This window comes from Polyodon spathula, chromosome 5 (assembly GCF_017654505.1).
Source record: "Polyodon spathula isolate WHYD16114869_AA chromosome 5, ASM1765450v1, whole genome shotgun sequence".
Classification (NCBI taxonomy): domain Eukaryota; kingdom Metazoa; phylum Chordata; class Actinopteri; order Acipenseriformes; family Polyodontidae; genus Polyodon; species Polyodon spathula.
In genome coordinates, this window is record NC_054538.1 from 37,161,454 (window position 1) to 37,439,091 (window position 277,638).

At 37.6% G+C, this 277,638-nt stretch overlaps 1 protein-coding gene across 1 annotated transcript; it reads left to right on the forward strand.

Moving 5' to 3' along the window:
• The first annotated feature begins 93,292 nt into the window (after window positions 1-93,292).
• LOC121316409 (gamma-2-syntrophin-like) lies at window positions 93,293-243,414 on the forward strand. The gene is made up of 18 exons (XM_041251481.1): window positions 93,293-93,610; window positions 93,809-93,967; window positions 141,760-141,897; window positions 159,761-159,817; window positions 159,925-159,982; window positions 165,632-165,675; window positions 170,819-170,860; window positions 190,515-190,602; window positions 197,890-197,981; window positions 200,787-200,914; window positions 211,207-211,336; window positions 217,237-217,275; window positions 221,840-221,956; window positions 228,551-228,622; window positions 232,530-232,736; window positions 239,285-239,377; window positions 240,700-240,810; window positions 242,620-243,414. The coding sequence occupies exons 1-18, from the start codon at window positions 93,293-93,295 to the stop codon at window positions 242,749-242,751; spliced, it is 2,025 nt and encodes a 674-aa protein (XP_041107415.1). The 3' UTR covers window positions 242,752-243,414.
• The last annotated feature ends 34,224 nt before the right edge of the window (window positions 243,415-277,638 follow it).

The window sequence follows — 277,638 nt, forward strand, 5'->3', positions numbered from 1 at the left end:
ATCAATGTGGGAAACTTCCCAGAAGGGAGGTACAACGTATTATGTTTAAGGTGGAATACCTGCTTAACAAATGTTAGACAATAATATTAAAATAGTAACATGGAATGCTAACAGTCTTAAAACATATGTTAAAAGGCATAAAGTACTAAGAGTAACCAATAATTATTTTTATTTATTTTCCCCCAATTTGGAATGTCCAATTATATTTTTTCTCCTCACCTTAATGATTCCCTACAAAGAATGATAAATACTATAAGTGATTAGGCCTTCTTTGTTGTTCTCCAACTTGCTGCAGTTACATTGTAGATGCTATAATGAGTTACTGTAAATGAGATACTGTTTTAGCAGACTTAATTTACTTTAATTAAGTAAACATTTATTTGGATGTTTTTGGAATTAAAAGTATAAATGCAAAACTGTGACTTTTTTTGTGAACCTGCTGTGATAAAATCCCCCAAAGTAGCAAACCTGCCGAATTTAATACCAGGCAAAATTTCATGTTATATGGAATATATTAGCTTAAAACAAATCTTTATACTGACACCTCCAGGCATGTCAAAGTTTGTAGATGGCACTGTGCATCTGACTGATACCTTTTAATCTGCATATTTTTGGATGAAATCCACTGCTATCTGGTAATGTATGCTGTTTATCAGCTTACTATGTAGTAAGCATTTATCACAATCGGTAAACTGTAATTTGCAGTGTTAAATTTGCACTTATTACGATGGATCAGTGGATGGTTCATGAAAAAAAAAAAAAAAAAAAAACAGCAGTGACATACTGAGAAAACACAGGCATGTTGGATTTTTTTATCAGTACTGTATATGTACATATGTATGTGTGTGTTGGGGGTGGGGGGAGGCATTAAGTACCACAGACAAGAGGAAAGGGAGGAGGAGGAGGGGGGGGCAAAAAGTTTGCGAACCACTGGGATAGAGAGATATAACCCACTAGCATGAATAATCTAAATAATAACACTTACACTAAAACCCAGAAGAGACATTATGGAATGCAAAAACTACAGGCCGATTTCTCTACTGAATGTAGATTATACAGTTTTAACCAAGGTTATTGCTAATTATACATATGTTGGTTAAACCAGACCAAGTACGGTTTGTCATAAAAAAAACATACCCTCACACAATCTGCAAAGGTTAGCACATATGAGAGGTCAGGGACCTAGATGACCCAGTAGCAGCGATGTCCTTAGATAAAATTACAACCAATTTGGAAAATTGGAGTAGGTTATATCTTTCAATTTGGGAGAAAATCAATGTAATAAAAATGGTATGTGCACCACGAGTTAACAACTTGATGTCTATGATCCATTTAGCAATTTTTTTCCTCTTTTTTCCATAAACTGAACAAATGCTTTTCAATATAATATATGTATTTTTTTTTTATTTTTTTTTTTTTTTTTTTTTTTTTTTTTTTTTGGGGGGGGGGGGTATTTCATGGGTAGCCTTCACTAAATTTCAAGGCCCAGTTAATAACGAGGGTCTTAAATTTATCATTTTCCCTTATCTGGGAGCCGGACCTCTGTATTACACTGAATCAGGAGGACTGGAAAAACCTCCTTGCTAGTATGAATTGACCCATAAATGAAGCACCTCTCAAATGAATGCAGTTTAAACTACTACCAAGGTTGTACTGGACTCCATCAAACATGTATAGTGGGACTGAGGGACTTGCCACCATGCTGGACATGTACACAGAATGTTGGATGTATGGTAAATGTGCTGTGGGATTGCCCACTTATAACAGTCTTTTGGAGGAAGGTTCTCAAGACTATCCGCTCTGTGATTGGGATAAAAAACACTGACCCGGCACTGTATCTTATACACAAAGACCATTTGAAGGAAGGGTGGAGGGAAAAATATTTAATTGGATTGTGCTGGCAGTTGCAACAGCTCAAAGAGTTCTCTTTCAATTAAAAAAATAGCCATCAACTAATAGGTATCGCCATCAGGTAATAGGATTATGCTGACCTTAATATAAAAGCTGCCTTTAGGCCTCCGTAGCTCTGACATCAGCACCCTGCCCCTCGGGTGCTGAATGACTATGCAGAGCATAGGAAGCTCGTTCTCTTTTGCTTTCAGACTTGATCAGGATTGGGCGTAACTATACGGTTGTTCTTACAACTCTCTTTTACTATTTAATTCAGTGTCTGTACCTTCCGTTGCCTTAATTGTGCAAGGGAATCCGGTGGCTGCCCCTTCCCCGAGTTTATTTCACTGAATCTGTAGTTTTACGTTCGCTGAGCACGGGCCGCAAAATCACCAGACTTGGTTGGCTTTTGGTGCCCGTTTTTAGCTCTCATATTCGACATGCCGGCTGGCACTGCCCCTTAAGCACTCGGCTGAGTTGCTTATTCGAGCAATCGGGTTTTCTGAGGGATTAATCCCCAAGTGTGTCTCACCACACACTCGCAGAGACACGCGCATGTGCGCGCATGTGCACACCCGTGCACACCAGTGTCCCGTGCACATCCATGCACCCTTGTCCGTGCACCCTGTGCATACCGTGCCCTGTGCACATCAGTGTCTGTGCACACCCATGCCCCCGTACACCCGTGCCCGTGCATCTTTGTGCCCGTGCACTTAACTGCGCATCCTGTGCTTGTACACCTTCCCCCCCTGTGGGGGTGACAGCTTCCGCCCAGGCCCACTCGTGCTCCTATGGCACGCCTGCCCTGCAGCAAGGTCGGCCTGCAAAGAGGGGCAACTGGTGCCCTAGGGGGGACGGCAATCGCCAGCAACCCAAGGGTCCCGTGACTGCAGCGCCACAGCAGCCTTCAACCCCTGTCTCCCAGTTACTATACTGGCAAACCAGCACCAACAACAGGGGTGCTCAAGACTATGCAGGCTGGTTACAGCCTTCAGTTCCAGTTAAAACCATCCCCCTTTTGGGGGGTGATAGTAACTGCAGTGAAGGACCCGCTCCAACATGTGGCTCTCAACACAGAAATCCTGGTGTCTTCTCTTGAAGCGTGCCATTCACGAAGTAGAATCCTCGTCTTGCAGAGAGGGGTTCTATTCAAAGTACTTCCTAGTGCCCAAGAAGGACAGCGGGTTCCACTCTATCTTGGATCTGAGACTTCAGACACTTTCGGGTGTTATGTTTCAAGATGATCACACACCGCCATGTCATCCAGGCCATTCGGCCGGGCAATTGGTTTACCACCGTGGACCTGAAGGATGCGTACTTTCACATAGCCATCAGGCCCGGGCACTGGAAATGCCTTTGCTTCGCGTTATAGGGCAGATTCTATGAGTACTGTGTACTCCACTTCGGCCTGTCCTTTGCTGCTCGCATCTTTTCCAAGTGCATGGATGCCATTCTGGACCCCTGCAGGTTCATGGCGTTCAACTAATGAATTATCTAGACGACTGGCTCGTCTGCGCTCAGTCACAGGAGCAAGCCCTGGCACATACACGACGTTGGTCACAGACTACCTCCAACGACTCAGGATGAACCTGCAGAAGTGCCGCCTCACGCCAAGCCAGCAATCGGATTTTCTGGGCCTCCACCTAGACTCAGTGTCTATGAAGGCCACATTAACAACTCAGAGAGTTACCGCAATAGAGTCTTGGATCTCCCAATTAAAGTTGAGAGAGACAGTAAGCATGGTGCTGTATCAGTGCATGCTGGGGTTGATGGCTGCTGCCTCACAGGCCCTTCTCTACCAAAGGCCTTTCCAGGCCTGGTTCAACTCATTTGCACTTCACCCACAACGAGACAGACATTGCAGGCTGGAGATATTTCAGTCCTGCTGGAGAACCCTGCGCTGGTGGAGGATCCCCTCTAACCTTTGTCAGAGGACAACCATGGGTCCCATCTTCTGGAGGGAAGTAACCACAAACGCCTCCAACCACAGCTGGGGCGCAGTCTGGAATGGTGTGGGGACTCGGGGAGTGTGGACCTGGCCTTGGGCCTCAGTCCACATCAATGCCCTGGAACTCAGGGCAGTAGATCTCGCCCAACAGCACCTGAACGGGAATGCCTGTCAGCTCTAGGGCTGTCATCGGCAGTTATTGCCACTATACAGAGCGCGAGAGCTCCCTCTACCAGGCCACAATGCACGTATAAGTGGCAGTTATTTCAGGACTGTTGTCTGCCCCATGGCAGTTATCTTACAGTTTCTCCAGAAACTATTAGATGACTGTAGGTCCCCTTCCACATTGAAGGTGTACCTGGCAGCCATATCTGCTTGTCACACACGCATAGATGGGTTATTGCCTGGAAACCATTTCCTGGCATCCCAATTTCTTAAGGGTGCGAGGAGGTTGAGTCCTCCCAGGACATCTAGCCTCTCCTCATGGTGCCATGATGTGGTCCTGGAAGCCCTTACAAAAGCCCCATTTGAGCCACTCCACACTGTGGATCTGAAGCTCATGTCCTTAAAGACTACGTTTTTGCTGGCTATTGCTTCAGCAAAACATGTGAGGGAGCTGCATGCACTTTCAGTGCACCTTTCTTGCACTCGCTTCGCTGGAGACGGGTCTAGAGTCTCCATGTGGCCAAACTCGGCATTTTTGCTGAAAGTAATATCCCAGTTCCACGTGAACCTGTGGAGTTGATGGCATTCCAGCCTCCTTCCTTCTCTTCTCTGTAGAAGCAATGGTTGTGCATGCTCTCCCCAGTGCTGGCATTGAGGTGCTATATTGACTGTACAGGGTGTCAGACACATTGTTGTTTGTGCGCTATGACTCTGGACGCTGGGTCAGGCATTGTCTATACAGCGCCTGTCCCATTGGATAATGGACGCCATTGCTCTGGATTATGAATCTGCTGGCCTTTCCCCTACAGGGCAATTGAAGGCGCATTCTACCAGGGGTATGGCAAAGTCCTGGGCCGTCTTTCGAGGAGGCCCCTGTCTGAAATATGTGCTGTGGCTAGCTGGGCTACGCCACACACTTTCATAAGGTTCTATAGACTGAATATGCTAGATTCCTCTGCTCCACTTTTTGGAGCTTCGGTCTTGGGTTCTATTACACCAGTGGAAGAGACCACTTAGTGTTAGTCTGGATTAGACTGCTGTATTCTTTGAGTACGCTCTCCAGTGTTACCCATGTGGTAAGAGTAGCCCGGTAAGATATCGTACTGTTAAAGACCCATTAGCTGATGGCTGTTTTCGAATTGAAAGAGAACGTAAGGTTGCGGCCTAAAGCAAAAGAGGCTGAGATTTCTACGCTCTGCATAGTCATTCAGCACCCAAGGGGCAGGGTGCTGACATCAGAGCTACAGAGGCCTAAAGACAGCTTTTATATTAAGCTCAGCATAATCCTATCACCTGATGGCGATACCCATTAGTTGATGGTTATTTTCTCTTTCAGAGAACAAGGGTTGCATCAGTAACCTTATGTTATTCTGCACCACTGAGAAGATCAAACCCCAATCACATATGAGGAATGGTACAATACCTTAGCTGAGACAGCATCCTATGAAATGATATACAAAACCGAATGCAGGTGTTTGAAGAGTTGTGGAATCCTGCTGTAGTCAGAGTGCATAGGGTACAGAAACCACAAACAGAACCAAGAAGCACTATAGGTTAGATTATTAGGGGCTTATTTTGTTGTACCACTCCAATCACTTCAAGTTCAAGATAGGACTTACTACTGGTAAACTTAAGATAGATATAATAATACCATTGCTCTGGGGGATTGGAAGGGGAAGGCTTTTTTTTTTTTTTTTTTTTTTTTTTACTGCTATGGGGTTGATGGAAAGGGGACCATAAATGTGAAAATGTACTGGGCTGTATGTTTGCAATGACAAAAACTGCCCTTTTATTGTTAGTAGTTACAAAACCACTGTTAAATATGAGTGGCATTTCCCCTATTTCCGTTAATGTATTTGGGGACGAAAATCCACATAACTGGTACAACACCAACTTTCTGAGGGAAGAGAGCAGTCCATCTGAAAAAAATAAATAAAATAAGTGCACCCGCAGTAGAAGAGGAACAGCTAAATGAAACAGAAGAAAACAAAGATTGAAAAAAACACAAATAAATAAAAAATATAAAAAAGACTACAGCATGGGCTGGTTAATGTACTTAAAGAAAAAAATATGGACATTCATTTTATGGAAACAAGTCCAAAAAATCTCAACAACATTAAGGGAATTTTATACCAGTGCAAGAAGTTCAACTGAGGACCAGTATTCAATCTCTAGTTTTATACACATATTTTATGCTGAGCTGGACTAAATACATACAGTATTTTAACAGCAGAAGTTTTAACATCTCTGCTGACAGCGCGTTTAAAACCAGCAACAACATATTCCTGTCAGTCAGGAAATCCCTTAAAAAAGCAGGTAAGGACAAGGCCAGGCAACCCCCTGAATTACCGGCCTGGATTTTAAGCGTCTGCAGAAAACTGAGGTACTATCCCCTGACACCGTGGTCAGATTGGTGCATAAAATCTGGTTCGATCGTCCACTTAATCTGGCACAACTTGGAAGTGAGGGTGTCCGACAACTAACAAAAACATATTTTGAGCTCCAAAAGTATGGAAACGTACTAGAATATGTGTGACCCGCATATAACGAGTTTACAAACTCACTTCAAGATCCGGCTTCAGTCTCCATCGCAGCTGCTCTCCTTACTTCCTTAGTGTCATTTGAAACTCTGCCCATCATCACAGCTTGTGCTCAGTCCTCCAGTTTCTAGTGAGATGGCACTTTCGATGAAGAAATTCACAATAAACTAACGTGTGCAATTTATTTTTAATAAGCAAACAATGAATTTAATAAAATAAAATTTGGGACTATATTGCAACGTGGATGTATGCACAATGCAAGTTTCTGGTTTTGTTTTAATTAAATGTGCTTCAATTATTTTAATTAGTTTTCTTCCCACAAATGACAGGTAGCCGTGATATAAGTGGTATAAACCGGGCCGTGAGGTTCCGATGATATATACCACTTCGGGCCTTGGGCCTTATCACCACACCAAGCGTGGTATATATCATAGGAATCGCATGGCCCGTTGTGGTTTATACCTTACATATACTATGAACCGAAAAAGGATATATATATATATATATAAATTTCATTTATTGAATTTTAATTGAATTTATTTACATTGACTGATGCAAGTTCAATAATACTCTCTTTTGAGATTCTGTAATTAATTTATACACTAACCTATGTAACAAATATTCAAATTAATTTTTGGAATTAGTTCCGGAACAACAGTGCTTTTTGGCAGACAAAAGTAAATAGATATGTGTGTTTTAAACTTGTCAATCTAATACACTGTGCAGTTTAAATTAATCACTTTTGGGCTTTTCAAATTTACAAAATGTTAGGAATTGTGTATTTTTTCTTAGAACAATAATCATGATATCATCTAACAACTGCATTGGTATAAGTTAGTTGAGTTTATGACAAATATATTAACTACTTAAGTAACTATTTGAGGAATGTAAGTATTTGCCTATTTTGAAATATACTCTTTTTGATTATCAATTAGTTACAATAGCAACTGAGAATGTAATTGATAATGTGGTATAAATTAATATGTATCGTCAACTATTTAAAGAAAATATTGATTTGGAATTGGAGTATGATGGACTTGTGGTTAGAAAAACTAAGTTTGAAAAGGAACTCCAAAGTGAATAAGCTTTGAGACAGTGGTACTAGGATAAACTACTTTCTTGGTAGGACAAACTAGGATTGTGACAAGGGAAAGAAAAGCTGAATGGGAAAGTGTAATTGCTGATTTTAAGGGGAAAATTAGCTGAGAAAGTAGTGATTGGCTGCCCGAAGTGCTAAAATAGAGCAGGACAAAATAGAACTGCAGAATAGTATAAGAATATCAAATCTGAAGCATTCTACATTTCCTGTACTGTGTCGAGGACCATTTGTTTACAGATTGCCATCTGGCAGAGTTGGTGGTGATTGTATGTCTTTAGAGTTACAGAAACCTTGTGTTACTGCTGATGTGAGTGTACTTGCAGTTAAGAAAGAGAGTTGTGATTCTGTTCCTCTTATTTTGATCAGACTTGTGACTGCAGAACAAGATTATGTGGATACTGATGTAGTTGACAATTCTAATCAATTACTTTTGCCAGGTTGTCTGATCAGTTAATTAGTTTCATGTCCTGATCCAAAGAAGGAGCAAACTCTGCAGCATGCTGACAAATGTAATTCACCCATCCTCTCACCCATAAGAAAGACAAATGTCAGTGGTAGGATTAGTCGCCTTAATGATTTGTTGAGTAGCAATGGCAAGTTTGAGTTCAGTAAGACGTCTTGTAATACTGAGACGCATATGGATTGTGTTGGTGAGTACCTGATATTGAATCCGACCACTAGCGTGCAACCAAGTGTTAAACTTATGCACATGACTTGAGACAGAAGCTTTTAATTTTAATGCAAACTTACCTACACAAACTCTGGGTTATTCTGGTTTTGTATGGGCTTAAAAATAAAGGATAAGCCAGGTCTTTTCAACTAATTGACTTCCTAGCTTGTTTGATAACCAAGGTTTAAAAGGTAATGGCAATCTTGCTTCTGAACATGACAATGGGAGTAGGACTATAATGTTTAGTCTGATGCTAGCATTGATTCAGATGAGGAAAGGGAAAAACAAACTCCAGATCATGAAGTAGTGAGTGGAAGTCCAGGTCAGCTACCAGATATTAGACTTGAGATAGATTTGTGTGATGTGATACTGAGGATGCTGACTATGTACCTGCGGTCACGTGCAGTGAAGGAAGGAATCGTTCTCCCAAAACAGTCTGTCTTTTAATAATAACGAAAATAATAACAAAACAAATAAGTAATACCAACACAAAATAATCCACCCCTTTGCCAGCAATGGTATTGGGGGGTCCACGGCAGCTCTTCTTAATAAAAATAAAAAGTAAACAAAAACGGGACTTTGTCTGTCCCCACGTTCTCTGTGCACGCAGTGCTCTTGGTGCTGAGAAGCGTAGTGCTGTGAGTCACAGAGCCCAGTGAATGATGTGAGACTCGATAGGATTGCTGATTGGTCCCAACATGTAGAGGAAAAGCTGAGGTGCAAGCTCTATATAAAAGCCTATTCCTGCATCCAATGCGAAAAATGTGGATTGGCTTTGTGACTCACAAAAGAGAGGAATTGCTTCAAAAACTTCGAGACACAAAAAAAAAAAAATCACAATATGACTTTACTGATGAATTCTCAGCTACAATAAAAATATAAGAAAGTTCATAGTTGGTGTATGACATGTCAGAGATGTATAAAATGAATTATAGATTAAAAAATGTTCCAGATTTTGTAGCAAATGTATAGTAGCTAAAGTATTACTTTTTTCATGAGGAAAAGGTTTTAATTGTTGTACTTCATAAATTCCACAATGAAAATATATATATATATATATATATATATATATATATATATATATATATATATATATATATATAGGATTTACAGTTCGCTTAATATCCCTTATATATCCCTTAAGGAGAAGGAATTAAATACAATTTAAAGTAATGGAAAATTCAACCTAGAAATAATTCTGAATTAAAAAAAAGAAAATATTAAACAGAAAAATATACATTATAAAATGAATGGAAAAGAGTTTTTCCTTTCAAGATATGTTGCTAAGATCCTTATCTACAGACTTATTAAGTGGATAAAGATAACAGCATAAATTGCACTATTGAAACAGTTTTGAAAAATCCCTTTAAATATTGTGCTGCACAGTTTTAGTCCGATTACTATCCCTGTCCTAACAAACCTGAAATGTGTCTCCAGATCAGGCTTATCCTGAATGCATGCCAGGAATTTATTTAGCATGCCATCTCGCTTTGGTCTTATTCTCATTTTTTCCATTGATGATACTCTCCTCTTCAGGTCAGAGATGGCTTGGAGAAGGATAAGGTCATTTTTCTGAAGTGTGCAGCTAAGGGTTCCTTGTTCATGAAACATGTCAGTCAAAAAGTGTCTGAATGCAGTAAACTGTGCACTCTGCATTTCACCCTTTATCTAAGGGGCAAGAGTTACAAACACTTAAAAACAACATTTCCTCAGTAAGGAACCTTTAAAATCATCTTTAAAAATTACACTAATCATTGCTGTGTGCTGTTTTTCGCTATGTTAAAAAATGCATAAAACTTTTGAAGTAGATTTTACATTTGCCCAAGGCCTTTTGAAGAAAACGGCAACATTAGCAAATTATGTCAATACGTAATTATTATGAAAAATGCTATTTTCTGACTACTGTCCTTTTCCGCGGCACATTGGCTAGAAAGGTTGCAGTGTTTTCGGCACTGTGAGAGATTAACAGTTGGACAGTTGTTTGTTTGCAGGGAAGTTCATCATGTCAAGCGCCGAGCAAATGCTTCAAACTAAAGTCCGTACAGCCTTTTGTATTAATGAATTGACAAATTAATTAATTAATTACTAGACGAATTAACAAATGAGTTTATGAATTGCTGTATGAACTGATGGATTTCTGAATGAATTGTTGGACAAATGGACCAATTCATGACTTGATAAACAAATTGACAAATTAATGGCTGGATAGTTTTGGCACAAATGGCGCTCCATAGAAATGTGTATCTCTGTGATTTCGTAAGTGCTATCAAACTTGGACTGAAATATTCACCCTCAAAACTTTATAAAAATAACTATCAAAATAACAAAACCTCAAGAAAGATTTAAAAATGTTCTTTATTTACATTTTTACTACTCTGAAACTATCAAAACACAAAATGCTGTGTAGTATCCAATAAAAATGAATGAAAACCTCAAAACCCTTTTGCACAAACATACAGTAATGGGGAGTGTCAGATTTTGCTTATGGTGTTTCTTCATACCTATGTGAGTGATACAGTCCTGACGCAAACCATGTTTCACAGAGAAGTCTGTCAGGCAGTATTCACAGTAGACATGAGATTGAGACACTCGACTTCTTTTAATGAATAACCATTTTGTGGCAAATTCCATTCGATATTTCTGACAAGCCAACATCTTTTAGATGAGCAGAGTGACATTTTTTGTTTGATTAGTGATTCTTGTTTTAATAACTGATAAGCAAGGCTGGGATTTTGTCAAGGAAATGTTTTCAAAATCACAGCGGAAGGGGAAAATAGTATGTGCAGTCACAGGGATGAAAGTTTATTTATTTTTTTTTTTTACATTTTTTTAATACAATATGCAGTAGCTACATAAAAATAAAATTATTATGTCTATAGAAATAGGAAAAAGAGAAAATGATCTATGATCTAAATATTTATTTATTATGGTTTTCACAACATCAGGTTCAAGTTTTAATCTTGTAAATCGGTAATCTTCACAGCATATGCATCTACAGTATAAACAAAAGTTTCGTTTTACTTAACATTTGTTGGGGTTTCTACAGGACAGCAAACACAAACTGTAGGTTTTACATACCTTTAAAAAATAACGTTTGAAGTCGAGAGACTCTCTGTGTACATCTGTTGCTTCTGGTGTGGTACAGTTTGCAGATATTTTACATTTTGGTTTGTTTGTTTACATGCTATTCTGATACAACATGTTGTACATTTGATGCCTTTCTAGAGCGCCGGTCATCCCGAAGTACATGTTTGTATGCAGAAAATGATTACAGCAAGCAGTGGGAATCTCGTTTCTCTATTTTTCCAGAACTGGTAACTGTTGCATTTCATTTCCCTGGCAATTTCGTAGTAAACACAATATTCACGCTGTGCTACACAGTTGTCTTTAAACAGTAGAATGGCCTCAGACACTTCTTTCTCAGCTATGCTGTGATACTTCACTTGATTTCGATCAAAGACCCGACAGGCATTGAAAAATGATAGCAAGGCAACATTTGCGCAGCTGTTTCTGAAGGACCCCTAAACTGGTTACTAAGCAGCCTTGTTCTGAGCTTTTAGTATGTCAGTTAATATGCCACAATAAAGACTATCAGTGAAATACAATATTATTTAAGAACAATTAATTCATTAAAAAAATAAACAGGAAAACACACATGGTATTGAAATAATATTTCATAAATGTTCAGGAAGTATCCATTATTTATTTATTTCACATAGCACCATAGCAGAACCTACAAAATAGTAGCTGCTACAGACAAATCGTAGCAGTTGGCATCTCTGCCGATTTTCTACAAAAAATCAGTTTTTAGGAATTAAATATTCTCTATGTCTGTGTGCCTCAAAGTAACTGTGTTTTCGAAGCAGTGTTAGTCCATTCAGTCCATAATTTTTGACCACTGTTTAAACTTACATGCAACACATTTCGTGTTGACATCATAGCAGGATTTCTGAGAACATGCCTGCTGTGGATGGGGTGTTTTTTTCCAATGTGTCTTTTTTTGCATATACGATATGTGGCCGCTCGTTGTGATCACTTCAACTTCTTTCAATTCCTTTCACCCTGGGCTCTGACATCTTCACGCGTGCTGTCATGGGTGCCTTAAATTATACAAATTAGCAAAAGGGTAATGATTCGTCACGCGCATGTGACCTTTCCTTAGCCCTACCTTAAGAGCTGAAAATAATTAAAAAGGTCTAAAGTTAAGTAATTGAGAGTTCGGTTGGAAAGAAATCCAGACAAGACTGAGGTTAGGAACCACTGTTCTAACACAGTGGTTTTCAATTCTGGTCCTTGGGCCTTTATGTTCTCAGCTCATAAAAAGCTGCAGATTTCAAGTTACATTTTATAAGCTGTAATTTCCAACTTTTTAAGAGCGGGATAACAATTAGAAATGCAGAATTAAGGTAATTATTAGATCAATTTTTTCTTGAAAAATAAAACACAATTACAGATAAATTAAGCAATGTAAAAAAGAGGCTATTTCAGTTATAGTAATGCTGCTATTGCATTTTGTTTGTTGATCCCATTAATATAATTTTGAGGAGCATGTAGTTGGTGGTCATCTTCAGGTACATCATTATCTTCAGCCTCACTGTTTAACTCCAAGCCCTCTGGTGATTACAGGCATATGTTGTGCAGGATGCAACATGTTGTGACAGCTTTACTTAGGTTGCGCACTTCATGCATGTGTAACCCATCCAGCTTCCTGAATCTGTTCTTATACAGCAAAGGCTTTTTCCAAAGACAATTTCTGATGGTACCTTTTTTGCTGCTGACTTAAATGGCCATTGTTGCGAAATGGGGTCATCGGGTAATGTGACATTGGGTTGACAGCATCACCAATAATGTGCAGGTTATGTGGTAAAACAAACTGTGGATCTTCCAGGAGTGCTCTTGCCACCTCTGTCATGCGAAACAATCTTGCATCGTGCCACTTTCCAGGATGGCCAACATTCACGTGGATGAACCGTGACAAAATGCAGTGAGGTTTATGGACGTACATCATCATCACGGATCCAATAAAAAAAAATCTCAAATTATGTTGGTACATCACATGATCCATCCGATCATTCGAGTCATCTCAGGTTGGATGATATCCAGTGTATTCACGGATCATCCTAGGATCCTATCAATCATCGCGTGGGTTCAATTGTACGGATCAACTCCTTCAATCATTTGATCTACTTCATCATCTCAGCTGATCCTCAATCAATGATCAAATCATTATACATTGGGATCAGCATACTCATCGTAGCTCATTCTAACCAATCATTCTCTCTCACGTTGGTTGATCCATCCAGATCTTGTCAGGTCAGATTCATATGGGATGGAGATTGGAATCTCAATCGCATTTCTCAATACCGAAATAAAATCAGATCTCTTCTCATTTTATCGGTATCAAGATCTCATAACGACAACACACAAATCAGTCGGTGGTATCTCTATCAATCTCATCGGGACATAAAAGAAAGTGAATCTGCTTATCACTCATGGATCATCTGAGATGCGGGGTATCAATCAAGGATCTCTATCAACGGACATTCTGTCGATCATGGGCCGATCTCGCTTGGTATGGATCATTTTCATTCTCAACGGAGATGGGGGGGAATCACTGAGGGGGATCGTGATCATCTCAGAGGGACATTGAGATCATAACAAAAAAAAAAAGAAAACAGTAAAATCATCATCTATATCTCGTGTGGGGTATCCTCAATGATCTACAAATCATCATCATCAGTGAGGGAGGGGGGGATCTTCAAATGTGTGAGATCTTCAAGGGTATGGTATGGATGTGATTGTTCAATCTCTCGAGTTCTTCACAGATTCTCATCATCGGGGATCAGTCTTTCGGGGATCTCATCATCTCATCGATCAGAGATAAGATCAGGTATATTCCTCTCAGGGGAGTTGGTGTATCGTGGATCTCAGGGTCTTATCAGATAACAAATATTCAGAGTATTCATCATATCGGATCTCAAGGACCGAGGAGGCAGGGTATGGAGGATTCTCTAGTCATCGGGGTTGAGTGGTTTCATCTTCTCATCCGGGGGATCTCATCATCATGATTTCTTATGATCTATCGAGGATTCATCGATCATGATCATCGGATTCTCTCAGTTATCTCATGTCAGGAGTGCACATTCATATATCCTCATCTGATCTCAGTAGATTCGATAACTCGATCTCAATGTTTTTTTTTTTGTTTTTAGTATTGTTTTCGGTTGTAATATTGTCTACATATTGTGGTTTCTCAATCTGTATGTGACATCCATCTACAGCACACAGGGTATGGGGGAAGCCAGTTCTGAGAAATCCTTATTCAATTTTATGTAAGGCATGACCTGTAGGCCATGAAATCGTATGGGAGAGGTGATCACATATGAATGAGCATACTTCATGCAGGTGTGTGCATATGAGGGATTTACTAGTATTGAATCTGTCTGCCACCCCTCAGTACAACTCCTGGTTTGTTAGTGTCCACAGGTAGGCTAGCACAGTGTTTTGGAAAAGCCATTTCCTGGATTGGGGATTTTTGTAGTAGGGCTGTAGGTCTCTGTGAACAGGATGGCTTTGCAGGGGTGACGTCAGACCAGAAATGCAGACTCCAAACAATGATGAATGGCGGTGAATCTGTGATGCTACGGCATCCAGAGTTTTATTAAATAATAATAACAAACAAAAAGTTTAAATAAAACACACAACTGAAAATAAAGGGCGCGTTGGCCAAACAAACAAAACAGACAACACTAAACAAGTCAGTGGACGAACCCAACGAACAAGTACCGTGCTTTCACGTCCAGTACACTGTAGCAATTGTTATACTTTTAATCTACTCCTTCTCTCTCCCGTTCTCCACTCACAAACACACAACACCGAATGAGTGAAAACATGCAGCTTTTGAATAATCAATCATTCAATTGGAGTCTCAGTACAACTGCATGTGAATTAATAAAAGTGCAATTCCCCGTGCTCACATATTATTTTACCTGCACGTGAAGTGCTGTGCAATCCTCATGCCTAAATACAAATATACATTTTAAACACTTATGCTCGTAACCCATCTTTATATCCTGTGTATTTTATACATAAACACCATTAACACACTGCATACAACATAAAACACTAATTAACATAAAAGGGTGGGACACACCGCCACAGTCTCTCATCAGCTCCTGTTGCAAACAAAATATTTTCCTTTAGATACTGCATGTTGAAGTGTTATTCCATTTCCATATTGTTATTCATTACCAACACATGTACTGTAATTGGATTATATGCCTATGTACCTCAACTTGTCTTGGAGTGAGTCGGAAGTGCCTCTGGAACACATTGTGTCATGTATAAATACGTTCTAGAGGGTTATACACAGCCCAGTATCCACATAAGTTATTATTTAAGCATGCATCAATATTAATGAACCACTGTAAACATCCTATACCAATAATAACTTTCAGTTCTGGCTAAATTTTTAATGATTAAAGCTTTGAATTTTATGCTTACAAAAGTGTCCACTTTCAAACAAAACAAACCACAGACAATGTGAATTTTATTATTTTATTACACAAAACAGATACCTAGATAATATCAAACAGAAACAGACATTTAACTAACATAGGCAACTTTTTCCAGAATGAAAAGTATATTTACCATTGATGAAATACAGGAGGTTGAAGAGGTCTGGTTGTAACAACTCAAACTCAGTCAATGAATTCCACTTGCGTAGCAAAAATCCCAATGGTTAGCTAAAAGTTTCAAATCAGTTCCAGGTTTTGTCAGTGTCTTTGAAGAAGGAAGTGGTGTTCTCTTTGAATCAAAGTTACTGAATATCCCACATTGATCTTCACTTGAAGTTTTTAATAACAGTGCTCCTTATTGTAAGGTATAGTGAATAAATATAATAATTGTCCAACTTACGCAACCCAACAAAGTTACCTCGGCTGACAATATTAAATTAAACACAATTTGTTTTACCTTTTCAGTTTTCAGAGCTTTCAAAGTTTCCATTAATAGTTCAAGTTTTCTTCCAATAATTTTCAAAAATTTGATAATATTCACAGGAAATGGTAGTATGGTCCTCAAAACAAATGGTCATAGGTAGATGGAATTTTTTTAGACATCCTTCTGGTGCACAAAACCTTTTCTTAAACTTTCACCAAAGGGGTGTGTTTGCACTCTCAGCCAATCACTGTCTTTCTCAAAAGAAGTTATTTGATCGGTGGCTGATATCAGAAAGAGGTGTCTTTTAACTTCGAAGGTTTTTGAAGTTAATTACCTAAGTTTTAAATGAATGATGTAAAACTTGTTTTTCTCATAACTTCCTTAATCTGACTTGGATTTTCATTAGACCTGTAAATCTGTGTTGCCCAGTCCAATACGAATATTCTGATACCAGATTGATTATACAAAACCAAATCTGTCACCTCAATACACTGTTTTACCCTTTTAACTTAACTATAACATTTTAGGAAAACATTTTACTAACTATATTACAATACATGTATCTATTTAGTTTCATGTAAAAAGTTGTTTTACAATATTTCAATTCACTGTTTGCAGTAGTTTCCTCATATAAACAGTTAAATCATTATAGTTTTCCCTCAAAATGCCAAGTCACAGGTTTGTTTGTAATAGATTCATCAAACTTTATTAATTAATAAGATCTTGCATCAATATCATGTGTTCTCATATAATTCTTAATTTTTCTTAAGAGAAACACTTTAATCACAGAGCATGCTTGCCTGCAATTCCATTGTTCCCCCTGCTCAGAACAGAACCATAACTTACTCAGATCTCTCCAGACCATTGTCACCTTTTTGGAGACGCTTAACTTCAAATAACTTGTATCTTCCAGGACCAGATGCATATCTGTTCCTGTGTCTGTTTCTTAATCTAATCAAGAATCACGTTTGCCATTCATTGTTTTAAGTTCTTAAACCTTAAACCTAGTCTGCAGCCGAGTCTGTAAAGGAGAGGAATTGGGGGGGGGGGGGGGGGGGGGGGGGGGAATCAAAGCACAGATACATTCCAACCATCTGTATTAGTAAAATGATAAATTATATTGAGGTGTACTTGCTGCTCACGGTGTTATTGTTTTCTGTAAAACATTGATATCCTGTCAGCTAAGAAAAGGCTTAATGCAAAAGCTTGTTGTAACGTTGTCTTTATTACGCTGGCAGAGACCCGTGTTACAACTGTATTGTCACATTTTCTACATTTTCTATACATATATACAGAAATGTAGGTTTTGTTATTTTGTGTGTTGTGTGGAAAAGTGTAGTATTTGTTTTAATGGGGAAGCGGTTTAGCCGTCTGATTTGCTAGACAGGGATTGTGAAAAGTTCAGTAAGTGCTCCAGACGGAGTCAGGCTTTTGTTTTGTTTATTTTTGGTTAGTATTAAAAATAAAGTGCATAGACACACTGTGAAAACTCAAGTTCCTGTGTGTGCATCAATAAATCGTGCTGGAAAAGAACCTGAAAGAACGAGAATCTTTCACATATGGTAGCAGCAGACAATGACTGGAGAATGGATGGAGGAGGGGTTTTCAAGGGGGGGGGGGGGGGGGGGGGGGGGGGGGGGGGGGGGGGGACTGCCCGTTCCCCCTCCTTTACTCTGTCCATACCAAGCGTGGAAAAGTGCACTGGTGTTCCACAAGCGGGAGGAAATGAAAAGGACAGGTATAGGGTTGCCACCTTTTCCACAGACCAAACCCGGACATATTTCTCAGTCAGCCTTGGTCTATCGAAACTGCATTATACTATAATACAGTTTAAAACAATACCACCAGATCTTGGTATAAGTCAATAATAATACAATATATACAGTATTGTGGTCTTGATAGTTCTAGCAATCAAACTTGCAGTCAGACTTGATAAGGATTACTGTTCAGTTTTTGTAGTAATGGCTTTATGCATGAGCTATTAATTATGTTATTATGTTATTAATTAAGTTTTACATTATGTGTATGTATGTGTCTTTTATAGTTGAGAATCATTATGTTTAAACTGTGAGTGATTGTCATTTTATGGTCATGTTAATGCAGTATTGTCCAAGTTTAGAATTCTCTGATTACATATGGCTGACAATGAGACGGGGGGAATTATTTTAAAATGCAAGATGGATGCACCCTGCTGAATGTAGCACGTGGCGGACATAAGGTCAGAGAGCATTGCCCCCTTTCTCACTGAGTAAGTATGTGGTAGGCTTGCCATGTGTAATAAGAGAACTACCTTGATTATTGGACAGAAACCAGTGAGTTAAGGGGAGTTAATGATTGCATACAAAGGTATAAACATCAAACATTATCTTTTCATCTCTTTCAAATTTACTCCATGGATACCTATGCTTTCTGATGCAAACATATGCAATGAGCTGTACTGAGGCGTTGTCCAAAGTCAGTTTGTAACTCATGCTTATATGACTGTATTAGAGGTATACCTTTCTTGTATATAAAGTGTTTTTGAATAATAAACCATTTGTCAGCTTAATTTTTTTCACTATAGATTGGTGCTTTTTCAAAAAGATACTCAGTACTGTGACTACAGCCAAGCCCCACCCCTTGTTCACTGTATATTTCACATACCTCTTTATAGACATGCATACTGATAAATTCTCATGATCACTTGTTTTGTCACCAAACCACTCAATAATGCAATCCAAGTCATTACTCTATTACTATAACATCTCAAAAAGCTCTGCAAATATCCGTGATATTCTTTGAGCGCTGGATGCAGAAGCAGCTACCTCCTTTGTTACATGTCTGTGTTATCTCTGTAGTGGATGGGGATATGAGATACACCCTTTTATCGGTTTCATTCGGCTCCTATCAGTCTCACTCAGCCATTGAAAGGTTTTCTCAGCTTTTTCTGGAGAAAAAACATCGGACTGGAAAGGGAAAATTGTAATGTATGACCTGGTCCAACATAGTACCACAAAGGGTTAACATTGTTTCACGGTGTGTGGTTTCAGATTTGTCAACATCATTATCTAATCTGGTGAGTCAGTTTTTGAATAATCATACATAATAGTGAAGGGAAAAAGGCAGGCAAAGAATTAGTCGAGATGCTAGGGGTAGAATCTCTCAGCGGAGAGATCCCATGGTAGGTAGAGGGACTTATAGGAATCCATGGACAAAATAAAAGAATAAGAAAAAACAATAGCTGTAAATTGTAAATCCTGGTGTGGAGCAAGGTGACGTCAAAATCTCGACCGTAAGAACCGCTGAGGCGAAGAGAGTCACGTGAATCAAAATTTTGTTGTGTGAGGTCTTGTATCCATTCAAGTGTAAAACCGAACAGGAATTTAACACATTGTGGCTGGAAGCTGGCAGTAAAATCAAAGATGAAAAAAGTAGAATAAAACTGACATTGTGTTAACCATTGTTTCTGCCGAGCTCAGAAAAAAAGAAAATCAGGAAAAAGAACAAATTAAAAAAACAGAAACATGCCTGCAAAATATGTTCTCAGAGAAAGGAAAACACCTATCACTATTAACTAGTGTTGAAAATGAAAGAGATATAAGAAACATTGTCAGGACTTAATAGAAGAGAGTGGTAAAATAAAATGTAAAACTTCAAAAATTCGAGTAGGCCATGACTCTTTGTGTAATAAATTAAAAACAACACTAGGTGCAGCCGCTGCCTTGGCGTATCCGCCCAGTGACAGTGACCAGGACGATGATGGCAGTGAATACAGAGGGGTAGATTGGGACAAACTAGTGGAAGAAGAAAGGCAATACCAATATGATAAATATGGAAACGGGGTGCACAAGGCAGTGTTATAAGATAAACAAGTCTTAACTAAGTGTGACAACCACCCATAATTTTAAACAGTAACTGAAAGAAGACCAATTACATTAGGCAAAGTACAACCATGTTAAAGCATTAGGCAGATCCCCAAAAGAGGGGACTCTAGACCCCTGGTGGCAAAATTCAGATCAACCGTGGTATTGCCCCTATATGATTGAGGTGGTATAAAATGATTCTGCAATGCCCAAGAATACAACAATTCAATTTGACAATAAAAGAATGTAATTTAACTTCATTCAAATTAGCACAACCAGACAAATGTCCTCAACTGTACCAGAGAGGGTATAATTTTTGGACTAGAACATAAAATTGTTTTAAATTATGTTAATTTGGTACTAACACATAATTTTACCATTATTATTATGTTTGATCAGCACTGCCAAAAGTATAGACAGATAAAGATATGGTTAAAACGACAGGTGTGTCATATCATTCAAGATTATAGAGAGAGGATAGCTGAGCAAATGAAAGAGGGAATTTAACAAAAAAGGTTAATAGATGATCTTGCAGGATGGATTGGGGCAGATAACTCAATTCTAAACAGCTAGGATGTGTATCAAATATCAAAAGCGCAGGTGAACATGGCATATGGAGCAGGGGAAGAGATTGACAGGATAGGAAATGAACAATACAGTATAGGCCAGTGTGATGAGTCAAAGGGGTTTCGGTCTGTGATTCAGCCTCCCGACAGTAGGTGGCATCAAACCAACTCGGGACTTCCCTTACCAAGATCTCGTGACCATGGCAAAAGTCATCTTTTGAGGGGCGGCACCTTGGTGAGGGGCGGAAGTACGAGTATGTAACTTCCAGCCACTGGAGTCAAGTGAAGGATAAGGACACGTGTCGGTTGGGGATTGGTGTTCCACTGACTACAGAGGCGGGACATTACATACTAAAGGGAACGTACTACTGTGTTCGGGGTTGGTCCGAAAGTAAAAGTAGGAGGAGTAACGGGTGAAGGGAGATACTGGTTTTGTGCAGCGGGTTTTTTTTGAAATACTAACATTTCTTTTGTCTTTTTTTTGTTTATGTATCACCACGAAGACAAATTAAAGACGAGTCATCAGTTTGTTTTGGATTTCACCCCTGCACTCCTTCCCTCACACCATTTTGTTTTTCGTTTGTTATTTAATCCTTTTGTTGTGTATAGAAAATAAAAATAAATTATTTTATTTCTGTACACATAAATTACTGTCTGGACATTCCATTTAATACACTCTCGCCTCACACGTGGTGTCAGAAGTGAAAATGGATCCAGCTACAGTTTTGACAATGTTTAGGGAGCAGGAGGAGAAGCGAGAGGAGAGAGAGACACGGCACCTGGAACAGCTCGCCCAGTTCTTGGGACAGCTGGTAGAAAAACTATCAATATCAACATCAGAGAGAGCGGTTGCCCGGATGTTTGCAGCTCAGCCTAATCTTCAGAAGATGACCTCGGAAGATGATCCCGAGGCTTTCTTGATTACTTTTGAGAGAGTGGCAGAGGCTGCAGAGTGGCCTAGGGAACACTGGGCCATGAAATTGGCACCCTGCCTGACAGGGGAAGCTCAGGCAGCGTATCGAGCCCTGACGGCCACGAATGCAGGGGACTATGTTAAAGTTAAAGAAGCCATTCTCTCACGCCTCGGGATCACGGAGGAAACATACCGGCGCCGTTTTCGGGAATACCAGCTGTCCAAGGGGATGCGGCCCCGGGTTGCGGGACAATATCTTTTAGATCAGTGCACCCGGTGGCTGCGGCCAGAAGAACATACACCCCAAGAACTGGTGCAGAAAATAGTTATAGAACAGTTTGCGTCTATACTACCGCCAGGGAATCGAGAGTGGATTAAGAGGAATAGACCTACCACTCTCGAGGATGCCCTCCTCCTGGCGGAGGCCTACGAAGACGCAAACGAAGGTGCCGGGTCAGACCCCACTCCTGCCCCTAAACTAACTCGGACCAACCAACCAATGAAGCCCAGAGGGGGTAACCGGACCTTCAGACCATGGAGGTCAAGGTTAGCCCCATCCTGGGCGAGAGAGAATCCCCCTAACCTGCCGGTCGCGGACTCGCAGGACAGATTAACTCCGTTGATGCCTCCTAACCAAGTGTGCTACCAATGTAATGAGCCTGGACACATTGCCAGGAATTGTCCAGTAATAAAGGTGGACCTGGCGACAAGATCCTGGTCAGCAGTAACAGGTAGGAACACTGGGGAATGTCGGGAGGGCCCTTATCAGTTAAGAGTACAGGTCGGGGGAAAGAGTACTTACGCATTTGCGGACTCTGGGTGTGCACAAACATTGATTCGGCAAGCTCTCTTGGATGGGGTAGCCTGGGAGCCACAGGGTAAAGTGGCTATCTCCTGTATTCATGGAGAAACTCGGGTTTATCCCACCACTAAAGTTAGACTTATTGTAGGTGATTATTCAGCTTGCGTTAAAGTGGCTGTAGCGCAATGTTTACCATACCCTGTTCTCCTGGGAAGAGACTGGCCGTTTTTTGATCGTATTTTAGGTCGGGAAATGGTCTTAGTTTCTACCAGGGGACAATTAAAGCAACAGGAGAAAACAATTGGCGAGATTTTTCCGTTGCAATCCGACCTGTTTAACCCTAAAATCCGCCCAAGAAAAACAAAAAGAGAGCGTCGGGTGGAAAAATATGAGGGAACTCTGAGACGACAAGGGGAGGGGTCTGACACAAAAGTAAACCAATCGTTGAAACGGCAAGGAAAGGGAGTAGGTATTCAGTGTAACCGGGGCTGCGAGGTTACTGAGGTGGAAGGTCATGTAATAAAAGACACTCCTCTCTGTGTACCTAACCATTGGGACCGAGATATTGACTTGGGATATGAACAACAAAATGATCCCACGTTACAGTATGCTTGGAAACGGGTTAGATATATCGAGGGGAAGGATATGCAGGAAGGACAACCGGTGGTATTTCCGCATTTTTCTGTATCTGGGCACTTATTATATAGAATAACCCGGGCTCCCGGGACGGGACAGCTCGTAAAACAGTTATTGGTTCCTAGGCCTTTTCAGTCAGAAATCATGAGATTGGCGCATGACATTCCATTTTCAGGTCATTTGGGAACTGAAAAGACTCAGGAACGAATTCTGGCCCGGTTTTTTTGGCCTGGGGTTTATGGTCTTGTGCGGAAGTATGTATCGGAGTGTCCTGAATGTCAATTAGCTGCCCCTAAGTCAGTTCGCCCCGCACCTCTGGTTCCACTTCCAATTATTGGGGTTCCGTTTGAAAGGATTGGTGTAGATTTAGTAGGCCCTCTGGAGGGAACAGAGTCAGGATATCGGTATATTTTAGTAGTAGTGGACTACGCAACGAGATATCCAGAAGCTGTTCCCTTACGCTCTATGAATGCAATAGCTGTAGCGAATGAATTGGTAAAAATATTCTCTAGGGTGGGAATCCCGAAAGAAATTCTCACTGATCAGGGCACTAATTTTATGTCAGACTGTATTCAGCAACTATATAAATTATTGAAAATTCGTTCAATTAGAACCTCAGTTTTTCATCCACAAACGGATGGGCTTGTTGAACGATTTAATCAGACTTTGAAAAATATGTTGCGCCGCTTTGTAGATCAAGAAAAACGCAATTGGGCTAAACTGCTTCCCTACTTGCTCTTTGCAGTTCGCGAGGTACCACAATCCTCAACGGGGTTTTCCCCGTTTGAGCTCTTGTACGGTCGGCAGCCGCGGGGTATCTTGGATCTCATAAGAGAAGGCTGGGAAGAACAGTCAAAGGAGTCTAAAAATGTAGTAAAATACGTGTTGCAGTTACGCGATCGCTTAGAATTAGTCGGTCGATTGGCACATGACAATCTCAAAGCGGCACAGCAGAAGCAGCAACAAAGCTACAATAAAAATGCAAGAATTCGGAACTTTCGACCTGGAGATAAAGTGTTGTTATTGTTGCCCTCATCGGAATCTAAGTTGTTTGCTAAATGGCAGGGTCCCTTTCAGGTTATTCGAGCAATTGGTAAAGTCAATTATGAGATCCGACAGCCTGGGCGTCGGAAAGAAAGTCAAATTTATCATGTTAATCTCCTGAAACCGTGGAAAGAACGGGAAGTCCATTTTATATCTCCTGTACAGGAGGGAGAGGATTTTGGACCCTCAATTGAGTCAGAGTCAGCAATTGAGGTCCCGATGGGGGAACAATTAACTCCTGATCAGCGTGAAGAGGTAAGCAATCTAATTAAAATGTTCAGTGATGTGTTTTCTAACGTGCCTGGAAGAACGCATTTGATCGAACATGCTATTATCACTCCGCCAGGTCTAAGAGTTAGACAGAGACCGTATCGCATTCCAGAGAGTCGGAGAGATTCTGTTCGAAGGGAGGTGGAGTGTATGTTGAAACTTGGGGTAATTGAACCTTCCCGAAGTGAGTGGTGTAGCCCAATAGTACCAATAGACAAGCCAGATGGGTCACTACGATTATGTATCGATTTTAGGAGGGTGAATGCTATCTCCAAGTTTGATGCATATCCCATGCCTCGAGTAGATGAACTCTTAGACAAACTGGGGCAAGCTCGGTTTATTTCAACTCTGGATCTGACGAAAGGATATTGGCAAATTCCATTAACGAAAGCCTCTCGTGAGAAAACGGCATTTTCAACCCCAGAGGGTCTTTTTCAATTTTGTACTATGCCGTTCGGACTTCATGGAGCGCCTGCTACTTTTCAGAGACTAATGGACAGGGTTTTACAACCTCATCGAGAGTATGCAGCTGCGTATATCGATGATGTAGTCATTTATAGTTCTTCCTGGAGAGAACATTTGACTAGATTAGAAGCCGTCTTACAGTCTCTGAGGAGGGCGGGGCTCACAGCGAACATGGCAAAGTGCGCTATTGGAAAAGAAGAAACTAAATATTTAGGTTTCATAATGGGTAAGGGTAGAGTGAAACCGTTGGTTTCAAAAGTCCAGGCTTTGTTGGATTCACCGGTACCTACCACGAAAACCCAGGTGAGATCACTGTTAGGGTTGGCTGGTTATTACCGCCGCTTTATTCCACACTTTTCCACTATAGCCGCCCCTCTCACTGATCTCACTAAAAAGAACGCTCCAAATAAAATTAAGTGGAGTGCAGAGTGTCAGACAGCCTTTGAATCTATTAAAACTAATTTGAGTCAGGCCCCAGCATTAATAAGCCCGGATTTCAGCCGAGAGTTCGTCCTGCAGACAGATGCATCGCAGACTGGTCTGGGGGCGGTTCTGTCCCAGGAGAGAGATGGTATAGAACACCCGATACTATACATCAGTCGGAAGTTACTGCCCAGAGAACAGAGGTATTCGGTAGTGGAGAAAGAATGCCTGGCAGTGAAATGGGCAGTGGAATCTTTAAAATACTATCTTCTGGGACGACCCTTTGTACTCATCACAGATCACGCTTCTTTAAAGTGGTTAGACACGATGAAGGATTCAAACGCTAGGATTACGCGGTGGTACCTGGCGCTCCAACCCTTCGCCTTTCAAATAAGGTATCGTGCGGGTAAGTTACATCAAAATGCTGATTTTTTTTCCCGGGAGGGAGGTAAAAGGGAAGGGTTAGAGGTTTCCGAGTGTTCCTTCGGCTCCACTCTGAGGGGTGGGATATGTGATGAGTCAAAGGGGTTTCGGTCTGTGATTCAGCCTCCCGACAGTAGGTGGCATCAAACCAACTCGGGACTTCCCTTACCAAGATCTCGTGACCATGGCAAAAGTCATCTTTTGAGGGGCGGCACCTTGGTGAGGGGCGGAAGTACGAGTATGTAACTTCCAGCCACTGGAGTCAAGTGAAGGATAAGGACACGTGTCGGTTGGGGATTGGTGTTCCACTGACTACAGAGGCGGGACATTACATACTAAAGGGAACGTACTACTGTGTTCGGGGTTGGTCCGAAAGTAAAAGTAGGAGGAGTCACGGGTGAAGGGAGATACTGGTTTTGTGCAGCGGGTTTTTTTGAAATACTAACATTTCTTTTGTCTTTTTTTTGTTTATGGTCACCACGAAGACAAATTAAAGACGAGTCATCAGTTTGTTTTGGATTTCACCCCTGCACTCCTTCCCTCACACCATTTTGTTTTTTCGTTTGTTATTTAATCCTTTTGTTGTGTATAGAAAATAAAAATAAATTATTTTATTTCTGTACACATAAATTACTGTCTGGACATTCCATTTAATACACTCTCGCCTCACATCAGAGTTTCGTACCATTTCACAGCCAGCCAAAGCGTAAAATTGCAAGGAGTGGCAATAGTAGAACTAATTGATGGGGTTGAGCAATCACTACATAATCAAAGTAAAGAACAAAGTTGCAGATATTATGCTAATGGCCTTCTGGGAATAATGAAAGAGGAAATCATGGACTTACGATTAGTTACTTTCCCCTGCAAAGGCACTGTGGCAGGCTGGCGAGTGGAAAGAGGCCCAGAGACAGACTGCAGTTCAAAAAAATAACTATTTTATTATAAATAAACACAAAAATGAAAGGGCACAAGGGCCAAAACAAAACAATTTAAACACAAAGAAAGACAAAAAAGCAAAACTTACAAAAATAACAATTTCCAGGCTGGGCAATGCCTTCACTGGATTCAAACTTTCCAAGCAACCAAAAAAAAAAAACAAAACCTGCTTCCTCAGCTCCCTCTCTCCCAAATGAGAAGCAGAGGCCTCCTTTTATATCAGGTGGCTGGGCGCTGATTGATCGTTAATCAACCTAATCAACTAATCAACCCCAGCCACCTGAACATAATAAACCCAGGCAGGTAGGGGAAGTTAACCCCATCCCTGCCAATTTAAAGGGCAGAGCTTTGCTCTGCCACACACCTCCCCCCATGTACAACGTACACCGGCCGCAATCGGCCAACTCCCCCCTTCCCCCCCCCCCCCCCCAAGAGTCCAATTATGTCCCTTGGGTGGGCTGTTATGGTGGGTGGTGGTGGGCGGGGTTGATGTCGGAGCCCCCAAGCCTTCTTTGGTTGAGGGGGCCCCGAATCTCCAAGGTAGTACGGCGACGGCGGCCCGGCTCCCTCTGGTGGCGGAGGCGGCGACGGCGGCCCGGCTCCCTCTGGTGGCGGAGGCGGCGACGGCGGCCCGGCTCCCTCTGGTGGCGGAGGCGGCGACGGCGGCCCGGCTCCCTCTGGTGGCGGAGGCGGCGGCTCCGGCCCGGCTCCCTCTGGTGGCGGAGGCGGCCCCTCCCTCTCGGGCTCTCTGCGAGCGACGGCGGCTCCTCCCTCTCGGGCTCTGAGAGCGGCGACGGCTCCTCACCCCTCTCTGGCTCTGAGAGCGGCGGCGGTGGCTCCTCCCTCTCTGGCTCTGAGAGCGGCGGCGGCGGCTCCTCCCTCTCTGGCTCTGATCCTCACCCCTCTCTGGCTCTGGGAGCGGCGGCGGCTCCTCACCCCTCTCTGGCTCTGGGAGCGACGGCGGATCCTCCTCCCTCTCTGGCTCTGGGAGCGACGGAGGCTCCTCACCCCTCTCTGGCTCTGGGAGCGACGGCGGCTCCTCACCCCTCTCTGGCTCTGGGAGCGACGGCGGCTCCTCACCCCTCTCTGGCTCTGGGAGCGACGGCAGCTCCTCCCCCCTCTCTGGCTCTGGGAGCGACGGCGGCTCCTCCTCCCTCTCTGGCTCTGGGAGCGACGGCGGCTCCTCACCCCTCTCTGGCTCTGGGAGCGACGGCAGCTCCTCCCCCTCTCTGGCTCTGGGAGCGACGGCAGCTCCTCCTCCCTCTCTGGCTCTGGGAGCGACGGCAGCTCCTCACCCCTCTCTGGCTCTGGGGACGACGGCAGCTCCTCACCCCTCTCTGGCTCTGGGAGCGACGGCAGCTCCTCACCCCTCTCTGGCTCTGGGAGCGACGGCAGCTCCTCACCCCTCTCTGGCTCTGGGGACGACGGCAGCTCCTCACCCCTCTCTGGCTCTGGGGACGACGGCAGCTCCTCACCCCTCTCTGGCTCTCGGGAAGGCGGCTCACCCCTCTCTGGCTCTCGGGAAGGCGGCTCACCCCTCTTTATTGGAGTGACCGGGGCATCTCCCATGTCTACCGCCAGGTAATTAACCACCATGAGGGCAACCTCTGGGAAGGAGGCCGGGTGGTGTTGTTCCTCCCACTGTTCCCACCTCTCCCCATCTCGACGCCACAGCGTGTTGATAACTATGAGGAGATCGTGGACAAGGTCTGCCTCAGGGTGCATCAACCAGTCCCAGATCTCCTGGGATGGTGGTGAAGGTGGTGGTGCTGGAGGTAGTGGGGTGGCCCCTGATGCCCGGGGTGAACACGGCACCTCTTCCTGGGCCTGGTTGTAGGGGCATCCTGCCCAGTTGTGGCCGTCCTCCTCACACCGGCCACACCAGTTTGCCGGTGGCACGTCTGGGCAGGACCGCCAACGATGGTCCTCCTTCCCACACCAGGAACACCAGGGGAAGAGGCTGGCCGGGTCCTCCAGCGGTGGCTGCAGCAGCTTACATTTCTTCAGCTGCTGCTGCTTTTCCTGCTTTTGTCGCTGTCTGCTCTTTCCCATTTTTTTTTTATTTTTTTTTTAAAAAAAATTATCCCAAAAATTCCACAAAACAAAACAAAAATACTGCTCTGAGCCTCTAGGTGGCGCTATCCCACTTCTGACACCAAATGTGGCAGGCTGGCGAGTGGATAGAGGCCCAGAGACAGACTGCAGTTCAAAAAAATAACTATTTTATTATAAATAAACACAAAAATGAAAGGGCACAAGGGCCAAAACAAAACAATTTAAACACAAAGAAAGACAAAAAGCAAAACTTACAAAAATAACAATTTCCAGGCTGGGCAATGCCTTCACTGGATTCAGACTTTCCAAACAACCCAAAAAAAAAACAACCTGCTTCCTCAGCTCCCTCTCTCCCAAATGAGAAGCAGAGGCCTCCTTTTATATCAGGTGACTGGGCGCTGATTGATCATTAATCAACCTAATCAACTAATCAACCCCAGCCACCTGAACATAATAAACCCAGGCAGGTAGGGGAAATTAACCCCATCCCTGCCAATTTAAAAGGGCAGAGCTTTGCTCTGCCACAGGCACAAAGTGAGTTGAAATGGAGATTACAGCTCCACAATTCAGAGGAGATATATTAGGAGCAGTAATGGTATGGCCCAGGGAAAATGGTTAAGAGCCATCAGGTCATATGGGTTTTTATATGACAGTCCAGTATGCTACACCAGATAATCAATATAGATTAGAAGTTAAGGTGGGGCCTATTGGAGTAGTGGATAATAATAATATTGTGATTGTATGGGGAAAAAGCAACTTGGAAGGTTCAGAAAGGGGATTGGAGTGGTATGATACACAAGAGCTGTTACTAGGAGACAAACACCCACATGGTATGCAGATGTAATGCAGTGATTTCTATTGATAGTACCTTAATCACTGAAATGGAGGCATACCCGTTACAACAGGTAGAGAGAGTAGTGCAGATAGATCAATATCAATGGTGTATTTTGAGCAATCATACAGACTTTTTATATGTTAATATTAAGTCACACCCTGGTTTTAGTTTTGCACCAGTTCACGCTGTTCAAATGGGAAACATTTACTTACCTGTCTTGGAAGCCAGTGAATTTGAAATTTCAGTCTGGTGGCATGATAACTATCTGGCACCCAAATCAAAGGTGAAGAAAACCCTGGCAGAGAGTGAATCAAAGCTCTACAAAGCCAACATTTAGGTAAACTTGGCTCAAGCAGTGTGTAGGCACAATTTCCTGGAATTAATAACTATTATTGATATAAGTACATATCTGAACTAATCTTTTTGATTAATTCTCGGACACATAGTATGCAGTGTAGCATGTGAACTATTGACCGGAGCAACTTCCGAACATCCAACACAAAGGAGGGGGTAGTGAGCCTTGGATCAGTGGACTTTAACTGAACCTGACACAAAGGGTCTCTACAGGATCATAAATAGATCGGAGCAACCGATCAGAATTTATGGAACAAATGAACACTGGAGACAGCCAAAGGAAGTCATAAATAGATAATGTACTCATCTCATGGAGGGTGAGGCAGCCCATTGTCCAAAACAATGGAAAACAGTTGCAGAGGTAATGCATAGGTCTTTATGTGAATGTCCTATAAGAACTGGCAGCTTGCAGCCAGAACTTTGAATTGGTTTCTGATTTGGACCTGAATTGGTTTCTGAGTCTAACGTGGCTCTATAAGAGAAGATAGCATTAAGTCATATACCTCTTGACTGCAAGAAGATTTTGTACCCTGCAATAAATGAATATCAAAGAAAGCTCTGTGTTCAGGACTCCTGCTGATAGGAAAAAGAGACGTCTGCGAGGGTGCTGTGTAAAGGGAACAGAGTACCCTGGACTAAATGGCATGACAGTTTATTCCTAGGGTTAGGTGGAAATCTGCCATCTAGAACAGGGACGGAGCTATGGTACATGAAGTCAATGACCTGGACGGTAAACGGAGTGCCATCCGCGGATTGGAAACGCGGTTGCGCTTGTTAACCAAGGGGTCATGGGCGACATTATAAAAAAGGAATGTTGTGACGTGATCTATTCCTTTGTAAATGGTTAGAACATGATTAACCAAAAGGAAACTGTGCTGTAAAATAATGAGTGTTTTGTCTGTTTATTGTCATGTCTAAAATAATACTGTTTGTTATTATTTAGACGGCTGAAACAATCCAGGAGCTGTTGCTTAAGGCCAGCACTAGCCTGGAAAACATCATACCTTATTTACACCCAAGAACTGTATTTTCATCACCAGCAGTATAGCATGCACTTTGGACTGGTGTTTGTGTATGTGTTACGTGTGGGTGAACTGAAACGGGACTGTTATTATTTTGGGGCCAACCCGCGGATCATTGTTATTATTTACTGTTGTTTTGCCATCAGGTCATTGGATTTAAAAAAAAAAAAAAAAAACATTAAACAACATTGCACCTGGATTATAATTGTCTATCTGTTTACTAATCACAGCATTACTTTCACCTGCACACAATTAACCACTTTGCACAACCCTATACTTGGGTTTTGACGATAAAGGAACACATGATTTGAAACCCCAAATTGGGTTTTGAAGATAAAGGAGCTCCAACTTGGTTTGTAGATTTTTGACAACGATGCTAAAATTTAACTGCAATAGAAGGTTTATTCTGCAGACTTTTGGGTCTTCTTCAAGGACCATTGAGTATAATTTAATTACCTTTCCTTTGTGGAACTAGAGTAATTAATTGTAATTACAACACATGGACGTTGATAACATAGTTACCTTAAATTGCGCTTGTTACCGCCATTTGAAAAACATTAGAGTTTGAACCTTGTTAAAAAGTAACTAAGCTGCTTAACTCATATTGTCATATGAAGTGCTTGTTTGAAAGTATATTTGTTTAATTGTTAGTAAACAATTGCAGTCCAGCCTTAGCTGTGATATGTTATTAGTAATTGAGAAAGTTTTGTTTTGCATTTAAATAATAAATGCTCATAGAGTTATATTTCCTGTGAGCGGTAGACACAGGGCCATTGTCTGTGTAGTTGAGTTGAGGGAACTGTCAGCAGGAGTGATGTCATCACCTACTGGCAGAGCCACGCAGCCTATACTGAGATTGAGACAGAGGAGTTAATGTTCTGTGTTAGAATGAAATGCTGAACCTATACTGGATGTTAGGAAACCAATAGGATTCCACTTGTACTGTAGTTTAAATATACCATTGAGAAACGATATATATATATATATATATATATATATATATATATATATATATATATATATATATATATATATATATAGAAGCATATACATTCAAGGAATAAGTGTTAACAAGTGCTGCATTGGCGTGTATGTGAATTGTTACCTCATGATGATTTTCTAAGTTTCTCCTTTCTGTACCATTAGTATTATTATCTAATAAACTGCTATGATATTTTAACCTACCTTGTGGTTGAGAGTGTTTTGTGTGTTGATTGTAATTCCTTGATCTTATGCACATCATTAAATACAATGATTTTAATGAGGTTTTAATTAACGTGAATGAATATTCAAATTATTTAACAGATAACTCACAGATTGTCTTTACGTAGTCGGAGATATGGTAATAGTCATATAGTATACATTCAAGTTGATTAACACACATTAATTTGAACTATTGTAATTATTCAAATTAATTAATTGTTTAAAATAATTATTAAACAAACTAACATAATTAGCTTCAAAAGTCCTGAAGCATTTGGGTTGTCTGGTGAAGCTACCAATGACACATGGTTGGATTAGATATTCTGGCGATTGTGGCAATCATGGTAACGATTGGTTTTGGGAACCTAGTGCTGTGTTTTTGGTTGCGCAGACAAAAAATACTGTTGAAGATCATTGATAGCTTTGAATCTGTGCGACTGCTATGTAATAATAATAATAATAATAATAATAATAATAATAATAATAATAATAATAACAACTGATTTTTCAGAAATATTTATACACTTAAGCGGTTGGTGATACCCAGTCCTTAAAATATTATTTTGCCATTAACAGAATGCATTATGCTACATTCATTATTTTTACTGAACTTCAATATGAAATAATGGTACCATCTTCATTTACAGTTGCTCTCAAAAGTATTCACCCCCCCTTGGAGTTTTCCACATTTTATTGTGTTACAACATGGAACCAAAATTGATTTAATTAGGAGTTTTTGCTACTGAACAACACAAGTGAACTGAACAACAAGTGAAAAATAAAATCTACAAATTGTTCTAAATTAACTACAAATATAAAACAGAAAATAATTGATTGCATAAGTATTCACCCCCTTTGCTATGACACACCTAAATAAACTCGGTGCAACCAATTGTCTTTAAAAGTCACATAATTAATTGAATGGAGTCCACCTGTGTGCAATTAAGGTGTTTTTCAGGTCAAATAAACCTGTCTCTGGGAGGTCCCACAGTTGGTTAGTACATTTCCTAACAAAAACTACATCATCCAGCAGATGAAGGAGCATTCAAAGCAAATCCAGAATAAGGTTCTTCTAAAGCACCAATCAGAGGTAGGATATAAGAACATTTCCAAGGCATTGAATTTCCCCCGGAGCACTGTAAAGTCCATTATTAAGAAATGGATAGAATATGGCACAACTGTGAATCTGTCAGGAAAAGGCCATCCTCAAAAACTGAGTATCCGGGCGAGAAAGGCACTAGTCAGGGAGGCCTTACAGTCTTCCACGCCTACCGTGAAGCATGGTGGTGGAAGCATCATGCTATGGGGATGCTTTTCCGAGTCAGGGCCTGGAAAGCTCGTGAAGATAGAATGATAGCAAAATGGATGCAGCAAAATACAAAGAAATCCTGGAGGAAAACCTGCTGAAGTCTGCAAGAGACCTGGGACTTGGGAGAAGATTCATCTTCCAGCAGTACATATATATATATATATATATATATATATATATATATATATATATATATATATATATATATACACACACACTACCAGTCAAAAGTTTTAGAACACCTCCATTTTTCCAGTTTTTATTGAAATGTACACAGTTTCACGTCTCAATGAAAAAATGTAATCAAAATTTTTGACTCATCAAAGTAGCCACCTTTTGCAGATATAACAGCCAAACACACTCGTGGCATTCTTTCTACAATGAAAATCAAATGTTGTTCGGAAAGTTCTTCCCAACACTGTTGCAGAAGTTCCCACAAATGTGTTGAACTTATAGGTTGTTTTGCTTTCACCCTTCTGTCCAGTTCATCCCAAACCAGCTCGATGGGGTTTAAGTCTGTAGACTGTGCTGGCCATTCCATGATTTGAAGCCTACCATCTTGTTCTTTTCATCTAAAGTAGTTCTGACGTAGCCTGGAGGTATGATTTGAGTCATTATCTTGCTGTAGGATGAACCCCTGAACAAATTGGCGTATAATACGAGGGTATTGCATGGTGCTGCAAAATGCTGTGGTAGCCGTTTTGGTTCAGGGTGCCACTCACTCTGTGCAAGTCACCGACTCTGGATCCAACAAAAGAGCCCCAGACCATCACGCTTCCTCCTCCATGTTTGAGATGTGTGTGACATGTTTCCATGTCACACATCGAAGAACCATCCTTTCGCCTACTCAACAGTGTACAAAAACCCTGCGTGATGAACTGAAGATTTCAAATTTTGATTTTTCGGTCCATAAGACCTTCTTCCAGTATTCAGTAGTCCACTGGCAGTGCTTCATGGCCCAGGCAAGCCTCTTTTTCTTATTTTTCCATCTTAGCAATGGCTTTCTTACTGCCACTCGACCTGTCAAACCTGCAGCTCAAAGTCTTCTCTTCACAGTTGAAACTGAGACTTGCTTACTTCGACCAGTGTTAAGCTGTGCTTGAAGCTGTTGTCCTGTGAGCCGCCTATCACGCAAGCTGTTGACTCTCAGAAACTTGTCTTCTGATTCTGTTCTGGCTTTGGGTCTGCCAGACGTTTTCCTGTCAGAGTTTCCTCCAGTTTCCAAGTGCCTTTTGATGGTGTAGGAAACTGTACTCACAGACACCTTGGCTTTCATTGCAATTTCTCTAAAGGAAAGACCTACTCTTTTAAGGGTTATAATGGTCTGGCTGACTTCCTTTGTTAATTGCCTTTTTCTCGCCATTATGATAGCAATATACTACTACCTGCAGTACAATACTGTCCGAATAATGCTTAAGAGGGTGTAGTAACACAGTCTGTTCCAACACTGCTTTTATACAGACAGAGGGTTTGTAAGTAATCAACAAAAGTTGGGACACCTGTAGGAATTGTTAGCATCAACTTTCAAGGTTTAATTTACTTCCATTGCTGCAGAACAGCTGTAAGTTGTTAACCCATTACTTGTTCCCTGAAAAAAGTGTTTTTGTATATCTCTGAAATGTACATTATTTTTCAGTTTTTGGTAACCTAAACTTTTTTTTTTAACCTCTGGCAGTTTACCGCTTACCATTCAACCATTTCAGCTTATTCACACTGCTTAAATTTCAATAAAAACTGGAAAAATGGGGGGTGTTCTAAAACTTTTGACCTGTGTGTGTGTGTGTGTGTGTGTGTGTGTGTATATATATATATATATATATATATAGGCCAGGATTAAGCCCAAATACCTACTTTTTGAGCAGGGTTCGGATTCGGCCGAATACATAGGATTCAGTGAACCGAATCCTATAGGCCCAGATGCACATCCACTTTAATACATCCCTCCAATGTGTGCAGTTCTTTAAATAAAATACACAGATCTGGTATTAAACGTAACTGTTGTATTTAATAACAAGAACACGTTTGATGAACTCTGTCGCAGCTCTCAACTCTCAAAATTACTGGTGTTGCACGCATTAAACAGTCATGCAGCTGCTGGGTGCAAACATTCCCCCATATGCAACAGCACATTGTGTTGCAGCACAACAGCACTCAATTTTCATGGATTAAAGTTATGCAGTAAACCTGTAATATACAGTAATGGCAAACTGTTGTAAGCTTTTGTGCTTTGTTAATTTGTCTGTCAAACGTGTTCCAGAGATCATATTGCGATAAAAAAAATAATAATAATAATAATAACTGGTGTACAGAAATATATATTTTTTGTAACTTTACAACTGTGAGATGTGCAAGACATTGTTGAACAATATGCTTTAGTAAATTAAATTACATTTTTGTAATGTGCCGATACAAGTTGATTTATTTGGGAACTGCTGTGTTTTATTAAAATATATACATTACAGCTTAGAGAGGTGAGTTACAAAACCTGACGGCAACCCTACTCTCAGATCAGGTGACACAGTTTAAAACATCATTAAGAAAATAGTGGGTTATGGCAAAGATGCAGCTCTCTTTCTTGTAAACGAAAAGTAAACGGTTTTGTATTTTGAAGTTTCTGTTGTGAGGGGAGGGGGCTAGTGGTAAATTGTGTACGTTTTAAACTGAAATCTTATTCAGGGATATATTTCCATTTGGTAATAAAAATACTATTAACTAAAAGGCTCAAAACAATAGATTGTGAGCGTCCCTTGTTAGTAGCTGCCAGTCTGTTTTTCATTCAACAGTTTCCTTCAGTTTTCTTGATAGATTTTGTAGATTTGGTATTCGGCCGAATCTTTTGAGATGGATTCGTTATTTGGCTGAATCCCAAAAACAGTGGATTATATATATAATATATATTAAACAAGGTTGTAGTTATGTTGTCATATATTTGCTGTGTTTGATTTGTTATACAATAATATGTCATAAATAAAATAATGTGTATATATATATATATGTGTGTGTGTGTGTGTGTGCGTTTGTGTCTATTAACAATTACGGTTTTGAAGGCAGATTGCGGTGTCAGTATCTACATTTAATTCCCATTCATAATTTTTATATAGCAGCTTGATCGCTGTTGTGGGTGTCGCCATCTTTCTGTTGAGCAACTCACCAGGGGTGCGTCCAACTAGGTGAACATTGGCGAGCGTTTGCAAACTTGTTTGTGTTTGTGTTCTGTTCCTCGCAGATGTTTGCTAACGGTGGCGAACACTCTAAAGAGGCAGTTTAATGCAAACAAAAATGGCTACTGGATGGGAGAACATTTCTTTGACTCGGCAATGTATGACAAAGCAAGAAGCAGAAAGAGTTACATCAGATATGTTTATATTATTATATGTTATGTTTATAATATAATGTGAATTAAAAACATGTTTTTTAATATAAAATTGGTAAAATATGTTTTAAAATGGTAAAATATACAGTCCTATGTATATTGCTGATGATAATATTAACTAATTAGCCTAAAGTGCTCTAATATCTCATTTGTATAAGGGTCCGTTTACATAATTTAAAAAGAAAGAAAAAAAAATGGTTAGTTGATATTCTTGAGTTTATAAATGGTTACACACATAGTTACTCATTAAACCAATGGATTTACACCGCAGCACATACAAAGTTGCAAGATAGTATACTGCAGTAAACACAACACAGCTAGTTAAACTGCAACCTAGGCTGATACCAGCAAAACAAACAAAATAAATAAACAACAAAGTTGGTGAATTTAAGAACGTTTATGAATTTAAAATAAGCAAAGCACTAATTTTAGTGGTGCTTCGCTTGTTTTTAAACTCATAAACGTTCTTAAGGTCACCGACCTTATCCGTTGCTGCAGTTCAGTTTTCTTCTTTTTTTTTTTTTTTTTTTTTTTTGTTACTGTTAACCGCTATAAAAATCCAAGAAGAAAAAGAGAAAGTCAAATTTCTCAGAAACCAGTCAAATAAAGAATAACAATACAATACAAAAAAAAAAAAACTGACATACTTTGCCCAAAACTTTTAAATCAAGTGACTAAGGATGATTTAAATAGGCTACTCAAAACACAGCCTTGCACAGAACTGGCATTAAATGGCAGAATATGTGTAGCACCTCTACAGCTGAGCCGTCATGTATTGTGTTGTTTAACTATGCGATTACACTATGTAACACAATTTCTGTTCCTGGGTGGTAAGTGTTATTTCCTAATTGCTTATGCCTCAAAAGTATAGAAAATGGCTATTATTCCCCACAGACTTTGCTTTTGTGACCAGGACAGTGATATTTTGAAATTTACCTATTTCCAATTAGAAAACGGGCGAATTTGTGTCTTTTCGTTCACATAAAGTCAGAAAAAAACAACATATGAATCCAAATTAACATGTTTTTATACTAAAGTAATACAAAAATGACTACAAAAGATTTAGAAGTGAGTAGTTTTTCGAGATTTACGATTATACTGTAAATCACTTTCACGAATCAGCCCCCAAATGTAGTCTCCCATCATGTTCTCGTTAAACTGTCCTTGGTAGCAGCATTCAAAGTCCAGTATATCCTGGTGGAAGCACTCACCTTGCTCCTCCGAGTACGCTCCCATGTTCTCCTTGAATTTATCAAGATGAGCATTAAGGATATGGACTTTGAGGGACATCCTACAGCCCATTGTGCCGTAGTTCTTCACCAGAGTCTCAACCACATAGTTTTCGGCCTTGTGATTCCCCAGAAAGCCCCGAATCACTGCGACAAAGCTGTTCCAAGCCGCTTTCTCCTTACTAGTGAGCTTCTTGGGGAATTCCTTGCACTCCAGGATCTTCTTTATCTGTGGTCCGACGAAGACACCGGCTTTGACCTTTGCCTCAGACAGCTTAGGGAAGAAGTCTTGAAGGTACTTGAAGGACTGCCGACTCCTTATCTAGAGCTCTGACAAATTATTTCATAAGGCCCAATTTGTTGTGCAGTGGTGGCATCAGCACCTTCTGGGGGTCCACCAGTGGCTCCCACATGACGTTGTTCCTCCCCACAGAGAACTTGGTCCGCTGTGGCCAGTCCCGCCTGTGGTAGTGTGCCTTGGTGTCCCTGCTGTCCCAAAGGCAAAGATAGCAGGGAAACTTGGTAAAACTGCCTTGGCGACCCATCAGGAATGCCACCATTTTGAAGTCTCTTATGACCTCCCAGCAGTACTCATCATACTTCAAGGTGTCCAGCAAGGTCTTGATGCTGTTGTAATCCTCTTTGAGGTGCAACGAGTGAGCCAGGGGAAGAGACGGGTACTTGTTACCATTATGGAGCAGCACGGCTTTGAGGCTCCTGGATGAGCTGTCAATGAAGAGGCACCACTCACTCCGATTGCCTCGAACAGACTGGTCACATTGTGGCAGAAGCAGAGCCCATCTTGATGGGTGAAGAAGCTGGAAAAAGGTTGGTGACGCTTCCTCTGATCTGCGACTTGCACACTTTCATCCAACAAGTTCCATTGCTTGAGCCTAGACGTCAAAAGCTCGGCATTGGACTTGGTGAGACCAAGATCTCTAATCAAGTCGTTGAGGTCTTTTTGGTTGGGGTAGTATGGGTTTCTCTCCTCAGCTCCACCTCTGAAATTGTCATCTGGATCTACAACGTCTTCCTCGCTCTCTGACTTGCTGCTCTCTTCTAAAGACGGCTGCTCTCTCTCCGGAGGAGTGGGTACGGGGAGCTCATGGCAGTGTGGCACCGGGGCGATGGATGAAGGAAGGGCCGGATACGTGATAGCAGGTGCATTCTTGCCAGTCCGATGTTTGGAAGGGTCCACCATGCAGAAGTAGCAGTTGCTTGAGTGGTCAGTGGGTTCCCGCCAAATTCTTGGGATAGCGAACTTCATGGCTCTCTTTTCCCCTCTGTACCGTCCTACAAAAATACATTTATTTCACCCATGACTAATGTGTAAGAGATTCTCGCAACATTTTTCATATATGATATATTTTTTCAATAACATTGAAAATTGTAAAACATTTTAAAATTAAAAACTTTTACAATTTAAAAAATTTTAACAAATTTTATAACATAAAATTCCAAGCAATAATTGTCCATCTTACCTTCCAGAGTTTTTTTGCAGTACTTCCAGATGAAATGAGGTGCCCAGGGTTTGTCTTGATCCCTGACACGCATGCCGAAATATGCCTTGTAGGCCTCACACATCTTAGTAGATGCTTCCACGGAGTACTTTTTCGCTCTTGTCTTGATAAATTGGCCTACATAGCAAAATGCGCCTGCTGGATGCTTGCAGCCTCTTGATGCCATCTCAGAAAAATGCAGATATGTATCCACTTAGGCAGCTGGAACTAAACTGAACTGGTGGGCTTAAGGCCCCTGTATTTATACTACTATTTATATTACTGGAAAGTTCTAGAAAGTTCTAGAAGTTACTCCAAGTTTACTCAGCACTGAATCTATCTGGAATGTTCTGGAAAATAGGTAAATTTCAAAATATCACTGTCCTGGTCACAAAAGCAAAGTCTGTGGGGAATAATAGCCATTTTCTATACTTTTGAGGCATAAGCAATTAGGAAATAACACTTACTATCCAGGAACCAAAAAAAAAAAAAAAAATTGTTACACTGTGTTATTAAACTATTTCAGAAGTCATGTAGAGTTTCTCATGTTTTATTAGGCTACTCATTATAAAACATACAGTAGCGGTGGGTGAACTGGAGAGCCAGTCCTGTCTGAAGACAACAGCAGCACTCTCCCAAATAGGGAGTCACACAGTAAAAGAGAGCAGACGAGTTTGGAGGGGTGCTAGAAAAGAGGAGTCAGGTTTTCTTAATGAAAAACGGGATCCTCTCGGCGTATAATCTCGACTAGAGGCAAACGGAACGGCGTTGAGAAATAGGAGAGAACTGGATTAGAGAGCATGGTTGCAGCTGATAGCAACCGGAGAGTCATATACAGCGTAGCACTCAGTTGCCTGTTGATCAATTCTGTATTGGCAAATAATAATTGAGTTAGCTCTGAATCCCTGTCTCGCTTTGCTCATTTCATAGATCTCTACAATATTTATTAGGCGGATGCTTTTATAAGTGACGTTATGTTAAAAATTTCAACCAACTTTCATCCATAAATTCGTCTAATATGACTAAAGAAGCCATTAGTGCAACTAAATCCGAAGTTGATCTAAGCGCCATTTTTAAATGTTTGTGGAATGTTCAGTAAACCATATAACTAGCCAAACACAGTTCACTGCAGGTTAGCCACCTGGCACTATAATTCTGGAACACTTTGGGACGGGACATGGTTTTTAAGTTGCCCTTAAACTGAAAGCAGTAAACACGTGAATTGAGCACTAAGCACTTGCTTAATTTATACTGCTTCTTAATTATTGTGAGAATACAAATCTTACAAAATAAAAAAAAGCATCTTGAATAAACGTGTGTGTAGGTTTATTCAAGATATTTATTTTTATTTTGTACAAAATGATACTTCAGTTCTCAATATTTAGAAGATGCTATTTATATCCTATTAATTACTAATATATAGCCATAATTTACCAATTAAATAACAACACTGATCCAGTGTTCACGCTGTCTGGTGTCAGGAAGAGTGAACAGCTGCTCAGTATTAATGTTTTCAGTGGAAGAAGGTGATATACTATTAGAAACTATAAAGAAACTTTAGGTGGCAACCCTAGTTCACTGTGAACGCTCGCCTAGTTGAACGCACCCCAGGTCTGAGAGTCGATGATTGTTGAGTCAGCGTTGAGCCAACACTGCGCGTCACGAGCTCTCGACGGTGAGTTTAGGAACGATTTTGAGAGTTGTTGCTTCTCAGCATTGAATTTAGGAACACAGCCATTGTTAAATACGAAGCCAGCATGTTGTTGCTGACATACTGTATTTCTTTTCACCTGTACGGTATATAATTATTTTGTTGGTCATGTATTTAAGTTTAACAAATTAAGTGCAATGTGCTTGATGTTTGTCTACCATTCTCCTTCAATAACAACTTTGTTTAGAAACCATTTTATGCAAAGTTTGTTAGTGACAAAGTCTTGAAATAAAAATGCTACATCAATTTTGTGTACAGTATATTTTTAAATATGGAGAGGCAGTGTGTAACAGTTAAGTATACTAGAATAAACTATGATGGGCTACTGTTTTCTTTTCTCTGTTGGCTAATGGAGAAAATGTGTTTAACAGACAAATTAGGGCAAACTTGTTCAAACTGCCATTGTAGATCTCTTGATCTACCCCACCAACTATGCACTGGATTTCCTTGATCTATGCTTTATCTATCCTCAGCTGATGCACTGTCCTTGCACTATTGCACTATTATTATGTAATTGTTGATATAAACTCTTGTAATCTTAACTTGTTGCATCCTATTTCACATTGTATTTAGTAGTATTATTTGTACTTACTGTAAACTATACTATATTTAACTATTCATCTTTAAATATTAACCTTGTAATGCCCTGTAACACCTGTAAGTCACATATAATAATAATATAATAATAATAATAATAATAATAATAATAATAATAATAATAATAATAATAATAATAATAATACATCGAAAGTGTTGTCAGTCTGAATACAATAATAAGATTCTACTCCTGCTGGGGGCTTAATGCCTAATGCTTAATGATGGGACAAATAACATGACAACAAACATATATGGACTTAATTAAAGAATGTCAGATACCTTTGGGTAATCAAGTTTTGGGACTGTTTCACATCTGTTTAACTTGGCAAAGATTTACTTTACACTTCCAACCAATTCAGTGGATGCAGACGTGCAGTCTCATTGTATGGGCAAATCCACACCAGACAGAGAATGTTGTCAGCAACTGTTGGGAGGTGTTGCATGCTTGCCTTTTAACAAATGACGGCACTCTGTTTTAGTAAGGAAGCAAGTACCACTATTTGTAGGCTTTTATACTGCTCTGAAATGTTAGGTGTATTTAATGTTTAAACAGGTCTGCGAAATGTCTGTGAAATGCTAATTATAACCCTAATCCTAATTGGAGGACTTGACCATGAGCAATCTATTTTCCCCCCACTGCGTTTGGTCTTTTTTGCTTTTTAGTGACAGACTAGTGAACACCAGCCACCGGATGCACAGGTGCACGCAATAAGAAAAACACATGACGCATTCCGCATCATATGACTGCAGGTTAACGTGACTGGATTGCTGCATAGATGCAATGCCCTAAACCAGTAGAGTATGCTAGTGCACCGCGAGACAATACAGCAGGCACATATACTAAGTTACCTAACAAGGAAAAAAAAATTCACATTTTACGCCTGGGTTTTCAACATTTACTCAAAAAATCGGGACAAAGCCCCTTATATCGGGAAGATCCCGATTTTATTGGGACGTCTGGTCACCCCAGATGTCACCCCCTGCTGAAATTTCGTGAGCCACAACAAGCACGATTCCTGCTCCATTTTACATGGGTTTTTATAGCTATTTTTATTGTGAAAAAAAAAAAAAAAAAAAAAAAAAACGATTAATCCTGCCATTAAAGTTGCCCTGCCAAAAGGATGTCCTTTTGCTGTTTCACGATGTATTCGCGTGACGTCACAGATGCATGTAAACGAAAGCCTCTGATCCATTGTGAGGACCCCTGATATTAACGTCTTTAAACTACTCCAAGAAATCTCCACACATGTTGTAGTTATAAGTGTTACTTTTGGTAAAAATGTAGTCATGCCAAAAAAAAAAAAAGCACCCTTAGATTGCGTGATGTTCTAAAGTGTTGCTTTGTTTATCTCTATTTTAAAATACACTTTTTCTTGTATATCTATGCATAGCAAATTAAGTTATTTTCATATGCATGGTCTTTTTTCAAAGTTGAGAGGTGGGTTGGGATTTGCTTTATGCTTAGGGCTTTTTCATTAATCTTTTTTTTTTTTTAACTGCTGATTCAACAGTTCGTTTTAGACTTATATTCATAAAGCTTTATTAAAAAAAAAACTAGCAACTCCAACACTTTTTTTTTTTTTTTTTTTTTTTTTTTTTGCATTTCTAGACGAAACTGAGAATATATTTAATCTGGTACACAGAATTGGTGTGAAACCTTGTTATCTAACTAGTTATCCAAGGGCCAAATCTGGAAATGTGCACCTTTTGTTCCAACTCCCTTAACTTGATTTTATGATTTACTTTGGCCAACGGAGACAGGGTTTTCTATGTGTTGTCATCCACAGAACCTGTTAGGTTTGCATGTCAAGTTAACAGGAATCAGGTACAGAAAACTAGTTCTCATGCCTTACCTGTTATTCTTACACTTTCCAGGGTAGGCACTAGTTAAAAGCATGTCTGTCACTGAAAAAGTGCGGACAAGTACATGACCATGGAAGTACATTACATCAGAGTAAGGCATGAGATTTTCTTTATTAACCTGGTGCTTGAAATTAAATAAATACATTTGCTTGCAATACCTTTTTTTTTTTTTTAAACTGCACATTTAACCCTTAGCGGTCCATTTATTCAGCACCTGTCAGGTGCTTCAGGTCCAATTTATTTTCACTCGCGCTGTTTATTTTTTCTCAATAATGAGTTCCAGGTTATTACTTTATTACTATAACATTTCAAAAAGCTTGGCAGATGTCCTCGATATTCTTTGAGCGCTGGATGCGCAAGCAGCTATCCTGTTTTTTTTTTTTTTTTTTTTTTTTTTTATGTCCGTGTTATCTCTGTGGTGGACTATGCCTATTGTTTTGGCTTTTTCCTGAGAAAAAACAACTAGCGACCTGTGCTTGACTACTTTTTGATGATGTACCGGAAAGGGAAAATTGTAATGTCGGACCTGGTCCGAAATCGGACCGCAAAGGCTTAAAGGTTAAAACCGCATTCCTGATAGTTAGTTAAGACGAAGATTAGTCTTAGCAGGGGTGTCGTTAGTAACACAGATATTTACTTTTGTTAATATTTGATAATCACAGCATCATTAAATCAGTTTCATATATATGTTTTGGTTCAGAAGGCAATTCTCACTCTTGCAAGATAAAGACTCTTTGCTCCGTACAACCTATTGAGAATTATCTATCATCAAGTAGGATGGGCGGAGTTCACCATTCTGCCAATGGAGAGTTCTGCTCAGAGCACCAATCACCAAGTACTACTGTCAACTTTGCCATTTACAACTCGCTGTAAAACTGAATAAGAATCTGTAAAGCACAATCTGTCGCATTTTTTATCTTAAATACTCCTTTCAAATTAAATATGAATCACAATACACATACTTGTCTTTATTTCCCTTTAAAAACTGGTAAAAATGGAATATAAATATTAATTCAGATATGAAAACAGACATTTTAGTATAATATTTTAAGTAAAGGAAACATATCATGTGCAATTTACTTTTCAGCTGCAGTTCCGTGGCAACAAATCTAAATATTTTAAAACTTAATCTACCGTGTCAGCGCTCAATTTTAATTCACATTTGCAAATTCAATAAGAGGAATACGGTCAAAACTTTCAGTCTGTGCGCCGCCTTCTTTGTAGTTCATTTAGAAATGTGAAAAAAATGACTTATCTTCGTCATTCTTTTTTTTTTTTTTTTTTTTTTTTTATCTAAACCAATCAGGGCCATCGTAAGATTTACATGATTTGTTATTTCAGGTGTCAGCATCGTCGTTATTAAATATTTAGCCAATCGGATCTGGTAGTTTTTAGATATGATTTTATTATCTACTCACTTGGAAAACTGACTGCTACCTGCATCATGTGGTACACGCAGCGAACTCGAAGCGCAGCAATGACCATGAAGACAAGCACCACAGCCGGGAATGGGAAACCAGTAGCTGTACAAAATTAGGAATAGATTTAGTAATTGATTGCACTAGAAATATAAATGATAAATTAGATCTAAATATTTAAAATATAAAGAGCTTAAATACACCAACAAAAAAGGAAAGTAGAAAAGTAAAGTACTTTAAAAGAAAATATGAAACTACAGGACAGATGAATAGTGATTTGTAGGTCGGACTTCGTGCATTGAGCGCATCTGCATCGTGGATTTAACACCTACAGTGTATTTTTAAAAAAAAACTTACGGTATATTTTTTATTCTAATAATATAATATATTCTCTTTTGTAAAAGCCATTAATAGTTTGGTTTCGATGTATTTAAGAGATCACGTGACTTTAAAATTGACCAAGCTACCTTTTTGTTGGTCGGACTTAGTGCACTGAGCGCAGCACCATCGGTGCCGCCCCTCTGCATCCTCTGACCATATTAATAAGCGCTGTTTTTAAGATCACAGTTTAAATTTATGAAACATCAACACTCTAGTTTAACACAGTCGTTTAACTAGGATTATATTTGTTTTCTTTTAAATGTTATTATTTCTGTACAAATGCAATACAAATTTTAACAAAGAGCTTGAAGTAAGCGGGGCTTGTAAAAGAAAAAAAAATCAAGATGGCCGCTGTCAGAAAGCGAAGCAAAATTTGGTAGACAAAAACGTCTTTTTATGTTTTAAAATATATATTTTTTTATGTTTAAGTTAGAGTAAAACTAATTACAAATGTTTTTTTTATTTTTTTTATTGTTGAAATCTAAAATTTCGTTTGACCACCCTACATCAAGACAGCTAAATTTGAATTCTAGCTTTAAACGCAGAATGATAATTGCCTTGTAAAACCCACTTCAATCACATACAACAAACACTTACTATAGTGTTAATTAACTCAAAGCATGAATTGAAAGCAATAATACTTGTCTTGCATTCTACCTCAAACAAAATGTTAATTTTTCTTTAAGGTTGGCTTATTCTCGAGTTCATAAGAGGATAAAACACTACTTATTGGAAACTTAACAGACTTTTGCTCCTTCTTCAGCTGATCTGTGTCTTCAACAAAGCAAGCGCTCGAAGGCTTTCCTGTTGGCAGAGAAGGTCCAGGTTCCGGAGTCTGCCTTCTTTGCGTTTGTGTCTCCCATTGGTTGTTCTCGTTCCAAGACGTCCCAGTGTTCTCAACTGGTCTGCTGTTTCGACCCCTGTCGGCTGGATTTATGAGGTGTCCTGTTCTCTCTCAGTAGTGTCATGGCATTCAAAACCATCTGGTTTTATCTTTTGAAAGACACCGCCAGTGCCACAGGATTTATGCAGTGCAGGAGATGATAGACCACGTGTCCAGTATTTAGTTTTTGACTTTTTTTAAAAGCATTTTAAAAAAAAGCATTTTTCAGTGTGGGGTGGGGGTTGGGGGTTTGTGACAAGAAACCAAGTAGACACAGAGAATGGCTTAGGACCCCCCTCTGTATATTAAAATTCTGTTAATTTCATAAACAAAATGACACATTGCAGCCACTGTGTGCGCTGATGCACCAGGGAGACAAAATAGGCTAATTCCTGGAGCCAGCATTACACTTCAGCCATCAACACCAGGCAGAAGGATATCTACATCATCAGATGGAAGGAAACGCAGATGGATCACATTAGTTTACAGTAAAAGAAGTTATGTCTTACTTGGTGCTTATCTTGGTGAGAGCTGAGTTCAATATCAGCATGAAATTTTAACACCAACTCTCATGTAATGGAAATCTTGATTTGTAATTTGCACCGTATAGAATTCTCTCTATCGATAGTTACATCTTCCACCCCCAGGAATGCACTGGAATTCATATTAATTTGAGCCATTATTTTAGGTGTAACCGCTTACACTTTATTATTCATACTCCAAGTAAAGGATCATCAATTGCTGTACCACATGTACATTACATTACATGTTAAGCATTGTATACAGGCAGATATCTATGTTTTATATGTAATGTTCGAAATCATTAATATGACACTATGGACAGGCCAACATTTAACATGCAATGGCAGTGCTGGCAGATTTGGTACAGCCACCTTAATATATTCAGATTCCTTCATTTACGTTTCAGTTCAATCCAGTTCACACTTGGATTTCTTACTCTATTTATAAAAACACTGTGCTGCTCTTATAACAGAAATGCAAATTTGCTTTGTTTAATTAATGTCACAATTACATGCCTGCATAATGCGACTAATGCATTAATCAATTGTCTTAAATCAGGAATAAATGCATTGCATTTGTAATCAAATATACAAGATACAGAAGAACCAAACTGTAATAGACTTTGACTGGACTCTATTCAGACTACCTAAATAATGTATGAATAATCTGTTTTAATTGGGATGCCATTACAATCATTATTTGGGTAGCAGGAGGACATAGTCATTATTTCAGTTTTTAACACAGAAACCTTGTTAGGATTCATTATTACAGTTGTTGACTGTGCAGTGTAGTGTATTGTGTGAAAAATTCAATTAAAAGCTTTCTCTCTAAAAGGATATACATACATCACCATACATGGTATCATGAGGCAAACAGGAGGAGTACTAAAAAACCAGCAGGTGGAGAAGGCAACATGCTGTATACAGAGTGAGCTGTACAGTCACAGCTCAGATCCAGAGCACAGTATGCATCTGGCTGGCAGCAGCAGTAGGAGAAACATAATCTTGGCAGACATACCCTGAGGAGTAAATTAACTTACCGACTTATCTCTAAGTCTCCCTGCCTCTGTCCTACAGTTATTTGTCTGGTGTGCAAACCTAGCCTATGTCAAGTTAAAGTGCTCTGACGTAATTCGGGTAGGAAGCGGGGTTCAATTCCATCAAATTCCTTCTCTCTCTGAGCACACTCTCCCTGTCTCTGCCTCTTGCAATCTGGGGAAAGACGTCTCTATTGCCTACGTTAGCCTGGCACTTTGGATAAATGACTGATAACACATCCTCTGAGTTCAGTGTTCAAAGCCTTCAGCTGAATGGGAAATGAACGTTACCGGGAAGCACCCTCCAGAACTGCTCGAGCGCCCCGTGAGCCTTCTCGTACCAACTTGGGCAAGTAGAATCATTTATCTCAATTTTCTTGCACTGGTAGTCAAAGTGGGAAATACGTGTTAATGGCAGGTGGAATATTTTACCATAATTGTCTATGTGTGTTACTTCATTTATATTTAATAGTATGCTATGGTTATTAATGGTATTTAATAAGAAAAAAAGAATCTGCACACTTTATATCATGTCATACCCTTATATAAATATTGCTCTGTTTTTATAAAGAATCACTTATGGTACAAAAAAATGTGGCAGCTTAAAGCATAGCTAATTGTTGTTACTGTATTATATTTGGACAATAATTCTGTGTAAAAGTAGATCTAGTTGTACATATGCACCATTTAGTTATTTGGGAAGACGGACTTTCTTGGCATTCTTCTGCCAAATTGTTATTTTAAACCTTGCTTTGTCTGTATAGGTTTGAAATGGCATGACATTTTTATACCTTCTTAGATTTCTTTGGTAACACTGCAGTTATAACAGTCGCCTTACTCATATAAGCACTGGATATAAACTTTTTATGTTGCTGTCAGCCAAACGTAGATGATCAGTATTGCGTCACATTTACATTTATTTTGAATACACACTGAATGTGTAAGCCAACAGGAGCTGTATAAGCCTCTGACAATTAGTGAAAAAAAAAACAAAACATTGAGATTGATAACTAATGTAAATTATAAATCTCATGGATCATGTCAGCCAATTAAGTTCTGTATAGTGTGGCTATTATCCTATAGCAGCAGTCCTCTAAATCTAACAGGATCTTGAAACTTGCTTTAAAAATTACGTAAGCAGATACACAGCGGTCATTGCCTTTGGCTTAAGATACCTAACTCACATGGTCAGTTATCCTGCAGGTAATGGCTGCAGTTTAGACATAATGCTTAAATAGTCAGTCTTTTTTTGGGGATCATAAGTCTGCTTGGCAGTTTACTGAGTACGGTTAAAATTCCAATAATGGAGTAATATTTTTCCTTAAGGTGAATTAAACATGTATTACCTGTATCTTTCATTGATAATTACAGTACAGTTTTGTATGGATTGATGTGTAATGACATATTCCATTCACAGTCCCATTCACACTGTATGTGAGTACCTGAAAATATAATTTGTTGTAAAATTGGTCAGAACTATCGTCAAATGGTTACTTTTCGCATTTTGTGGGAAATTGTGGAAGATTGCTACATTTGAATATATATATATATATATATATATATATATATATACACACACACACACACACACACACACACACACACACACACACACACACACACACACACACACATTAGCTATTTTAGCTAAATTGTACAAGAATAAAACAAGATTAAAGATTATTAAGAATGATTAAAGATTAAAGTAAATAACAATATTTTCAAAGTACTTTTCAGTAGACAGACAGTTAATTTTGTCAGTGTAGTTATTACAGTGAAGTCTGTGTATACTCACAGAACACAAAATGTCGAATCATTATCATGCTCCAGGGGAATAAATACCTGTGAATACTGGGATCAATGGAAGGGTTACTTGCATTTTGATAATGTCAGGATTTAGTCCCACTGGGCTCACAAATTTTCTAAATGAAGCGAGGTATCCAATTTTAAAGATAGAGTATACAGTGCACTGTATCAGTATATATTTGAACTTTGGTTATTGCAGTGTGTTATTTAATCATACAGTACAACCCTATGTACAGTAAAACATATATTAAAGACTACCTTTGTAGATGGACCACCTGTATACAATGACAACACTGAGGAAACCCTGTGTACATCGGTACATGTCCCAAGATAAACCCCTTTGACAAGAGTTGTTGCTGCCGTTTAACTCATTTCAAATTAAATTACATGAAATCCATCTCTCATAAACCGTTTTGGATCAGAATGGTATCCTTATTTCCATTCATATTATGCATTATATGTGTTACTGTTTTAAATTAATTCGTGCACATAAGTGCACACTTATATTTTTCATTTACTGCTTAACAATGGTAGATTTTTCTTATTGAGTAGGTTTAATATTGCGTTCATGACAGATCATCTATCTGCATTGTGTTTCTGGATTTCTAAATTTTCTTTTTCAGCTATATTGCTGGAAACCATTAAAGAGTCAAAAGCCTGACATGATGTAAAGAAGTTTGTGCTTTCTGTGTCGTGGTATGTTTAAGTGGCATTCAGTTTACATCAGCAGGTCATTAACAGCTATGTATTTGCTTGGGGATAGTGATCAAGTAGTACCAGATAAAGGCTTACTTGTACATCTTTTTATCATACTCCCAGTAGAAGGATCATCACTTGTTGTATCACATATACAGATTTAAAAGTTGGTATTGTATGTAAGCAGATATCTATTGTTTGTATATATACTGTATGAAAAAATAATATTTTGAGCAAGCAAGTCATGTTGAAAACCTAATTTGTTAAATTTCAAAAACAGGCATCTTACATTTTCCATGAATTCCTCACATATTTACAATCACTGTTAGAAAAATAACTACAGAAATACAGAAGAAGGAATACAATGAATATACTGTACTAACCAGTGGCGGCTGGTGAGGTCTGTGGCAGGGAGGCGGGAGCGTGAGTGGAGAATTAGTGAGTTTGACTTGTGGCTGAACCCAACTGTACGGTTGATGTTTGTCAGAGGAGCCTAATTGTGTATATAAGGGTGTCACAGAGCAGCTCACACGTTAATGGTGTTAGTGTGGAAAAGACTCCCTAGGTGGGTGGTTAGCTGAAGACATATTATTCTCCCTCCCTTTCTCTGATCACGGAGTCACACAGCAGGACAGACTGGGTGGATGGCTGTTTGAGGTCTACTGTCTTTTTCAATCCCTCCTTCTCTCTCTCTCGCGAGGACCAGTTGGAGACCAGACAGAGGGATAGAAATGACAAAGTTACGACCATTTATGAATTACTGTTTTATTATTACAATATATATAGATGACATAATTATTTTTAATATATATATATTATATATATATATAATATATATATAATATATAAATATATATATATAATATATATATTATATAGATATATATATATTCATAAAACAACTGCATACAACACTACAGGTAGCATGTTTGCTTGTTTGTTTTTATGGAGAATTATAGTTAATTCAATATAATTAAATATATATATTTATATTACATGAGCTACACCATAGTGCTTCATTGTTCTCCATTTAACCACCAATGTAATTAGAAGGAAAAAAAGAGAATCCCCAACTATAAATGTATTTAAACTATAATGTTGATCAAATACAAATGTCCAGAAATAAGCATACAGCTGTATAATATATCATCTCAGTAGAGTTTGATAATAAATAATAACAATAATAAACATAATAATTAAGCACAAATGTTATGACAACATTGAAAACTAACTGACTTATACAAACAAAAGTAGGCTTTATTAAGAATTTAATAGTAAAAATGACAATTTTGAATTTATAATAGTTGTTGATTAACCTTGAAGATAAAGTCTCCCCGCCTCTCTTTCTTCGTTGAAGAATGTTCAGTGATCAGATCGTGCCAACAAGGGTTCTTTTCCAGGGTTTTCACTAATCCCTTTTCAATTGACAGAACTGCCAGGTTTTTTATGCATTCTTGTCCCATTGTGTTCCTTGTGTAACTCCTCAGTCTTCTGAGGCAGGAGAAACTTTTTTCCCCGCGTTAAACAACCCATTGCTTCTTCCGGAAAATTGTTGTTCATTGCTGCAAACTTCTCGGCATTCAACAGCTCAAGGAATAGCAGGCTTTCCAAGTTTCCAAAACAGAAAAATACAGTACTTGTGCTTTGTGTCTTGGTGTGACTGTCAATGTCTATTGTCACGTTCGCTGCTTTCTTATAGATGTTTTGAAAGCTGCTTCAGATTTTTTCTCTTCTGTAGAACGAAGCAGATTCTCAATCCTGTTTTTGCAGAATACAACATCCATTGCCTTTTGCTGCATGATATCAAAAACTACATCTGTCTCTGAGAAAGTCTGATATATGTAGAGTACTGTGCAAAAGTTTTAGGCAGGTGTGAAAAAATGCTGTAAAGTAAGAATGCTTTCAAAAATAGACATGTTAATAGATTATATTTATCAATTAACAAAATGCAAAGTGAGTGAACAGAAGAAAAATCTATATCAAATCAATATTTGGTGTGACCACCCTTTGCCTTCGAAACAGCATCAATTCTTCTAGGTACACTTGCACACAGTTTTTGAAGGAACTCGGCAGGTAGGTTGGCCCAAACATCTTGGAGAACTAACCACAGTTCTGTGGATTTAGGCAGCCTCAGTTGCTTCTCTGTTTTCATGTAATCCCAGACAGACTCGATGACGTTGAGATCAGGGCTCTGTGGGGGCCATACCATCACTTCCAGGACTCTTTGTTCTTCTTTACGCTGAAGATAGTTCTTAATGACTTTCGCTGTATGTTTGGGGTCGTTGTCATGCTGCAGAATAAATTTGGGGCCAATCAGATGCTTCCCTGATGGTACTGCATGATGGATAAGTATCTGCCTGTACTTCTCAGCATTGAGGAGACCATTAATTCTGACCAAATCCCCAACTCCATTTGCAGAAATGCAGCCTCAAACTTGCAAGGAACCTCCACCATGCTTCACTGTTGCCTGCAGACACTCATTCGTGTACCACTGTCCAGCCCTTCAGCGAACAAACTGCCTTCTGCTACAGCCAAATATCTCAAATTTTGACTCATCAGTCCAGAGCACCTGCTGCCATTTTTCTGCACCCCAGTTCCTGTGTTTTCGTGCATAGTTGAGTCGCTTGGCCTTGTTTCCACATCGGAGGTATGGCTTTTTGGCTGCAAGTCTTCCATGAATTCTGACCAACACTGCCTCTGTAGTTAGACAGAAAAAAAGTCAAGGAGAACCCTGGGCTAACGAGTATATTTAAAACAATGTTGTTGTCAATTCTTACAGTAGATTATGTTCTGTTTAACTATTTCAGTTAACTGGCTTTGCAAAAAGACATCCCTAATATAAATTTTATCAGGTTTGAGTGGAGTTACTGTTTCGTTTTTCTTTTTTTCATAGAGTGTTGATACTCCCAAAAGTATAATTTTACGTTCTAAACATACACATTAAACATATTTGTGTGCTAGTTATCTTTCAGAAATCAAGAAAATGTTCTTGTGAGTCTTTCAAGGAGAAAGATGCCTTAAGCCAAGGGGACACTAGTCTACATGTTGCTATAAAATATAGGATGAAGGCTGTTGCTTCTACATTGTTGCTTCAAATTTCAGGGGACACTATGCTACAGAATGAAGAAAATGTTGCTAGAATGTTGATGGACAGCACAAAGAAGACAATACATAGATGATATTTCCTATCAAAGTTTATTGGTGTTTTTTAGTGTCCACTTAATTTACCAGCATTTTTTTTCAATATAATAAAATAAACGTTATTCTTATATATATATATATATATATATATATATATATATATATATATATATATATATATATATATATATATATATATATATAGGATTGTATTGCTAATATTTACCATCACCCTTATCATTTTTGTTCTGAATGTATTATTTTTGGTTTGAATGTTTTTTTCTGTTTATGTGTGTAAATGCATGTGTAAACAAAACTAATTGTAAATGCAGAGAAGTTGAAATGTGATTATTGTTTTACTTTTTATATTATATTATTTTGGACAGAATTCATAATTATTTCAGGTGATATTTTTTTTCTTCTTCTACAAGTCAGATATCAGGAGCTATATAAAAATATTTGTGTCTGCTGAACTGACTTTAAACAAAAAGTAGGAGTCACTGTATCCATTACTATAAGTTGTATCAAATGAAAGCCTTTATTTGAGACAAAATGACCACGGAAAACACAACTTGGGAACTTAAACATAACACACCGGTAACACACTGTTGCAGTTTAACATGAACGCTCTAATGCTTCAGCATCGGCACCAAACCGTTTTTTTTTAAAATTCCTAACATTAGACTATAATGCCAACACAACATTATGTTTAAAATGGTTCATAATAGTAAATCTTTTTTTTTTTTTTAAGGAAGTTTAATATTAATAATGTTGTCGGCTTTAATGTCGCTTCACTACGTCTCGTGGCATTAACTGACAAAATGATCATTGACTACCAGGAACAGACTGATTAACACTTATTTACTATACAACCTATAAAAAAAAAAAAATTAAAAAATCACCCTATTAAAAATTGATAAGGAGAATCTCCCTCAAAATATCCCACACCTGCTCTGCACTCATTTTCTCCACCATTTTTTTTTTTTTTTTTTTTGCCAGTGAAGTCACATGACTTTTTACATCACTTTCATGGGCTGATTTATTCTATGACGTAATGTTGCTTCTACAGAATCAACAGTCCTTTGATACAGTTTCACACTTTCTACAAAAAAAGTACCGCTTTCCACATTTTTCTAGCAACATGTAGACTAGTGTCCCCTCGGCTTTAAACTGTCCCAAAAAATGTCATCTTGTAATATAACACAAGTGATTTATTAACTGTCCTTGCGTGTGTCCAGCCTTTAGTTATTCAGCTGGGTTTATTTACATAAGAACAAACATTTAATTGGAGGTTCAGACAGAAAGAACCTGCAGGTATCTTCTGCTGTCTGCTTTAAAATACATTTTAAAACAATTATGCACAGGTTTGGGGTGTACCCTGTCACAATCCTCCAGCTGTTGTACTGCTTAAAAGTGGATGCTTTGGAATTATATATAAACATAAGTGTGTGAGAATATTGTGCCAGTGGAAAGCACATACCCTGTAAAGCTGTAGCACTTGGGGATTTAATGTCGCAACTCATTTACTGTTAGTGAGAAATAGAAAACACATGTTTTAGAGATATAGTATGGTAAATACGTCATGGTACAGTACACTATATTTTGTAGAGCACTACATCCTCTATGTTAGTAAATGTGTTAAACATTTTTATATAAATTGCATCTGCTACCTTTAGTCAACTTTGTTAACCCACTAGTGATCACTAAATAGTTTTATATTTTAAAAAGCCTATCAGGGTCTAACTTTACCCAAACAGTTCTTCCCACATGCCAGTTTACACAACTTCACTTCAAAAGCCTGATAGCTTTTCCAAAAATGGACTTCAATTTGGGTTGGCAACAGCATCGTACTCAGAGCTGAAATTCTACCGAGGTCAAACTTAGATTTTAAGCTATAGTTGACAGTATTTATATGACTGCTTGGTATTTACTATTCAACCTCCAAATCTGTTACACAGCAAACTAACAGAGAAAATTAAGGAGTCTTTTGTACTTTACCAGAATTGTACATGAGCATCAGCACTGATGATGCAAAAAAACAACAGCAAACAACCATCCTCATAGCTAGTTATGGCCATGGTTATCAATACTGTCTTACTCATCCAATAACAAGCCTGCAGCAGTGGCTATGTTAACAATTAGTTTTAGCAAGCCACAATGCACTACTGTATGTTGCCATGCACTTTATTGATTTTTTTTATGAATAGCAAGATAACAGTGGTACAATCAGAGGGGAGGTTCCTGGCCGTTTTGGATAGATAAACATACCACTTCATCATATGGTAGGGTGGGACAACAAAATTCTTCCTATAACTAATAAAAGCACACTTTTTTTTTTTTTTTAAATGTGGTGATTGTATTATGAAGGTAAGAAAACAATGTTTCCATTGTAAACATAGCCATTGTGGTCCTTTTCCATTATTTTTATACAACCCAAAAAAAAAAACCTATTTTGCAGTTAGCCATTTTAATTAATACTATACAATCATTTTAACTAAAATTGTTTGTTCACTTTATTTACAGTCCTTTATTTTTTTTTTTTAAAGAGAGTAATAAAATAAGGAACAAAGTACATCCAAATGTAGATTATAAGGCTGTCATTTTATTGAGGTATTCTGGTGGCACTATAAATCCACAGGAGGGAGTACTGTGCAGCAGGTTTTACTTTATTTCTTACAATTAGATTAATCAATTTTTTGTTGTTCATGTTTATGTTATGGCAAAAGTCCAAATATTGGCAAATCTTAAGACTTACTGGTAAATGTCGACATTTATCAAGCAAAACAGTAAATGCTCGAAATAAACATGATAACCATTTATTTCAGCCATTTACCGATAAATCTAAAGAATAACCAAGTGCCTTTTGGCTACTGACCGAATGTCTCACTTTCGCTCATTGTAAGGCTTCAGGAGTCCTGTGTAACTCCAAGTGCCACATGAGTCTACCATGCTGCAGTAAGTAAGTAAATATACCTATTTAGTGGTTGCATTTGTCACGTTTTATGTCATAACCAAATTATTGAATAGAATGCTGTTTTTAATCAAACTACTACGTATTTGGAGTACAATATCCTTCAACACCATTGTGAATTGTTTTATATGCACATTTAACAGAATGTTGGTTGTTCAGCATAAGTGGATCACAATATTGTTCAGTTCCATGTTGAATTGCTCAATTGTGGATTACTGTGAGCTCGGTAGTGATTATTTTGTTAATGTACAGTAGATGCCGCTTATTAACAACATCAAGGTTTGCAGAAAAAAGTTGCAAATAAGCGAAAAGCCCCTGTTTTCAAGTGTATTTATATGGAACAACGATATATACTGTAGTTATACAAATATGGCACTGAAATACATGTTTTAAATGTTGGCGTTAAAAAATGAACATGAGCAACACAAAATACCCAAACATAGAACTGTTTACTTCAGTGTGTGTAAAACAAACAAAAAAAGGAGTAGGCTTAAATAGTAATACACAGTGATGTACTACAATTGTCCTTACAATGAGTAACGCAAACATAAAAATGTGTTGTACTTCCAATCAATTCTAAAGGACACACTTTTAAAATAGGAAACCATCCAACATTGTCTGCTTTTTAGGATGTAACGCCTCCCGCTGTAAATCCATCTCAATTTTGCGTGCCGCTTCATAGCCAGTTTTAAATCCATGAGTCTGCCTCAGTCCACCAGAAATACTCAGTTGCAAAGTCAGTATGTGCATAAATCATGCAAGTGTGCTCTGTAGCCCTGGCAACTAGTAATAATGTTGTCAATAAGGGCGTGTAGTTGCTAATATCTGAATTCCATTTACATTTACAAGTCTATGAGACGGGATTGGTTCCTTTGAAAAGGTTGTTAATAACCAAAAGTTGTCTATCAGGGTTGCTAATAACCGGCATCTACTGTATATGCAGAAATAAATATATTGTTCAACATTAATATTTTTTTTTGTTTGTTAATGGAACATTGTATGGTTTTATGTCTATACAAGTTGTAGTTCACAAAAAACAAAATTTTTGTTTTATGAAACACGTGTGAGATATATATATATATATATATATATATATATATATATATATATATATATATATATATATATATATATATATATATATATATATATTCTTTGAAGATTTACCTCCATTTACCAACATGCTTCGGTAAATTAAGCGGTAAATGTCTGAAAAGCAATCTATTTCTTCACAATTTCAGACATTTACCACCTTATTTGGTAAATGTTGACATTTACCAGTAATATTCAGTTTTTTTTTGGTTTGTTTGTTTTTTTTCTTCATTATTGCAGAATTTACTTCTTGAATACATTTGAATTACACTTTAAAAGTCAACATTTTAATAAGATTTCTGTCTGGACAGCTGTATGAAGCAAAGTCAGAGACTGTAAATAATTATGCTGTAAACCCCTAAAGTTTATACAAATTAAAATTACTACTGGTTTTTACAAACAAGCAATATATTTAAAAATGTAGGAAGTTACTGGAAGACTGCTTTTGATTTCAGGACTGAAGAAATATATATTTGTTAAGAATACTTCAAAAGAAAAGTCCAAGCTGCAATTTTAGTCTGCACTGATGTAACTAATTCAATGCACACATACAATTCAACAAAATGCACAAAAAAATAATATATTTTTGTTTAACTTAAATTAAATGCTGGATACATGCCACATGGTTTATTATAAGGTTCAAATGCCCTATTTAATATGCTACCAAAAAGATGACAGGTAGGTTGTTGTTTGAATTACAGAACCTCATAGTTGTCCAATGCATTCTGTCTAGAAAACAGCAGGTCTCTTCATTGAAAGCTGTCATGCTGGAATCCCGCTGCCACTCTTTATTCATGTATATCAGCAGGCAGATTTCTATAATGAGATTTACCAACTCTCCAAAGGATATAACCTTGAAATGGTGGAGTTCTTCAACACAATCTAATCAATATTGCCTCATTTATCATCTCCTTGTAAAGCTCACTGTGCAGGCTAGAATAAAATGAATTTGCAAAAAAAAAAAAAAAAAAAAAAAAAATTTACAAAACAGAAAAGAAGAAATCAATTTAAAGTCCAAAGTTTGCCCGTTTCTTATCAACTTACAGTAATCACAGTGACATTCACTCTGCTTTGTTGTTGGTTGTTTTTTTTCAGATTATTTTTAGGAATGCAATACTAATAGAAACCCTATATCTTGTGTATTGTGTTTGTAAAAACACCAACATTGCACTGATTAAGTCTTAAAATAATAAGAGTTAGTATTATGACAAAAGTACGGTAGTCAAAAATATGGATTTGTTATTGGAAAATCAGGAGTTTTCCTAGCATATTTCTCAGTGAAACAGAGTAGTATTTTGTGACAGGCAGAATAATCCAATCTAGTTTTTTGTTTTGTTTACAGAATTGTTTCTGTATGGTACTGTAAACATTGTTCTATCAACTTTTTGGAGAATATGACTTTCAAACATATTGTAGTGATCTCTGTTAACGGACGTGGGCGCATCACACGGGATGAGTTAATCCACACACAGGCGGAGGGTGGGTGCGAACCTGGGACCTCTCACACTAAAGCGTAGTACCGATACCGCTGTACCAGTGTACATCAGGCTTATGTCCCTGTGTGTGATTATGTCACCTACCAGCCCTGCTGCTGCCTTCCCCCTTGCATGTTACACACACCCCTGCCAGCCTCAAGTCCGCCCCGGACTTGCTCACCAGACTACAGTCCGATGAGTGTGTGCAGGGGTACCTGCGTCCACTTCTGACCCCAATGTAGCGAAATAAGTAAACACAGGCAGGCGCATCACACAGGGCAAGACAATCCACACACAAATGGAGAGCAGGCGCGAAACTGGGACCTCTGGCATTAAAACATAGCACTTGCACGCTACAATATTATCATTGTATTATTTTAGGACTGTCAATTAAACACAGTCAACTTTTGCAATTAATGCATTTATATTTTGTGAGTTTTTTTTTTTTTTTTAGTTAATTTTTTTTAATTAATTTTCTGTGGCACCATTTTAGTGCATGTCAGGATTGAATGAGTGTAGTCATCGTTTGAATGTAAGATTAGTAACAGAACCGCATTTTGCAGCAAAGCACTCAAACTGAAGGACTTGTGAAGGGGAAGTCTATTTTTAAAACACTTTCTGATTGTTCATTGGCTAGAAAGAGGATTACTTGTGTCCACTTCTCAAAATACACTCTGCTACAGACAACAACAATATAACAACAAATGGAACTCATCAGTTTCAATAGAGTGTAAGGTGAGTAGTAAACTGACTCCATTGTGATTTAGCAGTTGGTTCCATTTAACAACAATGCTGGATTGTAAATAAATATAAAACTGTAAATATAATCCAGAAATAGGAAAACAGGATATTTATGCCGGGTTGTTTTTAATAATAATAATAATAATAATAATAATAATAATAATAATAATAATAATAATAATAATAATAATAGGCTGTAAATTATTGTTTATAATGAGATGGATGCAGTATACGTCATTAACATAAATAATTTAAACCAAGATTTAACTGAGAATTTTTTTTAAAAAAAAAATTGCAATTACATATTTGCATACGGTAATGTATAAACGTATGTACCCATTAAAAAAAAATATATATAAAAAATATATATATATATATATATATATATATATATATATATATATATATATATATATATATATATATATTGTTAGTGGTACTGTGATACTGTTTTCAATTTGAATTATCATCCATTGTATACACTTATGTTTTGTTGATAAACACATTTCATTAAAAATAAAATGTATAAGAAAACTTAACCAGAGCTTTTTGATGCTCCACAGCCATTCTGTTATCTGCTGTGCGCTGTGCGAAGGTAATGTATGCAAACAGAATTCTTATTCTTAACCAAATGTAGAATATCATGAACTCAGAAATGTATCAAAAATGCATACCAAAGTATAAATCTCTTTTGCTATTTTCCATTTGTTGCAAGTTATGTCGCATATTTATACAAAAATGTGATTTGCATTTTTAAACATAAGCTATCAAGTATTAAAAATCAGACCCTAAGGGTCAAATATGTTTTTGTACTAGACTGCTTTAGAATACACCCTCCTACACAGTATCTATTGAGTCAAGACTAATAGCCCTGCAAACTCATTACCTGTTGGTGGTAATGCCATAACATCTTGTAACTGTTAATCTTTACAGCTTTTGAAGTTGACATGGCTGGAGGGTTATTGTTTTATAATTATTTTAGGTTAAAATTGGGCTTGGGTGTATCGTCGCCCCATGTGTCAGGCTACAACTGCTTCTATCTCTGCATGTGTTGTTTTGAAGGTCACGTGATAGCACCAATATGATAGGCTATAGGTGAGTGTACGTTAGTGATGCTGCCTAAAACAACTGGATGAACGAACATTTGCAATTCAATATACAATATGTGGATAGAGGTTTGTCACTTGCCAACAACCTCAGACCCACTGAGTGCCAATGCTGGCCTCCGGTGATGTCATCCCCTCTGGAGATAGCACAATGCAAGTAACATACTATATTCAGTCCAGGGGTCAGATTTTAAATAGATTTAAATGATCCATTTTAGAAATGTTCAATTAGGAAATGGTGTCATAATTTGCAATATTATTTTAAATCAATCTCAATGGCATTTCAAACAGTAGTTCAGAGTAGGCGTTTTGCTTGCAGTTTGCATTGCCCCTCACCATTATTGTCCTTTCCTTGATGTTTGCTCTTAAATTGATGCTGTTAAGTTGAGTTTGATTATTTTACTCTTGTGTCAGGCTTATTAAGAAACTGAAATTCATGGATAAGCCAGGCTAACTCTAATGGGCCAAGATTTCATAATAAGACCTGTCTTACTGATAAATATAGCTCAATATGTACAGTTTATATGTTTGCAATTTGTCCTACATATTATTAAATATTGATCGCTAAAATCTTTAAATCCAAAATCTACTTTATGTGACTCTCAACCCCTAACACTAGAGTGTTTGGTTGACCTCTACAATAAAACTTTATCTAGTGCTATTGATTGTTTAGCATGAATTAAGTCTCAGGAAATGTGTTTTACTTGAAATTCAGCACAGCTTAACTGAGCTTTGCACAATGAAAAAACTGGAGTGTGGATAGCTTCGGGGCTCTATGTACATTGTTCTCTTTGGAAGAATCATTTGGCTCTTTATAAATAGGTATTGTACAGTGTTAGATATTCTTACTATTCAGATCTGTTTGCAATCAGAGGACATATTAGCTCTTTATTTTCTACTGTAGCTAACTTGGTAAAACAATCACGTGCCATTTTTTAAAATTGGCCTACTTCAGATAGATGTAATGATTGCAACTACTATCAAGAAAAATCACACATTTTAGGACCTTGGTCTCCCATCCATCATAATTTTCAGTTGATTATACATGTCCTTAACTATTAGACCTGATCTTAAGATGAAGTTATTTAATCCAATCTCTGTCTGGGATTTGACAGAGCTAGTCATTAAAAGGAATTTCACCACTTGTATCCTTGATCACATTCCAGCTAAAATGTTGATATGCTTTTTTTGTTCTGACATTGGCCCAGCAATTGTTAAAATCATAAACGTATCCCAGTCTTCTAGGAAAGTAGCATTTAAGATGGCCACCTTCAAACTTTTGCTAAAAAAAAAAAAAAGAAAGAAAAAGAATCTTGATCCTGATGTTTTAAAAAACGACAGACCAATTTCAAACCTGCCATTTGTGGCTAAAGTCCTGGAGCGTGTAGTAGCCAACCGTTTGCACAACTTTCTTGATGATGGTAAGTTGCATGAGAAGTTCCAGAGGTTTTCAATCAGCACACTACAAAACAGCCCTCTCAGAGTTGGTAACAATATATTGTCAGTTTGTGTCTTCTTATGTCTTCATGTTTAGAGTACATCATCTGATCCCCTACCCCTGTGCACGTTACACTCTCCCCTGCCAGCCTCAAGTCCGCCCTCAGACTTGCTCACCAGGCTACAGGCTTTCAAGTGCATGCCGGGGTACCTACGTCCACTTCTGACACCAACGTGGTGAACCTCGGTTCCCACAGGCAGCGGCTTCTCACAGGCCGTGGTTGGACACAAACCGGGACCTCCAGCTTGGCTCTTTTGTACAGGGGTATTGGCGCTATGCTTCAAAGCGGGAGATCCCTGGTTCGAGCCTGACCTGTGAGTAGCCTGTGAGAAGCCCCTGTTTGTGGTAATGGAGGTTTGCCACAATACTTAAATATTTTAGGCTACACATGTAGCAGACATATATATATATATATATATATATATATATATATATATATATATATATATATATATATATATATATATTCGCCAATTCCCTACTTTTCTTGTTTTAATATCAACCCTAAGCCTTATTTGTATTATTGTTAATTGTTTGCCAGCTGGTGACTATTATAAATTGAAGACAGCTGGCAAATATAAAAAGGCAGCAGCCAGTCTAGTCAAGGCTGCTTTGTGAAAAGCCTGCTTGATTGTGTGCTCAAGCGTATCATAAAAAGGTATTGTGTTAAATAACTCTGTGTTGTAATGTAAAGTATTCAGACCCTAGACCAATTCTCTCATATTACCGAATTACAAATGGTACATTGAAATTTCATTCTGTTTGATATTTTATTTTTAAACACTGAAACTCAGAATCAATTATTGTAAGGTGACATTGGATTTATGTTGGGAAATATTTTTAAGAAAAATAAAAAACTGAAATATCTTGCTTGCATAAGTATTCAACCCCTGTGCTGTGGAAGCTCCCAGTTTGCACCGATGAAAGAAATTGCCCTAACAAGGACACAATTACCTTACCATTGGCCTCCACCTGTGAACCATTAAAGTTATACAGAAGTTAGAGATAAAGTAATACAAATGCATAGATTAGGGAAAAGGTACAAAATAATATCCAAGTGTTTGGATATCCCAGTGAGCACAGTTGGAACACTGGCCTGTATGGGAGGGTGGCAAGAAAGAAGCCGTTACTCAAAAAGTACCATCTGAAAGCACGTCTGGAGTTTGCCAGAAAGCATGAGAGTGACCCAGCTGCGATGTGGGAAAAGGTTTTTTGGTCAGATGAGACCAAGATAGAGCTTTTTGGCCAAAACTCAAAGCGCTATGTGTGGTGCAAACGTAACACTGCCCATGCCTCAAGACACACAATCCCTACAGTGAAGTATGGTGGTGGCAGTATCATGCTGTGGGGATGCTTCTCATCAGCAGGGACTGGGCATCTTGTTACAACTGAAGGAAGAATGGATGGAGCAAAATACAGGAAAATACTGCAAGAGAATCTGCTTCAGTCCGCTAAAAAACTGAAGCTTGGGAGGAAATTCACCTTTCAGCAGGACAATGATCCCAAGCACAAGGCCAAAGCAACATTGGAGTGGCTCAAGAACAAAAAGGTGAATGTCCTACAGTGGCCCAGTCAAAGTCCTGATCTCAATCCCTTTGAGAATCTGTGGCACTATTTGAAAATTGTGGTCCACAAGCATCATCCAGCCAACCTGAAGAACCTGGAGCAAATCTGCCAAGAAGAATGGGCCAAAATCACTCCGACACTGTGTGCAAAGCAGGTACATACTTACCCCAAAAGACTTAAAGCTGTTATTGCAGCGAAAGGTGGCTTTTTTTATTTTTCTTAAAAATATTTCCCAACATAAAACCAATGTCATCTTAGAATAATTGATTTTGAGTTTAAGTGTTTAAAAAAAAAACATATCGAACAAAACGAAATTTCAGTGTACCATTTGTAATTCAGTAATATGAGAGAATTGGTCAGGGGTCTGAATACTTTTTCAAGGCACTGTATATATATATATATATATATATATATATATATATATATATATATATATATATATATATATGCACTTAGCAAAAAAGTTTGCAAAAAAAACCTTGTTAATACAAAAGTAGGGAAATGCAATGTTACAGTTTCTAACCCTCACAGCATTCCCTCCCACCCCCTTACAAGCAGTGGAACAGGTGAGGCAACACAAGCAACCACAGAAAGCCATCATCAGTTAAGACGAACAACATACAACACTCTGCAGATAACACAAGAGACATCCATCTGCACTGCATGAGGATTGATATTTACATGTGTGTGCTACTTGCCAACATAGTCCTAAAACACAGGAGAATACAGAACATACTGTTATTAGAGCACAACTTATACAGCCCAACTGTGACAGCCATCCCTCACATAAAATTGTATTATGCTGCTCATCTGGCATGACACTGAAAAACACTTGGTTGATTTGTGTTGTTGGTGCTGCCCTCTTAAACTGACATGACACAGCACATTCCACTCGCCCATGTAAACACAGTTTCATAACAGTGTACTTTTGCAGGTGACAATATACACATACACGTCTCCTCATGTTGCCCTGCATGCACCCCCCCCACCCAAGGCAGCAAAATAGGCTATGGATATTACATGGTCATTGTAATTAATTTGTCAACATAAGTTTTAAAGGTTTTCAAAATTTGAAAATGTTGCTGAATACGCCATTCAAGGTTTTTTTTAAAAATCTATTTTGTCTGCTTGTTACTTTTTTTGCAGCCAACACAGACCATTTTAAACGACTCTTGTTTCCAGTAAAAGTTTGTTACATTTTTAAAGATTGTTTCACTGGTGACTCGAGTTCCAACGTTACAATGTACTTGTAAATCCTCAGACAGTCTGGGATATATGAAGATTATGAGGCAGGTGTAAATGCAACAATTTCGGCTATGTTAATTTAATTATATAGTCACCATGTACGTGTGATATTTAAGTAGGCTATGCTTAAAATAGCTTTAAGATATACAAAAAAAAAATATATGGAAACCGTAAAGGTCCAATAAATTAATGTACAGAGTGAGAGTTGAGGTGCAGTCATAAATAGAAGCAATCAAATGACATAACTTTTTTAAAATTCAAAAACTGACATTTTGTCAAACACTTTTTGAAATGTAAATAGTGAAGTTTTAAATTGAATGAGCAAGTGAGTAGTATTACAAAATAAATCAAAGGGCGATCAAATTGGACAAACAGATATTTATTTGATTTGCAGAGTTAAACATAAATGTTTCATTAACAATTACTTTCTCCGTTTTGACTATCTCGCAGGACGCTGTGAGTCTTTGGGTCAAGCAAGACACACACACCCCTACCTACAACCCCCACTTCTTCTAGGTCTTTAAGTAGTTTTGTCACTAAAACAGGCACACAGTCTTCTTCATACCTAGTAGCCAGCTTATTTTTGTGATTGTTAAGATATCAACTGACTGTATTGCACAGCGATCCTCTCCCTCAAGCGATTTGATTGTGTCATGAAAAAGTGCTATGTTTGGATGAATAAAAGCAAGACAGAGTTTGGTACATGGGTTTTCAAATATTTTGTGAAGGAACTACTCGTCACTTTTCCTCTGACAAGAAAAATGACTAAAGCGACTCAAAGTTGAAGGAGCCTCTCTAAAGCACATAACATCAACAACCATCTGACATTGCTACATCCCAGTATATTCTGATATTCTTGTCCCACATACTCACAAAAAACTTTTCAGTCTTTACATGCGAACAGCGAATATATGCAAATATCCAAAAATCTTAATTGGAATGCTCTCAACGTCTTCCAGGATCGTATCCATTGCAGTTCGGGCACAGTTGTGTATTATGTGAGCAGGGCATCCAAGGCCTATCGTTGCCCTTTTTTAGCTTGTCTTTATTTTGGTGTGCACATTTTCTGTGTACGTTGACAAAAGTTTGTGTTTGTATTATCTGCTGAGAATGACACAACCTTATTTTCAATTCCATACTTATTCATAACATTTATTATCTCAGCTGCAATAAGTTCTGCCATCTCTCCTTTAAGATCCACAAGTTTAGTTTGCACAAACTCCCATCATAAGCTTTGAAATAGCGAACCAAGACAGGAACCAATTTCACATGTCCTGTGATTCGATGCACCAACTGACAGTGACATATATTCAACATCTCTCAGGACGTCAATTACTTCATCATTTGCCCATTGAACAAAAATAATTTGCAACTATTGCTTCACACTTTGTCAACGCACACGAGAATTTTGGGTTGGTGAATTTTCTAGTTAAATTGGAAGACAAGTACAGTCCATTGGCCTGAAACTGATTGCATCTATTGGTATCATATGCATACATTGCTTCTTGCACAGAACTTAAACTAGTACATACTAAGGTTAACTTTATGTTTTGTGATACCTTTGTCTTATTTTATAGATGTCCTGCCACCACTCGAAATGGAAAATACAGACTGGCATATTGAACATAATACAGACGTTTCTTTGCCGGTTGGTCGTAAAAATAGAAAATCCTTTTGAAGCTAGTTTAAAGCAACATTTTTGACAACTCCATTTTCACTTTACACAAAATCTCAGTGCATGGTACAACCACTTTAAAAAAAGAGAACACGTGTTCTACGTCATACACTATTCAGTCAGCGTCGTAGGTATAGCAACTGCAATAGTGCTGTACCATAGATGTTAAAGCTAATAATAATAACAGAAACGGTCTAGACATTTCTCTCTAACGGATCCTGTGCATCAGACATACTAACCAAAGCAAGATATACAAATTAAGGGTATTTGGAGATGAGTTTTGCGAACCATGTACTCTTTTGGGGACATTGTTTGACCGGAGACACAGTAACTCATCTAGAGACTGTCCCCGGAAATCGGGGACAGTCTGGTCACCCTACTATAATAAAGACTATGTAAACAGAGGAAATTATCATTTTAGAAGAAAAGAAAATAGTTACCATTCAAAAAAAATGAAGATAAGACTTGAAATATAGACTTGAAAAAGTCTTATAAGACTTGAAAAAAGAAGTGTCCTTGTAATGAGCCTCAGGCCTTACTCATTGTAGACTGCAAGCTGTCTTCTTCCACCTTTATTTTAGGATCAATCTTTTTTGTACCTTTTGGACCAGGTGGTATTCTGTAGCTATTTCCAATTATGAATCCATGTTTAAGGTCAGAAGCATGTAACTGGGATTGCAGTTTACATTTGGTAGTGAAGTTTATAGAGGTGAAGAGAATGTCACACATTCTGTTCAGAAGTAAAACCAAGGATATTGTTATATTTTGGAAGGCAATAATCTATCCTTCGTTATTATTTATTCAGCAGACATGATACATGGGTGAGTTTGCATTAACTTCTTTATTCACTTCCTGTAACATAACTAAAACTGCAGCAAAGGATGAGGATGAGCAGCAGATCCAAAGAAAGATTTTAGTGAGTTTAGTGGGTATCACTCGCATGCTAAACATCTCTTCATATGGTAAGGGTCATAAAAAATAAAAGGAATAAAAAATTATTTTCTTTGTCTGGAAATCATATTTTGCCATTTTCATTTTATCACACAGTATAATACATTGAAAACAAATCTTTATGAACACAGATAGAAATCCTTCCTACAGTAGCTCACAGAAGCCTAGTGAAAGTAGCTTAATTAAAAAATAATAAAATAACATCTTGGAAATATTTCAATTAAGACAGATCTAAAGAAAAACCCTTTAATTTTATGTGCACAACTTTACTGTTGCAGATCTCCTTTTTTGTACCTTGTATTTGTGGAAAGCAGATGTATCAGTAAATACATTTAAACTCAAGGTGCTACTGCAATATTTGCTCTGTGATGTAAAAGGTGAGCACTTCAATCTAGGTTAAAGTGGTTGTTATATACCATTCCTATGTAAGGATTAAAGTATATTTATACTGTTGCTATGAATATAGACTGTTGTTAAGTACTTGGGAGAGCTGTAGAGCAAATTATAGTAGTCTTGGAATTTCATAGAAATGGCCCAGATAAGATCCGACATGATAATGCTACCGGGACACACTGCGATAAAATGATTCCATGATCATAGTGTCATATAAGACCTTAACCCAACTGAACAACTGTGTGATGAGCTAGAAGAGTGTATCAGATCTCCAAAAAGGAAGGCTGCCAAATTATTATTTTTTTATTTTAAACGTTTGAACAGTAATATATTAGAACAAGAAAGCAGTAAGATTAAATACATGTCAAATGTCATTATAAGATTTTACTGCAATGGTTTTTAACATAATCTGCAGATATAATATTTGTATGGTATTTGCCCTTGGAGATACTTCAATACCACACACATACACTCACCAATACAATCAAGTGATTGGATCCCCCATTGCCCATAATATCCTGCCATGTGTTGCAACAGGTGATTAGTTGCCTGTAATGCAGTACTGTAGAGCATACAATGCTATTATAACAAGTAGCAATATACACCCTGAGGAAACAGCATACTTCACTGCAGTTGTGATCCTGATGATGACGTTAGTGGCAATAATGTTAAATCTGCATGTGACAGGCTGGCAAGTGGATAGAGGCCCAGAGACAGACTGCAGTTCAAAAATATATACTTTTATTATAAATAAACACAAAAATAAAAGTGCACAAGGGAAAAATAAAGATTTAAACACAAATAACAAAACTTACAAAAAGAAAGATTTCCAGGCTGGGAAATGCCTTCACTGGATACAACCAACAACCAACAACCAACAACCAACAACCAACAACCAACAACCAACAACCAACAACCAACAACCAACAACCAACAACCAACAACCTGCTTCCTCAGCTCCCTCCTCTCTAATGAGAAGTAGAGGCCTCATTTTATGTCAGGTGGCTGGGCGCTGATTGATCGTTAATTAAGTTAATCATTTAATCAACTAATCAACCCCAGACACCTGAACATAATAAACCCAGGCAGGTAGGGGAAATTAACCCCATCCCTGCCAATTTCTAAACGGCAGAGCTTTGCTCTGCCACACTGCACAACATGGTTTAACGTGCAGTAGGTTTGTGAATGTGGCTCCATGTTTCATAAGACTGACAGTTTGGGGACATAATGTATTTCACTACAAAACTACAAAAATAGTAATGTTACATATCGTCCCAGCTGGAGGATGTCTTCAGGGAGAATAGTGGTATTCAGAATGATGAGATGACTCGAAAAAAAAAAAAATTTTTTACAAAATGTAAAAAAGAAGTCCTGAAAAGTCAGCTGGCTGACTTCATCTTTCAAAATACTGCTTGTTTTCTAAACTAATCATGTAGCACTGAGAGTATAACACAACACACTTGCAAACTGAAGATTATAGTTTCAATCAAATCCCACGCATGCTAGACCTTTTTTATATTTATATTATATAAAAAAAAAACTGTTCCATTTTAACGTCACAATAAGTGCGTTCCCTAGTATATTTCCATGTTGACAAAACAAGTTAATTGTCATTAAACTTGGATGTCCTGTAATATACATATGCATGGACAAGTGTCTGGGGTCTGCAAAAAACTTGAGGAGGAGGAGGAGAAGAAGAAGAAGAAGAAGAAGAAGAAGAAGAAGAAGAAGAAGAAGAAGAAGAAGAAGAAGGAGGACATTTTTACCTTTGGTGACTTATTTCTGTTACTGTATGACAGGTATTGACGTTTTTTCTACATTTCACCTACAAGTGTTGGGAACTGAGTGTTATTTTGGCTGATTTACTTTTGCTGCGCCAACACCCTGAAAACATGTAAACTATCCTTGCTATATAGAGAGTAGTATTGCCAACCCCACCACTGCAGAAATCATGAGACAAACTCTTAGAAATCAAGAGATTTGGTGTCTGATTAACAAGATTTTATTTTTCAAAACATAAACCAATATTTCAATTCCAATATTTTGAGTTGGCTTTTAAACCTTGTTTAATACAGTTTGTTTTATTTCGTACTGCACACTACAAACAAAAATATACAAAATAATTAAAAACAAAGCATTAATATCGTACTGTTATCATATACACACACATTGCACACTTTAAGTATCTACTTGCTGAAGTGTTTTTTTAAGCAGTGCACTAGCAAAAGTCACAGTGCAGTGACGCCAGCACCCTAGCAACAAGCCTCCTATGTTGGAAATGGGATTCTTTCAGTGCAGTCCGTTTGTGCATTTGAGAAAGGAGAGGAATTAAATTAATTGGAGACTAAGTTGATGAGAAGCAATTGCCCTCCGCTGTATGAATTAAAACGGTGTGCTGGATTTGTATTGGACCATGACGCCCCTGATAAAACAAGGGAGTGATTGTACAGTATTTGTTAGCCTATTTGTTTTTCTGTGGGTCTAGCTATATTGCAGCCCTCGATATATAGTGAATTTACATTGGACCCCAACACCCACAATATATCGAGTGGGTGGTTTATGTTTAATCCGTTCCAAATCAATCTACCAGGAAATACTTATATACAGTATTAATTATGTATTTTAACTTTTGTTCTGCTTGATGAAAGAAAATCTCCATTCTAGCACACACCCTCTAAATGTAGAGTCTGCTTCCACACTCTCCTTCACGTTCAATCTATCTATTAAAATTTTGTATAGCAAAGAAAGTTAAAAAAAAAAAAAAATCAAGAACAGTGTTTGCTGTCAGTGGCAATAAAGTAACCGCAACAGCAATACGCCTTATTCACGCAGCGGCCATGTTTGGTTGAAAATGAGGCTTGGTGTGCAAACAACTGTCATGGCCACCACAGCTACTGATAATATCACTATGTGGACAAAATCTTTAATATGTGTTCCTCAAATAAAAGTTAATGCAATTGGAACAAGGGTTATATTCATGAAGTAAAAGGTAAATTAGCAAGCGTATTTGTGATTGGAAAGTGAATAAGCTACTACTAGCCTATACAGATTCAGAAAATATGTTTAGATCTCGCAGTATTAGTTAGAGAACGTTTACTTTAATTAATATTTACCGTGTTGATATTAAGTACCTCTGTACTGTTTCACGTTTATTGGTTTGGTATAAGCATGTGTTAATTGTTTTCTAAATACAGTTAAGAGGCAGGAGAATGGATGCAGCTTTAGGGCTAAGGCGTTCCGGTCAATGAAAAAAATGAGTCACCTTACTTAAGAATCAAACGCCCCCTTTCTGTTATTCCTGTACTTTATTTTGAGTTAATGTAACGTTAAGGATCTCCTTTCTGACCAAGTATTGTGTAACTCAAGCATATTTTTGGTTAACTCGTGTTACTAAACGTTTTTGTAAGTTTATTCAGTTGTGCTTCATAAAGACTATTTTAGAACCCTCAGTATGTCATATACCTTTTTTTAATACAAACTGGGCACTGCATCCCACAAGACACATTCCCTTTAGTATCCATGCATAATCTCAAGCTTCTGCATCTTACACTTATCTATTGATTAGGACTGATTGGAAATGCTCAATTGGCTCCTGGAGAAATGTAATCAAATTTGTGACTATATTGAAGAATATGTACATTCACACATAAACGAAAGTTGAGATTTCTCTTCAGAAAATTGTTATTTTAAAGCTAAATTTAGAGTTATAAAAGCAAAAATGAAACATAGTTAAATAATACATGTACAGAATTTGGAGTTTTCACATCTAAAAAGGGCAGTGTGCAATTAATAAGTTTCTAAAAATTAACATATTAAAAAATAGTGAAATATGTTTATGAGTCATATGTACAATACATGCCATTAGAATAATTTTCCTCAGTCAAAATGGCGCTGTAAAGCTTTAAAGGTTAATATAATGATTCACGAGTCTTTGCCCCCCACCCACCTCCTTTTCAAAATAATAGTAATAATCATGCCCTCTGTATACAGTCAGCTCTCTAATTAATATGAAATGATATATTTTTCGACGGATAATTTCTTAAATCAAAACCACAAAACAGAACGTAACAGTGCAACGCTGTAACTTCTCTCCACCACAGTTGTATGACAAGTTGTAGAAATCAAACAACTGGATGCAGACTGATTACTTTAAACAACTTTATTTCAGCATATCATAATAACACAGGCAGTGTACTCTATTCTCTAGCAATGCCAGGAGGCTCTGAATAAACTTTATGAACACAGTGTGAACAAGTTACTGAAAAAAAAAATAGCACAGTCAGCAGAACACATGTAGGTTACTAGATATTTGTAATTACTACATTATTTTGATATATTTTTTACATTTGCTAATACATTTTAAAACATAATAGTAACTTAAATACTGACTCTTACACAAACAAACTAATGTGCACTCAAATCCGAATTAAAAAATAAAGTGTTACCGGTTCTTTTATTCTTTTACTTTTTTTGTTTACTTATCTTTATATTACTTTTAAGACAGTAATATAAAGATAATAACAAATAGTTCACAATCCATGTGCACTTCTGTGTAGGAGGTACCTCAACTGAAGAACAGCTCCATATAAGTTGATTATTTATTTGTCCACAATGCGACATAGTCCACTGCTGGGATACTGAAGCCTGAAGGCTACCAGACCACATGGAATTCTGAGCAAACTGCATTACACATGGAATATTGAGGAAAACCTATGTATAGAACGTTAAAAGAGGGCTTTAGTGTCTGGTGAGGCCCTTCTTGTTCTGTTAAATTTGACGGGACAAGGCTGACCTTACCATACAATAAAGCCCTTTTCTCCGGGTTCTGTTGTTTAAATACAGAACTTTTTTTTTTTTTTTTATTGTCCTGAGATGTCTTTTGAGGCCCATATTTGGAACATCACTGAAGTCTCCTTTTTTCATCTTAGAAACATATCCAAGCTTAGGTCCTCTCTATTTTTGCCTGATGCTGAGAGACATCCATGTTTTAGTTTCTTCTAGAATTGATTATTGCAATGTTCTCTTTGCTGGCCTACCGGAGAACAAACTCAATCCTGTAATAAAAATGTAACTATTAATAACACTAGCTAGATGTTTTAATGTTACTTTCTTCACTATGGAAGTCTAAGTTTGCCAGACAGGTATGAACATTAAAAAAAACAGATAAAAGCATAATTGATTTTCTTGTATGTAAGGTTGAAAAATGAATCAAAAAGTATTTTTTTCGTAGGACTAACTGTTTATTTATTGTGAGACAATTATATTTCATGCGCACTAATTTGGATAATTTCTAGAATGATGTGTCCCTATGAAATATATATTGTTTGTCATTAAATAATATTCTTTTATCAGTAGCAAATGCCCTTGTGATTAAAAGTTTATTAAAACATTTGTCACCATGTACCAGTAACCCCATGAATGACAAATGGCCACCAAATTAAAGGTTGGAAGGATGCCATATCCAAGATTATTATTTTTTAGTGTGAATCTGTTCTGTTGTTAGATGTCATCCACTGTGAGAAAGCAGGACAGCAGACAATTCTTTTAAATGACAAACAGCAGCTAGTACAGTAACATTGCTGGCTCATTCTACAATATGTTTGTAAAAAATTAATAAGGAGAACAAGTGTACATTTTTTAAATACATATATTCAGAAAGGGTCTGAAGTACCAGATCCGTATTATCCCCATGACCCTATACATGGCCGAAGGGCATGCTTACTGGAACTCTGTTGCCCACCAACCACTATTACACAGTAATAGGATCCTAGTCAAGTCCACCATCAGAGTGACAACAGAGAACCCCAATATTTGTCCCGCTACTATAAATGGGGCAGTGTCGGGCTAATCATAAAATATTGTGCACCATAGGTTGAAGGATATAGAGTCAGAATGTTTCACATTAAATGTGATGCCTATCCAGACTGACCCTTGCTGACATTGCTGCATTAACCAGCCCACATCAGTAGAGCGCTCACCAGGTTCAGCATATCTCAAGGAAACTGCTGGTGACAGGTGTCCAGTATACAAAGTTTGCTGAAATGAAAGGTGAACTGAAATATTAAAAATGACAACTATTTTTAAGGCATTGTTTTTGCTTGTAAGCAACTGTCAAATACAGTAGATATGGAATTGAATAATAAGCTGACAGCATGTGCTCATTATCGGAAGGATACGTGCTTATGCCTCTATCCCATAGAACAGTTTTTTTTCTTCACATCTACTATAAGGGGATGATAGGAACCTGGCACTCTGAATAGTTAATAAATTAAAGGCATTTATAAGACTGCAATGGCTTCCACTGTTTCGCCATAGAAGATGTGTGGAATCATCTTGACAGGCAATTTGCAAGAATTTAAGAACGTTTTCCTGGAAAACTGTGACAAAGAACATCACTGTATCCCTGATGTGGCATTGTGACAGAGCACGAAGGTATTTGAACTGTAAATCTTCCTCACAACCAGAAAAGGCACTGTGCAAGGTTTGTTAAACACGGACGTATTGCATTTGAAATCTGGTCTGGACATTCACTTTGTATACACCACTACACAACATCCTGTCACAGGTTTCACTTAGGGAAGTTGGATTGCTGTATTTCCAAAATGAGGGTATTACCTTAAGCCAAATTGTTGTAGCACCTTGCCAATAGGGCACAGGCAATAGAAACTAAAACCTGGGAGAGGGTATAACCCAGACAAAAAGTTATCTATATGCACTATAGATACACTATTACAGTCTCTTTTAGAAATCAGGTAAGTTATCACAATAACCTTTCAATGAATGCCCAAGACACAGGTTTTATAAACATACAGGTCAAACTTGGTTTTATTTCAGTCACAGCTGTACCAGGAGGGGTGGGTGGCTGGAGATGCAGTTCTGCTTAACCCCCTAAAAAAAGTGCAAAATAAACCAAATCAAATAACAAATAGTGTTAATAGTGTTAATATAATCAAATAATAGTGAACAAAACCATAATCTAATTCTAATACAATACAAATCAATCACAAACACATACAATAAATCAAACAAACAGAACTTAACTAAATAAATAACACTGTAGGGAAATAAATTTGACAAATGATTTCTTTTTTTTTATCAAAAAAACTTTATATGTATAAAAGAAAATAATGTTAATACAATTGTATAAACATTAGATACAAGCTGGCAAAGATGTGCAGGTCACAAGATGAACCAATGTATACGCTTGCATCATAACACAGACATCTGTGGAGTCAAATCAAAGAATTGACTGACAATTCAAACAAAAACATTACATTAAATACTATGAATATATTAGCATTTCCACCCCGATGTCTTATACTCTCTTCCAATCGGTATGGATCCACCCTGCTATCACACACCTTCAACACACCTCCTGGTAAGGGGGGGAAACACCCAAATCTGTAACATTATATTTTAACCTAATCTGTTAGAAACTGTTTCAAACTAGTCCTTTGTTTGTGGTGTTCTGTTTTCACACTGTGTCTCCACTCCTCCACACATCTTCATTAGACACCTGCTAACTTTGGCTCTCTGCCCAGACGTCAAGAAACAAGAGACTGCAAATGTCTTGCTTAGCTAGTTACATGTGCTTTAAGCTATATCAAAATATGAAAATAAAACTTTAACACAGAAGTAAAGAAACATAATCAAATACATAATTAATACTTTATACAGAATGTCATCTCCTACAACACCAATAATAATGAAAAACACCATATAATGATAGTGTGCTGTGAATTTGGCAGGGGCGCAATACCAGCCTAGACCAGGAGGTACAGCCTTCAAGAAGAGCTGTAGTCAAATAAGCAGACTTAAGCAGTATCTACATAGAAAAAGCTATTCTATATATAAGAGTTTAAAATGTTTAATTTAAGTTTAAGATAAACAAGAAATAACCAAGTAGGCAAGAAAAAGTTAAAAACACAATTCCAATAAAATACGGCAGCGATTACAACATTCAATATACTGGACTGAGAGGGAGGAATCGCAAGGACAGCACAGAGGACTTCAGTCAACCAACAATCACACAGACAGGTCGGATGCCCTGCAGTGAATAGGCTAACTTTTTTTTTTTCATAGACGTCAGTACACGCTGCAGTCCTTCTTGTCCTTGCTGTTCCTCTCTCTCACTAGGTTGCAATTCCAAAAATATCCATCAAGTCTGTCCAACAAAGCACATGTATAGCGAAAAGACAAACAAAGAAATTAGCTGCCAATTACATGATTTAAGATATCAACCAGATAGTTTAAGTAGAAATAATTAACAACGTGCAGTGTCTATAAAAGTACCAGGTGCATCAATTAGAAGCAATGACATAACCGCAGCAAATGAAAGGTAAGCTTCTGATCATTAAAACAGCATCAATCTATTTTAAATGACAACAGCATTCAGCTATTGTATAACTAATTTAAAGATGTTGATAATGCATTGTTTAAGTGCTGTGTGCAATCATGGATTTATTAAAGCAGTCCCAATACTAGTTAAATATACAAAAGGTAGGGAATATATGACTAAAATATACATTTGCAACATAGCCAAGGTACTAATAATGATATTCTTTAGCACCCTGAATTGGTTCCTGACAAGGATCCATCAGATCACCTTTTGGACATATTGTTACGACTTTGAAGACTTGTATGGATTGACAGTGACTCCCAATGAACAGGGAGATGCAACTTAGAAGTGAAATAAAACAAATGTGTCTTCATTAACCTAATCAAATAATATACATCAGTTGGCCTTTGTGCCTTCTTTTTACAGAGATGTATCTTTCTTCCTTGTGAATTAACACATTGATAAACTGAGCAGTTGATGAGAGTGCCAGCTATTGAGTTCTGCCTGGTAGTTTTAACTAGAAAAAAAAATTAAAAAATGTCCCATACCAATTAATACTCGTAATGAGTGTGGCAGTGATAAAATGGTTTACACAGACCATGGAAACCCAAAGTTATATATCTGTATATGGAGGTCATTAAATGTCTAAATTTGTGTTGGTTAAGGCATGAACGATGCAGCATTCTATCAGTTACAGAAAAATCAATGCTGCTCTGGCTGATCCAATAAATTATCTTATTGAACATCACGAGGAGTATTTCATGAAAAAAATAACATTACTATAGTAAAAAGAAAAAAAAAACAAGAAAATACAATGTACAATTAGAAGCTACATTTCACTGATGTAAATATTTTATTATTATTTTTGTTTTTTTACACCAGGGTTTATAGACCACATTGCATAGCATAATCAATGACGTGTGTTTATTCTCAATACTCAGGTATTCATATTTATTTTTCTACAATGTCTATTTCTTTCCTATCAAATGCAACTGGCATCCAATCAATTTTTCCCCTCCATTGAATGATAATCATGGCGCAAACAACATTTATCAAAAGTGTATAAAACTAATGAGAGCCCGAGTGGCTCACCTGGTAAAAGCACAGCCGAGTGGTGTGTAGGGTGAGTCATACAGTGCAGGTTTGTGTCCTGGCTGTGTGGAGTCACTGGTGTACGTTGGGGATTCCAAAAGGAGAATAGCATTGGCTCTGTAGCTCCCATGGGTTAGGGAAGCAAAACCGGCAGGGACTGCTTCTCCTCATCGCGCTACAGTGAACCCTGCTCTCCAGGAGGCCAGTGAGCTCAGGGCGGACACCTGCATGGCTGGAGTTTGTTCTCCAGAGTCTGCTCTTGAGCTCCTAGGTGTAAAAGAGGAAGCTGGCTTGGTCATGGGATGGCCACTGAAACTTTGGATCTCCTGAGCTGCGTGGGGAATTGCTGCCTTGAGGAGAAACACAAGTATTGGACATTCCAAATTGAGTAGAAAATCGGTGGTAAAATAATTTGGCACACTAAATTTAGAAAAATAAAAAAGCATATGCAATGTTGTCTGAGTCAGTGAAGGCGTATGCTACACTAACTCACAGTATACATATGCAGTCTGAAACGAATCCTGTACAAAATACATTATACTTCAGATTCTTTTGTAATCAATATTTCTACTGAACCTTTTCTCTTTAAAAGTATGAATCTCATGAGAAATTTGACCAGATTTGGGGTATTACTTCCTGTATTGTAGAATATGCTTACTGTAATACAGTATTGTTTGAGCATAATATTCAGGAATTCCTAGTCTAACTATACAACGTTATTGACAGTATCTCAATCTGGGGGTTAATGGTATCTGTCCATCTGTCTGTATGTTAATTAGGCTGTTTACATTATCATACCACCATAAGGTCAGGAAATGTAATTTGTGTCAAAAGGTCTTGGCCCTGGATTAGACAGGTCTTTCCCTAATGAATATATAAAATGAAGGTGGGACTATGCAGATGTTCACACAAGTTGTACCTCTCTTAATTTCTAACATGCTATAGGTGTCCACATGACTGGTGAGGGATATTTGTAAAATAATACAACAAAAAGTTTAGTTCAAGACTTGAGCCATAATTTTTTTTACATAACAGCATGAAAACACATTGTTTAAAACAATAAATAATTGTACTTACTTTCTATCTGCCTTTCGTGCCTTAATTTAACAAATATAATTCAATAGCTCACAATGCAATACTATAGGTTTGTATATAGTGCCTTTCAAAACAGAGTTAACACAAAGTGCTGAACAATTAAGAATAAGCCCAATCAAAAAGGTACATTTTTAACCTACTTTTAAAAATGGAAAGCAAGTAGACCAAGCGAATACTCTCAGGGAGCGAAGTCCAGTCTGGGAGTGTGATTAGAAAAAGTTCTTCCACCCATAGAGACAAGGTGTAATGAAAGAACAGAGAGTAGGCCTAAGTAGGAGGAATGAAGAGAATAACCCGGAGTATAGGACTTCACCAGCTCACAGATGTAATCAGGGCCAAGTTCATAACAAGCCTTATACGTTAGAAGTCAGACTAAACTCCATACTCTGCTTAACAGTCAGCCAGTGTAAGGATGCAAAGATAGGACTAATATGCTGTCTTTGTTTAATACGTGCAGCAGAGTTTTGAAGAAGATGAAGTTGTGAAATAGAATCAAGAAGGCGAATTACAATAATCGATCCTGGAAGAGACAAACGCGTGAATCAGGATATCTGCATCCTTTTGAGAGAGCATGGGTTTAATTCTAGAAATATTTCTAAACTGAAATAGAAGGTTTTTGTAATCGCATGGCTGTGAGAGTCAAAAGAGGATCAAGGAAATCTTTGCTTGCTGCAGATTTAAGTTCAAGTTGATTGTCATCAAAGGACAGTGATGTCTGGATCCAATCATTATAACGTTATACTGTTTTGCCTGAATTAAGCTGGAGAAAGCTATGTTACTCATCTAGGACTTTATCAGAAAGATTAGAACATAAATACATCTGAGTGTTATCGGTATAGAAATTAAAACCCTTGTTATGTTTTCTGGATTACCTACCCAAGAGGGAGCGTGTAAATACTAAAAAGAAGAGGAGCTAGGACCGCACCCTGAGGAACCCCAGAGGTCGCTGCCAGAGAACCTGAATAATAGCCACACATTGTAACAAACTAGAGGAAAGATAAGATTTAAACAAGTCAAGCACTGTGCTGGAGACACTAATGTCGGATTTGAGGCGGTCAATCAATCTCCCATGGTGTACAGTATCAAAAGCAGCAGTGAAATTAAGCATTATAAGAAGAGACAATTTACCAGAGTCCATCTGTAACAGAAGATGGTTAGTGACCTTTAGCAGCTCTGTTTCCGTATTGGTTAAAGATCTAAATCCAGATTGAAATTGTTCAAAAAGATTGCTGTGTTTGAGCACTTTAGCTAGGTATGGCAGGTTGGAGATGGCCTTATAGTTATCAAGGATCTCAGGATCCCAAGGAAAACCAAGGGCAGCAGCGAGTCAAGGAAAACATAGGGCTAAAGGGTTAGTAATGCTAGTCAGGGTGGCATTATATACATTAACTGCAGTCACAGGGCAGGAGATGGGATCTACGAGTGGAGACAACTGGATGGCAGTAATAAAACAGGTTAATAATCTCTTCGGGTGGCAGTTGACAGTAAAAAACAGTCTGTGGAGGTAAAGGAAAAGCAAGGTTAAACGTAACCATACAGTGATCAGAGATTGCCATGTCAGTCACAGTAAGATTAGACTGCTCTAGACCACGACAGAAGACTAAATCCAAAATGCCACCAAGTAACTGTGTCGGAGAGGATACCATTTGAGTGAAGTGCCAAAAACCCCTTTGTGAGAGGTGCAGTAGAACACTCAATGTGAATGTTGAAATCACCCATAATGAGTTTTCTGTGTGCATGAAACCAAAAAGTGACCCAAACAAATCTGAAAACTCAGTGAGAAAACAAGGATTGTGTTTAGGTGAACGACATACAATAGCAAGGGTGAAGTTATAAACTGTGGTACAGTGTGCTTTGGAAGAGAGTGAATTGAAGCCACACCCCCTCCACACCCTGAGGAATGTGTTTTCTGTAGGAATGATAATCCAGCAGGTGTAGCTTTGCTAAGTGGAAAGATGTTCTCAGCTTGACCCAATTGTCTGTTAAACAAAGAAAGCTTAAGTGAGGACAGATCTGGTCACTGGAGCAGCCTCAACAGTAAAGTTTAAGACAGTAAATAAAAGATTACCTTAACTGTGTGTGTGGGTGTGTGTGTATATATATATATATATATATATATATATATATATATAGCCTGCAGTACCTCATGGTAGTAAAGTATATATTAAAATGAGTTTCATTCCTTGGCCACAATATTGTGTGCAAAATCTAAAAACAACTGTTTACCATTGAGCAGTATTTAAAGTTTTCAAGAATAATAAAATTCAACAGTTCCTACATTTTCACTCATAAAAAGTATTTATTTACTGATGGGCTTTACCGTCCATTGGATTCCCTTTTATCATCAACTTGATTCAAACTAATATTTTCTGTCATGTAAAGTTTCAGTGGATTCTACCTATTTACAAAATACATGTGTTGTAAAATTATGTGCTGTCTTTTGAGTGACAGTCTACAAGATTAGCTATATCTAGAAAAAAATATTTTGCAACAAAGGGCTGGCACTGGGGATTTGTTTGTGTATGTGTCTGCAGTGAACTATGGCAGGTTGCAAAACTAAGTGCGGTCTGCATCAGGCACTGTTCCCCTATACTGGACTATTGGTGCAATTTTGCACCAGCACTGACCCCCACCAAGCGTGGGAAAAGGCTCCTGGGGAAGATTATGTGCACCTTGCAGGAGCCAGGAGTAGTGGGGCTGATTGGCTGGAGTTGACCTACAATATTGCAATATTGTAAGGGTTGTGGGATATAAAAGCGACAGCCTCTGTGCTAGCCAGAGGTGGAGACTTGGATAAGTAACCTGTGTAACTTGTCTTGCTGAGAAGTATTGCTGACCTGCTTATCCTGTGCTTTTATGCAAAATAAAAGTGATTGCTGCTTTTGAAGAACTCCTGTTTCAGACTTCCATATATAAAGAAGTCAAATAAACATTTTAGTGAAAGCACACTAGGTGTGTCTAGGTTTTATAATTGCAGGCAGGCTACGTTTTAAATATATATATATATATAGATATATATATATATATATATATATATATATATATATATATATATAAGCGGAAACATATTATATATATATATTTAATATAGCGGAAACAGTTATAACTCCCCTTTCCCTGCTTGCCCAGTTTAGTACTTCAAAGCTCAGGTTTCTTGTTGATCTTGTCCTTAAGGCAATAGAGTGAAAAGCTGAGCTGGTTGAGTTGACAGAATATGTGGTTATAATGTCGCTGTATTAAATTTTATGTCCCACTGCTATGTTTGTATGGGCTTGTGATGGAGAGAAACGTTCTCCATCACTAATCCTCAGCCCTGACATTTTAAATATGAGCTGGGCTTTTATTTTAAGGCTTAAAACTGTTTTAGTTATAAATTCATATACCTCTGCCTGCTGTAAAGGAAATGTAGTGAGTAACTGTCACAAAGATGGCTGTAGTGGGTGATGTCAGAACAGAAACAGGAACCAACACAAAATAAACAGAGAGAGACGGAGATTGGTGAAGCTGTGCACTTGGTTGCGCTCAGCATTTAATAGGTAAACAGACAGCAAATAAAACGGTTGTAACAAAACACTGACACCAAAACGGGACACGGCAATTGCGGCCAAAATAACTAGACAAACAAAATGAGTAGACACTAACAAAACAGGCTGGACGAACACTACACAAAACAAGTATTGTGCCACTAAATTTAATTCAAGGCCAAAGTGTATTATGTTGTATCATTTTGCTTAGGATTCATACATAAAACTAATTACTGGCAACAGAAAGAAACAACACAGTTTAACTTATTAATAACTATTTATTTATTCAGAAAATACTTTTTTTTTTTTAACCAGCAGCTTAGATGGGGCTCCATTGTAACTTTTTTCCTTAGGAGTCAATGGCTCTTAGGCCAAAAAAAATTGGTTGCCAAATCCAATTGTTATGTGCCACTTCAGGAGCAAGTTGGTTGCTACCACTTAAAATATAACTTGTTAGGACACTAAAGTGATACAAAAACAGTAATTTATGTCAGTACTCACTTGTTTGTTGCCTCGTTCTGTTGAATAGATAATCTATGCAGTTGATGAGTGCAATTAACTCAGCATTTCTTGTTTGAGATATTTTGTTGTTGTTTTGCAAGGAATTGGTGACTGTGCCTTTAATTGTGTCCAGATGTATCGGAAATGGCATGTTGCCACTCGCATGCTCAGTAATACCATTATTTTTCATTGTCACTATCTGAAAGCTTTAATGAATGGCAGTTTTTCTACTGCAATCATGAAAACTGCAGTACATTTCATTTAATTTGCTAAATGTTTTTATTTTTCCAGGACTACACTTCCTAATTAGTCTTGTGTGGGTACTGACTGTGTGATTTTGCCAGTAGCTTGTATAGGTAGGCATCCCTGTACAGTGCTACCCGCAGTAACTGCGAACTGGTGGAACCATACCGAGGTCACCGACCCAACTCAGTACCATACCGTACCAAACTGGGACCGAGGTTATCGCACTGGTAATGCACCAGTACCGTACCGTACCCACCCGGGTCTAAAGTCACTGAATCGACCTGATACCATTCTGGTTCCAATCCCCTACCGACTGGTGCTTACATCCCCGGTCCAGTACCAAGCTGGTCTTGCACGGGTCTGTTGTTCATCTTTTTCCCACAGCTCTACACTGCCTGCCCCGTCTGCCCCTTTGGGGCCCCAGGGGGCTGTGGGCGCAGATTGGCAACAGGATGCTGTCCATCGCTGCCTCAAAGGAGGTGGGCAAACAGGAGCAGGCATTCCCATCTGAGGACGTGGAGTCATACAGCACATCCCCTGTGATTAAGCTCTCCATGTTGGCAGAACTTATACTGCTGATCAAGAGGGCCATTGCAGTTTTGCAAGTGCCCTGGCCTACAGAAGGAGAAACAAGGTAGTCCTTTGATAATGAGCCTACCACCTCTCCCGTGTTCCCCCCAGTGCAAACATATTTTCTTTTTGAGATCAATTCATCATGGAGTCACCCAGCTACATCTCCTGCTGTTTCCCAGTCGATGGACACTCTATATAGTTTGTATGATGCAGAGAAGCTGGGCCTAGCCCAATTACTGCTTTGGTACAGGGGCCTAATTTAGCATTCCTGTCCAAGGACGCTATTTGCCCCAGCAAGCCAGTGCCGGGTCTCAGAAATGATCCTTAAGCATGCCTTTTCAGTCACTATAATAGTATTCTGGTAGCTTACCAGTCCTATTTGCTGAGGTCCCTCTCTGACAGCCACAAGTTCTCACCACAACAGCTGGACAAGCTGTGTCTTGTTAATAGGTACCTGCTCCGTGTGTCAAAGCTCAACGGGCAGGCTGTAGGCAGGAACCTGGCTGTACTGGTAACTTCACATCTGGGTGCCCCTATTACACCAAGGCATATGTGTTGCTCAAAACACTCATGAAGCCTCCATTTGAGCCCATGCAGTCAGTTGAGCTGAAATATTTATTGCTCAAATGTCTGTTTGCTTGTTATCACCTCCGCAATGCGGGTAAGCGAGAAGCAGGCATTTTCAATTGTGAAAGCCTGCTTAATTTTTGCAAAAGGCAAGACAAAGGTTACGCTCCATATCAATCCTGCTATTTGCCGAAGACTATCGCAACATTTCATGTCAACCAGTATGTGGAATTTGAGGCTTTCCATCCACCCCTTTCCAGTCTGACAGGGAGCAACAGCTCCATACACTCTGCCCAGTACAGGCCCTGGTGTACGGAAAGTTTGAGGTAGTCTGAACAATTTTTTTGTCTGTTATTGGCAGAGTCCCGTGGTCAAGCCTGTCTAAGCAGAGGCTGTTCAAGTGGATAGAGCTATGAGCCATCTCCATCAATTTTTACCTACTTGTTACTGGGGTTCCAAATGGTAATGCACAAGGCACCTCGGCTTAGCCTCGTACCATTCAAGTCGTGCGGAAATCTTGCTCTTGCGACGGCTTCAGTATACTGACCCATTTGGTAATTGTTACATTTCGTACTTGAAAGGGAACGTTAAGTTATTATCATAACCCTGGTTCCCTGAAATAGAAATGTAACCATTAACTTTCAAGGAGTACTGTTATGTTTATAGCTTTATATTCTTGCTTATGATTTTTTATTTGTAATAAGTTATTAAGTTATGTGTAAAGGGTCTCTGATTGCACTTGGACTTTTGGACTTGGACTTTTGGCTGTGGACTTTAACAATAACAACATCTAGATGTTAGTATGGAATCATAAAAAAATCATACTTTCAGGGACTACCCACTATTAAGCTTACAGCTAAACAGATGGGGGCAATTTGGTAAGGAGTCCTTCTCCAGTTAGTTGATTAGCAGCAGTGAACTGCATCAGCTTGTTATTTGTCATATTAGGAAGGACCCCTGCTAATATGAAGGACTTTCATTTCAGTGGAGATATTTCACTAGGGAAACATGTATTGCGTGGTAAGAATTGATGTTTGGGGCTTAAGGGTTTTGATTCTGATCAAGGGATGGAATGCTGGGCAGATGTATACCAGAACAAGCTTGAGAAGAGCAGTGTTCTGTGGGACTGACACCTATGGGGGACTGACACCTATGAGAAACTGTGGCAAAGTGTTATTTACTGTGCAGGTGCAGTAATCCAATTAAACAAACATACAACAAAGTACAGGTGAAATGTTTTGTTTATTTATAATCCAATGGTCTTCTGAGCAACCAGTCAATAATAAAGAGCTTGTAATACACAGCAATGTGTATTGCACAGTAATGTTAAAAGGTTGCAGTTCCATAAATAATAAGCACAGTAGCAAACACAAACACAAAACATGGTCACAAGTCCAGAGTGAGTGCTGTAATGCTTGTGGTGAGGTGCAATTTATTACGTGCAACAATGGTGAATACGTAGTGCAGTGTTGTCCAGTTTTAGTGCTGGCTGTGGGCGACGGCTCCGGATTGAGTTTTTAGACAGACAGACAAAACAAACAAAACACTCATGTTTCTTTATAACAACAATACAGGTCCTTCCAGTTTCAGCATAACCATAGCAAGGAACATATTACGTCACTTTGTCCCCTATTTGTACTGTCACACATGACCCCTTGGTAAACGATTGCAGTTGCTCCTCCAATCCGCGGCTGCCACATAATTTCCCTTCCAGGTCGATAAGTTAGTGTACCGAAGCTCCCCCCCCTTTCTAGATGACCAACTTCCTTTTAACCCTGGGAATGAATTGCCAGGCCAGCCAGTCCAAAATACTCTGTTCCCATTACTTTGCGCCCTCACAGGTCGGGAGGGAGATTTACCATCAATAATCATTCTATTTCGGTCACAGGGACCTATGGCCCAGGAAAGGTGCAGGTAACCTAGAGTACACCTCTGGCTCAAGGGTGTTTTAGGTCTGTTTTTGTTTCCTCCTCTCAGCAATAAATTGTGCTAATAATGATTTGGAGTAAAGAGCTTTGAGCATCTGTATCCAAATTAGATTTCAGTAACTTTATCTTGGGTAACAGTATATATTGTAGAGACCTGTTGCTAATATTGCTGCTCACAGCTCTAGTAGTTTACATCCATCCTCACCTTATATTTGCAAAAGTCTATGTGCCGAAAAATAAAACTGTCAATATTACAAAACAAAGAACAACTTGGATTGTTAATTTAAGCAATTAAAATGTGCCCAAGGTATCTGGTACTAGTTACCAGTGTCTCGAAGTAACACATTACATGTAAAGCATTCCTGTAATCCTGTTAGATTTTTCTGTAACTTGTAACTGTAATGGTTCCTTTTTCAGAAAGATAACTAATGTTTTCGTTACAGTAAAAAAAGGACAACGGCTAACGCATAACACGGAAATCATAAAATACTTCAACAGTGCAAGGCAACCCTTAGATGCCACATTAACATGCTTTCTTATATCATTTTCTATACATATACTCTTGAAAGAACATTTCAAGCTGCAGCCTGACCAAACTGAAGAAAAAAAATCTCTGTAAAATGCAAACTGTTCAGGTAACTTGAGTGACGCAACTTTCATTTTTTTGGCAGGTTACAACGTGCTCACCTACATATTCTCAAAACAGATGAAATACTCACATATGCGTCACACTCGTTTGATCAATGAAGTCAAAATTCTATAGGGTGGGATATGTGAATGCTGACTGTAATATGTCCAGTATTCCCACCCCAGTAATAATTCCAATTATCATATCATTGAAACTAACCTATGCATTGAGTGGTTGTGTTTAAAATAATAAAATAAAACAAAATAGCACACAGTTTGTTCATACAGTATAAGAATAAGTTGACTATTCAAGTGAGATTGTCAATTTATCAGGTCTTAGCATCCAGCATCTGTCATGCTGTGGAGACTTTGCATATCCTATTCATTTCAATGGAACATATTTTTTTCCCCTCACTTTTGTAACACCTGCTCCCTTGCTGTCAGTCACACAAGCACTAAAACACACAGAGAGCGCTAACAGCTCTGAACAAGAAATATAGTTTACAAACACACATTATTTACAGAGTACTCCCATCCTTCCCCCGTCCATAATCAGGTCCATTCCCACATTGTCTCGCAAATCATTGGCCCCAGTGCAACATTGCCCCCCTCTTAAACACTTCCCGACCCGGGAAGAACTGACCTTACATCACCGGGCAATAGTCTGCATTCATATCACGGTCAGTCCTGCCCCTTTTCAAAGGAACGCCCTTCTCCCCTGCACTCACAACAAGAAAAAATGACTGAACACTGATTCTGTGATTTAACAGAAAGTGAAATACAAAACATACTACAAAAGAGAGATGTTCTAAACACTAAAATGGTTACTAAAACATCAGTGTCACTGTTTTATGACTCGACAATGTAAAGCAAAGTAAAATTTGACTGCCGGGATATAAACTGGATTATGCAGCAGTCGGCAAGCCACATGGAGAGCTGGACGCAAACAACTTTTATAACTACTGTATCCGGTATGAACTTCAAAAACATTTTCTATTTATTTATGTTATTTATTTATTTACTTATGCTGCATCAGCTAAATTTAAACAAAATATATAAAGTCGTATTTACTATCCAACCTTATTTTCTTGACTGGTTCATATATTAAATATGTACTGCAGACAGTACATCACTGAAGGGGGTAGGAGCAGGTCTGACATGACCAGTCAGGGATAGGAAGTGTTGGACCAATGAGTGAGGAATGGGGAGGGACTCTGGGGTGTGCAAAATGACAGAGTGAAGAGCAGGAGCTGTGGCGGGAGAGAGATGAATGAGATAGATATAAACAGATCGTAGAGACATTACAGGACATTAAAACCTGTAAGAGCACATTTAAGGTATGCAAGTATATTTGTAAAGATAAAATTGAAATCACAAATAGAGAAAAAAATACTCAATCTTAAAAAATCCCTCATGCAAAACCAGCAACCTTGTTTATGGTATATTTTGTCAGAAATGTAATAAAATGAAATATGTAGGAGAGACAGGTACAACATTATACAAACGCATACAGAATCACCTATCAAATATAAGAAATACAAACATGAATAACATGACTGACCTAAAATTTGCAGTATTAGATTTTTTTTTTTTTTTATTCGACAATGTACAATATAGATGACTAAAAGAAAATAAATGGACAAATAAACTCAGTACCATGATGCCTGAAGGTTTAAATAGAAATGAATAGTATATCATTACATCATCAACTACAGTATGTGGTGAATGAAATCAAAATCACATTAATAAATTTAAATAGAAATAAATGAGTAGATGCCATGACATCCAAAGCCTAGCTTTAGCTTCTCTAGACCCGGCATCAATTCTGTATCCTTTTTTATAGGTTTTATATTTTTGCAATGTTTTGAGTTTTTTAGCATTTTTCAATGTTTAATTTTTTTTTTCTTTGGTGAAGCAAGTTGGTCTCATTAAGGTCCCCCATACCTTTACTTTGACACTTGGAACACCAGCTGAATTGGTTCCAGATTTCTGTGCAGACTCTTTGGCCTGATGAGCCTGCAGTGCAGTGCTAGAGTCAAGAGACTCTAGAATTTTTATTATTTTCTCCCAATTTATAATGCCCAATTATTTTTAGGCTCAGCTCACCGCTACCACCCCTGCGCTGACTTGGGAGGACGAAGACAAACACATGCTGTCCTCTGAAGCATGTGCTGTTAGCCGCCCGCTTCTTTACACACTGCAGGCTCACCATACAGCCACAGAGAGCTACAGCGTTGGAGGACAACGCAGCTCTGGGCAGCTTACAGGCAAGCCCACAGTCGCCTGTCCAGACCAAAGGGGTCGCTGGTGTGCGATGAGCTGCGGACACCCTGACCACCCTGGGTGGGGGGGGGGGGGGGGGGGGGGGGGGGGGGTGGGAATAGGCTGTGTCTTCGAACTGGTGACGTCCAGGCTGTAGGGTGCATCCTGCACTCTTTACCAGATGCGCCACTCGGGATCCCCCTTGATGTGATTTCTAACATGATTTTCAGCTATGCACCACAAATTAACATTGACAGTTATTTAAATTAAATAACAGTTAGGGCACTATGCCAGAATTTTGTTATTTCAGTTTTTACAGTTTTAAAAAATGTAATTAGGTTGATTTAAATTAACTTATGTACACCACATGCGCAGCGAACAACACAGTACAGGCATCTACTTTTTCCATTCAGTTTGAATTCGTGTGTTGGAGTAAGAGTCATTTTCTATTGAATTGTATTAAAAAAAAAAAAATTATATTGTTAACTTAAAAAAAAAAAATATATATATATATATATATATATATATATATATATATATATATATATATATATATATATATATATATATAGTTTCCATTCCAACAAAACAAATTATTGTATTTTGTTTCTCTGTATTAGTCATCAGTCATTACGGTAAAACAAAAAATAATACCTACAACAACAAGAAACTAACTGACTTACTTGCAATTTTAAAGCTACTTTTTAATTTCTAAGCTTTGTAGCTGAGGGCTTTTCATTTGTAAATGTCCTTTTTGACATTCCGAACGGCTGTTACTGTATTAATGAGGTAACTGCTTACAGTGGGAACAAAACACAATATGTTGCGTCTCATTTTAAATTACCACAGCAACAACCAGCAACGTCTTTTTTTTTTTTTTTTTTAGCAGCCTGTCCTATACTCAGCTATACATGACAATTAAAGTTTCACATTTTCCCTTCAAAATAAGTAATCCCAGATGTAATGGCCTACTGTCAAATCAAATGACATGTTCTTATTACAGTAGCAAATTACATTTTTGTTATGGTTTCCCTTCAGATTTTATCTTGAGTTTTTCAATATAATCTTACATGGCAAATCAAGTCTTAATCAGCCAATCAACTGCATTACCCTGCATTTGACATTTGACCCCTTCAAAAGACCAAAATAAAACAATAACATACAGTGTGTTTCTTACCACTGATGTGATGCAAAACAAAACAAAGCAATTTCAATCCTCACTCATACATTAACTACACATGATACAACTGCATACAGAAGCACTTTAGAAGGGGAGGGAGGATGTGGGTTGCTCCTCCAATTAAGACCCGTGCTCAGATCATGTGATCTGCCACCGCTAGCACTTTGTTTAATGGGAGAAGGGAGAGCATGTATCTCTCAGGAGCCAGAATTGCTGTTAATTTAGGAATGTTGAATCTAGAGTTTAGGTTAAAATATTGTTTTTCTTAAATTGTAGCCAATAATTTTATTTTATTGAACATTACTATATTATATTTAGGGCTTCTGATGTTAGGTTTTAACTGATAAAACCTGATAAAACACCCCCTGATACAAAATTAAATCAGTGGATAAACAATAAACACTGAAAAAAACTGGAAATGGTTAATCAATTCACGTTGACTTTACCCCTTTCCCATTAAAAAATCAAACCTACTACAAAAATAATAATAAATACATTTCATAGTGCTGCTATCATTGATTCGTTCTGAATAATTTAAACCCGCCCCAACTACTAAGTGACAGCACATTCCTACATTTCTATTGGAGAATTGCGAGATTTAAAACGAGATTACAATCAGGATGGAGGCTTGTTAGCGGGATTTAAAGCTGTATTACAGTTAAAATACGGAGGATTTAAAACAGAGTTGTGGCAAAATGTACAATAATGCCTACACACAAAAACCCCAGAAGAATGTGCCCATGTCTATAACGATTTCGTTGGGGAAGACAGCAAAGGAAAGAAAGTACTTAAGTGTGCAAGTACTGTCGAGTTACTACTATAAATATTTTGACAGAAAAAAAAAAAAACTTTCCAGCATTTTGAAAAGTAAATGGTTTGTTTTTTTGAAAAAGTAACCAAAAACACAATTTTTACAGTAATCAAAAAAACAAGCCCATACAAAAAACGATCCTTTTACATAAAACTCGAAAATAGCTAAAACTAAGCACCGAAAAATAGAATTAATAAAACCCAAAAAACAAAAGCTCTAATTGATTTATTATTATTCTAATATATATAATATATATATATATATAATATATATATAGATATAATATATATAGATATAATAATACACATATATATATAGTATATATATATATATATATCAGTGCTAGATGATATATCCTATATGTCATTTTTTCATCAATTTAATGTTCACTCTATTGAAATAAAAGATGAACGATTGTGCGAAATTTTGCCACTCCCCGCGCCACTTATGTGTGTCCTAGACTTTAATATGCTAATGATTTCCATAACACGCGTCTTAATAAGCGGCTTTCACATTAGTAAATATCAACTAATGTTACAGGATTGTGTTAACACATGTCTTATGGCTACTTTTAAGAACCTTTAGTAAATGAGGCCCAGTCTCATGCCAGCTTGTCTAAAGAATTTTGAAAATCACATGTTCTTAAACAAAAAGATTTCACACAACAAATTATTTTAAAAAATGTATGGTTTATAACATCCAATTTTATAACCTACTAATGCTATATATTAAATAAATAAACACATGTATTTGTTCAAATCTTTGGATTCAGTTGTTAAATTATATAACATATACCTTGTGCAAATTGCAGTATTTAACCCATAACTGGGGGGGGGGGAGTTAATGCAGTAAATACCGTATAATCGTAAATCTCGTAAAACTGCTCACTTCTAAATCTTTTGTAGTCATTTTTGTATTACTTTAGTATAAACACATGTTAATTTGGATTCATATGTTATTTGTTTCTGACTTTATGTGAAAGAAAAGACACACATTTGCCCGTTTTCCCATTGGAACTAGTGATATTTTGAAATATCACTGTCCTGGTCACAAAAGCAAAGTCTGTGGGTAATAATAGCCATTTTCTATACTTTTGAGGCATAAGCAATTAGGAAATAACACTTACTACCCAGGAACAAAAAATAAAAAAATTGTTACACAGTGTTATCAAAGAATTCTTTGGTCTTTGAGTAAAGGAATATAATCAAATTGCAAAATAAAACACCAAACAAGCACAGAATGAAACACAAAAGAGACAGATTCTTTGGTCTTTGGGTAAAGTAATATAATCAAATTGCAAAATGTGCATTGAGCAAATGCATAGTTCCTGAACAGATTTTAAGAACATAAGAAAGTTTACAAACAAGAGGAGGCCATTCATCTTGCTTGTATGGTTATTAGTACCTTATTGAACTAGATCAGGTTTTGTGCAGAATCTATGCATAATCTGCACAGTCTGGTGAAATTCTGCACGTTGTGAACGCAACCAGTGATATGTAACTCAAATTAAAGAGAGAGTTTGTTACGCTTACAATAAGTAAGAACCTTAACTGTAGTTATACAATAGCTGTTACAATTATAAATTACTACACAACCTAACCAGCAATGGTAGGAGGCATCTGTGGTGATTACTTCCCTCCGGATGATGGGACCCATGGTTGTCCAATGACGAAGGTAGGAAGGGATCGTCCACCAGCACAGGGTTCTACAGCAGGACTGGGATATCACCAGCCTGTGATGTCTGTCTCGTTGTGGGTGAAGCGTAAACGAGTTGAACCAGGCCTGGAAAGGCCTTTGGTGGAGAAGGCCCAAAGGAAGGGCCTGCAAGGCAGCAGCCATCAACCCCAGCATGCTCTGACATAGCACCATGCTTACTGTTTCTCTAAACCTGAATAGGGAGAGGCAAGACTCTGTTGAGTCTCTCTGAGTTGTTAATGTGTCCTTCTTAGACACCGAGTCCAGGTGGAGGCCCAGAAAATCCGATTGCTGGCTTGGCGTGAGGCGGCACTTCTGCAGGTTCATCCTGAGACCGAGCCGCTGGAGGTGGTCTGTGACCAACGGCGTATGTGCCAGGGCTTGCTCCTGTGACTGAGCGCAGACGAGCCAGTCGTCTAGATAATTCATCAGTCGAATGCCCTGAACCTGCAGGAGGGCCAGAATGGCATCCATGCACTTGGAAAAGGTGTGAGGAGCAAGGGACAGGCTGAAAGGGAGTACGCAGTACTTGCTCTGAAATGCGAAGCGAAGGTATTTCCAGTGTCCAGGCCTGATGGGTATGTGAAAGCAAGTATCATTCAGGTCCATGGTGGTAAACCAATCACCCAGCCGAATGGCCTGGACAACATGGTGGTGCGTGAGCATCTTGAAACGTGACAGCCGAAGGTGTTTGTTCAGAAGTTTCAGGCTCAAGCTCCATCTCGGGCTCAGCAGTCAGAATGGGCGGCTGGGAAACCAACGCATCTGCAGTGCCAGAGGCCGACAACATGCTCATCATGAGCGACTGTTGTCCCATCACCACCTCCATAAAACGACAATGAGGGCCGAGATCCTGCTAGGTTGGACCCTAGAGGACCTGGCGCACACATGCTTCTGTGCGGGAGGTGAACATTTCTTAGGATGGGAGTGCCGACGCTGCCCCACGCTCCTGGTAGGCATGCGAGAGCATCGCCCGATAGAGACAGGGAGGGGGACCTGGATAGTTGCTGGCGGCCAGGAGGTGGTGCTATTCCACCTGAAGGGGGGGGGGGGGGCAGACTCAGAATAAGATCCCCTGCTGGAAAAGGATCCCAGCCCCACTGCCCTGTTGGCTCTAGCCTTTAGGACCCACCTCTGAAACTTCCCGCAGATAGCGCAGAATGCTGTGTCGAACAGAGCTGAAGCAGCATGTTCTGGACCCAGGCATGAAACACAGAATTCACGCACGTCCTCTGGGGGCATGTTCCCGCTCCAAGAGCTGCACTCATGGAAGGATGACATAGCCCAGTGCACTTGCCCGGGTTGCACGGTGGGCACAGATGTGCATGTGACACAGGAGTGTGCATGCGCACGGGGTGCACGATAAGTCAACTACAATAAGTCAACAGACTTACTGGGATGCATGGCATATGTACTGACATAATGCACACCAAAGAAATAATACATAAAAGCTAATATTTATTGTTTGGTTTGTTTTCATAGAAACTAAAAAAATAGAAGGATGAGAATGATCAGAAACGTCAGCTTGAACTACCTTTGGCAATGAAATGTAATTAGTGTAGACATAACAATTTCAGGATGCAAAAAATACTGGAACACTACTTCAGATGGTGTGTCTTTATTTAAATGGAAACTCAGGAAGAGAAAAAAACATACTGCTATTATTGCTTTGGATGATTACATACCCTTAGCATTATTGTATTTGATGGACATTGGTTTAAATAGATGTTAGCATTGTCATAATTATCTTTTTCATAGGAAACGCTGAGGAATTAAGTTTTATAATAATTAAATGGGAATATTGACTGAGACACAAAAAAAAACCTTTAGCCCATGATAACTAAGTCACATTAGAAATTTACATGGAAATTATGGTTTCTATTCAATTTTAAATACACATATCATCAGAATATATCTCATAACTTAATTCCCTTAAGCATAGTATTCAATGTTTTGTTGTCAAATTGCTTTTGGTGTCAATAAACAAAATAGCTAAATCAACTGATTGATAACTAATTTGAAGCAGAAATATTTGTAACACGATTTAATAATCAGGCCAGTTTAGTTTCAGCTACTTAGATTTCTTCAAATGTCACTAATGACATCCATGTGCCTTCACTGACTATCATTGGAAAGGCAAAGGCAGTTTACAAATGAATTCTCCAGCCATTCATAACAAAGAGCAATTTCCACTGCTATTAAAGAGGTTAATTTATCAAGAAATAGTAATAGTCAAATCTGACATTCAGAAAGATTATTCTATCTAGTAATGGATTCTGCAAGACCTGTTGCTGAAAGACCTTTTTATTTCAGAGATGCCCGACATTATAATGAGATAAATGACCACTGTAAAAAAAATAATTGAGCAACCTGAAAAATATCTTTTCATTGAACCAAACACAAACTTACTGAGGTTTATCCATACAGTTGGAATAACATTCTACTTCTCACCATTTTGGTTAATACTGTACACAGCAGGGGCAAGGCTAATCAGAGGCTGTGCCTTTCTGTTTCTCAACTAGTATTTCTGTATTCCATGAGGGTAAACAAACAACACAGGTATTATTTATTTTTTTTTTTTTCTAGTATAAGATCAAAGTCCTTTAAAAGATACTTACAAATTTTAAAATATGATAATTTGTATCCAATCAGTGACAACAGGTAATGAATTATAGATTACACCAGTGGCGGCTAATGGCCAAAGAAAATGGGGAGGCAGAAAAAAGGCAGAGGGCTTGGGGTTCCCATTAAGCAAGAGTAGAATCTTATAATTGCATTCTGACTGACAACACTTTTCATATTATTTATGTATTTATTTATTTATTTGGCAGACCCCGTTATCCAAGGTGACTTATAGGTGTTACAGGGCAGTACTGTACAAGGGTACAATGCAAGATTAATATTTAAATACAGTATAATTTATAGTAAGTGCAAATAATATTACTAAAATACAATTGGAACTAGGATGCAATAAGTTAGGCTTACAACAATGTATATCTAAATGGCATATTAGTAGTGCAATAGTGCAAGGATAGTGCATCAGCTGAGGATCCAGTAATGTGGTGCTTAGGTCGCATTAGTAGTTGTGGTAGGTCAAGAGATCCACATGTGCAGTCCAAACAGGTTTTACCCCAATTCAGCTGAAATGCATTTTCTCCACTAGCCAACAGAGAAAAGAAAACAGTAGCCCATCATAGTTTATTCTAATATACTTAACTGTTACACACTGCCAACGTATGTTAAAAAATGCTGTAGTGGAAATCTATAATAATAGTAATAATAGTTTATTTCGTTGAGTTTGTTTCATGATAGAACTACAGTGCACACTCATACCGGGCACAGCTTCAGGCAAAAACAAAAACACACTAGACTGTTTTGTTACATCCTCTTTTTATGTTGTTCATACAGAATACACCTCCTACACACATTTCTTATAAGAGAGCTATACAACTTATTTCATATATGGAGTTGTTCTTTTGCAAGTTTCATTTTATTGCAAGGCTATTGCAGTAAAGTGGTTTGCAGTTTGCAGGTGTAGAGATGATGCAGTGCTCAAGACAATGACAAACGACTAAGTACTGGTGAAATGGTGGTTTATTTATAATCCAGTCAAGAATGACAGCACTAAAGAAATAGAGAGCTGGCAATACACAACGATGTGTATTGCATAGTTCAATAAACACAGGGTTCAGTCCCTAGGTAACACAGTATTAAACACACACACAAAACACAGACACGTTCAGAGTGAGTCCAGAGTGAGTGCTGTAGTGCTTGTGATGAAATAAAAGTTACTTGTGCACAGTGGTAAAGCGTTGTCCGGTTTTGTGCTGGCCTGTAGTGACAGCTCTGGATCATGTTAGCCATCTAATAAATAACAAACAGTACAATTAGACAATACAAACAGAACACTCATGGTTATTTTACACTCATCCTTCAGCAGTTCTCTCTTAACCATTACAAAGGAACAGATTACCTAGCCACATCTCCTTTTGTACCATCAGACATGCCTCCTTGGTTAGCGAGTGCAACTGTTTCTCCTCCAATCCTCAGTTGCCATATCGCTTTCCCTCTGGAGCGATGACTTGGTGTACTGTAACTCCGCCCCCTTTCTAGATGGCTGACCTCCACCTAACCCTTGGAATGAATTGTCTAACCATCCAGTCCGGGATACTCAGTTCCATTTATTAAGAAACCTTACAGGTCAGAAGGGAGATTTATAACCAAGAATCATTCTGTCTCTGTCACACCAAGATTAATTCTTTCACTATCACAGCCATCCACGTATATGTGTGCAAGGCATTCCTTATCTATACTGAACAAAAATATAAACGCAACATGCAACAATTTCAAAGATTTTACTGAGTTACAGTTCATATAAGGAAATCAGTCAATTGAAATAAATTCATTAAGCCCCAATCTATGGATTTCACATGACTGGGAATATAGATATGCATCTGTTGGTCACAGATACCTTAAAGGTAAGGGCATGGATCAGAAAACCAGTCAGTATCTGATGTGACCTCTATTTGCCTCATGCAGCGCGACAGCGTATCTCCTTCGCATAGAGTTGATCAGACTGTTGATTGTGGCCAGTGGAATGTTGTCCAACTCCTCTTCAATGGCTGAGCGAAGTTGCTGGATATTGGCGGGAACTGGAACACGCTGTCGTACACGTCGATCCAGAGCATCCCAAACATGCTCAATGGATGACATATCTGCTGAGTATGCAGGCCATGGAAGAACTGAGTCATTTTCAGCTTCCAGGAATTGTGTACAGATCCTTACGACATGGGGCCGTGGATGATCATGCTGAAACATGAGGTGATGGCAGCGGATGAATGGCACGACAATGGGCCTCAGGATCTTGTCACTGTATCTCTGTGCATTCAAATTGCCATTGATAAAATGCAATTTTGTTCATTGTCCGTAGCTTTTTCCTATCCATACCATAACCCCACCGCAACCATGGGGCACTCTGTTCACAACATTGACATCATCAAACCGCTCACCCACACAATGCCATACATGCTGTCTGCCATCTGCCCGGTACAGTTGAAACCAGGATTCATCCATGACAAGCACACTTCTCCAGCATTCCAGCGGCCATTGAAGGTGAGCATTTGCCCACTGAAGTTAGTTAAGACGCCGAACTGCAGTCAGGTCAAGACCCTGGTGATGACGACGAGCACGCAGATGAACTTGCCTGAGACTGTTTCTGACAGTTTGTGCAGAAATTCTTCAGTTGTGCAAACCCACAGTTTCATCAGCTGTCCGAGTGACTGGTCTCAGATGATCCCGCGGGTGAAGAAGCCAGATGTGGAGGTCCTGGGCTGGCGTGGTTACACGTGGTCTGCGGTTGTGAGGCCGGTTGGACATACTGCCAAATTCTCTAAAACGATGCTGGAGGCGGCTTATGGTAGAGAAATTAACATTCAATTCTCTGGCAACAGCTCTGGTGGACATTCCTGCAGTCAGCATGCCAATTGCACACTCCCTCAAAACTTGAGACATCTGTGGCATTGTGTTGTGTGACAAAACTGCACATTTTAGAGTGGCCTTTAATTGTCCCCAGCACAAGGTGCACTTGTGTAATGATCATGCTGTTTAATCAGCTTATTGATGTGCCACACCTGTCAGGTGGATGGATTATCTTGGCAAAGGAGAATTTGTAAGAGAGTTTGTAACGGAGGCTCCTCTGATGAAAAAATTTCTCCTGACCCCTTCAATTAAAACCTATGCTCAGGTCACATGATCTGCTACTACTAGGAGATAGGAGTTAATAATGGAGCCTTGCCTCCTCTGAGACAGGACTGCTGTAACGATAGGAATGTTGAATGTAGGGCTTATGTTCAAATGTCATTTTTTCTTGCATTTTATATAATTTTTTTTTTTTTTGCATATAATTTGTATTTGTATTTTTTTCATTTTGAAATTCTGAGGAGGCACTGCCTCCCTTGCCTCCTCTAAGGAGCCTCCACTGGGTTACACTTAGAAGGGACATGGATCATCAGAAATATAAACTGAGCAAAACAACTTTCTCAATGTACTTTCTAGAGACATTTTAAAGCTTCCTACATATTTCTTAAATATCAGATATGACACACACACACACACACACACACACACACACACACACAAAATACAATCTGAGTATTGCAATTAGGGTTAGCAAACTTATTTTAAAAGATTTTAAAAGCACCTTCTCCTTTTCACTTTTATATGCCGAGTTTCATATGCCACTTTACTACATAAACAACTGACTTTTTTCATGTTTGAACTGCTCAGTTTCCTGTGTTAACATTCTGTGAAACCAGTTGATATATGCTTAGGGAACACAGTGCTGCTGCTAACTCAAACTCACTTTAAAAAAAAAAAACAAAAAAAAAAACAGATTCAGTTAAAATCAATCAACAGAAATTCCAATCCAATCTGGCAGATTGCGGGGGTATACAGGGTGTGTCTTAATAAGGGAGCACTGTAATTGAAACGTGCTGCTTTGTAGAGAATACACAACAAAGTACATAAACATACTACTGTATTGTCCCTGCATATGAACAATATGTACCAGGTTAAGGTTATTCAAATCCTTCAGTTTTTTTAGTCAGTATTTCTGTCAATTCTCCTTTGATAGCAAACAGTCACCCATGCCGCCACAATAAAATTGCATCTGTTGGATGGAATTGTCATGCTGCACGATTCCTTGCTGCTATAACAGGTTTAGCTGATTGCATTAGATTGCCTTACCAACTTCTTTACATTAGTGATGTATTGTTTGGCATTGTTTTTTTTGTTTTTTTCAGTTTGGCAAGACAGACAGAAAATCGATTCTGTCCACATCTTTAAACACTCATGAACATTTTGGTCAGAGTTCCTCCATGATCTAAGTTCTCTCTTTTTCAAAATGATAAAGTCTTGGGCACAGTTTTTTGAAGATACACCTCATATTGTGCATGTTGCACAAATGCTGGTTATTTGGAAATAAGTTAAATGGGTGATTTTTTAACATACTCTCTAGAGTAAGCTCCACTGTAGATTAGTCTAGTTCAGTCCGACTACACTAATCCAGCTTTCTGGTTTGTCTTTATAAATGCCTATAGTTAGGGGAGAAATTTTAGAAATGTAATTGGGTTTAGAAATTAAATTGGATGGGACGTCCCAGCAGACACCATTATTTGAATTTGTTTTATCATAAAAAAATTTCAGCTGTCCATCACTAATTACAATTTACTTGTAATAACTCAACAGGTCCAACTATGTGCTGTACAGACCAAAGTTCACGATAACAATCAGTTGTTAATATTAAAATGGAACCACCTGCCTGCATTTATGGGCAATAGGTTGGCATTGGAATTTTGTGCTGGCTCATGTGTGCTTGCATTTACTTTGGGAATAGATGTGCTTGCGCGATTGCATTCAGTAATTCATTTTTTGTTCTGTGTTTCTCCAATAGAAAGGTCCATAGGGACGAAGTTTCTGAAATTTTAATTAAAAAAGAGTATATTAGTAGACAATAATACAGGTGCAGTTGCAGCTGTTTTAAATTCTGATTTGTAAAGGGATTAGGCTGTTAAAGGTGCCATATGCAAACTCTTTTTTTTTTTAAGATATATTAAAACGGAAAGCATAAATAAAACTAAGCTTGTTTCTATATATTGAAGTTTACCATGGTAAATGTGCACGGTAATTCTGCACTTTACCATGTTTGTAATCATCTGTACCCTAACTATGCTTCCCTATGCTTTCAGTGCTTTAATTTAAAAATATTTTGTTTGAGTCTATGTATATTTTAGTTGTATAAAAGAAAAAAAGAAAAGAAAAAAGTGCAGTACATACAGTAGGCTACACAAGTAAATACTTTTCTGCATATTTCATTTGTTTATGCACTACATAATTAATTATTGATAAGAAACTATTTCAGTTTGTGTTTAATTAAAGAACTCTGCAATGATTTGTTTCCGTGTTTCTGTGGCAGTGTGCCCCGCCCCTGTGTATATTTTATGTTTATATGTTACGTGTGGTGTATTAATGTTGGTGTATATGTGTTGGTGCATGGGATATAATGTGGGTTATGTAGCACAAGTGTTATAAAATATATATTTGTATTTAGACACGAGGATGGCACAATCACTTCAAGTGCAGAGTAAAAGGTGTATTTGTATGGAAGCACAGAAGGGCACAAAGTAGTTGACGTGGAGATGTACCGAGATTCCAATTGAATGATTAATTTGCAATCCAATCTCGGTACAGCTGCATAAAAGGTTGAATATTGTGTGTTCAGGAGTGGACAATGAGAGAAAGAGAGAAGGAGATAAGGAGACAATTAATAACTAAAAATATAACAGCAAATGCTAATTGTGCGGGAGGACTCGTACAATACTTGTTTTGGGGTTCGACCACTGTTTGTTTTGTCTGTCTGTTTATTTTGGCCAACACGCCATTTGTTTTGTTCAGTGTTTTATGTTTTGTTAAATCATTTTATCCATTAAAACGCGCAAGCAAGCACATTCACCATATCACCTTGCAGTTGCTGTGTGTTTTGATTTTATTTCCTGGTCTGACGTCACCCCTACAGCCTGTACAGCCTGTTTCCCTTCCATTATTAATTATTAAAATCTATTTTTTGCCATTGTTATTTAACATGTACTATTAATAAATAAAAAAATAGTTTATTTTATATTTTGATGTGCTTTATTTTAAAGCAACTAAAGGCCTGTAAACTTTTAGGTTTCACATACGAACATCTAGTTGAATCTATGCAAGTGAGAGAGGCATGCATAAAATAACACTGTCACAAAGACGGCTTTAGTGGGTGACTCCAGACCAGAACCAGAAACCAACACAGAATAGATAGAGAGACATGGAGTTTGGTGAAGCTGAGCACTTGGTTGTGCCCAGCATTTAAAAACTGAACAAACAGAAAATAAAAGGTTGCAAGACAAACAAAACACAGGACACGGCACTGGTAGCCAAAACAAAGAGATGAAACAAAACGGACTAACACAGACAAACACAGAGAGCTGAAATTATTATCTCTATTACTATGACCTCCATCTCCAATCCCGTTCCCCGCTCACCGAACACACAACCCTGAGTGAGTGAAAACATGCTGCTTTTATGCAGCTGTACCGAGATTCGATTGCTAATCAATTATTCAATTGGAGTCTTGGTACAACTGCACGTGAATAATAATAAGCAATTCCCCGTGCTCACATATTATTACATTTTACCTGCACGTGAAGTGGTGTGCAATCCTCGTGCCTAAATACAAATTTACATTTTGCTTGTAACCCATATGACATCCCATGTACCAATGACTATACACCAACATTAACACACTACAAGCAACATACACCACAAAAATATAATTATAATACATCAAAGGGTAATCGTGAAACTTCAATATTATAATGAGATTCGTACATTTGCTTACAAAAGTAGTTTGAAACTAAACTTCTGCAGTTACGGGAGTGAAAATTACTTTAACACATCACGGGTAGGTCTACAAAGTCACAAAAAACCTAGGAAAAGCAAGATATGAAATCAGTGATATATGGAGCCCAATATACTATTTGGAAACAAAGTTGTGTTGTGTACTTGTCTTTGAGAATCCTAATAAAGCCAGCACGTGTGTCTTTCTTGGGTATGGACAGGACTTGCACCCGAGCACCAACTCCAGACCAACACTAGGGAACCATCACAGGCTGCAATCACAAAATCTATACTTTAAATCACTGAACAAGGAGATGTTATCAGCTGTCAGTGACCATGGCAGGTTTATTTCTTACTGAAAAACTAAGCATATTTGAATCACCAGTGGCAGTGTAAGAGCTCACAGGAGGATATTGCTGTAATTTGTTGTAGTCTATGATTTCCCTTAAGAATTGTCAGGCAAATTTTGACAGTTGTTACATTAAGATTCATTTAATGTGCATTGGAGCTTCACTGTTCCCTTTGTTTATTAAGCATTTCATGAACTGGTATACCAAATGACGCTCTGTGCCGTGTCTTGTTATAAACAATAAAGTATTTGCTTGGGAGGGAATATCTGAAAAGGTTCTGATCATTTTGCTGATTCAGTAACCTTATACTTTTTTTAATATATATATGATAAAAAATCGGTATACAACTAAACACGTTTACATGTAGAGATTCATTTCCAGTTTGTAGTTAGCAGGTGGAAAATGCAATACTGTCAGCAAAATGAAATGTGAAATTATAGATCTAATTGTATGTGGTAGGTCGGGTGTTGTTTTTCCACATAGTTGCCCTGAGGCTGCAACTATGTATCATGTTGAGACATCAATTAGAGTATTGTGTATGTGGGGGTGTTGCAAGATCAGAGAGACTGTAAGCACAGAGGAACTTCCTGTAATTCATAGAGGTACAGTGTGATGTTGGTGCCACTATTATGCATTTGTCTCTTACTAGACTTACATGAGCAGTGCCCAGATATACACTATATAATAAACAATTGGAGATAAAAAAGAAATCATGGAGGTGTTTTGCTTAACAAAATTTAATCATAATTTTTGACTCATCAAAGTAGCCACCTTTTGCAGATATAACAGCCGAACATACTCGTGGCATTCTTTCTACAATGGAAATCAAATATTGTTCGGAAAGTTCTTCCCAACACTGTTGCAGAAGTTCCCACAAATGTGTTGCACTTGTAGGTTGCTTTGCTTTCACCCTTCTGTCCAGTTCATCCCAAACCAGCTCGATGGGGTTTAAGTCTGGAGACTGTGCTGGCCATTCCATGATTTGAAGCTTACCTTCTTGTTCTTTTCTTCTAAGGTAGTTCTGACATAGCCTGGAGGTAAGTTTTGGGTCATTATCTTGCTGTAGGATGAACCCCTGACCAACTAGACGTATACTAGAGGGTATTGCATAGCGCTGCAAAATGCTGTGGTAGCCTGTGACAAAGTGTCCTCCCTTGTGTGCATTTTCTTTTATGTTGTGTGTTTAATGTTGGTGTATAGTCATTGGTACACGGGATATAAACGGGTCTGTGTAACACGAGTGTTTAAAATGCATATTTGTATTTAGGCATGAGGATTGCACAGCACTTCACGTGCAAGTAAAAAGTAATAATATGTGAGCACGGGGAATTGCACTTTATTAATTCACATGCAGTTGCTAATCAATCATTCAATTGGAGTCTCAGTACAGCAGCACGTGAATTAATAAAGTGCAATTCCCCATGCTGACATATTATTACTTTTTACTTTACCTCCCCCACGATCTCCGGCAGCGAAATGGCTGCAGTGGGAGCAGGTCTCCGGACCTCCCCCACGATTTCCAGCAGCGAAAATGCTGCTGGGGTTGGTGGTCTCCAGACCTCCTCTCCCTTCTTCGTGGCCGGCAGCTCCCCTTGGTGGGGTTCCGGCCACAGTACTTCCAGCTGTGATGCGGAGCAACAGGCAGCCCCAGGCAATGCGGAGCGGCTGGCAACCCCAGGCGATGCAGAGTGGCTGACAACCCCAGACAAATCAGTCCCAGCGACCCCAGGTGATGTTGAGCGGTGGGCAACCCCAGGCGATGCTGAGGAGCTGGCAACCCCAGGCGATGCTAAGCGGTGGGCAACCCCAGCCGAAGCAGTCCCAGTGACCCCAGGCGATGCGGAGCGGCTGGCAACCCCAGGCGATGTGGAGCGACAGACAACCCCAGATAATGCAGAGTGAGAGGCAACCCCAGGTGATGCGGAGCGGCTGACAACCCCAGGCAATGTGGAGCGACAGGCAACCCCAGGTGATGCAAAGTGAGAGGCAACCCCAGGCGATGCGGAACAACAGGCAACCCCAGGCGATGCGGAGCGACAGGCAGCCCCAGGCGATGCGAAGCGACAGGCAACCCCAGGCGATGCCAGGCAGGCATCCTTGGGCGAAGCGTGGCAGGCATCCTTGGGCGAAGCGTGGCAGGCATCCTTGGGCGAAGCGAGGCAGGCATCCTTTTGCGAAGCAAGGCAGGGAGTCAGGACAAGCTGGGATGCGGGTGTTAGCCCTCTTCTCAGCCACTGCGGCTGGGCGATTCTTCCCCGTGCTTCCCTCAGCAGCCTATGCAAGGGCTGCTGAGGACCACCAGCATCCAGTCCTGGTCCTTCTGATGAAGGGAGAGGCAGCTCCAGCTCCTCTCCTCGTGATGGTGGGGGAAGTGATACCAGCAGGCATTCATCTTCTGCTGGTGGAAAGGGACCCAGCAGGCATTCAGCCTCTGCTGGTGAAGGTGGCAGAGGTAGGTCCTGCTGCTCTGCTCCTGGCGGTGGAGGTGGAGGAGGCAGAGGCAGCTCCTGCTGCTCTGCGCCTGCCGGTGGAGGTGGCAGAGGCGTGTAGTCTCCTGGCGGTGGAGGTGGGAGCGGCGTGTAGTCTACCCTTGTTACAGGGGACTGGTGCGGCTCTCCCTCACTTGCAGGGGACTGGTGCGGCTCTCCCTCACTTGCAGGGGACTGGTGCAGCTCTCCCTCACTTGCAGGGGACTGGTGCAGCTCTGGAGACAGCGGTGGGACCGCTGCCTTCCTCTTCCCCTTTCCCCTTCTCTGCCTCCTCCTCACCTTCCTCTTCTGCGCCAGTTCCTCCTCTCCCTCTTTGTAGGGGCAGCGCACCACCGGGTGCCCGAACTCCCCACAGGCAAGGCACCAGCCTTGGTCCTCTAGACCACCGAGGAACTCCTCCAGGTCCTGGTAGCCATCTCTCCAGTTCCAGCCTTCCATGTTTTATTATTTTTTATTTATTTATTTTTATTTTTGTTGTTGTTTTTTTTTTTTTTTTTTGACAAAACACCTCTCCTGGTCTGACGCTTGGAGGCGCTGTTATCCCACGCAGGACACCACATGTCACAGAGACGGCCGAAGTGGACGGCTTCAGAACCAGGAAGGAATGAAATAAACAAAGACAGAACAGATGAATGTGAAATGATGATGGCGCTTGCTTGCACCGGTTTATTGAAAGTAAAAGGGTTGAACAAACAGAAAACAACAGGACACTGCACTCTATGCCAAAATAAAAAGACAAACAAAAACGGACTAATACTAAACAAAAATACGGTGAGCAGATACTTTACGTTATTATTATTATGCTTATTATTTCCTCTGTCTCCAATCCCGTTCTCCACTCACTGAACACCCAACCGCGAGTGGGTGAAAACATGTAGCTTTTACGCAGCTGTACCGAGACTCGATTGCTAATCAATCATTCAATTGGAGTCTTGGTACAACTGCACGTGAATTAATAAAGTGCAATTCCCCGTGCTCACATATTATTACTTTTTACTTGCAAGTGAAGTGCTGTGCAATCCTAGTGCCTAAATACAAATATACATTTTAAACACTTGTGTTACACAGACCCGTTTATATCCCGTGTACCAATGACTATACACCAACATTAAACATTAAACACACAACATAAGAGAAAATACACACAGGGGAGGGCACTTTGTCACATAGCCGTTTTGGTTCAGGGTGCCACTCACTCTGTGCAAGTCGCCGACTCTGGATCCAGCAAAAGAGCCCCAGACCATCATGGAACCATCCTTTCGCCTACTCGATGGTGTTCCAAAACCCTGTTTGATGAACCGAAGATTTCAAATTTTGATTTTTTGGTCCATAAGACCTTCTTCCAGTCTTCAGTAGTCCACTGGCAGTGCTTCATGGCCCAGGCAAGCCTCTTTTTCTTATTTTTCCATCTTAGCAATGGCTTTCTTACTGCCACTCGACCTGTCAAACCTGCAGCTCAAAGTCTTCTCTTCACAGTTGAAACTGAGACTTGCTTACTTCGACCAGTGTTAAGCTGTGCTTGAAGCTGTTGTCCTGTGAGCCGCCTATCCCGCAATCTGCTGACTCTCAGAAACTTGTCTTCTGATTCTGTTCTGGCTTTGGGTCTGCCAGACCTCTTCCTGTCAGAGTTTCCTCCAGTTTCCAAGTGCTTTTTGATGGTGTAGGAAACTGTACTCACTGACATCTTGGCTTTCTTTACAATTTCTCTAAAGGAAAAACCTACACTTTTAAGGGTTATAATGGTCTGTCTGTCTTCCTTTGTTAATTGCCTTTTTCTCGCCATTATGATAGCAGTATACTACTTCCTGCAGTACAATACTGTCCAAATAATGCTTAATAGGGTGTAGTAACACAGTCTGTTCTAACACTGCTTTTATACAGACAGAGGGTTTGTAAGTAATCAACAAAAGTTGGGACACCTGTAGGAATTGTTAGCATCAACTTTCAAGGCTTAATTTACTTCCATTGCTGCAGAACAGCTGTAAGTTGTTAACCCATTACTTGTTCCCTGAAAAAGGTCTTTTTGTATAACTCTGAAATGTACATTATTTTTCATTTTTTGGTAACCTAAACTTTTTTTTTTTTAACCTCTGGCAGTGTACCGCTTACCTTTGTACCATTTCAGGTTATTCACTGGACTTGAACTGCTTAAATTTCAATAAAAAGTGGAAAAATGGGGGTGTTCTAAAACTTTTGACCGGTAGTGTGTATGTGTGTGTGTATATATATATATATATATATATATATATATATATATATATATATATATATATATATATATATATAAACACATCTCGCTATACAGTACAGACCATTGTAAATCGAGGCTAAGTTTATTGTATTTTGCCAGTAGTAATATATCTATTACAATATAGTGAATTACAGTACAGAAGTGTAGTACACCTATGGCCAAAGGTTTGCCTCCTCCCTATATAATTAATGCTGAGTTTTCAAACAAGGACGTTTAATTTTACTGTAACCATTAAAATATTTTATATATATATTATGAACTTGCGGCTCGCCACACAGGCTCACACAGATTCTTTTCCCTTCAAAGTAACGACACAACACACAGAATTGAAAGGAACAATGCTCACATGCACGTTTAATAAACAAAAACAAAACACCTAGCTCCTATTTGGAGCACTAACTAAACATTCACCAGGAACCTACTCTAATAAAACCGGACAGCTAAGCTGTTTACTGGCTGACACAAAAACATCAGATTAAACACCAAAAAGACTTTGACAGTACCTTTTACATAACGGTTAATAATTGCCAGGTGCAGGTGATAATTAAACAATTAAACAAAACAATTAACTTGGCCGGGAGGCTTTAACTGACCTTGCCATAAACAAACCATTTTTCAGTTTGCAGGCCCCCATTTCCTGCTACACCCTGTTACAATTTAAATACACTGTTAGTATTTTGGATGTTCGCACTCATGAACAAAAACTAATAAATTGTGTTAGTATAAAAGTAACATTAATATATAAAAAAAAGTTTTAGATCCACTGATCTTTGGCGTGCTAGGAAAACATGCTAACCCCTACACTACAGGCTCCAGTTTCGTTCCCTCCCCTCCCCAACAGTGACGTAATTATGCCGCACACAGAACAGACAGGCAGGCAGGGAGAATGGAGCCATTGCAGTCAGAAATACAGATCGAGCAGTAACACACAAGCACAGCCACACACATTCTCTTCTCCCATTCTCCTTCCCTCCACACTGTGCCACTATTATATACGTGTGTGTGTGTACACAGTGCCAAGAAAAAGTTTGTAAACCTGTTAGGATTTTCACATATTTCAAAACTAAAATGTTATTAGATCTTAATTTAAGTCCTAATAATAGATAAATATAATCTGATTAAACAAATGACTCAAAATTTATTTATCCACAAATTACTCAACATTTAACATTCATGAGTGAAAAAGTATGTGAATCTTTAGATTCAGTAACTGGTGACACCCCCTTGAGTAGCAATGACTTCAACTAAACGTTTCCTGTAACAATTGGTCAGTCTCTCATCAGTTTTGAGGAATTTTGGCCCATTCTTCCTTACAGAACTGCTTCAACTCGGTGACATTTGAGGGCTTCCTTGCATGGACAGCTCGCTTCAGGTCCTGCCACAACATTTCGATGGGGTTTACGTCCGGACATTGACTAGGCCATTCTAAAATGTGGAATTTCTTCTTCTGCTGCCATTCTTTTGTAGAGCTGCTTGTATGTTTAAGATCATTGTCTTGCTGCATGACTCACTTTCGGTTCAGCTTCAACTCACGGACAGATGGCCTGACATTCTCCTCTAAAATCTGGAAACAAACAAAATGGTTAATATGGACTAGGACTTGGCATTCTACTTAAATAGAATCATGGTTCTTGCTACTGAGAATTTTTAAACTTTATGAATTGACTTAAACAAAACTCAGACCGCAATTGTGTAAATTCAGTGAAATTAAAATTAGCAGGTTAATGTGGTACTCATTTTTAATTGCAATTTAGAACCCATGCAAATTTACTAATGAAAGCAATTTCCATGCCATTACAAGCAGGTATGCGAACTGGACTGGTCATCATTAGTGGTCCAATCTAAATCTATGGAAGACAGGCACAGGTTTGGTATATACTCAGGAAGTCTGGTCCAAACAGTGGATCAGTCCATTGACTGGTTGATCTTCTATATCAGGGGTGGCCAAACTTCCTGACCCTAAGAGCCACATACCAAAATGCCCATATGGTCGAGAGTCGCAAGACACATACTGTAAAACATGAAATATTTGTGAGCAAGACAGTTTAAATACTAGCATTGTTGTGCATTACAGTTAAGCGATAGTGTCAGTCAATGATGGCTCTACCGTGTGATAGTTGACCACGACAGGAGTTATGTGTCCCGTGCCGAAGGCGAGGGCGCTAATGAATGTCAAGGTTGACTATCAAATGGTAGAGCCATCATCGAGAAGCGCAGAGTAAAGACATTCTAAGAAATAGTCCTGAACATTTTTTACATAAAGAACAATACATATAATGAGAAAAACAATGTGTTTTTATTTAGTGAATCCATTTTTATTTTTTATTAACTTGTTAGGGTTTTAAACCCCTATTTATAATCAGGACATTGCCTGAGGAATGAATGAAGCAATTATTGAACAGTCTGGGTACGATGGAGCCTGAACTACCAAAACAATCTCTCATTAAATACCACTCTGAAATGCCTCCTAACTCACCATGTTTCTACCTTCAGCCAAAGCCTCTCTCTCCTGAATCTATCTATGAATGGATCAATATTACTGAACTGTCCATGTCTCTCTTTGTTGTTGTTGAAAGATGCTGTGTCTGTGCTCCAGTTGAGCTGACAATCTGTGATTGGCTTTTGGCAGTTGCAGGTGGATGATTTTGTCAATGCAAAGTATTAATTGGTTTTGGTGGATAATAAAGTTAATTTGGGCAATTGTGTCTTTGTTTAATATTTACTGTCCACTTAAAAATACAGCGAGTCAAAAAGAAAAGCCAGCACTTGCGTGGATTGATTTTAAATTTGATTCACACTTGGTGCCTAAACATTCCAGCTGGCATCTACTGTATATTAGAGCCTGCAAGAACAGTAAGCTGATTGGCTGACAGTACTGAATAGTTTTCTAATAGTTGTTATCTCTTGATGACAGTAAAATACACAAGAACAACGGATAGAACATTGCAGAGCCTACACAGTTGTTGTGTAATTTTTATTGTGCTGTAGATCTACAGTGTATTAAACTTTAAATGCAACACACTGGTGTGTTTCCATTGTTTCTGTTTATACTGTATGTATTATGCACTTTAAATAAAATATATTCAGTTATTGTGAAGCAAAATATAACCAATAATGGTGATTTCACCAAAAACACCACATGAAAAGTCACATTGTTGTAAGGCTATATTTTGACAAGCTCTTCCCTTGAAGATCTGAATGCTGGGTTTAAAAAAATAATAATAAAATACTTTTTTATATTATTATTACTGCTGCGTGTATTAAATACTTTTGAGAGCTTTATGGATGACAAAAAATGGACTGTATTTATTTTGAAAGAGATTACACTACCTGCTCATAACAAGATGTAATATATGTAAATATAATATTTAGACCTGCAATATACCATTCAAACATGCATTCTCTAGCTTAGCACCAGCACTCCAATTTTATAAACGATTAATTCTGAATAAGGACGTTTAGCACAAATGATATTCCATGCTTGCCGTACAAAAACTCGCTTGAGTGGTTAAATCAGCTTCTCTTCTGAACACCAAAAGGAACATCTGTTGACTGCTGAGGCGTGCTTTGAAAGAGGCCAGCTTGTTTCTCCTTAAGTCTGATCCAGGAGGATATTCAAATGGAAATTTGTTGTGATTTGTTTCATAATAACATTTGAGGTTGCTCGCCTTGTACAGACTACAGTGTGTAAACGATTTGTTGCAGATGGGACACAGGTTCACTCAGTGACGTGTGACGTCACTGAGAGGGGCATTTAGTGTCTAAAGGGCGGACAGTTTACAGCAGCCAGGCAGAGACAAAAGCAGAAGCAAAACATCACAGGAACGTGTTTAGAGCTAATAAAAAAGGGAAACACTGTATGTATTTGACAATTATATCCGAACATTTACTCTGTCTTGTGTTTTAAAATATATGTTTTTACAAAATGTTAATCAATAAATGAGTTGATATAAGCATATGCTATTTTATGAACTAAATGTATCAGGTACTTTTTTCCTTATTACTGGTAATAATGGAACGAATAAATATTTTACTTATAAATATTTATTTTGAAAAAATAAATTGAGAGCAGTGTCCTTTATTGCTTAAAAAGACCCTGAGTATAAACATGTATTATGTCACTACAATCACTCAGGTGAAACAATGTCTTGCAATTTGCCTAATCATCAATATTTTTCAAGAAAACTTTCAGGAAGTACTGTAAGGTCCCTTGGGCCATACAATAACATTGTATACATGTGTCTCTAAGCAGAATACATAATAAAAAAAAGTTTATATGGTTTTTTAAATACTTTATAATGTTCCCCAGTTTTCTAAAAAAAGGACACCATTTACTGTAAAAATAGATTTTTAGTGAATTTTTCTATGAAGAGAGTCATATAGCCAGGAAAAGCTTGGTCCTGGGGGAGCATCCCACTGAAAAATGCTTGGTCCTAAAAGGGTTAAAGCCTCATACGTTCATTTATTACTCATGTATGGTTTGTTCAATGCCATTGTCTCCGCAAAATGAACAAGCACTTAATTCAAAATTATGAAATTCCCTTTCAACTGCACATCTGGCTTTCACTCTGTGTGCTGCGACACCGTGCTGTTTCGAAAGTCAACAACTGACGAAATATCCTTGCCGTGAACATGCAGGCTCAAAGGAACAGGCGAGAGCGACACGACTGAATTAACACGACTGAATACGGAGAACAAAAATAATAAACTTGTGTTTATTTTTACTTTCTTTTTGTTTATTATTCATTGTTCAGTTTATTTGAGCTCCAAAAGTGCGTCACCCAGCATTTCACGGGAGCCGTACTTGAACTGCAAAAGAACCCCAGTTTTACCACCTCTGTTATATATAGAAAATAATGCATGGGGGTAGTTTGTGACATGAGAATCAAGTGCCCACCCAAGGGGTAGGATGCTTCATAAGCCCTGATGGTGAAGCCCGGGGGGTTTATCCAAACATCCCAACCCGAGCGTGGGCATTCAATTCTCATTTATCACATATTACCCTGTGCAGTATTTTTTATAATCGCTGGTGAGTAATTAATTTCCCAGTTGAGAAGTGAGCGAGAGAAGACAGCAAATATGTGAGATGTGGTTGGCATGCCTTTCAGTTTGAAAGCTTGCGCTGGGGTCCCACTCTGTTGCTGGTGTTAATGAATGCATGTTTCTTGTATCAACCGGCAGCATATTGCAGGAAGTATTAACTGGAAGAGCCCATTAACAAAAAATGCTCACCAGCTGTTATATTATACACCAGAAGCATACTTCTTAGTCAACTCTGGAGTTCTTGAAGAAAGCGAAGATACAGCTTCTGGAATGGCCTTCTTAAATCACCAGATCTCAATCAAATAGCAATGCTTTGGGCTGATCTGGTGATTAGCTGTAGCCAAGCATAGTGTATGCAATCTGGCTGAGCTGAAGAAAATATGAAAGACAACATGAGCCCAGATTTCACAATAACCTGTAGCATACTGGTTAAGAATTATCATAAACATCTGAAAGCCTCGACATAAGCAAAAGGAGGACAGATGAAATACTAAACCAGGTCTGCCAATACTTTTGTAATAAAAATATTTGAAATTGCTCAGGTGCGTTTGTTTTTTATATAGATTGTTTGTTAAACTACTGGAAATTGTACATTTTGGTCTTTGTCACATTAATTAGTGGTTAATGTTCAGTAAATGCTTGTATTTAACATGTTTTCTTGAATTATCTTATATTAAGTGTAGCGTGCCAATAATTTTGTCTGCAATTATAAGTTAAACGGGTGGTCAAATTTTGTATTCTCAACCAGCCTTGGTAGTTTCTATAAAAGTATTATTGAGTGGTGTGGTCTACTGGCAATGAGACAGTATTTTTTGTGGTCCAATTCCAATTCCTAATTACAAGCAAACCCCTGTGGAAATATAATTATATTATATAATATTTATTATATTATAATATAAATATATACAAATATAATTCCTACCCCTGTAGGAAATGTACTTTAAGGGATTTGATTCTTCAGAGGCGAATAATATAACATGAATTAAAAAGAAAGAAACTTGGTTGTTATCAAGTGTATTAGACATATCTAACATACCTTCTAACAAGTCTTTCTAAAAGATGATGCTACCTACAGAGTTATTTTTACAATCTGAGAATAGCTTGTGATGCATTTAATTATATACAAGGATAATTTTGTCTCTTGCTTAACTTAACCTAGTTTTATCCTTATTGGGTTCCATCTTATATTTCTTACAATTCGTTTCTTAACCTATTCAGGTATTTTTCTGAATCACAAAATAAAAGTCTGAAACACTGCCAGCCTCTAACTGCCAAGAAATTATCCTTTCTGTTTAATTAGTATGGCAATACCATTCTGTATTGTACTTCCTATTCAAACTGAAAGTTTCTGTTTTAACCCATGTATTGCTTCAACAACAGATTAACTGGAGTATCTACAGTCTGCTGACATATTAACCGAGAAACATACAGTTCTTGCAACTGTACAAATTGCAAGAATTTATTTATTTATTTATTTTTAAATATCAATCCTTAATAAGCACCTTGGTTATACGGATTCAATTTTCACTGACATAAATGATTGAACATTTGGGGTGGGGATAAATGCCAATGTTGTGTATTTTAAAATGTTCTTTTAATTACTGTTGCATCTGGAGCACCGAGGTGACTGGGACCACTGTGTAGATATGAAAACAAAACAGCCAGTAACAAACTGATGTACTGTACTATGATTTGACCAATCAAATTAAGGCACTTGAGTTGCTTGATTTTAAATTAACTCTGACTCATAGATCCATAACGTTATGCCAATGTATAATTTTGATGGTGCACATTATTGTCACAATATAGCATATAGTCAATGCTGATTCCAATAATTAAAATTTTGCCAGATGTTCAACATTCCATAAGGAGTAAACCAAATCATGAAAAGTAAAGCAAATCACATATAGGCCCTAATTCAAGAGAGTGATTTTTATTAAATTTAGTGCCGGGGGCATGTGTACTCTAACGCAATGGTTTTGTACTACGCCAATCACTGCTTAAGAAGCTGATTTTTGCTGATGCCAAGATGCTCAGCAATGTTGAATTGAGAAAAATAATAAGCGCAGCTAGCTGTGTTTTTGGCATCCGACATCCGCAGCATGAAGTGGAATTTGGCAATTCGCAGACAAGGAAAGGAATGCTTCACGCCACAGGTAGTGTTGTAATTGAGTCACAAAAATTGGGAGTCAAGTCGATTCGAGTCACAGGGGGAGAAAGACTCGAGTCGAGTCTTTGACATGCCAAGCTCGAGTCGAGTCACAGAGTTAGTTCTGACGGTTCTAGTCAGTTTGATTTAATCAGATTCATTTTACAGAAATTAGCAATCTACAAGTAGAAAGAAAATAACATTTCAATTACAAATACAAAATTGAGTTGCACAATAATGTGGTCATACTTGCTCCACTGATGTTCACCATTAAAGGTCCACGGTTTCTGCCTTGTGTTTTGTCACTCCATTTCAGTGAATTCGTGGTTCCTTAGCCTATTTATAAGCAGCTTATTATTGACCATACAGATGCCATTTTATCTATGCTGAATTGGGTTGAATGTATAGTAATTGATACTGTAGGTGATGTTACTGTGATCAATAAGATTTTGTAGGTAATGTTTCTCACCGAAAGCAGAAGTCAATATTGGGTGACCCTCAACGGCACTGAAGATCACAAATGATTTTTGCTTAACAGTTTATTTTTATAAAGGAAATAAAACAATATTTAACTAACATATAGTCTACTACAGACCGCTAACATCCCAGACTTACCCAATAACAGCCAACCACTGTCCAAACAGAAAACATTCTTTATTCTAAAATTGGGTTCTAACAAGTTTCCTTTTATGAGACCCTAAAACATATTGGAATGTGTTTTTAGAAATTTATGGCATCATATAAACTCCCCCACTCACAGGCTGCTGCAGAATGGCACACATGGTTTAATTTAAACTGTGAAAGGAAATTTAACAAAATGCATACCAATCTCACCTACATTCCCTACTAGTACCTGGCCTGATGAATACCTGAGGACATGACAAGGTACACCTAGGAGAGATTTTCTGGTATTGTCTTATGATCTTAGGTCGAACAGGTGCATACCAAGGTTCTTACTCATACATCACAAAACCTACATTCTACTGGGCAACCACATCAAATTTATTGTCAGTCAGGCTGATTATTATAGCACAGTGTCACCATCTCCTTCTTCCCTTTACTTCCCAATAGGTGAAGCTCATGTCCATACTTGTTGGCATATTCTCACTAGACTTGATTTGGTCAGAAATAATAAAAAAGACCAAAAACTATTTCAGTTATTTTAGACACCTTGTTTATCCATTTTGGAATTTTTCAGTGCTGGCAGGATGCCTACTGCTTGTTTTTATCCCTGTCTACTCCATAGTTCTTAAAAGCAAACTCAACAACCGCAGGTACTCTTGATTAAACTTCCATGCTGCCAATGCTCTTCTCTCTGTCTCTGTGTTGGTGTTGTCACGTGTTTCTCTCACTCATAAAAAGGCAGGACTTGTACCCATCAGAAGAAGGGCTGGGGTTATTGACAACAAAACTGATTGTGTAATTTATCATAAAGACTACGACTTGAGTCGAGAGGAGTCTTTCGAGCAGGGAGTCGAGTCATTTGATGAAAAAACTCGAGTTGAGTCACTAACTCCAGTCTATACAACTCTGGCCAGAGGACTAGATATTTTTGCAGGTGGTTGACTATAATATATGGCACAAACATTGAGAACCCAGGGCAAATAATGTGAGAGGCACAGGAAGAAATAGTTGCATCTATGAATGCTTCTTTGACCAGTAGCCATAGAACCACAAGAGTGCTGAAAACTTTTCAACAGTGTCCAGCGGAGAAGCAAACACAAATGATCATCTGCTCACCAGGCTGCAGTATCTACAAGTGGGGGGCCCTCTGTCATGGCAAATTTAGCCCCCGACTGTAGTTGTAAACAAGTCAACACAGTAAAAATAAAAACCTAATTTGTGTTTTTTATTGTTTATACTTGTATTGCTTTTGTTATTTATTATCTCTCTGCATTACATTACATTGATCTGCCTGTGATTAAATGCATAACCTTTACACCGTGGCCACATTTGTCCCCCAATAATTTCGGGGCCCCTATTTCCTATTCTTATCAGTAATGCTACGACACCATAACTTTCATAGCAACAACGACACTATTAAATGTTTTGCATTTTACTACAGCAATTGACAAAAAAAAAACCCACAGAGGTAGTAAGATATGTACCTTTTTTGCTTTCGCAGTGGCAAAGTCTGCAATTACAGCGAAATAATTCACTTTTCGGCAAATTTGGTGCACATTCGATATCTGCCCTAGTCTAGTCAATGGTAATTAAACCATATATACACTACTGTGCAAAAGTCTTGGACATGTTGCATTTTTATACTTTTACTTATAACAATTTACTCAAAGCCCCCACTAGTGTTTTCTACTATTATAACAACCTTGACTTGAAACAGAACTGCCAGAAGGCAAAGGTGTCGTTGTCCATCAAATCAATAGTACGAAGTTCACTTTTGAAATCAGGGCTTAAGGGATGTGTTGCAGTAAGAATACCTCTGTTAAGAAAGGGGAATGTACAGGAACACAGACATTAGACTATGGAACAAAGGTCAAAGGTGCTTTGGACTGTTGATGGATGGATAACGACACCTGTGCCTTCTGCCAGTTCTGTTGTCAATTCAGCGTTTGTTCTATTCCTTACGGATATTATCTTCAAGTATTGCTGATCCTTGTTAGACAGCTTTTCGATCAACTGATACTAGTTATTTCACTCAATGTTTTTCCTTTATGCAAGTCAAGTTTGTTATAATAGAAGAAAACACTAGTGGAGGCTTTGAGTAAATTGTTGATCTTCATCATGCACCAGAGAAGCAAAATGCAACATGTCTCAGACTTTTACACAGCAGTGTATGTATAATATGCTTAACATATTTACCTGTAGCTCATATTATTTGAAACATTGAAAAACCTGAACCAAATGTGAGTACATTTTGACTCTTTTTGTCTTTTTATACTGACACAACTGATAGGGCCATTGTTTTGTCGTTTTTAATGTGTATTACAGGGTACATAAGGACCTTTTTATTTTATTGTGTTACATGTTCCCATTTGTAGCTACAACTGTTTATGTAAGATGTGTATATTGTTTAATTTTGTTTTTTTTCCCCACATTTTGACCACTTTTTAAAATTGTAAATTGCATCCCCTGCCTCAAGATGGCTTCCCAAGTACCTGCATGGACCTCTCAGAACTATATTTCCCATCATCCTGACAAGAGAGTCCCATTAGATTTAATTACTTATTAATAAGTCTGAAAAGATCATCTTGAATCTTTATCCCTGCTAGAGAGCCGGAAGATTAAACTTTCTCCTCACTGAGTCATTACGAGCAAATGTTTAGCTATTATGATTTGTCTCACCAACCTCAGGACATTGCTGACTTAACTGTTCCAGTTGCTTGATTCCATTTTCAGATAAACCTTTCAATTGAAACAATGATGGGCTTCTCAAAGTATTTTACTACTTGTTATTCATAAACAAAGGTAATTTATAAGGGTGCTACCAGTTTTAAGTTCCTATGTGTCAGACACATAATTATTGGTGTAAGAAAGATTATATTGTGAGTTCAAATCCATCCTTAAGTAATTTTAATATATTACTGGAAAAACAAATACAGTAAAATAAATTGCTTCACCCTTCTCCCAACATCCAGGCTGTGTTTTGAGTGCCTATCTGAAGTATTTCATAATGGCTACTCTCTTCCAAATTGTACTTTTTTAGCTTGAGGCCCCACTCTTTTTCAGTTCAGTTTTTTTGTTTTTTATAAGTGGTTATCCATCTACCTCAAGGCATAATATTCTTATCATTGCACAAAACCTACCCCATTTCCTTTGATAAGGCAAGGAGTTTCAATCCAATCCATTACAGACCATATTATTATTATTATTATTATTATTATTATTATTATTATTATTATTATTATTATTATACATCCATACACTATAGCAAACAATATAAAATAACATAGTTATCCATCACCACAGACATGCCATAAATTCAGTATTTAATCTTACAGCCCCATTAATGATTTAGACTGGGTAACCACCTCGGGCTAACCAAACATTGTGCAGGTATGGTTAATTACTACCCTGAGAATACAACCACTACTCTTATTAAATTCTAAAATGTCTATTGTTTTGTCTTTAACAAAAGAGCATAAATAACACTGATAACATTTTTACCATCACTGTGCAAGTTTGATGAATTGACTTACTGTATCCTATAAAAGCAATAACATGCTGAAAGCAGCCCTAGAAAGTTGCAATAGTTAGTAAGGAAATATACCGACAAATTACAATAGTACAGTGGTAGGTTTGTAACTTGTTTAAACACCTATCAAAGCCAACAGGAATATACATTGAGCTAAAATATATTACATATAATTATTATGGACTTTTAATAATTTGAACACATACAGTACATTCAGATTCAGATATTGTTTGAATATTGGCTATCGATAACATTTCATTGTACTGTACTTTTAACATTGGTAAATACTTATTGACAGAATGTGTTGTTAATGTATGTCTACATTTCTTTTGTAAAAAAATGTACTTATTTTGATAAAATATTAGTTATTGTTGACTATTAAAGTGATTGTAGGTAGCTAATAAAATGTGGCAGTGGGGGGGGGGGGGGGGGGGGGGGCACAATTACACCCTCCAGGTCCACACATCTCCAGGTGTGTCACTATCTGAAAGCATGGTTTGCAAACAGATTTTATTTAACCTAGTGTAGTAACAGGTATCATGTTTTAAAAATGACTATGTCACTTTTTTTTTTTTTTTTTCACAACACATAAGATGTAAGGTATGAAATTACTAACTTTGTTAGCTTCAATCACTTTAAGTCTGTGGTCTGCAAAATAAATGACATTTGAAACCCCCCTTTTAAGAGTATAAAAGGGTTTTGCATAAAATGATTGCTGTCATTACCAATAAGTCAATTGGGGAAAAAGAAAAGAGCTATCTAAAGGCCTTAGGAAGAAAATTATTTATTATCATAAAGCTGGAGAAGGACACAAGAAGATTTCCAAGCATTTGAGTATCCCATTTTCAAGTATTGTTTCTATTATCAAGAAGTACAAGACTCATGGTACAGTCACAACACTCCTTCTGTCTGGAAGAATGTTCTTTCACCAAGAACAAGTAAAAGAATGGTGAGGAAGGTTAATAACAATCCGAGATTTACTGCCAAAGATATTCAAAGTGAATTGGCTGCAACTGGGACTGAGGTTTCCATTTCAACCATAGGTCGAGTATTGCTTGGTCAAGGTCTCAATGGTCACAGGCCAAGGAAAAACCCACTCTTAGGAAAACATCACAAGGACAATCGCTTAAAGTCTGCAAAACAGCATTTGAATGAGAGATATGGGTTTTGTGGAGTAAGCTATTTCGTCACGCTGATAAATTTCAATCTAATGTATGGTAAAATGGATTCCATAGCACACCAAACGACATTGGTCAATCATCTGAAACCCTCCGCTACGAAACTTGGTTCAAAGTGCAACTGGGCGTTACAACATAACAACGATCCAAAGCACACATCAAAATCTACATCAGAGTGGTTAAAGAAGAATAAAATCAAGGTTCTGGAATGGCCTAGTCAAATTCACAATCTAAATCTGATTGAGAATCTTGAGGTATGAGTTGAAGAAGGCTGTGCAGAAGAAAAGTCCTCTGAATTTGAATGAACTTGAACAATGTTGCATTGAAGAATGGCAAAAAATCACTAAAGAAGCATGCCAAAAGCTCATTGACAAATACCCTAACTGTTTAAAAGAGGTTATTATTGCTAAAACTAGCTAGTTTTAGCAATAATAATGCCTCAACTAGCTATTAATTGCATCTTCCTTGTCAGTGTATGAATACTTTTGAATTATCATTTTTGGAGTTTTGCAAAAAAAAGTTGCTGAAAATAATTGTAGACATCTATTTCCTGTAGCTTTTTTTTTCAAGAAATTTCTAGAAATTATACATTTCCATAGGGGTATGTAAACTTTTGACTACAACTGTATGTGTGTGTGTGTGTGTGTGTTTATACACACACTGTATATACACAGTTGTTGTCAAAGGTTTACATACCCTCTATTGGCAACAATGTTATTTCCCAGTGTATTAAGTGTTATAAATATTGTTTGATACACTATACTTACCACGGAAATGATACCTCTTGTGACTGTGTTGAACACTCATTCATCTTACCAAGTGGTAGTTAAAAATACAGTGAATTAACTGAGTTAAGGCAAAGGGTACCAATATTTATGAATTTACTCCATTGACTTTCATAGAGTTGGAGTCATAAATATTGGTACCTTAATAAACCTAACTCTTCCCAAAGAGTCCTAAACTTTACAATAAGTGATGCAACTCAGTCCTTTGAGTTTCTCTATTTACTAAGGGACAAGCTAATCTTGTTTACCCCAACCAAAACCACTATTCTTTGTTCATGTCGTAACTTACCTTTTAACTTCGCCACTCTTCTCTCATTACTTCATACATCCCAACCCAGAGCAAACTTACTGTGGCCTTTTTATTCCCCCAGATGATCGGCATTTACCAATTACCTGATTAACACACATTAATAATCAGGCCTCTGGCTTCACTACCCTTTTCAAAGATGGAGTGCATTATCCCTCGTTATTAACACTAGGATGTATATTTTTTAATTGTCACATTGCTGTGTAATGTTGTGTAAATAATTAGTACAGTAATACAAAAAAAGACGTATTCACATGTCATTCATATATATATTTTATACATATATAACAAATGTAGGATGGTGGGCCAAAAAAATTGAGAGGGCTTGTGGTTCCCTTAGCAGTAGAATCCTATTAATGTATTCGGACTGATAACATTTTTTATACTATTATTATTATCGGATTCTGCTGAGTCACACACACACTTTTAACTGAAAGTAACATTTTCACCATTCATTTCCAGTTTTTAATAACCATGTGCAAATAATGCCTGAGGAGAAATATCGTGGCTCATGTGAAAAAACTGCCTAGAATTAGTTGCTCTGTGCATTAATGATTCAGACAATTGCTTGCATCATCAATGATGAAGGTTCAGATGATGAAGACATAAGAGTTCTGCGGTTTGGGATCAGATGATACAGACTCCTCAGTCTGATTGATTACGCTTTCATGCTTTCCTGTTATGCTACAATGCATATTTTGGATTTTCTTTTTTTTTTTGAGGACACTGTGAGAGGGCATTTATTATTTTGTGGTTTTTTTTTTTTTTTTTTTTTTCACACTGGTCTCTGAAATTTCTTACTTACAGAGATTATGTAAAGCCCTTTATTTTAGTGGACCAAAAATTTTCGCCCATGGACATTGTTGAATTATTCGTGCGTGAATTTCTTCACCATCATCTCTCAATTCTTTTGTCAAATCTTTTGCAGTAATTCAAGGATTTTGCCAGGCATCTCGAACATTTCTTCTTCCAGATTTTGCAGAAAATCTTCTTCCACACTTGGAGTTAGTTGCAGTAGTTCCTGTTTTCCTGTGTTTGTCAATAATAGCCCACATAGTGCTTTTCGGTAAACTGAGTCTTTCTGCTATTTTTCTAGTAGTTTCTCCTTTTTCATTTAGTTGTATCACTGCCATTTTGAGATCGTTTCTGTAATCTTTAGTTTTAACCATTTTTGTTGCTTTTTTAATCACAAATTTCCAATTTATTTTTCAGCACTTGATGATTATGAATTTATTCTATAATTATCATAAGGTGCTGGTATATAATTTCTATATATATATATATATATATATATATATATATATATATAATGATATATATATATTATATAATATATATAATGTCTGTTTTCACATATATATATATATATGGTCACATATATATTGTAATACTGTCTTTTTAATATTGGTTGTTTGTAAAATGATAACAAATTGCTATGAAAAAGATACAGCAACAGTTTGTTCTGAGACCACTGCTATAACTGTTGTTGAGTTTGGAAATTAATAGGTGCACATATAATTTACAAGGACAAAATGTGTTACTAGCGAGTTGTTAAAGTTTAAAAATACTATATAGGTTTCTTTAAAGGCCAGCTTATCCGAGGCCAGCTAAGTCGTGCCATGACAAAGTCTACTGTGGTAGCACACTCTCTGATTTGTAAATGTAACAAGGTCATTCACCTGCAAAGTAAACATCAATCAAGCATTTTTCTATACACAATACACAGAAATGCGTTATGTTATTCATTCTGCTCACCCATTTGAACATCATGATTAAGCCCAGTTTGTAAGGTTTTGATTGTCGCCGAATGGACTTTTATGTCGTTATGCCATTTTTTTGTAAGAATCATAATTAATTCTAAATACTCTCCTAAAATGTTAATTGTATCCTGCTATGATTTCTCAATAAATGAACAGTCGCTGTACAATTAGCAACACTAACATTGAGCAAACTGGACAGCTGCATAAAAACGGCCAGAAATTACACTTAACAGAACTGTTTGTCCAGCCTCAGCTAACTTATGATTGGACTGCTGCAGAGAAAACACAGGTCTTTAATTGGTTGATCGTATTACTGGTCTGATTTTAGGAACAAGTTAACTGTAACTACCCAACCCTCACCCATAATGATAACAGGCAGAACCCCCCCTCCCCTCTTCATCCTTCTCTCAATCTTCATTTCCATACTTTGATGGTACACGTTGGTTGCTGATATGGCTGTGGAGCAGTGAAGGACACATAACTGTATATGTAAACACACTACCTCTGTCCATCATATCAATACAGTGATAAAACACACAACTGATCCGCCCATCCAGCGTGTGCGGAAGGGGGGGTGGGGGGTTGGGGATCTCTACTATTGTACACTTGTACTATTGTATCTAACTCCAGAGTGGACTGTTACTCTGACACTATTTGAGCCAGCGGTGTGCAGTTATTGGAATTAGCAGTGCGCAATTATTGGAACTAGCGCATCGCAATTATCGCAATTATTAATATATTGGTATATTCAGACAAATTAGGGCTTTCGCCCAATTCAAATTTGATTGTGCTATGTGCATATTGAATGTCCACCTGGAATACATTTGCATCTCATGTTTCTATTTACTGATGCATTACCATATGCTAATAGGACCATGTTAAAGGAACAGAAGGCAGTGTGCTGGACAGAGGTGAGTGCATGTTTCCACAATCGTCTGTTGGGCATGGGAATAAGCTATAAACGTCACTACGATATGCTGTCACAAAGACGGCCGGAATGGGTGGCATCAGACCAAAAGCAGGAAAATAAACAAATAGAGAGGTGGAGTTTGGTGGAGCTGAGCGAATGGTCTCGCTCAGAATTTAATGAATGAACAGACACAGAAAATAAATGGTTGGAACAAACAAAAACACAGGACACGGCACTCGTCGCCAAAACAAAAAGACAAACAAAACGGACTATACAGACAAATACGGTGAGCAGATATTTAACTACTATTCTTATCACAATTACTACCTCCGTTTCCTATCCCGTTCTCCACTCAAACACCCAACCCCGAGTGGGTGAAAACATGTAGCTTTTATGCAGCTGTACCGAGACTCGATTGCTAATCAATCGTTCAATTGGAGTCTCGGTACAACTGCATGCGAATTAATAAAGTGCAATTCCCCGTGCTCACATATTACATTTTACTTGCACATGAAGTGCTGTGCAATCCTTGTGCCTAAATACAAATATACCTTTTAAACACTTGTGTTACACAGACCCGTTTATATCCCGTGTACCAATGACTATACACCAACATTTAACACACCACACACAACATATAACAGAAAATACACACAGGGACGGGCACTTCGTCACATATGCACATGTTATATATGTTATGGAAACAAAAAAGAGGCTTATTGCTTGTATGTTTGCTGCAAATTGACTATGGTGATGCAGTATATAGGTTTGCATCACCATCAACTTTAGGTAAACTGGACTCGCTATATCATGCAGCATTGAGGTTCAATACAAACACAAGATTTAATACTCATCATTGTATATTATACAATTTGGTAGACTGGACTTCTTTGGCTTTATGCAGGTTGAAGCATTGGTATATTCTGGTATAAGGCTATTCAGTGTAAATTATATGAATATACTTATTTAAATGAATACCTTATAGCTTCCCATAGTAACCATAGCCTCAGATTTCATTCTTTTTTGCATTTTAAAATCCCAAATGTGCGTACTGAGGCTGGTAAAGGACCATTTGCTTATTATGCCCCACGGTCCTGGAATTCCAGTCCAAACTAAAGTGGCAGACCCAGATATCTATTGCAATTTAAGAGTAAACTGCATGATTTCGTTACTGAGAGTTGTAATTGTTTTAAATAGTTGACTACTTTTGTGTATTTTGATTATTGTTTTAAATGTGATTTGTCTGTGTCTTAATTGTATTGTTCTTGTTGTCCGATTGACTTGCTGCTACCTGCTTGGCTAGGTCTCACTCTTAAAAAGAGGTTTTAATCTCAATGTGACTACAAGGATTATATATGAGTAAAAATATAGTAAAAGATCCACTAACAAAGTACGCTTGCAGCACTGCCTTCCCCTTTAAGGAACGGGCACAGACTCAACACATTTGCAGGTAGGGGTGTTTTATTTACAATATTTACATCAATGATCAGTTTCTCTCAAAGTTCTCGCCCTGTACGGGTCACTGATTAACTCACTTCTTCAACACTCACTAAGCTACTTCAAGTCCGGGAGATCAAAGCACAGTCCCAGGGTTCTCCAAGGAAGTGAGTTAGTCCGCGGGTAGGACAGGGCAGCTCTCTTTTCCATATAGCAGTCTTCAGTCACAGGTAAATACAGGATGGTCTCCCTCTGCTGGAAGAGTCCTGTAACACAGGCAAGTATAGAACAGGCTCCCTCTGCTGGGAGAGACCTGTAACACAGGCAAGTATGGAACAGGCTTCCTCTGCTGGAAGAGACCTGTAACACAGGTAAGTATCAGGACAGGCTCCCTCTGCTTGAATTGTCCTGGAAAACTGGTGTATGCAGGATTGTACTGACAATGTCCTGAACGTCCCAAGAATAAACAGAGATAGCACAAGTTATATCCAGGCTGTGGAGATGGAACTCCGGCAGCCAACTCCCGATCGTCCGAAGATGCACTTGTATTCTTTCAAGCTTCCACGTCTTGTGTCTGTATTTCTTATAAACAATGCCTGTACATCCAGTCAAGTCTATTCTTTCAGGTTATTATTTAGTCATTTCAAAATGAAAGTAATAAATACCGCTCCGGGTTATAAACACAGAAACTCACACCGCTGTGATGTCAGTGTAGTCCTGCACAACGTTGAAGATCGCGGACTTCAAACTGATACGAAGTACTACTCCTCTAATAATACTCTTAAAAAGAAAATAAATAAATTTCCGCAATTAAAACAAAAGACTACCTCACCAAGAGGGAAAATTACGTTTTTCATAAAACTAAATACTAACGGTATTTTTAACATAACCCGATATTGCTTTACTTTACAATGTTTTATCACAATACTGAAATTATCACGCTACCTTCTTGCAGAAGCCAACAGCCCGTGTTTTCTCCCAAACAACCAACCTCCCTATGGCTCTGCCCTGCTTTCTTTTAAACCCAGAAACCCACTTAATTAATTGGCACCAGGTTCTCTGGGTTGTGTAATTTCTCCGAAAGCACCGCCATTCCTTAAAGGCGCCACTACCCTTTCCTCACAATATATATATACACACACACACACAGATATTGACTGTTGATCTACTAAAAAACTTTTTTTAAAAAAATAGGAAGATATTGCATAGTCGGCAACCAGTTTGGGGTCATACAAATACCAGTATATTTGTGCACAGTTTTTGCAAAGGCTTTGTTGGGCACACAAGCCATCGTCTTATTTATTCTAGATTATAAAACAATGACTTGTGTGTCTAGAAAAAAACTGGTTTTCTGAATAAAGTGTCTAGAAGAGCTAGTATTCCGATGGGTATTTGGTATCACGTTTTCGGAATACTGGTATTCATTGTACTGATGGATTCATACCCTGTTTACATGGCATGGAGTAGCTATTCAAATTTCCCACTATTCCCAATACAGCTGGAATCCTGATAGAACAGGACAACTGGAACAGGTACCCGGATAGCAATATGGGTGCAGTGGCAGGTGCGCGACCTGATAAAAACACTGCATTATCTCCTCACTGTTTGCTCTGGTACTGGGGAATTTAATATGTTCCTCAGTACGTCGCAGAAACGCGGTTATGAACAGGTCGAGGTGGCGGACATAGCTGACTGGGTGATCCCCACTGTATCACCTTCTACCTTCTGGAATTTCCCACTAGCCAGGATACACATACAGACAGTCACTACCAATTGCTCAGACAAGGCATGATTGCGCGGGTTTGTTCTAGCCAGGCCATCATGCAGCATGTGGCATAGATGAGTCGAGACGATACCTGGACACGAATTTGCTCATTTGTCTGACGAGGCCGGTGGGCCCTTTCAACATATCTTTGCCTATGTCGGTGTTGCTGTTGCTGGGTGTGCCTTGCATCATTCACATCGACGGACACGCTGCATGCTACCCACGTTTCCCATTGTTGCCTGTTTGTAGTCAGTGCTGGAATGGTAGTGTGCGCAGAGTTAACGCAGTCCTTTTACAATCCTTATTCTGCCCATCACAAACCTGGTTTTGTGCTTGGCGCATACCTTCGAATATACCAGGATCACGCATATTGTCAGTCACTCCTCCCATATTGCGCAATGCGTACATTTTATTTCTGCACAGCGCAGAATGGATTGTGACGTGCAAAAGGACGTTTCGAATATGGCAACTTGGCACAATTTCGGCACAACGACCACTTGCGATGCGCATACCCCTCTGCACGGTGCGCAAACCTTTCCAATATTGGGTCCATAATGTTTAAACCAAGAGACATTACCTTAACATGTAAATGTATAAAACTGTACTTTAATGAAGGTGTAGTGGATTAGTCCAACCTTTTGCATTAAGCCTTTTCTTAACTGCCAACTGTATTGTTTTACAAAAAACAATAACACTCAGCAAGCGGCAAGTACACCTGAATAATAATAACTGTGGTGACTATTCTCAGGAACTAAATTGGAAACAAAACAACATAACAACAACAGGGCTCTACAGTGCGACTAATTTGATCACATATGCAACAAAAAATGCGACACATAGGCACCACTAGATTTTTTTTTTTAGCTGACAGTATAAAACATTAATAAATAAATAAATAAATAAACCGCAGATCTAAACTCTCACAACTCAATCGTAATGTACTCTGGGAATGTAGTTTATTGGTGTCCACTGCCCATTGTTAATCACACATTAAAAACTACAAGTCCCATACCCCGCCAATTTCACTGATTTATCAGTGTAATGGCTACTCATTTCCAGACAGTTTGAAAACTTGTCATACCAAGATGAGGAAAAGAAAAAATATATACTGTATTAAGCTGGCTCTTTGAGCTAATATATATATATATATATATATATATATATATATATATATATATATATATATATATATATATATATATATATATATATATATATATATATATATATATATATATATATATATATATATATATATATATATATATATATATATATATATATATATATATATATATATATATATATATGGCATACATATATACCATATTTGAATATAATGTAATATTAATGGTTAGACAACCAAAAGTATATATTCACCTTAGTACTGTTTCTTCTTTTTTTATGGTAATAATAACAAGGGTCAAAATTTACATTAAAGAACCCTGCAGAAACATAAGGAAAGTGCACAAGTAAAGCCATATTATACCATTATAATATTTTATTCCTCTCATTTGCTTATGCACTTAAAAATAAAGCCCCTTGACGAACAAAACTAAATTATGTAAAATAGAAAATGTGAATAATAATGATAATGATAATATATGTATTTTATTTTACATAAATTTGCCTTTTAATGATACTACAACTTTTGAAAAGTGTGTTCTACTGCGTTCTATTTCCCATCCTTTACAAACTACTTTTTTATAGTTAAATAATTTCAACTAAACTTCCAAATGAAGTTACAGTAATGTTTTTAAAAATGTAACTATTAATAATAATATAATAAAAATGTATACAGGATACAACTGCATCTGCAAATGGTTTTACAGTTTGAATTTAACTCCATGTTTTATAGCCCTAACTTAAACGATAAAACATCTGTTCAGTTATGGTTTGTACTTAAGTACGCACAGACAACGGTGAATGGGTAACCTATGACCTAAGAGTAAAAATATTAAAATATTAAAGTACATCATAGTGTACATTATGCCCTGCTTTCTAGATGCTTCTGTGAGCTTGGGAAAGGGTATGAATCATAAAAAGATAAGGGTAACCCAGGGCCCCCCATGTATATTGTAAAGTGTTGTGCAAGAGGCAGAAAACACAGAGATGCTTGTTTTGGTTCAATGCTTTTTATTTAGCACGCTCTAGTCCACACGTGTGTTAGCTTCACAGGATACATAGACATTCACAAACAAGATGACATAATGCTGGGCCCAGCCCCTTCTTATACTCTTAGCTCCGCCCCCGTATGTAGACCAGGGGCAGAGTGACACACACATTCCATTGGCCTTCGGTCACACACTTCGGACCAATGGGAACGCACACAGACAGCGTCAATCACATGGTACACACATAAACCACACAGGCAGGCAAGGATTACACAGACACAAAGGTAAACAAAGCAGCAGCAGGAAATACAGAGAGGGTAATTACAGTACACGGAGAGTTACAATGCATTCATTACTACCAGAAAAAAAGCTGTTTGTCTACAGATGTGGCAGTGTAGAGGTTATTTTTAAAAGGGGCAGTTGGGCACCATACAAATCATAGAACATTTTAAACACCAGATTTTAAATACCCAATCAAAAACTATACATGAACATAAAAGCCACATTGCGTAGCAATATTACTTTTATGTTAATGTATAGTTCTACATATTCAGGGAACATTAATCTGGCCACGGACAATAAATATGTGGCACAAATAAACCTCCCCAATAAATGTCTGTTTTAAAACAAAAATAGTCTGGAATCAGAATAGCTACATACTGCAAATCCAAAATTGTTTGTGAGTCTTATTACGCAATTTTTGCGACTGAAAAAATGGCATTTTTGGCACTAATATTATCATGATGTTTTCAATAATTGTATAACTGCTAACATGGTTCACAGGACAACTACACTCACTGTATTTGGTTATAATGTCTTTGTCTGATGTAAATTACTCACAGTCCTGCTGTTTGTAAAATAAACTATTTTATGAAATGAACTCAGGGGGTAGGAAGAAAGAACACACATTTTATTTTACTTTCCCACAGACTGACTTTAAATTATTGATTGCATATTGTTTTGACAAATTCTTTAACAAGCGCTGTGCATGGGAGGTTTAAAAATACTCCACTGATGTTTGTTGGATTTGATTTGGTAAACATAATGAAAAGTTCAAATCAAGAGCTGAAAATAAAATAAGAAAGGGTTAATTTGGTATACCCCGTACTAATTCTGATAGCTTGACCTACTGAATCTGCAGTATTTCTAGCAGTCACATACATACAGCAGGGCGCTAACAAAACTGCCATTTGAAACTGGGTAATCTTGTGCACATTTTACAAGTCCTTAGACTACAACAACTTAAAATTTAAATTGAGTCTTATCATGCCATGTCATCTATGGGTATGTTTATCAAAGCACTTCACAAAATACCAAGAAAACAAATTAGGTGGCAGTGTAAACTAGACCAATCACAATGGCACTACGTCAGTCATGTGACACAAGTAGTTGCAGGCACGGCGAATTCTGACACATAAATCATGGGGATGATTAATTTTCACCAAAAAAATCTCCCTCCCGAACTGTGAGGGTGCTGCGCTCAAAGATAGGGGTGTTCTTGACCGGAAGGGCTGACATCCGGGCACAGCAGAGACCTGAGGTCGCCATTTTGGTAGGTCTGGCAGTATTTAAGGAAGCAGTTTTGGGAAGCTCGCTTTCGAGTGTTTGGAGCCAGATTGTATTGCCTTTGTTGTTTTGCTACCTGTTTTGTGGCTTACCATTTTACAGACTGCAAGGACTGAAAGGGATGACCAGTTCAGAACTGCATGCTTTGCATGGAAAACCGATTGGTCACAGACCCCTGCGCCACATTGCATAACCCTGGCACCAGCTGCACTGAAGGAATATGGTGTGATCTACAGTAAAAAGCACCCATCGTGGGTTGGATTGGAAAGTGGAAGTTGTGACGTAATTTCTATTGCACCACCCACTACATCCTGACACACACACACACATAGCTAGTGCTCAATGGATTTTAAATGTATAAATCGTTATGCTGAAATAACACGTATGTGTTTTGGATGGGCTACATATTACATTATGTGAAAATATAAATCTGTACAGTAGGCCTATACAATATACAGTACAGTAGTAAAATCAAATGCATACCTAGCACACTTTTTTACTTTATCCTGTAGGCCCCTGTTAGCACAAAATAAATCATGCTGCTGCATTGTACACATTGGTACACATTTTAATGTTTTTGCTTTTTTTTTTTTTTTTTTTTTTGAAATAAAAGGGCACAAGGGCCAAAACAAAATGATTTAAACACAAAAAGAAAGACAAAAAGCAAAACTAACAAAAATAACAATTTCCAGGCTGGGCAATGCCTTCACTGGATTTATCAAAATTCAAAAATCATCTACCAAACACCACCAACCTGCTTCCTCAGCTCCCTCCTCCTAAATGAGAAGCAGAGGCCTCCTTTTATGTCAGGTGGCTGGGCGCTGATTGATCGTTAATTAACCTAATCAACCCCAGCCACCTGAACATAATAAACCCAGGCAGGTAGGGGAAATTAACCCCATCCCTGCCAATTTAAAAAGGGCAGAGCTTTGCTCTGCCACAACATCTTACATTGAATTGGATTTTCATATTATTTATTAACATTTCACAAAACATTCATTTAGTGGGTCATATGAGGTTAGCTAATGATAATTTGCAAGGACTGTTTCCAGTATTACACCTGACAAGCTAGAATTAGATCTGTATGCTGTGTTATCTCATCATTGCTTTAACATAAATGAATGCTGCTCCTGGATACAACCACCCACACACAAAAAAACAGATAACTTTTTATGTTTGTTTCTAAAAAAAAAAAAAAAAAAAAACAGGGTTTAACACTTAATAAAACTGACTCAATTATCAGCAAGAAACATTACGATTACCTGAGTAAAAATGCCATTAGAGCAACAAAAGTGATTACCAGCTTGGTCTTGATTTACAGGTTCTTACTCATTACAAAAAGCGATAAAGCCTTGTTTAATTAGTGCATGCACAGTAATCAGGCATGATTAATAATTACCGTCCTTTTACTCTTCACAAGCCATCAGGTTGAGAAGCTTTAAATACGTAGCTTATGTACAAGTAACAGCATTAAAAAGATCAGCCTTTTACAATTAGTTGTTCCTTAGGTTCTGTTGTGACATAAAAAACTTTATTAAAAAAAAAACAAAACCTGTAGTATAGGTATACATTTCTGGTTGCACTGGCAGAAATAACTGGGTTAATACAAATGATTCCTTAACCTACTTGGTAACCACTTTGCAATTACATGGTAGTAGCCTTTTGAACAATACATTCTGTTGCATTGGTACTGTTGTTGCCATGCCAGTACCATTACATTACATGGTTATGTATGCCCTGTAATGTAGAGTGATACCAAATGTCTTTTAATTGACAAATACGGTTTTCACAATACTAGTCCAGAGATTGTTGGACAGCAAACCTTCACCCTCCTAATTACCATTCAGTCTTGTCACAACTGCAGTTGTGGTTCAGGACACACTGGGAAAGCAAGCATAAACAATAGAACCAAGTAGCTTGAAGTAGATGTTGTATGCAATGAAGTTACTGATTCATTGTGGAAACTAGTGTATCTCTGGTGGTAGGAACTAGAGCGAGAGAAGGTAAGTGATAGCAGGTATTAAAACCTAGTATGAAAATGTTAATAATCAATTGTTTTTTTTTTTTTAAATTACTATTTCATGTTTTCAGTATATTCTGTACAGAGCTATCCTTGATGATTTTGTCTATTCATAAAATAATCCAAAGGTATGTATTATAGAGATGATGTGTGGAAGTAAACATCCCAGAAAACTCTAACATGCATTATAAAATTGGAAATGATTACACCAGTCTTCAAAAACTACTTTTTTATATATTGTCTTTTAATTAAAATAAATAAATAAATGAATCACTATCAGTGTCCTCGTTCTGACTTACCTGTTGTATGTACCAGGATATTTTAACTTGGTTAATGTCCAAGGCAGTGTTGTGTTCTGTTTTGTTTTGGTTTTGGTTTTGTTGCCACTGAATGATTCTTTGGCTATTGTAGTAATTCAAGTTGGGCCATCTAGTTTAAAGGACATTGAGAAGTCTAAGTCTAACTATGGCTTCTTGAATAACATAAAGTACATATAATCATTCTTGTGGTATGGGCTAGGACTCAATTATAGGACTTAACTATATGTTAAACTGTAGAAACATATAGGTTTAGCAAATGTTGGATGAGGGATTTCCTGTTTCTCCTTTAAAAACAAGTTGTGCAAATTTTACTTATTTTGAATATTTGAGGAAAAAACTCATTCGAATTCAGCATGTGAAATCTGTTTTTCTGCCTATCTAGAACATTACAATTTAATGTAATATCAGTATCATTGTCTGTTAATATGCCAAGAGAAGTTAATGTAAGTGGGTTCTGTTAGTCTTAGGAGAATTTGGTTAATGGTCAAATTGAACAAATGAGAAATACAAGTCAGTGAGGTGACTAAATTATACGAAGAAAATAAAAAAGAACACCCACACCAGAGGAATTCTGCAATGCAGTTTTAATGGCTTTAAGCAAATGGCAAAAATGAAATTATTTCAAACAGAAAAACAACTGCAGCCACAGGCAGGGGACCACCCTCTATTGGACCTTGACTGTGTCAGGGTAATTGGTGTTACAATTGTTATCAAGGTAACCATACTGTGGCTGGGACTGATCTATCCAGCCAGGCTGTTAACGACTCCACTTTAATTATGTCATTAACAGAACAGCATTTTTATTTATTTATTTTTTATTTTTGTTTTGCATTTCTAAGTGCAACAGCAACAGTGTCAGTTTCCCAACTGTTCTCTGCTACAAACAGCGATGTCACAATGTTTTCTAACTTACACTTTACTATATATTTGTACACATCCAGTAGCTCAACCAGTGTTTCAGAGAGTGAGCAAACTAATGGCCCATCTGGAGGAGCATCATAGGAGTTTGTGAGAGGGAGCGATGATCTGGGCCACAGATTATGCACCCAAGATTTGAGGCCAAACAAAAGAAAGCAAAGATGCTGCAGGTTTCAAAACTGAAATTAGGTGTGTTGTATTATTTGAGCTCCAGTGATAAATAGATTTGAGATTTAAGTGGTAGTAGCATTCCTGTGTCTTATTACAAGGTAAAAATGGAAGTTTAATTATTACCAAGGAACACAGTCACAGCAATGTCATTATCACTATATTAATATAAAATGTAATTAATTTATTTACCTCTGTAAGTCTGAAATTAATTTATATAAATGTGCATATATAACATAAAATCCAAGGGAATCCAATTAAACAATATTTAAAAACCATTCTGTTTCAATTGTTTCTTAATAGCTATAGTTAAGTGTCATTGTCTGATGTATTTTCCATTAACACAAATGATGCAAACTGTAGAGTAAAGGGCTTTGATTAATGAAGGGCAACATGTCTATAAAAGCTAACACATGTGAAATTGGTCAAACTGATAAATCAAAGGGAAAAAGTATGTGAGAACTGCAACAAAAAAAAAATCTTGGCTGATTAAAAACCTCACAGAAAAACCCCAAAAAACAATATGTCAGATCCATTAATATGTTGCTACTGTTCTCCTTGCTCTTTAAGAAACCAGATGACAAAGTCAGTCATCAACGTTAAAAGGTTACAGAGAAAACTTTGAAATGAACAGAGTTTACAAACAGCAGTAAACAAGAAAAGTAATTTTCATGTAATGGATGTTCAAGGCCAAAGTAAAATGAAGTCTGGTGCTTTGAGTATAATCATTAGAGGAAATTAGGCAGCATACTGCCAGAGATAGCGTGGGACAGAAATGCAAAGCTGTCATTCACTTCCCAGAGATCTGGGCTGCCCTTATCACAAATAAAACAAGTTTGAGGACTTCTGCTATGCACTAGTGAACTGCTATCTTCGCCATAGATCAAGACAGATTGACAGCATTGTCAGTGTTTATTAAAAATTGACCTTTATTAAAGAAACCTGGATGATCAATTGCCCTCCATATAAATAAAGACTGAGGTATTGTTGGTGAATCAGGGCATAGAAGTTTGTTGAAATGCACAACATGTTGTACTGTTGCACATAACGTAGTAATTACTGGGTCATTGCATGAAAACTATATTGTTATTGATATTTTGTATTTTGAGTGCACAGTTATACAATGTATTTACATGGCCACTATTGCTACCTGGTAATGTAAGTGCACTCAATGGGAAAATTCACTTTGCAATCCTTTTTTGCTTGGTAACACCAGTCACCACAGTAAGTACTTACCAAGTAATTTAAAAAGTGCTTAATAGTTACAATGATTGCATTGTAGTCACTAGTTACTAAATATGTGTCTTGTAATAACTATTTTGTAGTGGAACTAGTGCAAATGTTGTTTTGGCATGATTTTTAGAGCTAAAAGTTTTTGCACTGGAATGCAATTTCGGAGCCATGCTTTGCGTCGTCTTTTAGGGCTAGCACTAGCGCCAGCGCCAGAGGTTGGCATAACCGTTGAGGCGTGGCATCATTAACATTTCATTGTGAAGTGATTTTGATGTGGCACAAAGCCGACGCTCAGTGCTGCATTTGTGTTTTGAAAGAGACATCTCAGGCAGACTCTTTTGGAGTGCAATCATCATCGCCGGGGGTAGAAGGAGGTGAAACGTAGAGAAAAAAGAGATGAGGAACGTAAAGACAAAACTAAAGTATATATATATGCACTCCTCGCTCCCCCCCCCCCCCCCCCCCCCCCCCGCCCCCCCTGGGGGCGGGGAGGGACCAATTTATTTAATAATGTCTACAGAACCCTGTGTATTTTATATTTTTTTCTATCTAACTTAATTCCATCATCAATCAAAAACATGAACATTGGGCTCTATTCATTAATAGTTGTTGTTTACTATATGCTTTTACTATGCATTTATTAAATGAAATAGACAATTAACGCTTTTGCCAGTGGTTTTTAATGAATTGCATAGGTTTACAATGAATACATGAATAAATAAATAAAAAACTTGCTGAATACATATGCAATTATTTTAAATGGTAAGGGATAGAAATATATAAGCCAGTTACACAATTTTGTGTAGCCAGCGCAAGTTTTAAGTAGCCTAACAATTCTTTACATTTTTTTCACTGTTCACATTATATATATTGTAATGGAACCGTTCTCACTCACGTTCGTTTGCCCCTTTAAAATAAGACCCAATTCACAAAACTTGACATTTTAGCGCTTATGTGCACGTTTAATAATACACAAATAAACAAAAACAAAATAAACACCTAGCTCCTTTGGAGCACTGACTGCACACTTCAGGAACTTACCTAAACAGTTAAGCTTTTTGCCTGTTAAAACTAAAACACACAGTTTAACAAAGTACACACAGTACCTCTCCTGTGACTGCTTCGCAGCAGGGCACATACCTTCCTGCTTCCTTCTACTCAGCAGCCCTGAATTAGCAAACTGTGAGGCTTATATGTCCCACAATAACAAGTGTGTGCAGCTGGCTCTAATTTATAATTCTCATGCCAACTGCCAAAACAATTAACAAATAATACAATTAAATAAATGAGCAATTGCACATGTTCTAGCAGGGAGGCTTTTAACCCCTCCCTGCCTTGTTATATATATATATATATATATATATATATATATATATATATATATATATATATAATATATATATATAAAGTGATATATATACACAAATGCTGTGATTGGGTGTGTGTTACAGACACTAAAACGAGGAGGAAGTAAGAGAGAGAGAGAGCACATGCCAGAGTGTGTTTGTGTATATATATATATGAGGGGAAACTAATTATTGAGCAACCTCCATCTGAAGATACTGCAGCTCTGTGAGCAGATGATAATTTGTGTTTGTTCCTCCGCCAGACATCGCTGAACCGTTTTTGGCACTCTTGTGCAGTTCTTCTGTCTGCGAGTTGCTTGTGTGCTTCCAAATTCCACTTCATGCTGCTACATAGTGCTAGCGATGCTTCTCCTTTTTCTCAGTTCAAAACTGCTGAGCGTAAAACAATGTAAAACATTTAGAAATGATAAATAACAAAAGCAATATAAGTAAAACATTATGATTAAATACCAATAAAAAAACACAAAAATATGTTTTAGTTTTTACTCTGTTGACTCTTTATGGCAAAACTGTATTGTCACGTTACTCATTTACAACTACAGTGGGGGGTGAAATTTGGCCTGACTGAGAGACCCCCCCATCTGTAGATAATGCAGCCCGGCGAGGAGGTGATCATTTGTGTTTACAAAAATACAGAGCTAGCGCTGCTTACTCTTTTTTCAATTCAAAATTGCTGAGCATCCTGGCACAAGCGCAAACAGCTTCTGAAAGGGAATGTTACTGACCCACGATTGGTCAGCAGATTTCACCTCCCACTCGGCAGTGATTGGTGTAGCATAAATACATTGTGTCAGATTACACTTGCGACAGGCCCTAGATTTCATAAAAATCATTCTCCTGGGACAGACCACACCCTGCAGCACGACTGCATTGCCCCTGTGTTATCAAAATCATGCCCCTTTTGGACAACCATGCTATAATTAAACAAGCACTTCTAACAGAATGTTGGTGTGATTTTAGCATATTCCACTCTAATTTCCGGCCTGTAAGATGTCAATGTTCTGTAATAATGTTTATTTTTTTGTTAGAATTGTGAAGCTATTTACATAAATTGCAATATGTATTGAGAGATGCACATACCATGCACAGTCCATTTCATTTAAAGTACCCGTAAAGGTCATTCTTCAATTAGGTTAGCCTGGTTATGTGTGCCAAAGGACAGAAAAATTGAAAATGCAGGAATCTGTGAGATTGAAAAGTGTCTACTGTCAAAAGCTAAGATTGCTTGTTTTTCTCTTTGGCTTGCTTGAAATTGGCTTTGTGTTTGCCATTTGTTTTCTATATAGCCCTTTGAGGTGAACAACTCCTATCTTGAAATGACTGTTCCCTTTTTACTGACCAGGCAGATACATTGTGTACCTGCTGGTTAAATGCCTGTTTTGTGGTGTACACAGATATAAATATAAACATTCAGACAATTGCTGAGCACATCACATCTAGCAGTGAGTATTTTCAAATGAAAAAGGCTGAAAGACAAGCTGGGAAATTAAACCTACTGCATCTTCAAATGTGTATTATATATTTTAGGACCCATTAAGCAATACAATCATTAAAATGATGTCACTGGTTTTTAGAGGTTTCAAAATATATTGCTTGTCTAGATTGCATACAGAAAATACATTTCTAACTTGATTATCTTAAAATTAACATTTTACTTTTTTTACCTTCTTTTTCTTCTTCATTATTATTATTGTTGTTGTTGTTCTTGTATGTATAGTTTTCTTCCTGAATTTCACACTTCTATCATCTGACTTTTACTCTAGATATTTATAGATCACACTGTTTTACAATGCTGGAAACCAGCAATGAGTTATATTATTATTAAAATAAAAAGAAAAGAAAACTAGTTTTAGTTTTGTACCCTTAGTTTGGTTCGGGGGGGTGGGGGGGCTAGATCTAGGGCTCCTCTCCGGTTACATCCTACCAATCTGTCAATTAATCTCCCTATTTAAGCCCTGGGTTGCACTCTATTTTTGTTTACTTTTTTTTTGTTTTCCTCCATCTTCCCCTCCTCCTCCACTACGGTCCCTCTCTGGGAGCTAGTGAAGCTTACTTCCCAACTTTAGAGGCCCAGCCGCGGTGGCCTTGCCCTCAGCCAGGAAGGTTCTCCTTGAGCCAGAGGGGACCACCGGCCAAATCTAACACTCTCTTGATTCCCTGTTCTCTATCACTGTAGGTTCCCCTTGGGGGGGGAGTAATGGTTGCTTCCCAGCCTTCGAGGCCGATCAGTTCGGTCTCACCTCTACGAGGATGGCTCTCTGTGAGCGAAGGGGAAACCCTGTACTCTTTACTAACTATCTACTTTCATCTGTGCCAGGCTTCCTCTCCGAATACCCCTCCTTTGCATGTCTTATTCGTTCTTTTCAGCCTTTCTGTATCCTCTCATGGCTCTGCTTCGGAGGTCTGGCTGCGCCAGTCTCCCTAAGCATATGAAATCCTTGTAAGCCGAAGAGACTTCTCTTTGATCTTTCCACTGTCCTTATGTTCATTTCCCCTTGGGGGAAGTAACGCTTGCTTCCCAGCCTTGGAGGCCAATTAGCTCAGTCTCACCTTCACAAAGGCGGCTGCCCGCAAGCCAAGGGGAAATCCTGTCCGCTTTCTAAAGTCGCAGCACATAATTCCTATTTCAAGTCCCAGAGTTTTACTCCATGCGGCCCTTGCTCCTGTTTTGTGAATTATTTAGAATTATTTAATTATGATTGAGTGAGTTTGAATTGTATTAGTATTGCAGTCACAAAATATTGCATGAGGGATAAAAGTATATTCTAAATTTGACATGTAACAAACTCCACTGAGTTTGAGTCAGACAAAAGTGAGAGGCAGTTATATATTTTAAAAGAAGTTGAAGACAAAGCATTGTCTTGTGTGATCATCTTAAGCATTTCTAAGATATCACTGAATTAGTCTGCCAGTTCATGGGTGCAATGAAAACACAATACTGACATCTTTAGATGAAATAACACAAAACTCACATTTCAATCTCCCTAAATCCTAAACTGAAGGTAATCTTAGATAGCAATACCAAAATGGGATGCTGATGGTCAAGTTACATCAAAGCTGGTGAGAGAGACTGTACTTGAATGTGGATAGGCTAAAAAAAAAATCTCCTTACATCTGCCCCTGTGTATTTCTTATCTGTCAGGGCGAAACACATCTCAATATGATTTATTCTATCACAGAGTGAATGATTGCCTCTTTGGTGCCAGCATTCTGCTTAATGTTTCATACTATGCCTTTGTAATAAGGGTTGTTTTCTCATTGTGTCTTACTCCTCTGTGCTTTTCTTTTCTTGCCCCGGCTTCTTCTTGATTAATCTGAATGTTTTTCCAGGTATTCTTACAAGTTCAAGACTGACAGCCAAAACAGCTTAAGTGAACTGAATTATGTAGCACATTAAAAAATAAGCAAGTGTACACAACTGATTTTTCTCTTCTCCTTTAGCTTGAAACAGTCAAAAATAAATTCCTTCTTTCTATCTTTGCAATTTATGCAAAATGTGTAGTCCCCAAGTTGCTCACCTGGCAAAGGCATGGGTGAGCGCTGGAAACAGTCAGGGGATTGCAGGGTCATGACTTGGCCATGCAACGTTATCAGTCTTAGCTGGGGATTCCAGCGAGAGCGTTGCATTGGCTTTGGCTCTCCCACAGGTTAGAGACACAAAATTGCCATGAAACTGTTTCTCCTTATTGTAATGAGGTCAAGAGGTCACCTGCAGGGCTGGCCTTTGTCCTCCAGAGGCTGGTAGCTTGCTGTTATCCACTTGCAAGCTCCTCTTGAGCTGGTGGATGAATATAATAGTACATTACTTATACAACTAAAAGTATGTTAATCTGCTAGGTATTTGATTTTATAGGCTTTCAGAAGGGTTGTCACACTGCAAGAAAACATAATTGCTATTGGTAGGATGTAACCATTTGCCACTTGAATATTTGAATATATTGCTCTAATTCTTCAATTCTTTGTTGCGTGGACTTGTGATGCAATGGTTATGATTTTCACAAACCAAAACCGATATTTGCATTAAATTCCAAACCAAACATTATGACAAAAGACAAAACTGAACCAAATGGTTCAGTTTTGCGATTAAGATGCAATGGTTATGATTTTCACAAACCAAAACCGATATTTGCATTAAATTCCAAACCAAACAACCAAAACCACATCTTTTTTGTACAATGAAAAAGCATTGGCTGTTTCAGCACGAAGCCAGCAGCATTTTTGGGAGCTCATTGCAGTCTTTGCTGCATATAGACAGTTAGTATTAACATACCTTAGTAATTGTAATACGGCAACATAAATAAAGACTTATGACAAGACTTACTGATTTATTCTGACAGCCCTCCGTAGGGGTAACCGTAGTTTCATATTTAGTCTCAGTGTTCAGATGTCTATGGCTGTTTTCATATGCAAACATTCAGCTTGCGTACCCTAACTTAAACCTTTTGTTAAAAAAAATGCCTCCTAGAAAGTGAAAAGAGGAATCTAGTACTTTTTGAGTTAGAAAAGTTGAGTGCGTCATGTCTGTTAAATTACTCTTTGTAGACCTAATTACAAATTAAGCAATGATGCTAAACTGACCAAAACAGCCAAATGCAAAAGTTTTGAAAGAAAATATTAGTTGAGGTCCGGAACCACTGTGAAACTAGACTAAATCGGCTGAAGCTAAACGAAAGGGATATTGCAGACAGATATCTTGAAATTGTTTTAAATGAAATGTCGCATTATATCGGCTTATTGACCAAATCCAAGTGTTGACGGCCTCAACCAGAGTCATATGTATCTATTGTAAATCACCTGATCTACAGTTCTACTGAGATGCGATTTGCCATTTACAACCAACAGTGCAACACTGTGGGGTACCAAGAAAATTATCAATAACAATACATTACTTTATTATTTATCGTGTTGAGTTGTATAATACATTGGTATAAGTAATGCGATAACACCGTATTGAGCGTATTTGCCACACTTAAAATAAAAATGACATGTGTGTAATAATGTTATGTCTCTTTCCCTTGGCTGCACAAATGGAGTTTGGTTTTTCGGTTTTAAACTTTCATTTCAGTTTTACTGAAAGAGGTGATAAAAGACTGAACCAATCATAACCAACATGCATCCTTAGCGTGTACAATTGTGTGGATACTCTATAAATGGAGGAGCGGTGTACAAGCTCAGGGGCTAACAAGGTTGCTCTCCATAAGTACAGAAATAATTGCTTTCCAATTTACATACTCAAAGATTGATTCCCTTGTGCATTAGGGTAATTAATCATTACCAGAAGCCTTGGATGAATAAACCAGTGAACACATTGATTAAAAGCAAAACATTATTTGAAAAACAGATGTGTATTTTTTGTACTAACATTTTTTTTTTTTTTTTATATCAACAGACAAAGACTGGAATAGCATTGCTGTATAATGAAGAGTCTAATAATTGTTATGACATTCGACTAAAGCTAACAAAAGAAATATTAACAATTCAGAAACAAGATGTCATTTGCATCAGTGGAAGTGAATCAAATTCAAACGTAAGTACTTTCATGATGTTTGAAATGACTTTCCGTTGAAATCCAAAAAAACCCCACTATTTTCCCTTTCAATGGAAAGTTGTCCATCCATGGCACTCTCTAGCCCAATGTAAACATAAATAATAACATTCTGGTGTGTTAATATAAATAAGATTATCCCATTATACAATTGCCAGAAATGAAACTGGAATATATTATGAGTCGCAATTTACATTTCTTCTTAAAGATTTCCTTTTTCTGGAGCAAAAGTGAACATTTTAATAAATGAGTGGTGTATAGTGACTCAAAGAACTATTGCTCCATTTCAAAACAGGTTTGCTTTTTTAGTAAAGAAATCCAATTATTAATATATTTTTTCTAGCCTTTATTGTAATGCATTTTGTTTAGACAAAGGCAGGGTTTCCATACAGTTTAGAAAGTTTAGGCCTCTAATTCAGTGTTTCATTTTTATTTTTTTATTTATATGTCACCATGTATTCAGCCTTAATCAGTCAATCTTTATTTTACATAGCGCCTTTCATAGTGGACCACCATCACAAAGCACTTTACAAGATGAAGTAACAAGAAAATCCATAATACTTTAAATACAGAGAAATAATAGCACAATACATGAAATAGTACATGTGGAAAATACAGTGGAAAGTGCATAATACATGATAGTAGCATAATAGATGAAACAGTAGCAGCAACACAGCAGCTAATAGCAGATATCAGGCTTAAAGAGCATGGAAAGCAAAAGAGAACAGGTGGGTCTTGAGAGTTGATTTAAAGCGAGTGATGGTGGGAGCATCACGCACCAAAGCTGGGAGAGAGTTCCGAGAGTCAGAGCCATGAAGCTAAACAAGCATTCTCCAAGTGTGGTGCACTTTTGCTTGGGGATAACAAGCAGGCAAGAGTCGGAGGAGCTCATCTTGCAGGCAGGGATATAGCAGGTCAGCAGGTTGAGGAGGTAATCAGGACCTGTCTGATAAAGGGCAGAACAGGAGAGTTTTGAAAATAATCCTGAACTTTACAGGTAGCCAGTGCAGCTGGGCCAAACGGGGGTAATGTGATCACGTTTTAAAATTATTGCCATTTGACTCATAAAATGATAGTGCTTCACAGTTATTTTATAAGCAAGGTTATAAAAACAAAATACTGAAGCTACTACAAATTAAAAAAAAAAACAGCCCTTTGCAGAAAATAAATAAATAAAGCCCTTTGCAAAGCACAGAAAGATCTTTTTTTTATCCTTTACAATTTTGTTAACTTCCTTTCTTCATTGGATAGCTGATTTCTTTAAGTCTAGACTGTTCTGTCCCTTAGCAATACGATGCAATTGATTGTGCTGTAGCTTTAAATAACGTCTATCATGGGTAGTTACCAAGAACAAAAAATGTCAAGTTTGTGCCGCAAATTAGTAAATTAGTAAAGTCTAGTAAAATCTCTTAAATCTAATTCATCAAGCAAGATTTGCTTAAGAAGAAAAAAAACATAAAAAAACATTAAATGATTCCACGAATCCATTCAAAAGACAAATACGGGACTTAACATCAGCTTGCTGTAAGACTTACATAACGAACTTCCAGAAAGTTACCAGTGTTATGCCAAATAGTGTCACTTGGCAATACTTGGTGTCTCCCTGCCAAATAGTGTCGCCAGCACAATTGTGTCTCATTGAAGATTACGACTAAAGTAACACTGTGCAACCGATTGTATAGCCATCATATTGATTTGATATAGTTATTTTTTTTAAAAATTAGAGTGACTGTAACAGGGCGGTAGGAAAGCCCTGCTGTTTAATGTATTTTGTTTATTTATTTTTAGAACAGGGTCTCCCCCTCTGCCCCTGTGTTATTTTGTATTTGTTTATTGTGTTTATTGTGGATTTGTATATATGACCGCAAAGCGCCATGTGTTTTGTTATTGTTTTGCAGCGTGGATGGGAACCCATCCACATTAAAAACCTGTGCAGAAGGTGGCCAGTTCTGGTCACCTCGCTACAGAAAAGATATTGCTGCTCTAGAAAGAGTGCAAAGAAAAGAGAGCAGAATTATTCCGGGTTTAAAAGGCATGTTATATGCAGACAGGCTAAAATAATTTAATCTGTTCAGTCTTGAACAAAGAAAACTACGCGGCAACCTAATTCAAGCATTTAAAATTCTAAAAGGTATTGACAATGTCGACCCAAGGGACTTTTTCGACCTGAAAGGTCCAGGGGTCACCAGGGGTCACAAATGGAGATTAGACAAAGGGGCATTCAGAACAGAAAATAGGAGGCACTTTTTTACACAGAGAATCGTGAGGGTCTGGAATCAACTTCCCTTCAGTACTTCAATACCTTCAGGTGGGGTGTTCGAGAGGCGGAAGGAGAGTGGAGAGAGAAGAGAAAATGAAACTAAAAACACTTAAAGGATCCGTGAAGGCTACTGCCCAGCCGGACCTTAACAGTTATTACTGTGTCCATGATTATTTTTGTTTAATTATTTATTTTCGGTGCTCTGTGAGCAAGTGTGTGTTTTTGTTTAAATATTGTATTTATTTTTTTATTTAAAATAAAAACGGCGCAAGCCGTGTCTTTTTTTTGTTGAAACTGCAGCTACCTCACCTGTGTGTGCTTTCTTCTGGTCTGACATCAAAGCTCAGCCATTTCCTGCCACACGTGGTGTCAGAAGAGGTATCACCAGCGCCTCCTAATTTTTTTTTTTGGAGAAAAAGATGGGAGGAAGAGGAAAAAGGAGGTTGAGAAGGAGACAGCAGCCGCTGCAACAGCCACAGCAAGTCTGCCTCATCTGCCTGTGGGGGGAGGAGTGGTGCTTCAACTGTGGGGAGCCCTGGCATGTATCCCCTGGCACCTTCCCCATATGGCAGGAGGAGGAAACTGAAGGAGAGGTGAGGAGTAGAGAGGAAGGAAGGCACGGGAGCAAGAGTGGTGCACAATTTTAATTTATAGCAAGAAACATGACCGACGAGATTTATGTCAATGTTGAACTATTGGGAAACCAAAGTGTGCATGAGATATTGAATGAATCTGAATCGGACACCAATGATTAATTAAAGTAGTGAAAAAAAACAAAAGTATTCAAAGTATTCAAGTACAAAAAAAAGTTTTTAAAACTGTACAGTTTTATTGAATAAACAGAGAACACAAAATTATTATTATGATGATTATTATGATTATTATGATTATTATTAGTGTGCAGTTGTTAAAAATGCTTCCATAGAAAATAATAATAATAATAATAATAATAATAATAATAATAATAATAATAATAATAATAATAATAATTAGTATTTTCCTTGGTAATTGATTTGAATATTTCCAGATATCGAGTAATTATTAAACATGCTTCCAAGAAAGTTGCCTTGTAATTGGACAGCAGAAGCACTGTGACCTTTGGAATAGCTTGATGAAGATGGAAAATGAATGTTTCCTGCTGCCGACAAACCTGTGTGACCAGGTATTGCGGTGCATTTTCCGGGATGTTATGATTTAGCCATTCCTCAAATGACATCATATTGAAATGTTAAAATTTACTTTAAACAACATTTTATTAATAGCTGATGGAGTGATCTGTTTTGTGATGCGGTTACAAATATTCTAAGAGCATATATGTAAGCAATAAGACACGACAGGGTGTAGGATATACTCTAATATCCATATGCCCGGGTGCTTTTTTTGGTCATGAGGTGAATCCGAGTGCTTTTAACCGCCCAGGGCGTGTGGATATTAGAGTATATCCCACACACTGGTGTGCCTTATTGCGCTTATAAAATGGATCAACTTAAATCAAATAAAACCAAAAATGCATTCATTAAAAAATAATTTCAGATGTTGAATTGAACATTGCCATTAAAAGTGCAGTTTTGATTCGTTACACATCTTGTAATTCTTGGTTTACTCATTACATTTTAAAATAAATATTACTGCCCATGTTCATCATGATACAACACAAATGAGTCTGCCTTTAAATCAAGCAGCACAAATAAGACTGCCTCTAAATCACGCAGACCCTTCATCACAAGACCTGCAATGGAGAACTGCTGGACCAGTGTTAAGAAACAATTTAAAAGAAAGCAAGGCACAGCAGAAGACATGGTACCATCGTACCCGGACACATTTAAAAGGTATGGCAGGAACTGTCGAGATGAATTTATAAATGTTCAGCATCAGATCACACAGCTGCGCAGGGGGTGGGTCCAGTGACAACAGGCAGGTAGACCGAAGAAAGGACAGTGGGAGCAACGGCAACAAAACATCTTTTAACCACAAAGTCTCTTTTAAAAGGGAACCAAATCTTTTTTGAAAAGCTCAAAGTTCAAGAGATATTTTTTAAACTATTTATTTTCAAAATGGGATAGGGACACACTGTAGTTCAGGGAGAAGGAACAGAGTGATCAGAATGGCGAGTTTTGAATTTATTTGAATACTTTTGCTTTTTTTTTCACTACTTTAATTAATCATTGGTGTCTGATTCAGATTCATTCAATATTCATTCAATATCTCGTGTACACTTCGGTTTCCCAAAAGAACATTTACATAAATCTTGTCAGTCATGTTTATTGCATTAAATTCCAATATGTCTGCCATTTTTGTTTTTAAATTCTAGTGTATGGATATTTGTCAGTTCTTTCCTCATTTTTGAAAAAAAGTGCTGACCCATGGTGATATGCTGTAATATCAGTACCCCCATGTGACCTGTTTTGACCAATCAAGATAGAGTATTTAAAATACTTTTTTATAACAGGGATTATATCCCTCAACTGTATTTAGAATGCATGGAATCTTTCAATTGAAGTGGCTGCTTTATATACAGTGACAATTATTGCATTCAGTTAGTCTAATAACCTCTAGTGACCCTCATTAATAATACCGTGTAACAATTTTTTTTTGTTTTTTTTGTTTTTTGTTCCTGGGTAGTAAGTGTTATTTCCTAATTGCTAAATTTACAGTATAATTGTAAATCTCGAAAAACTACTCACTTCTAAATCTTTTGTAGTCATTTTTGTATTACTTTATTATAAATACATGTTAATTTGGATTCATATGTTGTTTTTTTCGGACTTTATGTGAATGAAAAGACACAAAAGCTCCCGTTTTCTTATTGGAAATAGTGATATTTCAAAATATCACTGTCCTGGTCACAAAAGCAACGTTTGTGGAGAATAATAGCCATTTTCTATACTTTTGAGGCATAAGCAATTAGGAAATAACACTTACTACCCAGGAACAAAAATTGTGTTACTAGTGTAATAGTGCAAATTTGCAGAACTGCATTCGATGGCTTCTGAGGACGGTACCTTCCTCTTAATTAAAAGGGTTTCCCAATCGACGATGTCTACTCAGTATCGCTTCCAATCAAACTTTGGGTTTTTTAAACCTTGTTCTTTTGGATTTTTTATTTTCGTACACTGGGTTAATTTTAAATAACTACTTTTAGTTTGTTTATATTATAATTTAATTATGAATTATCTTTATAATTATAAACACTCTTTACTGGTACATTTATGAGCAGATCATATACGCAATATGACTATTCTAATAAGTATTACCAATTCTCTACTTAAGAAACATGGTAAGCATAACTTTTCATTAATTGTCAAACCGTTAAAAGAAAAATAGCTGACTAATCTGGTGCGTAGAGAAAAACTGAAGACTAATCTGATGAGTTCTGTAACAAAGTTTTAAATACTGTACTTTGCTACCATCCAAAGAGAACTTGTCGGCATATTTTAGTAAACTTCTTTTGTTGATTTTTGCAACAATTATAAAGGTATTTACCCTCAGATAAAAAAAATGCTAATGTTTTCTAAAACCAGTTCTTTTTGAATCAGTACATGAAAATGGAAGGTGACAGTTTTCGGCAAAGGTTGAGAAAAAATATCGTAGGCATGCACAGATGAAATCGCAGGACTGCACGTGTGTTCTGACAACAAATGAGACACTATTTGGCACAAGACCGAGTGGATTAGCATCGATTGAGAAATGTCTTGAAATGTAAGGACTACTAGTTTCCAAATAACAACAGCAACAATATGTATAATCACATTCTACTGACGAGAGCCTTGCACTGTCCCTGCGGAATTCTGACTAGAATCTTGTTATTATTATTATTGATATTATTATTATTATTATTATATATTATTATTATTATGATGATGATGGTGATTATGATGTAGTGAGAAATGTGGGTGAGTAGGGTAGCCATTTGCAGATTTTCTATAAAGATCATAATTGCTGAAGCTTTGGTTATGCAGGAAAGCTTGTATATATTATATATGTACGTTTATAATAGGTTTGTTTTATATATTGTATCCAAGCTGCAACTCTCTCAGGTTCGTTCCCCCTTTAAAAATTACCCAGAACACAGAAACTTGACGTTTTGAAGCTGTTTTTTAATACACAATATGAAAATAAACAAAAACCAACAAAGAAAACTCTATTCGAGCACTGACTAAACACTGGCAGGTACCCGACTAACTTGCAGGACAGCTAAGCTGTTTACCCGCCAAACAAAACACAACACACTTTTAACCAAACATAGGCTTTACCTTTATTGTTGCGCACAGTAACAATCAAGCTCCTATCTAAAGCAGCAGCCCTGAAAAAACTGTCTGCACTTCTTAAATACCCTGCACCTGGTTCTAATTTACAATTACCTCCAGGTGCAGGGGATAATTAACAATAAAACAATTAATACAATTAAATTAAACGAAACGTGCCTACGCATATATTTTTAGGCAGGGAGTAATCTGACCTTCTCCTCTCTCTCTCTCTCTCTCTCTCTCTCTCTCTCTCTCTCTATATATATATATATATATATATATAAAAATGTTTTGCAAAGTACATGGATAGTACACAGCTCTTTCTTATGTTTGTTTTTTTATTTTTTATTTTTTTATTCTACCTGTATTTGTGTAACACTATGGGCCTCATTTACAAAAGGTCACTAAACTTTATGTGTGTGATAATTGCAGTTGCTCTGCACGGTCATAATTTCCGTATTTACTATTGCAATTGTATTCTTTATCACGTGGAATAGTAGGCATATTATAGTGCTCACTAGCTTTATTATACCATACAATGGTAATCAGAATGTATATGTGATTTATATGGTAATGCATGATAATGTATGTAAATGAGCATTCAGCTCAAAATAATGAGATGAGCTGTATTCACATGGTATTTACTAAAGGACGCTAATTTTAGTGCGTATGGGAACCAGGCTTTAACCACTGATAGGTACGCTATTTTTCTGGCCTGAAAACTAGTGAACACCGGCTTCGTGATACTGTACAATGACGTAACATGCGAGTCAGAGGTGGGAAGTTTGAAATGGCTGTTTAAATAGAGTTGATTTAGTAGCTCACAGTGTGTGATTAACATAAAAAATGCAGAAGGTTGCACTCTGACCTATGAAAAGGGGACTTAGCATGCAGATGGTGGGATTCTGTTTTGCTCAACTTGTAATGAGTCTTTGGATCATCTATGAAAAGATACTACTGACAAGCATATTGACAGCGCAGTGCACAAAAACATCAAAGTTCAGGCTAAACAATTACTGAACAAGCAGGTCACAATCACAGAATTGTTTAAAGAGAGCACAGAAAGTGGAGAAACACGTAATCTCAACACATTTGAGTTAGTGGAAGCCTTAGTGCAACAACATATTCAATGAAATATTCCTAATTTTTTTAATAAAAAAAATTCCCATTGTGGAGCCGTGCCTAACAGCGACACACTCAGACGAGAGTATCACCCTAAAGCGTAAAGAATATTTAAATGGCAAAATGAATGATTGAGTCTGTTTGCATTGTATGAGACAAGGCCACTGATGATCAAGGCAACTGTGTTTTGTACATTATTTTCATCCTAAAGAGCTTTACAACTGCTAATTCTGAGGAGCTTACTGCTTACTTAGTAGATACACTGCATAATTAAAACGCTTGTGGAGAATGGCATTCATTTCAACTGTGTGTCTGCCTGTAATAATATAGACAATGTACCAGAGGGAGAAATACTAGCTGTTTATTTTTTTATTTTTTTTTAGGTTGATAGGCTCCAGTAGCATATGTGATGTTATATCATTTACTAATATTTTGACGGTATCTGTGGTTTTAAAACTTCATAAAAAAATAATTTCTGTTTTTATTAAGAAAAACACAAAGCTTTGGTTTTGTCATTTCGGGTTTGCAGTTAACATTTTTCCTTTGTTTAATATTTTGGGATTAAAAGCAGCAAAATAGGCTGTGAGAATTACACGGTCATTCTAATTAATGTCAACGTAAGTTTTAAAGGTTTACAAAACTCGAAAATGTTGCTGAACATGCAATTTTAAAAAACTGTTTTGTCTGCTTGTTACTTTTTTTTGCAACCAACAGACCATTTTAAGTGACTCGTTTCAATGGCAAGTTTGTTTCATTTTTAAAGATTTAATATTATTCAATAGAGACTTGAGTTACAATGTACTCTTACATCCTCAGACAGTCTGTGATATATGAAGATTACGAGGCAGGTGTATGTGCAACACTTTTGGCTATGTTAATATATTCATATCTTGACCATGTACTTGTCATATTTAAGTAGGCTGTGCTAAAAATAGCTTTAAAATATACAAACAAAACTAATTGTTCAATAAATTAATGTACACAGAGTGCGAGTTGAGGTGCAATCATAAATACAAGCAATCAAATGGCATCTAATGTTAAAGTGAAGTTTCACCAAACACCTTTTGAAAGGTAAATCATGAACTTTGTTTTGCTATATTTTGATTAATATTACAAAATGAATCCGAGGGAGATTAAGTTAAACAAACAAATATTTATTTGATATGAAGAGTTAAACAAAAGTTCCATTAGCAATTACTTTCTCTGCTTTGACTGTCTCACAGGATGCTTTGATTTGGGACAGGACAGCCGCCCTCCTCCTGCGGAGCGTCCTTAATGAAGTTAATGTTCTCTCTGATTCAGCACCAAAAAACCTTTCATAATCCCCCACCACTTCTGCTTATATATTCAGCTCCTGGTCTGTATACTTTAAATTCCTCACTCTGTCCTCCTTGGTCGCTGTCATTGTGACAAACAAAACCGTACTTAACTCTTCATTCCAGCCCCCATATGTATACTGTGTATATATATATCTACACACACACACACTATAGTACTGTGTGTAAACCACATGCATAATTCCACGTGTTATGACAACTTACAAATTAATCATTGTGAATATAATAGCTTAGTGGATAAAGCTACCGCTGGTTCATTTTTCACGCGGTGTGGTTTCCCCCTGCCACGCGGTAATTCTGGTCATTTATCGCCATTTAGTGAATGAGGCCTGTTGAATACACATGTTATATTAAAGAGGTGGGATGTTTTAAAGATGAATTCCAAAATGATACACTATATCAATGCACATCAATGCAATTTTAGAAATGAATGGACGGGCCACATGCATAAAAAGGAGAAAGAAAAATAGGCTTTTTTTTATATCAGACATGGACTACATGTTAAAATTAAAAGGTAAGCAGTGCAGTTTCACTTTACGTTGCCTCTGCCTGTCCCCTTCTGAGTGCTGTGTCTGTTGATCGCTCATTTTCGGTCAATGTAAGCCACCTCCGTCTTCACAATAAGCAGCTGACCAAAAGATACACCTGGACTGCTGGGGCTTTTGATATCGTGGTGGTCATGGATAAGTCTCTTATATAAGAACTATCGCTCACAATACAGGTAGTGTGCACGGTATGGTATGCAAATTAGCAAAATACTGTGCATGTAAATTAATGCGTTCTCTGTTAGCAAATGGGGCACTAAATTTAGATTTATCACGCACGTTAGCCTCACTACATGCGCACTAACTCCAAATTTAGTGCCCTTTCGTAAATGAGGACATATATTTCGTTCCCTTGCTTTTTTAAAATTATATTTTTTTGGTGGCCAAATGAGGCAGGCTACACTTATGGTTTTTCAACACAACCTAAAAACTTTGTGGAAACCCAGTTTAAGAAAGCTGTAAGATATAAGCAGTCATGCAAGGCCAAATTGGAACTCAGACAGAAATATTTAAATATACCCTCCCATATTTTAATACTAATTAGGTTATTTGCATTTGGAAGGAGAATTTATCTCCCTATAAGAAAACTACATGGAAAATTACCCAAATTACCCAAAGTGTACTACCAAAAAGGTGAGGCTTATTTTAATTTTTCCATGGAAACCCTACCATAGAGAGGCAAAAATACTGTTTTTGTAAATTCTTGTAGTTTTAAAGTTGTGGCCTGCAATCTGAGAATCTATCATGTTCTTGAAAGGTACAGAGCCTTTTTAGAAGAACTTGGAAATACCCAATTGGGTAGGAGACTTGGAATTAATGTTCAGGAGAGATCCTTTTTTTCAAAATTTAAGAACATGATAACTAATATTATTTATTGATCACTTTGATGAAGTGCATGTCATCATATACAATATATTACAATGTATGTGTACAGTATATGCTTACTATTTTTTAAGTTATGGATTGTGGTTGGAAATCTATTATGGGTAGAAAAATGAAACACTATACTTTATTATCCTTTGGACAAACATTTCCAAGTGTAAAACTGTGGCTCATAGACAAATAGTGCATGGCAAAATAATTTTATGGGTGAATGTGGGGAATAGCATATGCAAAGATATATTCCAAACACTGGCATACAGAGCTTGTCTGTCTTTATTTGTGGAAGGGGCAGGTAAACACAAAGTAACAATCAGATTGCTGCGGTACTGCATTATGAGGCAATCCCAACAGGGGAGCTGAATGAGAAGCCAGTATAATAACAATCACCACACTGACAGCAGGGAAAATTGTAGAGTAGTTATTGGATGGATACTTACAGTATCTGCAGTCTTACTTGCGGATATAGCGGTTTAATGTCACTGTCACCCACAGGTAAAACTATATGTAAATAAGACACACATAAACAGGTTAGAATAGTTTGACAGCAGTGGCAGTAAACTATTGGTATGTTGGTCTGTGCTCAAATAGAGGGAGGTTTGCACAAATATAAATGCTACAGCAAAAGTTACTTTTTCCAACAGAAATTAGTGTTAACATAGGTTTAAATTGAAGGTACTGTATATATATTATATATATATATATATATATATATATATATATATATATATATATATATATATATATATATATATATATGAATGGATATGAGTGCTTCAGGGATGTGTTTACAAGCGTGTTTGGAGGCTACAGTTGCTAAGTTTTGTTTTGGCTGATTACAAATTAATCGGTATAGTAAACTTTATTTTGTATCACTAACCTTTGTTTTGAGATAATTTAGGTCACTCATTGAAACAACATGAAGCCTTTAAATTGAGCAACAAGTTTCAGATGATTTTTTGCATAATGTGATATCAGCTGCATTTACACTGCCTCACTGAGTGGGTGGAAAAAAACAATACTAAGGGCAAGATGGATCAGATGTTGCCTTATTTAGAATTATGCCGATAAGGCATGTAGTGTAGCGGACAGTGCAGTCAAATCAGGATATTGCTGGAAGTAATATGCACTGTTTAAACTTGTTTGAGAAAGTTTCAAGTTAATGTTTTTTTTCTTCCCACCATCCATTGGTCAAACTAAACAAATGCAGCTTTTTCAAAGCTGAGTTGTAAAAATTCGTTTGCGTAATCACGAACTGAGATCTCTGTAAACATGCAATTCTGGACATTTGACATTCTCTCTTTTCCCTCACGAACACGGAGAGGGGGGAGAGCATCAATCAAGTTGACAAGACAAAGACAATTCAAGTGAACTGTCAATCACGAGCTGTGAGAAAGGCCAAGGAGTGGCACAAAGACGAAACCTACCAATAAGGAGACATGTTGCGTTACGTTAAACACCAACCATGAATTCAACAATCCAATCAAAACGGGTCGAGGTTTAATTAAAAAAGACTGAAACAAACTCTGAAGTCAGGAAGCTGACTGTAAAAGTTATGTGCTGAAGTTGAAATCTATTCTGAAATCTGCTCTGAAGTGGGAATAGAATCAGATATGAATATGGCTGAAATTATGTCCTGAGACGGCTGGCCTGAGTCAGCTCTGAAGAGGGCCCTGCTCGTTGCTCTGCAAGGTGAACTCTAACCAGGAAAAAGGACGATTGCAAGGACCCACGATGGGCCCTGTTGCAAACTGCTTGCAACCAACTCACACAGAAAGGAACTGAAGAGAAACCAACAGCCGTTCCGATTCTGAGACCTACATCCTGTACCATATTCTAACCAAGGTTGTTTAAATGAACTTAAATAACTTTAAGTGATCTTGCGCTGAGAATCCAGGTGACTTGTAATCAGAAGGGTACCTAATTAAGAGGACTTGTGTTGTTTCAGTGAAATATTCTAAACACTCAAGATCCACATGTTTGCCGTGGAATAACCCAGACACATTATTTAAACTGTGAGTACGTTTGATCACGGAACCCATTCCAGTTGGAAACCTTCCGACAAGCCAGAGACAATGTTGCAGGACTGTTGGAGATCAGGATCTACCTCCCTTTGAAAATAACTATCACTATCTCTATTGTGAGCCGACACAATACAATATGTACTTCAAGCAAAGTACTGTCTTCTTTTTTCGTTGGAACTTCAAACTGGGAGATATGGGAGAAGCTGCAGTGTTCATCACCAAAGAAGATTGACTTCTTTGTTCAAAAATCAATAAGTATTCAACATATCAAATATTAAACATTTTATTAATCGAGCAATTAACTGTAGCTAATGCTATTAAGTTAGTGAATAAATTGTTCTAAGAATAGACTATAACTTCCTATTGTAGAGTGTGCAAGAATGTATTTTGTTTGTTGAAATGTGTAACTCAAAGGAGTTACCTAATAAATGCAAAAAAATTGATCATTGCCCCATTTCTGAGTTCATTTGAATATATAATCAATTGAAGTTGATAACATATTATCAGTTTGGTAGATCATGGCTAAACTAAATTAACACGGTAAAACTAATTTGATAAGTTAGTTATTGGAATCTTGCATTCCATTCTGAATGGGAAGTTGAATTAATTCTCATGTATTTTTTATATGAAATATGATCGATCACAACGAGAAACAAATATTGAAAATGCAATGCAAAGTAGACACTTTGTGTGATCAGCCATAATTAATATATTAACCATGTATGCTAATAATGTTGCTGTAATCGTTTGATTAAGAAATAAATTAACTGTATACTATTCATGCATATCTCTAACCAATCGCCTTTCCTTTTTTAATATTAGATTCGTTTTTCACCCTTTTTATTCTTAAATAAAATCTTGCTTTATATTTCTGACACATTGTGTGACTGTCGATTATTGTCAAGGGAATTCTGGTTCTACATGATGCAGAACTCATAAGGTATATACAGAGCCTATAGGAAGTATTAACCTCCCCTTGGACTTTTTCACAATTTGTTGTGTTACAATCTGAAATCTTGATGTATTTAAATGTTTTTTTTTTTTTCCTTTGATTTGCACAACCTACTCAACACTTTGAAGAAGCAAGCAAATTTTTAGTGAAACAACAGTTAATGGAAAATAAAAAACTGAAATGTCTTGGTTAGATAAGTATTCACCCCCAAGTATTCAATACTTGGTAAAACCAACTTTGGTAGCAATTACAGCTGTTAGTCTTTTGGGATAAGTCTCTACCAGGTTTGTAAATCTGGATCATGCAATATTTGCCCATTCTTTTTGGCAAAATTATTCAAGCTCTGTCAAGTTGGATGGGGATCGTTGGTGTACAGCAATCTTCAAGTCTTGCTACAGATTCTCAATCAGATTCAAGTCCGGGCTTTGACTGGACCACTCTAGGACATTCACTTTCTTGTTTTTAAGCCTCTCCGGTGTTGCTTTAGTTGTGTGCTTGAGGTCATTGTCCTGCTGAAAGGTGAATCTCTGTCCCAGTCTTAGGTCTTTTGCAGACTGAAAAAAGGTTTTCCTCAAGGATTCGCCTGTATTTAGCTCCATCCATTTTGCCCTCTACCCTGACTAGCTTCCCAGTCCCTGCTGATGAAAAGCATCTCCATAGCATGATGCTGCCATGCTTCACAGTAGGGATGGTGTTACCTGGATGATGTGTGGTGTTGGGTTTGGCCAGACATAACTCTTTGCATTTTTGTTTCATCGGACCACAGAATCTTTTGCCACATCTTTTCAGAGTCTTTCCCATATGCCTTTTTGCAAATTCCAAGCAGGATTTTACATGGGCTTTTTTCAGAAATAGCTTCCTTCTTGCCACTCTTCCATACAGGCCAGACTCGTGGAGTACCTCAGCTATTGTTGACATATGGACAGTTTCTCCCATCTCAGCTATGGAACACTTTAGGTCTTTCAGAATTGTCATTGGCTTGTTAGTGGGTTGTCTGACAAATACCCTTCTTACCCGGCTGCTCAATTTGGGAGGATGGCCTGCTCTAAGCAGATTCTGGGTAGTGCTATATACCTTCCACTTCTTAATGATCGACTTGACTGTGCTCCAAGGGATATTCATATCCCTCCCCTGATCTGTGACTTTCTACAACTTTATCCCAGAGTTGTCTTGAAAGCTCCTTGGTCTTCATAGTAGTATCTTTGTTTTGAATGCATTACCCAACTGTGGGACCTTACAGAGACAGGTGTATTTAATCTGAAATCATGTGAACCACTTTTATTGCACACAGATGGACTCCATTTAACTTATTGTGTGATTTCTGAAGGCAATTGGTTGCACCTGAGCTTCTTTAGGAGTGTCATAGCAAAGGGGGTGAACACTTATCTAACAAAGACTTTCCAGGTTTTTATTTTTAATTGATTTGTCCCAACCCTCCAACACACATTTTTTCCACACATTCAAAATGTTGAGTAGATTGTTTAAATCAAAGGGAGGGAAAAAAAATATCCCATTTAAATGCATCAAGATTTCAGGTTGTAACACAGCAAACTGTGAAAACGTCCGGGGGGGGGGGGATATTTCCTATAGGCACTGTATATGTTTCGCTACATTTTGTACACCTAATTCACTACAGTAGTTACATATGATTGTCATCCAAACTCAACTTTGTTTACCTTTTGCCTCCTGAGGTAGTTTCACAACAATTAATTGTATCAATTCTAACACATCTGAAAATGAAATGCTTAAATGTTTTATACATTTAATACTATTCATGTATTTAATTTGTAAGAGAAAGCACAACTAATTTGAAGCCCACCATAATTTATGGACTGAAAATAAATGATCTTATATTTATTTTATTAAGCTGGTCAACAATCGCATGGTGTCCTGGTTAGCTTTTCTCCAACCTTGAAAGCTCACAATTACACATTTCCACTAGGTTATGGCTTCACTCCGTCTAGAACTCTAATCCATATAAAAGAACTAATAAAATCTCAAATCTGTCTACTGTGTCATTCTTCCATTAACGCTGCATTGCTGCCTCTCATAGATCTATTGGAAACTGTTGCTTGTTGTATTTATTCATTTGCTTGTTTGATTTTTTTTCATTTCATTTATACATGACCATGTTGGCATTTAGTCGTAGTAAGATTTTTTTTGATTGAGTATTAAATGTGATGGGTGAAGGCCCCAACAGTAGTGTCATGGAGAACAAAGGAAAACTAAATTGGAGACATGAACTGGCAGTATCAGCAACCAATACATTACATCAACCCTTTGCACTGGGCCCTGTGCCAGTGCGTGTCAATTTATGGTAATTAAGGCTATGCTAATATTGGGTGTCATGCATTATGAGAACATGCATTGCATTAAAAAGACTTTGTAAGACTTTAGAACAATATAACAGAAATGTTCCAGTTTTACCTAAGTGTGGCAATCCGTGTTTGTAGCAGATGTAACTGGATTGTTCCACTTACCTCTGCATTTATTTTGCATCTCCAAACATGGTTAAATGCAATTATTTGTTAAATGTTTCCACTCCATAGCACAAAAGAGACTTGTTAATGTGCTGTGCTAAAGTTGTACCAATAGGCTATCGCTATTCCATTGAAATTAAAAAAACAAACATTCTATTAATGTGTTTTATGCAGTTACACTTCCTTACTCAGCAATGTGATCAGTATTAGTATTAATTGTTTCACTGTAATATGAATTCCAAGATAAAACAAAAAATGTCTGATAACTATTTGACTACTGTAACTATAATAAGAGAAGTAGCTTTCTGTTACAATACTTTTCAACAGCAGGACTCGATGCTATGAATCATAATCTTAAAAACATAAATGTAGGCTTTATTGATTGAACTACATGATGAGTTTGATTTGCTGCTAAGATTGCAATGGTTTTACAGATTAACCTGTTTTTAGATTATTCAGAGAAGTCTGTGTGAAATTCCCGAGAATGTGCGTGGCTAAGCATTGATGCTCTGTGCCCTTTTCACTGGTTAACATTTTATTTTTTATTTTTTTTAAGCTGAGTTTCATTGTCCTTTGCATCATTTGTTTTGCAGCTGTGTGATAATTATTTCTTAACACAAGTTAAGGAAGTGTATTTATGGCTCTATAAGATCACGATTCTTCAATTTGTCCCAGGAATTCGACACATTCTGACCCATGGAATGAACTTAGTCAGACCAAACTGGCCCTGGCTTACAGGCATTCCAAGGTTGGAAATTGGATATTCAAAATCTGATGGCACGATAACATAGCCACTTTTATGCAGTTACTCCAAATAATCGTTTTACCATTTGTCTCTGAAACAGTTTTCTTAGTATTAAAACATTAAATATTACATATAGATAACAAAATCAATAATTAGACAACTGCTTACATGTATAATGTTTTTATACATGAACACAAACACCAAAACAAGATTTCACGGATCATGTTTTTTTGGATGTGAACACATGCAGTACAAAATGACGCAAACTGTTGGCTTATTCAATAAGTTTAATGTGTTTTTTTATTTTTTTTATTTTATTATTGTATTGAATTTCTCTCCATTCATTTAACCAAGGCTTAAGTGTTTATACTTGAGCTGAATTAACTCAAATACTTTAAAACCTACTGGATAGTTGTAGGTGAAAAGAAAGCATATTTAAGCTATAAATATGTTTCATGACTGTCAAAAACAGATTCTCTGTGATACTCCTGTACTGTATAGAAAATGACATGGATAGAGACAGATAACTGTCATGTTTTCAGGAACAGGATGGATATAAAATGGCTTGATTATGTTTATGTATCCATGGTAAATTTATATGAGGAGGTAGGAATCAAAGTGGACGACCTTCATCTTTTTTGCAAAACAAAATGGTGAAAAATGTTACGTTTATGATTTTAAGGTTCTTATTGGCACAAGGTGGTTACTGGTGACAAACAGATAATACATTGTAATGCAATTCACTCATCAAAACACAGTAAATATACACAAGCATCATGGACATATAGTGCCCTTTACTGTGCGTCTACCTTTCCTGCTTACTGGCTTCACTGCACCCCAAGAACATTTTGTCTTCCTTTCTTTGTTTGCTGTCGATGCACTGCTGCTCTGATGGTAGGACTAAATCTCATTTGCTCTTTCTCACTCGATCACAGTCAAAGGCCCTTTTCTGCTGTGGTACAGATCTTTTACACCTTCTTTAACTAACTGACCCTGAAAAGGAAACAAAACTGTGATGTATACATGGGCCAAAAGCTCAAAACTAAACAAAACCCCTGATCCACTACACAAGACTTTTGTAAAATACCAAACAGCCCCATTTGATTTTTACCTTCTCATATACTGGTATGCAGTGTGTAGATTCAAGGTGATGTTCATAACCTTGTTTTGAAACACACTATTGTTTTATCAAGCTAAATTACAGTTGCGCTTTTCTATTCTCACCTAAATATAGTATTGTGCAATTTTTTAAAGCACAGAACTGTTACGCTTCGACGACAAGCTGTTGGGGGATTGGGACTGAGCATAAAAGTAAGTATACTTTTTTTTTACTTATGTATTTTAAAGTGTTTTTGGATGTTTGCTTTTAAATGTTCATATTTTAACTGAATAATAATCTTTTTTAAATTTTTTTTTAGGGGGGTGCTGAGCATAACGTGCCTGTGGTCATATCAAAAATATTTAAAGGTCAAGTAGGTAAGATAATCTTTCTTTAAAATTTATAATATAAATAAATAATCCATTACTATAGGTGCTGTATTAAAATAACAAACTGCAGTGTAAAAACTTTGACCCCAAAAAAACTCTAAAGTTTGTTATTCTTAGTTTAATTCCTAAATGTATGAATCCTGTGTTTCATTATTAAAACACAATTATTAAAGTCTGAATAAGCATCAAAGAGAGTAGCTTTAATGTTTCAACGGGCGTCAATTTAAGATGAACTCCCTTAGAAATTACTTAATTTCAAGTAAATTACATACAGTACCAACCACATTTTACAAAAACCACACACATTTAAACTAGAAGCCTTCAGAAAAAGGCAGTCCATTTTGCAGTCCTGGTGTATTTGTAGCTTTGAGGGTCTGTTGTATTTAACAAGGTTCATTTTATTTTATTTCTGAAAAAACACCCTTCAATAGCTCAGCTATTCAAAGGTCAAAACTCATGAAAAAATAAGCTAGATCTTCATCTGTTGCCCCATGATCAGTAAGATACTTTATTGGTAAAATGTATGGTCTGGAATGCTCATATGCCCATAGTTAAATAGTTTTTAGTAAGACATGCAAATAACCATTATTCTTTTATTCTGTTATCATATAGAAATAAGGTCTAAAACTGATTTGCACAAGTGTATGTTTCATGGTGCTTGATAGTAGTAACCTATGATGATTTGTAGACTTATCCCTGACAAACTGCAGGGATACACTTGTATTTGCAAACAGAAGTTGTGCAGTTGAATGACAGTTTCAATAGATATTCTGACAGCTCTGTAATATGTAGTTGTGACTGGGCAGAGTCACATGGGAGTAAAAAGACACAAGATGCCTGAGTTTGACATTTAACAGAAGTTGTCCTGTAAAATAATCAGAGGACTTAAAACATTAACTGGGATAAATAGAAATGGATGGTTTGCACGAGGCTAAATTTCATCAATGTCTGTAAAATTTCAGAAACCACATTTTTATGTGGTGATTTTACGTGGTCTGTTGGAAACACTGGTACTTGAGATGAACAGGTTGAAAACCACTGGTTTAAAGGCAGTAGGACAAATGAAAAAAATCACTGCTTTTTCAGTAATCTTCTGTAATATCTAGTTGTGATTGGACAGAGTCCTGTAATTTTTACACCAGATTCAGCCTTCAACTCCTTTGATTGGACAACATATGTACTGTTCAAACCACGTGCGATGAGACTTCAAAGAAGATTAATATGGAAATTATGGCCTCAGCTAATATTGGCGTTACTGGAAAAGGAAAAGATTACTCAAAAAGCAGTGTTTTTTTTTTTTTTTTATTTGTCCTACTGCCTTTATTTAAACCAGTGGTTTTCAACCTTTTCATAGGAAGTAGATTTTGATTGATAGGAGATCAAAGCTTAGCAAGGAGCATATTTTCCTCCCCCCAAAACCACACATATAGGTTAACACAGCCTGATGGATGCACAGGTTCCTCCTGAGTCCCCCTGCTGGTGGAAGGTTAACTTTTCAGTGCAGGAAGACCATCTACCCTGTTGTAGTCATATAGAGTTTAAATAACCAAATCCTTAAAAACTTGTTATCTCACATCAGCACAAGTCCCTTATGTCTTGCTTTGATCTTTTTGCTTTCTGAATTAAATTTTTACTTTCACTCAGAAAAAAAATTCTCCAAGCTGTTTACTCCAAATTGTAATCATTATTGTTTTACTGTATATACTAATAAGAAACAACTATGTACTGGATCTAAATTAAATGCATTTCTGGTTTATTGGGTGTGTTTTAATTTTGGGTAAAGAAATGGGCTAATGACTATTAGGAGGGAAAAGCTTTGTGAATTTAGCTTTGCATGTCTGAACAATCTCAACCTACACAGAGAATACCTTATAAAACTGAAGTACCAAATTCAGCCAAACTGCAGGATTTGAAATCGGGACGGAAAGCAGTTGCATTGCTTCTTAAAAACTGACCGCGTATTTAAACAAAAAATTAAAAAAAACACAACCTTGGATCAGATATTTGGGAATATGGTGGAGAAGTTAAATACATTACAGTAATCTCAAATATCAGGTTTTTTATAATGCAATGAACAGTTTTGTTTAGGTTGACTGAATTGAGTGACTTGGTTAACTGCATGACTGCCTCCTTGACTGGGTTCAACTTGTGCTGAAAAGGGACGTAGCCCATTTTGAAGAAATAAATATAAAGGTGCAGAGCACTATTTATTGTACTAGGGAAACAGTGATTTCAAACATTAGCTTTACGTACCAAAGTAAAGTGTATAAAACATTTAAGTGAGCAGTTATATTTTTTGTTTTTTGTATTTTTGTATTTTTTCTCTGTAGGAAACCAAATTCAAACTGCAGTATGAAACAAAAATACCTTGAATATCTAGAAAAACATATGAAACATTCACTCAGCAGTAATATGTTTTTCCAGCTATTTTCAGCTTCAAAGGACAAAGTATAGGAATGCCTGGGGTGTGCAGTAAGAATGACTGCACAGTATGTCGTGGATTATTGCTTTATATTGCATTTATGAAACTGCTGGTTTCCAATTGGGTCTTGGTTTGACTAGATTTTATATCTGACTTGTAATGAAATAGTGGTTGAGTTGGGATTGGTAGCCAGTATCTTGTCAACCATTAAATCAAACTTTCATCATTTTTATAACTAGTTATTATAGCTATAGTTATGTTGGATCTCTGTCGCTATTAGTCATTGTTAGTCCTTGCAACACTATCTGTCACAGAACTTTATTGTCTCTGGCAAATGAGAAATTAGCCTGTTCCATGTATGTTATTTAACATGTAAGGTAAACAGGTTCAAATCTAATTTTAGTAACAAAGAATGTTCATAGGCCAAAGCTATCTGATTCAATTCCCTTTTGTGTATGAAGAAACCAGCTTGAGACTTGAAGTAAACTTCATTCATTTCAGCAAACTGAATGATAGTTTGTTGTTGTTATTTAAAATGAGATACTTACAATATATGCAGGTGTAAACCGAATATGGGAAGGATGTTTTTGCGTGATCTGGGATAACATTTTAGTACAGTTATACAGATTTATTCAACTTTTATACAAATTAATTAGGATTTCTATAAGCTTTAAATGTTATAAAAAATCAATTAAACTTTTCTTTAATTAATCATTTGGAAGAGGCACATGAAAGAAACAGATTATACAATAGTTTCTCCCATGTGGTTTATAAACATGTAAAATGTCTCTTTTGCATAATTAAAATGAATCTGCCAGAAGACAGAGAATGCATGAGCTGGATATGCTGTATTGATCATATTCATGAGACTAAGGCACCACTGTAAGGATAAGTGTAAAGTGATTTGAGGCTGCAAAACAACCATATGCTGCCAAAAAATGTGTTTATCAGGTGTCAAGCAGGACCATAGAGGTCACTAAAAATGTGGTGTATGTAAAGAATGGTTTTCACCTGGCGTTCTGCATCCATTATCAAATTAGCACTTTGCTAGCATTAAGCAATTGATATAATATTGAAATGTATTCAAATTAAGACAAGAGCATGGAATTGGGTGGGGATCTGGAATACTAAGCGCGATGCAAACATATTAATAATAATAATAATAATAATAATAATAATAATAATAATAATAATAATAATAACTATTTTATATAGTGCCTTTAAAAGCAACATCTCAAAGCACTTTACAAACAAACAAAACAGAAATGCCTTTCTATAAAGTAGGTCATTAAGCTAGATTTAAAAGCATTAAGAGTGGCAAAATCCATGATCTTTTTAGGAATAGTGTTCCAAAGTTTTGGAGCATAACAACAAAAAGCCCTGTTGCCCATAGAATGTAGGTGCACATAACTATCCAAGGTTGCAAGAAGGGGTGTAGACTGATAAGAGACCAGATAAATACTCTGGAGCCAAACCATTTAAAGCCTTAAAAGTAAGAAGTAAAAGTAAAATAAACACGAAACCTGACAGGCCACCAGTGCAGGGACTCTAGAACACGAGTGAGATGATCCCTTGAATGTGGCCTTGTCAGGGTACAAGCTGCTGAACTCTGAACATGTAATCTGGACAGCGTGCTTTTGGAGACGCCTGCAAGCACAGCGTTACAATAATCAATCCTCGAAAAAACAAATGCATGAACCAGCTTTTCAGCTACAGAAGCAGAAAGCATAGGTCGCACCCTAGCGATGTTTCCAAGGTGGAAAAATGTGCCTTAACAGTATTCTACACATGAGGTTCAAAAAGTTAATCCAGGATCAAAAATAACTCCCACTTTCTCAAATTTCTCATGTTGGATCTAAACTCAAGTATAGTACCATCAACTGGCATGTTTATAGCATTGGTTTTATGTAACTGGTGGGCAGTGTCTAGCAATATAACCTCTGTTTTGTCACAGTTAAGTTGCAGAAAGTTTTGTGACATCCAATTCTTAATATCAGAAAAGCAGAAAGCACAGAAGTAGCAACATCAACATCAGATTTAGCGTGCACCTAAATTTGGGTGTCATCTGCATAAAAATGATAATGCAGGCCATGTAATCTTAATATGTGACCAAGGGGAAACATGTAAATATTAAATAGTAGAGGGCCCAAAATTGAGCCTTGTGGGACACCAGATGTTACCAGCCCAACCTCAGAAATAAAACTGCAAAGAGAGACAGTGTTGACGCCCAGTAAGATAAGACTGATACCATTTTAGTGCAATACCAAAAATGCCAAACAAATATTCTAACCTGTGAAGTAGGATAGCAAATGCTGAAGGCAGCACTAAGATCCAAAAGAATTAAAATTGATAATGCAGCACTAAGATCCGAAAGAATTAAAATTGATAACGCACCTTTAATAAGATGTAAGGATTTTGATTTGCCTCCAAAAACTGTACCTCCCATTACAAGGTGTGAACCATTGTAGAAGCGAGTAATTAAGAGCTGTATAAAACCACACACCTTCAGAACTTTCATTGGTCTCAGGATGGCTGCTGTGGTAGACTGCCTGATACGGTGACGCTTGGCTTTTGTTGAGGACAGGCAGGAAAACCTTTGGAGAACAGCAAGACAGAGAAGACCCAGCATATTCAAACCTAGGGTCACTTTGTTTGGGATGGATTGTCTTCTCCGCTTGCATCTCCTGCGGTGTCAGCTGTGATGTGGATGGCGGCCCTCCTCCTGTTCCTGCTGCGTTGCAAGTTTTGCTTTTGTTCATCGCTGCAGGACCTGCCACCTTTTTATCACCTGGTTGACTGTCCCCCTGGTAACACTGACAGCATTGACGTTTTCCACTATAAACTAACTCGCCTCACCTCTGGGCTGTAAGTGCGGCCGCTAAATACCCTGATGCTCAATTATGATTATGCATCATAATATCAGCTCATGATTTGTGTATGTTGAGTAATTTGCATTGCTCTTGAGTTTACGTAGGCCACAATGCAAAATAATTAATAATTAACAAATTGCCTGGCCGCTAAGCAATTTAGATTTTGTAGCCGCAATTGTTTGCACTGCACCTATCCTAACATCAGCCCCTAAAAGTGTTGCTGATTGCTCATGGCATCACAGAAACCCAGTGAAAGACAATTACCAATATTCTTGGACCACACAGATTCTGAAATTATTTTCAAACATTTCAATTAACTTACAGTCCTTTCTGTTTGTCTTTTAGCTGATCAAACAGGAATGCTCTTTATCGGAGATGCAGTGTTACAGGTAAGAACATTATACAATTGAAAAGAGCAAATCATTGCAAAACTGGTTCTTGTTCATAAAGCTTTAAAGTTAGAATTACTGGGCATACAAACAAACCTAGAAATACAGCAGCAGTCTTTTTTTACATTATATTAAAATGCGTATAAAACTACTGCAGCGTCACACAATATGAAACTATTCTGTGTTAAATGTAGTCAAATGTAGTTTATTTTAACATACCAAACATAGTGCTTGCATTTAATTCCAATTTCCTCACTTGTTTTTTCTCATAATGAATTTGTAAATCAGACGTTTTGATGTTATTGTTTGTTTTCCTTCAGGATAATGTCTGACACAGTTTTTGCAGCCTGCTTTACACGTGAGGGAGACCTGTTACAACACAAGCACTTACATGAGACTTGGGGGTGATGTTGGAAGGGGACTTGTGATTGTAAATGTTGGGCTATAAAACAGAGTGGTTTTAGCAGTTCAGAGATGATTTCTGACATGCAGCGGGGGCTTACGACACTCTTTGAAGCAATAGAGAACAGTGCCCGAGATTTGTTTCTTTGACTGTTTTATACAAGTGTTTTCTGTTTACCCTTTTATTTTGTGCCTGAGTTTGACTCTGTTGGCTGTTCAATGGTAATTTCCATCTACAGTGTTGAAATAGCCGGTTTGGTACACCATTATTCAGTATTTTTTTATTTATTTATTTTTTCAATATAATTACGCCTAAGATTTGCTGTGCAGTCCTGTGTTGTATTGGTCTATTTATTTTAACTAAAAAATAAGTGTTTTCACAGCTGTTGATAGATGAATCACATCTGAAAATGTCTTCTGCGGCTATTCAAAACAAGCACAAAGCTCTCAAGTTCAGCAGTGCTAAGCCACACCCACTATTTTTACTCTGACAGCTGCAGTAACTCTAGGTATAATATATTATATCTAATATATTTATTTCTGCAACCCTGGGTCTACTGATGGTTTGAGATGTTTTATATATACAACCACTATGCAGTGTTTTGGCTAGGTTATGCATTTCAGCAGGCGCATAACTTGCCAAATTCTACATTTTATAGTTTGTTTCTTTTGTTGGGGAATGAATAATTAAAAGTTTAGAACTCATCCCTTCTGCCACTCTTTTAACTAGAAAATCTAATACAGTGCCTACAGAAAGTCTACACCCCCTTTCAAAATGTTCACCTTTTGTTGCCTTATAGCCTGGAATTAAAAAACATTGAAAATAGTTTTTTATATATATATATATATATATATATATATATATATATATATATATATATATATATATATATATAATGCACATCCTACCCCACAACTTCCAACCGAAAAAAATATTCTAGAAATTTGTAATAAATTAATTAAAAATAAAAACTGAAATAGCTTGGTTGGATAAGTGTTCACCCCCCTTGTAATAGCAATCCTAAATTAGCTCAGGTGTAACCAATCGCCTTCAAAATCACACACCAAGTGGCCTCCATCTGTGTTAAATGGTAGTGATTCACATGATTTCAGGATACATTCAGCAGTCCCTATAGGTTCCCTCTGCTGGGTAGTGCATTTCAAAGCAAAGACACAACCATGAGCACCAAGGCGCTTTCAAAAGAACTCCGGGACAAAGTTGTTTAAAGGCACAGATCAGAGGATGGGTATCAAAAAATATATAAGGCCTTGAATATCCCTTGGAGCATGGCCAAGATGATTATTAAGAAGTAGAAGGTGTATGACACCACCAAGATCCTGCCTAGATCAGGCCACCCCTCCAAACTGGATGACTGAGCAAGAAAGAAACTGATCAGAGAGGCTACCAATAGGCTAATGGCAACTTTGCAGCGCTACAGACTTTTATGGCCAGGACTGGTCAAAGTGTGCATGTGACAACAATGTCCCAAGCACTCCACAAATATGGCCTGTATGGTAGGGTGGCAAGAAGGAAGCCATTACTCAAGAAAGCCCACCTTCTTTCCTGTTAGAAGTATGCAAAAAACACCAAGAGATTATGTAGCATTGTGGCAAAAAGTTTTGTGGTCTGATGAAACTAAAATGGAATTTTTTGGCCTAAATGCAAAGCGTTATGTTTGGCGCAAACGCAACACAGCGCATCACCCAAAGAACACCATCCCTACTGTGCAGATTGGTGGTGGCAGCATCATGTATGGGGATGTTTTTCATTGGCAGGGACTGGGGCACTTGTCAGGATAGAAGGGAAAATGAATGGAGCAAAGTACAGAGAAGTCCTTGAGGGAATCCTGCTGCCCTTTGCAAAAAAGCTGAAAATGGGACGTAAGTTCACCTTTCAGCATGACAATGACCCAAAGCATACAGCCAAAGCTACACTGGAGTGGCTAAGGAACAAAAAGGTAAATGGCCTTGAGTGGCCCAGTCAGAGCCCTGACCTAAATCCAATCAAAAATGTGTGGCATGATTTGAAGATTGCTGTCTATCAACGCTCCCCAAGGAACTTGACAGAGCTTGAACAGTTTTGTTAGAAGAATGGTCAAATGTTGTCAAATCTAGGTGTGCCAAGTTGGTATAGACCTATCCCAACAGACTCAAAGGTGCTTCCACCAAATATTAACTCAGGGGAGTGGAGACTTATCCAATTATGATCTTTCAGTTTTGTATTTTTAATATATATATATATTTTTTTCTCAATCGAAACTTGTTTCCCCTTAACAAAGTTACCCCTTACAAAAAGTTCAAGGAGGTGAGACTGTATATCGGCACTACAATATATGCAGGGGGTTTCAAGTGTGTTTTTAGTCCATAAAATGTCAACTTCTAAATCCTTTTTTGCTAATTTGCATATGAAAAATTTTAATTCACATCTGTGCTCATACACAACACAGTCAACTTGAATGTATTTAATAATGCACATAGCTGATTACAGGCTTACACATTAAAAAACAAAAGACCGGAAAACAATCGTCCTTCAAAGGTGTCAATAAATAAGTCATCACTGTTCCAAATTTAATTAATTGTTGCTGTTAAAAGATAAACACAGTATGAAATATGATAATTTTTTAACTAATGTATTCTTCTTCTTTAGATTTACCTCAGTAGGTCAATGTCAGAGTGAGAGTACCCTAGTAACACTCTCCTATTTGATAAGGAAATACATCAGTATGAAATACCACATAAAACAAAGGTGTTATTTTCTATATCCCCTGAGGGAAGTATGTTGCAGGGGGAATGCTTATTGGTTACACTGGTGTAACCGCTGTTTTTGAGGGAGGAGAGTGCTATAGAGGCCACAGTAGTGTTTTAACCCTTTGAGTAGTATGAACGTACTGGTACGTCATTGAATTAATGGTTCCCAGGGAGTACGAACGTACCGGTACGTTCTGCAAATTTTGAGCTTTGAAATTGAACTTTGAACTTGAATTACTGACTCTACAAAACTCCTAATGTGATATTGTAACATTAGGTGTCTGTAACACCTTGTAGTGGTCTCTTGCGCCATCTGCCTGATATTTACAGAATTACACACAACAAACCCAGTCACAAAATGTCAACAAAGTCTGGAAAACGGCGAGAAATGCTCTGTGGGAAAGAAGTACAACAAATTATATTTAATTCCGATTCTAATTTAAATTCTTCTACTGAGTCCGGTGTTATTGAAAATATCAGTGAAGAATATTTACCGTCAACATTGAGTGGCCCAAACTCAAACAACATGACAAGGATCACTGACCTACGTTTTCCTCACTGCCTTTACCCTCACCACATGTTTACCCAGATGTGATGTATACCTCTCTCTCTCTCTCTCTCTCTCTCTCTCTCTCTCTCTCTCTCTCTCTCTCTCATTTTTTTTTTGGGGACGTGTTGTTGATCCTGATCGTTGTTTATTTATTACCTGTTATTTTTGTCAAAACCCTTCACTATGACAAAATAACAATATTTATTTGTTTTGTTTATTTACTGTAAGAAGTAGTTGTTTGCATATTTTTATTGTGTAATAAATTGCTAATAGGCCTACTAGCAAATGTGATGATGTGAGGAGTCTAAAAAAAACTCCAGTGGGCCCATCAAAACATTCTAAAACTCAGTACTCAAAGGGTTAAACTATATAAATATTTTACAAAGAGCCAACCTAAAGAATAACAAGAACAGTTCAAATTGGTTAAAATAATTGTGATATTTCATACCCATACCAGTTGCTCTTGATGCTGTTGGAGAGCCAGTTTGTTGTACTTTTTTTAAAATTTATTTATTTATTTTTAATAAAACCGCCAGTTTTTTTCTATTATGCACTTCAGACAGTCTGAACAGTTTCAGAACATATCAAATTGCTTTCACAAATACTATATAAGGATGACACATTATTTTTTTTTTAAATCATGATAAATTGGCAATTATATTTGTATAAATATATTTGTATCACCCAGAAAAAATATGTTACAGAGAAAAAACACTCAAATCCGTTGCTCTCAGGAGATGAGACATATGGACCAAGAAATAGGACAAAAGAAGATTGGATGGGCTTATGAAGGCTGTTCTTCAGGACTGCTAATGGTGGTGTTTTGTCTGTGTCTTAAGTATAGTCTAAAACAATAAAAATCATGTTTGTATGTGTGTGTGTGGCTGTTTGCTATGTATGCTTGCCTAGGGCCCAGTGATGGGTGAATCCGGCCCTGTGTTTAGAACCACAGTGTGTATATTCCCTTATCAGATTGTACCATAGTAAATTTGCAAGACAATTTTGCAGCTCACTTTGCAGCTCACAGACCAGGGTTGTCCAACATAGTATTGAAACTTTGCTAATTTTAAATTAACAGGTTTTTTAATTCATTTATAATTAAAAAAAATAAATTTATATATATATATATATATATATATATATATATATATATATATATATATATATATATATCACTATATAATATAATAGCTTATATTTTATCCAATCATGTAGTACAGTCATCCAAAATCACAGAACACATACCAAAATAAAATCAATTTTACCTTTGCTTGTTGGCAGTAGCAAAAAAAAAAAAAAAAACAACATTTGGCTGTTGTGGAATCTTCCATGTAAAAAAATCCTAGAAGTAATTATATTATCATGTATGGCATGTGAACTGAAGCAACCATCATTAGATGTGTTTTACTTGTTTATAATTGTTTTATGCGTTTACCCATTTAGGTTAATGGAACTCATGTAGAAAACTCTACACACGAAGAAGTGGTAAGTGTGTTTAAATATTATTTTCCCTATTACATCTTTAAATAGTTAACATTGTACCAGCTAAAAACTATGCAGATATTTCGGTGGATTTGTGGACCCAATTCGGATTAATGGAGCACTTGAAAAAGCATTTCTTTAACCCAGGGGTTTCAAACTCTAGTACTCAAGGGCCACAGGGTTTTCTGGTTTTCATTTCAACTTAGCATTCAATTAACTTAATTGATCTAATTATTTGTTCAATTAGACATATTTAATATTTTTTACTTTTACTTTTTTTTTTTTTTTTTTTTTTTTTTTTTACAGTTGAAGATTTAAAAAATGCACTTGATTCAAAGTATACTACCTATAAAACATTTTGAGTGCTGGGAAAAAATGTTACATTTCTCCAATTAATCAAATAATTAGACCAGTTAAGTAACTGAGAGCTCGAGTGCCCTCCATGAACTGAGTTTGACACCCCTGTTTTTAACCACTGGTGCTGCGAAGTGTCAAAGTAATTCCCTTTAATTACCTTTTTTTTTGTTAGTTTTTTTTTTTTTTTGTCAGCAGGTATTTCACGGGGTGCAAGCTAGGGCAGTGAAAGCAATTGAGAAGCTTGATAATAGGTTTGAGGTGCTTGTGTATCTTGAGATTGAAAAGAGCAGCTCGTGATGAAGCTGTTTTGAGGTTTTGTGCTTGAGAGGTATCAATAGAAAAGGGGGTCCCTGACCGATGATGAGTAGGGCTCGGCCTCAGTTTGGTTGCTTGGCAACCTCGGGGACCATAAAACACACGATAGGCACTGTTGGGTGGGGAAGCTGGTTCTAGGTGCGATTAAGAACATGAAAGGAAATGCTAGAATTAACTCCCTGACTGGTCTGGTGCTGCCCTCTAATGAAGTGAGGCACAGGCTTCCAAAGCCGGGTGTGGAGAAGCATCCGCAGGGAACCTAGAGGAAAGTAGGAAAGGAGTTAGTTTATCGAGCTCTGGAAGCGTACAGTGGGCCACATCCTGAGTATAGACTGAAAGCAGATAACCTCTCGATTGAGGTAAGATAAAGTGCATGAGTTGCGAAAGAAAAGAGTGTGGCTGGAGGTCCCCTCTGACTCACGCGGTGAGGACCGCCCTTTGGCTGAAGCCTGACCTGAAATTGGGAAAGTGTGATCACTAACCCCCAAAGAATGGACTCCTGGTTCCCCACAAAATCCCACACCGTGAGACAAACAAAAGAGTGTGTGCCAACACAAGACATATATATAATATAGAGAAGACATAGAAAAGAAACAGAGGGGATGGTTAGTGGAATGGTTATGTGTTTACCTGCTGCTCGGTGGCAAGGAAAAAAAAAAAACCTTCTAATAAGGGGAAAACCTCTGGTGGGCCCAGAGGTTAGTTAGCTACCACTCCAGGCATGCTAGCGATGGATTGGTGAGCTGCTGAGATATCAGAGACAGAAGAGCGAATATATGCTGAAGAAGACCAGTGACCCATGATTTTGATGAGATGGTGTGGCAAAGCCCTTACAGAAATAACCTATAGAAAGTCCTATAGTTAATTGGTCAAGTCCTATAGAATATCCTGTAGGATTTCTTTAAAACCTTTTTAGTCATATAGAGTGTCCTATAGTACTACTAAAGGGAGACCCTTTTGAGTATTATGGGAAGATGTTTTTTTTTTAAAGAATCCTTTAGGATTTGTCTAAAACCTTTTTAGTCCCATAATGTTCTATAGTACCACTATAGGATCCTATAGGACATTTCCGTAAGGGAGTGGTTAAGTGTACACATGCAAGTGATCAAGAAACGGACATACAAGTATAATCCAGGTGCAATGTTGTTTAATGGGTTTGTAAATCAAGTGCCTGGTGACAAAGCAAACAGTAAACAGTAAATGAAGTTAAGTAATACAACGGCATGTATTACTTAAGTTGTAATCCCCAGGTTTGTCCCGAAGTACTAGTCCCGTTCTTTATACACCCACACAAAACACATACACAAGTCTGTTAGTGAGTGAATTGGTGCTCGTGGTGTAAATACAGTTTATTCATGATACAAGTGCAGTGCTGTTCCGGGTTTGTGCTGGCCCTTGGCAACAGCTCCGGAACGTGTTAGGCATCTACTAATAACAAGAAACAATTACAGACAAAACAAACAAACACTCATGATACTTTTCCACACAAATCACAGGTCCTTCCAGGTTGTTCTCTAACCAAAACAAAGGAACAGATTACGTCACTTCGTCCCCTATTTATACCGTCACACATGACCATGTGAACAGGATGGCCTTGCAGGGGTGACGTCAGACCAAACAGTGAGGAGTGGTGGATGAAAACCGAGATGCAATGACTGCTCTCAGTGTTTTATTAAATAATAATAATAATAAACAAACTATTTAAACAAAAACAGCACATCAAAATAGGACACGTCACTTGCGGCCAAAATAAAAAGGTAAACAAAATGGACAACACTAAACAAGACAGTGGATGAACAGATAAACAAGTACCGTGCTGGCACTTCCAGCACGCTGTAGCAATTGTTATTTTTAATCAAAACTCTCCTCTCTCTCGGTACAACTGCACGTAAATTAATAAAAGTGCAATTCCCCTTGCTCACATATTATTTCATCTGCATGTGAAGTGCTGTGCAATCCTCGTGCCTAAATACAAATATACATTTTAAACACTTGTGCTTGTAACCCATATTTATATCCTGTGTATAAACACCAACATTAACACATTACATACAACATAAAACACTGATAAACATAAAGGGATGGACCACATATGCCTCCCTAGTGCACAGCACACCTGGCCTCAATGGCCACCTCCCTCCTCAGTCCCAAAGTCCCAGTTTATAGTCCCGGCCCAGGAACAGGGGCAGCAACGGGCCAAAGGTGGCAGCCATGGTGGTAGGTCCTCCTCCCCCACCCCAACAGCTGTAGCTGCCGGCCGGCTGTCTGTGGGGGTGGTCTCCTGACCTTCTCCCCCTTCTCTCTAGCCGGCAGCTCCCCCCTGTGGGGCTCCGGCCACCAAATTCCCTGCAGCGAAATTGCTGTGGGGGCAGGTGGTCTCCTGACCCATCCCCCCTTCATAATAGCCGGCAGCTCCACCATGTGGGACACCCTGGGCTCCCGAGACCGGTGTCATAACGGAAAAGCAGGGCTGACACTAACCCCAGACAAAGCAATTCCGGAGACCCCAGGTGGAGTCCCTAGCAGCAGCGTCGAAGCCCTTGGGGAGGCTCAGCGCGCAGCAGCATCGTCAGTGTCCCCGGGGAGCCTCCTGTTTGCTTCCGTCAGCAGCTGCGAGCCCTCGGGAGCGTCGACGTCGCCTCAGCAGCAGCGGACCCCTCGGAGAGCGAGGCAGCAGCAAGCGGACCCCTCGGGTTTCGGACGGCAGCAGCAGCGGACCCTCGGGAGGAGACGGCAGCAGCAGCGGACCCTCGGGAGGATACCGTCAGCAGCCTGCGAGCCCTCCGGAGGTCACCGTGACCGTCTGGCATGAGCGGCGCCCCCTCCTTCACCGTCGAGTACGGCAGCAGCAGCGGACCCTCGGAGATGGCTGCACAGCCCCCCTCTGAGTGCGGACCCTCGGGAGGAGACGGCAGCAGCAGCGGACCCTCGGGAGGAGACGGCAGCAGCAGCGGACCCTCGGGAGGAGACGGCAGCAGCAGCGGACCCTCGGGAGGAGACGGCAGCAGCAGCGGACCCTCGGGAGGAGACGGCAGCAGCAGCGGACCCTCGGGAGGAGACGGCAGCAGCAGCGGACCCTCGGGAGGAGACGGCAGCAGCAGCGGACCCTCGGGAGGAGACGGCAGCAGCAGCGGACCCTCGGGAGGAGACGGCAGCAGCAGCGGCCCCTCGGGAGGAGACGGCGGCAGCAGCGGACCCTCGGGAGGAGATAGCAGCAGCAGTGGACTCTCGTGAGGCAACGGCAGCAGCAAGGGACCAAGAGCACTGAGGTAAGCTTCCCAGCTGGCCTTCGGTCGTCCTTTCTCCTCCTCTCCAGGGCAGGGGCAGTTGACGATGGAGTGGTCCACCTTCCCGCAGGAAGGGCACCAACTTGAGGCCTCAACTAGGTGAAAGTAGTCATCCCAGCGACCACTCTTGGGCTTCCTTTTCTTGGGCTGTGGTTTTGCAGGGGTGACGTCAGTCCAGAAATGCAAACTCCAAACAGTGAGGAATGGTGGATGAAAACTGAAACGCAATGACTGCGTTCACTGTTTTATTAAATAATAGTAATAATAAACAAACGATGCTGCCAAAATAAAAAGGTAAACAAAACGGACAACACTAAACAAGACAGTGGACGAACAGACAAACAAGTGCTGTGCTGGCACTTCCAGCACGCTGTAGCAATTGTTATTTTTAATCAAAACTCTCCTCTCTTTCACCCGTTCTCCACTTCTGAACACACAACCCTGAGTGAGTGAAAACATGCAGCTTTTATGCAGCTGTACCAAGACTCGATTGCTCATTCAGTTGGCTGCCACATCAGTTCCCTTCCGGGTCGATGAGTTAATGCACCAAAGCTCGGCCCCCTTTCTAGATGACGACTTCCTTTTAACCCTGGGAATGAAGTGTCAAGCCGAACAGTCCAGGGTACTCTGTTCCCGTTACTTAGTGCCCTCACAAGTCGGGAGGAAGGTTTACCACCAAGAATCATTGTCTTTCTATCACAGATGGTGATTGGTGCTTGCTTTGGCGGCAGAAGTGGCTGCTCCAATTCTGAAAGAGTGAGGGTTGTAGAACTGGGGAGAGAGGCCTGCTTTGGATATGAGGGAGGCTAGAGGAGTAGTGAACCTACTACCTATAAAAATTTGATGGCCATGACTGTCCTGAATGGTGGAAGATTCAGGAGGAACTGATGATTGGATAGGATTTGAAACAGAAAAGCAGGTACTGAGTAGAGGGGGAATATTGAGTTGACCTCTACGGAATGAGCTGGAGGCAACTCTCAGGCACAGGTTGGTGGAATGGGCTGTGGGGGTACAAACTCCACAGGTGTTTGCATGTAACCCACTGAATATCCTGTTGAAGAAATCGGGACGAGACCAGTCAGTGATAATGTTATCATCAGCGAAGATTGAAGCTGCTTTAGCAGAAAATGATTTATGGTAATCATAAAACATTGTGCCTCCATATCTGACTGATAACTCCATGATATAGAATACATATTGCTCGAGCTCCTGACGGCAATGAGGATAAGCAGAGCATTAACGTCTCGGTAGTCAAAAAATTAAAGCACAAATTCTCCAAGGGTGAGGCTTCTTATAAGACGAGGATCACGGTACTTGAGGGTTACTGAGACATTCCCACAGTCAGCATCGCAATGATCTAAAAACTCTTTACCTTCGATAATTTGGTGTCTGATGTGATGAGATAGAGAATGGTGTTGTAGAGAAGTGACTGCATGGGAACCTGAAGCAACCGCTGAGGCATGGTTGTATTCCTGAACATTGACTGTGGGGACAGAAGCAGGTGGAGCCAGAGCAGACGCTGAAGCTGGAGCTGAAATGAGAGGTATTGGCGGCTGGTGAGGATCTTGTGTTAGTTCGGTTTTCAAGGACATCGAGGCGGGTGTTCATGGACTGGATGGAATCAGAGATTGGTTGTATGAGAGCTTTCATGTTGTTGAAAATGGAATTGTGCAGATTGAGAACGGGATTGATTGCTGGCGGGGACAGAGCGATGTTTGGAGCGGGGAAAGGGGGCCTGCTTGGAGCGGTGCTCTGAGCTAACTGATGAAACTTGGTAAACAGGCTAGGTGGAAAGACTGATGCCTTGAACTGACAAAGGATGATGGACGATCGCTTTCAGCTGGACTGTTGATGCCTTTGTCAAAGTGCTTCAAGCAGCTTGGAGGTAGGAAGGTCTTTGTAGAACAGACGCGTCTTGGTCTTTCCCCGAGAACTCTGCATCAAGACTAACATTTAATAAACTGAAACAAGCCTTATAAAACGGTACTAATTCCACAAGAAAAGATTATTTGCACTCTTCTGTGCAACTGAGTTTGCCCTCTTCTGTAGCCTCTTGAGTACCAATCAGTGGCAATTAAGTTCCACATTGACAGATTTAGAAGCTGATTGGAAGTTAATTTTCCCTTTCACCAGGATGCTGACATGTATACTGCTGTACTGCCAGATGGGGCTATAAAGTGACACAAAACATTGTGCGACTAGCAAAAGCAATAGATTCTTTACATACCTGTGATCTTACTTATAGCCCGCTTCACTGCCTACATGCTTTATTTTCATGTGATGTCACTGAGATTTAATTTTTAAAGGGCAGAGACATTTTACAGCAGCAGGCAGAAACAAAACAGGAAACAGGAACTTGTTTACAGCTTAGAAAATAGCCGGAAAACAGTGTAAATCCAATGTATTTGACTTATAGTTATATTACAACATTAATTCTGTCTCCTGTGTTTTAACATTATACATGTAAAGAAACAAGAGGATATAAGCATATACTATTTAATGAACTGTCTGAACTGAAATGTATCAGGTACATTTTATTTTCCTTATTACTGAAAATAATGGAATGAAGAACTATTATTTTATTTATAAATATTTATTTTGAGAAAATAATTGAGAGTAGTGTCCATTAGTGCTTATAAATAAATACACTGAGAATAAACGTGTATTATGCCATTGCAATCACTCAGGTGAAACAGTTTCTTGTAAGTTGCCCAAACATCAATATATTTCAACAAAACTTCCAGGAAGTATTAAGATCCCTTTGGTCATAGAATTACATGTTTTATATCTGTATCTCTATGCAGAATACATAATAATACAAAAATACTTAATGTTTAAAAAACCTTAATATTGGGTTGAAAAAAAAAAGCAAAATGATTGTATGGTTTCAGAAGTACTTTATAGTGTTATGAAAAAAAAGGACACCAATTATTTGATCCTACTGTAAATAATAGATTGTTTGTAAATTTTTATAGGAAGAGAGTCATACAGCCAAACAAACCCTGGTCCTGGGGGAGCATCCCACTGAAAAATGCTTGGTCCTTAAAGGGTTATGAGCTTATCACACTGACTTAATTTTCTACAGCTGAGCATACTGGAAGAATTGTTGTTGTTGTTGTTGATTTTAATCAAATGTTAGGCCTAAATCTTACCCAGGACTACAATCCTATAATTTGCTGGAGAGATAACACATTCCTATAGAAACAAGCAAAATGAGACTGTGGAAGTGGAATCTGAATCATTCATAATCACATGCTTGTGTTGACAAATGCAGCAAAGGAATGTTTTATTTTGTGTAATTAACACATTTTAATTCCATTTAATCAATACTGAACAACTTAAAACATATTAAAGGGAATTGTTTAGATTTTCTGAGTAACTGCAGAGCCCTAATAACCAGGTTTCATATCAATGATACATATCTTTTTCACATATCCATTTTAATTCATGTTTGTTTATCACAAAAACTCCCCTTCCTAGTTGTGTTCTTGGTTCCAGTGTTGGAGATCGCAAAGCTCCTGTGATTTAGATAATGGTCTGTCCTGGAGTGTTGTTGGATAATTCCGTTGTTGGCCCCTAGTTTTAGCTGTTTTCAGTTTAATGGGTGGGTGAGGTAATGAGGGAACCACAGTGTCTATGTCCTTATCAGAGTTTACCATAGTAAATTTGCAAGATGATTTTGTTTTTTTCCTTGTATTTACCATGATTTGCCATCCTTTCATATGTTTTACCATAATTCTTTCATTTCAACTTATTCCTTATTATAATTTGCTATGCTTTCACCACATTAAACTTTTATAAGGGTTAGGTCTTCAAAAGCTTACTGTTTGCAAATTGTATTTACTGTGTTTAGATGAGTGAGCTAATTTTTGCTAACCACAAAGTCTTATTTTTCTTTAATCTGTAATCTCTTCCAAACAATAGGAACCATGAACAACATCAAAGAGGTTTCCAATATTAATGATTTCTTTCTTTAAAAATAGTGGTTAGTCACTACACAATTCCAGTTATTGCAATCCCAGAAATATTTCTTAAGCATCAATAATAAAATCCACTGTTTGGAAAAAGATATAGGTCAAAAGCCTTTAACAGGGTAAAAATAAATCCAGTTGTATGTATTATTGATAGCTTTCCTACTGAGATAGACCTATCCTACATTGTATATCTGTGCTTAAAGTTACTTCACTATTTTGTCTGACCAGTGGGAATTCAACTAATTTGCTTCCAGTATCATCTACAGTATTCCTTATGAGAGTTCCAATTCTTGTCACTTTTCAACACTGCAACCCCTAGCTCAAGGGCATTAACTACCTAAAATATGCAAATGACAGAGGCATTTGCTACTGGTGACAATAAAAAATGACTTTCCTAACAACAGTTTGCAGAATGGGAATGCATTTTATTTTATTGCAAATTAGATCATTTTCAACCAAAACAAGAGCCACAAGCTGCAAATAACCTTATCTGGTGCAAGTAGAAAGTATGGCATTCTAATTTTTATTCACAAGAAAAGTAGATAGGACTGTTTATGTCCTACAGTATCTAGGTTAATGCTATTGCTATCTAGGGATGTACAGTATAAATACCTGTATATGCCATTCCCCTTTAAAACAATATGGGGGACAGACGTGTACATGGGCAAGGAATAGAACACGTGTGTAAACTGTGCCACGGCTTTCCGACTAACTCCAGTCAGTGCCAGCGCTAGGATTTACTGGGCCCTGGTATAAAACTGTAAAGTAGACCCCCCCCACCCCCCAAAAAAACTAAACAAAACAACAAAACAAAACACGGCACTCAGCAGCAGCGCTTAACCAAAAGAAAACCTTTTGAAAATAAATGCATCAGCAACAAAATTTAAATGAGTCAAGAATTTCCTTTTTAATAATAAATATTCTAACGTTATTTTAAGATGCCTGTGAACAAGACAGTAATCAATCAAGTAACAGTTTAATAAATCAACCCTCACATAATTAATCAATTTGATTAATAACTTGATTTAGTTAATATTGAAACATATGAATAGCTTCAAATTAGTCACACAAATGTATTAATCATACTAGGCATCAATTAGATTTTTTAACTAATATTAGCAAGTACAAAAATTAGTATGAAGATGTTTCTATAAAAAAAAAAAAAAACATGTCTGCATCACAAAGCTTAGCCCATAGTACAAATGCATTCAAGACAACTGACAAGCTAAAACAGCATAAATGTGGTATCTTAGTGCCAGTTATTGTTTCAGTTATTCAGCATATTCATATATTGAACATTGGTATAGGTACCTAATTTGATTTCATTTTTTATAAACTGAAATTCATAAAACAAATGAAGAATAATAATAATATTTTTCTTTGTAAATAATGTAAAATAGCAGTCCACATTTTTCAATTACATCAAAAAAGTTTATTCGTCTTGCAAGTCTATTTTCAATTGACAGTATAGCCACTGCAGACAATCACTCCTGTGACATTTTTGACCGCAGGTAATTCTTTATCAAAGATGGATTACTGAAGGATCGCTTTGGAATTGTAGGCAGTGTTTGCAGTCCAATGTGTGTGCTGGGGAATCCTCTGCTCAGGTCTTTCTGAAATCAGCTACTGTACCACTTGAAACGGAGAGTTCACATCACATGAGAAAAAAATGTAAACTCAAAATTTCGAGTTTATTTGTTTTATTGCATTGGCCCCAGTGCTCTTCCGCTGGGTAAGAGACGAGTGAGGTATAGTGAGTTGTATTACAAACAGATACTATAGATGGTGATGTGTACTTACAGTTTAATGCGGTAGAGAAGAAAGGAGAATCAGAACGTAAGGTGGTGGTGGTGCTGTTGTTGTTGGTGCTGGATCGCCATTAAAGCCTATAGACAAACATACTGTGTGTTGCTTAATACAACACATTGACAACGAGGATGGCTCTTCTTGTACTTACACCAGATGCTGCCTTCTGGCAAAGTCCTCCTGAGTCTACAATGCCTTTTACCTCTTGGATTCATATGTTTGAAAATTATTTACTATCTGATGAAAGGAAACGCGCAATGCAATACACTACCCCCGGGCTGAAGCACAGTGTAATACACTACCCCGGGGCTGAAGCACAGTGTAATACACTACCCAGGGACTGAAGCACAGTGTAATACACTACCCCGGGACTGAAGCACAGTGTAATACACTACCCCGGGACTGAAGCACAGTGTAATACACTACCCAGGGACTGAAGCACAGTGTAATACACTACCCAGGGACTGAAGCACAGTGTAATACACTACCCAGGGACTGAAGCACAGTGTAATACACTACCCAGGGACTGAAGCACAGTGTAATACACTACCCAGGGACTGAAGCACAGTGTAATACACTACCCCGGGACTGAAGCACAGTGTAATACACTACCCAGGGACTGAAGCACAGTGTAATACACTACCCAGGGACTGAAGCACAGTGTAATACACTACCCAGGGACTGAAGCACAGTGTAATACACTACCCCGGGGCTGAAGCACAGTGTAATACACTACCCAGGGACTGAAGCACAGTGTAATACACTACCCAGGGACTGAAGCACAGTGTAATACACTACCCAGGGACTGAAGCACAGTGTAATACACTACCCAGGGACTGAAGCACAGCCCTGCTCGACTGGTGTGTGTCTTTTGTGGGGTCACGCGAGGATATTAAATGTGATGGTGTTCCGCTGACGTGGGGGGTGGGTCGCGTGTGTGCAAGACACAGGTTATTGTGATGGGGGGGCCCCGGGGGGGGGGGAAGACTTCTTCGTTGTTTTGATCCATATGTGATTTGGCCCTGACTTCGTTGCATCTTCTACCCACCCCCCTTTTATGTTGATGGGGCCCCTATTACCGTCTTTCGTGTCAGCACATTATGTGATGGGGCCCCGACTTTCGTGTTCACACAATCTCGTGTTGATGGGTTCCCATAGCCCTGCCCCAGCTGGGACTTCGATTGTCAAACATTAATGTGGGTGGGGGCCCCTGGTAGTTCCAAGAACGGAAATACTTCGTGCCAACTCAACAAAAATGTAATACACTACCCTGGGGCTGAAGCACAGTGTAATACACTACCCCGGGACTGAAGCACAGTGTAATACACTACCCCGGGACTGAAGCACAATGCAATACACTACCCCGGGACTGAAGCACAGTGTAATACACTACCCCGGGACTGAAGCACAGTGTAATACACTACCCCGGGGCTGAAGCACAGTGTAATACACTACCCAGGGACTGAAGCACAGTGTAATACACTACCCCGGGGCTGAAGCACAGTGTAATACACTACCCCGGGACTGAAGCACAGTGTAATACACTACCCCGGGGCTGAAGCACAGTGTAATACACTACCCCGGGGCTGAAGCACAGTGTAATACACTACCCAGGGACTGAAGCACAGTGTAATACACTACCCTGGGACTGAAGCACAGTGTAATACACTACCCTGGGACTGAAGCACAGTGTAATACACTACCCTGGGACTGAAGCACAGTGTAATACACTACCCCGGGACTGAAGCACAGTGTAATACACTACCCCGGGGCTGAAGCACAGTGTAATACACTACCCAGGGACTGAAGCACAGTGTAATACACTACCCAGGGACTGAAGCACAGTGTAATACACTACCCAGGGACTGAAGCACAGTGTAATACACTACCCAGGGACTGAAGCACAGTGCAATACACTACCCCGGGACTGAAGCACAGTGTAATACACTACCCTGGGGCTGAAGCACAGTGTAATACACTACCCCGGGGCTGAAGCACAGTGTAATACACTACCCCGGGACTGAAGCACAGTGTAATACACTACCCCGGGGCTGAAGCACAGTGTAATACACTACCCAGGGACTGAAGCACAGTGTAATACACTACCCAGGGACTGAAGCACAGTGTAATACTCTACCCCGGGGCTGAAGCACAGTGTATGGTCTACACTCTTCCAATTGTTGATGACTCATACACTGCTGCACTTGCTGCATTAAAATCCTTTTTCATGCCTAAATTGAACATTGCTGCCAAATGAAATACATTTCATCAACGGGCCCAGGCAAATCTATTCATCAGAACTTTGCTGCTTTGAGGGAGCAAATCGTCAACTGTGTGTTCAGGAATCTCACTTATTCAAGATACAGGACCTGCTTGTGGAAAAAAAAAAATGCATATGTGAACGCTTGCTTCTCGAACCAGATCTTACACTACAGAAAACAATTTATTATTGCTGGACAGATCTAGTCAGCTTTGGCAGAAACTAAAGCAATTACACAGAGCACTCCATCTGCTGGTCAGGCTGTGCACATGTGTTCCAGAAGGAGGCAATACAGACAATACAGAAGTCAGAAAAAGTCAAACTTCCAGCATACCAGAGAAAGTGAAAGCTGCACAGTTTCAACAAGCAAGTCACTGTAGGACAGGCTTTCGTTGTGGATCTGCAATGCACTTAGCTAGTTACCCCAAATGCCCTACTAAAGAGGCTTAATGCAGACAGTGCGGTATGACTGCTGGACATTTTGCAAAAGTATGTAGCGGTACACGACTCAAATGCCATGTGCGTGAAGGTGCTATACCAGATGTAACACAAGTAACTCTACACAAATGAGTGGAAACCTGTTTTTCCTTGTTCTCATTTGCACTAATGGGGGACAACCGTGGCCCACTGCATTAATGGTAGACACAGGATTGGCTGTTTCAGTACTTTCAGAATCAACTTCCTAGAGTACTTTGGGAGCATGCCTCTTTCTGAGGCAAAACTGCATTTAGTGACCTACACAAACCAATTCCTGTGTTGGCTGACTTCATGTACAAGTGATACACAACTACTGCTCTGTACCTGCTGAGTTTTACATTCTGCGCTCTTCTACCCCTGTCCTTGGCATGGATCTATTTGCTGCTCTTGAGTTGCAAATTGTTAATGGCTCTGTTGCTTCACCGCCCATGCCAAGCACCTCTGTATATCAGTCATCAGTCTCCAGCACGACCAATGACATTTCAACTGAAACCCTTGGTTAGGCTGACGGATTTGTGCACAAAGTTACAATATGACCCAGTGAGGGATGTTGTATCCAAAGAGTTGCAGTGCCAGAACAGAATGGCATTTTCAAAAAAGTTGACTCTTCTGAATGGGTTTCACCCATTGTTGTTACACAGAAAAAGACAGGAGGAATCAGATTATGCATTGATCTGCATGAGCCCAATATAGCTGTAGTAATAGATAGCCACCCACTACCACACATTGAGGAGGTGTTTGCAGAGCTCTTTGGTGGAAAAAAAAAGGTTCTCCCCTCTTGATTTGCAAAGTGCATACCATCAACTGCAATCGCATGAGGATAGCAGGGACCTTACAGCATTCATCACACATGATGGTCTGTTTCGCTACTGTCACGTGCTTATGGACTTGCTTCAGCACCAAGTGCAGAGAATAATGACACAGATCTTGTCGGGCCAGAATGGTGTCCAATGCTACCTGGACAGCACAATAGTCTATGGAACAACATCTGCTAAACATGAGGAACATTTGCAAGCTGTGCTGCATCACATTGACAAAGCAGGTCTGAAGACTGAACTTTCTTTTCTAGGCCATGTAGAACCTTTGAGTATTTTGAGGGGCTGGAGCCAGTACTCCTCAAGTACTCCAAAAGTATGCTTTTCTATTGGTTCGGAAGTATTCCCTATTGTCGTCACAGTCTATCTTTGGGGCTCATTTTGGCAGAAAAATCTATCTTAATCTTTTGTGATAAACAATCTACTGTTCATATTAATAAAGGCTGTTCCTCTTCCCCTATAATTATGCAACTTCTTCACTGGCTAGTCTGAATTTCAGTTATTAATAATTTTATTTTGAAGATCAACACCTTCCCAGTAATAACACTGCTGATGCTCTTTCTCGTTTACAGATCGTGCAATTCAGACGTCCGGCTCCCTCAGCTCAAACTTTTCCTCCATTCAGCAAACTGGTTTTCAACTAAATTCATACATTTTCAATCTGCTGTCTCAGCTTATTCTCACAATTGTATTTTCCCATTCATCCCATATAGGTACAGCAATATCAGCAGCCAAAGTTAAAATCAACCAGTCCTACCTCAGCAGTGGATTCTTACATTCACTCTTCTTTCCTTGATAGTATTTCCGCTCAGGGCCATCTCTTCCTCTTCGCTGAGTGGTTAGATTAGTTAATACTACTACTACTAATATATATATATATATATATACACATACAGTGCCTTGCAAAAGTGTTCAGACCCCTGATCAATTCTCTCATATTACTGAGTTACAAATGGCACATTGAAATTTCATTCTGTTCGATATTTTATTTTAAAACACTGAAACTCAAAATCAATTATTGTAAGGTGACATTGATTTTATGTTGGGACATATTTTTAAGAAAAAAAAAAAAACTGAAATATATTGCTTGCATAAGTATTCAACCCCCACACATTAATATTTGGTAGAGCCACCTTTCGCTGCAATAACAGCTTTAAGTCTTTTGGGGTAAGTATGTACCAGCTTTGCACACAGTGTCGGAGAGATTTTGGCCCATTCTTCTTGGCAGATTTGCTCCAGGTTGTTCAGGATGATTGGACGACGCTTGTGGACCGCAATTTTCAAACAGTGCCACAGATTCTCAATGGGATTGAGATCAGGACTTTGAATTGGCCACTGTAGGATATTCATCTTTTTGTTCTTGAGCCACTCCAGCGTTGCTTTGGCCTTGTGCTTTGGGTCATTGTCCTGCTGAAAGGTAAATTTCCTGCCAAGCTTCAGTTTTTTAGCAGACTGAAGCAGATTCTCTTGTAGTATTTTCTTGTATTTTGCTCCATCCATTCTTCCTTCAATTGTAACAAGATGCCCAGTCCCTGCTGATGAGAAGCATCCCCACAGCATGATGCTGCCACCACCATACTTCACTGTAGGGTTGGTGTGTCTTGAGGCATGGGCAATGTTAGGTTTCCGCCACACATAGCTCTTTGAGTTTTGGCCAAAAAGCTCTATCTTGGTCTGACCACAAAACCTTTTCCCACATCGCAGCTGGGTCACTCTCATGCTTTCTGGCAAACTCCAGACGTGCTTTCAGACGGTACTTTTTGAGTAACAGCTTCTTTCTTGCCACCTTCCCATACAGGCCAGTTATGCAGAGCTCTTGATATGGTTGACTGGTGCACCGTTACTCCACTTCCAGCCACTGAACTCTGCAGCTCCTTCAAAGTGATTGTTGGCCTCTCTGTGGCTTCTCTCACAAGTCTCCTTCTTGTTTGAGTACTGAGTTTTGAGGGACGGCCTTTTCTTGGCAGTGCCTGGGTGGTGTGATGCAGCTTCCACTTCCTGATTATTGATCCAACTGCGCTCACTGGGATATCCAAACACTTGGATATTATTTTGTACCCTTTCCCTAATCTATGCATTTGTATTCCTTTATCTCTAACTTCTGTAGAATGCTTTTCTTCATTTTCCTTCAGATTCACAGCCTTACCAATGATCCTTCAACAGTGGGGGTTTTGTCCAGAAAATGTGACAGCAACTTTAATAGTTCACAGGTGGAGTTTTTTTATTTTTCTTAAAAATATTTACCAACATAAAACCAATGTCACCTTACAATAATTGATTCTAAGTTTCAGTGTTTAAAAATAAAATATCAAACAGAACTAAATTTCAATGTAACATTTGTAATTCGGTAATATGAGAGAATTGGTCAGGGGTCTGAATACTTTTGCAAGGCATTGTATATACATGTGTGTGTGTGTGTGTGTGTGTATATATATATATATATCTATCTATCTATCTATCTATCTATATATCTATCTATCTATCTATATATATATATATATATATATATATATATATATATATATATATATATATATTGCAATCACTAACTTTTTTTTTTAACTAACAATTTTCTCTTCTTTTGCTATGGTGGCGCAGTAGCGGGGAGTGGGTTCTCTATTTGAGGGCAAGTAAAGGTCACTTCCTGACCTTAGAGGAATTGACTATGTCAATTCACCCTCCTTCAGAGGAGCTACTCATTTGACTCATTTATCGAAGGTGGCTCTTACTGCTGGGGGGAGGGGATCCCTGGCCCTCTTTGTGTGTTTATTTCTAATTCTCCTTTTTGTTCTCCCTATGTAGATTCCGAGGCACTTCATGCGGCCTTGGAGCGTCAGCCGAGTCTGTCCTCTCTCGACTAGACGACTCAGTAGCCAGGGAGTAAGCCTTAGTTTGTCCTCTATCCTTTCTTTGTTTTCCCTTGTGGGAAGTTCCTCACTTCACGGCCTTGGAGCTTGATCGGTTTGGCCTCACCACAGCGAGGGAGGTTCTCCTAGTAGTGAAGGGGAAATCCTTATTATGTTACCAAGTCACAAGCAGTCTTTATTCTAGTAGTCCCTTATGCAGGCCAGGCTCCTGCCTTAAGAAGTGGTTTCAAGAACGGGCCTAAGACCTGACCCAGACCACGTAACACAAGCACTGCCCCCAAGGGATTTTATTTTAAAGACGGACTTTATATGTACATTGAACCCAACCTTAGACCACTTTTCCTCAAAACCTGTCTCACCTTCAAAGACCTCTCAAGCTATTCACTCCTTCCTTGATCTGTATGGGATGACACTTGGCACTTTCTTTTTCCCACTTCAAGACAGTATTCTTTCTTTTCTCCTGTTCACCATACTTTCTCTCATATTGATTTTTTTTCTTGATAACAAATTACTCCCTTCTAGTTGTTCCTGTGCGTATAACAGCATTGTTATATCTGACCACACCCCCTTAATATTGGAACTTGCCTTTATTGACGGGAACGTCCCATGGAGCAACAGATGTTTGAATCCCTGTGGCAAAGTTGATAGTAGTGCACAGGTGTAGGGGTCATGCATTGCTCAAACAAAGACAATAACACAGTGTTCATGGTCCAAACAGTTGTTTTAATTGTCACGGTTTGGCACAGCTAAGCAAACAGGGTTTCCGTCCTGAAATAATAATAATAATAATAATAATAATAATAATAATAATAATAATATAATAATAATAATACAAGCACAGCTCTGCGTCCTTTCTCGTGGTGCTCCAGTACTGGTGGTGAATACACAATTATTGGTGCAGTATTTGGAATCTGGGTTTAATGCTGGCTGGAACAACAACAGCTCCCACTAATTAGCCGACTACTAAATACAAATAAACAGTGGTTAACAAACAAATACAAACACGGTTTTGTTTTACATGGTTTCCTTTACAGGTCCTTGCAGTAACCAAAACAAAAAGAACAAATTGCATCGTCACATCCCCTTACCTTTAATCACGCCCCCTCTGATAGCTTCTCAAAATCAATGACTGACACATCACTTACTGTACTAGGGCGATGACTTCTGGTATTGTGACTCTGCCCCCTTCCTGGATATATATCCTTCATTTTGGATACTAACTAACTAACTAACTTGAAGGCCTACAATCTCATACACTGCCCAATCCAATAAACAGCATACAGGGAGACTTTCTGAGATAACTGGAGCAGAAGATTTCTCTTTATGCAGATATACTTTTGTATATTTCTGACCCTGCATCCTCTCTGCCCAACGTTCTTTCTATACTAGATCAATTTGGCACATTATCTGGGTATAAACTGAATTTCCATAAGAGTGAATTGTTCCCCATCAACTCAGCTGCCATAAATGATCCTCTCTCCACCTTTCCTTTCAAAATTGCTTACAATAAAGTCACATATTTGGGTATTCACAATAACACATTCCTATAATGACCTCTTAAAATCTAATTTCACTTAATTACTGGAATGCACCAAACAGGACTTTGTATGTTGGTCCACATTACCTTTAACGCTTGCTGGCCGTATTAACTCCGTAAAGATGAACATGCTACCTAAAGTTTTATATTTCTCCAAAGTATTCCAGTGTTCACCCCCAAATCCCTTTTCAACTCACTTGATCAAAGTATTTCCTCTTTTATTTGGAATAAGAGGCCTCACAGAATCTTCCTCCAGAGACCAAAGCTTTGGGAGGATTGGCTCTGCCTAACTTTCAGTTTTATTACTGGTCAGGTAACATACGTAGTATTGCCTACAGGTTACACTCCCATCGCATCAGGCTGCCCCTGCATGGCTATGTATGATAGCAGCTTCTTGTCAGTCAACATCTCTACCCACCCTGCTCTGTTCCTCCTTTCTAGCACTCAATTCAGTACTAAGCTTCTAGTTCAACAGTCACTTAAGATTTGGACAAAGTTTAGGAAACACTTTGGCTTGCAATCTATCTCTATGTTTTGCCCCATTGATGCCAATCACCTATCCTTTCCTTCTCTGGGGGACGTAGTTTTCATATCTGGCAGGAAAAAGTTTAAAGACCTATAAATTGATAATAATTTTGCATCATTTCACCAGTTTTCCCCAAAATGTTATCTTCCCATAACATTGTCAGATCACCAGGTGTAAGTTGATTTGTGTCCTATGTCCTTCACATCCATTATTACATTTATTTAGTTAAAGGTCATTATTAATATGCAACTTGGCATGGTTAGGATTTATCTAAGATAAGATCATGTGTTTTTATTTATTTTTTTTACCTTACTGACTATAAAAACAAACAAAAACAACAAGAATGTCTACATGGTCAAAATAAATCAAGAAAGTTTGAAGGAAGAACATTTGTTCAATACACAATACTGGTATTGAGTTCTCCCATTTTAATATTGGTTTTGTTTCCTCAGCTATTTTAACAGTTTATAACAAGATGAAACATTGAATAATGCAATATAATACATCATTAAATCTTTGTGTTAAGCTGAACATGACTGTGGGACATTTCATCTTTAAATAGCAATGTAATGTCACATTCAAAACAGGAATGTATTTTTTAATTGTTGTTATCAAAAATGACAGATGTTGTGCCTGCCATTTGGGGGTTGTATGTTTGTTTCTATTCAAGGATTGTATTGTATGTTTGTTCATAAAATGTCACACCTGGGATATTTCCTCAGTGATGTCAACACAATTGTCATGTGAAATACTATAATAATAATAATAATAATAATAATAAAATAATAATAATAATAATAATAATAATCTAGTAAAGTTTGTTCTGTATCAATATTTTGCCCTAGATTTACTTACTACTGTCCTAAAATAAAGTGGTTACATTTAACAATCCCATTATAGAGCTATTTACTTTTTTCCAGTAGAGTTTTCAATATCAGTTTCTTTGCCATGCAAAATGATTTTGTTTAAAACATTCTCTGTTGAAGAAGAAGCAGAACTTTGAGCCACAGAATGGTTTTTACTGGTTATCCAATGGTCACTGATTTTACAGTCTGTGAAAGTGGTAGGATGGGTGTGGGAGGGTATAATAGCCCTTTCTTCTGTTAACAGGGAACTGCCTTAAGTTGAAATTAAGCTGTACTGTACATGACTATAATATAAAACCACTCTGAGCTTGGCTGAACAGGGATTATTTTGTGATGCATAGTATCAGTCAGTGTTATTCTGAAGCCTTCCTTCCACAGTATCACAAAAGTAGTTTTTGTATTGTACCCATTTCAAACTATAATAACATAAACTACAAAATGTAGTCTCCAGAAGGGACTGGCATTTCTATTTTGAATGCTAAAGATGTAACACTTTACATGAACTTTGCTATGGATTCTTTACTTAGTGCTTTACTGTGGTAAATTAGCTGTGATTTCTCACACTGACAGGTACACCTACTGCGGAGTGCCGGGGATGAAGTTACCATCACCGTTCAGTACCTCAGGGAAGCTCCATCATTTCTTAAGCTCCCATTAGGTAAGAAACATAGATAGAGTAATGGCTGACGACTGTGGCACTTTTCCTTCTCAATTTTTATAAAGCAACAAAATTATGACTCTCCTCACACATTTCTGTTTTAAAGAAAAAGAAATGTCTAAGGATATTAACCTTTGTACTGTACAATTTTGTGGTGTAAAAGTCACAGATTCAAGTCAAGGTTACCTTTTAATGCGCAGCTGCACAATCTTTATTATTTACAAAAACAAAACCCAAATTAGCAAAATAAACCTAACCACCAAGGAATCCTTAACTTAACTCGGACACTGGTTGAGACCAATTGGTCCACCAAACGTCCCTACCTAAATGGGGACGAGCTAAGCTTGCCTACCCCACCAAAACAGTATTCCTACTTTTACTTTCACAGCACCTTTTTTTGTTTATGTTCATGTTCATCTCCAATCTCCATTTTCCATACACCTCTACAACCCACCATGTCAATGGGGGTTCCCTTCCTTTTATGCAGGGCTAAATGTGCACAGGTGTTTCCATTAACTATTTAAGTTATAGCACCACCTGTAGGATGTACTGGACCTTAGTGTCCTATTTCCTAATTTCCAGATCACTTGAAATAATGTTCAGTACTTTTTCATCATTATGAACTGCTTCAGGTAACTCTGATCTATCCCTAAGCTTGGTGGTTTGTTTACATTTTGGCTGCAAACTCGGAATTAGAGTCTTCTTTCTTTCTGGTGAAATAGTAACAGGTGCACCATGGCAAAAGTCAAAGATGTACCTATTATGCTCACTTGAGAGTTCTCCCGAGCGAACTTGTACAGATAGTAAATGCTCAGGTTGCTAGGATATGGTCTTCGTAGTGTCACATGGTGCAGTGTCATTAAGGGTGAGTTAACTCAATGGCCTGTTGGGTTTCTTTTTAATTTTAGACATCACCATTGAAACATCATTTTTTTAAATTGTGTAAAATTCCAAATGCAACGGTGATTGTATGCAGTAAAATTAAATACCAAGACCACTGCTTGTGAGCTGAAGTTAGAACCAGTGTTCAGCTGTGCCCTTTTCCTAACCAGAAGCCTGGTCATTCCAAATCGGCATTTTGCATAGGCTATTTATTTATTCATTCATTCATTTTGTATGTTATGGTAAAGGTACTTTAAAAAAGAGACTTCCTAAAACATGTTTGAATTATTAAAATATCAACCAACTCTGAAAAATGTCCGTAAAAGTTATATATCTGCAGAGGTATGCAATTCATATCTCACCATGCCTGGGACGAGAAGATTTGTGTGAGGGACAAGTTTTGCCGTTATACTTTGCCAGTTGGACAAATAGTTTTTATTTATTTATTTTTCCTATGCTCGTTCTGTTGCTAGAAAATCACTCCCAGTATATTTCTACAGAGCTACATAAGTTTCTGAAAACTGAGCACCTAAACACAAACATTTTAAAAAGTGTTTACATCCCATCCCCACCATTTCGGATTGGCTAGCTGTGGTAAAAGCTGATCTTCTATTGGTGACAGAAAAACCTAAAACGGGCTGCCAAGAGAGCCTCGGGCAAGGCGCAGACTAATCTTTTAAACTTAAGGTATTATTTACATTTTTTTGTAAATTAACAATTAAGTGGTAATGCTTTCTTGACATTTAAATGCAGCAATCTTGTAAAGTAAAAAAAACAAAACAAAACAAAACAAAAAAAAAAACACTGTAATCGTTAAGGTATTAAAAATTGCAATTATTTCTGAGTCTACTTTGTGGTCAAGCATGTGCTTGTTCAGATGTTTTGAAAAAAAAAAAATTTAGAAGCATTTCAAGACAAACTACCTGGCAAAAAAATATGATATTTTTCTTTCGATTTTAGTGTTGCAAACCTAGTTTGTCATTTACGATATATACATATTTTTTAGATTTAAAGCTGTATTAAATTAACTTTTTTCTTTTTACTAGATTTGAACAGAAGCGATAATAGTTATGTATTGGACAAATATGCTTATAATGATACAAATGAAATGCTAATACACCACCCACTCAATATATCGCGGGTGTCGAGCTCCAATATAAATCCGCTATATATCGAGGACCATGATACAACAAGAGAACCATAGAAAAACAAATAGGCTAACAAATACTATACAACCACTCCCTCGTTTTATTGGGGGTGTCAGGGTCAAGAATAAATCCTCCATGCTACCTGCTTTTTCTCATTTTTCATATAAAAAGCAGCATTTTAATTCGTACAGCGGAGGGTAATTGCTTCTCATCAACTTCAGTCTCCAATTAATTTCATGAGTCTTCCTCTCCTTTCTCAAATGCACAAACCTGCTGCATTGAAATAATCAATTCCCAACAACAACATAGGAAGCTTGTTGCTAGAGAGCTGACATCACTGCCTTGTGGCTTTTGCTGGTGCATTGCTGTCACACATGAAAACCTTGTTGGCTAAAATAAAAAACGCTTCAGCAAGTAGATATTTAATTTGCTTTGTGTTATTGTGCAATACATGTGTATATGATAACAGTACAATATGAATGTGTTGTTTTTAATTGTTTTGTATATTGTTGTTTGTGATGTGCAGTACAACATAAAACGAACAGCAATTATAAGTGCCTATGTATATTGCAGCTAGGGCATACGCAGTAAAATGGGGGAGCCAACTCCAGGACCGCGAGATAGCTGAATCCGAAGTATAGCAAGGGGCAAGGAGGAGTGGGTGTATATAAGATTATCTGTACAATATTGTATTACTTTAAAATAAAATAGACTGTAAGTCCCATGGCAATGTGTTTATGTATTAATTCATTTATGTATTTATTTGTCAGTGAAAGAATGTTGTCCTCCCAAAAAAAAACCCCATCAGGGTATGAAACCAGGATCCCCCTGCTGCAGCAGTTCCAGTAGCCATAATGAGACAAGATGTTAGGTGAAGAAAAATAGCTGTAAAATGTTTTATTTTATATATATATATATATATATATATATATATATATATATATATATATATATATATATCCTATATTATATATATATATATATATACTATAAATATATATTTAAAGAAATAAACAAAAGAAAAAACATAATTTGTCTTTGCAGAATCTGACAGAGCCTACTGTAAATATTGCATGCGTTTTAGTAGAAAAACAGTAAAAAATGCAGAGAAACTTGACAGGTTATACACAGGTCCTTTAAAAAATCAAGGTTTCAGCAGTTATAAAACTGAAAGAGCATCAAGGAAAAGCAGACTTCCACAAAGCAGCAGTAATAGTTGGCAATGATATTGTTTCTGGGATTCAACATACTAATGCATAGAACTGCATTTCACTTGCATTTTTTATCAATGTGTATTTTTATCATAATACATGTTGAACTATAATTTTCATATAAACTGCTGCGTGTTACAGTTTTATTATACATAGTGGTGGCACAATGCCGGTGTATAATGAGATTGGACATCCACCCTGTTGATGATAAGATGATAACATCAATTTTTCAAAAGAAACTCCAGAACAGGAACACAACCAAACAAGTCAATAGCAAAACTAAAGAATGACTGTCTGTCCCCATGTTCTATAACAAATATTATAATCTAGGTCTGGCAATGGAATGTGAAACAAGCAATATGATTGGTCAAGCAAGGTTCCAGCTGTCCTTATCCATCTGTAACCGATCTCTGCGTGTGTATCTTTCCTTGTCTAGTAAGAACTGAAACCTGCGTCTCTCTCTCTCACTGCCTCCACTCACACTCCAGCTATCTTATATTTGCGTTGTGTTGTGTTGATGTTACTGAATGATTATTGACCTCTGTATAACAGAAAATTATAGAAAATAATCAAAAGCTGGCTTGGTTCACAATTCATCTACCATCTAGCCCATTAAAGCATTAACCCAGGGTAATACATAACATACACATTACTGAAATTAATGACATTAAATCGATTTAAAAGAAAACACAAATTCACGACATTTCCGAAATAAATCAAATTTTAAACCAACACGGAAACAAAATACATTTTTAAATTAAAATATAGAGAGACAACATACCTGTATAATAGAAAATGAAAGAAAATAATCAAAAGATGGCTCGGTTCATCACTCATCCCCTATGGAGTCAAAAAAAACTTCTGAAACATTTCGGAATTGCCATCTTTTTAAAACAAATTAATGTAATCTAAATACTTCATTTCACAAACGCAGTCGCAATTTTGTACCAATACACATTGTATTATATTCAAGAGTATTATTTAACTACATTCCAGCAAAATATTCATATAAAATAACTAACACAGAAAGAAAATAATGCAGCCTACCCCTCTAGAGTCCATTAATGCATTTACTCAGGATTGGCGCACATTCTAATATAAGACTACATATTCGTACACTAAACAATAGTGGCTGTAGTGAAACCATGGCACTGGATCAGGATCTTTGGTGTAGGATAAATTGTGCACTTTATACTGGTTACATATCCAACACGGACAGTTGGAATCTTTTCACATATTTGAAATCACTGCACTGCCTCACAGAGTTTAAAGTTGTGGTGGCCATATTGTTTACAGTTACAGATGTACAGTAACTATAAAACTGAGTGACCAGTTACCTGCATTACCATTACATGAACTGGAAGACAACAAAAATGAAAGACAGCAAAACAGAAATCTTAAGAAAATCTTTATATAATACTCAGGGATTTCTATGGAAATGTAAGAAATGCCCATGGTGAAGAATATAACATTTCAAGCTACCTTATTCTCCGAGATGGAATAAACCGCTGTCTAAATGAAAACAAAACTGGGCAATCTATTAATATCCACACTCCTCACTTCAAATAATGTCTTTTTAGCGGTTTGTAAATGTTACAGAAAACCACAAAAAGACACGTTTGCACATTATCCACCCCTCTCTGACTCAGACCTTAAAAAAATTATTAAAATTCTAGACAGGGTTGAATTTATTTTTATTCCTCCCATCTGTTCTGCTCAAACAATGTCTTGCACGGAGAGGAAAAAAAAAAAACTCTGCGTCGTCTAAACTCTGCCCCCTGGTGTATCTTTTCAATGGCAATGTACACAATATAAAAAATAAAGATTTACGTGCTTTTGTATGTTTCAATTAAATTTTACCCAGTTTAACTTTGTGTAGTTCAAAGTTATACATGGGACTACTTTATTGGCACAAGGATATTTAATTAAAAAAAAAAATATATATGTTTTTTTTTTTTTTTTTTAATCCACTGTTTGACCTGGATTATAAATGCAATAAGGCCCATCAGGGTGTCTGTATACATTGAATCTATAGACTTCTCGGGGGTTGGAGGCACTCGACTTCATATGGTACCGCATGATATGGTACCGCACAATGGGGCTTATTGCATGCATATGCACCAAAATTATACATGTAAATCTATAATTCTATGTCGGGTTTCTGGTGTCATTCATAAATCATCTGCAGTATATGTCCCCAGAAACCCTAGGTAGAATTAAAGCCAAGCCACAGTTGGGTGTACATTATTTCTTATAGATGTTATGGTTCATGTGTAAAACGTAAACGTGTAGATTTACCAGCTCTGAGCTCAAACATTGCTGGCAAAACATTATTTTGTATTGTGAATTGTTGCTGCCAGACAGTGATCGTGGATGTAAGTAAAATAGATCATTTACTACCATCTCCTTAATTATTTTATACTTTGACTGCTGAGCTGGTAAATCTACACCTTTACCGGTTAATCTATAGATTTACCGGTTTTACACATGAACTGCAACATATATACTGTATTATTATAACTGTCACTTTGACTGACGTAGGTATTATATAGACTAGCCATTATCTTTTATATTTTATTTTGTCTGTATTTATCCTTGATTGTAATCAGGATCTTGAAAATGCACTGCCTGAGTAAACCATTTGCAAATGTTTATACAAACATGATTCTAGGAACTGATATCTTTGCTAGTCATTTTAGAAAAAAAGCCGGCATTGTTCTCCTCCACTGGTAGCAGCCATTGACTGACAGGTTATTTTTATTACTGTGAGCAGGTAAATCTTGATTTCTGCAGTTTAAAAAAAAAAAAAAAAGAAAAAAGAAAAAAAGAAAAAGGCTGTATTATTTCAAGTTGCACTTTGATGGCTGGAATTGAATTTCTGGCATGTAAATTGAAAATACATGCATAATTCGTTAAGGTAATCCAACAAGAAGGAGGGTTTCTCTGAAATGGGAAAATGAGAGAACAACAAAACACACCAATTTTTTTTTTCAGTTTTGATAAAATTATTTTTAATTAAAAAAGTAGTTTAAACTATGCTAAGTGTCACGTGATACTGTCACACTGCACAAAAAAGTAAATGCACTATTATTTTTAGTGTAAGCACTTCTGCTTTGGCTTACCAGTATTTATAATAATATCAGGGGACAATCAATAGCTATGACTAATTTATGGCAGCCTAAAATCAATGTATTTACTATAGCATCAGAGATGCAAAATATAACCTATTTCCAACCTTGGTCTATAATTCTGTAAACACTTGGCAGGGTTCCAGTTTACAGAGAAAGGATAAATAACCTAGAAAATTATAAACAAAACCTCCATTTTTTAAAATTCAAACCATATTCCTTAAAATACCTTCCTCATCAAGAAACCATCCTGGTACTGTCTTTGAAATTAGGAATGTTGTAAGATTTGTTTTATTATTTTATAGAAACAAGAGCATCTAACTACTAAATAAAATATCTGAGCCAATGATGGATAATCCATAATAGATTATGTAAACATATAACATATTTCTCATAAAACGTCTCGCAGGGCAATGTGCTATAATTTCAGGCACCATGCATCTTTTCAGAGCAGTGACGAAATGATTAACGAGATGTAAAATGTTCAGTAAATACACATACTATCCTTAACTGACACTGTCCAAAATGTGCACTTGTTACTATGTTTAGTAGCATTTCTGTTTAGTAGCATTTTTTCAGTAGGGTCAATAAGACAAATCTTCATGTGAGAACACCGTTAGGATTTGTGAGATGTCTTGTAAAAAAAAGTTATACAACTTTGTTTAATTACTAATCTGTTTTCACAATCTTGGATACATGCATTGAAAATACTATTGGTGCTACCCATGTAAGTAATGTTGTACAGTAAATACTGTACGGTAGCTGTTGACTACTTTGTTATTTGTTAACAGAATGTGGGGATATAACCAAGTGTTCTTGATAACAGCAATATAATATGCAATAAAAATAAGATATTGTCATAAAAACCAAAGAACAGAGTACAGGTATATTGTTTCAATTTCCTTTAATGCTGTTCAGGTTCTCCAGGACCATCAAGTGATCACAGCAGTGGAAGATCCTCCCCACTTTTTGACAGCGGTGTACATCTAAATGGAAATTCCACAAACACAGTAAGCTTCATTTTCAGAAATTAGATGTTACTGTCACAATATTTCTTCTTTATTTCTGGGTCTCTATGCAGTGTACATCTCAAGACACTAAAGTCATTGCTAACTGATTACTCTGTGGTTCTAAAATTAGGTTTCGCTGACAGTATTAATATAAATATTCAGTGTGATATGTAAGGTGTTTTTATCAAGTTATAACCAAGGATTTAAGAACATTCAAATATAATGACCATAATAAGATCCTTATTGTGATGATGTGAATTTCTTTGTGTTCCAGGTGAAGTACATTTATGCAGCCACCATACCAAAAATGCATTACAGTAGGGTTAGAAACTCACGCTCACCCGTTACTTGTAAACACACTATATATACCTATTCTGTTGGTGTGATGTTTAAAACAAAGTCTCCTTAACACAGTCGTCTTCTCTGTAGAAGTTAGTTTCAGCACAGTGCAGTATCTCTGTGAAGTCTGTAGGCAAAAGCTTTCGTCAGTCAGGGGGAAGCCCATTGTCTGGGACACTTTTGAAGATTATGCCATTGCGTCTTCGTTGAAGAACTTCAGAGTTCGATGAGCTGAGAGCGATGAGATTGAGAAAAGAGCGAATCCAGCGAGTGAATCCAAAGAGCCCAGAGCATCCAGAGAGTCCAGAGAGAAGAAAAGAAAATCCTTGTTTTGAGTTTAAATAACACAATGTATAGGCGTTCCCTTGTACTGTAAACAAATCCTTGTTGGTCCTTCTATTGGTTCACAGTATTTGATAGTTGCGTGTCACACAAAAAGCATGTGTTAGAAATTGAATATATCCACCTATTTTGTTATCAAAGGATTTTACATTTATCATTTAAACCTCCTATTCAGTATAACTTTAGTTGCATTCATTGGAGAAGCAAACAAATTTCAGTTTCATTCTCTATACAAAATTACAATTACAAGCATACAAAACACATCATAATACAATCAAAGGATAATATTTTAAAAATAGCGATTAGTTTATAATATTCATTTTAAACACAACAAACCATTCAGATTTATTGGAAAACTTACTAAAAATAACTATTAAACTTGTGTCCACAAGTTATGTAATTAAAAATGATTCTTAAAGCATTTAACTAACTTTTAACACAATAATGGTACAACTGCATCATCACTATAGCTTCCCTTGGTAAGTTTTATGACACCTTAGGAGTCCAGACAATCAGATAGCATTTTGGAAGTCTATCTTCAAACACAGTTTGTGGACTGTGCCTTACATAATCATCTTTGAAGTAGATCTGGTTAATAATGTTCTTGAATAGGTGTTAACAACCCAATCCCCATAGCATGTCAATACACACAACAGAATTAAATATCTGAGAAATGCTTATATAAAAATGAATTTAACCATGAATTTCCTTGACAGTACCACAATTTTGTTAGTTTCTAACCCTGTATCATAGTAAAGCCGAGAACAGATAAAGATTCACAACAAATTTGTTTTGCAAAGAATATGTAAGAAATGTGGTAGAGTACACTAACATGTTGAAAAAATAATATGGATTTCTATTTTTCCTGTTTTTCAACAATGAAAATAAACATAAATAAAATACATTAGAACATAACAGAATATAGTTTGGTCACGGTACTATGTGTTACGTATTTGGTTTTCCTTGGCTTGTAACTATTTTCTCAAAAAAAGAATCACCATTGTGTAGTGCATTCTTGAAATGAGAAGCTTTGCATATATTTTGTTGGCTTTGGGGTTCTAATAATTCTTGCACTAAATTTGATCTTTGAGGAGACTGCACTGCACTTTCAAGTTTCAAAAATAAACAAATAAGAGACTCTTACTCTTGGCATTGTTGATTATTAGAGCAGTTGAATGGCTGCATCTTTTCCCTCAGGTCCCATGTTTGGAATATTGGCCTACTTTGTACTTATGAAGTAAGACTGGGGACATATTTTATAGCAGCACACAATCCAAAAGAACTGGATGCTAACCTGGCTATTCTGGTGGTAAACTACAGTACCAAATAGGAAGGTTCCGTTGCCAACATATATTTTGTATTCATCTGCTTTTGGAAGCAGCATGGTTACAATGACATTTTCATAAGGCTTCCTCATTTGCCCAATTGTGTTTACTTACCATATATTGCTGACTTACGCAGCACTTTGATTTATGTCCTTGTTCAAAGGGGACATTGAAAATAAACTTTCAAAATGTGTGTTTTTGAATACAGGTAGGGCTGTGTGAACATCAATTCACATTCCCAATTTGCGATTTTCAAAATGTAGCATTTTACAAACTTGTTAAACCACATTGCTTCTCTGTTATTTCTTTGTTATTTTTGTTTGAATCTAACTCTGTGTGTCTTCAGTGCATCTCATGACAAAATAAATCAAAACAAATTATCAAAAACAAAAAAAAAAAAGTATAGTAATACATGTACTATTTTAGTTCACGTTCAGAAAGCTTTATATAAAGAGTTGTATATTTGGAAACTGCTTTTTGTTTAATTAAATACAGGTACACATTGCACTTTTTTAGAATGCTGTTAAGGAAACCAACAAAAGTCTAGAACAGATTAATACATATCTAAATGGAATTAATGCATCAACATGTTAAAAGAATAGGACTCACTGTTGCCCCTATTAAAATGCAAATGCTTGATTGCACTCCCCATTTAATAATTTGTGCAGAGACCTTAAAACATCTGTTTAAGTTCTGGAAACAGCTCTAATGGAAATATTTAGCTTGATAAATTATCCCAGACACCACTCCTTGTTCATTGCGCTGCATGTGCTCAATGTCTCTCATTTATTCTGTGCAGGCACCATCATCACCTTCCTCACCCACAACTAATGAACCAAAGTATGAGAAACGCTGGCTCGACACCTTATCGGTCCCTTTGTTGATGGCTCGTGTCTCAAGATACAAAGCTGGAACAGATAAATTAAGGTTTGTAATCCAGAAAGGGGGGGGGGGGTGTAAATCGTTGCATCACCATTATTGTTTATGAAACAGGTGTTAGTTCTGTCTGGATTTTTTCATTAAAGATAAGAGGTTGATAAACGCAATATCTATGCACGAACATGCCACTGACATTTTGAGGTTCCTTCCTTTGAGTCCACTAAGATACCAAATATACAATGCTATGATTGAATGCTTTGTAATATATATGGCTGGATGTAAAATCATATTTCATACAAACGTGTAGACTGATCCGTTTTTAATTAAGTCCAAGACAGTGACGGAAACTGCACAGCAAAGACCGTATTTTAGATAAATTTCAACCCATCTAAGTAGTTAAATAATGCAATGACCAAAAATAGCTATTGCAATTCATCTATAATTTAATCAGTGCAGGAGGTAATTCAATTGGGTTTTAAGTAAATTGGGAGTCAAAGTAGTTAATCCGGCTGATTTAAATAAGTTTGGATGGAGGAAAACTACATAAATGTATGGGATTTATAGGGTATTTCCACAGCTATCCCTTTTTTTTATAATCATAAGCTGCGATTCAGGGGAGAGATCATGGGGGTGCCTGGATTAGTATATAAACCTATATAAACCTGCAACTCAGTCCTCTACCTCCCCAACCTCTATGGTTTATGACCCGAATTAGGTAACACAGGTCCTTTTTTAAAGACAACTTTGAAATTGCTCTTATATGAGTTGCTGAAGATTCACAAATACAATAACAGAAAAGATCAACAAAATATAAAGCCTGACGTTACGTAATGCCAAGTTATCAGAGAGAACTGCCACAGACACTCTATACAGCAAGGATAGTTTACGTGTTTTCAGGGTATTGGCGCAGCAAATCAGCCAAAAGCACAATTTCACTTTTAAGTTGTAGTTCCCAACACTGTTAGGTGAAATGTAAAAAAAAAAAAAATCATTACCTGTCATACAGTAAGAGAAATAAGTTGCCAAAGTATTGTAAAATTTCCTTCTCCTATACAGTGCCACACATCAGTCTATTACAACAGTGTGTACTGAAAACTACACTAATGTTAGACATTCAATAAATACTGTTTGAATATTCAAAGGTTTTTGCTTGCTATAGAATTACTCCCCCCCCCCCCTCAAAAAAAAAAAAAAAGTTCTAAAACTTTCTGGTATTGAAAATTGTTATTTATTTTAAAACTGCATCTTGACAGCAAAAACATAAAGGTGCTTGGAACAGTAATTGTCTCTGAAGAGTCCTTTATCAAAATGCTAAAACCCCCACATATTTCCTAAAGAGTAAATTTGAGGGTTACATTTATAACAACCATCCAAAAGCATTCCAAAATATTCAGGTTCAGGCCTTATTATCTAAAATATCGATTTTTTGGGGGGATGAACTATATTTACAAAAAAATAATCTGTTTTGTTTATTAAATGTATTTTGTAATTTAAAATACAATTGTATTTTGTATTGAAAATACAGTGATTCCAAAGTAATTTGTATTTTGATACATTGTTTTCTGAGTGTGTTGTATTGAAAATACATTTCTGAATATTTTGCCCAACCCTGTCCATGCATATGTATGTTACAGGACATCCAAGTTTAATGACAATTAACTTGTTTTGTCAAAATGGAAATATACTAGGGAACATACTTACTGTGACATCTATTATTTCTGTTTTAAAGTGAAACATTTTATATTATTTTATATAATATAAATATAAAAAAGGTCTAGCACATGTGGGATTTGAAGATGGTGAAACTATAATCTTCAATTTGCAAGCATGTTGTGTTACTATCAGTGCTACACGATTACTTTAGAAAATAACCAATATTTTAAAAGATGAAGTCAGCCAGCTTACAATTCTCAGGATACTTATTTTTTTACATTTTGGAGATTTTTTTTCGAGTCATCTCATCGTTCTGAAATTCTAATCTTGATCTCTGAAAAATTGTGGTTTCCTGTCACTGTAACACTCATTCTGATCCCTATTGGCACAAGGAAGTACGGCCCCTCCTCTAGATGCTGGTTGATGAGAGTAACACTATTTGCGGTCCCCACTGGACAAAAAGGAACATTGATTTCTGAAAATTAGCTATGCTGAAGGATAGCCTATATATTTGGTAAAAGTACATAAATAAATAAAACATTAATATTGAAATAAATTAATACATAAATCAATACAGACATTTCTTTCTTTATCTATCTTAATATTTATTTATTTCTTTTTCACTATCAGATATAAACACTGCCATTTAATACTGTATGAAACAAAGATTTTTTTACATAAAGGTTATCGTGCTTTCATATATTTTTACTTTAAAATTAAAAACAGTCAATTGCTTTGTTGCAGGACTTGTTGTCTGTTTAGTTTGTCTCATCTGTCTTTTATGTTACATGTATTGTAAGGGGAACGGGTCACCCCGTTAATTAGCATGGGAAAGGGGAGTGAGTGAATGAGTGTGGAGAATGTGTATTGCTGTTTTCAGGGGTTGCAGAGCATGGATGTGACTGGTTGATGAGCCGGACAGTGGCAGGAAATGACGGTAGGTTATATAAAGGGGTGCATGAGTCTGGGGACTGGAGACAGTCCTGCACTGAACTTGAATGAGAAACTGTGGGTGTGACTGAGTGAGCGTGTAAGCTGTGACCAGAGAGAATATGCAGTGAAAGTGCCAAGACCAAAAAATTTTGGTGCCGTGAATTCCGGCCCCTGACAGGAAATCTCTGTAGTTTCAAATAAAACAAACATTTTGAGAATTCAGCACAGCTCCCTGAGTACTACTTCCTAAACATGAAAATGTTACAATATACTAAATGAATGGATCAAGCTTATTATGATAGTTTGCAAAATCAGATGAAAGGTTTCAATACAATCAGGATAATACACTATTTACAGAATTGTGTGTGTCTCGTTACTTGTTAAACTGTAACTTTCTGCTGTACTACCTGCAAATGTTGTAAAATGGAAGGGCACACCTTGTGGTGTGAAAGCTAGGATGTCTGCATTGGAAGCAGGGTTTATATTGCAAACTTAAAACAAAAATTAAATGTAATTTGTTTATGCATAACAATGTAGTTGATATGTAACATCCATACTTTTTTAAAAACAAATACTTATTGTAGTGCAGAGACAGTACAAGGGGGCATTAGGATCCTTCAGGGGTTACTGGAGTCGGGATGGAATCCAGTTTAAATTAATTGTTTGTATTTGTTCAGTAATGTAATTAGTTATGTCTAAAAGTTGTGTGTGTAGTTCGAGGATGGTGATGGTAGGAGTTTGGTTGGAGATAAGAAGAGTGAGAGAGCGAGTGGAAGGATTATTGTGATTACTGCGAGTATTGGACAACGAACTATTGGAAAAGATATTTGGACAATGGCTTGGATTGTGATATGGTTTTGGAGACGAGGTCATTTATTGCAGATACATCTGTTTAGATAGGACCCAAGATCAAGTTAGGTTTTGTTTTTGTTTTTTTTCTTTTATTATTGTAAATATTAAGCACACGCTACAGTGTTTTCTCGCATCCAGGTTGTCAAGGGTTTATTTGAAAAAGAAAACTCTTGTGGACACTGTTCTTCTGTTGTCAACAGTCATATATATATATATATATATATATATATATATATATATATATATATATATATATATATATAAAGGCAGGATTTGAACCCTAACTAGTCATACTTTCACTTCAACTGCATAACCGCTACGCTACACAGTTTCACATCTTAACCCTTTCAACAGACTAGGCTACTATTTACATTTACCCTATCCAAACGGCAATACATTGCCTCAATATAGGTTGAACAATTTTGTTATTCCCTTAATGTGTGTGCTATGTGAAAAAAGAAGTGATATCTCAAGCAAAAACACATTATAATTGTGAAAAAAATGGTAAGTTATCGAAAGTGCCCAGCCATAGCTGAGTGTCTGGAGGTGACTATGGATAAAAAGGACACTGTCCAGACAAGGTTTTGTAGGGCAAAACACCATTTCTTCATTTCACTCTTTTCTTTAAATAATAATTCCAACAATGAAAAAAAACAATAATACTCCAACCCTATACCAACAGTGGTATAAGGTAAGGCGAAATGGGTTTCAAGTCCCACACTCCGGTAACCACAATCCTTGTGCACAAAAACTATGCTTTTCTGATGCAGGACCATGTGCCTGCCTGTGCTGTGCTGTTATTTATTTAGTTAGTTACATTTTTATAGCGCCTTTAACCAAGGTGCTTTGCAAGTTTAAACAAAACAGTACAATCAAGGAAAAATGGATGAAAAAGAGTGTAAGTTTATTGGGCTAGGGTGGGGAGACAGAGTAGTTGCTTAAGGGAAGCACAGGGTCAGAGGTTAGGTCAGGGTCAGGGAAGCAGGGTCATAACAGGAGGTCAGGGGCCAGAAATAGCAGCAGGATGGGCTAGGGAGAAGAGATACATTTTGAGGGAGGAGCGGAAACTACGCAGTGTGGGTGACTGTTTTATGGTAAGTGGGAGTCTATTCCCATGAAGGGGAGTAAGAAGGGAAAAGGAACGGAAACGGGATTGGGCACAGAGTGAGGTTGGGACAAACAGGAACAATGGTGATTGGGAGCGTAAGGAACGTGAGGGAATATAGTAGGTAATCAATGCAGCCAGATAAGGTGGGGCAAGACCATGGAGAAATTTATACACAAGGGTAAGGAATTTGAACAGGCAGCAATAATAGACAGGGAGACAGTGTAGCTGGAGGAATAGAGGGAAAGTATGAGGGGGAGCTGTGGTGAAGGTAGTGCGTTAGGTGGGGTGCTGGCTCTCTGGTGCAAGGCCTGCCTCCTAATCCTCCTCTACAAGACAAACAACACTTATCAAAACAACAAAAACCACAATGCTCCGGCTGAGATTTCATAACCAATGTAAGGGGGGCTGTACTCACGCAACTGTGTCCCCTTTGTACTCTCGAACTCCTCCCTGAAATCAGCCCGTCGTTATGGTTTATTCTATTGCTGCCTGACCCATATATGATCGCATTGGAGTTGTTCAGAGCACTTGCAGCTACCCCAAGATGGCCAACTTCCGGTTTCCATCTACCACCGAGTCCACCAGTTGAGGGGATGCATACCACCGACCTTGCACAGTGCCTTTTATGGTCGGGAGGGAGATTTACAGCTCCAATACCCTCGCTCTCTGTCACATATCTCACCCCTCAGAGTGATGCCGAAGGAATACTCGGACAACTCTAAGTCCCCTAAAGTATCCCCCTCTTGTGAAAAAAAAATTAAAAAATCTGCATTTTGGTGCCACCCACACAATGTTTCACTGTGTAATGGAAGGGCCTGGCGTTATTTTTCTTCATCATATGTAACCACTTTAAATGACATGGTCTGTGACAAGCGCAGATGTATGCCTCAACAAATAATATCGAAGGGTGTGAGTGGCCCATTTGATGGCCAGACACTCCTTCTCAATGATGGAGTAGTTAATCTCCCTCTGAGCCATTTTTTGCTCATATAAATGTTTGGGTGTTCTACTCAGTCAACTTGTTGGGACAGGACCACCCCCAGACCAATATGGGAGGCATCAGTCTGGAGAATGAACTCTTTGCTGAAATCTGGCAAACTAAGAGCTGAAGGCCACCAGGGGTGATTTTTGTCATCCAGTGAGAGAACGGTAGAAGGAGGACTGGCGGATTGAAGTTCTTGTGCAACTCTTGATTTGAAAAACAGTTCATGTAAATGGGGGTGCAGGTTTTATACAGTGCATATATATATATCTCATCTACCCATGCAGAGCTAAATAGGATACAGACTTCTGGTGATACGGGGACCAACGTACCTCCCCTCGGTTACTCTACCCTAGACTTTCCCACACAGTACAGCCTGTTGCTATTCTAAATACAGATTTCAAAAAGTTGTGAGTTACATAATACATAGATTATTACTGATTGAACACTGGAATGCAGCTCTTTTTGGTTGGGCACCAAGAAAAATACTTAATACTTAATACTTAATCAAGGATAAGAGTATTCTGAGTTCTGTTTTCTGCTTATACAAGTACAGTATATTTATTAAATTGGATTATTAATACAAATTCTGAACCCATTGCATGACTCTGTACCTCTTTGGATGTGGTTTTTAAATAATTCACAATTCCTAATGTTTTGGTTATTTTATACTTGTTGTTTATATATATATATATATATATATATATATATATATATATTATATATATATATATATAATATATATTTATGATGAATATTTTTAGGAAATATCAGTACCTTTTAGTGAACTTTAAGGCCACCATACACAGGGCGATTTTGTCGCCTGCGATATGTTGGTCCGGCAAAACCACCCCGTCTATGATGATAAATTGTCTCCCGTCTGCGAGAAATGACAGGATGTCTTCAATAAAAGAGCATAATACAGTGCTATACCACATCTCTGGTGTATGTCATCTTTCCTGGTTTCCCCCAAAAGAGGTGATATTGGAGTTTAAGCACTCCAGCCACACTACCAGTAGGGGGTGCTTTTTCATAACAGATACTGCAGATGGAAGATCGTAATTTTTTATGTGGTGGTCCAGAAGCTGCTTGTATCTAAAGCGCTTACATTTTTACAGGTTAAATGGTAAAAAATTAGACTGCTTTGGCAACATTTCTAAGTAAACCAAATGTAAGCTGTTTTATTGTACCATTGAGTTATCTTGTCTGCACTACAAAGAATTTGAGCAACTACTGTGCTGTAGCTCAATTTCGAATGTGGATGTGCAAGGTAGGTACAGTAGCAAGGGGAAAAGGTACAATGTGGTGTAAGTTGTAGTGTAGGGTGAGAGCAGGAGCTTGCTGGAAGTCCTAGTTCACTGCATCAAGCGTCAGTGACCCTTATATGTCAAGGGGTCCCATAAGTCTAGGTGGAGAAATCCCAGACTGAAATGTCATAAACTTGCAGAAATTCCTTGATTATTTTTTCTTATTGCTTTATTTTTACTTTTACGTCATGATACTAATCTGTTTTGGTTTTATTGTTAATAAACACTGAAACACACTTATCTGAGTACATTCCAGCATTTACAACAACAGCACTTTTTTATCAGTAACTAATTTGTGAAGCGAATATTGGACTGATAAGGCTATTGATTTTGTTTTTAAGCCCTCATACAGAAACAGACACACGTGTCACTGAAATAATACCAAGATCAGTTGTTATTGTTGCTTTTGGTTGTGCAGATTATACAATTGGAGATGTACATAGGTAACCTTTCTACCTCAGCTGTCCTGATGTCTTGTTTGCCAGTGATGAAGATCAATAAGATGTGGCTAAAGGAGGACAGTTCCCACTGATAATTAAGCACAAAATCTTACCAGCTTCTTATGGGTCCAGGAGAATGTGGGGACATTAGTTTGCATTTAGATGGAAGTTCATCCAGTAATTCATCTGTGAAGATAAATACCAAGTTGCAAGAAGGGTATGATAGAGACCTGGATTAAAAAAAATACATATATATATATATATAATTCAGATAACTAACCATTAAGAAAAAATATGTTATTAACAAAATTATGTTTTATGTGTGTTAATCATTATTTGATCAATAGGTGATAGGTATTATTTAAACTATGCATATAAAGATTGTAAGCTATATTTAAATGTCTTTTTATGTTGCTCCTGATTTAAATCATAACAGTCATTGCAAAATTTTGTGGAATATTCAGTAAAAGACTACTGATCCGCTTTATGAACCACCCCACCCCCACCCCCGTTACACTGAAAAATATTAAAAGATTAATATTAAAAGTGTGTTAGAATTGCAGAAGACCTTTATTGCTGTCTCTAAGTAGCTTTCATCTCAAACTGCCCATTGTGTGAGATCCTCATTCCAGAAAGTCAAGTGTTTTTTGACCATTCTACTGCAGGCCACACCTGGTGCAAAGGCTAGGTGGCTTCAGTGCCTGGGGATGTTTGTGGTTGAATGTGGTATACAGTATATCTATAGAGGTCTCCATTACAAGTATTATTTTGAGTTAATTCTTGGTCTTTGACCTAATGGTTTTTATCAAGTAGTTTTAATTAAAAAAATGCTCATTTCCAAAAAGAATAAAAACATGTATACAGAAATTTAATTTATTGAAAACAAACAAAAAATTAAAACATAGTGTGGCAGAGTGTCCCACCCCTTTATGTTTATAAGTATTTTATGTTGTATGTAGTGTGTTAATGTTGGTGTTTATATATAAGATACACAGGATATAAATATGGGTTACGAGCACAAGTGTTTAAAATGTATATTTGTATTTAGGCACGAGGATTGCACAGCACTTCAAGCGCAGGTGAAATTATATGTTAGAACGGGGAATTGCACTTTTATTTATTCACGTGCAGTTGTACTGAGACACCAATTGAATGATTGATTAGCAGTCGAGTCTCGGTACAGCTGTATAAAAGCTGCATGTTTTCACTCACTCAGGGTTGTGTGTTCGCGAGTGGAGAATGGGAGAGAAAAGGAGAGATTCTACCAACAATTGCTATTTTGTGCTGGAAGCTCCAGCACGGTACTTGTTTTCTGTCCGTCCACTTTGTTTGTCTGTCTATTTACTTTGGCCAACATGTCCTTTATTCTCTGTGTGTATTTTGTTCAAGTCTTTTGTTTGTTATTATTATTTAATAAAATACTGGACACCGTAGCGTCTCAGGTTCACTGCCATTCCTCACTGTTTGGTGTCTGTATTTCTTGTCTGACGTCACCCCTGCAAAGCCATCCTGTTCACACATAGATTGTTAAATTTCCTAAAATCTATAGTAATGCTGTATTACAATTTCTTGTACTGAATATATAATGGATTTTGATTAAGTGAATTAAATTGAACTGAATTTGGGAGATTGGGATATAGCCTGAACCCAATTTCTTTTTTCTTTCCGGAGTTATGGATGGGTGGATGCACTTAATGCAACTGGCAGTACTGAAATTGAAAGGCTTATGTTCCTGTATCTGAAAGTGAGAAATAGAGATAGATAGCTAGAGGGGAAATCAATCTGCTTAGATCCAGCTGATGTCGCCACATCATCTTGAAGCCAGTTCTACACATATACAAAAGTGGAGGGTTAATTCCATTACCCTGCTTTAAACTACAAAGCTGAATAAAATGGAATGCTAAATATCTAAATCCCAAAGCCAATCCTTATCCTAAATATGGTACCCTGTGCACTATGTGCAATGCTTTATTTTTCTAATGCTTTATATAGGATGTAGTTTATTTAAAATATTCGTAGACACTGAACAAATTATGTCATTCTAAATTTATAGTCATAATTCTTGTTTTTTACACACCTCAAGATTCACAGTTTTTGCAAACAGATACTTTTTGAAAAGAATGCTAAGTACTGAACAATTTAAGGTGATAACATTTGAACAGAGTTATATTATGTGGCACATTTATCCCACTGTTCTATCATTGTAAGATATTATATTTTCTTCTTAATTACACAAGGAACCCTAAGGGATCTCTTCAAATTCTGTAATAATAGCAAGACTGCATTATTTACTAATTTTTCTTTTCTTGAAGGATTGCTTGGCAAAAATAATACATTTGTTAGTGTACAGTACATCTCCTAGTGTAATTTTACAATACTGTGCAGTATGGAGTCTTCTAAGATTGGCTACCTTCTTTCCAGTGTTCAGTAACTTGGTGACATCCATTGCTTAGGTTCAGCTGGTGAAGACAGGCAATTGGCTTGACACTGAAAAATGAGGTTGTCTGCAGCTCCACAGTGCCCTGATTGGTAAGAGGGTTGCTACAGTGAGGCAGCATTGAAATTGGGCACTTCCCATGTACAATATGGTATGGTACAAAATGCATTCTGTAGGCCTATGGAGTTGCATATAAAGACTATGATGCATTGTGTGCATTTGTTTTCATTATTTATTTTAAAAGTATTAAACATACACCTAATTCATGTCTCGAATTGTTATAATTAAACAATCGAAATGTCTTTGATAAAAATCATTATATAAGCTATTATATTTTTGTTAAACACAGCAGAATGGTGATGTAAGGATAATTCTCTCAAATCCTAGTTAACTACAGTGTGATACAAATTTACATCTTAAACCAATCTCATGCTGTGGGCACAGTATTTTTGAGCTTGCTTCATCAACTTCAGCTGTCTACTACCAACAAGAGACCCAGCGGCAGAAAATGTAAAGAGTGTACTAATTAGGTTGGCATGCAATGAGTCAGCAATACCAAAGTTTAATAAGCGGGACTGTGAATGAAGTGACTTACCACCCCTCCCCCCTCCTCCCTCTCTCTCTGCAGGCCTAACAGTTTTGAAGTTCTTGCCTTAGATGGAGTGAGCACTGGAATACTTCAGTTTTGTACAGCCCCAGAAAGCACTGACTGGCTTCGAACAATATCAACCAACATCAGTGACCTAACACTTCAAAATGTAGGTCATGTGACATTTTTATAACTGTCTACATCCCATTACATTATATTTTAAGTTGTACTGTAGATGTGAAACAATGTTGTTTATTAGTACTTATTTAAGAGTGTTAAAGTGATAACTAAACTACACATTGCCCTTTTAACAGTAGCTCAGGACTGTCAGTGTTTCTTTTTTTTCATATCATTGTAAAAGTTAATATTATTGTCAGTTTGGAATAAAGAAACTTAATCGTGTTCATATAATTACAGTATTGCTTGTAATAATACAATCTGCTTTTTTCTTTGACATTGAATGTGTTCATGTATTTGTGTCATATTATATTATTCTGATGCTTTGTTCAGTTCAATCAACCTGATCTACTGTAAATACGGCATTTGTTTTGAACTAGTAACTGTTGATTTTTGCTTTGACAAGTGCTAGCACTTTTTCCAGCTTTCTGTTATTTTGTTGTAGTCTGTGACACTTGCACTGTGACACTGGTGAAGTAATTTCAGGAAGGGTAAACTGTATTGCCAGTTAATGAGTTCCTGACACAAGTCAGAGAACCCCCACCCACCCACACGTACCCTTTTTTAATCTGTCACTTAATTCTTCCTTTTAATGTGAGTCTTCCCTCTCATGTAAGTCTGCCCTCGCACTGAATTCTAACTGTGCTTTTTACTTAATAACTTGAAAAATGCTTCTCAAATACTTCATGATCCACAACCAGTTCTTCAAAATGCAATGGATTCTATGCAGAAGCTGAACACCCACCGCACCGCCACACGTAACCCTTTTTTAAAAATCTGTGCTGTCGTTACATGTAAATCCTTGGTGTAATTGTTAGAGTATTATCGCTCTATATATATGCGCATATAATATAGTTTGATTAAATAATGATGTAAACATGCTTCAATTACTTTCGTAACTATCCAATTAATCAAAATGCAATGGATTTTATGTTCATTTAGTTGATAGTCATACTACAGATATAATATATATATATATATATAGATATAGATAATATTTTTTTTTTTTTGTTAAAGCATGATTTTAATTACCATGTTATAAACTGGTTGTCATTAATTCTCTCCAGTTAATGATGGCATTAATATATTTGTTAAAGAGCAATGCCAGCGGAAAAAAGCAGGTTATTAATTTATTGTTTAATGGTTTATTGGGTTTCACATTAGCAATTAAGCTTGCAAATTATGGTTCTGGTTATTATGGAGCCAATTAACCATGGGAATGCTACTCTGCTTCCTTTCAGTTCCCTGTTGCTTACCACAAAACAAAAAGACAAGTTTGATGAGCTCCTCTTAATCCCATGTTGCATCATTTGTTGTGCATGTAAAAATAAGGCTGTCACAAGAAAACTTTATTTAGCCTGTATTATTGGTAATTGGATGTTAATGGGCTTGCAGTGTGTAAAGAACAAGCTATGCTGGCATTATATATTTAATTTTATTTACATAAAAGTATAATTTCTGTTAAAGGCATAAAAGCTACAGCATGTCCCCCGCAGTATTGTGCAGAGGTGATTCCATACACCCGGGTTTTACAGATGTAATTATAGTCTTCTGTCATGGTGACATTTTAGAATTTGTATGGATTGAAGACGATTTACAATGAACAGTCAGATGAAACTAACTAAAATAAAGTTTTATTACTTTAAGAACACAAACCACCATTGAATGTTGTATAGTTTTACAGACGTCTATAAAATTGCACAGAACTGTGAATAACACTGGCTTTTTTAAAAGTGAATTTGCCAGCATGTTGCTTTCAGCATTGGTGTGACCTCATCAAAGCTACAGTCACAGCCATGCTAAACTAAGCAATCAAACAAGACCTGTGTACATCTAACACCCCGTTCACACTTACGATGTAAGGCAGTCCAGGGCCACATTTTCTCATATATGAATGCTCCAAAAAAGAAAAGGCAGCCCAGGGCCTTTACTTATGCATGAACACAAAGCAGACTAGGGCCGGCCTTTTCTTATCATGACTGTAGTGTTATAATATGTACGACACTGTCGTAAAGACACATGGCTATACAGTAGTTGTAAGCTGTATGATGAGAGTGGATACACATGTGCGTGTGTAGCAATAAAGAGCATTTTGGTTCAAGTAATATTGTGTCCTTTCTAAACAACAAAATAAGAGAATATTACAATGGCCAGTGTGGTTGCATCGCTCAGTAGACGCTCCCATACTCTCATGACCGTAAAAGGTAAATAGAAAGGTGAATGCTCTGCTAGCCAAGACGGCAGTGGTTCAAAAAGGTATTGAATGGTAATTATTTCAACATCATACACCTTTAATTATAAAAATATTAAATAAAAAAAAAAATAAAAAAATATGTGACTGGTTAACGTTCAGGTTGTTTCTTTAACATAATATACGAGCTGCAGTGCATTCATAATTATGCTTGTCATAATAACCTTTTCTTCCTGTTATTTAGTAACTAAGCAATAAATATAAAAACTGCCGGATTGTGAATCTCAATAATTCTGGCGGCTTGCATAGTCAGCTCCCGTTGTTTATTTTGCACTCAACGATAGCCTTAGCTACAGAATGCCAACCATTACATTAAATGCCGATCATTTCTTTAGCTGCTTGCATTTACACACACATTAAAAAATACTGCTCTCATCCACAAATATTAAGATCGTTGATGCGAGGGTGAGACCCTCACTGTAATACTTCAATACCTGTTATTGTGATTATTATTGTTAATGTTATTCTACTGGCAATCAGTGCTTTATTATCTATCATGCATGTTGTTAAGCAAAGTGTATTTGATATTATATGACGGTTACTGCTGTATTTAGATTAGGACGATTCCTCAGTGAATTGGTAATGGTTAGGGACGAGAGAATAGTAATGACAATGATAATAATAATGAGTATACAGTATAATAGTTTAACGATTGTGTTTAACCTCTATGTTCTTGAGAGAATAATGTGATTGTGGGTGGTGGTAAGCTCGGACCGTCATCCCGTTACACAACAAAACATTAAGTCAAAATAGTCAATATTGTCGCCATTGTCACAATATATATTGTCACCTTTTTGTTCGCCACACAGGCTCTTACGGGTTCTTCTCCCTTCTGAATCACGACCCAACACACAGGATTTCACGTGCACTTTTAATAAACACAAAAATGAAATACACACAAAACAAACACCTAGCTCCTATTTGGAGCACTCACTAAACATAAACAGGAACCTAACTATCACGCAGGACGGCTAAACCGTTTACCTGCCACAAACATTCAAAAACACACCCTCACACAATACCTCGATACGACTGCTCACTCACACAGTCGGGCTCTTCTCTCAGCAGCAGCCTGGAACAGGCTAGCTGCCTCTCTTAAATACCCTGCACCTGGCTCTAATTTACAATTACCACCAGGTGCAGGGGATTACTAAACAATAAAACAATTACACAATTAAACCCCATAACACCCAAATGTGCATTTTCACAAGGTTTTTAGCAGGGAAGGATTTTAACCCCCTCCCTGCTATCTTATATATATATACATGATATATAGTTCTATATATATATATTTATATATATATATATATATATATATATATATATATATATATACACACACACACAGTGCCTATAGAAAGTATACACCCCGTTTCAAAATGTTCACCTTTTGTTGCCTTATTGCCTAGAATTAAAATATTTTTCATTTATCTACACATCCTACCCCACAATTTCCAAGTGAAAAAAAATATTCTAGAAATTTGTAGAAAATTAATTAAAAATTAAAGCTAAAATAGCTTGGTTGGATAAGTGTCCACTCCCCCTTGTAATCGCAATCCTAAATTATCTCAGGTGTAACCAATTGCCTTCAAAATCACGCACCAAGTTAAGTGGCCTCCACCTGTGTTAAATGGTAGTGATTCACATGATTTCAGGATACATTCAGCAGTTCCCGTAGGTTCCCTCTGCTGAGTAGTGCATTTCAAAGCAAAGACTCAACCATGAGCACCAAGACACTTTCAAAAGAACTCAGGGACAAAGTTGTTGAAAGGCACAGATTGAGCACAGTCAAGACGATTAATAAGAAGTGGAAGACGTATGGCACCACCAAGACCCTGCCTAGATCAAGCCGTCGACCGAGCAACAAGGAGACTGATCAGAGGCTACCAAGAGGCCAATGGCAATTTTGCAAGAGCTACACGCTTTTATGGCCAAGACTAGTCAAAGTGTGCATGTGACAACAATATCCCAAGCACTCTACATATCTGGCCTGTATGGTAGGGTGGCAAGAAGGAAGCCATTACTCAAGAAAGCCTACCTTCATTCCTGTTAGAAGTATGCAAAAAACACCAAGAGATTATGTAGCATTGTGGCAAAAAGTTTTGTGGTCTGATGAAACTAAAATTGAACTTTTTGGCCTGAATGCAAAGCGTTATGTTTGGCGCAAACCCAACACAGCACATCAGCCAAAGAACACCATCCCTTCTGTGAAGCATGGTGGTGGCAGCATCATGTTATGGGGATGTTTCTCATCGACAGGGACTGAGGCACTTGTCAGGATAGAAGGTGAAAATGAATGGAGCAAAGTACAGAGAAGTCCTTGAGGAAAACCTGCTGCCCTTTGCAAGAAAGCTGAAACTGGGACGGAAGTTCATCTTTTAGCATAACAATGACCCAAAGCATGCAGCCAAAGCTACACTGGACTGGTTAAGGTACAAAAAGGTAAGTGTCCTTGAGTGGCCCAGTCAGAGCCCTGACCTAAATCCAATCGAAAATTTGTGGCATGATTTGAAGATTGCTGTCCATCAACGCTCCCCAAGGAACTTGACAGAGCTTGAACAGTTTTGTAAAGAAGAATGGTCAAATATTGCCAAATCTAGGTGTGCAAAGTTGGTAGAGACCTATCCCAACAGACTCACAGCTGTAATTGCTGCCAAAGGTGCTTCCACCAAGTATTAACTCAGGGGTGTGGAGACTTATCCAATTATGATCATTCAGTTTTGTAATTTTAATATATAATTTGTTTCCCCCTGTATGATGGAGTATGATGTGTAGATAAGTGGAAAAAAAATCCTCATTTAAATGCATGAATCTTTGAGGCACTGACACAACAAAATGTTCAAGGTGATGTAGACTTTCTATAGGCATAATTGTATATCCCAGTATCACTTCCATTCTGAGTGCAGTCTATTGTTCTATTTAAAAAAAAACATATGTGAACGCGCAAAGGCACCTTAAACCGCAAATGTGAACAAGTTTGCAGACCTAAATATGTGGTGGCCCTGAGGCAGCCCCTAAGATGGCCCTTGGCCAGCACAATAGTGTGAACGGGGTCTAAGATTCAAACAAAAACTATTCCACAGTAGCTGACAATTTACAAGACTTGCATGATAAAACGCCACCTGCATAAAAAAATAAATAAATCGCACATACTATACAGTCTAAATAGAAGTAGTGTGTATGTTTAGCCCTGCAATATAAGAGATAGTGGTCAATGTTGTCGGGTCATGGGGGTTTGCATTTAGAGTATTCCTCTGGGCAATGGGAAGGCTGTTTGAATTAAATGGCATACATGCACTAGTGCCCTGTGGGTTGGTTCTTGGGGTGATTGTGCTCCACATATAGGTTGGTATGCACCTGGACAGATGGGCTCCATTAGGAATTGAAGCAAGCAAGGATTGGCACCAAACAGCTGTTGGGCTGTGTCTGTGTTCTGTAATTGCCATCTGTGATCTTGCTCTTCAGTCAGGAATTATTATTCTGACCTCCACACCATTGATTTATTCCTTACGCTTATTTCATTAATGCATTTTTGGAAGCTCCCTAAACTCAAGCAGGTAAAACTGTACACATGAACACAAATCCATTTGTGCTCATCTGCAATATAGTATGTAAGAGATGTTTTGTTTCCTTTTTTCTAGATGAAAATGGCAAACATGTGCTGTCTACCTAATGACCAGGTAAGGATATTTCTTTATCCATTATAGACATATCAAAACATTAAATTTCCCATTTCCCATGTAATGTTTTTATTGATTATTATTGTTTGTATTATTGTCTGTAAAATAATCTTATACATGCTGTGCAAAAGTCTTAGACATGTTGCAGTTTTCTACTCTGATGAATTATGAGCATCAACAATTTACTCAAAGCCCCCACTAGCATTTTTTACTAGTTTAACAACCCTGACTTGCATAAAGAAGGAAAAATATTGAGTGAAACAGCTTGCATCACTTGATTTTCAAGGTGCGGTAGCTGAAGCATAATAAACAAGTACAGAGTAACATAATCTATAACTGACAAACCCAGGACTGGAAGACCCAAAAAGATGTCTAACAAGAATGAGCAATACTTGAAGATAATATCCTTAAGGAATAGAATAAGCATTGAACTGACAACAAAACTGGCAGAAGGCACAGGTGTTATTGTCCATCCATCAACAGTCCAAAGCACCTTTGACCATTGTTCCATATTCCAATTCCTGTGTTCTATTTTAGCCTTTTAGTCTTGTTTCCCTTTCTTAACAGAGGTATTCTTACTGCAACACATCCTTTAAGTCCTTTCAAGAGTGAGCTTTGTACTGTTGATTTGATGGACAATGACACCTGTGCTTCTGCCATTTCTGTGTCAATTCAATGCTTGTCTTCTTCCATCCAATGTTTTAAAATCGATTCTGGCTGAATCTGGTTTGCCCATGCCATTGTAGCAATAGTGTGCTGGGTTTCTGACACCAGGGCTCGTTTTAATAATGGTTAAAACCACTCTTTTTATTAGCTCTCTCCCAAAAAGTTCAGTCTTTTTGTCTCGCTCCTCCATATGCGCAGGCAAACTATACTCGTCTGGGCTAGTCCCAAAATTCAGTGAAAATTGTTGAAAAAATAGGTTTCGTCCAGAAGCCCTTGCTGAAACTAGACTCACCAAGTTACGAGGTTTCGCTCTTAACATATACACATAGAACTATGATACTATTAATGATATTTGAAGATATATATACATATTAATACTATATATATATAATATATAATATATATATATATATATATATATATATAATAGAGTAAAAAATTATGATATATCAAATTGATATACAATGAATTTTGATGGATAATTAGGGCTTCTGTTTTTCTGGTTTTATGAATTGTATTTTTCAGTGCTTATTTTTAGCTATTTTCGAATTTACGTACATTGTTTTTTCCGGGGCTTTCGTTTTTGATATACTGTGTGAGATTAGTGTTTTGGGTTATTTTTCAAAATGCTTGAGCGTTTTTTTCTGTCAAAATATGTATAGTAGTTACTCGACAGTACTTGCACACTTAAGTTGTACCTTCTTTCCTTTGCTGTCTTCCACAAGGAAATCCCTATGGTCACGGGCACATTCTTCTGGGGTTTTTGTGTGTAAGCATTTTTGTACAATTTGCCTCAATTCTGTTTTAAACCGTCAGTGTCTTAACTGTAATACAACTTTAAATCATGTTAGGAAGCCTCCATCCTGATTGTAATCTTGCTTTAAATCTTGCTAGCGGAGTCTCCAATAGAAATGTACGAATGTGCTGTCACTCAGTAGTTGGGGCGGGTTTAAAGTATTCAGAATGAATCAATGATAGATGCCAGTCAGGAAGGCGGGACGTTGGCCAGCAGCCATGAGAAATGTATTTATTATTATTTTTGTATTATGTTTTATTTTTTAATGGGAAAAGGGTAAAGTCAACGTGAATTGGTTAACCATTTCCACAGTTTTTCCAATGTTTTCCAGGGTGTATATTGGCTATCCAACGATTTCATTTATTTTTGTATCGGGGGGGGGGGGGGGGGGGGGTTATCGGGTGTTATATATATATCAGACACTATATATATAGTATTCGTTTTTTTTACATCAGTAAATATCAGGGAGGAAAAATCTCAGTATACACACTTTACATGTGGAATATGATGTGTGGCAGTTCTGGTTTCTGATTAAGTTTAATGGCATGTACCACGAAGCAGAAAGCAAGTCGAAGCCACATTTTCCCAAGTTAGCTGGTACTTTGTAAACATTTGGGCAATCGATGTGCTGCTGGAAATAGTATCTGCAGAAGGTGTGACTATGACAGCAGCACAAAACAAACCAGGTTTATTCACCTTGAAATCATAAAAAGAAAAGAAAATTGACAGAAATGGGCGGTGCAAGCCATCGGGAAATGCATTGAAAATCACATTGGGCATTTCCATCAATGCATTCCATAAGTTTACCAACTAAAGCATTTTCTGTCAAATATTTACGATTCACGATTGTCGGCGTGAAGCCCGAGACAGATAGGCGGGGTACGGCACCGCTGGATATTTTCACGGTGCGATACCGCTACGCTGCACCCAGACACACAGGAGCACGACTGGCTTTTCTTACAATATACAAAAATGGAATGGTACAGTACAGTAGATGTCAGTAATTTACATATATGACCAAAGGTTTTGCATTACCTAGTAGAACATTAGGATGCATACATAATTAATAAAAAAAAAAAAAAAAAAAAAAAACTATATGAACATAATCAAAAGTATACCGGAAACTACAATAGTGTACAGTACTTCATGTTAGATTGAAAAATATCACATTTTTGGAAAACTACAAAGCGATATACAATTTCAATATGTCAACATAACATGTTAATTCTATAGGGTGATGCATAACTTTTGGCCATAGCTGTAATGCCCCCCATATAATCTACAAAATAAAAACACTGGCTTGTTAGTCAACATTTTTCTTTTCATCTGTGTGCAGATGTATGAAATGAGCGATCTGAGCGTAGCAAAGAAACATACGGTACGCTGCTGACAGCAAGTAGCCTACTACTAAAGTGTTAGAAATGATATCCTTTTACAGCCAGTTATTTAGTAAAAATAGTAGTGAACTACAGAAATAATAAAAAGGCAGGAAGGATGCTTATCAGGGGCGAGGTATGAAATACTGATTTGCCTGTCCTTTTATGAACTATGTGAGGGATCAAACACTTCAGGGTGCTTGGGCACCTCCGCAGACAACAGTTTCATTCATCATTCATGGTGAGTGGCATCTCATAGTTTGTCTTGGATATGCATGGAAGTTAGAACCTAGCGATCAGCAAAAGTTAAAGTGAGCCTACATAAGCACTTATTAAACACAGGTTTGCTGGACAGTATATGACATGTCCACAAACAGCATGTTTGAAAGGAAATACACATTTGTCAAGTAGTGATTTTAACTATACATTGACATAAATTATACCGACAAAATAATGTTTTTAAAATATGTATTTATGTTAAAAAAATTAAAATACAGCAAGCAATTTCCTGAAGATAAAAAAAAAAAATATTTATAACACAAATTAAACGTAAATATACATTACAATAAATGTCACCTTTTCAAACAAAAATACTGAGTGCAATACACTTCGACAAAGAAGATGACAACATATTTAAACAAAAATTACTGTCTGCAATGCAATACCTGTTTTTGTTTCTCAAAAAAAAAAAAATACAAATGGCGTGCTGTCACTTTGGATTAATCTCCACAGAGAAACTTGCCTTTAAGGTCTAAGATTCGCACATGGGTAGAAAGGCTCAAAAAGGCAAATGCTAACTTATTTTCCAGCTAACTCATTTCCTGTGACACCGGCACTTCAAAAGTGGCTGGTAGCTTGACCGCAGTATATAATTGCACATCAAAATAAATGACAGACAAATAAAAGACAAATGCATAATGGTTTCTGATACAGTATGTCAACACATATAAATTATACATGTATTTATTTCTCTTTCGCTGTATTATTTGTACGAAGAAAACCTAATATAAATATCCGCGACGATTACAAATTTAAAATGATAACTCTGGTGAGAGTTTGTCACGCCTTTGTAAATTAGGAATTAAACTTAACACCTATTACTAAATAATAGATAATATGTTGTATTAGAAACTGTTATTTTAAACACAAACATAATTGAACATAAAAAATAAATCGCATGACAAATGATAAATTATTTCTGCTTATGTGCACATATATGCATGTATTGTATTTATTTCTGTTTCGCTAATACTTATATTAATACTTATATTGTAGCTTTTAATAAAGATCCTGACAACATTTTTAAGAGTAAAACAATTAACTAGACACATTGGAATGATCGCAATAACAGTCTTCTTAATTAAAGTTCACAGACAGAAAAACTCGATGGCTTAACCTTGCCTTTAAATTCTAAGACTCGTGCATGCACAGAAAGGCTCAGAAAGGCAAACGCTAACTTATTTCACGACTAACTTATTTCATGAGACACAGGTACTCTAAAAAGTCACTGAAAGTGAAAGCTGATATAAGGGGTATATTAGCACAGCATGGACTGTTTTAAATAAATGTCAGATCAGGAAATAAATCACTTTATTTGAAATATATAAAACCTGATTCTCACAGATTTTTTTTGTGTGTTCTGGATCTAAAAATAAATTACTTTCAATTTTTTTTTTTTTTTTTTTTTGAGGATTGATTTTTATTTTTTGAAGGTTTTCTTCTGCAGATTATTCATATGGGATGGGCCAGTGAAAGACTTCAAGGGGTGGACTCATCACAGCTATACAATTTCAAGTTTCTGGCACTAAAGGGATCCTCTTTGTACATTTTCAGCATCCCCCCGGTAGGTCTTTGTCATTGTGTATTTACTGTTAACAATGTACAGTAATATTCTTTATTTTTTAGGATTATCAGTTTCAAGTGTAAATGCACAGATGTCACTCTGCTGTTCTGATAGGACTATTTATACTAATATTTTCCAACATTTTACTCTTGTGGGGGAGAGGAGCCTTCCCCGGTGGACGATTTAAGAGTGATTTGCAAAGCTCACTAGGAAGAGAACTGCAACCCACAGCTACAAGATAAGAATGCGTCTTGCCTGTCTCAGTCACTAAAAGGTGCAGAAGCAGAGGTGTTGCTGGACTTCAGGCCAGAAGATAGAGTTAGTTACCCCAACCTGGTTGACGCACTGAAGTGCCTCATCAGAGACAGTGAATCACCATACTGCCAACAGGATCAGTTTCGAAATAGATGCAGAGAGAGGCAGAAAAACTAGCAGCCAAGGCAGCAGCCATTGCTCACCTCTCCCGCAAAGCATACCATGACGATCCCACCAGCTTTAGCTAGAGGATTGCTTTGGACATATTCTGCCATAGCCTATAGTCTGCAGAGCTGAGTCCCCAAGTCTGCTTGAACAGGTCCAGCACACTAAAATGTTGTGCATATTTACGTTGTATATATAGGGTTTATGTCACAACTGTGTCCTCACAAGTTATTATATAAGCATGCATTATTATAGATCAATATTTATTAACCACTGTAAACTTCATATACCAATAAAAACTTGCAGTTCTGGCAAAAATTTTAATGATTAAAGCTTAGAATTTTATACTTGTAAAAAATGTCCACTTTCAAACAAAACAAATCACAGACAATGTGAATTTTATTATTTTATTATACAAAACAGATACCTAGATAATATTCAAACAGAAACATACATTTAACTAACATAGGCAGCTCTCTCCAAAATGAAAAGTATATTTACCATTGATGAAATACAGAAGGTTGAAAAGGTCTGGTTGCAACAACTCAAGTCTAAACTCAGTCAATGATGAATTACTCTTGCGTAGCAAAAATCCCAATGGCTAGCCAAAAGTTTTGAATCCATTCCAGGTTTTGTCAGTGTCTTTGATGAAGGAAGTGGTGTTCTCTTTGAACCAAAGTTATTGAATATCCCACATTGATCTTCAATTGAAGTTTTAATAACAGTGCTCCTTATTATAAGGTGTAGTGAATAAATATAAGAATTGTCCATCTTACCCTACCCAACAAAGTTACCTCGGCTGGCAATATTAAGTTAAACACAATTTGTTTTAAATTTTCAGTTTTCAGAGCTTTCAGAGTTTCCTTTAATAGTTCAAGTTTTCTTCCAACGGTTTACAAAAATTTGAGCAGAGTGTTCACAGGAAATGGTAGTTTGGTTCTCAAAACAAAGGTAAAAAAAAAACATAGGTAGATGGAATTTTTTTTAGACATCCTTCTAGTGCACAAAACCTTTTCTTAAAATTTCACCAAATAGGTGTGTTTGCACTTTCACCCAATCACTGTCTTTCTCAAAATAAGTTCTTTGATTGGTGGCTGATATCAGAAAGATGTGTATTTTAACTTCAAAGGTTTTTGAAATTAATTACCTAAGTTTTAAATGAATGATGTAAAATGTGTTTTTCTCATAACTTCCTTAATCTGACTTGGATTTTCATTAGACATGTAAATCTGCTCAGTCCAATACGAATATCAGCTATATTATTATACCAGATTGGAGATACACAAACAAATCTGCCATCTCAATACACTGTTTTACCCTTTTAACTTAACTATAACATTTTAGGAAAACATTTTACTAAAAGTGTATATTACAATACATGTATTTATTTAGTTTCATGTAAAAAGTTGCTTTACAATATTTCAAATCACTGTTTTCAGTATTTTCTTCATAGAAACAGTTAAATTATTACAGTTTTCCCTCAAAATGCCAAGTTATAGGTTTGTTTGTAATAGATTCCTGAAACTTTATTGGTTAATAAGATCTTGCATCAATATCATGTGTTCTCACATAATTCTTAATTTCTCTTAAAAGAAATACTTTAATCATTAATACTTTAATGCTTGCCTTGCAGTTCCATTGTTCCCTTTGCTTAGAACAGAACCATAAATTATTCAGATTTATTCAAATTATACCATAAATTATTCTCTCCAGACCAGTGTCACCTTTTTGGAGATTCTTAACTTCAAATAACTTGTATCTTATAGGACAGATGCATATCTTTTCCTGTGTCTGTTTCTTAATCTAATCAAGAATCACGTTTGCCATTCATTGTTATACAAAGTTCTTAAACCTTAAACCTAGTCTGCAGCCGAGTCTGTAAAGGAAATGAATTGAAAAAGGGGGAAATCAAAACACAGATACATTCCAACCATCTGTATTAATAGAATGATAAATTACATTCAGTCATTAATTTTCCCCATAAAAAGATGCCCTCGCATATGCCCAGTCTATTGAAGAGGTGTTACTGGATGAAGAGCCTCTATCATGCCACTTTACTCGCAAGCCATTCTGATCAGTGGAGCATACGTGGAGAGACACTGAAAGCAGCGACAGTGAACCAGAATACACTTATATAGTGAGAGCTGCTACTACCAACCCTCGACGAGTGAGAGAGCGAATCTGCAGAGATGCGGAGGGGAGGTGGGCGGGTGGGGGTGACAGAAACAGGAATGAGTCTGTGTAGAGGGGAGAATACAGGCCCAGCAGTTGAACCCTGCTGCAGCTGAATTCCACCCAAGTCAACCTTGCGTTGTGGGCTACACTGGTGACAGGGCCTTCCTGTGCATTCCTGTCCTCAATGAGGGGGTCCCCTGCACGGCTCCATCAACACAGGCTCTTCCATCCCTGTCATTCACCTTTATGTCCTTTACCAAGCCATAGAAGACTGGAGAGACCGAGTCCGACCGACGCCGGTACAGCTAAACACAGTAACGGGAAAGCGACCCCCCATGGAAAGTAGGGGCCAACTGAAAGTCATTTACGCCGGACAGACCTTTCAGAATGAAGTTTGGCTTGCCGACTGCTGTATCCTCGGGTTGGATTTCCTTAAGAGGGACGGCATTTCACTGGACCTCCGTCATGGGCACATCGCTACCTCTGCCAAGCCTGACCTGCTGCCCTCAGTGCAGCCAACCAAGTCACGGGGGGCAGCGTTCTGTATGCAGACAGCCCTGCAGCCAATATCAGGGGCTGCTGAAGTCCTTCTCTCTGAGTCCTCTATGCTGCCGCGGCTAGACACAGATGCCAGCGACCTGGTTCTTGGCACAGTGCTTTCACAGAAGTGGACAGATGGAAAATGCATAGTTGCGTATTACAGCCACACCCTCAGCAAACAGGAGTGGAGATACTGTGTGACTCACAGAGAGCTGCTTGCTGTGGTAGTGGCTGTCAAACAGTTCCGGCCCTACCTGTGTGGGAGGCGCTTTCTTCTGCGGACCGACCATGTAAAGTTTTTAATCTAAATCGTCATTAGCACAATTTTATTTTTATTTTTTAAAGGGAGAATGTGCCCAATAAAGCAACCAAGCCAAGCATTTAAAAACAAGCACGCTATTGAGTTGAAATATCACAGTTATCTTAAAGAGTAAGTAGCAGGGTTCCGAGAAATATAACATTATACTTCCCCACCTGTTTAAAAAACATACCTGTAATTTCTGACATCTTTTTACACATGTAACTTTAAAGCCTATTTCAAAGCTGTTTTTAATGTGACTGCTCTAGTGCACTGGAGTTTGAGGTCTGTCCTATAAATCACTGCAGGAAAAAACATAACAAGACTCTGCTGTTTCTGTTCTGTACCACATCATTTGTCGTTATTGCTGGGTTACTGTTTGACAATGTGGGCTATAATCCTTACACTATCAGTGCACTAGAGCGGCCATTTTGAAAAGGGCTTTGAAATAGAGTTATCAGGATATTTACAATAAAAATAAATTTTAGGTATGCTATTTAATGAGGTGTAGCAACACGTGGGGATGTATAACAATATATTTTTTGGAACCCCGCTACTTACTCTTTAAGTAATGTATTCTTCGAGATGTTTAGAAATACTTTGTGTTTCATTTTCTGTTTCAGTCTTAAAACATCATCCCTGCACCCCTGGGGCCTCCAAGTTCAACTGGTACACCAGAGTGTAACCATTAACATTTCCCTCTAACCCTCTGCCCTACATACACATTGTAGGGGGTAGGTTAATGTACCGGCTGAACTTAGAGAAAAAACATGTTTGAGACTCTTTTGAGACCATAGGGGTGCTTTAAACTCCTTTAATAAATGTGGATATGATGACTGAAACTCATGTTTGTTTAATTTAGCTAGAAATGGTTACTATGGCTGATTTATTTAACTGAATCTGCAGAGAAGAATGTATATAAATCAGAACACAATAATTCTTTATGACTTAGCCACTTGATTTTTGTAGCTCTGCAGTCACCATCAACCATCTCTCTGATGTACGTGGTCAACATACTAATATGTATGTTGTCTCACAGCAGTGGCATTTTATTAGACAGTGGGGATATCTAACATTACCCTGATAAAGCATAATGTGTGGAAATGTGATTGCAGCTTAATTGTGTTTGATCTAAACAGTATTGAGGGATCTCATAGCATTCCTGTTTCACTTTTTAATTTTGAAAATATTTCCATATTGTTATAACAAACTGAAAATATACCATGGTAGTCAAAGAAGTGGTTTTGCTTCAGGACAAGGTTATAGGCTACCTGGCAGGGGATTGGCTATTAGAGCAAGTTTTAGAACAAGATGTTGTACAACCATGCTTTGCTCAAGGCTTCAGTCACATCATAGCAAAAAAAATAAATAATAATAATAATCATACACTCACCTGGTCACAGTTAAACAAATAAACAGGTATGTTGTTGCCCCTGAACATGACATTCAAGGCTGACAAACTAATAGCAAAAGCCTGTACCCTTTATTAAATGCATTTTTCTATCTGCAGGCATTATCATCCACTGACAACATCACCATAGCATCTTCACTGTGCCTTTTGATATACTTACTTTTTATGGATTTCCTTGAAATTGAATAGGGACTAATGTTGTATGTAACTTTGTATTAAACTAAATTGTATCCAAACTGGAACACATTCTACATCAATTTAACAGGAATCAAGGTTGTACAGTCACCTAACTGTTCCATCTTGGATTCTATTGTGAGAATGCTGAAAATGGAGGATAAGACTGGTATGCTATGGTATGATTCAATCCTTGTGTGTCACTTAGTTAACCTGTGTGACAAGACCATGAGGACATACTGCAGTTACGTATATATATATATATATATCAATATATAGTATATATAATACCGACTGATCTATATATATTATATATATAATATATAGATATATATTATTATGTGGGAATCGTGTGAGTTATTTAAAGAAGCATACAAATGGCTTCAACCATCACTGCTATAATGCAGTATGTGTTGTTAGTATTAGTATTAGATATGAAAAATAGAAATCTACATTAAGTCCACAATATAGCTTTATAATGAGGGTAGATTATTATTGATAGTCATATTGTTTTTCAATAACTAAGTAATCCTAGTAAATCATTAGTATATGTGTACACTTCAATGTACAATAACCAAATATATAAATTAAATGAAGTTTACATTCTTACTCACTTTGTTAAAAAATAATAGTCTGTGATTTATTACTATGATGAAAATGATACAACATAATTCTGTTTTATTTAAAATAACAACCGTTTGTGATAAGTTTGTGTGGATTTGTTCAAAAGGAAACACTTACAGGTTTAACACACACACACAATAATGGAATAACAAAGGAATACATCAAAAATGTATTTCTTGACCAGGACAGAGGACAAGTGCTTGTTATATAGACTGCCAAACATTGATGAATGCTTTAGTTTTCCCACCACAAAAGAGGCACACTTTTATGTTTATTGGCCTTTAGTTCAAAGACATAATCTTGTTTAATAATGCCCTCAGTGGTGCTTTCATCTAACATATATCTGCTAGTTCTAAGAAAGAACTAATACACACAATATATCTTTTTTTTTTTCTTCTCTGTGCTTGGACCTTTATACCACTCATAATGCATTATGGATTTCAGAACTAAGGGACTAGGCTTGATACAATGTAAAGTCAGAAAATTAGAAATTAGAAATGAGAAAAACCGCCAAGTGAAAAAGTAAAGACCTGGTGTAATTCACAAGGTCAGAAACAATGCTGACATTGGATCTGGCACGACTCAATTCCGACCATAGTCTCACTTTCCCACCTATCTGTTTTTCAGTCAGGACACTTGTCACAGTTTAGTGTGACTTCCGTGTTTCTTGTATATGTACAGAAAAACTCTGATTTTTTTTGTACTGAGAGTAAAGTCATCATAATTCGTTTTTATATAAATTATTACATGTATAAACTGTTTTGTTATGCCCTATTGTAATTGTTTTGTTAAGCCCTAATATTTGAAATACTAGAAATAAATGTGGTATGTTCATGCAAATTTTTACAGTAAACCTGTTGCATTTGGGATTGTTAGTTCCCAGAGAGATCCTGTTAACATACATGACATTTTGTTATTTATGTATTGAGCAATTTCTCTTTGATTTTTTCAGGTCAGCACATTAGACTGGGTGCGAGCTGAGACAATCTATAACCTCTGTGAGGTTCTCTTTAAGGTTCACAAGGTAGGTCCCAGCTACTAATCAATATAGCAATTTAATAACTTATATCAGGTTAGAAATGGTTTATTTATAGCCCATTTTTAGCCCAAATACAATGGCTTTTTAAATAACAATGAAGAGCGTCTCCCCAGGTTTTATTTGGTGTTAATTTGAGCTGCAACTTGCCTCAGCAAATGTCGTTGTTTGAGCACACAGTCACAGCAACATACAGAATATGTACTGATGCACAAAAGAAACGCAACACTTGGGTCTAATGGATTTAATCAAATATTGTAAACATAGATATCAAACAAAATTGCAGAAAATGTGAACAAAAATACAGATCAAATAATTATGATAAGTTTTCAGTATGAAATGTGACACACATTACAAAGTTAGTATCGGGTATGACCTCCCTGAGCATTAACACAGTCCTGGCAGCGTTGACACATAGACCTGATCAGGCTCTGGATAGACTGCTGTGGGACGTTGTGCCACTCTTCCTGTGCAGCTGCATTCAGTTGGCGAAGGTTGGCTGGTTGCGGTTGTCTCCTGTGGATGGCACTGGCATTTTGGTCCCACAGCTGTTCTGTTGGACTCAGGTCAGGAGAAAAAGCCGGCCATGGCAAGACCTCGAAGTTGTTTTCTCGAAGTCGTGCAATTGTAATCCTAGCACTGTGTGGTCTTGCACTGTTCGACACTTCTGGATTGACTTGCAGGAATGGAGAAACTGTTGCCTCAAGGACTTTGTCAATGTAACGCTGAACAGTAAGGTTGCCCTCAAGCAAGGCAATCTTGTGTTAAAGGAGATTTCTCTCCACATCACCACACTTCCACCGCCCCACCGGATGGTTTGAACAATACAACGTCAGCATAATGCTCACCACGACGTCTCCACACATGTTGTCTTCCGTCAAGTGTGTCAAGGGCAAACCAGCATTCATCGATGAATAAACACTCCACCACTCTCTCTGCTGCCACCTCAGATGGTCTCTGGCCCACAGAAGATGGCAATTGTGTCTATTGGTTGTGTGTCGGTAAAAAGAGACAAAATTAGTCAAAATGTACTCAAATTTGGTTTGGGTTTTTCAATGTTACCAATGGCTAACGCTAAATATGCAATATTTATACATACACACACACATTTGGTTTAATTACCATTATATACCATAAGTAACCCATATTTTACTGTAAAGGTTATGTATTTAACCACACGCAAATCAATGTATGTGATTAAAATGTTTTGTTATATTCAGGAACTGTGATTTAGAACATGGTTTCATTAACTTTGTGGTGCTGTGAAAAATATAGATTTGTATGATTTATTTATTTATTTATTTGAATTCGTAGTCATACACCTTATACTTAATCATTTCAGGAAGTAATTTAGTCCAAAATGTTTTATACATAAATATGCATGAATTATTTTCCTGTCGATCATTGAAATATCCACATGTATGTTTCAAACCCGAAACACAAGGAAAATGTGAACTTAAAAAATTAAATGATTAGGAATAACTTCACGCAGGTATGAAATGTGAAATTTATATTTAGGAAAAAAGTTTTTGTTTATTGGAAACCATATCTATATTAGCTTATATAGAACACATGTTTTTGTTTGTTTGTTTTTGTAACATTTTAGTGTTCTTATAACCAAGGGGTGTTAATTTAGCAATAGAACCCGAAAAAAAGAGCTTTACCATCTGGTAAGACCTGCCTCATGCCATTAAATTCCACAGCTGAATACAAATGTTTGAATACAAACATTTTCCCAGATATTGCATGAGTAATTCAGTTTGCTCAGAATTCCTTTGGTCTGGTAGCCTTCAGGCTTCAGTATCCCAGCAGGGCCCGGGAGTGCGTTTCGGCAAGGAAACTTAGAGAGAAGAAATGCTGTAGTTACACTCAGATGCGCATTTATTTACAGTACTCAATACATGCACAAAACAACAAACCCGCACCGCCATTCCGTCACCATCACACTACCTCCACTCACACACGTGATCACCCTATTCATGCACTTGTGGCTCGAGCCATAATTAATCATTTAATTATTTATTCAATTGACGACTCCAGCCCCATCCCCATTTTTGCAGGGAGGAATTTACCCAGTACTCCCCACACACACCATGCAACAGCAGGGCTTTGACAACAGCCTTGCTGCTACATCAATACAGAAAAAAAAAAAAATCTACTACTTACACAGAGCTGTTCTTCAGTTCAGGTACCTCATACACAAAAGCAAACATGGTTTGTGATCTGTTTGTTTGGTATATACCCTAATGAAAAACAATAAAAGTACCATAACTACATTTTTATGTTAGGATTCGTAAAAAACATTCCTAAGCCCCAGGTGTACTTTCAGTAATCCAGTTAAAGTCCTAAATTCAATTACACCAGGATTAACATAAATATATATATATATATATATTATATATATATATATATATATATATATATATATATATATATATATATATATATATATATACACAATATATACATACACACATTTGACTCTATGACTTTCCAAGGCCTAAAACCACTGACAAATTGTGCATTTAACAATGCTGACACATGTTCTCCCTGACACTGCTGTATTTTCTGAGTCCCTTTAGTTCCATTCCTGTCTGTTCATCCTTTTATTCAGGCAAGGTTAATCTCAATGACAGCTGAGTTTTACATTAGATGTTATATTATTAGAGAAATATGAACAGACAAATTGTGTTATACTGTACCATCCAAGCCTGTTACAAATCATTCTGCTTTTAACAATCGAATACCTTAACTAAATCATGAAGTTTAAACATGGTGCCATCAACTTTTTTTTCTTTTTCCACAGAGAAATGATTGTATCAAAATGATTATGAACAAATCATCCCTTGAGCAATCAGATTCAATAGAAAGGTTTAATCCTTGCAACATTTTTGATATTATATCTAATTCTCTGTTGGATTGTGACATTAATTTTTAACTGGCTTAGTTCCTTCCAAATACACAAGTACTTGTCATGTATCAAGCATCTGCTGGCCTTAAAAGTGCTTTTGGCAAGTTAAGCCATGTTAACACCACCAAAATGCGCTTTGCCATGCAATGCTTTCCGATGCTCATTAGCCATGCATTTCAAGTCTTAATTATATGCATGGGCAAATTGTAGGTGGGGCTTATTTGTAAATTAAGTCTGTGATATTAAAATTAGGTTTATGAAGCAGCAGAATAGCTGTTCCGGCTCTAAAAGGGTCCACAAATAAGACTGACTTCATATTGGTCATATTTGCGCACAAAGAAAAGTCAGAAAGCAGCTGATAGGAAAGAGCATTATGGCAGCAGCCATAAAGTATTTCTAACAATGGAGAGTACTTCCAGAACAATCCAGGAACCAAGGGTGGAAAGTAACGTAGTAGAGTTACGAAGTAGAAATAAGTATTTGTTTTCAGGATCTGTACTTTACTTAAGTACTTTATTTTTGGGATACTTTTACTTTTACTAAAGTACGTTTGTTTAGAACATATTACAGTTTTTACTCCACTACATTTCCCAGAAGCATCTCGTTACTTGTTTTTTCAGCACACTGAGGGTGCATTTGCAGAAATCATGCTGCACACGTTCTGTGCAGAATCTGACTTATTATGTTTTTCTTTCTTCAAATCCACTGTTGGGTCTCACAACCCCCCGAGGCATCCGTATATTCAACGTATACAGACGGCCTGTCGGACTTGTTGCATACATACAATATAACCTCTTGTGACCATGTCTTTATGTTGTTTGAACCATATTTTTTCCAACTGTCAATTCTTGTGCCCATAACATTTACGTTCCATTTCATTGATGAGAATTGGTCAGGATTACCAACATTTGTCAAACTTGTTAGTTTACAATGCAGAAACCTATGAACATATCCATTTTATAGCTGCAAGAGCATGTCTTTCAGCTCCAGATAGAAGATTGCTGGCTACAAGCAAACTTATATCTAGGTCTTCACCAGGACTGGGAGCTCCGAGACCATCGACCGTATTGCTTCAGTGTCATGGCTGGACAAGGCAAGAGCCACTATTTTAGTGTGGAACTGGGAAGCGATTTGGCAGTGTGGGAGAAATCTTTCCAAAGAGCAATTTTTATGGAAGTACCGAGGACAGGGGTAAGTAAATGAAATGTGGAGTTTATATGTGCATTTTTTTTAAAGATATAAATGTATTTTGGTTGTTATGTCACAGTGATACCTGGTTTTATAGTGTAGTCGTAAATACAAACATTACAGCAGGCTTTTACACTATGGGTGACCCTAGTACTTAGGTTGTATCTCTTACATTTGGTGCAATTTTTAATAATACAGTCGGCGCAACCTAATCGGGATACTGATAATCAGGATTTCTGTTTAAATGGAATACAACTCTGGGAGACGGTTCTTCCCAATGCTATTTATGTCATTTTAATTGGGACGCCATTTCATTTAATTGGGATACAGTATTCCCAAATAATGAACAGAGATAGACAGGTTCCCATAGCGCAGTGCAGTGAGTATGTGATTACTGATTACACTCTGACTTGCATAAATTGCATAAACTATGTTGAACTCTTGAAGGAGCTGGAGTCTCCTGTGGTTTCTCAGGCTTGTTGCGTCAGCATCACAGATGCCTCATTTCATTCTTTCTCGTTTCATGTAAAAATACAAAACAGCGATTCATTTTGTTTAGGAATTAAAAAAAAAAAAAACAATTAACTCGTATTTTAAATTATGTATTTAACATTTAATCATAATGTGATGTGATTTCATTCTTTTTCTGTTCATTTAGAAACAAAAGAAGTGTGACGAAGGTCGTCTTAAATGACTCGTTTAATTGGGACAAGCTGCTTGTTTGGGATGTTTTTACTTCTCCCTATGCTTCCAGATAAAGTGACTGTATATTAGTAAAAACCTCTAGGACAAGGGACTAGTACTTCACAGGTCGCCTGTACAATGAAGAATTAATAAATACATAGGTCTTCACAATCTAAAACTTTGTTAAATAAAGATTAGAAAATGGATCAGAGATTTCCTTTAACCTGATTGGTCAATATGAGGACCATGAAAATGATCTTTCAAACTACGTTTAATCACTTTCATGCTATCTATATCAATTTAGTATAGCAAATAAAGTTTTGAAAAAAATCAAGAATAGTGTTTGCTGTCAGGGGCAATAAAGTAACCACAATAGCAACTGAATTACGAGTTAAACAAATTAGTTTCAGAAATGTTATTTCAGCATATCACAATAACAACACAGTGTACGTGTTCTCTTCTCTAACAGAGAAAACCAGGAAGTAGGTTTTGCATAAACTTCATGAACACACTGTGAACACTTTACTGAACTACTAGATATTTGTAATTACTAAAACTTTGTTTTTTTTCCTAATAAATTTTAGGTCCTAACGGTAAATTACATACTGAAACTTACATAAATACACGAACCTGCACTTAAATCCTAATCAAAAAATAAAAAGTTAGCTGTCCTTTTAACTTTTTTTTGTATTGACGTATTATTTAGGCTATTGGAACGTGACATAGTGCACCGCTGGGATAATGAAGCCTAAATGCTACCAGACCACAGATGGAATTCTGAGTAAACCTCATTACTCATGGAATATTGACTAGAACAATTGTATTCAATAGCAACAAAAACTAATGCTGCATAAAATCACGAAAAAACAAACATGTATACATTTTCTAATAGAAATAGAACCCTCATAGGAGGGCTTTACCATCTGGTAAGGCCCTTATCGTTTTGTTAAAGTTAACTGCACGAGACGGGCCTTGCCAGACGGTAAAGTCATCTTTGGTTTCTATTGCTTACTTAAAAATCGAATGTGAGTACTGGTGGGTCCTCTTCACAGCCCTTGTTTTACAAAGTTACTACATAGTTGCCTCACCCATCAGCCATGGAAGACTGGAGTCTACATGGCATTTGACTAGATGTAGATAAAGAACAGAATCTTCATGTGTCAAGGTATCAAACGCCTCTCTGCAGTATTTATAGCCAGGACTAGTCAGAACAAGAACCTGTTAACTCTTCTACAGAACAATCATGTTATCATTGGCTTTGTATTATTTCTATTGTTTCTAATTGATATTGTGTATGAGCAGGTACATTGCACGTTGTTTAATAGCAGATGAAAAGCTTTTAAAGTACAGTAGCTGGGCCTTGTCATGCTTTTTAAAATATGTTTTATTGTATTGTAATTAATAAAGGTTTTGAGAATACAGTTTGCAGAGCAGACACTGTAATTGTTGAAAGAGCTGTCTTGTCAGGATCTGCCCACGTATACAGTTGCCAGGGAACTAATTGCTTAAGATGTATACAGTTAAATGTAGTTTTGTGGCATCATCTGACAGCACAGTAACTCAGAATGTACAAATGAATTAACTTGAGAGTAAGGGCTGTTAATAAGGATTTTTGAGATAAAATCCTGCAAGTCACAACTGCAAAAAAACATGTAAATACATAAGCTATACACATGCAGCAACAAAAAAACAAAAAACAAAGAAAAGGTTAATAGCAGTCCCTTAAATGCATTACAGTCAACTGGAAAAGCAAAAATAAAATTCATTTTTAAAAAGGGTGAAATTAGGTTTTTGGTCCTAGGAGAGACAAAAATAATTTGCATTTGATGTGTTTTCCACAGACTCGATAAAATCAAAGTTTACCTTTCATTCTTTTTTTTGTTTGTTTGTTTTTATTAACTGGTTTGGTTTTTATTTCATCCGGCACTCCAGCTGACACAGAGAGGCGGAAGATTCTATCACTTGATCGACCGATTGATTTATTGACTATTGATTTAAAACTTCTGGAATTGTTTCATGGCTCTGGTTGCTTTGGTGACCTTGAGCATGTCAAAGCGGACAGTCTTACTGAGGGGCCAACACTCCCCCACTGTCGCAATGTCTCAACTTGCACATCTGAATGCAGGTGAGATGTGAACAGATATGTTCTTGTGGCATTTCTCAAAGTGGTTCTAATTGCAGATGTAATGCAGGTAATCTGCAACTTCATCTTAGTCACCATACTGGACAGGATTCTTTCCCGACACAACATCAACACGTTGCCAGCAAAGGGCCACTTCTTGTCAATGTCAATAGCCTCTCTAGGGGTCTTGAACCCCAGTCCCACACTGCCTGTGTAGCGCAGTAGCTTCTCTTTTGTCAGATTCCTAGAAGAACTTTCTTGTTGTTCTGGTCTTGAAAGCTTGTAATTCATTGTTGTTTAGTTTGTCCAATAAAAGGTATCACATATCCTTCTCTTTGTCTACAATGTTACTGAAAACTCTTGTAATATAAATGCTGATGTCATCTTTCCTGCAGTCACACAACTGTGGGAAAAGGTAGCCTGTTATCCACACATCTTGCTTTACCTTTGCTGCAAATGGAATTGAACTTATTATAGTGTTTATAATGTGAAGCAACAGTTGCTAATCAAATGATTTGAAGTAACCATTTTTTCAGCTTTTAAAACTGTGTTTGTTCCAATATGACACTTACAAGTACAAAGTTGAAATGAAAGATCTGACCACAGTAACGCTCACCAGATTGCATAAGGCATGGGTTTTCAACCAGGGGTACGCAGAATGACTCAGAAATTATAAATTAAAAAAAAAAAAAAAGTAAAAGAACTTTATGATCTTGAATTGATTTTTTTTAAAGGTAGTTTATATTATTGCTAAACCACTGTGCATAAATTTGTGTTTACTAGCTCAAATGTTACAGTCTGACTGTAGTTTCAAAATTATCATCCACCTGTACACACGTGTGATTTGGACTGAGTGGAGTGGTATGAGTATGGGTGAAGCAGGCGTCTGGCCATTCTGCCCATGGAGAGCTCTGCTCAAAGCGTTATGTGTTGCTCATGAGCTTTGCAGTTCATATTATTGAATACTAATCAGTGAAGCACAATCTTTCTGCATTTTTTAGATGTATAAATGCTCCGGCAAACAAATAATAATGACATTTTTTTTTTTTTTTTTTGATGATAATTTTTATGTTGGCTTTATAAAAAGTTTATCATTGTTAGTTATTATATTATATTGTTAATGTTTTTTATGTTGTAAACTTTTTAAAGACACACACAATTATGCTGAGATTGGAAATAAATGGTAACATGATAAACATTTACATTGCAGACTTTTATGTATTATATATTAAATTAACGGTAAATAATTATTTGTTAATCAGATTATTCTGGCCTTTATTGCAACTGTGGTACCAGTGAAAATTGTAAAGGGGTAATTGAGCTGAAACCTCCAGACAGTGTACAGGGTACATTTAAAAAAATAAAATAATAATATATATATATATATATATATATATATGTGTGTGTGTGTGTGTGTGTGTGTGTGTGTGTGTGTGTGTGTGTGTGTGTGTGTGTGTGGAGAGTTCTAGTGTTTAATAATGTTTTTTTTTTTTTTTTTTTGTATTTAATTACAGAGTGAATATTTTTTATTTCCATATCTCATTTTGCAAGAAAATGTTTTGCAAGAATTCAAATCCAACGACAGAACAATCAAACTCTTTCAAATGATGCTGTGTTGTTTAGCAGATAGGTAGCTTGATCTAAGGAAAGCGATGCTCCAAATGCATATATTGTACTTACAGAAAAAAAAGGCCATTCTCAATTGTTGCCTAACGAAAGTGCTGCATGAATGTTCATAGTATATTCTTTAGATATCCATAATTCTATATTTTACTTTTAAAATTCATCAGGGATCATACATATCTAATAGCCAATAAAAAGAATACATGTTTCTTAAAAAATGTTTACTTGGCAAATCAGAGTCAATAAAACGTTGTGAGTTGTCTGAAAAACAAAGTTGCAAAGTATCAGTGGTTTTCTGCTAGTTTGTCAAGTCAGAAAAAAATAACACCTTTTTGATATAAGAAAGGGAAGGCCTTAGGGTTAATTTTGAATTTTACTAAGTGACCTTTGGTTTTATTTTAATGTATTTGTAATGACTCTAGTGCTCTCTTGGGCTATTTCTCATAAAATAAATAAAGAATAAACACATTTTAAAAATACACGCCCAATGTTATAAGGTTTGATGTGCCCAAACTCTGTCTATACATGCTATGCAGCTGTTTGGGGTTTTATTAAACTATTATCCACAATGGGGTTATGTGTTTTTTTTGTTTTTGTTTTTGTTTTTTCATTTTCCAGGAAGCGCTTTTTTAAAATGCACTTATATTAAAAAAGAGAAAACACTAATGTTCATGAAATTGTTATTTATTATTATTTTTTTTTTAACATTTAACGAGGAACAATAATTAGTGTTTCTTGCAAATAGCAACAGGGTTGAATTGTTTATACCATCATGGGAGAAGCTTGTCTCTAAGCTCCCTTGATGTTTCCTGATTTTTTTTCTTTCTAATGGTCCTATGTAATCCATAAAAACAGTTTAAAGCATAAGGACTCAAACTCTCGTTCTTCACTGGTACAACACATCTCTCCTTCACAGTCTTAGATACTTGCTTTTATGCAATGGAAACCAATTGCACTGTAACCTGGATACATCAACTGTTTAAATAAACAAATCCAATGTTACTGTAGTGATAACTACAGATTAATAGAATCAAAACATAACAAATGGTCATTATACAAAAATATATAAAGTGAATAAAAAATATACATAAATGTGAACACACATAATAAACCAATTAGTGACTTAAATCAATTACATAACCTATATCTTGTGTTTCAGGAACACACTGTACCTTTAAAACATGTAAGATGTCATTAAGGTTCAAAAAGGTTGTTGGTGATGTTAGAATGTGAGGAATCACAGCTATGTTGATTTTGTTTTGAGAAGATTTCCTGGTGGAAATTTAGAATCCCCAAAGAAGTGCGACAATCAGATCTGCAGATGAGCCATAACAAATGTAGCAGTATCGTGGTACTGTATTTGAAAAACAGAAGAGCTGGGAGGTTTCTGTTCTGTAGATTAATTTTACTACAGTGTTTTGTGTCCTTGTGCTGTTTGATCTTACTCACGCTGTGCAGCCCCACACATAATTGAGTTTGAATCATTGGTGTGCCCTCGAGTACAGCAAGAGAAGCACTGCCTATGAGATCAGCATACAGGAGAGAACCTGAGACTTGCATGCTACAACAGCTACATTTCATAGACTCCTTTAGTTGAAGTGGTATTACAGGAACCAGGCAGATAAAATGTATAAATACATTTGTGCATTGTTATATAAAGGTGAGGGGAGGGGAGGGGAGGGGGGGGGAGGGGGGGGGGGGGGGGGGGGCGGGTGATGGGTTTGGGGGGGGGGGGGGGTGGGGGGGGAAGGAGGGGGGGGGGAAAAGACTATAATCACATCGTTAGCAATGCACGTGAGGGGGGGGAAGGGGGGGGGGTCTATGATTTTTACAAAGAATGATTTACAAGAATTTGCAGTTAATTTCAAACAAATCTTTGTAGAATGCAAAACTCTGAAAACTATAAACAATCGCCAGTGAATTAATAATATTTAGTAAATTGTTAGTCAAAGTCATTACTGTGGTTTTGTTTATAGAAAGGAGGACTATATGCACAAAAGTTAAATGATACATTATTCTTCAAGTTTTTTTTTTGTCAGATGCAATCATTTTGGATGTAGAGAATATGGGAACTAATGTTTAATATTGTAAGTTTGTTAGTTCTGCCCTTTCTTTTTTCTAGTCCAAGACATACTTGTGCAGCAGCCAAGGAAAGATACTCTGCTTTACTATTGATTTTGGAACAGGCTTTACCTGCTTTGAAAATGTCTCCAAGGTGAGTAGAAGGTGTTTTGTGACACTGCTGTGCAGTAATTGTATTGAATTCCATTACCAACGCATTGATACATCAATAACACCCACTTAAAAGTATGCCTTTTAATTAAGTTATATAATCAAGATATAATTACCAAATGTAATGAGGTGGCCAAAGTTGGTCTTTCAACTCCTGGTCATTGTTTCAACCTTGTTCAAATTTTTTTTAATTGAACTACCGGTAATTAAAACTCCATCCAGACCTTGAAGTAGTTCTTTATCTCATTTTACCATAATTGGCCAGCCCTGCTGTTAATACACAGCCTGTTAGGACCTATCTAACTGTTTGGATTTGGCAATGCCTTGGTTTGGGACATGTACTCTTGGTATACCTCCTGGATTACTCTAGAAGGTCGAACAAATGCTGTAGTTTACTATGGCAGAGTTTCCCAATCTTGGGTCCTGTGGGACCCCTGTGTCTGCTGGTTTTCATCACTACTGAGTTCTGAATTACTTAAATGAACCCTTAATTGAACTAATAATGTGCTTAATTGGACCTTTTTAATTGTTCTCAGCTCCTAAAAAGTTGTAAGATTTCAAGTTACTTATAAAATTGTATAGTTAACTTGAAATCTCCAACTGTTTAAAAGCTGAAAACAATTAAAAAGGTCTAATTAAGCTAATGAATAGTTTAAATAAGGGTTCAATTAAGTAATTGAGAACTCGGTTGGAATGAAAACCAGAAGACACAGGGGTCCCCCAGGACCAGGATTGGGAAACCCTGTACTATGATATAATTCTGGATCCAACAATTCTGCACTTGTATCCAATGAGTATACCCGATAATACACCGATTTAACGTGGCAGAATTGTATGCTAATGGTTTAATGAGCAACGACAGCCATATTCCATAGCCACCACAATCCATGTATTTGAATAGATTTGAGCATTTTTTGAATGAGATTGCACTGTGCACTTGTCATTACAATCCTCTGATCCTCTGCCTACCTTTCATTAAATAATAATCAATAGATAGCATCCCTCAAAATACATCTTGTCTAGTCTATGCCGCATCGTGTCAAGGCTGTGATCAGGGTAAATGGTGGCCCAATATGATATTAAGTACATGTTCTAATAAAGCATATGTTCAATCGTCTCCTGGTCCAGCTTAAAAAGTTATTGGAAAAGAAGTGAGAACTAAAGATACAAGTTTGACAATAAACTGTGTAAGATAACTTGCTGTTTGTTTTTTCAAGCAAAGATATTAAGCCCTAACTCTTTTTAAATGCTACCTTACACATGTAGTTAACTGTAATACCAGTGTAATGAACTGTTTCTTCCCAGAATGTTCTTTGGATGTACAAGTTTTCACAACTGAAAGGATCCTCTGATGATGGAAAGACACGGGTGAAACTTCTTTTCCAGAATCCCGATACCAAACAGATTGAGATGAAGGTAAATTAGATAATCACAATCCCACATGGTTATATTATATCTTGCTCTTCAAGGTTACCTTATTCATAATCCACAGCAAGAAGATATAATTGGCCCACTCACTGATTTTTTTTTTTTTTTAACACGTCAAGGGTTCAGAAATACATTTAAAATTCCAAGACCTTCGGGACATAGAGAGCGATTCTCAAAGTAGTTTTTTTTTTTTTTTTTTTTAATCTAAAATGTATTTTTTGTTCTGCAAACCTAGGTTGTTGATTTGATGGGAACTAAATCCCCCTAGAACATCAACACTGAATAGCATCTGTTGTAAAGAATTGGGATTTTACAATTTGACAGTGACTTTACGGGTAGGCTTAAGATAAATATTTGGGGTAAAGTTGTGATTTAAGGTTAGGATTAGATTTATGTACACCAGTAGAGCCTTCTGGAATTGTGGCCCTGGATCTATTGACAACATACTTCAAAGCATGGCTTTCCATTCATCAGATTAAAAAATGTGAAAAGCTTTAGATCACTTAGGGGGCGGGCTCATTGCTTTAAAGTGCAGGTTAATATTCCATTGTTGCTGTAAGAACCTAAATAGTGTCCAGGGCTACCATTGTGTAGAAAGGAGCTGATGCCTAGGTTTGGAATTAATTACATACATACATACATACATATGGCAGCTGGTGGTTGAAAGAAATGAGGAGGCAGAAAAAAGGCAGCGGGCTTAGGGTCCCCTTAATCTCCCAGCAGCAGTAGAATCTTATTATTGTATTTAGACTGACAACACTGTTCATATTTTATTATTATTATTATTATTATTATTATTATTATTATTATTATTATTATTATTATTATTATTATATATTGAAACTTACAGGGCAGTACAGGGTTACAATGCAAGACGAATATTTAAATATAGTATAGTTTACAGTAAGTGCAAATAATACGACTAAATACAATATGAAATAGGATTACAAGAAGTTATATCTACAATTAGTGGTACATAATAGTGGTGCAGTAGTGCAAGGATAGCGCATCAGCTGAGGATTCAGTAATGTGGTGCATAGATCAGGAAAGGCCAGTGCATAGATGGAGGGGTAGATCACCAAGTGCAGTCTAAACAGGTCAACCCCAATTTGGCTGTTAATCACATTTTCTCCACTAGCCAACAGAGAAAAGAAAACAGTAGCCCATCATAGTTTATTCAAATATACTTAACTGTCACACACTGCCAGCGTATGTTTAAAAATGCACTGAATACAACATTGATATAGCATTTCAATTTCAAGACCACGTCAGTAACTTACTTTGCATATTTTTATTTATTTATTTATTTTTAAAACAGATAGGAATCCAACACATCTTATATAGACTTAATTTGCTCAACTTAAATACATGACCAACAAAATAATTGACAGCCTCCATCATACACAGGATGAATACATTTCTTATAAAGAAAGATTCCAGCTAAGGAATAAGATATTTCTGTCTGATACCTGTCCATGGGCTAATATGTAGTGGTACTCAGAATTAATTACTACACCAGTTTTAACTGTGGTGATTTGCTGTTTGCTATATAGTTTTATGGATTGAAATAATAATTGATAAAAGTAAAAGTGAATAGTTTTTTCTTCTTGGTTTAATTCCTTGATAAATGGTTCAGGGTTAAATTAGTACAAATTTCACTGTGTGATGAAGGGTCTCAGGGACTGGCTTGTTATACGTGCACTGGAAAGGTGTGAGTTTGTCTTGTTATTGGGAATTGATAATTTTTTTAAAACAATGAATTAGAAATGTGATTCTTTGTTTTCTTATTTTTTGCAGGAATTGGAATTTGCTGACCTCACTGCAGTTCTACACTGTATACACTCTTTTATAGCAGCAAAAGTGGCAGCTGTGGATCCGGTATTCATTGACAGTCAAAGTGTTGCAAGAAAATACATGTACAGCAGCTAAAACCACACAATTTACATTCTGGTATTCCAAGAGAGAACTGTTTTATGCACATCACTAATATTTTTATATGAAACTGTGAAGTTACAAAAGAGTATACATTTATCTATCAAAATTCAGAACCAAGAAATATTTTCGTCACTTTTGACTTGTATTGGTTACTAATAAGTACTGGTATGTTGTAATTTTGCTTGCACTTTATTGATATCAGTATTAAAATTGACCATGTTTGTGGTGAAATATGTCAATGTCACTGCAGTTGTTGAGGAAGAAATTACTTTCCATCGCATACATCTTAGTTAAGGTTCTATAGCAGCACATGTAATGGAAATTATTATGCAAGACAGCACAATACTCTCATGTGTAAAAAGTGAGGTAATGTCAGATTAGCACATTTTACAGTTTTTATTGGTAAAGCCCTGTTCAAAGCTCTATTTTTTTGTTTTTGCGCAACACATTCTTTATTAACTATTTGCTACACTGCAGATTTAAGCTGACATTGTATTAATAAAATGTACAAGGCTGTTTCCTTTCATATATTTAGAAATGCAGTTGGATTTCTTCATTATGACTCATGAGATTCATTATAATGTCAAGTGCATTTTTTTATTTCACACTGCCCAGGAGTTCAAATCGGAGGCCAGCCACTTAATTTTATTCATTTGTTCATCTAGCCCAGCCATATAATTAGCCAATGATGAACCTCAGACCTGTGTGTTTCATCTGGTCATTCCAGCTCTTTCCTCTGGGACAGCTGTGGCATGTAGAAGTCCTGTACCCAGTGGTGCATAGCGTTTCAATTTCGAAAGACTACGTTTTTGCTTGATCACTGAAAATGGTTCTTTTAAAAAAAATTTTTTTACATGCTACCTGCATGCAAAATTTGACAATTAACTAAAAAGGTCATGCAGTAGCAAGTTAAAACTACAGTATAGCTCCATTGAGATGTATTAATTGTACAGTGTTTTAACAATTCTCAGAGTATTGCACCATATTACCTATAGCTTTTCAAAAATTATTTTTTGCATGCTACCTGCACACAAAATTTGACAATTAACTAAAAAAGACATGCAGTAGCAAGTTAAAACTACAGTATAGCTCCATTGAGATTTATTAATTGTACCATGTTTTAACAATTCTCAGAGTATTGCACCATATTACCTATACCTGTAAAATACTCACAAAATAAAGGGTATTTTAGAAGACGATTAAAAATGAAAAGAAAAAAAAAAAAACTGATTGAATACACTGCAGAAATGCAGTATCTGTAAACAGACATGTTATCCCATCATTTAGTTTGCTGGTAGAAACCTTTTAGTCATGTGTGGCTTAAAAAAAACATCCAAATATCACCCAAAGACAACTGGTTTAGCTGAGCAAAACTGAAGTAGAGCACAGGGCCGGTGTCAGAACCTGGGCAAGCGCAATAGCTATCCTTTTCAAGCAGTATTTAGGGCTAGAAATGTTTAGTTTTCACTTAACTAAACCTAACGCATGCAGTGCATCGAAACTCTTGGCTTTTTTATTTTCACTTTTCTTGCTTGAATCCTATTCCCTTATTCCCACCTCTTCTCACTCCCTATTGGCTTCCGTCCACCTCAGTTCTTCATAAAGCTGTAAGCCTTTGGCTGACCTCGACATACAATTACACAAATGTGCCAATTAAAAGCCTAACTGGCACATTTCTGTCATATTTGACAATATTGAGAAGTGTTTTTTCGCGCCTCATTATCATTTTATGATTTTAAACCATCAAAAATTAAACCTCCAAATAAAAAGAAACACAAATCTGGATGTCAAAGACAGAAGAAAAAGACTACAAAAAAGAAAATCTAAAAAAACTGCAATCAAGATCATTGATGAAACATTTTTTGCAGCCATGTAGCAGTCAGACGAAGATGACTGATGCACCTACATCAACCCAGAACGAAGTGGAAGAAGAACCCATGACACTGAAAATGAACTCCAAACCCAATGCATGAGTTTTTCTGCTTCCGTTAATTGTCAGGGTCAGTGTCTGTGGCTGCAGAAGCTCAATCTGATGACCACCATCATATTTTCAATCTTTCTGAACCACTACTGTAGCTCAGTGAAGATCCTGCTGAGTGGCCGGACAAACTTACTCATCACTTGTGATATCAAGCAGTTTTGAGAGGAACTAAGCAGCTGGAAGGGTCAGATATGTTACACACAGCTTTGCCAGTGACCGAATACTCTGACGGCACTAAGAGACGGTTCTCTTCTCCTCACTACTATCAGAAAGTAGGCAATAGATCAAAAGTCAAAAGAGATTGGTTATTGTTTTCAAAATCGGCTGATTCTGTGTTCTACTTCTACTGTGTGCTATTATGATCATGATGAGAAGTCGAGTTTTTCTAGTCAGACGGAAACATCTGCCTGGCACAAATGGGTCCTTACATGTACATGAAATTACCACTTGTCACAATGGCAGTTACTAGAAGTATTAAGACATTGAGTTTCTTCATTGCTGCATCCATGAAACGCTGGGAAGTCATTTCACATCATTTGACCAATCTCACCATTAAAGGGCTCTCTGAAACACATTAGAGTGCTTATCTGGATTCAGTTAGACCAATTCTGTTCCAATTTCCACAAATCCTTCAAGTAACTTTTTCATGGCAATACTTTCCATGCTGAAGATTTTTTTGAAGCACAATCTCTGATGGCTTGAATTTCCACATACAAATTTCTTGTTTCACTAATGATTTGTTATGAAATCTTGTCAAAAATCAACTGAATTAGCACTGTTCTAGAATCAGAAAAGACGTACATGTCCATTGTGATTCGTTTGGTTCGAACCGTGATTTCAGATTTCCAGGACTATTTGTTGTCTGGATTTCAAGTCTAAAACTCAATCTGCAGGAGTCACCAGCTAGCTGCTCCAGCTGAATACTCAATTCATAGAATACGCCAAAGAATGAAAAAATGCTCAGATATAAATTGTCAAGAAGCTTTGTTTTGCCAGAAAGAAGATAATGCAGATCTGTACTCCTGATCCAAGAATCAAATTTGAGCAAATATTATAAGCCCCTCCCTGTTTGAAACAGTCCTGGCTGAAATTGAAACAATATTTGATTTCCTGCAAAAGTTTAGCTCCAACTATGGATTCCCGTTTGACGTTAAAAAAAGTTGCTACTGACATTGCAAAATTGGAGAAGGCGTGCAAGGATTTCTAAGTATGTGCAGTCAAAGATCTGTCTGGAGTGGAAATAGTTCAATAATTGAAGATGCTAGTAAGAATGCTGCCTGATAATTTGTACCTCTTGAGACTACAGTTTATTTTTCCCCGATACCATCATTGCATTGTTGTTGCTGACTGTTGATGTGTCTACTGCATCAGCAAAAATCAGGAATTTAAAGCCTTCAAGGGTTATCTTCAATCGCAGATGTCGCAAGAACAATTGAATGCCTTAGCTGTCCTCTCAATTGAGTGGAAAAAAGCAAACTTTGACACCATACTTCACAAATTTACCCCTGGAAAATCAAGACTGAAAGCCTGGCCGAATTCACTATTGTAAGTACACTGTCAAATTTTCTATGTAAATTTAAACATTGTTATTTCTGTAAAGTGTTTGTTTTGTTTTCTGGTAATTGTGGCTACAATAAAAAAAATAAAATCCCCTAAAATCATTTAGTTTTGATTAAATATTATTTTACTCTTTTCATACTGTACAGTAATGTGTAAAATGCAGAAGCATGATTTATTTTATGTTATCGGTAGGCTGAATTAAAAAAAGAACAACAAAAAAAGTGTGGTACAGGTATTCATTTGCTTTTTCTACTATATAAGCCTACTGTACAGATTTATTACAAAATGTTTTGTTTTTTTGTTGTTTTTGTTTTTGTTTTGTTTTTTAAATCGGACAACTCTTGTCTCCATGAAACCCTTATTGATAGAAAAATATTTTTGATTTGTGGGTGAAAATGGAGGGCCCAACTGTAGGTCCATTGCCCGGGGCCCACAAAAAACTGGCGCTGGTCCTGGTAGAGCATCATGAATAAATGAAGTATACTTAAAAAGAGAAATAAGGTTCTTTGCTGTGTGCCCTCAAGGTTGGTATACACTCCCTTCCTTTTTGAATTATTTCTGTTTGTGTACAAAGAATTCAGTATCATACTGAGAACAAAAAATAAAGAGTGTAGTAATAATGCATACCAATCAGTATACACAGTACCCATAAAATGCAGTCCAATTTTATACAGTATTTGTTTGTAGTACATTTTAGCAACTACATAACAAAGTTCCTGAACCTGAAATACTGCATATAGACGTAATTGTTGTAAAGCTGCAAAGGGAGAAATAACAAAAATGTTCATTGATCAAAATTGAAGATTTTCATTAACACATGGCAGTTCCCAGCACAAATACCTAAAATGTATTTATATATCCCAGTGTCACACCACTCATGCTAGTTTTACAGCTTTGTACACATGTTTAACTGGTTGACTTACAATAACAATGCACTGATAGCTTGTTTTTTACAAAAGTAAAAAGAATCTCAGATACCCACATTTTGCACCAGCTGCAACAGGCTTAGGTAACAAATAACCAGGAAGACTAAGTAAGCAATACCATCATTTTGAATGTTTTTCACAGTTTGAGCACTATGATCAAAACCATTTGACTATGCTTATTAAGACCAAATACATGAAAGTATTAACAAGTGTATGGTTTCTGAGACAGTTTTCTCAAAGATCTTGAGTATCCTTATTATGCTAGCAAGAATGCTTGGAAGATACAACAGTGTTTCCAGAAATGTAGACATGTCTGGTCTCTTCCTGACTGGACCAGATAAACCAATACACTAAAGTACTGGATGCAATTTACTTTTCTAAAAAACACCAACCAATCTCCATAAATTCTCCATTCACTAAGGAGCAAAAAAATATTTTAAGAGAGCAATGAGCAATAATTGTAAAGTTAGGTTACGGATGTAACTCTGGTTCCTTGAAAGAATTTTTGGGATATGCCTGCCACAGGTAATCATTGAGCATTTTATATCAGAGCTGCCGGTAGGCCCCTCAGGGGAGTGACATCCTCGGTCCTGCCCTCCAAGGGAACAAATAGTTACTCCACGGATCTCACTTCCTCTTTTGCATCAAACCTGTGAAGGTGACCCATATGACCTTGCAGGTTGGTGGTTGTCTTCTCTTTCAGGGAAGCAGGGTTACATCCGTAGCCTAACGTTCCCTTTCAATTTGAAGACGACCACCAACAATACTGTTGGGAAAAGTACACCAAAGCCGTCGCAAGGCAGCGTGAGCGGAGACAGCAGACGAGGGATGTCTCAAGACCGCAAAACCATGGTTAATGGTGCGAGCGTGCAACCTCAAGGACCCTTGCGCCTAATGAAGGTATAGAGGGATCAACCACATTAAGACGGTAGAAGCTGATGAAAGTATGTTGGGTAGCCCAGCTACACATATCGGATAATGAGGCTCCACTAAAGATGGCTCATGATGTAACCACTCCTCTGGTATAATGTGCAGCCACCCACCCAGGTGTGGGTAGACCAGCATTAGTACATGCAGTCGAAACTGTGTCCACAATCCAGTGAGACAAACGCTGCTTTGAGAGGGCTTCATCCAGGATCCATACAACTTAGCAGACTAAAAGCTGGTCAGACTGACACAGAGCTCTTGTCCTGTCAACATAACATCTCAATGCCCGAACCGGGCAGAGGGAGTTTAGTCTTTGATCCTCTTCCGAAGAAAATGGAGGGGGATAGAAAGCCTCTAGCTCCACTGACTGATTTAACCCTTTGCAGTCCATTTATTCAGCGCTTATCAGGTGCATTAGGTCCAATTTATTTTCACACGCACTGTTCATTTTACGCATGCTGTTTAATTTTTTTTATTTTCCAGAGTAAGACAGGTTTAAAATGCATTGAAAAGGACACTCAGCACTGTATCTCCAGCCAATCCCTACCCATTGTTCGTTGTATTTTTCACATACCTCTTTATAGACGTGCATACTGATAAATCATCTCCTGATTACTAGTTTTATTACCAAACTCCTCAATAATGTGATCCAAGTCATTATTGTATTACTATAACATCTCAAAAAAGCTCTGCAAATGTCTGTGATATTCTTTGAGCACTGGTTGCAGAAGCAGCTATCTCCTTTGTTTATGTCCGTGTTATCTCTGTGGTGCATGGGGCTATCAGATACGCCCTTTTTTCGGCTTCATACGGTTTCTATCGGTCCCACTTGGCCATTGAAAGGTATTCTCGTTTTTTTCCGTTGAAAAAAGTTACGCCTTTTTGATGATAACGGACTGGAAAGGATAAATTGTAATGTCAGACCTGGTCCGACCACAAAGGGTTAAGTGGAAAGCTGTAACCACCTTAGGGAGGAATACAGGGTTCTTATGTAACGTCCCAGAGGCGCTTACAGAAGCTGTGCAAAGACAGAGCCTGTCTTCATAGACAGGTGCTTCAACTCTATGGAATGTATAAGCTCAAACAGGGCTTTAGTGAGAGCCAGTACATGATCTAGACTCCACTTGGGGAGGATTTCCCTTCTAGGTGGACATAACCGCCAAGCACCCTCCAGAAAATGGGTCACCAGGAAATGGGCGTCTGGGGAGACCGAGTCTACGAGGACATGGCATGCAGACATGGCTGCCAGGTACACTTTCACCATAGAAAGGGATTTTCCCTCTTTCAGCAGTTCTTGCAGGAAAAGCAGAACAGTTGCTATAGGGCAAGAGATCATCAATCTTGAAAATGTCTCCATTTGTAGGCGTACAATGACCTTGTGGAAGCCTTCACATTCTGCAATGTACCTACAACCGCGTCTGGGAGCCCTAACAGACGGTCCCCTTCAGGGGGCAGACCCATAATCAGAGTCTGCCCAGTTCTGGGTGCCAGAGAGTGACTCTCGTCTGACTGAGGAGATCCAGGTGTAGCGGAATCTCCCACGGTTGTAGTAGCTAGTCGAAAACCAGATTCTCGTGGGACACTGAGCTGCCACCAGGAGAACTGTCGCCTTCTCTCCCTGTACCTTCTCGAGGAAGGCTGGGAGAAATAGTATTGGCAGGAATGCATAAAAGAGCATCCTGGGCCACTCACGGGATAGGACGTCGATGCCTAGTGGACCGGCGAAGTGGTGGAGGGAGAACCATAGGTGACAGTGAATCATTTCCGCCGTGGCGAAGAGATCGACTTGGGCCTTGCCAAACCGCTCCCAAATGCGCCTCATTACTTGAAGGTGGAGCTGTCATTTTGGAGGTCCGCCGCCAGATTCACTACTCCGGGAAGGTGAACAGCCTAGAGGGATAGCAGGCTCTGTTTTGCCCACGTAACCTCAAGTAGAACAACTCCTCTTGGGAGGTGGGTTCTACGAGGCGGATGGCTCATTCGAGAAGAGACCGAAGTGCAAGTGCACCAATATTGCAGCTGGTGTTGTGTGAAAGAGTGGGTCTGAGGTTGCAAGCCTTCAGGGGTCCTGCTTGGGCTGATGAGGCTGTGGCAGAGCCTCCTGCGGGGGCTGCCTAGGGCGGCGGTGTAACTGCCACCAGGAGTACTTTTGCGTTCAGGCCACACATTTGGCGTGCCCTCTTGCGAATAGGCCCGGGCGTTTGATGCCACGGAAGCCTGAAGGCAATGCCTCAGGTCACCATTTGGGGCACTGGGGATCAGGACCGTCCGAGTCACCGTGCGTGCCATAGGTGGACGCCAGCATCTCATTCTATCCCTCACCGGAGCACGGGAAGGGTACCTCCTGAGATGCCTCAAAACATGATTGTCCTACATCTGTCATTACTGCAGGTAGTTTCTACTCATACAATGTATATTATGTCCCTCTTCTATAAAAATAAGTAAAGCCTATAATGGTTATAATAGTTATACACTTGTACCAGTACACATGGTTGGACCGACTTATTAAGGATGGTTCAGTTTTATTTGTAGCAATATGGAAAGCCGCATAAATAAATCAAGAATATGTACTACCTGGTTGTTCAGGTTGTGCATTGCCACACATACTCCTGTTGTTATAAATGGGAAATAAGTGTTTTTTTAAAAAAGATTTAGGTTGTCAATATGTTATAAGCTTGCTGTTATTATTGTGTCATACCCATTGGTTTATAAATTGACAATATGGTATACTGTTAAAAAGTTTGAACATTTATTTTTTCTAATAACTGTGTACTATCTAGCATTGTACCTCTAATACTCCTCGCCATACATTCATGTTTAAATCAAATGAAGAAACCTTTGCAAAGACAGATAAATAATTTTGTATTGATGTGTGAAATGACTTGATTTAAATATGCTACATAATTAAGAATTGAACTTTTGACTATTTAAAGAAACCCTTAAGAATAGTGCTACTTTTGTACAATGTTTTGGGAATAAAGCAATTTCTATAAGAATTATGTGTGTTTGTTTCTGAATATTTGCATTGGATAACTTGAGAATGTGATTTTTGTTTTGGAGTGTTCCTTTTCATGAAGTCTATGATGCAATATAAAATGTATGATGTCTTTTGAAACTCTTCCCTTGTTAAAATATAATTTAGTCAAATATTTATGATAACCCATTGATACATTATGCAGTTTTTTTTTTTTTTTTTTAATTACCTTTGTGATGTACTGATATATGCAACTAAAAAATGCTGTTAAGTTGTACATATGCTTTGTGTTATTCAATATGCATATTTTAGTAAACACATAGCATGCAGAACATCTGACGGTATTGCCCAATTTACCCTATTCAGACCCCTGATTTACATTTATTTTTTCAGTCGTGTTTTACTCCATCAGAACAGATGTGTTCTGAATGGACAATTAACCATGATTGTTTCACTCCATTAACTGTAGCCCGTGTAATTTTCACAGATGTGCAGGATTGATTACGAATTACTCAAAAGTGGGTAAATCAAAAAACATATAATTTTATGTGATGTTTCCCTGAAGACTTTTTTCACAGAATGCTGTTAAGAAATATTTAGAGCATCTGAATATTGTGTTGTGTTGATGGGCCCTATTAACAAAACTTTGTATTATTATTATTTATTATTATTTAAGTAATGTTATTGTTTTGGGTATTTTTTAAATACAAATGTTTAATTGTTGGCTTTTTTAATTGTTGGCAAGTACTCTTAAACCATGGAGAATGCCCAGCTTTTTAGTTTTCCTCCCCAACCTCCACTTAATTTTCGCCTCAGCAGGGGGTTGGCAGTTGAACTCCCTCCCTGTCTGAGATGTCGATCCACCTTTGAAGGCATCATCAAGTGCATCAAAAGATAGAAGCTTGTATCAACTTTTTTTTTTTTTTTTTTTTTTTTCTCAAATAAAACTGTTGTTTTATCCAGACTGAATGTACACACACCTTTAAGCATTGTAAAGCTGGCAGTTTTTAGAATGTTGATAATACATTAGAATAGTGAAAATTCTGTAATGGAGTTATCAGTGCAACATCGCTGTGATTCCTGGCTCACAACAGATAAAAATTCCACCACCTTGAAGCTGCTTTTTAAATGCATGCAATACTCTTCGTACATTAAAAAAAAACTTTCTTTTTACATTTTCTACAAGACATAGTTTATAGTTTATTTCTATACAAGTCCCTTTTTTTTCATTTTGCTTGGTTTTTTGCAGACTCCACCATTGGCATAGCAAAGATAGTCTTCTGAGGAATCCGGATAGCTTCTGTACTAGTAAATTTCAGTTTCATCATACTTTCCCAGATAGCTCTGAGACATTTTAAATAACCTAAAAAATGTAACATGAAAGCACAATATAGTTACATGTAGAGTATAATGTACATCTGTAAGGGTAACAATGCCCTACAGCACATGAACCAAGTTACAAATTAGTTTACTTTGATTTCACTAGACATTCGGTTCAGGGTTATCCTAAGAGAACTCAAGTCTATGTCCCCATCTGTTGATCTTGTATTAATATTCTGCACTGATACAGTTTACAGAGCCTCAGGCATAACCTACCTAACTATCAGTCATGTTGAACAGATCAGTTTGTATTACCCACAGAATCATTCTGCATGCCTTAATGAAGAATATCTTGTCATAATTACTGGGCCAGTTGACTGAACTTTCTGTTCTGTATCAATACTGTTCTTTTAGAATCTTCCTAAGCCACGTGTGTTCCCACTAACTCTAATTTTGGGGTCTGAGTATTTAAAACTCCGGCGCTACATATGACCGACCACCTACTGTATATTATATCCCCAGGTTGCACTCTCAGCGAGGTATAAAGAATAAATAAACAGATAGATAACTTTGTAATTGATTGGCCAAGGTCCTCCATACATAACCATACCCATCTCATCTGCTGTCTCCAGTCGTGGCCAGGAAAGGCTTTTGAAACCATACACATCCTTCAGACAATACCTTAAACAATGAGGGGTAAGTTTACTAAAGTGTTGCGCCTGTCGCAATATTCACAAACCAATTGCAAACGAGTTGGAAGTCTTGGGTGAAATGTACTAAACAGGCGTAATGCTATTTGCATCTTTTTAGGGAATGCTTTGCGGTTTTTCTTTACGGTTCAACCTCAGACGAATATGTAATTATGGGTGTTCCAGCATAAATTTGCACAAAGGTGATGGAGATAGAGCTAATCAAGGTTCTCAAATATTATAATAAGATGTATGAAAGCTGCTTGTTTTAAACAGTCGCAATTGTTGCTGGCATTTCCCAGTCTGCCTTTTCTCGTGCATTGCCAGCTGTGCTCAATGCATTTTTGTGGCGAACAGCGAAATACCTATTTTTCCCTAAAACCAGGGACAATTGACTGCACATGTGCCGCTAACTGCAGCTCATTGTGAGCATCTGTATAGGAATAGGAAACACACCTGTTTTATTAATGTGCAGGTGGTTTGTAATTGTGCACAATTTAGCATTGCCTACCCTGGCTAACTTAAAAAAAAAAAACGGACTGTATGCATTTGGCTTATAAGTTACTCATGATAATACGAATTAGTGGTATAATGAAAAAGTCCAATCCCTTGAAATTTGTATTAACGAGAATTGACTGTCCTTCTGTAAGTATCATAACGGCACCATGATCTATTTTGTTTTAATTGTCTAGGCTGCCCAGTTAATAATAATAATAATAATAATAATAATAAGAATAATAATAATAATGCTAAAATTATTTAGTTTCCATTTAAAATAATATTTTATTTGCATTATACCAACATGTGCAATGCAGCAGTATTATTTATTTTGTGTTTCCATTCCAGTAACCTACAGGCTAATGTAAAAAGAAACTGTGCTGTGTGTTCGTTAGATTTTACTGATACTATGCTATATACTGTATGGGCGTACTGTACAGACTTATATTATTTTTCATAATGTAATGTGTAGCCTACCCAAACCACATTAGTGTTATTTCAGGGCAATGATTTATACATTTGAAATACATTGAGCATTATAAATGTATGTGTGTGCGATTTATTTATTTTAAAACCGACAGACTGAACTAATGTCAGACAAACATATCCAGTTTAGTGAGGGGCTACTCCTGCATCATTATGAAAAGCTTTTTGATAGAAACACATTTTTATTTGGGGGTGAAGGTGGGGACCCCACTATAGATTCGGATGGGATTAAACTGTCTTTCATATGCATATATTAAATATGAAGATGGAACAGAATGCATTATACAGATGTTTACTTTTAACAAAAACAACGTTACTTTGGTACTTGCACCTTTGCATGCATATACGTTATCCTTCGGGCACCCTCTGCTGCAGCAGACCACAACTCAACTATTTATTTGAACAATGTCTCATGTCTCTCGCAATGTATTATGCTAGAGATCTCACTAAGAAGATGCAACAAATATTTAAATTAGTATACTGCGACTGTCTTCATTAAGATATTTTCTCTTAATACAAAATTTTCTCTTTAAGTGTCGCAACGAAAATGCAAATTGCACGGTATGTTTGCGCTGCGACTGGCCCACCTTGGTACACTTACCCCTAAGAGTTTTATATTTAGGAGATATGTGAACACTGATACGATGCTACCGAGATAAACATACAGTAATTACTGCAGTAAATAAGCTGCCTCCTTTGGAATGCTTAAAAGTGAACCTAGATTTCCCCATTCATTGTTCTAACTTATTTAATATTCACAAAATGTGATTAATTGTAAGGTTTTGAATTAATTGTAAAGGATAATGAAATGTATAATAAATACAGGGGTTGGATGAGAACTTAGAAATACCTGCAAGAACACTATAAATATGAAGTGAATCATGGGCAACCAGAAGAGCACTAATTCAATATGACAAATCAGAAAGGTGTTTTTAATCATTCTGAAGGGTTACACAACCTTTCCTAAAATTACTTCAGTTACTGTTAGCCTGTATCAAAATCTATCTGCTGTTCTGTCTATGGTGATTTGAACTGACTTTTCAACAGGAAGGGTCAGCTTTTAAACAGAATGAAAGAGGAATGGTATATCTGATAGAAGTGTTAAATGGGAAAAATAGTAATGGAAGTAGTATATTATCAAAGGTTGAAAGAGATGTGCCACAAAGTATAAACTATTAAACTGCCCCAAACTGGATATAAGAAATGCATCATTAATCCCATATACAGACTGTAAATCTTGTGGCATTGTGTTTATGTATTAATTAATTTATTTTTCTGTGACAGTAGTGCAGGGAAAGAATGTTGCCTTCCCCAAAAAATCCATCATGGTATGAAACCAGAATCACCCTGCTGCCATTATGGGACAAGATGTTAGATGAGGAAAAATAGCTGTAGAATGTCATACTGTTTTAAAAAAAAAAAAACATATAATAGAAAGAAAAACAATTTTGTTTTTGCAGAATTTGATGGAACCTGCTGAAAATAGTGTGCATTTTGGTAGAAAAACAGTATTAAAAAAAATGCAGAAAAATGTGACAGAATATACACAAGACCTTTAAAAATCTGGGGTTCAGCAGTTACAAAACTGAACGAACGTCAAGAAAAACTGAATTCCACAAAGCAGCAGTAATAGCGGCAATGTTTTTTTTTTTATCTGTGACGCAACAAACTAAAACATCTGTACAACCTTTTGTGCCTCTTGAAGTATTTAGTGAACCATTGAAGCTTCAAGGCTAGATCTGCCACGGTTAATTACTAATTGATTGATTGTGTTCACGCTTAACAAAAATCCTACAAGCTATATTGTACTTTTGTTCTGTGTTTTGCTCGATGGGTTGGGAGGTCCCACCCCCCCCCCCCCCCCCCCCCCCCCCCCCCCCCCCCCCCCCCCCCCCCCCCCCCCCCCCCCCCCCCCCCGACCCTGGTTTGCCACCCCCTCAGATGATCTGTATCACATGATGTGTCCACTTTTTCACCTCCCCCTCAACAGAATATAATCACATATAAGATGGTCAAAGTTTCGAAGTTTTCTTCCCACACAAATAAAATGTTTTTTTCAAACATCATTCTTTTCTATTCTAAGCCCGATCTGGAATCAAGTCGGCCATGGTTGCGATGTACTTGCTCGCGCTCAGAGTCTCAAGGCGTTAATTGCATTCATTCATTCATTCATTTGTGATTGATAGTTCATAGTTGGCCAGTTATTATATCGACAACATAGAAGTACACTGCATTCCATTATTTCCATAATAGTATAATATTATTTATATCATAACAAGTCAAATGGAAATGCCGGATATGTTTGCCACAGTGGGTGGAAAACAGAAGAATTAAACATAGCCAGACAATAAGGAGATATTCATTTGCGGAAAAAACTATTGCTTATTCCTAGGTATAATTTTTTATGCATGCTCTAAAGAAAAGGTAGCATACATTTGAAATTGAGATTTAGGCTATGTGACTATTTTGATTTTAGATTCTTGTCATTTCTTTAAATTCCTATTTTCTTTAAAAAAGAAAATAGTATTCGGTATTGTAGTTTTCACAGAATATAATTTAAACACCAAAAAAAAAAAAAAAAAAAACATGCCGCCACATTGCACAAGTTTTAGAATGGTACCGCAATGCATAGCTGCTCTATCAACTCATCATTGTCTTTTTCACAGTGGATCAGAGGAAAATAATATTAAAGTAAGGTGACTATATGGCTCTGTGTTCAGTGGGACAGCTTAGGCTTTTCAACTCGCAACCCAATGCATTCTGGTGCGTTTTACCTGTCTCAGGTACCATTCTTTCCTTTAAGAGAAACAGGACTATGCTTACCAGAATGCATTAGGTTGAAAAGCCTGAACTGTCCCGCTGAACACGGAGGTGGGTCACTACAGTATTAGAGACATTCTGGTTGTACTGTTGTAATTACAATTTTAAAATGTTACACTGCTTAGCATTTATATGGAAATAAATGATTAGGTAATCTTATACATGAAAATGAATGGATTTCTTTTTCTAACATATTTTAGCCGTATGCAAAGGTTGGTATTAGTTTGACAAATTAAAGGTTCTTTTTGTGCATGAAAAGGGTCAAAACATACCTGCACACCTCAACTGGGGATGACAGATTGAGTGATCTTTTAGTTATTGCAAGCTAACTGGACAAAGCAAAAACATTAGTCTTACAGGCTGGTGTTGACAAATTTGCCAAAATAAAAGCAAGACTCTACCCCCTTTTTTAGTTTATTTGTGCTTATCTATGTAAACATGTTATTTAAAACTTTGCTACATGTTTCTACTTTCAGCATCCACAGGAATGTGGTGCTTAATTAGCTTTATGTTAATTTAATTTAGCATTTATGTCCATTGATTTATATTTGATAAAAAGTGCCTTTCTATGTGGAAAGCAGGTGAAATGTATCACTTAACAAGAGGCTGTAAGCACGTATCAAATCTGGTGAGATGTATTTGGATGGATGCTCTAAAATAAGGAGTTAAACTGCATTCAATGATCTGAAATAAGAGAAGTCTAGTCCCTAGCTGCTACTCGCTATAACGCGGGTCTCAAGGGACACACAATATAAGTGTTGTAACAGAAGAGCATTATAAATGGGGGAGGGAGAGGGGGGCGCCGCGGGACACATAACAACACACATCTAACTACAATACTAAATAAAATAACTCCCTCTCTATAATGCACATATAGTAGAGCAAAAATTTAACTTTCTGTGAATTAACCATGCATAAAGCACCATATAATCAATGCCACTTGTGGATCATTTTAATTCGCAGTTTTTAAACTATAAATGGCTTGGCTAAATGGCAGTCAGGAGATCAGTTCGAAGCGACAGACAAGCAAACCAAGTGCGAGAAGGAGAGCGGGTCGGAAGAGGGAATGGGCTCGCCTGAAGAGGAAGAGGGAATTCGGCTGCCTGAGTGGGGCTGAAACAAAGCTGAAGCATCTCATCTCCTGGAGAAAACCGCAGCTCCTGTAAATACATTATGAAAGATAACCATGCAATAGGCATAATATTTATTTAGTTATAAAACAAATGCTAAATAAGATGTCTGTGTTATAAAGTGCCGGCTTTTCTTCAGTTGAGATCAAAAGGGAGAGACAGAAATGGAAGTTACACTGAGAAGTTGTTTATAGTTTGAACAACACCGGTACTGTATTTACTGTAGAAATATTGCATGAATCACCAGTATAGGGAATTGGGGGACATGCTGTAGGAGCGTTATATCTGAACCACGTTATAACACAGCCTTAGCACGAGAAAAAGTGGACTTTTAAAAATTGATGCAGCTTTCGTACAGCTCATTATAATATTTGAGAACCCTCATTTGCACTATCCCTGCCCTCTTTTTGCAAATTTATGCAGGAATGTCCATAATTACATATTCATCTATGCTTGAACTGCAAACAGAAAAAGTTGCAAAAAGTTCCCTAAAAAGTTGCAAATAGCACTGCGCTTGTTTATTACATTTCACTGACTTGATTGCAACTGGTTTGCCACTATTGTGACAGACATCTACCCCTTTATTACTATAAAATAAGACTTAGTGAAACAACATTTTCGAGTTTGTTATAAACCAGTGCCATTCTTTAAATATACTTGAATTGCACATTTTGTATATTTTAAGAATAAGAACAATGTTGACAAAGTGCAGCGTGCTGTCTCATTGTAAACTGCCCCAATTGCTGCCTGTTTTTGTGATTCATGATGCTAGTTTGGACAGAGAATGTTCAATGTTGACACAACAACGACACATCTCCTCTGTCACGTTCAGGTGCCATGGTTCGGTAGGCTGCCTGTGCTTCCCCAATCAAGCAGGGGGCAAGTTGTGTGGCCCACCATTCCTGAGGCTATCATGAAACCTTCACCAGAAGTAGGCATCGGGATCATCCTCCAGCATCATCATCTTCACTTTGGGGGGTACCAACAGTGCTACCCCCGATGTTACTGCCGCCAGGCCCCCAGTGTACAGGCATGTACAGCTCCCCCATCCTCTCCATGAGGATGGCATACTGCTTTGCTATCTCCTGTTGCCTCTGCTCTTCCCTGGCTTCTCTCTTTCTCTCCTCGAAGTTCCTCCGTTGGTACAGGGCTTCCAGCATCACGGAAATTATGCTGTGGTCCAATCCACAGAATTTATCACATGTCAGGATGTGATTGGTGTGGGAAGAAGTGAATGTCCAATTAGGAGGTATATTTACAATATAAAGGTCTGTTTTTAATAATTACAATCCACCCGCTAGACCATCAATGGTATGGGGGTTAAAATGGCAGGTTTACAGTCCCAAAAAAGGTATAAAAATAAACAGCAATGCTGTAATCCACATGTGCACACGTTGAAGGGGTGTGCAAGGGAAGGTGCTCTGGTGTTAGTGACAGCTTGCAGTGGTTGAAGGTGCTCTGGGTGTACATGCTGGCTGGTCAACTTCAGCTCCTGTAGATGTCTCTGTCTGCCAACGACAAAACAGAACAATTCACGTTTCAGCATAAGGGGCCGTACTTACGTAGCTGTGTCCCCTTTAAACTGCCAAACTCCTTCCCGTGACCAACACGCACAATGCTCACTCCAGGCAATTGCACTCCACAATTGTAGTTGTTTAGCAGTAGGGCAGCTATGCCTTTTCATCAAGGTGGCCGACTACCTCCTGGTCAGGTGGTAGTTTTGCAGCTCAGATTCCTTCTCTCCCATTCACAAGTACTTATGCACATTTTTCTTAGAAATAACCGTAGATGGGAAGCTTTAAACTCTGCCCTGGCCAGATGGCTTCCAGCACAATGTAACGATGGCTACAGCCAACCTAAGGCTGGAATCCTTTACAATGGCTTTGAACTGCCACCTGTAATATCCAGTGAAAAGTACTAATTATATTGCCAGAAAGTTCGGCCTGCACTTCAGATATTTTGACCAGTAAACAATATGTAAAGGGTTGTAAATTGTTAATATTTGATAGTGTTACACTCCATTTCTATGCATTTATAGTTCATGTTTTTGTCCAGTATACTGGATACTCCAACAGCCTAAATACAAATGGGCCCCAGGTGATGTAGTTAACATTTTTACTAATGTTATTATTTGGACAGCATAGGGGTTAATAACCCTAAATACAATTAAGTTGTGTTTCACCAAAAATATGCCTTATTAAAATAAGTACAGATGAGCCCGCTTTATATCATGATTGCTGTGCAGGCATAACTCGTGATATAAAGCAGGTTATGATATAAACCGGTTTCAGGTTTGTCTATGACAGCACATTACGAGTGTGAGAAAAACAGAAAGAAAATGAACGGTAAATTAAAGAGCAGTGTTTTAATACTGTACATTTAGTCATTCTTTACTTTTAAACAAATGCATATAGTTTAAGACAGGACAAATACGTTTTATATCATTAACTGGAATTGAACAGTTTGTGTCATTATCTAAAAAAGGCATGAATTGTCCACTGATGAGTGCTATCAATTAGGCGTTGCACTTGGTGGGTTTATTTTTTTTTTTGTGTGCATTTGTATAAGACTATGCTACAGAAGAAACATTTTGTGACGTTGGTGTTTTGTAACTGAAACTGTTAAGACCACCAACACAACATTTGACAGGCTGCACAAAATGTCAGTTTATCAGCCTGGATGATTATTGGTTGTTAGTTGCATTGGAAATTAATTATATCCTGTGATTGCTTAGTAAAGCCCGGCCATGCAGCATTTGACAGGCTGCACAAAACGTGACAATAAGTGGGTTTATGAGATGATATTAAGAGATGTCATTTCTCAAAGAACCTATGGTGCATGTCGTTGGTGTTTGAAGAATCATGATAGTAAACATGGTATTATATAAAGTGATGTGATATAAAACAGGTTCATCTGCAATTTAAAAATGAGTTTCAGCACAACAGAAAACTGCAGAAGTGACTAATTAATTTCCAAAGACAGCTGACATCCTTCAGTCAAGTTGATATGGATGCAGGTACACAAAATAAATGCATAAATAAACTGAGCACACCAGTCACAAGGGATTTTGGACCAGATGCTATCACTCTACATGGCTTGTTGCTTGTATTTTGTCAGCTCCTGCCATCAGAGTAGAAACGATCTCTATAAACAAAACTGAAAAAAATTAGATATGAAGTTGATAATGTCCATCTAATTCTAGTAAAGTAAATTAGACACAAATCATGTGTTTTGACTTTAAGATTAACCAGTACTGTTTATGAATGAATGTTGCAACAGGTTCGGGAAATAAGCAAAACAATTTTGCAGGCATACGACTACGCTACCTTAGATGATAAAACCTATACACATACCTATGACAGGGTAGCCTCACAGCCGAAGCTGTTACTGGCAGGAGAGAGACCCAGATACAAAAAGCTACAATTTAAGCGCTGGTGCACACGTTTATTTAACAAAACCAAACACAAAACAGGAAAAAAATAAACACGGCACAAGGGCCAAAACAAAAGTTTTAAACAAAAGAATAACTATGTGGAGCCTGGGCAAACACAAACCCAAACCCAAACCCCTCCAACAAACAAAGGATGTTGGATCGTTTTAGTTAATTGGGGAATGGCCACACCTAGATTGCTAGCAGGGACCCCATCTCTGTCAACCTTACTTTCTCACACACACACATAATTTACAGCAGCAGGGCTTGTGCACTGCCACAGTACCCCAACACTGGTCCAGCTGAGCTCTCAATTACTTAACTAGACCCTTCATTGAACTAATAATTTGCTTAATTAGACATTTTTAATTGTTCACAGCTAAAAAGTTAGAGTTCAAGTTACTTATAAAATGATATCGCTAACTTGAAATGAAGAAGAGTTGATTTATTGTGGGGTTTTTCTCTTCATTTTTTACAGTTACACCAAATTCTAGGAGATCAATAAACTGCTGTCATCCTCAACTTATAATACACATTGTAAACAATGACATATTCAGAACACAGCAGAATCAATATCCGAGCAGATCTTTCATTTCTAACACCATAGTGGATCAATATGATAACCTTGTTGCATACTTTGTATCACTTTCTGTTTCAGTCTACCTGATGAAGTTTTAAAGCTGTATCTTTAATTTACTGTTATTTATTTGAAACATTTTTTCAGTCTATATGTTCATGGAATTTTTTTATATGCATACAATAATCTTCATTGCTAATACGAAAAATCTAATTTAGTTTTATTTTAGATTATTACAGTGAGGGATTATGTCCCAAAGATCATTGGGATCAGTGCTTTTTATCATTACATAGGTCATTAAAGAGAATATGACCCCTCAATAAATCCTACAATTTCCAATGTGTTTTGGTTTATTAAAGAAGGTACACTTCTTGGTCACAACAAGATTACTACTACTAATGTGTTTTAAGATAATTCCCCCATTGACATCATGCTGTTAAATCTTGGTTTCCATCTGTGTGACATTATATCCAATTTTGCTACACAATGTACCATATATAATAACAGGCTTTCTTGCCTTGGGCACTGCTATAATTAGGCCAATGTGTATATTACATAAAATTAAAAGGTAACTCCCAAACATCACCTCCAGGAATAGCATTTAGAATCAAAGTCACTGTCAAAAAAGCATTCGTCCCATCCTCAAGGTCACGATGTCATTGCAGATCTCCAGCTAATACCCCACAATGTCCTGACATTGTCAAGGCAGATGTTATTTGAAAATGGAAACATCTGGCAACACCTGACTTATCACATCAGGGTCCAGTCTTGGTTGAATGATTTGTTGATTCTGGACTGGTCCCAGTACTTAGAGTAATTAGAAAACCTGCAACATTGCTTACACCAGACCACATAATGAGTAAAGAGCTGACTGAGAAACTGTTTGTGTTGTCCAAAACCCTGGGGCACTGGACTTGAGTTCTCTGAACCTAGAATGTGGATGTGATTCATGGCCTACCAGGTTGGTTTCAATGGTTTTCATAATATCACAGTATATTGAGGAATGCATTTTAGTTCATTTTCTTCTAGAATTTTTTCACATTTATTGAACAATGCAAACCAGTTAAGTTAGAAAAAGGGGTCCACGTTTGATACAATATCTGATCTGCATAAAGGGTCACGTTAAACAAGACATAATTGGGTCTCAATGGCCTTGAACCTTTTTGTAAATATCGGATGTTTATACGTCTGAATCTGTTTTTGTTCAGTACATAGCATATCTTGATTCAGTCTTTAAATACATGTGATACAGTTTGTGAATAGACCCCATAATCTGTTATAAAATGTTATTTGGGGTATAAATAAAACTGAACAGCATTTCACTTCTTTACGCAATATAAACCAATACAGTATACTATATTATCACACCATACAGTTTTAACAAAATGGAGTAGCAATTGTTAAAGTCAAAACATTGTTCAGCTATTTAAAAAAAAAAAAAAAGGTATTTTACTTGTCAGAATATGCCAGTAATAAAGTTGGTTTGTTGGTTGTATTCCCCTGTAGCAGGGCAGGAGCCCTGCACTTGAAGATTGGGTTTTGTGTGTAAATATTGTAAATAAGTGTGTAAATTGTTATAATTAATTTAAGGAAGTACCTGATGCTCCTGGGATAGCCTGCCTGCTGTGTGTGATTGCCAGCTGTGGATAATCAGCAGGTAGGTGTGTTCCAGCACGGCATCGGGTATAAAGAGGTCCTGTTTGTTCACCTCTGTGCTGCAAAGCCACGGACAATGGGCAAAAGATCATCCACACTACCCGGACATGGAGACCTGGCTGCGTAATCATAAGAACATAAGAACATATGAAAGTTTACAAACGAGAGGAGGCTTTCGGCCCATCTTGCTCATTTGGTTGTTAGTAGCTTATTGATCCCAAAATCTCATAAAGCAGCTTCTTGAAGGATCCCAGGGTGTCAGCTTCAACAACATTACTGGGGAGTTGATTCCAGACCCTCACAATTCTCTGTGTAAAAAAGTGTCTCCTATTTTCTGTTCTGAATGCCCCTTTGTCTAAACTCCATTTCTGACCCCTGGTCCTTGTTTCTTTTTTCAGGCTGAAAAAGTCCCTTGGGTCGACACTGTCAATACCTTTTAGAATTTTGAATGCTTGAATTAGGTCGCCACGTAGTCTTCTTTGTTCAAGACTGAACAGATTCAATTATTTTAGCCTGTCTGCATATGACATGCCTTTTAAGCCCGGAATAATTCTGGTCGCTCTTCTTTGCACTCTTTCTAGAGCAGCAATATCTTTTTTATAGCGAGGTGACCAGAACTGCACACAATATTCAAGATGAGGTCTTACTAGTGCATTGTACAGTTTTAACATTACTTCCCTTGATTTAAATTCAACACTTTTCACAATGTATCCGAGCATCTTGTTAGCCTTTTTTATAGCTTCCCCACATTGTCTAGATGAAGACATTTCTGAGTCAACAAAAACTCCTAGGTCTTTTTCATAGATTCCTTCTCCAATATCAGTATCTCCCATATGATATTTATAATGTACATTTTTATTTCCTGCGTGCAATACCTTTTCTCTATTAAATGTCATTTGCCATGTGTCTGCCCAGTTCTGAATCTTGTCTAGATCATTTTGAATGACCTTTGCTACTGCAACAGTGTTTGCCACTCCTCCTACTTTTGTGTCGTCTGCAAATTTAACAAGTTTGCTTACTATACCAGAATCTAAATCATTAATGTAGATTAGGAATAGCAGAGGACCTAATACTGATCCCTGTGGTACACCGCTGGTTACCACACTCCATTCTGAGGTTTTTCCTCTAATCAGTACTTTCTGTTTTCTACATGTTAACCACTCCCTAATCCATGTACATGTGTTTCCTTGAATCCCAACTGCGTTCAGTTTGAGAATTAATCTTTTGTGCGGGACTTTGTCAAAAGCTTTCTGGAAATCTAAATAAACCATGTCATATGCTTTGCAATTATCCATTATCGATGTTGCATCCTCAAAAAAATCAAGCAAGTTAGTTAGGCACGATCTCCCTTTCCTAAAACCATGTTGACTGTCTCCCAGTACCCTGTTACCATATAGGTAATTTTCCATTTTGGATCTTATTATAGTTTCCATAAGTTTGCATATAATAGAAGTCAGGCTTACTGGTCTGTAGTTACCTGGTTCAGTTTTGTTTCCCTTTTTGTGGATCGGTATTACGTTTGCAATTTTCCAGTCTGTCGGTACCACCCCTGTGTCAAGAGACTGCTGCATGATCTTGGTTAGCGGTTTGTAAATTACTTCTTTCATTTCTTTGAGTACTACTGGGAGGATCTCATCCGGCCCAGGAGATTTGTTTATTTTAAGAGCTCCTAGTCCCTTTAACACTTCTGCCTCAGTTATGCTAAAGTTATTTAAAACTGGATAGGAACTGGATGACATGTGGGGCATGTTGTCAGTATCTTCCTTTGTAAAAACTTGTGAAAAGTAATAATTTAATATATTTGCTATTTTTTTCTTCATCTACGATTTTGCCATTTGTATCTCTTAAACATTTAATCTCCTCTTTGAATGTTCGCTTGCTCTTGTAATATTGGAAAAAAACATTTTGGAATTGGTTTTAGCTCCCTTAGCAATGTTCTTTTCTATTTCTCTCTTGGCCTTTCTAACTTCCTTTTTGACTTGCGTTTGCAGTTCTGTGTACTCTTTCTGTGTACTTTCTTTTTGGTCCTTTTTTAATGCTCTGTAAAGTGCCTTTTTTCGCTGAATATTTTTTTAATTGATCTATTAAACCATTTTGGCAATTTAGTTTTACATTTAGATTTGTCTACTTTAGGGATGTAATTGTTTTGCGCCTCTAGTACTACATTTTTGAAGAACAACCATCCTTCTTCTGTGGGTGTTTTCTCTATTTTACTTCAATCTACTTCTGTTAGTCTCTGTTTCACACCTTCATAGTTTGCTTTTCTAAAATTGTAAACCTTAGCTTTAGTCTTTACTTTTGGGGATTTAAAAAACACTTCAAATGAGTCCATGTTGTGGTCTGAGTTTGCCAGTGGTTCTCCGACCTCTGTTTTAGTTATTATATCTTCATTATTTGAAAAGACTAAATCAAGGTATGCCTCCCCTCTAGTTGGTGCCTTGACAAATTGTGTTAGGAAGTAGTCATTTGTCATTTCCACCATTTCTATTTCATCCTTCGCGCTACCCACCGGGTTTTCCCATTTTATTTGGGGGAAGTTGAAATCCCCCATTAGTATGGCTTCTCCTTTGCTACACGCATTTCTAATGTCATTGTATAACAGATTATTTTGCTCACCGTCTGAATCTGGCGGTCTATAGCATGCTCCTATTATTATGCCCTTTGAATTTTTGTCCGTTATTCTGACCCATATTGATTCGGTTTTATTTTCTTTGTCCAGGTTTAACACCTGGGCTTCAAGACTGTTTCTTATGTATAGCGCTACCCCTCCTCCTCTTCTGTCCTGCCTGTCTTTCCTATACAGTGTATACCCACAAATATTATATTCGTCCCCATCACTCTCAGACAACCACGTTTCTGTAACACCTATCACATCATAGTTACTTGTTAGTGCAGTAGCTTCAAGTTCTAGAATTTTGTTTCTGATACTTCTAGCATTTAGATAAATACATTTAATGGTTGTCTTACCTGAGTTGTTGTTCTTGTTTTGATGCGGTCTCCCTTCTGTTTTTTTGTTGATTTCTCCCCCCTTCCTTTCTAGTTTAAATGCTTCTGAACCTGCTCGAGGATCTTTTCTCCAAGTAGACTGGTTCCCTTGTTATTTAAGTGCAGTCCATCCCGTCTATACAGATAGTCCTCGTTGTAGTATGTGGTCCAATGATCAAGATAGGTGAAGCCTTCCCGTGTGCACCACCTCTTCAGCCATGCGTTTTGATTAATTATTTCCAGCTGTCCATATGGTCCTTTGCAAGGTGCCGGTAGTATACCAGAAAATACCACAGTTTTGGTTTTCTCTTTTAATTTCCTTCCTAGCTCTCTGAATTTGTTTTGCAGGGATTTTGGTCTGTCTCTTCCAATGTTGTTTGTACCGATGTGGACGACTACTACCGAGTCGTCTCCTGTTCGTTCTAGGAGCCTGTCCACGTTCTCAGTGATGTGCTTGACCGAGGCTCCCAGAAGGCAGCACACTGTTGTAGTAAGGGGGTCCAAACTGCGAATTGAACTTGCTGTGTTTCTCAATATGGAGTCCCCAACAATCATGACCTCCCTTCTTTTTGCTGTCTGGTCACTACTGTCAATGGGGTCCTGGATGTTGTTCCTTTCATTCTCTTGTTGTTGGTTCTGCTCATCACAATTCTGAAGTGACTCAAATCTGTTGGTTGTTTTGATTTCTGGTGGTTGTGTTTGACGAAGTTTCTTTTTTTCCCTGCTTCTGCCTACCTGAACCCAGCTGTTCTGACCTTCTATCTCCCTGGTGGCTTTCAGTCAGTTAGGGGTGATGCAGACTTCCATCAATTGTGGGTGTGCCAGTTCCTCAAGATCCTGTTGCTGTCTCACTTCCTCCAGCTCCATTTCTAGCATACCTACTAGTTTATGCAAATCCTGGATCGCGCGGCACTTTACGCACACTTGGTTTAGCTCCGCTGGGTTTTCTCGGATTTCCACATCAAGCAGGTGTCACAGATTACTGGCTTGAAGACCATGTTGAGGGTTTTTTTTTTTTTAAGTTTAGTTTCTTCTGCAGCTGTCATCCTGCTTTCAAACTGCTTTTAAACTGCTCTGTACTTTTCCACGCCTGTACTTCTCCCACTCGCTGTCGCTGGGAAGACTGCCTCGTTTAACTGCGTTGTTCTGCTGTGCTGTCGGCTCCTCCCCTCGCCCGTGTCTCAGAATGGCGCTGAATTTGAATCAGCTGCTCCGAGTTTCAGCTTGTTTGTTTTCATAAAAAAACACACGCGGCTGTTTGACTTTGAGCTGCTGCTGTGTTTCCCCAATGTCCTCTGTTTTCTGATTAAAGCAATTCAAGATGCAATTTCTCCTTTCTGCTTCTAAACTGCTCTGTACTTTTCCACGCCTGTACTTCCTGATCACCGTGAGAGTGACCCGGGATCAGAAGCGAAACCGCCGACGGCCCTGCTAGTAGTCGGAAGTCGGGGTTTGTTTATGATTGAACAGAAAAGATTAGTTCAGGGATTGTAAATCCCACTAATGTATACTGAACGAGGTGTATAAAGCGGGACCTCCATGTTTTAGGGAGTAGCGCACGCCATTATTACGGCACCTTTATTTTGATAGTTTTTTGTGCTGTTTTATTTAGCATTGTTTTTTTTGTACAGCTTGCTGTAGCAGTCCTCTGTGCGTTACCATCGTTGGTAACGTCACATGACCGTTTGTATTTACTTTCGTTTTATGTTTTTGTTAATAAATCCTGCGCGCCTGTGCAGGTGTTTCAGCTTCAACCCCTGTCTTGATCTCCTGCCTGTCACTCATCAGCGCATGCACACACCCAGAAGCAAGACCCTGTTACATCCCCATATATACTGTATTTGGAAGGTCAATTTGCATATCTGTATTAAATGCTGAAATTAATTAGTGTGCATTCAATAACGAGACCTGGCTAGCTACTTAATCCAGCTGCAAAATATGTATACAAATGTTCTGAGATTTAATTTAAAAGGCAAAGCTTTTATAAACTGTTCCATCTGGTGAATTAGAATGAATAAATATCCTCCCCCTGCTTCCTGCATTACATTACATTATATATATATATATATATATATATATATATATATATATATATATATATATATATATATATATATATATATATATAATGCCTACAGCAGCAATAGGCTACAGGTACTGAGAGATAGGATTAGTCAACTGAAAAACATTACTTTAACTGATTGCCTAAATTGGCAAGCACCTGTAGGCTAAGGAGCTAGCAATTGTCTCCTCCAGCCAAGCTACATAAAAGTGCTGCGCAGGCAGTTGCAAGGGGAGAAAGAAGGTCACAGGCGAGGCAAGATCTTTGTCGGCTTTTCTACAAACAGGAGAGCTCAGCCCTAACACCAGCCCAAGAATTTAAACCCCAGACCAACACTTAAAGGTCTGGGTTTTGAACTGCAATTATTGTTTTCAAGGGACTTGGCAACCAAATTTGTTTTTGCTGTAAAGGTTTTTTTTTTTTTTTTGTGGATTATTTTATTTAAGCCTTTTTGTTTTCCTTTTGCACCTATGGTTGTCAGTGGTACCTGTGGTGCCAGCCGATAAAAGAAAATAATAAGAAAACCCTTGTGTAAAACTGAACTGTTCTTGACTCTGTCTGTTATTTCCACGCCATATCTATGCCTACATTCGGCTCTCTTACAGTATGTATTATAAGTACCTAAAGCCTACTTTTTGGTTACAGGATTGCAGTTTAAGTGCTCACATATTGTACACTGGCTCAACAGTATGCTCTTAACCCTGTCTTGCATGAAATATTAGAAACAGATACAAAAAGTAGTTTTGGACATATATTTCATTTTTTTTCTTTCAAATGTATTATTGCTTTATATGGGGAAAATGGCATCCTCATACAGTATGAGGTCATCATGCATTTGTGTCTTCAATATGTCTTTCTATCTTTCTCCATATGAGGTTGTAAAGGGTAATATTGCAACATTTGCATAACTCCCTGTGTAAAACAGCTACTGAACTCTGTTTAATTAATACTACTTCTACAGACCCAATTAGCACTATCCTTGGACTACTAATGTAGCATTTGTTAAGGTAGTCCAGAATGAATTCTAATCACGGTTTGTAAAATTAGCCATTAATGATTGTGCCTTTAGACCATAGTAAATATAACCTATTATATAATGACAAGACTAATAAAATAACACTTGAATAATCTAAATACAAATAAAACTCAGAAAGTCAAAACCTTTACACATAAATCCAGTAACTTAATACTGCTACCACAAAGGACAGAATCACGCTCTCTGGCTCTACGACAGATCCAGTAATGTGCCCTCAATTTTGTCAGAATTAAATACCAGTTTGAATAACCTTTTTTTATGTTGTTCCTTATCTTATTAAGATGCAGCATGTATTTTGCGAAGTTTCACTAAGCCTATTCTGCAGGTGGCTTCAGTCTTGTCTACAACAGGATCCATAGGACAGACAGGCAACTCTAATCTCTAATCTAACTCTAATCTTTAATGCTATAGGATTTTCTGCCATCCGAATGACAGACAGCTTTCCCCTGAGTTGTCATTGTCAACATGGATTTTCCCACGCAAACAAAATAAACAGTCGCAAGCACTGCTAGTTAAAATATTAAAATAATTTTGTAAATCACATTAGCATGATTATTTAATAATGAAACAGCATAATGACCGCTTGAAAATGACTACATACCGATGTGTTGATTAGCACTGGAGTTATAATTTACGAACTTTTGAAAATCCCCCCCCCCACCACCACCATGGAATATACAGTAATTAAGCTTTGAAATATCTTAGGTTCTAGGCTGCAAATACCTTAATGTTAGAGGGCCACTGACAGGGACTTCTGGTTCTATTTTTATTTAGGTAACAACATCATACTTCAATTATAATGGGTTTATGTGTTGAGGTGACAGGAATAAAAATAAGCCCTTGGGTGAGATTGAGAAAAAGATGTCCTGCTGTGAACTCTGTGGGGACAGACTGAGAACACATTGATTAAAAATAAAAGTGTACTGTATTGAGCCAAAACTATAGTTAAAAATAACTGGAGGAGCAACATGTAGTTTGTCATTTTAGTACTATGCATCCCAACAAATAACTATTGCACCGTGTGTATTAGAAATATAAGTATCTTTGTTTGTTAATTAAGTAATAATCCTATGTAAATACCAGTTAATGATTGGTTTAATGGTTAATCAGTAAATTTGCAGTCATTTTGCAGTTGTCCATGATTTGACACATATTTGACTGTGAATTGTACCCCTTACACAAATCCAGGCTTCTTTTAAAGGTACAGCTAGAAGAAATGATATCCAAACCTTGTGAATACATTTACGTTTTCTATTTGATGGAACCTGCAAATAATGCTGACTGCTAGCATCTTTAGGATTTACAGTGAACATACACATTTCATTTGTCCAAAAATCTTTCTGTAAAACCTACTTTATGAGAAAGTTGTCCATGTTGCTACAGTAATAGATCCTTGCTTTTTTTGCTATATACATGTTCATGCTACCATCTACAGTACAGAGGTACACATAACAAACAGGATTTATTTGTTTGATCATAAAAGTAGTGGGTGAATTAAAATCGGCCTTTGTGTACCAAATATGTGAAGAGTTTTTCTGTAGGTAAAAAATGTGTGAAATGCCTTTTTCAATAATTTGAATTGTAACATCTGGTATTTTTGACAATTTTAGTATTTGTAATATACTTTCTATAATTATTTCATTGACTAACTATTTCTGGCCCATAACTGAATTACTTCAATATATGTAACGGTTGCTAGGAATAGGTGAAAGTGCTATGCAATAGGAGTCTTATTTCCATCCTTGTGTGTGTGGGCATCACGGTTTGTGTGTGTGTATCTGTCTGTGTTTTCCTCTCTCTCTTCCTATGTCTCTATCTTTCTCTCTCGCTTTCTCTTCCTTTCCCTCCCCCATCTCTCTCTTTCTCTCTCTCTCTATCCCTTCCCCTCTCTCTCTTTCTCTCTCTCTTCCCCCTCTCTCCTGATCTGAGAACTGTCGGAGGAGGTGACATGTTCTTTGTTAAGTGAGGAGTTGCTGATAATGAGAGGGGGGCAAAGAATGGGTGGGCTTGGATGGCAGTTAGAGACTTTATGTGTGTGTCATATGTTAAAGCACAGTTGGAAGATGCAGGAGAGTGGCTGACATTGCATCAAATGTCCAGAGCTAAATAGCCAAGTATTTTTACTTAATCTGTTACTCTGTATCAGGGCTAATTAATAAACTTTAGTTTGTGAACATTTATATTGCTTTGCAAATGATCATTTACTGCAGGAATATATTCCTGTAGCTGAATATATAAAACATATGATTGAAAAATTAGCATATGCTGTGTGAACTAAGCATTAATTTATGTACTGTTCATATGTTTGTCTTCATTTCCAGGTATATATTATTTTGTTTATTTGATTTTTCCTTATTAGTAATTCCAAGATCGAAGCTCATCATTGTAAGATGTAGAATGTAATGTTTGGCCTAGGATTTAGCTTTCTTGACTGATATGAGTCATCTTTGTTTGAGGTGCGACCTCCGAAGTCGGTCAGAGGTCACCAAAGCCGGGTGATGGAGGACCACCAACCCCCAGAATGGAAATACAGTTGCAAAGGAGGCAGTGGGGAGGTGGGGGAGAAAGACTTTCAGAAGAAGTACTGGAAGTTGAGCCTGGACTGTATAGGTTAAGGAACCAATAGGATTGGCGTAGCAAGGTGAGCCTCCCCCCTAGAAATATGGTAGGCCAAAATGAATGCACCAAAAGATAAAGAAATTTTACCTGCTGAAAAGCCACCGAAAAACCTCTGTAAAAATGTATTGAAAACTAATTCATCCTTTGAGTTAGAACAAGTGGTTTGTTACTTTGTTCACATAAGTCTCTTGTGTATAAAAAATAGAAATCTAAAATCAGTTTGTTGGAAATTCACAAAGCTGTTTACTCCAAGTGCCTTCTGAAGTAGAAAATAATCCACTGATGTTACAAAGCAAAACAGTTATTTCTAGTTTTGTGTTTCTCTTCAAAAAAAAAAAATGGTGTAAATAACACTTTGTAGTAAATGGCTTTTGAATTTTGAGTGTGCATTTTAAATCACTAACACTCAGAGTGCTATGAAATAACTTGAATATTCCACAGTCAGTGGTCAGGTTAAATCATTTTTAAAAATAATAATAGTAATATTTTCATTTTACCCCTTATGAGAATACCTATAGTATATAATAGACCTTCATATCTTACATTTCTGTTCATCAGATAGTTTGTATCACATGGAATGATGTCACATTTAGATTAGCTACACTGTTTATTCTTATTGTACTATATTTATTGGATATCAGCTAGTATTGTACAGCATTCTATACAATATTCTATATGTTCTCTTACTCCTGCTTTGCCACTTTTGCCTTCTTAATTGTGTCTGTTTGTGTCTCCTTTTTGCAACACCTTATAGAAATGGTTCTTACTCTGCATGGAATTTGGAAATTAATTGAAGGCCACTGTCAGCAGTATATCTCTTGTCGGGTGAAATAATGTAATTACAACTCCATGAAAAAAAAAAGTGCAGCTGCATGCATATCCTACAAGTGCTAAAAGGAGTATCGATTCAATCTATTCATTCCTTCATTTTTAGAGTGAATATAGATAATCACAAGAACCATCATTTGATTGGAATATCGTTGAAATGTAAAAAGTACATTTATTTGTTCAGCAAAATTGGATTTATAAAAATGCTGGAAAGACAAGAATGGAAAAAAATGGAATGACGCAATGAGATTTTAATAAACATGTACTGTACCATACCTTCATGTATATTGGATGCTTATTTTAATAGATGGCATATGTGCAAAAAAATAGGACTTTTTTTTGACAACACTCCAGTGTCACCCAGGTGACACAACCGGCTACGCCTGGGTGACACTGATGTGAATGCTTCCTATCAAAAGTTCCATCAGTTTTGTCACATCACCACGCATCGTGTCCAGCGTTTAACAGCCTTAATATACTGTATATATTTTGGATACAATGTTAAACCTCAAAATGAAAAACGTACAGTACTGTGCAAAAGTTTTAGGCAGGTGTGAAAATATGCTGTAAAGTAAGAATGCTTTCAAAAATAGACATGTTAATAGATTATATTTATCAATTAACTAAATGCAAGTGAAAAGAAGAAAAATCTAAATCAAATCCATTTTTGGTGTGACCACACTTTCAAAACAGCATCAATTCTTCTAGGTACACTTGCTTAAAGTCAGGGATTTTGTAGGCATATAGTCAGGTGTATGATTAAACAATTACACCAAACAGGTGCTAATGATCATCAAGTCAATATGTAGGTTGAAACACAATCATTAACTGAAACAGAAACAGCTGTGTAGGAGGAATAAAACTGGGTGAGGAACAGCCAAACTCAGCTAAATAGGGGAGGTTACTGAAGACAGTTTACTTTCAAAAGTCATACACCATGGCAAGACTGAGCACAGCAACAAGACACAAGGTAGTTATACTGCATCAGCAAGGTCTCTCCCAGGCAGAAATTTCAAGGCAGACAGGGGTTTCCAGATGTGCTGTCCAAGCTCTTTTGAAGAAGCACAAAAAAATGGGCAATGTTGAGGATCGTAGATGCAGTGGTCGGCCAAGGAAACTTACTGCAGCAGATCAGACACATCATGCTTATTTCCCTTCGCAATTGGAAGATGTCCAGCAATGTCATCAGCTCAGAATTGGCAGAAAACAGTGTTACTCTGGTTCACCCATCTACTGTCTGGAGAAGTCTGGTCAAAAGTGGCCTTCATGGAAGACTTGCAGCCAAAAAGTCACACCTCCGACGTGGAAACAAGGCCAAGCGACTCAACTATGCATGAAAACACAGGAACTGGGGTGCAGAAAAATGGCAGCAGGTGCTCTGACTGATGAGTCAAAATTTAAAATATTTGGCTGTAGCAGAAGGCAGTTTGTTAGCCGAAGGGCTGGAGAGCGGTACACGAATGAGTGTCTGCAGGCAACAGTGAAGCATGGTGGAGGTTCCTTGCAAGTTTGGGGCTGCATTTCTACAAATTGAGTTGGGGATTTGGTGAGAATTAATGGTCTCCTCAATGCTGAGAAGTACAGGCAGATACTTATACATCATGCAATACCATCAGGGAGGCATCTGATTGGCCCCAAATTTATTCTGCAGCATGACAACGACCCTAAACATACAGCAAAAGTCATTAAGAACTATCTTCAGCGTAAAGAAGAACAAGAAGTCCTGGAAGTGATGGTATAGCCCCCACAGAGCCCTGATCTTAACATCATCGAGTTTGTCTGGGATTACATGGAGAGAGAGAAGCAACTGAGGCTGCCTAAATCCACAGAAGAACTGTGGTTAGTTCTCCAAGATGTTTGGGCCAACCTACCCGCCGAGTTCCTTCAAAAACTGTGTGCAAGTGTACCTAGAAGAATTGATGCTGTTTTGAAGGCAAAGGGTGGTTACACCAAATATTGATTTGATGTAGATTTTTCTTCTGTTCACTCACTTTGCATTTTGTTAATTGATAAATATAATCTATTAACATGTCTATTTTTGAAAGCATTCTTACTTTATAGCATTTTTTCACACCTGCCTAAAACTTTTGCACAGTACTGTATCTCAAATGTTTTATGAGCCAAGAAAATAACAGACACAACTTCACTAGTTACATACAATTCAGATGTTCAGGGCTTAGGGAAAGAGAAAATCTTGCTGTAACAGTCAGTGGAGTTTAGGTCCACCATGGGCAGCCAGGACAGCAGTGATTAAAGTCAGCAAGCCTGCCAGGTGTTTAAATACAGCCTATTTACATGACAAGTCAGCTATATATTGATAGTTAAAAGGTTGGTTGTAAGGTGTCTCTTGTAAGAGGTCATATCATGCAGTTTGGTTGAGAGGACCTCAAAGGTAAGCAGTTCTAGCTGTTAAACTCTACAAAGTGTCTACTATGATGACAAGCACTCTGCACACAGCATATTAACTTATTGATTGAAACATAAAAAATAAGAACTTTGACAAAAACATTGTGATGATTTTTTTACAATATATCAAGCCAAGTACAAGGTTGTCCTGGAAGAAAACTTGCTTCCTTCTGTTCTGACAATGTTCCCCAACTCTGAGGATTGGTTTTTCCAGCAAGACAATGCTCCATGCCGCACAGCCAGGTCACTCAAGGTGTGGATGAAGGACCACCAGATCAAGACCCTGTCATGGCGAGCCCAATCTCCAGACCGGAACCCCATTGAAAACCTCTGGAATGTGATCAAGAGGAAGATGGATGGTCACAAGCCATCAAACAAAGCTGAGCTGCTTGAATTTTTGCGCCAGGAGTGGCATAAAGTCACCCAACATCAATGTGAAAGACTGGTGGAGAGCATGCCAAGACACATGAAAGCTGTGATTGAAAATCAGGGTTATTCCACCAAATATTGATTTCTGAACTCTTCCTAAGTTAAAACATTAGTATTGTGTTGTTTAAAAATGAATCTGAACTTATTTTCTATGCATTATTCGAGGTCTGACAACACTGCATCTTTTTTGTTATTTTGACTTGTTGTCATTTTCTGCAAATAAATGCTCTAAATGACAATATTTTTATTTGGAATTTGGGAGAAATGTTGTCAGTAGTTTATAGAATAAAACAAAAATGTTCATTTTACCCAAACACATACCTATAAATAGTAAAACCAGAGAAACTGATAATTTTGCAGTGGTCTCTTAATTTTTTCCAGAGCTGTATATTTTTTTGTTTGTTTGTTTATTAAAAGTACAATCCAGACATTATACAATATTAATAAAATCTGTACTGTAAGACTTACATACAACTGAAATTGTCATACATTTGCTGTTGTCCATCACTTTCTACTGTGTCAAAGTATTACAACTTTTATTTCCTTTATATTCCACATGTGTTTTCTAAATTAATATTGTTTAATAGTGTAGAGTGCACGGGGGTCTGGGTCAAGGCTGGTAGGTGACCCAATCAAATATGAAGACATAAGCTCGTTACCAGCTCCTGCAAGGGAGCTGGCTCTTTTGTACAGCGGTATCAGCGCTATGCTTCAGAGCGGGAGGTCCCGGATTCACGTTCCACCTCCGCCTGTGAGAAACCCCTCCAGCCTGTGGGGAACCTCAGTTCACCACAATATACTATCCAATGTGATTGTTATCAGCCTATTCAATGGAACATTATCAAGAGTCTTCAAGATTTACATGCATAGATGGTCACTGACACAAAGTAATTTTTATTAATTTTTTGCATTGAATAACTTTGAAAAAAATCTTAATTGGAAGGTAATTATCAATGTTTTAAATAAACATGAATCAAATGGAACAATACTGTGGGTAAAATTAAAGGGTAAATAGGCATCTCACGAACTTGTGAAGGGGAAGCCTGGAACCAAGCTGGCCACCATTTGCACAGCCATCTAGGTTGATTGTTTGATTGTGTAAGTGTGGAAGTGATTGTTTGATTGTGTAAATGTGGAAGTGATTGTTTGATTGTGTAAGTGTGGAAGTGATTGTTTAATTGTGTAAATGTGGAAGTGATTGTTTGATTGTGGAAGTGTGGAAGTGATTGTTTAATTGAAAGAATGAGAGAAGAGTGGAATGTGGCCAGGTAGTGATTGACTGATTGATTGGTTGACTGTCAATCAAACCCTGGTCAAATGGTATAAAAGCAACACAAAGAGTGTTTTTTGGTGAATAAATGGAGAGTGGAGAGTACACAACAATGGGATATCCTTAGTTTAGTGTTTGCAATAAATAAATAAATAAGGTATTTTTTTCATCCTTTACACTGTTTTTATCTTTGTGTTTAGTGATCGGATAGCCAATTGCATTAAGCTTAGAAATTCAGTGATGGAAGCTATCTTTGAGATAAATGGTGGCCA

Bases quoted from the DNA above. Each gene is read 5' to 3' on its own strand.
- LOC121316409 (XM_041251481.1), top strand. From the start codon at position 93,293: ATGGCCTGGACAACATGGTGGTGCGTGAGCATCTTGAAACGTGACAGC. The intron at 197,982-200,786 runs GTAAGCTTCATT...TATTCTGTGCAG, and splicing joins ATGGAAATTCCACAAACACA to GCACCATCATCACCTTCCTC. The intron at 239,378-240,699 runs GTGAGTAGAAGG...GTTTCTTCCCAG, and splicing joins GCTTTGAAAATGTCTCCAAG to AATGTTCTTTGGATGTACAA.